This window comes from Bombina bombina, chromosome 2 (assembly GCF_027579735.1).
Source record: "Bombina bombina isolate aBomBom1 chromosome 2, aBomBom1.pri, whole genome shotgun sequence".
In the NCBI taxonomy this organism is placed as follows: domain Eukaryota; kingdom Metazoa; phylum Chordata; class Amphibia; order Anura; family Bombinatoridae; genus Bombina; species Bombina bombina.
Window position 1 is genome coordinate 1,138,158,979 of NC_069500.1, and position 248,745 is coordinate 1,138,407,723.

General features: G+C 36.4%; 1 protein-coding gene across 1 annotated transcript; it reads left to right on the top strand.

The window, feature by feature from the left end:
• Positions 1-10,422: 10,422 nt before the first annotated feature.
• TLL1 (tolloid like 1) lies at positions 10,423-242,620 on the top strand. The gene is made up of 23 exons (XM_053703804.1): positions 10,423-10,716; positions 11,071-11,661; positions 139,205-139,315; positions 151,344-151,424; positions 151,827-151,982; positions 154,724-154,841; positions 158,593-158,771; positions 163,444-163,549; positions 167,320-167,444; positions 168,902-169,017; positions 180,822-180,924; positions 181,847-181,963; positions 184,641-184,786; positions 188,727-188,922; positions 190,842-190,967; positions 209,445-209,605; positions 213,757-213,937; positions 217,034-217,156; positions 224,411-224,536; positions 227,409-227,536; positions 233,884-234,097; positions 239,450-239,700; positions 240,572-242,620. The coding sequence occupies exons 2-23, from the start codon at positions 11,379-11,381 to the stop codon at positions 240,701-240,703; spliced, it is 3,279 nt and encodes a 1,092-aa protein (XP_053559779.1). The 5' UTR covers positions 10,423-10,716; positions 11,071-11,378; the 3' UTR covers positions 240,704-242,620.
• The last annotated feature ends 6,125 nt before the right edge of the window (positions 242,621-248,745 follow it).

Sequence of the window (248,745 nt, forward strand, 5' to 3'; positions counted from 1 at the left end):
CAAGTACAATGGGGATAGTTATTAAGAACAGTTCCAACATATATAATGCAACATGCAACCCCTTTAAAGCAGCCTGATGTGTAAAATATGCCCAGTATAGTTATTTGTTTAAAAGAAGAATGTTTCCTAACTTTTTATTTGTTGTTGTTAATGGCTCATTAACCCTCTATATGCTAGCTGTATACCCAAATAGTAGACCTCCAACCAGGTGAATCCCCTGGCCACCAATTTGAATCCAGCCACATTCCCACATCAGTCATTGGACAAAATGAATACTTCAGCAACCCCATTAAACCCCAGCCATTACAATCTACAACTTTACAGTCATGAAGAAGTTAATGCAAGCAACATTCCACAATCAAACATTTAAACCACAATCAATGCCTCTAGGAACAAGGGAGGTGGGGAATTTGTGCCTCTGTTGGGATTCCCTGGTATTTATTTATATTTATATAAAGGTTTTGATTGTGCAAAGGGGATTTGTGATGGGTATCACGTGAGGGTTTTTTTTAGAGTTGGGGGTTCTTGCAATAGGGGGTATTAGGGTGTTTAAGCTGAATATATGATAAAATGTTTGTCTTTTAGATATTATTTAGTTTAATTAGACAAATTTGACTTGATAGTTGCCTTTGTGATTCCACCTCCTGTTTTTTTTTTTAGCATGCCCAAACATTTAAATGTAAAATATAGAACTGTTTAGGCATTTTACTAGAAACATTTACTAAGAACACGTGTTGTAAAAATGCTACTATTCAAACTGAAATGCACTAATGTTTTCCACTTTTGACTGCTGTCCCTTTTAACACTCCATATTTCAGTTTGTAAGTTAAAATAACATTAGGTTAATTAGGCAACAGATTTATATCTTAACGACTGATAAATGTCCTATTGAAATCCAATGTGTACTGAGGCTATTTATCCTTATTTTTCTAATCAATTGTTTGGAACCTACAAGTAATCCATTTTTTGAAAGTACAAATCATTTGCACCTTAACCATATAATAGCTGTGATAAGATTGCTAGGCCTAAAGGGATTATGTACCTGAAGGCATATACTAACATGAGATAGGAGGGGAAGCTGTGAGAGTAGTGTTAATGTTTACAAAATTAATATCATTTCAAGATACAATAAATAAAAGCATTTTGGTGAAGAAAAAATGATTTTGTTATAGTAATTTAAGTCTGGCACGTACAAAACATAATTCCATCTTTGTGTTTTGAATTCTATTCTTATTGAAAAAATAAATTGTAAATAAAGTTAAAGGCACACTCAGTGTTGTCTTTATCTGATATGTATTGTAAATATGTTAGTACATCAGCTTGTATGTTGTGTGTGTATGTGTGTGTATATATATATATATATATATATATATATATATATATATATATATATATATATATATATACAGTATATATATGTAATATGTTTTGTTTTTTTAAAATAAATAAAAAAGAGTTGATGAATGGTACAGCTAATCAGATAGTGTGATGTTCTTTCTATATAAAATAAACTGGGTGTTTCCCTCTCTCAGATCTAACAGCGCTATAATGTGCTCCATCATGGTTCAGTTAGAAGATCTAAAGCAGAGTGCAGGAGCACAATCTGCTTACTTTATATGTGGTTGGTGGTATAGCATCTGATTGGATGTATTGCCTGTTTATAAGGCATAGCTGGTGAATATGGTTACTCACATATCTACATATTGTGGGATTTTGGAACTCTGGTAAAATATAAAAGCTCTGTGTACTACACAGTTTACAAAATATTACAGATTATTATAGCATTGACACAGTTTACAAAATATTACAGATTATTATAGCATTGAGCATCCCTTTAAAATATGTTTAGCCATAAATATAATGTTACAACACAGCTACATTTACTTTAGTTTGTGTCTTACAAAGAGAACATTGTATACTATGTTTCTGAAATGCTTCTTTCATTTATTAAAGGGACATGAAACCCAAATTTTTATTTCTTTCATGAAAGAAAGATTCCTAACACACATTATCTACTATTTCCATTTTCTTAAGATACTGCAAAGAGTTTTCTAATTAAATGTGTGTGTGTGTGTGTGTATATATATATATATATATATATATATATATATATATATATATATATAGTGTGTGTGTGTGTTCTCCCCAGAACCTTTTTAATGGGAGAACCACCCGTTGATTTTACGACCACCCGGCTAAAATTGTAGCCATAATTAAGATAAAATGTCAGGGTTTTTTTTTGCACAAATTATCATTAAATACATTTCATTTAAATTATGCAATTAATTTGTGCTTTCGATAGCAGAAAATTATACAATATTAGAACATATTACACTGCCCTCCACCCGGCTACTTCATAATGCTACCCAGTAATACATAAATAATATATATATATATATGTATCATTAAAAAAGTATAAAACTTTATTTTATGATTTGATTGTTAAATGCATGTTTTAAGATAATTTAAATGAAGCATGTATTGCTAGTCATGTTTGTGATTGTGTAAACAGTATTACTGGTAACAATAATTATAACTGTGTTTTGTATAATTATTATTTAATTTAGATTAGAACACATTAATATTATTTTTTTTTTATATATATAAAACATATTGAAGCACATTTTTTGTTTTTTAGGAGCTTAGGAAAGAAATTATTTATAAATATAAATGTGTATGTTTCTGTTTATCTGTCTGTGTCTATCTATCTGCTAATGTCACTCTGGATTTTAAACAACCTGGTAAAAAAAAACTGTAAAATAAAGCAATCTCCTTAATTCAACTAAACTGGTATTGTTGCAAGAGGAGAAAGAGAAAATAAACCAATATCAAGTAAACTTCCTACAAGGTCAAATATAACAGAGACTTTTAAACCTCAGTTTTACATGACTATGAATCAAAGTGTAGACGTGTAGGTGGGAAAAATTCCTGTTATTTTGGCCCAGCAAAGAATACATAATAGCCTCAGGTAATTGACAGGCATCATGTCTTTGCTGAGATAAGTGTGATGAAATAAAGATTCAGAAAGCACCAGTGGCTTTGAAAACATTAGTGTCAAATATGACACCCTAACAGGATTAGAGAGGAGTCTTTAAGTGACCTTCCCTCCCATCAGACTGGATAGTTGAAGAGGAGGAGGGGAGACTGATCTACTTTAAATCTCAATTTACCTTACTAGGGCTTTCAAATGTAATTACCATAGAAGGATTAACAGCAGAAGTATTTTAAATATGCTCATGTCAGTGTGCATACCTCTTTTCTGCTTTGTTTAAACATAAAGTAAAGATCTCTGGCAATTTACTTCAGCAGATATTTTTTTTTAGCCTTTATATGACTTTTATTTTTGTTCTATTTGTGGACATTTTAATGTTTATGCTTTTTTAAATAGAGTTGCTTATTTTAAATACATTAATATACATACAGATACCTGGTGATAAGGTTATAAAAGGTCTTTTGAGATGCTGCAGGATTGTAACATTAGGTTCTGTATCCCCAGCAGATCCTGTATCACTCTCTTCAATGCACAGTATTAAGCACTAAACACGCCCCTACCTCTGTCATTGCCCTTCTAACCCTTTTTTGCTTAAGGTGGAAGAGCAGAGTTTCCATTTTGGTTGTTATGGACACAAACTTGTAAATACAATTTAATTTAGAGACCCAAACTACATATTAATATAGCCCCTCAAGTACTTGCCACCAGAGTACTGTACTTTGTCAGCAGTGTATGTGTTTTTGCTCATTTGCGTGTTACTGTAATGTTTTTTGTTAAACTAAAAAAAGAACAGTGTAAAGACAGATAAGAAACATGAAGTCTGGTGGGGATAAAGGTGAAAAACTATCATGAACTGTCATTGTCTATGACACTGGGCTAGATCCACCAAAACGGCTTTCAATTCATTTGTATGGATCATATTCACTAAAGCAGAGCTCGACAAACCCAGGAGCCATTGGCTCCTAGAATTTCACCCCTGGCTCCCAACGTTTTGGGTGATTCACCATATATCTAAATACAAATGCCACTATCTGACTCCTAAAAGTATGTCTGGCTCAGAAATATTCGTACTGGTGCCTAAATTTTGAACAGATTTGTCGACCACTACTAAAGAATGGAGGCATTTTAGCTTTATTGTAAGGATACATGGAGTAATAGTGACCAGAGAGGTTATTATTGAATCAAGCACACAAACACAATGATACAGTACCAGTATATGAATCATAGGAATTAAAGGGACATGCCACCAACATTTTTTCTTTTATGATTTAGAAAGAGAATGCAATGTTAAACATCTTTCTAATTTACTTTTATTATCTAATTTGTTTTATTCTCTTGATATTCTTTGACGAAAAGCATATCTAGATATGCTCACTAGCTGCTGATTGGTTGCTGCACATAGAAGCATCATGTGATTGGCTCATCATGAGCATTGCTTTTTTCTTCAAATAAGGATATTTAAAAAATGAAGCAAAATAAATTATGGAAGTAAATTGGAATGTTGTTTAAATTTCTATTCTCTATCTGAATCATGAAAGAAAGATTTTGGGTTTAGTGACCCTTTAAGGGCTCCTACTTTTGTCAAGTTCTTACCTATTTCTCCAAATGTTCTGCTTTGCTTTAGTCAAGAGGTTGTAAAATATGTCTTAATTCACTGGTACATCTTTATATGATATAGTGTGAACACCAAAAACAATAATTTACACACCAGTCTAGGGAAAATGTGGTAGCTGTGTTCACACATCTTTAAAGGGAAAGTAAAATCAAAATGGAATGGGTTGGCTAGAATATGATATTTAAAACAAGTTTTTAATGTATTTTTGTTATCAATTTGCTTAATTCTCTTGGCATCCTTTGTTAAAGGGCAATTCTATGTGAGCTCAGGGTGTGCACATGTATTTAGCCATTTTGAAAAAGTGTTTGCAGCAATGCTTAGTGATGTCGCAAACATAAAAATTTGGGTTCACAAACGGCGAATGCGAACTTCTGCAAATGTTCGCGAACCGGCGAACCGCCATAGACTTCAATAGGCAGGCGAATTTTAAAACCCACAGGGACTCTTTCTGGCCACAATAGTGATGGAAAAGTTGTTTCAAGGGGACTAACACCTGGACTGTGGCATGCCAGAGGGGGGATCCATGGCAAAACTCCCATGCTGGAGGAGGATGGTGCGTCAAGGTTCCGAGCGGAAGCTGTAGAAGATTGGGTGTCCTGTGTTAGCCAGTCAACTATGTCCTCAGAACTTTTCGAGTTCAGAGTACGTGGCCTCTGAACACTGGGCATTATTCTAGGGCCAAAGGGAATCACAGCACCACGACAGCCCCTGCGGGGTGGCCTGCCTCTGCCTGTCATTTTTTTTTTTGATTAGTGGTACTATGCGTGCAAGCTACTGTGACAACAGATATGAGTGGCACTGTGCACTGGCAGAAGTTGGCAGAGTAGACGCTGTAGGCCTGACACACACGCTTGCAGACAACTAACTGCTATTCAATCTATTACAGTCAAAATTGTATTTTTTTTTTTTAATGTACACTACTGTTACACCAGATATGAGTTGCACTGGTGTGACACTGTGCCCTGGCAGGCCCTGAAACGCACACGTGTGAAGGAAACTGACTGCTATTATTTCACAGTCAAATTTCTAGTTTTTTTTTTTTAACCCCTTAAGGACCCAGGCCATTTTTCAATTTCTTTCCCTTAAGGACCAGGGCTATTTTTATATTTCTGCGGTGTTTGTGTTTAGCTGTAATTGTCCTCTTACTCATTTACTGTACCCACACATATTATATACTGTTTTTCTCGCCACTAAATGGACTTTCTAAAGATACCATTATTTTTATCATATCATATAATTTATTATTAAAAATATTATAAAATATGAGGAAAAAATGGAAAAAAAACATACTTTTTCTAACTTTGACCCCCAAAATCTACAACCACCAAAAAACAACCATGCTAAATAGTTTCTAAATTTTGTCCTGAGTTTAGAAATATCCAATGTTAACATGTTCTTTGCTTTTTTTGCAAGTTATCGTGAAATAAATACAAGAAGCACTTTGCTATTTCAAAACCACTTTTTTTCAAAATGAGCGCTAGTTACATTGGAACCCTGATATCTGTCAGGAATACCTGAATATCCCTTGACATGTATATATATTTTTTTTAGAAGACATCCCAAAGTATTGATCTAGGTCCATTTTGGTATAATTCATGCCACCATTTCACCGCCAAATGCGATCAAATAAAAAAAAATTGTTCACTTTTTCACAAACTTTAGGTTTCTCACAGAAATTATTTACAAACAGCTTGTGCAATTATGGCACAAATGGTTGTAAATGCTTCTCTGGGATCCCCTTTGTTCAGAAATAGCAGACATATATGACTTTGGCGTTGCTTTCTGGTAATTAGAAGGCCGCTAAATACTGCTGCGCATCACAAGTGTATTATGGCTAGCAGTGAAGGGGTTAATTAGGTAGTTTGTAAGGAGCTTGCAGGGTTAATTTTAGCTTTAGTGTAGAGATCAGCCTCCCACCTGACACATCAGACCCCCTGATCCCTCCCAAACAGCTCCTTTCCCTCCCCCATCCCACAATTGTCTCCGCCATTTTAAGTACTGGCAGAAAGTCTGCCAGTACTAAAATAAAAGGTTTTTTTAAAAATATTTTTAGCATATTTACATATGCTGTGGTGTAGCATCCCCCTTAGCCCCCAACCTCCCTGATCCCCACCAAAACAGCTCTCTAACCCTCCCTATCTGCCTTTTATGGCGGCCATCTTGGGTACTGGCAGCTGTCTGCTATTATTTCACAGTCAAAAAAGTGTTGTTTTTTTTTTAAATGTACACTACTGTTACACCAGATATGAGTGGTGGCACTGGGCAAGTGGGCACAGTATACGCTGTGAGCCTGACACACACGTTGGGAGGCAGGCAACTGCAATTAGATTACACAGAAAAAAAAAAAAGCAGACTGATGTTCTAGCCCTAAAAAGGGCTTTTTGGGGTGCTGTCCTTACAGCAGAGGTCAGATGAGTCCTTCAGGACTGTAGTGGACACTGAATACACTAGCCTAGCTATCGATTTCCCTATTAAATCAGCAGCAGCTACACTGTCCCTCCTCTCACTAAGAATACAGCTTCCGAATGAATCTAAAATGGATGCTGTCCAGGAGGTGGGAGGGTCGGGGAGGGAGGGTCTGCCGCTGATTGGCTGTAATGTGTCTGCTGACTGTGAGGTACAGGGTCAAAGTTTACTCAATGATGACGAATAGGGGGTGGATCGAACATCGCATATGTTCGCCCGCCACGGCGAACGCGAACAAGCTATGTTCGCAAGGAACTATTCGTGACATCACTAGCAATGCTTATATGCAGGTTTCTAAGATCTTATCAGCATAAATAGCTTTACTCTTCAACAAATGATACAAAAAGAACAAAGCAAATTTAATAAGATGAGTATTTTGAAAAATTGTATAAAAATGCATGTTCTATCTGAATCATGAAAGTTTAATAATATCTGTACATTCCCTAATTTTTTCTGTAATAGACATTTTGACTATTTTCTCTTGGGTGTGTTGAAGAGGTGCAACATCTGTTTGATGTTTCGTAAAATTGAATTTACTTAAAGGGACAGTCGACACCAGAATTGTTATTGTTTTAAAAGATAGATAATCCCTTTTTTACCCATTCCCCAGTTTTGCATAACCAACACAGTTATATTTATACCTCTGTGATTATCTTGTATCTAAGCCTCTGCAAACTGCCCCTTTATTTCAGTTCTTTTGACAGACTTGCAGTTTAGCCAATCAGTGATAGCTCCCAGGTAACTTCACGTGCATGAGCACAGTGTTACCTATATGAAAAACATGAACTAACACCCTCTAGTGGTGAAAAACCATTTCAAATGCATTCTTAAGAGGCGGTCTTCAAGGTTTAAGAAATTAGCATATGAACCTCCTAGGTTAAGCTTTCAACTAAGAATACTAAGAGAACAAAGCAAAATTGGTGATAAAAGTAAATTGGAAAATTGTTTAATATTACATGCCCTATCTGAATCATGAAAGTTTGTTTTGGACTAGACTGTCCCTTTAAATATAGGAGAGTAAATATAGAGGTTGTATTTTTTTTTTTTTTTACAAAGATGAAATAAAAGAACATATTCATAAGAAGGAACATTGTAAAACTGTTCTCAACCCCCCCCCCCCCAAATAAAAATGAGTTAATACGAAACGCAAGCCTTATTAAAATGCAGAGATATAAAAGGAGTGTATGGCGTTAAAATATGCAGCAAATAGCACCGTCATTTACCTAGATTTTGTATAACAGGTTTTGTAAAGCAAATGTAAACTTTCTCTGAAGGATTAAAGTGACATTTTCATAAAATATTTATTACACATATATGAATGGTTGAACATATCAGATAAAATAGATTGGGCAGTAAAGCAAAATTATGTTGATCCATGTTTTGTGGAACGTTATCCTGAATCCTAATAAAATTATTTACTCACAAATGGCATCTATTTAAAAATGTCCTTTCATATTTTTTTTCTCTTCACAGTAGCAGTTCTGATTCTATTAAACACATTTCAGGGCAATTTGCTGATAATCATCATAGAATCATTCTCACCCCTAAAGCTGTTTTTACACTTACTGGTAAGTACTTTTCTCTCTGCATATAATACATTTTATTTAGCATGTCTCACTGGAGAACTAACCACATGCATTAGTATTTTTGTAGTCTATTGAATGACTGTGCTTTCCTATTTCATTAAAGGGCCACTGTAAGTAAATATTTTCTATGCCTGTTACTAACTAACTACCCCAAATACACTTTTTATCAATAGCATTTCATTAACATATCTCTACCGTATATCAGAAATCTTGTCTGCAAATTTAATTGTTTTCCAAACCCACTCCGTGGGTATCCTTTGCTCTGTACCAATCCGTTTACAATACCTAGGTTTCAAAATGGCGCTTTTAACACAAAGTTATTGGTTTAAGTATTTTGAACACACAGTGCTGAAAATAGTGGGCAGGATAACGTGACATCATCGGCGAATAAAAGATATAACTTTTAGAACGTTATGAAACTTTGTTTGGAGAAAATATAGGTCAGTAGGTTTTAATTAATGTTTATTAACTTTAATATGTTAGTTGTTTAGCTTAAAAATTATAACAGAAAGTAATCCTTTAAATGTAGTGATTGGGAAGTGGGAGGTGTTAAAGGATAGTCAACTATTAGAATTGTTATCATATGGGGGGGGGGTATTTCAAAATAAAGGATGGAATCAATGTAATTCTCAATTTGTTGCTGTACTTTACATAAAATTACAGACCTTGTGGGTATATAATGTGATGGTGTAAGTTTATGCTGTGATCAGAATTGTATACTCTCAAAGCAGGATGCAATGTTGGAACAAGCAACTGGGCCCTCAGGCATTTGACTTCATTGTTCACACAACCATTTTCATGTTGATATAGATGCTAATTCTCGCTTATGTTAGTATAAATGTGTATAGCAACATACATTTGTATGCATATATACTTAAAGGGGACCCAGTAACAACTGCACCTCCTGCCTCCTTCATAGCTATTTTCATGGCAGGGGCAGGGTTTCTAACAGAGGTAAGAAGGCACTTGTAATAGTGTAAACATCAGGTTTGCTGGGGTTACATTCTGATAATGAGAAGTTTTAAAATAAGTTATTTGTAGATCTAACAACCTTATATATTGTGCCTCAATGTATAGGTGCTTAAACGTCTAAAAAATGTATGTGTGTGTGTGTATATATATATATATATATATATATATATATATATATATATATATGTGTGTATGTATGTATGTGTGTATATATATATATATATATATGTGTATATATTAATATATGTATGTATGTGTGTATATATGTATATATAATATATATATATATATATATATATATATATATATATATATATATATATATATATATATATATAAAATTGTGTGTAATTAAATTTACATTAAATCATTAAAAAAAATATGCAGTTTTGAATAGTTTTTATAATCTCTGCTGCATTCATAAATTAAGCCTGGCTTATAAAAATTTTATCACAGAAATGTTTTTGTATTAGCTTAAATACTGAAAATATGATAGTTAATTTATATATGCAAGGCAATAACTACAGGCTGTTAGGTATTAGTGTATTCAGATAGTAAGTTAGGAATTTTTTAAATTAAATCACTTATTTACTTAACTTTGTTTACTAACTCATAGCTAATTGTGCTAATCCACCTTAAATTAACGAAGGGGAGAGAGACTGAGAGAGATGTGGGGGCGGGGTTTGGAGCTCATTGCTGGTTCATGAGAGAGAGGGATACAGGATCAGCTGTATTCAAGTGTGCCTGTGAGCCCTCTCTCTGCTTGGCCACTGCTCCTGTTTAATGTTAGCAGCCAGTAAAAAACCTTACAGTCCTCATACTTTGCTGAGGAGATATAAAAGAGCCATTGATAGTTGACCCCAGTTAGGAAAATCAGAAGTAGCCAAACTAAGAGCAAGGAGAAAAAGTCAACTTTCTGTACATTATTTAGAAAAAAGCAAAACTGCATTATTGTTATTTTATAGTCCTGCTTAAACCTTCTATTCCTGCAGCCTCTCTGCTGGGATACGGAATTCCACATTGCAACTGCTGCTTTAATTGACAATTCAGAAGATCCTTCAGATACCAGGATTTCCCACATTTCGGTGTGTACATTTCTTTACAAAAGTAATGTTTATGTTCTGTATATATGAGTGCCGCATGTGAATGTGTTTATTTTTATATAATACTATCAAGGTATCTGATCACTGGCAGTCCAGTTCTTGACCCTGGTTGTATTTGATAAGTAAGCAGGATGCTGATGATTACCCTGTGCATATAAGAGATTTGTTTGTTTGTTTTCAGAGTAAAAAAAAAAACCATGAGTGAGGGGTGGGTGGAGCTAGATTCTCTTCTTATTGCCCCTTATCTTTTTTTTTTTGTTTCTTTTAATTGGTATCAAGGTCTGTCAAATTGTGCTTTTTCTTATTGCCTTTCTTTTTTGCTCTCTCCTGTGTTAGCTTTTCAGATGTGCTGTTGTACAGATCAGATTGTCCTGGCTGCCAGGTTGTGCAGTGAAAGAAAGTCTTCTTGGATGAAGCAACTACAAAAGGAGCAACCTCAGATCCCTGTCTCCAGGCTGCAGATATAAAACTATTTTATGGAAGAATTAGGACATCTCATTAAGACTGACAAGCATTAATCAAATCATTAGACCTAATCTGATATGGATTTTTGACTTTTTATTTTCCAAGAAACAAAAATTAATCAACTTAAGGAAACAACTTTTCCTTTAGTTCATATCTGTGTTTGCTATACTTGCATATGCATGAGTCCACAGATCAAGTCTGATGAAGCAAGGAAGAATATCCTAGAAAAGGAACTGTATCTCCAACTTCAGGTTATTTCAGCATTATTTATTCACAGGTCTGCAGGTTGCATGTATTTTCAAATTGTAATGAAAATGCCTTCCTGGGTCGTCATCTTTATTACTGGATGGACTTTTTGTGAAAAAGTATTTGTTTGCTATGGCCTTGACTATGATTATTCTTATTATTACAATGAAGAGGAGAAACCTGAGGTCATCGATTACAAGGATCCTTGTAAAGCTGGTAAGTCAATTTGTTACCTTTACACAATGTATTATGAATTCACAGTGGGATTGGTTTATATATGTGTGTGTATATATATATATATATATATATATATATATATATATATATATATATATATATATATATAATTAGTATAGTAAGTTTTGTTTTTATCATGTTAAATGCACAATTTGGAAATTATTTTAGCCAGTTTGGGCCAGTTGTGTAATATTTATAACCTGTCATCCATTGGCTCGCTTCATGAATAATTATTAGTAATAGTATAATGTATATGACCTAAAACTGTGTAACTATTCTATTTTTTTATGCTGTATTGGTGTAATCAGGTACAGATAATTGTGACTATGTAACATTTGTAGCACTTATTTGATACTTGTATAGAAAATATATACTAAAACATAGAATGCTGACTCAAGAATCAAAGTAGTTCCCCTTTGTTTATGAACAATATGTCAATTTCAAGCTTGCTCTTCACGTGTAAGGATAGAGAGGGTGGAGGAAGGAGGGATGGGTGTAACCTTAAACAGGAGGAGGAGGTGGTGCCGTCTCCTTCCTCTGGGGGCTTTATTACCCCTCACTTATTTAAAAGGGCTGCTGTGGAAGAGCTGTCATCTCTGTTTGTGTCAGAGCGCTGCGCAGAGCTGTATCCCACTTCTGCCGGTGTCCTGCTGCTCTGCCTGGGGCTGTACTGATGCAAACTTTGCTAGTGAGGGGAGAGTGATTTGTGTTTCCCTTAGTTCCTTTATAAAGACACAGCTTGTTTTTATTGTTTAGTGTATTTCTAACCAGTAAAAGTGATTCTAATTCATTCAGCCTCAAAACATGTTTTGTGTGTGTGATGCTGTTTTTGTAATTGATTCCATCAGGGATTCGAGTGAAGTCTGCATACATGCAGTATTTCAGTATGTTATTGTAAATAATAACCAGAAACTGCATCTGGCATATTACAATAAACACTCCTCCAACAAAGTTATCCTTTTTTTTTTACTAGAGGCTTATTGCCAGGAAAAACCTATGTCATGTTTTTACATATGGGTGTTTTAAAGGAAGAAACAACTCGTGGCTTACAGGGATATATTGATTTTTAACAAAAATGAATTGATGTTGCTAATGCTGTTAACACTCCATTTTCAGTATATATTTATCTATTTATTATTTGTATAACTCCTCTTTCTGCTACCCTCTTATGTACACACTTCCTACTGCAGCAAAGTCTGCCGTTTCCTGCACTTGGGTTTGTTTTGTGTCACTGGCAAACAAGTATGTCTGCCTGGCCAAGGCACTTTTCAGCATAAAATCCATTTCATTCATGAACATAAGAAACAATGAGTGGGAAGCAAATCAAAACGGCTGAAGGGAACAAAATTATTAATATTTCATGGGAAAAATGTATTAAAAGGCATTGATTGCTAAAATCATTATACTGTCCCTTTAAGAACAGTCCAAAGCTCAGCGATTCTTAGTTTAAGTTAATCAAATTGATATATTGTTGTTTTTAAGGTTCAGTTTTTCATGACTCCATGCAAAGAAGGAATATCTAATATAATGTTCCAGCAGGAAAAAGATGCTTTAACAACAGCTGTTGTACATTAGGTATTGGTTTAGAAACCATATACATTACATGGTGAATAGATACACTTGGCTGACATTGCTAAATATCCATGTGGTAATTTCTCCCTTAAAGGCATGAGCATAATTGTGGTTTATGATGACTAGTTCAGACTATCAGATACTTGAAAGGGCTGACCCAATGTAACCCTTTTATTAAACAACCATTTGAGCACCTTCCTTAAAGTTTTAAAAAAAGATTTATCTTAAGTTTGAATATATAGTAACACCTGATCTGCCAGAGGGCAAAGTAGAACATAAGAAATTTGTGTTGCATGTGTTACAAGGGACATAATGATCACTGATGGAATAATTGCTTAATTCACTTGCAGAAAAGACTGATAGCATTCTGTATTCCCTTAGTTCTAAACCATAAATAGGTAATCTACCCAGGTGTCATCAATGAATGTAGCTGAGGAATGTCTGCACAATGCAGTATTTTTGTGTAAGTGTATTTTCCACCAAGATTACATGAGAAAGATAATAGTCTCAACATTTATTAAGTAACTGTTAAAGTAACAACTGAATAACATAATCCACAATAGATTTACTCATTAATATAACACACAGCTAAATTCTGTGGCACCAGCTTCTGGACAACTTTGTCATATAACACAATTTATTAAAGCAGCTACATCTTATAATTACTTTACTCCTAAATTCACTTTAACACATCGCCTAAGCAGATATCTGAGCATACTGGGTAGTTGCTTTGGGCCATACACAACATGCTCGCACTTGACCGACAGCACAGAGAGTGCATTGTGCTAACACAATTATCAGCTGCTGCACATGCTCCAAGATTGACTCTAGGGATGTTTGAAATGAGCTGATTTTGGAGTAAAATAAATACAGGGGTAGGTATTTGCTGTTACAGGTGCCATCAAAATGATGCACAGCATTTAAGAATTTCTGAAATGCCACTTGTATTGTCAGCTCAGCAGTTCAGAATGTTGTGTCCTTTGGCAGATGGTATTTCAGTTTACTGATGCAGCCATTGTTTATGTCTGTCGTTATCACTGTATAAAATCTTCATGGTGTCATTATGTTAACATCATGCACCATTCTGAATGTGCCCCACTGATGTACAACATTCTAGCTCCAGCATTAAAATAGAATACACTTAATTTCTGCCTTTTGTTAATGATAATCTACAATGTAACTAGTTGCTGTATGTAAAATATCTGTTCTTTAATTCTATGAACTAAACAAGATCGGATTTGCCAGAGAGACTAAACTATGATTTTATATTTATTTATATATATATATATATATATATATATATATATATATATATATATATATATATATATATATATATATATATATATTTATATATTTATATATATATATATATATATTTATATATATATATATATATATATATATATATATTTATATATATATATATATATATATATATTTATATATATATATATATATATATATATATATATATATATATATATATATATATATATATATATATATATATTTATATATATATATATATATATATATATATATATTCAGGGAAATTGGCTTTTGCAGACTTGTAAGTGAATAAATTAGTAGTTGCAGTAAATGAATACTAGTGAAGACTAGAAGCAGCATTATACTACTTTTGTTGTAGATAACACCTTGAAGATCAACTGGACAAAAAAAAAATCATAGGAGAGATACATGATCCTTACAGCAATATGTTGTTTTCATTTCCACTAGCCCGTGACTTACAATATAAGTTGCTTTGTACCAGTGGCTTTTCCCCTAAGCTGTATAAATAATATATTGTTATCATGGGATCCATATATTATGGTTTAGCTATATGAGAATATGAAATATTTACACAACTACACTACATATAGCCCTCAGCATTACCTATGCAGTAAGGTAAATAAGTCATGTAAAAAAGTGAGTGCTTGCACATTGTAAATAAAATGATTTGCACATTGTTTACAATAACCAATCTCTACCTCATATCTTAATGTGTATTCTTTTTCTTACTGTTCTATTGTTGATGTTGAACCCTTGAGTGCCCGTTTTGTTTGGTTTAATGTAGCTAAATATAGCCATGTGGTTTTCTAAAAAGGTAAATAAAAAAATCCTTGCATTAGAAAGGCCTGGCTGAGGGAGCAATGATTCACTTGTCACTCACAGCAGGAAATAATCAGATAGAAATAAAATGACCTTGCTGTGTCCCCCCCACATAATGCTGAGATAACAAAACAATACATTGTGATAGTACAGAAAGATAGGTAGGAATGTAAAGAAGGCAATACCATCATTCTGATAATCTCAGACATTTTTAAACCAGTGGAAGGTTGTTATCCGTTCCAATATATGTGTGTGTGTATATATATATATATATATATATCTAAAGAGACAAAGCGCACTCCCACTTGCTTAAGAGTAAAGTACCAGGGTGCAAAAACTGCTACATACAAATGATCCCAAAAAATTGCACTCTGGGTTTAAATCACAGCAACCTTTTATACGTGACATTTCAGGGCATTCACCCCTTCCTCAGACGGGATGAGGAAGGGGTGAATGCCCTGAAACGTCACGTATTAAAGTTTGCTGTGATTTAAACCGATAGTGCAATTTTTTGGATCTTTGTGTGTGTATGTGTGTATGTATAAAATACAAGAGTTTAAAAACCATGTAGGTAACATGTAAAAATACATAATCCAGTTGTGAGCCTGGATTATATAATGTGTGTATATGTATAAACATAAATTGTCAAATAAAAAGCACAATTTCTATGATGGTGTGTCACAAAAAAAACCCTACCTCTCCCTATCCAGCAATCACTGTGTGGAATGCTGTAAGTACATGTATACCCCAGCATACATATGTATATAGTAAGCACTCCAGTCTCTCTCTCTAGGGGAGGAAAAAAGGCACAGCTTGCAGAGATAAACTGGAAAAGTATGTAAATAATGCATTTCTTTTTAATAATTATTTCACTATGGTTAATTAGACATTGTATGTGAGATTATTTTTTTTATATTAATGGCCGTTTAACTGCCTTCACTTTTCTAACAATATTTGTGACCATTCTTATTATTTCCCTCCTCATTCTTCCGTTCTCTTTCTGCTTTGATCTATAATGACTTGTTCTTATACTTTACTGTTTTTTTAACCATATGCTTTCCACTTTCTTTTATTTACCATAAATTGAGAACCTTTGAAATCTATTGGTATACTCCTATAAGACATTGTCCTAGCTGATGTTTTCAGAATGATATACAACTTAGAAATCATCCAGAATACTGAAAAGTCAGTCATACAATGTTTAAAAGAGAGTCAATAGTTTTATAAGGAGATATATGTAGAAAACTTAAAAAGGTTTAGAATTTTTAAAGTCCTTAGCTAATATATTTTTTTCACAAACATTTAAATAACACTTTTGTGACTTTGCTTAGCTTTACCTTTGGTGGAAAATAAATAATTTTTATACAAGTAATAATAGCTTAATAATTGTACTGATTGCGTGTTACTTGTTCTATTAGATATAGTTAAAGGGACAGTCATGTCCAAAAAAAACTTTCATGATTCAAATAGGGCATGTCATTTTAAACAACTTTCCAATTTACTTTTATCACCAATTTTGCTTTGTTCCCTTGGTATTCTTAGTTGAAAGCTAAACCTAGAAGGTTCATATGCTAATTTCTTAGACCTTGAAGGGTGCCTCTAATCTGAATGCATTTTGACAGTTTTTCACCACTAGAGGGGGTTAGTTCATTTGTTTCATATAGATAACATTGAGCTCATGCACGTGAATTTACCGAGGAGTGAGCACTGATTGGCTAAAATGCAAGTCTGTCAAAAGAACTGAAATAAGGAGGCAGTCTGAAGAGGCTTAGATACAAGGTAATCACAGAGCTAAAATGTGTATTATTATAACTGTGCTAGTTATGCAAAACTGGGGAATGGTTAATTAAGGGATTATCTATCTTTTAAAACAACAAACATTCTGGTGTTGACTGTCCCTTTTAATATTAGTTGAAAAGCTAGACCCAAGACAGCCTTTCAGTCAAAATTAATCTTTAAAGGGATAGTATACACTCATTTTCAGTTAAGCTCTCAGTTTAGCTCTGTTGCAAAGATAGCTGGAAAGCCCACTACAAATGGGAAATAAGACAATCCCCCCCCTCCCCTTCTTTTGCATATGAAAAGACCCTTTACACAAACAGGAGCAAGCTGGAGTAGGTAGCTGACGGTATTCTCATAAAACTTTGGGGCTTGGTTAGGAGTCTAAAAATCAGAGCAATGTTATATAAAAATAAGCAAAACTATACATTTAAAAAAAAAAAAAACTTTATGGGCTATATAAATAGATCATCTACAAAACATTTATGCAAAGAAAAAATGAGTTTATAATGTCCCTTTAATGATTTAGATAGAGAATGTTATTTTAAAAACTTTTCAATTTACTTCTATTATCAAATTTACTTCAATTTATTGCAATATTTTTATTGAAAAACATACCTAAATAGGCTTAGAAGCAGCAGTGCACTACTTGAAGCTAGCTGATGATTGATGGTTACTTATATATATCTTTGTAATTGCCTCACCAGATGTGTTCAGGTGTATTACTCCCCTGAAGCTGACTCTATACATGCAGGGGTTTAACTTATATGAAAGTAACAGCACAATAATGATGTGATCTAACTATAACATATGTTGTCCCTTTTAGGTTTGAATAAACATTTTGTAAGTAGAGAGGTTTTTTTTTTTTTTTTTTCAAGTCACAGTGATTTGCAACTTCTAAGTATTCTGTTTTATATATTTCATAATTAAAATAAAGATAATTTTACGTATAAGTCAGTAGACGCTAAAACATTTTACAACTAATAAATACTACATGGATTACTTTTATTATTTATGTTATTCATTAATAAATCTCAAATGGCTCTAGATGCCTCTATCTTTGTTTCTCTGCAAAATTCCTATCAGTTTCATAATGTTAGTTTGTAAGCATGGCTAAATCTTCTAAAATCTCCACATGGAAAAAATGTTTATTAAGAACTACTGGTCAGACTGCAGTTTATTGTGTGTGTTTTTTTTAAAAAACAACTCAATTTGCTGGTGAATTGTGTCCCAACCACTTGAATAAAATGGAACCTTTTGTCAGACTTCAGGTGACATAAACTTAATAAAGTTGCCTTGGTGAAATCTTTTTTCCCTGGATTTTTGTCGAAATAAACACTTATTAATCAATACAATAGAGAAAATAAATAGGAATTGAGTTATAAAGGTACATTTCAACACATGCATTTATTTAAACCATTTAACATGTAACTATATACTATGGAAACAAACCAACCTGGGAGATTATAGTACAGGCTATATTAACCCCTTCATGCCGGGGGGGGAATGCTTATATCGGAAAATGAAATCACGCAATTGCCGATGTGATCACGTGATTTTAAGGCTGGGATCGGATCATGGGGGACTGCCTATGCTTCTAGGCGTGCCCCCAGTGAGATTTTTCATTAGCTAAAGGGAAGAGGCTGCTTTATGCCATATAAGGTAGGACACTCCATGCCGTCCTAATGGTGTGAAAGCTCAGCACTGTTAGGATGATGCCATGGAACATCCTAATGGTGTGAAGGGGCCTGATAGTGTTTTTTTTTAAGTTGAGTAAATAAATGTACTCTTTTATAGGGAAGCTTTGTTTTGTGTAGCATAGCGTTTATGTTAGATTAGGTTGTCAAAGCCTTATATGTGTGTTTCCCTTATATTTTCAGATTTTAAATGGTTTAAACATATTTATTCACTTAAAAATGGTAGAATATGTTTAAAGCTCCATTTTTTTTTTCCCATTTTTTTTATGACTTTTGTGTTTTCAGACAAAGCCAGGAAGAGTATTTCTCCAAGGACAATAGGTTTACTGTGCAATAAACCTTGTGTCACAGATACAGATTTCATGATTCAAATAGGGCATGCAGTCTTTCCAATTTGCTTTCATTATCAAATAGTGCATTTTTTTTATATGCACAATTTGAGGCATCAGCTCCTACTGAGCATGTGCAGAATTCAAAGTGTCTGTTATTGGTTATTGGCTGTCACATGATAAAGGGTAAATAAAGAGATATATAGGGGCGCCCATGGTCAACCAATATATAAATGAGTTATAACTATAAAAACATAGTCAATGGTGATATAACCTATATAATAAAATAACAAAATGCAATTGACAGATCAAGGAATATACCAAGAAAAACAAAGCAAAGTCCCATATAACAAAGGCGCAGGGTATTGTTTTAAGGAACCCAGGTGTATGTGGTAAATCCAGATCTAGGCAGCTGTCTGTGGATGGATCAAGGTCAACATCCAGGATTGGGATCTATAGAGGTTGCAAAGAAACAGAAGCGCCACATGGCCTAGTACTGTATAAACTTCTGAGAGATGGTACATAAAATGTTTACACTCACATTTGGTGAAACACCCCTCTTGGTGCAAATAGAGCAGGCTGGAATTAAACAGTCACCCAGCAGACTGATCTCCGGTGTAGCTCGAACTCCAAAATGACAGGATACGATATCCCAAAGAGTAATACAACTTAAGATATGGTGTAAATAGGAATAAATGGTATGGCAGCAAGTGATAAGTGTAAAACTTTATTTAAAACGTATAAAAACAAGCAACGCGTTTCTCAGCCAACCAGTGGCTGTTTCATCCGGCTTAAAACAAAAGGTAAAAAAACACTTGTCATATATACCATACAGATAATCTTATACAATGTGCAACATCTAATAATAATAATAACCATTTTATGTTGCATTGACATTTAGTGTTATAGGAAGACATCTTTCATCAAAATATCTAATGTACAAACTATGGGGTTTATTATAAACCTCTACAAATGTTTATTAAATGATTTATCTACAAAATCCCCATAGACCTTAACTATCCAACTCTTAAATCATCTGGTAGTTGAGCTGCTCATAGCAAGGCTTTTAGTTTAAAGTGAAAGTAAATTTAGAGCCTGCTATCCATCAATGTTTATTAGATAAGTACAGTCTCTAACTTTAAAAAAAAACCATTAGTCTTTATTAGTAATTTATATCCTAAATAGCATACCTTTTGCCGTGCTTCCTCCGCCCACCCGATCATTTCCTGGTTTCTCTCCTTTACACGAAAGACCGGTCCCACCCGCTCTTACGTGTACATTCATGCGCATTCTCGTGAGGGATATTCTTTTGAGCATAAAAACGATCAATACTTTAAGCAGCAGGCATTGAAGGAAAGAAGACCGCCACTCACTCCTAAAGCTAAATCCTAGCTACCTATCAGCGGCATTGAAGGCTGACTGCCACTCGCTCCTCCTAAGTCCTAAATGTCCTTAGTAACTTGTACTTGTTGTCGGTCTCACTCTGTCACCTCACCCGATCCCCAAGTCAGTAGTCAGTGGCAGGGATTGGAATGACTGACAGCCAGGCACAACGGGTCACCGTCAGGAGCAGCATTGAAGGCATTCCAATCCCAACTACTGACTTGGGGACCGGGTGAGGTTATGGTCGGAGTGAGACTGACAACAAGTAAAAGTTACTACCGACATTTAGAACTTAGGAGGAGCAAGCGGCAGTCTCCCTTCAATGCCGCTGACAGGTAGCTAGGATGTAGCTGTAGCTTAAACTCACACTAATTTTGGATTCACTATATAAAGCTTCATAGCGATGCGTGACAGTTTACTTTTCCTTTGTCAATCATACTTGAGTTGTAAAATATAAAATTAAGAAATCTAATTTGCAAACACGGATTGTCTTTACAGTGCAAATAGATTAGAACAGGGTTCTTAAAACCACGGGTCAAGACCCATTATTGTGTCGCAACACCAAGTTTTTTTGGGTCACAACTTGTGTGTACGTTGTAATGTGTGTGTCGTAGGAGAGTGTGTGTGGTGCGTTGTATGAGAGTGTGTGTTATATGACAGTGTATGTGGTAAGTGTGTAAGTTGTATGAGAGTGTGTGGTAAGTGTGTGTTTTATACGACAATGTGTGTGGTGTGTGATGTATGAAAGTATTTGGTATGTTATATGAGAGTGTGTGGTATCTGTGTGTGTTGTATGAGTGTGTGTGTTATTACCTTTTACAACACTTTCAAGTTTGACTGCAATTAGGAATAAGGTACACAAACATTTTAGTCACTTTGACAAAAATTGCATGCATATTATTTCAGAAACGTTCAGTCCAAGCATAAAAATAGTGTTGCGAAGATATGTTGTATCGTGGCACTGGACCTTGGGGGGAAACGTTTGAATAACCATGGATTAGAATACACCTACCCAAGAACTGCCTTCCTACTCCTTAAAATATTTTCGTTTCAAAGTTGTTGGATTCTTATGTTTTGTCAGATTTGTCTGTAGCTAAAACTGTTCATTATACGGTTCATACATTTAGCGGATATTATGAGTATTGTACTTAAAAACTGTGGAGTGGGATTCTTTAAAAGAGACATTATACAAAAATGTTGACTTTTCTTTTTTTCTAAAAGAGGACTTTTACTAGGTGGTGCATGCTTAAAGGAATAGTCTAGTCAAAATTTAAACTTTTATTATTCAGATAGAGCAGGCAATTGTAAGCAACTAATTTACTCTTTTTGGTTCAGGACCTGGGTAGCACTTGCTGATTGGTGGCTACATTTAGACACCAATCAGAAAGTGCTACCCAGGTGCTGAACCAAATATGTGCCGGCTCCTATGCTTACATTCTTGCCTTTTCAAATAAAGATGCCAAGAGAACAAAGAAAAATTGATAATGGGAGTAAAGTAGAAAGTTGCTTAAAATTGCCTCCTCTATCTGAATCAGGAAAGTTTAATTTTGACTAGACTATTCCTTTTAGTGCTGATTAAACCAACCTTTTAGTTATGCATAAACTGTTATATTTGTTTGAAAGTTTTTCATGTAAAAGAATTATATTCTTTTAAATTATGATTAATTTCTTTGCATAATAGTGCATTTTTTTTGTACAAAATTGTAACTTCAACATGTAAACGGGACTTCACCTTCACATATTATGTTTGATTTTTTTTTATTAATATTACCATTCCAATTCTGTAGCCATATTTAGACTCTGTTGTGATACAGTAAGTAACCTTGTGTTCAATTTTCTGAAGACCATGCTGTGTTTATATTTTATTCATATTTTAAGATCATTAGGGGATGCTTACACTAACAGTAGATATTTCAGCTAATAGCATTTTTGTCAATAGAATGTCAAATAATTTGTAGTTTGGAAAATGTATGTATGTGTGTGTGTGTATATATATATATATATATATATATATATATATATATATATATATATATATATATATATATATATATATATATATATATATATATATATATATATATATATATATATATAAAAAATGCGTATATATGTGTGTGTGTGGCATGGGGATGAACAGTCCATTCAATGTTTTATGGATTATTTGAACTCTAATGACAAGGGCTTGGAGTTCACCCATTGCTGGCACAAGTCGGAGATCGTCTTTCTAGATCTAATATTGAGAGCAGCACCCCAAACTAAAGATGTTACCACATCCCTACATCGTAAGGAGATAGCAGGTAATAGTTTATTACATGCGAACAGTGGGCATCCTCAACATGTATATAAAGGGATAGCGAAAGGGCAGTTTCTGCGTGTGAAACGCAATTGTACCCTACACTCTGATTTTGTCAAAGAGTCAGTTGACTTGAAACAAAGATTCATTGATAGAGGCTACAACTTGGGGATGATCAACTGAGTGTATAGAGGTGTGGAAAACATGGACAGAAATTCTCTGTTTAAAAACAAAAAACAAGGGAGAGCAAGAAAAAGTTTAAGATTTGTCACAAAATTCTCCAATCAATATTCTGGAGTGTGCAACATCATTAAAAAGTATTTGCCCATTTTATATGGTGATGATGACCTTAAATAAATTGTTCAACAAGGTTGTGACTTTGTATACTCAAAGAATATTACGATTGGCAACATGCTATCACCGAGCATGTTGCCAGAAACTGAACCACGAAGCTCTTGGCTAGAGGTTGGAGGAACTTATAAATGTGGCGTATCACGCTGCAAGTCCTGTATGTACATAAAGCAGGGCAATAACTTTACCTCCTGTGTCACAAATGAAACCTTTTTGACAAGAGGTTGTGTTAAATGTACCTCCACCTATGTGATTTATCTAGTGGAGTGCACTCAGCACAAGAGACAATATATTGGTCTAACAACACGAGATGTACGCTCCCGAATAAAAGAACATTTGGGCTACATATCACATGAGGTTGAATGTTCAGCCTTATCAAGACACTTTATACATGAACACAACAAAGAGGTACAACACTTCAAATGGAATGCCATTGAAAGCATTAGAGTGCCCCGTAGGGGTGGTAGTAAACTAAGGATTCTGGAGAGACAGGAGATATATTGGATCCACAAGCTAAAAACCTTGGTTCCTGAAGGATTTAATTCACAATTTGATGTGATTAATTATTGGGAGTAAGCTTGTGGGTCAGGTCATATGACCCTCTAGGTTCCCCTGCCTCTCCAGAATTCTCTATCCTTTTGAAAATTTCAAGGTTCTTAGGGATATAGTCAACTAGATAAAGTATTAAATATTAAATTTTGGCTTTGTATAGATTTATTATACCTATGAAAATATAATACATTTATTTTTAAATTACTGATGGCTATAACAGACAGTTTAAGCATTGTATACATGGAAATGGCATGTCTATAAACAAATAATAGCCATATGTACTTTATTTATTTTTCTAACATGGTATAAATAGTGTTTGGCTGGAAATAAACTGAATATCATTTAATGATTTTGTCAGTTACAGCCACACTATTTAACAAACCTTAGTAATTATTTTTGACTGCTCCCTATCATCATTATATATATTTTATGTATATTTTGTATATATATATTTTATATACATATGCTTTTTATGTATATTCTCTCTCTCTCTATATATATATATATATATATATATATATATATATATATATATATATATATATATATATATATTTATATCTTTCACCTTGATGTGTCTTTTGCTTTTTTGATTCATATATATATTTTTTGCTCAATGTGTTACTGTTGTTGTTTTTTGTTTGTTTTTTGCTTTGTTCATTAGTTTTTTACTTTTAATACTTTAACCACTAAGGGAAATTGTAAATACCATATGCTAATAGAAATGTAAAATTGCCAATAACATCAAATGTAATGACTATCTGCATTTTGTATTCATATTGCATTAGGTTTAAATGTTTGTATTATTATACCTAAGTGGAAACAAATGGGTTAATTAGTATTGTTTTTAATTGGGTAGAGGATAGCCCTATAAAAACACCTCCCATATGCTAGGGGAGTATGTCTATGATTACGGCCGTGGAGGCTGAAACATGTAAGACTAGGTGATTACTTTTAAACCCATTGGCAGATCTGGGTTCAAGCCTATATATCTTTTAACCTGATGAAATAAAGATTCTTTTTAATGGACTTTTGATTACGCCTGGATCCTTTCTTTATCGTGTATATATATATATATATATATATATATATATATATATATATATATATATATATATATATATATATATATATATATATATATATATATATATTCAATACACAGAGAAGTGCACTCACAGGAACGAACAACTGGCTTAATACCATTGTTAGCCTGTTCTATGGCGATTTACCACGTGGGTGGGTGCAACTTATTTTAGCCCAGTAATGCTTTTCACAGAGTAGAACTTTCCTGTAGTATATCAGTCTGATCCCGCCTATTACGCTCAGTCCAGCGCCGAAATACCAGGCAATTCCACTCTGAACAAGGAACACAGCAACCCCAGACGATCATTGGGCCTCGTCAGTGAGGTGTAGCAGTATTTTTCTCTCTCTCTCTCTTTCTCTATCTATCTATCTATATATAAAATGTGTGTGTGTGTGTGTGTGTATCATCAATGCAGTAAGACATTTTTTTTGTACAGTAAATCTTTGCCATAGGGATTTTATTATATGATCTTGACTTTGTAGAGAGAGGACAATTGCCACTTCTGTTAATTGTATACTAATGTGTTAGCTTCTTTTCATCTCTTTTTGTAAAATATTAATTATGTAGAAAGGGAAATAACTGTCAACTGAGAAGGAAAGGAAATGGAGCAGGATGGAGAGCTGCTATGACAGCCTGTTTAGACACTTTCCTATAAAATCTAAGAATCAAATACAATTTTGAGCATATTGCAAAACTCATCAGTCAGTGTCTTTAGAATTCAGTTATTATTCATTATTTGGGAAGATGCTGAAATAATGATAATGTGAAATATTTGTATATCATGAATATTTGCAAATGAGAACATATTTTGTGACTGGAATCGCAAATATACTCACTAGCCAATTAGAAATGTTTCCACAGTTCTATTGGCAGATAGTTAATATTCCCCACATGCTTTAAAAGGAAAAAAAAAATCTTTAACAAAGAGTATCGATTTTTCAGAGAACACATATTAAAACATTTTTAAAATGTTCTCTTTTTTAGAAATAGCAAAAATGAATTTAAGGGCAAATAATTTTTTTTTTTCTGTGTCCTGTAAATATTTCAATCCAGTTTTTTTTTTTTTTCATCCATATATTGTTTTTTTTGTTTGTTTTTTTTAGCATCTTTTTATTAGAGTTTTTAGAGGATGTACACTCAGAATCATACCATACAGAAAAACAGGAAGAAAACACAAAAAAAACAGTATATATTGTACAGTGTCTTCAATTTTTAACATTAACAAAAAGTTTGAATCCTTGCATCTTAACAGAAAAATCTTCCTAATTTTATCAGAATTTCAAGTATCAGTCTACCTCTTACTTACATATTATGAACCATATTGGCAATTACCTACTCGCGTCAAATTACTATGTTACATAATGTCATTAATTAAATATATAAACTTCTATGTGAGAAAAAAATAATACTTAAGTAAGCACATTATAGCAACTCATGACAACTTTCTCCAAAACAAAGACAATGAAACAATACGGTTTGTCTACATCCCTAATCTAACTCTATTTTCAAAACTTAATCTACATTCGATTAGGCTTTGTCCACCTAATCCAAGTGAAGTAGTCCATTACACAAGGTTGTAGCTAGAATCATACTAATAATCCATATATAGTTAGTCCATGGGAAAGAAAGAAAGAAAGAATGGGTCTACCTGCTTTGCTGGCCATGTGTTATACACAGCACCATTTTTTTAGTATTTGCTTCAGGCAATGATATATCATCTGTCCCAATAGTCCCCCAGTATGTGATTTGTATCTTATAAAGCTGTCTGTTTTCTTGTAATTCCTGTTTATAGCTGAGCCCTTTATTGTATCTATACACACCACTCCTTACTCAAGCATGTTGCTGATTTGCTAGGATAATCACTTGATCACTGACTTGAGTGGCTCTATTGTAAAAGTGCAGTGCTGTTCCATCACCAAACTGGCAATCGAGAGCAGTACACATGTTCATCTGTACATTCCAGTGTCAGTGACAGTCAGCCATGCGCAATGACACTGCAGTGATTGCTGCCAAATGTACTTCATTATTTATGTTTATTGTCTTGGCCGTGTTCCTCTCAAAGCCTTCTCTCCATTTTAAATGTCATCCTTTTTTTTTTGGTCATGTGTTGGGTGCTATGACATTTTGGTACATCAGTACGAGCAGCAGTTCTTACATATGGCTACAGCATTGTGTTTGTTATTCATAAAAAAAAGTTACATTGTTGAAACGAAGATGTTGTTGTTGTTTATTATACAACTATTAATTAAAGGACAAAACAACAAAAAGTATTGGTGCACATCCAACCACTTAAGTCCACTCTTTCATGGCATATTTGTATATGCTTATGTCTGCCAAATATACTTACATAGCTTCTAATAAGATTGGGATAAACATCTCGCAATAATATTGGCTTATATTTGAGCTGCAAAAACAAATATACTTCTATCTGCTAAATATACTTACATAGTTCAAATAAAATTGGGATTAACATCTCGCAATAATATTGACTTATATTTATGCTGCAAAAAATGTTTTGCCTGTAAAAAATGCCTTTAAATGAAATGGGATCTTAGTCACACAATATGATCATATTCTGCTAAACCAGTCACCACTTACAAGGTGTCCCATAGTAGACTGGTCCTAACACTAACCAGTTTCCACACTGCATCAAGTCATGGCTACACAGTGTGAAGCTTTCTAGCTTATTAAGTATATCACAATTACATTATCTGGAACCTGGGCTGGGCTGGGTGGCGTGCATTAACCAAAGAGGAGGGATTTTGTCAGCTCCCTATTCAAAATATACAACAAAGGTGTTTTTTTTTTGGTTAAGCACACCACAAAAGGACTGTTTAATCTTAACACACATATTGTGCTTAAAGGGACGCTTAAGTTAAAATAACTTTCATGATTTAGATGTAGCGTTAAAAAGTTCCAATTTACTTCCATTATCAAAATGTGCAGTCTTTTTATATGCACTATTTCTGAGACACCGGCTCCTACTGAGCATATGGAAGAGTTCACAGTATATACATATATGTGTTTGTGATTGGCTGATGGCTCACATTAAACAGGAAAGAGGGGGAAATGGAAGTAAAAAAAATCTACTTCTCATTTGAAATGTAGAGTAAGTGCTATTGCATTGTCTTTCTATTATTCATGTGTTGACAAATGTACTATATTTAATGGTCCTTTAAGAATCAGTTGTTTACAGATGAAAACAAGTCCTGCAACTTTATTGATGTAAAGGCAGCACACCTCTTCAGTCATAAAAAATAAACTCATTCATGTTTTAATAAGCACAAGAACATTGGGTTGAATATGCCACAACAGAACATTCTTAATAAGTAATTGTCTCATTTCTCTGATCTGGCTGTCTCTCTAATCTCACCTTGCACTCTGTCTGTTAATTCTGCATTTTTTCCAGCTTAGTTAAATTTTGTTAAGCATCTTGTTTCAATAACGTAAAATAAATGTATGCATAAAAATAGTGTGGGTGTTAGATCATTTTTACATATTAATGAATCTCTGCTTGTCAATCTCATGACATCTATCAAGCCGAAAATAAAAACATTGACATAGTTCTTAGAACAATATGCAAAATAAATGGCATATTTTATTTAAAGCATTTTGAACATTTTTATTTATTTATTATTATTTAGTATAATGTGTAAAGAGCATAATTTTTTTATATTTTCCATGGTTACTGAAGCTGAACTGTTTATTACAAATTTGAAAATTACAGTGATTAAGCACACACACAATGCAGTTATTTATAGATACAAGAAGAAAATGTGTTTAATTTACAGGAGAAATTGAAAATTCTAATTATGTAGAGATAGTGTGTTGGCGATCTCTGAATCTTCCTTTCTTTGAGCACTGTGGATTGTCACTCTCTTTCATTGGCATAGAAGTCTATAGTTTTATAGTCTAATAAAAAGTATTTGTTAACGGACTTGTTATTGTCGTTTATATTTCCTAGTTGTACAATTAGACTGAAAATCAAGAGAAGACAATAGAAAGCTTAAAGGGACAGTTAGTCTAAAAATTCTGCTAAGTGATATATATATATATATATATATATCACTAAGTGTAAATTGATCATTATGTACAAATGTAGCCCAGTTTTGTGATCTTTATCGTTTGCAAGTAAAAGCACTTACTGTTCGCGCCGCTGCAGTTTGAAAATGTCCGTTTGGCCCGTCCCCTATTTCCTCATCACCTACATCATCATCTTCATGGCATAGCAGTCACTTTGCCATCCTCCACATAACCTTCTTTAGCGCATGCGCAATGCACCTATTATATTGAAGGGGGAACGTTTGTAACCGTGTAATCGTTGTGTAGTGTATATTTAGCTGAGTCAGGCAGTTTGCAGCATATTTAAGAACAGAATCTGAGCTCTTTTTTGCAAAATAAATAATCTATATTGTAATGTGTTTACATTTCAGTTTTTAGTTTCAAGTATTACCGAACCAATCCAGCCTTTCAGAGATGAAGTGTAGATCAAGAACAGGCAACACAAGTAATTGTATAGTGTAATGATGTTTTGTTTGTGCCAGATGTGCCCTGTAAAAAAAAAAGTTATCTCAAAATTTGCTGAGTAGCCACATCCCGTTAATGGAATTTTAAATATCCAATCGGGATGCTAGTCTCAAGACTTACAAGGAAGCGCACATCTGGCACTGTCACTTTATGATACTTCTCAGTTATAGAAAGATCACAATAAAGCAAAATGCCAACTCAGCACTGATTGGCTGTTCATGCAGCTGACAGTAAAAAGATCAGCTAAATGGTTGTTGCGCACAGAGCACTTACTCTTAGTTTTAACTAAAGGGGAAAAAAAAAGTGTTTCATAAAACTTTTCCTATCTCACAGTGGCACCAAGGAAAAATGGGAATTTATGCTAAGTAACATGTCCCTTTAAGGGACACCATTTATTCTCCCTGTAAAATGTTAAAGTAAAACAAAACATCATTACAATATACAATTACTTGTGTTGCCTGTTCTTAATCTATTTCATCTCTGAAAGGCTGGATTGGTTCGGTAATACTTGAAACTAAAAACTGAAATGTAAACACAATACAATCAAGATTATTTATTTTGCAAAAAACAGCTCAGATTCTGTGCTTAAATATGCTGCAAACTGCCTGACTCAGCTAAATATACACTACACAGTGATTACACGGTTACAAACGTTCCCCCTTCAGTATAATAGGCGCATTGCGCATGCGCTAATGAAGGTTACGAGGAGGATTGCAAAGTGACTGCTATTCCAAGAAGATGATGTAGGCGATGATGAAATAGGGGAGGGACCAAACGGACATTTTCAAACGGCAGCAGCGCAAACAGTAAGTGCTTTTACTTGTAAACGATAAAGATCACAAAACTGGGCTACATTTGTACATAATGATCGATTTACACTTTATATATCACTTATCAGGAATTTTTGACTCTCCCTTTAAGTAAAGTAAATAATGCTATAGTCTGCTATAATTTGAAAATAATTACAAACATAATGCCATATACTGCCAATGATAACATAATCTGTATTAAACTGTCTTTAATTATGGATTGTAAAATTAGCTTGAGTACTCGATGTTGGTTAGAATAATCACATTTTGTTAACCCTTTGTGAAGTCAACTACATGAAAGAATTGTTTTAGAGTGATCCAATAAACATTTGATTTTTTAAATTCAACTTAAAATTTTATCTAAAATCTGTAAATGAGAGATATAGATATAAACTTGTATGTTTCATACTTGTGTTCGCACAGTTCCATTCTCATTCCTACCTATATTTCACATAGGTGAGGCCTAGGCAGCTTTTTGTCTGTTGTGTAAAAGTTACCCTTGGGGCAGAATCTGGTCGATCTCGGGTAGAGTAGATAACATGGGGGGGGGGGGGGGTAGGTAAAAGTATTCCCACCCAGGGAGGAGAGACAGTGTTACTGTTCTTCAGAATTTTAGTATCCTTCATATTATAGGATGAGAGCGAGCTTTGAATTTTTAGTTTCCGCCTTTTTTTAATGCTACTTTAGCATCTTAAAATACAGAACCAACTTATCAATTTTGAATGACCTAACTCCATTCTTTTAAACATGCTAATTCAGAATCACATTTTTATTCACTAAATGAAGTGTAGTAATTGCTTGTTGAGTCAGTGGCCATTTAATGCATGTACATTGTGAATAAACCTAATGTTTTCTTCCATAAATTAAATCTTTAATTTGAAATACAAATATATTTGTTTGATTTGCCTGGTTGAGGTGATTGGTCAGTTTCTTATGTACTCATTTTTCTTACACTAAATTCACTCCATTGTTTAGCAGAAGTTTAATCAGTGTATAGTGCTCCCACCTATCTGTCTCTGTAAAATTGGAATATTCTGAGTGCCCTATGTCCCTCTCACAGTTTTCCTTGCCCTATTGTCTTGGTTTCCCAAAGTGAATCTGGTGACATCAGAACCCCACCCACAAATTGGTGTGGGGGCTTCTTTTTGACCAAAAGGTGCATCTAGCGAACGGGCAAACATCCATTTTTTTTTTACATCTTTTAATCAAAGGGACACCTGACCCCTTTTTGTAAAAGAAGAGCTTCTCCATTTTTTTGGTAACATTTTATATCCTTCCTGATTGCAATTTAAATAAGTTGAAGGGATATTTGCTGCTTATGACCACGGTCAGATGTGCAAGATATTTGCTTTCCTTTGCCCCAGCCCTGTGCGCATTTAAGAATTTTTTTTTTGTCTATGTTACTGTTACAGATTTTATTAAAATGATTATTTCACCTTTCTATAAATAAATCACATTTGTTTTTGTTGTACTTTATAAGATTACCAACATTTTAAAATTGTTTCCAGAATGGTACATATATGTTGATGCTCAGAACTGAAAAAGCTGAGGAAAAAAATGCTTTTCAATTTAAAAATAGAAAATTAAATAAAAATTGTAAAAGACATTTATTTTCATTTTAATTAATATATTTATTTTGCTTGATTAACTACAAATTTGTTTATTAGTTAGGTGTTTTCGTTACCCTAATCTCACCCTGTGCTTATCAAAGAGCCAATAAAGATAAGCAGATGGGGAGAAAGGAGGGTGTGCATCTAATTGCTAAACACAAGGTGACATGAGACAAGGGGTAGCCAAAGAAAATCGAACACCAGCCAGATTTAGTTCACCATGTATTGAGCATATTTATAGGTGTTGGCTCACCCAGTATTCACAGTTTAAATAGATCTCTTTCATCTGCAAAAATGAGAATAGATTGTCTCTTAGAATTATATTTTTAAGGTAGCTGTAGTGAGAACGGAATCATACAGCTGTTCCCATGAACAAAATTGAGGGTTATCAGAATATTATTACTATTAGAGCAGAAGAACTGGCATCACTTTGCTTAGTTTTAGCTGGGTTTTAATATACTTCTGGTTTGGTGACCTTTGTAAACCATCTCAATATGTTTGGAAATAAGTTAAAACTAGATATTGTGTAAAATATGCTTGTCAATGATGTTTTCATTAATTGGATACATGAGGCATGGCAGGGGTTTAAATACTTTTAAAAACACAGTGTTATATTGCCTGTTTTTTGCTAGTTGCCATAAATTGGCTTGTAATGGCATTACTTATTAAAATGTTAAGTATACAGAGTTTTTTTTAAAGTGTTCTTTGCTGTTTGTTTATGAATATGTAGATCATATAATAAAGTTAAGCATAGCCATTTGTTCCAAAATGATGTAAATAATATCTTACAATATTTGGAATATGCGTAAATAGATAAATAGTAGTTTGTGTTTCTACAAAATCTAATAAAGGCTTTGGCTATATTTGCAATAGAAAAACAATTGTCTAAATTGATCAGATTATTGATTGCATCTGGTCACATATTTGCATTTGATCAAATTTCTAGTTCAAGCATTTAGTAATTGATCAGTTAATCAGCTGTAATATAATACACAAAGTAATCATTTGAATGAGAACCTTGATGAATGCAACTTTTGAATCAGAATTAAATACAAACCTAAAAGCAATAGAGCAACTCTGTTTACCCAACTGCCAACTCATTTAGAAAACAATTGTATATTTCAAACCTTTAAAAAGTCTTTCCTGTACATTTTGAAAGAAAAGCACGGCCCGGATAGATTTTCCTTCCTTATAATCCAAGTGTTTTCACCAATCGGCAAGTCCCTATTGTAGCGAGAAAACAAAGGCAATATGCACTTTTAAATTATTCCCTTTTATTATATACTACATTATCTTTAGGCTTTTTCTAAAGTGTCAGTGGCAATTTAAGAATACTGAGGTTTACATAGTGACTGAATTAAATGTTCATGATTCAGATAGAGCGTACAATTTTCAACAATTTTACAAATTTCTTTCTTTATCAAAATATGAAGAAAAAAAATTGTATACACACTTTCTAAGGCACCATCTCCTACTGAGCATGTGCAAGAATTCACATTATATACATATGTTTGTTACATGATTAAGGGGCAGGAAAAGCTGAAATAACTGAAATTTGTCAGAAAAATATACTAATTTGAATTTAAGAATGTGATATTGCATTGTCTTTTTATTATGCATTTGTTGGTTATGCAATTGTATTGAAGTTAATGGTCCTTTAATGTATTTATCTGACTTAAAGGGACACTCGAGCCAAAATACATTTTTATGATTCAGAAAGAGCATGTAGTTTTAAGACACTTTCCAATTTACTTCCATTATCAAATTTTGCAGTCTTTTTATATTCGCACTTTCTGGGGAACAAGCTCCTACTGAGCATGTGCATAAACTTGCAGGGTATACGTATACTAGTCTGTGATTGGTCGATATCTGTCACAAGATTCAGGGTGTCAGAAAATGGGAGAAAAAATAAAATTGACAAAAAAAATCTACTGCTTATTTGTAATACAGAGTAGGTGTTATTATATTGTCCTTTAAATAATAACAACTATTACTATGCAGCTGCCGATTTGGTGAATTCCGAGAGCGAGCACTGAAAAAGCGCTTTGAGTCCCACTGGGAGAAAGGCGCTATATAAATACTAGTTATTGTTATATTATTATTATTTAATTGTGCACTTGTTTATTATGGAATTATATTGCATTTAGTGGTCTTTTAATGCAATAGCTAAGTGCAGACCAACAGATTAAATGCAGAATCTAGAAGTTATCATACCCAATCTACTATTTTTAGTGTTTTTTTGTGTAGTTTGTGAAGTACAAACCATTTAGGCTTCTATTCAAAAAGAAATAACGTATTTTCAAGCAGGTTTGCTTTAGTCCACGTCATATGCTGCTGCATAGTCAAAAAAAAGTGCAGGCAAAATACACTGACAATATTTTAGTGAATTGCAGTGAGCTTTTAGCCATTGCTTGAAAAAAATCTGTTATCAAGCAGTGCTTGAAAAAAGCAAGCATAGAAATTTGGAGTTTTTATTTTCTGGGGTTTTCTTTCACAAGCTTTTTTATTTTAAGCATTTTATTTTATAATTTCCAGTATGCCTAGGGTAAAGGGAAAAAAAAAATGAAATGTTTAATTGGACCAAAAATAAATGGATGTTTTATGCTTATGTAAGTACAGTACTTTGTTTCTGTACTGCTTTCTGGGTGTATTTCCTCCATTGATTACAAATGGTGCTTGCAGCAGGTAGGTGGCAAGGATTTGTGGCAAGAATTCAAGCATGTTTCTATTCTTGCTTGCTTTTTGAATAACATTCCAAGCCAAAATGGCTGCCTAAAGTGTGAAATTTTGCAGCCACATATATTTTCCTGTAACATTTCAAGTGTTGAAAAGCTGCATTTTATATGATGGACTGCTTGATTTTGAAATACCGCCTCCTTATCTTGAGGTGAGTTTTGACACAAATCACAGTTTCTCTTCATTGTGAATAGGCATCTTAGCCTGATTTTGACTTGCTGCCAGTTCAGCAAGAATTTAAAGGGACACTTAAGTCAAAATTACACTTTAATGATTCAGATAGAGCATGCCATTTTATACAACTTTTCAATTTTCTTCCATTAACAAAATGTGCACAGTCTCTTTTTATATTTGCACTTTTTGAGTCACCAGCTCCTACTGAGCATGTGCAAGAATTCACAGTATATATGCATTTCTGATCGGCTGATGGTTGTCACATGATACAAGAGGAGTGGAAATAAACATGTGTTTGAATGTAGGGCTGGGCGATAAGGGCAAAAAAAAAATAGTGATTTTAAAAAAAAAAATTAAAAAAAAATTGCGATTTCAATTTAATCGTGAATTTTCATGTGCTAGCTGGTGGGTAAACTTGCTACCAGATGTGTACAAGACCGGCCCCAACACCTAATACAAGTCGCACTGCCTTGCTTCCCCTCTGGCCGCCTACACAAGCAACTGGGTGTTATACAGAGGTAAGCTATGTCAGAGTACGTATTTCTGCATGTCTGTCCCTAAACATACATGCAGATACCGCTATACTGGGTAATACAGGTCTTCTTATGCATCCAGTGGTATAACAAGGTGACATCAGATACACAGGCTACACCCACAGACCCCGCGGCACACGCAGGCCTGTACTCATTTAGGTAAATAACTGGAGGAGAAAGAACTCCACTTGCACACAGTGTACGACAATGTTCTGCTCTCCGTCGCCATGTTGTCAGCAGGAAGCTGGAGGGGGCAGGGCCCGGTTTAAAAAGCTACGATGAACATTTGCGTGGCTGTTGTGCCATTACTTTGAAGGCGTTGTAGTGATATGACATTACAACGCGGTAGACTTCTCAACGACCTTACGCTAATACCTTTAAGCAACGCCTCCTATGTTCAATGCGTGACAGATCTTATCTAAACACGCCCATATTAGTTGATTGACATTTGACGGGTCACGCGCATACTCTTTTATAAGTAGTGATGCTGTCTGACCGTGACTTTTAGGGTTGAGACGAGAGAGTAACTGAGCTTGAGGTTTTATTACTATTAGAGAAAGGGACATCACACAAATAATTCAGCGGCTAAATGTAATTCTAGTTTGCTTAGCTACCTAGCTTGGTCTTATTAAACTGTACTAATTTTATCATCCAGCCAATACATATTTGGGATTGGTTTGTCCCACTATGAGACAGTGTGACACTGTTTGAGGTATTCTCACCAGATCACATTATGGAGGGGTAAAACAAGTGTAAATCTTAAGTGTAATCACACAAAAACACTAACACATTTAAATGTTTAATATCTGACACTGTGGGTCTGTCAAATTGAAAACGCTACCTTGTTATATAAATGCAAAATTGCTTCCCCTCTGGCTGCTTCCAAGCTTTTGATCAGCTTCTTTCGGCATAATATGTCATAGGGGACGGGGCTAAAAAATTGCATACACTCACGGTTTTTAAATTGTGGCGGTTAATCGTGGTTTAAAACCGCATCCACGGTATATCGTCCAGCCCTATTTGAATGCAATGTTTTTTTTTATCATGCATGTGTTGATCAGGAAAATCTACTGTATTTACTAGTCCTTTAATGTTTTAAATTGTGTCCAGTTTTCTAGCATTTATTGATTTTATCAAATGTTGATAAAATGTTATGCTGTAAAAATGAATTTAAGAAGCTAATCCTTTTTCAAGTCATTTGATTTTGCATAAAAACGCCAAGGTGTGGCATGCAATAGAAATGAATATAAAGGAAATATGATGCAACCACGTTCAAAGTATGCTGTATGCACTAGTGAGTCGCGACATGAAACCTAGTTTTAGTAATTCTTGTAGAATTATGTTCTCAGTGGAGTGTACTCATGTATACAGCCTCATGTCATATAAGGTGTTTGTATATACAGTAAGGCAAATGATGATCTGAAAAAGAAAGATTAAAATGCGCTGATTGGAGAACTCTTTTACGTTTGAAGTGGGCGGCCGGAGCGCAGGATAATTGAATTTCAGTGCTACATTGAAAAGTTAAAGTATATCTTTGATACAACTGATTAAATTAAACCCCCATTGAAACTATTGCTAAATTACGGAATTGGTTTATACGAAGGGGAAAGTTTTACCTCCACTTGCAGTAAGATAAATGGTTACTGAAGAAATCTTTCTACATATTTCCCTGCTGCAAATTCTACTGCGAACATATTAAACGATAGTGTATAATAGAAAACAGATTACATAATGTACATTGATTTCAAAATTTCTATGTAGGATTTAATATAATATCAAATAATATCTTCTTGTTTGAAACAGGGTGCCAAATTACTTGTGCAAAGCAGAGTGCATATCTACTGTATATGGGGAAGAGATGTGTTGTATGCCTGTTCGGTTTATAATACTTTCTCATTAAATGGTTATTTGGAATCTTAGGTACTGTGCACTCCTTGTGCTTTGTACAATACTGTACCATGTATTCACAACAGAAATATGCATTTGCATATTTTCCACTAACTGGAAATATTGTAAGGGTTTCTCAGTAGATCTGCAGTTCTGAAATAAGCATTGTACATTAATTGTGTTTTTATTCATTTTTGTTTTAAAGTATTTACTGTATCTGACATTTTCTGTAAATGTGACCAGGTCTATCTGCTTAAACTCTTGCTAATTTTCTTTGCTGAGGCTTTAATGAAGTTTGTTTTTGTTTAGAGACACAAGTCCTGTTGTTTTAAGGAAATTAGCAGCACGGTAACCTCATTGTTCCTAATAAAAGGATTAATAAAGATGTAAGAGGATTAAGTATTTCAGCTCCTGTCTGTAATGCTTAACCTGGGAATGCTGATCTGGAGCCAGTAGGCCTTGTATGCAAATGAAGCCAGGCCATGCTTTGATGTAATACTATGGCTGTCTCCACACAGACTGCACTCTTCTCACCTTAGTGTTCTATGTAAGTACCCTGTGTACAATAAATGTCTTTGTCGACAGTTTAGTGGTCATTGTTTAGCTGCTTTTAAATTCCACCTGACTTCCAATAAATTGCCACCATCATCATATTCCTGACAAGACCACACATTATCCCTTTGTGAATAGGTGTATATTACCACAACTACCTGTCTCCTGTAAGACTGGATGACTCTCTGAAGTGCACTGTGAGAACCTTTGTTTGCAAATTATATTTCTTTATTTTCTAGATTGTTTTAATGCCTTAAAGGGACAGTAAAGTCAAAAATGAAACGTTCATGACGTTTAGATAGAACATGCAATTTTAAACAACTTTCCAGATTACTTCTTTTATCAAAATTGCTTTATTCTGTTAGTACATTTTTTTAGGAGAATAATTGCAGGTTACCTTACAGTAGCTCAGGAGTATGCACATGTCTTTAGCACTCAATGGCAGCAATGTTTGCAGAAGTGTATAAAGTTGCTACAAATAATGATGCAAGACACGTGTATGCTCCTAAGCGCCTGTGAGGTAACCTACAACAAAAGATAACAAGGGAACAAAACAAATTATTATTAGTATACTTTATTTATAAAATATGAACAAAATTCTGCAGCACTGTCCATGGGTACAAATGATAGAAGTACAACAGTGACATAATATTTTTAAGAGACAAGACACAATTTATCAAACAAATACAGGAGGAATGGAGGGTCCTATTCCCATGGAAACTTACTACCTAGAGGGTAAATTAGATAATATAAGTAAATTAGAAAGTGGTATCTGGATAATGAAAGTTTTTACTTTACTGTCCCTTTAAAGGGATATTAAACTAAAAATTTAATTCCTAACATTGTAGTAGTAAAGTTTTCTTTTTTTTATATATATATATATATATTTTTATTAGTAATCCAAAAAGGAAGAGGGGAAGGAGCAATCAGAGCAGAAATACAACACAAATTTACATATTAGGGAATTATATATACACATTTTAAGCTTCTTGAAGTAATAAACAAATAGATTCCCTTCTACGATAAAACCAACCGGTTTAAAATAAACTCACAGCAGGATAGCCCATCCCTTCTTCTACATATCATATAACAGTTAGATTCTCCCTAAATGGATACTGTTTTTTGCAGCATAAGGCAAGAACATAAGAAAAAACAAAAAAAAACAAGACAACAAAAAAAAAAAAAAAAGTGAAGAAAAAATGTATATTAATATATTGCCCTCATCCTTCTCTTCTTCTTAGCTTAGTCTACCTGAGGTAGTTTGTTTCTTAGTATGGCATTCATAACATACTCTGTGGATCTGAGTGGGTATATAATTTTCTTTTGCAAATCCGTTGGCTGTGAATATATAAATATTTCCCATTTTTTAAAGAATCTTTCAACTTCATTAGTTTTATCTTTTCCTATCATACATTGCTCTACCATCATTTGTTTAAAAATTTGGTTATTTACTTCAGCTATAGTAGGCAATTTCCTTGAGATCCAAGTTTTCAGCAATAGAAACCTAGCCACACCAATAACCATTTCAATGTATTCCTTATTATTAACTTTTTTTTTTTATCCGGGGGGAATAGAAAAAATACTAGATCTCGATGTATTTTTATCTCTGTTTTTAATATCCTAGACAACCAGAAGTTTATTTTATTCCAATATTGTCTCACTAGTGTACACTCCCAGAAATAGTGCACAATGTCAGCCCCTCTACTACTACATTTGGCGCATTTATCTTGAGTCTTACTATTCCATCTTGCCATAGCAGAGGGAGTAAGATATGTTTGGTTTAATATATTAATATGAGCTTCTCTAAAATTAGTGGAAGTAAAGATCTTATTAATTCTAGTGATACTATTCTGTACATATTCCTCATTACAGCCTGTTACTCCCTTTAGGTGCCATTGTTTAACAATCAATTGTAGGTTTAAATTGCCCTCCTGTCTAAGTGATTCCTTATACCATTTTTTATAGAGAAATTTTCCATCTTACATAGTTCCAGATTATGAGTAAGTACAGGCTAGACCCAGTCTTTGTTTTGAGTTTGAAGTAGTTTATTAACAAGATTTCTTAATTGTAAGTAGGCAAAGAAATCTTTGCTGGGGAGATCAAATTCACATCTTAATTCTTCAAAGATTTTAACCTGAGCTAGGTCTGGCGTAAAATTAATCTTTTGACTAACATATCAAACCCTTTCTTTTCCATCTATGGAATACTGCAGATTTTAATGCTTCGGGAAACTGAGGATAACCAGTTATTGTTAAAAAATTAGACACTGTGAAGTTAACTTTAAGTTTCTTACAGTATTGTTGCCATGCTTTTATAATACAAATAATTGAGCTGAGCCTTTTAATCTTCTGTGGGATATCTTTAATTTGCGTGTGTAGTAGCGCTTTTAAGCTATAGGGCTTCGCAATCTCTTCTTCTAATAATTTATCTGTATAATATTCTTTATCTATCAGCCATTCAGCCGCTATTTTAACCAGACATGCAAGGTTATATTTTCCAATGTCCGGTAGTGCAAACCCCCATGTTCTTTTGAGTATGATAGTATTTTTAGAGAGATTTTTCTTCTTTTCTTTCCCCAGAGAAATTCCATTATGTTTTTATTGAAAAGTGTAATATCTGCTTTCTTTAGTATGAGAGGTAGGTTCTGTAATTTATAAAGTATCTTTGGGAAGATGATAATTTTAATTAATCCAATCTTTCCTGATAATGCTAACGGTAGATGTTTCCAAGCATTAAGCTGGTCATATACTTTCTGTAAGATTGGTGTTAAATTTAAATCATACCATAATTTTGGATTCTTACTTAGATTAATACCTAGATACGTAACTTGATCTACAACTTTGAACGGGCTGATATTCGAGTCCTTATATTTTTTTAACCATAATAGCTCTGATTTATTGACATTAACTTTGTATCCCGAAAATGAGCTATATGTTTCTATTATTTCCATCAATTTTGGGATGTTATGCTTGCGGTTTCTTAAAAAAAATCAGTATATCATCTGCATATAGTAGAATTTTCTCTTCTATATTTTTACATAAGACCCCTTGCATCTCCTGACGAATTTTAATCGCTAATGGCTCGATAGATAAATTAAATAAAAAGGGAGATAAGGGGCAGCCTTGTCTAGTACCTCTTTCCAGTGTTATTTCTGTCGATTCCACCCCATTCACTCATATTATAGATATCGGGTTATTATAGATTGTTTTGATGAAATTCGTGAATGGTCCTGAAAAAACAAATTTAGAGAGAGACATAAAGAGGTAATCCCATTGCACTGCGTCAAAAGTTTTTTTTAGCATCTAAAGCTATTATAGCTGCATCATGATTTAATCTATACAATTTCTCAGGTTGACTCAATATTTCTTTAAAATATTCAATGATAATGCATGTTTTTCGAATATTTACTACAGAACTTCTACCATTCATAAAACCCACCTGGTTGGGGTGTATAATATTACCTATAATATTTTGTAATCTTTCTGCAACTATAGTAGCTAAAATCTTATAATCTACGTTAAAGGGACAGTATACACTCATTTTCATATAACTGCATGTAATAGACACTACTATAAAGAATAAGATGCACAGATACTGACATAAAAATCCAGTATAAAACTGTTTAAAAACTTACTTAGAAGCTGCCAGTTTGGCTCTGTTGAAAAAGTAGCTGGAAAGCCCACTGCAAGTGGGAAATAAGACACTCCCCCTTCTTTTGCATATGAAAAGACCCATTACACAGACAGCAGCAAGCTGGAGAAGGTAGCTGACAGTATTCACATAAAACTTTGGGGCTTGGTTAGGAGTCTGAAAATCAGAGCAATGTTATTTAAAAATAAGCAAAACTATACATTTATTTTTTTAAAAAACTTTATGGGCTATATAAATAGATGATCTACAAAACATTTATGCAAAGAAAAAATGAGTGTATAATGTCCCTTTAAGTAGAGAGATTGGCCTATATGCATCTACCCTCTCAGGATCCCTTCCTTTTTTAAAGATCATAATTATAACTGCTTTGGTGAAATTCCTTGACATTGCACCATTCTCCATATAATAATAGTTAAATAATCTAGTTAAATATGGTACAATTTCTTTATTTAGTATTTTATAAAATTCAGCTGGGAGCTGGTCCGGTCCAGGGGCTTTATTTGAGTTAATTTTATTTATTGTTCTTTCTACTTCCTCTTCTGTGATTGGTAGATTATTTTTTTCGTTTTCATCTACTGACAAGTTAGGTGTTACACTAGTTTCCCAAAATGATCCCTTCTTAACAGTGTCTATCTCACATGCACTATAGAATTTTTGATATATTTGAATAAAGATCTCATTAATCTCTGTTGCATTGTGTAGGAGTGTATCAGCTACTCTTATTGTAGGTATTATATTATTTTTCTTTTCAGAATTTACTAATCTAGCTAGATAGCTACCTGATTTATTCCCAAATTTCATATAATTTGCCTTCTTCTTGAGATCATCTCTTGTGGCTTCTCGTAAGAAAAATAAATCTCTCTCACGTTTCGTCTGGATATACTTAGACCAGTTTTTCTTTGAAGCGCACTGAAGGTATCTATTAAACATATTAGTTAATTGATTAGTGAGTTGTTTCTCTCTCTCCTTTCTTTTTTTCCTAAATGTAGCCATGAAGCTTATTATTTCTCCCCTCATCACAGCTTTTGCTGTTTCCCAAAGAATTTCTAACCTATCTTCATATTCTCTATTTAAATTAAGGAAGATATGCCATTTTTCTTTTAGCATAGATATAAAAGATGCATTTGTTAGCATATATTTGGGAAAGTAGAAAGAGTTTCTTTTGTGTCTATTATTTTGTGAATCATCTAAAAAAAATTCTAGTGTAATGGGGGCGTGATCAGAGTTTGCAAAATCATTTATATCAGCTTTAGATTCTCTCTTAAGAATAGAATCAGATACTAAAAAATAGTCAATCCTTGAAAGTGATGATAATGATTTAGACAAACATGTAAATCTTTTAACATCCGGATACTGTAATCGCCAAATATCAGATAGTTTAAGTGTTTTTTTTAATGTATATAAAATTCTAATTTCCTTGGCTATTCTATAGTCCTTCTCTCTGCCCTTTGTACTTTTCCTATCTATTGGAAATTTAGGCGTTAAATTAAAGTCTCCAGCTATTAAATTTGTCTCTGTATAATTCAGTAATAGTACCTGTAATTTCCCCCAAAATTCCATATCTAAATTATTTGGCCCATATACATTACATAATGTGTATATCTTCTTCCTAATTTCTATTTGAGTTATAAGATATCGTGCATTTTCATCTAATTTAACATCTAAAATCTTATAATCCAGACTTTTACTTAAAGGGCTACTGTAAGTAAATATTTTCTATGCCTGTTACTAACTAATTACCCCAAATACGCTTTTTATCAATAGCATTTCATTAACATATCTCTACCGTATATCAGAAATCTTGTCTGCAAATTTAATTGTTTTCCAAACCCACTCCGTGGGTATCCTTTGCTCTGTACCAATCCGTTTAGAATACCTAGGTTTCAAAATGGCGCTTTAAACACAAAGTTATTGGTTTAATTATTTTGAACACTCAGTGCTGAAAATAGTGGGCAGGATAACGTGACATCATCGGCGAATAAAAGATATAACTTTTAGAACGTTATGCAACTTTGTTTTGGAGAAAATATAGGTCAGTAGGTTTTAATTAATGTTTATTAACTTTAATATATTAGTTGTTTAGCTTAAAAATTATAACAGAAAGTAATCCTTTAACAAAATGGCAACTCCTTTTTTCCTTTCAGTGCAGGGTGTGGCCAGTATTTCTTTTACCCAATTAACTTTCAATTTGACTAATTCTGCTGCGGACAATCTAACCTCTTTCAGAAATGCAATATCAGTATTAAGTTTTTTTTAGATACTTAAGAATTGTCTTTCTTTTGATTGGTGAAACAATTCCCCCAACATTCCACGACGTAAGACGCAATAAATGCTTCAGACCTGTAGCCATATTATTATTCTAGATATTCATTGGTGGTGTAACCACCTTTATTTCTCCCATTATTATCCTACATATGAAGAGAGGGCTGTGGGCAAAAAAAGATAGAGAGGAAAAAAAAAAAAAAGAAGTAAAAAACCACTTTGCACCACCTGGATATATATCATCATATAACACAGAATTCTTTGGCAAGATACTGTTTAGCTTCTTCACTATTCTGAAAAGATTTAAAGCCATCCTTATCTCTTATCTTTAATATAGCAGGATAAATTACAAAAGCTTGTATTCCTTTTTGTATGAATTGTGAGCACAATTGAGACATCACTTTCCTTTTATTAGAGGTTTCCATAGAGAAATCCTGGAAGATGAAAATATTCCTGTCTTCCAACATTAGAGGTTCTGAGAGTTTTTTAAAGTATTTTAAGATCTCTAATTTATCTTTATAATTTAAAAATTTAGCTATTACAGGTCTGGAGAAGAACCTTTCAGGGCGCTCTGCTATTTCTGGCTGTTTAATAAGACCTAGTCTATGGACTCTTTCAGCTATAATTTCTGGCCCATCACTTAGCATTCCTAGCGGTTTTGGAATTTCCTTTGTAATTCGTGTTTCTAGATCTAGTTTTACAAATTTTTCTGGTATACCTATGAATCTTAGGTTATTCCTTCTCGATCTATCTTCTGCCGAGTCAGCTCTCTCATGTAATTTTGTAATTTGCCTTGAAAGTGCCTCAATTTTATTACTCTTGATGCTCAATTGATCCTCTAATTCAGAGATTCTATTTTCTGCCTCTCCTAACCTTACATTAAATTGTTTTACTTCATTAGAGACCACTGATAGTTCTAGTCTTAATGTATCGAACTGTGGCATCATCATAGCTGATATCTGATTTATTAACATTTGTGTGTCTATATTGGCATGTGTTGAGCTCAGGCTTTCCATATTCTCTTGTGGCTGTTCAACAACATTTTTATTCCGATTTCTCTCTCTATTTTTAGCTGCCATAATTATTGGTGATTTGTCCTTTAAATTATGGACGAATCTGTCCATTGAAATCAAGAAATTCCCGGGAAAAAAAAAAATAGGGGTGTAGTGAAGAGGTAGAGAGAAAAAGGGGAAATAATTCCCAGAAAAATTGATCAGTGAAAAATATTTAAGGGTCAGCAGACGACCTCTGACCAGTGTATCTAGAGTGGTGAATTTCTGTGCCTATAGTGAAAAGTGGTTTCCCAAAAGGGGAAATAACAAAAAAAAAAAAACGTGTTAAAAAAAAATGTGGGAGCACTGTTACAGTGAAGGGGATTTCTTGTAACCTTTTATAACAGTTTATATTGTGTCGATTCAACAGAGAATTATCTTAATAGATATTACAATCTAGGCCCTTCTTTCCTTATAAGAATATGGCAAGATCACATGCAGTGTATGTTTAACCTTCAAATCTAGGCCTAAAATCAAATTAGAGTAAAATATTTAGCATAATCTATGTAGCCTCTTTCATAAATTTGCATTATATCAAAAATAATGTATAGAGTCAGGGGTACATACAGAATATTACCAAGAAAAGTAGAATCCTAAAATATTTCAGCAGTGGAAAAAAAAAAAAATCACTTAGTTTGTATAACATCTATAATGAGTTTACAATCTAGCGAGACCTTATATACAGTTCACATATAACACAACCTGTGTGTAGAGTATAGCAATACTGAAGAGTTCTTCTATTTATTCAGGGCAAGATTATCTTAACCCCTTAACGACCGAGGACGTGCAGGGTACGTCCTAAAAAAAAAGGCAGTTAACGCCTGAGGACGTACCCTGCACGTCCTCGGTGTGGAAAGCAGCTGGAAGCGATCCTGCTCGCTTCCAGCTGCTTTCCGGTTATTGCAGTGATGCCTCGATATGGAGGCATCCTGCAATAACGCTAGATGGCCATCCGATGCAGAGAGAGCCACTCCGTGGCCCTCTCTGCACCGGACATCGATGGCCGGTATCGTTGGTGGGTGGGAGCCGACTTGGGAGGCGGGTGGGCGGCCATCGATGGGCCGGGTAATGTAGAGGGGGGCGGGATCGGGGGCAGGGCCGATGGGGGCGCGCACGGGCGCGCGCGCGTGCACGGGGGGCGGCGGGCGGGCGCGTGCACGGGGCGGGAGTGGGTGGGAACGCTACACTACAGAAAATCAAAGTGTGAAAAGTTTGAGAAAAGGGTATGTTAATTTAAAAAAATATATAAATCGAATGTTTCTTGGAGGGGGTGGGGGGTTGGTCTTTGGTGGGGCAGGGAGCTACACTACAGAAAAGGGGAAAAAATGAAAAAATATAAGCAATTTTATTTGAAACTGGGTACTGGCAGACAGCTGCCAGTACCCAAGATGGCGGCCATTAAGACAGGGGGAGAGTTAGAGAGCTGTTTGGTGGGGGATCAGTCAGGTTGGGGGCTAAAGGGGGGTCCTACAGAGCAGCATATGTAAATATGCCTTTTCTTTAAAAAAAAAAAAAAGCCCAAATATAGCTTTTATTTTAGTACTGGCAGAGTTTCTGCCAGTACTTAAGATGGCGGGGACAATTGTGGGGTGGGGGAGGGAAGAGAGCTGTTTGGGAGGGATCAGGGGGTCTGATGTTTCAGGTGGGAGGCTAAGCTCTACACTAAAGCTAAAATTAACCCTGCAAGCTCCCTACAAGCTACCTAATTAACCCCTTCACTGCTAGCCATAATACGTGTGATGCGCATTTAGCGGCCTAAGTACCAAAAAGCAACGCCAAAGCCATATGTGTCTGCTATTTCTGAACAAAGGGGATCACAGAGAAAAATTTACAACCATTTATGCCATAATTGCACAAGCTGTTTGTAAATAATTTCAGTGAGAAACAAAAAGTTTGTGAAAAAGGGAACTTTTTTTTTTATTTGATCGCATTTGGCGGTGAAATGGTGGCATGTAATATACCAAAATGGGCCTAGATCAATACTTTGGGTTGTCTGCTACACTAGACTAAAGCTAAAATTAACCCTACAAGCTCCCTACAAGCTCCCTAATTAACCCCTGCACTGCTGGGCATAATACACGTGTGGTGCGCAGCGGCATTTAGCGGCCTTCTAATTACCAAAAAGCAATGCCAAAGCCATATATGTCTGCTATTTTTGAACAAAGGGGATCCCAGAGAAAATTTTACAACCATTTATGCCATAATTACACAAGCTGTTTGTAAATAATTTCAGTGAGAAACCGAAAGTTTGTGAAAAAGTGAACGATTTTTTGTATTTGATCGCATTTGGCGGTGAAATGGTGGCATGAAATATACCAAAATTGGCCTAGATCAATACTTTGGGATGTCTTCTAAAAAAAAATATATACATGTCAAGGGATATTCAGGGATTCCTGAAAGATATCAGTGTCCCAATGTAACTAGCGCTAATCTTGAATAAAATGGTTTGGAAATAGCAAAGTGCTACTTGTATTTATGGCCCTATAACTTGTAAAAAAAAGCAAAGAACATGTAAATATTGGGTATTTCTAAACTCAGGACAAAATTTAGAAAATATTTAGCATGGGTGTTTTTTGGTGGTTGTAGTTGTGTAACAGATTTTGGGGGTCAAAGTTAGAAAAAGTGTGTTTTTTCCACTTTTTTCTCATATTTTATAATTTTTTTTATAATAAATTATAAGATATGATGAAAATAATGGTATCTTTGGAAAGTCCATTTAATGGCGAGAAAAACGGTATATAATATGTGTGGGTACAGTAATTGAGCAAGAGGAAAATTACAGCTAAACACAAACACCGCAAAAATGTAAAAATAGCCTTGGTCCCAAACGGACAGAAAATGGAAAAGTGCTCTGGTCACTAAGGGGTTAATAAATAGGCCTACTGATCAATCAACTGAAGTATAACAGGTCTAGGGCTTATTTTCCTTTTTTTGTAACTACCAAAATCACATTACACTAGAAATTTAATATTTAAGTCAATACTTATGCTCATCTCAGGAAGAGAGTAGCTGCCAAGGTTTGACAAATGATCTAGACACAAATTCATATTATACCATTTCAATAGAGAGTTATCTAGGTTGCTCAGACTATTTCAATCTACGCCCTTACAGTGGATAAATATGAGACACCTTTATATATAGACCACGTTTATGACACCATGTATATAGAACATTACAATATAGAAGGGTTCTTCTCAGGCCTCTGTTCAATATACTAACAGAATGCAATATTTCTATGTGTGAAAATATCAATAACTTTTGCTTCAAATACTTTTAAACTATAATGGAGTGTTCCTGTATTATATACTCTGGATTTTTGCCGTATCTTCAGGAGTTTATGTATTAGTAACTTCTTTTATTACTTACTGCGGTATGCAGACCTGAAACCATCTTTTTCACTAGATTCTATCAGTCCCCCAAACAGAAAGAAACCCATACAGTACAGTTAAGCACCATATGATCCAGACTTATGAGCTAGCAGTCTTGAGTCTTAAGTGGCTAGCTATATATATCCTTCTTCTTTGATAATTGTGATTTTAACAAGTATTAAGGCATTTGTCCTTTTATATTTCCTGCTCTGAATCATATACAGAACATATTTCACATTCCCCGCTGGAGAAGTTCCTCTAGAAGTTTCACAGACAGTTCTGTAGAATTTTCCTGCACTCTTCTCACTTCCCTTCCTTAAATACCATACTGAATACTTATATATTTTATGTATTTTAGAGTTCCTTGAAGGGTGTTTGTGTGCAACAATGAAGGTGGGGGGAGAAAAGAATGTGTAAGCCTCTTCACTGGGACTTATAAATATTGTGTCTGTGTAGCCGAGAGATTTATATCTCCAACATATGATGACGCAGTTCAGATTATTGGCTCAACTTGTTTAGTTGCCAGTAAAATATCAGTGCAACTTTAAACAAGGAAAGTGAGGATTTTAATAAACTGTTCTTATAATGTGTGCAACTTCACTGGGGTCTGTAAACCAAGCATGCTCTCCAAACTAACTTGTAAACATTATACCTCCAGACTTCCATGCAACACATATCCTATGCAGCCTCCTCTTCCTTTATTGCTGGAAGGTTCTAGCCTTTTCCTTATCAGTCTTATTTTATGCAGATTAGTTTGCTGATCATCATCTCCTTTACCAGAGCCAAAAGACAGAATATATTACATCTTGGTTACGAAATTCACCCAGACTTTTATGCTATACACTTTATGAGATACCACAACACTTATATTTCAGAGTCAAGTGAAGAAAACCACTTATCTTTATATATAGCACTCATGTGCTCGCTTCCAACTTGTTCCTCCCAATAGTTGTCAGTCAGAGGGTGATGCTTCAGCTACGAAGCTCACAATGCAGCAGAGAGACTCGGCGGAGTATCAATATACTCTTGTTCGTGCGCCTCCTCCAGCGTGTGCTTCTCAGCACCGGCACCCGTTCTTCAGTGGCGCTCCATACTGGCTTGTGGCACTTATGCCCGGCTCCAATAGTGGCCTAGGGCTTGGAACTGGTGGTTAGGTTTTTCCTCAGTCAGCACATCAGCACGTCACTCTCGCGCTCTGCTTTGCCGTGAGTCCCGCCCACCGGAAGTCTCCCGCGATCCCGCATCCTAAATATAGTTATGCACCAAGCTGCCGCGCACATATCTTCAGCTCCGGAAGTGCTTCCAGTAGTATATTATTTATTGTTTCCACATTTCCTTTTAGTTTAATTCTAAAAATATAGGTATTCACCTCTGAGCCTATAACATTCAACCCATTGATAGTTGTATCAGTGTAGGAGCTCATTTATATACGTCTCAAAGTGGTTACACCAAAAGAGACATGATAATGTAGATCTTCTTTTTTTTTTATTTTTTTTTATTTAAGGGGTAGGACCTTAGAATGCAAAGCAACTTTGACAGTTTTAAATGCTGTTACATAATTTATTTTATATGTTGTTGTTGTTTTTTTTTGTTAGTTTTTTTTTTTTCAATGCATTTCTTAATTACTAATAAAGGGTTAGTGTGGAAGCGAAAAGGGGTATTTCTTGGCTTTTTGCATACGACAGAAATAGTGCATGTATTACGAGTTGAAAGTAAATGCATTTGCTTGAGTGCAATCTAATTTAACGTGCATTGGGTTAGTGCAACTTTAGAACACTGGTTAACTATTATGCAAGACACAAAATTTACACAAAACTACATTTAACAGTTGTACAGGCAACATCTCCACGGAGATGGCTTAGAGTTTTTTAGTGTTTAACTGTAGTTTTTATTATTCAATCAAGAGTTTGTTATTTTAAAATAGTGCTGGTATGTACTATTTACTCAGAAACAGAAAGGAGATGAAGATTTCTGTTTGTATGAGGAAAATGATTTTAGCAACCGTCACTAAAATCCATGGCTGTTCCACACAGGACTGTTGAGAGCAATTAACTTCAGTTGGGGGAACAGTGAGCAGTCTCTTGCTGCTTGAGGTATGACACATTCTAACAAGACGATGTAATGCTGGAAGCTGTCATTTTCCCTATGGGATCCGGTAAGCCATGTTTATTAAGATCGTAAATAAGGGCTTCACAAGGGCTTATTAAGACTGTAGACTTTTTCTGGGCTAAATCGATTCATTATTAACACATATTTAGCCTTGAGGAATCATTTTATCTGGGTATTTTGATATAATAATATCGGCAGGCACTGTTTTAGACACCTTATTCTTTAGGGGCTTTCCCAAATCATAGGCAGAGCCTCATTTTCGCGCCGGTGTTGCGCACTTGTTTTTGAGAGGCATGACATGCAGTCGCATGTGAGAGGAGCTCTGATACTTAGAAAAGACTTTCTGAAGGCGTCATTTGGTATCGTATTCCCCTTTGGGCTTGGTTGGGTCTCAGCAAAGCAGATACCAGGGACTGTAAAGGGGTTAAAGTTAAAAACGGCTCCGGTTCCGTTATTTTAAGGGTTAAAGCTTCCAAATTTGGTGTGCAATACTTTTAAGGCCTTAAGACACTGTGGTGAAAATTTGGTGAATTTTGAACAATTCCTTCATGTTTTTTCGCAATTGCAGTAATAAAGTGTGTTCAGTTTAAAATTTAAAGTGACAGTAACGGTTTTATTTTAAAACGTTTTTTGTACTTTGTTATCAAGTTTATGCCTGTTTAACATGTCTGAACTACCAGATAGACTGTGTTCTGAATGTGGGGAAGCCAGAATTCCTATTCATTTAAATAAATGTGATTTATGTGACAATGACAATGATGCCCAAGATGATTCCTCAAGTGAGGGGAGTAAGCATGGTACTGCATCATTCCCTCCTTCGTCTACACGAGTCTTGCCCACTCAGGAGGCCCCTAGTACATCTTGCGCGCCAATACTCCTTACTATGCAACAATTAACGGCTGTAATGGATAATTCTGTCAAAAACATTTTAGCCAAAATGAACACTTATCAGCGTAAGCGCGACTGCTCTGTTTTAGATACTGAAGAGCATGACGACGCTGATAATAATGGTTCTGAAGGGCCCCTAACCCAGTCTGATGGGGCCAGGGAGGTTTTGTCTGAGGGAGAAATTACTGATTCAGGGAACATTTCTCAACAAGCTGAACCTGATGTGATTACGTTTAAATTTAAGTTGGAACATCTCCGCATTCTGCTCAAGGAGGTATTATCCACTCTGGATGATTGTGACAAGTTGGTCATCCCAGAGAAACTATGTAAAATGGACAAGTTCCTAGAGGTCCCGGGGCTCCCAGAAGCTTTTCCTATACCCAAGCGGGTGGCGGACATTGTTAATAAAGAATGGGAAAGGCCCGGTATTCCTTTCGTCCCTCCCCCCATATTTAAAAAATTGTTTCCTATGGTCGACCCCGGAAAGGACTTATGGCAGACAGTCCCCAAGGTCGAGGGAGCGGTTTCCACTTTAAACAAACGCACCACTATACCCATAGAGGATAGTTGTGCTTTCAAAGATCCTATGGATAAAAAATTAGAAGGTTTACTTAAAAAGATGTTTGTTCAGCAGGGTTACCTTCTACAACCAATTTCATGCATTGTCCCTGTAGCTACAGCCGCATGTTTCTGGTTCGATGAGCTGATAAAGGCAGTCGATAGTGATTCTCCTCCTTATGAGGAGATTATGGACAGAATCAATGCTCTCAAATTGGCTAATTCTTTCACCCTAGACGCCACTTTGCAATTGGCTAGGTTAGCGGCTAAGAATTCAGGGTTTGCTATTGTGGCGCGCAGAGCGCTTTGGTTGAAATCTTGGTCAGCTGATGCGTCTTCCAAGAACAAGCTACTTAACATTCCTTTCAAGGGGAAAACGCTGTTTGGCCCTGACTTGAAAGAGATTATCTCTGATATCACGGGGGGTAAGGGCCACGCCCTTCCTCAGGATCGGCCTTTCAAGGCAAAAAATAAACCTAATTTTCGTCCCTTTCGTAGAAACGGACCAGCCCAAAGTGCTACGTCCTCTAAGCAAGAGGGTAATACTTCTCAAGCCAAGCCAGCTTGGAGACCAATGCAAGGCTGGAACAAGGGAAAGCAGGCCAAGAAACCTGCCACTGCTACCAAGACAGCATGAAATGTTGGCCCCCGATCCGGGACCGGATCTGGTGGGGGGCAGACTCTCTCTCTTCGCTCAGGCTTGGGCAAGAGATGTTCTGGATCCTTGGGCGCTAGAAATAGTCTCCCAAGGTTATCTTCTGGAATTCAAGGGGCTTCCCCCAAGGGGGAGGTTCCACAGGTCTCAGTTGTCTTCAGACCACATAAAAAGACAGGCATTCTTACATTGTGTAGAAGACCTGTTAAAAATGGGAGTGATTCATCCTGTTCCATTAAGAGAACAAGGGATGGGGTTCTACTCCAATCTGTTCATAGTTCCCAAAAAAGAGGGAACGTTCAGACCAATCTTAGATCTCAAGATCTTAAACAAGTTTCTCAAGGTTCCATCGTTCAAGATGGAAACCATTCGAACTATTCTTCCTTCCATCCAGGAAGGTCAATTCATGTCCACGGTGGATTTAAAGGATGCGTATCTACATATTCCTATCCACAAGGAACATCATCGGTTCCTAAGGTTCGCATTCCTGGACAAGCATTTCCAGTTCGTGGCGCTTCCTTTCGGATTAGCCACTGCTCCAAGGATTTTCACAAAGGTACTAGGGTCCCTTCTAGCTGTGCTAAGACCAAGGGGCATTGCTGTAGTACCTTACTTGGACGACATTCTGATCCAAGCGTCGTCCCTTCCTCAAGCAAAGGCTCACACGGACATTGTCCTGGCCTTTCTCAGATCTCACGGATGGAAAGTGAACGTGGAAAAGAGTTCTCTATCTCCGTCAACAAGGGTTCCCTTCTTGGGAACAATAATAGACTCCTTAGAAATGAGGATTTTTCTGACAGAGGCCAGAAAAACAAAACTTCTAGACTCTTGTCGGATACTTCATTCCGTTCCTCTTCCTTCCATAGCGCAGTGCATGGAAGTGATCGGTTTGATGGTAGCGGCAATGGACATAGTTCCTTTTGCGCGCATTCATCTAAGACCATTACAACTGTGCATGCTCAGTCAGTGGAATGGGGACTATACAGACTTGTCTCCGAAGATACAAGTAAATCAGAGGACCAGAGACTCACTCCGTTGGTGGCTGTCCCTGGACAACCTGTCACAAGGGATGACATTCCGCAGACCAGAGTGGGTCATTGTCACGACCGACGCCAGTCTGATGGGCTGGGGCGCGGTCTGGGGATCCCTGAAAGCTCAGGGTCTTTGGTCTCGGGAAGAATCTCTTCTACCGATAAATATTCTGGAACTGAGAGCGATATTCAATGCTCTCAAGGCTTGGCCTCAGCTAGCGAGCGCCAAGTTCATACGGTTTCAATCAGACAACATGACAACTGTTGCGTACATCAACCATCAGGGGGGAACGAGGAGTTCCTTAGCGATGGAAGAAGTGACCAAAATCATTCTATGGGCGGAGTCTCACTCCTGCCACCTGTCTGCTATCCACATCCCAGGAGTGGAAAATTGGGAAGCGGATTTTCTGAGTCGTCAGACTTTGCATCCGGGGGAGTGGGAACTCCATCCGGAAATCTTTGCCCAAGTCACTCAGCTGTGGGGCATTCCAGACATGGATCTGATGGCCTCTCGTCAGAACTTCAAAGTTCCTTGCTACGGGTCCAGATCCAGGGATCCCAAGGCGGCTCTAGTGGATGCACTAGTAGCACCTTGGACCTTCAAACTAGCTTATGTGTTCCCGCCGTTTCCTCTCATCCCCAGGCTGGTAGCCAGGATCAACCAGGAGAGGGCGTCGGTGATCTTGATAGCTCCTGCGTGGCCACGCAGGACTTGGTATGCAGATCTGGTGAATATGTCATCGGCTCCACCTTGGAAGCTACCTTTGAGACGAGACCTTCTTGTTCAGGGTCCGTTCGAACATCCGAATCTGGTTTCACTCCAGCTGACTGCTTGGAGATTGAACGCTTGATCTTATCGAAGCGAGGGTTCTCAGATTCTGTTATCGATACTCTTATTCAGGCCAGAAAGCCTGTAACTAGAAAGATTTACCACAAAATTTGGAAAAAATATATCTGTTGGTGTGAATCTAAAGGATTCCCTTGGGACAAGGTTAAGATTCCTAAGATTCTAGCCTTCCTTCAAGAAGGATTGGAAAAAGGATTCTCTGCAAGTTCCCTGAAGGGACAGATTTCTGCCTTGTCTGTGTTACTTCACAAAAAGCTGGCAGCTGTGCCAGATGTTCAAGCCTTTGTTCAGGCTCTGGTTAGAATTAAGCCTGTTTACAAACCTTTGACTCCTCCTTGGAGTCTCAACTTAGTTCTTTCAGTTCTTCAGGGGGTTCCGTTTGAACCCTTACATTCCGTTGATATTAAGTTATTATCTTGGAAAGTTTTGTTTTTAGTTGCAATTTCTTCTGCTAGAAGAGTTTCGGAATTATCTGCTCTGCAGTGTTCTCCTCCTTATCTGGTGTTCCATGCAGATAAGGTGGTTTTACGTACTAAACCTGGTTTTCTTCCAAAAGTTGTTTCTAACAAAAACATTAACCAGGAGATTATCGTACCTTCTCTGTGTCCGAAACCAGTTTCAAAGAAGGAACGTTTGTTGCACAATTTGGATGTTGTTCGCGCTCTAAAATTCTATTTAGATGCTACAAAGGATTTTAGACAAACATCTTCCTTGTTTGTTGTTTATTCAGGTAAAAGGAGAGGTCAAAAAGCAACTTCTACCTCTCTCTCTTTTTGGATTAAAAGCATCATCAGATTGGCTTACGAGACTGCCGGACGGCAGCCTCCCGAAAGAATCACAGCTCATTCCACTAGGGCTGTGGCTTCCACATGGGCCTTCAAGAACGAGGCTTCTGTTGATCAGATATGTAGGGCAGCGACTTGGTCTTCACTGCACACTTTTACCAAATTTTACAAGTTTGATACTTTTGCTTCTTCTGAGGCTATTTTTGGGAGAAAGGTTTTGCAAGCCGTGGTGCCTTCCATTTAGGTGACCTGATTTGCTCCCTCCCTTCATCCGTGTCCTAAAGCTTTGGTATTGGTTCCCACAAGTAAGGATGACGCCGTGGACCGGACACACCTATGTTGGAGAAAACAGAATTTATGTTTACCTGATAAATTACTTTCTCCAACGGTGTGTCCGGTCCACGGCCCGCCCTGGTTTTTTAATCAGGTCTGATAATTTATTTTCTTTAACTACAGTCACCACGGTATCATATGGTTTCTCCTATGCAAATATTCCTCCTTAACGTCGGTCGAATGACTGGGGTAGGCGGAGCCTAGGAGGGATCATGTGACCAGCTTTGCTGGGCTCTTTGCCATTTCCTGTTGGGGAAGAGAATATCCCACAAGTAAGGATGACGCCGTGGACCGGACACACCGTTGGAGAAAGTAATTTATCAGGTAAACATAAATTCTGTTTTACATAGCGATACATAAATATATGTCTAAATATGTGTGTGTGTGTGTGTGTATATATGTATGTATGTATGTATATATATGTATGTATATATATATATATATATACATATATGTGTGTGTTATAATATGTATATATATATATATGTGTTATATATTATATATATATATATATATATATATATATATATATATATATATATACACCAAACAAAGTGCACTCCAGAATTGCCACCACAAACGCCCTGGGTGCTGCTCATAGATACCAATACATCGCTAATCGTATATGTAGCTGGAAACATGGAAAATCATATTTATGCAATATTCATATTTAATTTAGTGTTAAACTGTGTGTGCTACTGTAAATATTTCACATTCCAATGTTCTTCACATTGGGGAATATGTTTAAATATATTCATATATATATATATGTGTGTGTGTGTGTATGTATATATGGGAGAATACCTTAATGTGCTTGTGATATTCGAAGTTCCACTTTTTGCACACATCAGGTTTTCGCTCTCGTCCTTATTTTGTACTTTCAACTCATAATACAAACATGCAAAAAGCCTCTGCCTAGTGAAGTTAACACAAGAGTGCCAAATAGCGCCCCTTTAAGTCTAGTGTAAAGAGAAAAATAAATATCTAAGTAGCAATATATTAAATTGGGAATATGCTTATTTCTATATCCTTTTAGCTTTGACGAGAACAGGTAAATCCTTGTTAAATGTCAGTTTATATCTGTGGTAGTGCTGACATACTGTCACCCACGCATTATTTCCTCAGCATTTGTCCAAATGACTCAATTGTCACTGGAATATTTTCCATTATTGGGTAATACAAACAGGATGTTGACTTGTAATGAAAACCAAGAAGCAGGTTGGAATCATAGATTGCATATTTTACTGCAGCGTTTCACAGGATAAGTGAAACTCATCTCCCTCTTTATTGTTCTTTCTAATTATCTCTGTGCTGCTTTATGTATGCCACATTTACTGTACCACATGTTTATTGCTTTTTATATGCCAGGCGACTATCAAAATATAATAAAACACACAGTTTGTGATATAAATTGACTAGGAGAAGGATACATTACTTCATGAACAAAATGGTGCAACATTTTATATTATTATTCAGTTACCCATCATTTTCGTAGCTTAGCTTTCGATAATCTCTAGATATAATTACCGGCATCTTATAAAAAAAGTCTTAGGAGTTTTCGGTCATTTAGCTTTTGGACACTGGTGTAATTTGAGATCTGTTGAAGTGAACACCTTTTAGATAACTCCCATTGGGGTAACATCATTGGGAAATTTTATAGTGCAGGGTTTTTGTGCAGTAGTGAAGCCACTTCTTGCTTGTTTATTAATCCACTGCTACTGTGTGAGATGCACTTTGCACTTGGTTAGTCACTGCAATAAATGGGCAGCTGCCCTCCAGAGAAGGTCATGGTGGGTCAACCAGTCAGAAGTAGCAGCTGCACGTAGCTGCTAATCAATTTGACATTTTCTGCCGGGGAGCTGCAAGGCTTGTGGCTCCTGAACGTGACTTTTCCTATGTCTTTATAACCGAGTCAGTGACAAAATTAATTGGAATAATTTCAGCATTGGAATTTATCTTTTTAAAGGGACAGTTCACCCAAAAAATTTCTCCCCTTTAAATTATTCCCAATGATCCTTTTAACCTGCTAGAGTATATTAAATTGGTTACAAGTAGCTCCTTTACTCCTATTTCAGCATTTGAAATAGCTGATTTAGCCTGTGGTATCGCCACCTACACTGAACAAATTAATACTGGAGTATAGGCTATTGAATAGCTTAAGTATACACAGCCAGCAGAAGAGATTACACTCTCAATGGGATGCAGGATAGTTAAGTAATAAAATGATCATTTTCCATTGTTCTCTCTATGTATTGAGCTTTGGTGTTCCAGCTAAATAAAAGATAAGGAAGCAAGTCTGTTTACACAAACTTAGAACATAATAAGATCTGATATCACCTTTAAGTTCAACCCATTGTAATAGGCTATGGTTTCAAAGCACAAAATCAGCTACTTCATATACACAAATAAGCATGAAAATGGAATTTCTCAAATATTTGATATCTGCAGTTGGTATAACAAGTCATTTAAAATACATTAATGGAAAAACAATTTTACAGTGTACTGTCCCTTTAAGGGACAGTCTACACCAGGGCCTCCATTACATATGCAGTTTCGCCTGCAAAATCCTCTGTCGCCAGATTTTACGCGGTTTTGGTATTACATATACGATGTAGCATACAAGTTACGCGCGTATATTTCACCCTTCTGACGTATTTTTTTTTTTAGTCATAGACTAACATAGAAAAGCAGCGCAATTTGGTATCCAATATACAGCGTAAGGACTTACGTGCGCAGAATTCAGAAAATCTATTCCATTCTCATCTCGCCACATATAATTATTGCAGGCGCAGCAACCCTTGCACTGACTAGAAAAGCAACATAACTCCCTGGAAGCCTTAACAAATACATACATTTAAGCAGCATCTCAAGGTTAAAGGGACAGTATACTATGATATTTTTAAGGTTTATTACTATATTTGAAATAGTTTGAAGCCACAACATAATCAAATGGATTGAGCTTGTAGGTGTTTTATCACATTGTGGACGTATACTTGCTTATTTACTTTAAATTTCTTCTCAAAACAATCAACAATAGTTGGAGGAGAGAACAATGGAAAATCATAATTGTATTACCTTCATCAGTGTAATTTATTCTAATGCTAACACAGCTTGGCATTGATGCCAAAATATATAAAGGGACAGCCAAATCCAAAGAAAACCTTCTTCTTTTAAATAGGGCATGTTATTTCAAACTACTTTCAGATTTAATTCTAACACTTGCTTTGTTCTCTTGGTATTCTTAGTTGAAAGCAAAACCTAGGATGGCTCATATGATCATTTCTAAGACCTCATTTTTACGAGTGTTAGCCTAATTTGCATAAAACGACTCTTTCTTGAAACTTTCCGTGGACAAAATACTGGCGTAAGTTACTTGCGACGACTAAAATGTGTATTTGCGCACATTTCAGAATATCGCCAGTTTGTCCTACTTACGCCAGTTTAGCATCTAACGGCGCAGTATATGTAATACCCCGATGTGCGAGGTGAGATTACGGGTGGCACGAGTTCCCATGCTTGTGCCGAAACCTGCGCCGTATAGTTGATCGCGCCCCAGATGTTTTATTGTTTTAAAAGATAGATAATCCTTTTATTACCCATTCCCCAGTTTTGCATAACAAACAGTTATATTAATATACTTTTTACTTATGTGATTACTTTATATCTAAGCATCTTCTGACAGCCCCCTGATCACATGACTATTTATTTATTAGCTTTTGACTTGCATTTTAGTCAATTAGTGCTTGTTCATGCACAACTCCACGGGAGAGAGCACAATGTTATCTATATGGCACATGAACTAGCGGTCTCTTGTATTGAAAAGCTAATAAAAAAGCATGTGATAAGAGGCTGTCTGTAGTGGCTTCGAAACTGGGAGAAATTTAGAGGTTTAAATGTTATAAAGTATATTAATATAACAATGTTAGTTGTGCAAAGCTGGAGAATAGGTAGTAAAGGCATTATCTATCTTTTTAAACAGTAACAATTTTGGTGTTGACTGTCCCTTTAAATATGATCCAGGTACTCTAGTGTATTTTACAGCAAAAGCAGGCAAAATAAATAATGAACAAATATTGTAATTAGGGCTGCACAATTAATCGCGGATGCGGTTTTAAACCGCGATTAATCGCCACATTTTAAAAAAAAAATAAAAAATCTTCAAAAAACGGAGGCAGAGAGGGAAGATGAGAGACGGACCAGTGTGCGGCCATGGGCGGACCAGAGAATGCCCACAAAACGGCCATTTTGGAAGAGATTGAAGAGTGTGTGGGAGTCATCTGGGAGTGTTGTGGCGGAAGTCAAGTGGTGGTGTGGCGGTGGGACAGCTCAAAGTTGTGAGTAATAAAGTGAATATTGTAAAAAAAAGTGCCTTACTGATTTTTTTTTTAACTTCTGTGACGCTTAACGTTGAGTTTGATTACATATTACAATAATACAATATATTTTATTTATAAATGTTCTTTAAGGGTTGCTTGTAGGATGTATTGTTAAGTAAATTGTAAAATATAATCTATTCAACATAGTTACCAAAATATATATAAATAATATCTACTACGTACTGTTCTATCTCTATTATCTATCTAGTAGATAGATTATAGAGGATGAATAATATACTGTATAGAGTCACTTACTAGATAGATAGATAGATAGATAGATAGATAGATAGATAGATAGATTATCAATGTAATATTATTGATATTTATTTAATATATAATTTAGTGTAGATTCCCAGAAGATAGATCATCAGTCATCAGTAGTAGTAGTACACAGTGGTTCAGTGCACAACAAGTTTTTTATTTTATATTTTTCCTCTATTTATGTGTTAATTTTTATGCTCCAAGAGTGTATTGGACATTGAGAAACATGTACAGTAAGATTCTGTAGTGTTAAATAAACGTTTCTACTATGTAACCACAGCACAGGTAGCTCATTTTATTTGAACTATTTTGTGGTTTGTATTTTTATGCTCCAAGTATGTATTGGACATTGAGAAACGTGTACAGTAAGATTCTGTAGTGTTAAATAAACATTTTATTGAAAAATTAAGGTGTTATACTAATTTTTAATAAAATCGTGATTAAAAAAAATAAATCACAATCGCGTTTTTAAAAAAAATAATGAAAAAATTGCGATTTCCCCCCCCCCCCCCAATATCGCCCAGCCCTAATTGTAATGGTGTTTTATTTTATTTTTTTAACAAAATATTTTATAATTCAGTGTTAAGTTTAAAGCCCCTGTAACTTCTTGCTACACAGTGATGTGGATCTTTTTATTACCGATTTAAAATAAATGGCTAAGAAGATACTTTATATCCATAAAAATACACAGATAGAAATAAGCTTTACGTTCCTCATCAATCAGTTGTGTTTTTATAAGGATCACACCAGTCTAATGATACACACTACAAAATTGTTAGTTTATAAAAATGTTTACACACCCTGCAAGTAATAGATGGTAGTGAGATAGTGATGATTTGTTAAATTCTTTTGGTCTAAACATTTTCAAAACACTGATGGGAACACAATTAGTGCTATCAGTTTTACTGTTAATTAAATTTGAGTTATCCTAGTTGATTGTAGACCTCCTATTCCTTCCATGATTCACTTAACTGAAATCTATTATTTATAAATCAAAGACAAATTAAATACATTTACCACTGCTTAGCTGATAATATCCTACAGAAAATACAAAAGCACAGCTGGAAACAGGATATCACACATGAATAAAGTTGAATTGTAAATATTTTTTATTGTTGGAAACAGGATATCACACATGAATAAAGTTGAATTGTAAATATTTTTTATTGTTAAGTAACTTGGTACACTGTAGAATAAGAGCAAATTTATATTGTGATGACATATAAAGGCATATAGAATATTTTCTTTCTAATGACAGGGTGAGTCCACGGATCATCATCATTTACTGTTGGGTAATATCACTCCTGGCCAGCAGGAGGAGGCAAAAAGCACCACAGCAAAGCTGATAAGTATCACCTCCCTACCCACAATCCCCCAGTCATTCTCTTTGCCTGTAGTGCAAGGAGGAGGTGACATTTTAGGTGTCTGATAAGAAGTTTTCTTCCATCAAGATTTTATTATTTTTAAAGCAGATTAAGTTTACTCTGATCTTTTCTGGGGTATAGCCTTAGTCCACGTCAGTCTCTTCAGTAGGGCAGTGGTGGCTTTTGAGCACTTGGGAACTTGTGTGGTACAATCCTCACTGCGTTTTCTCAGGATTTTGCTGCCCTAATCAGAAAGCCTGAGTAAGGTTACTCAGATTCTTTCTTTCTTTCTTCACAGGTCCATGTGAGGTCCATGTGAGGTGCTGCACCCTCTCAAACCAGGTGAGCTGTTTTGCTGCTGGACAGCATTTCTTTAGGTAAGTGCCATTTATTTTTTCTGGACAAGGAGAATCTGGCACTTTTAGCAGCTAAGGGCTGTTTGAACTTAATGGGACGTTTTTTATTAAAACCTTTGTGTAAGGGGTTAATCTGGCAGTGTTGCGGGCATTTGAGACTGTGAGGAGCAAGGCATATTTTTGTGGCTCAGTTCCGTTTTTTTCATACGGATTCTACTCGTTTTTTTATCTTTATTTATGGGTATGTCTTGCTTTATTTGTGCAAGCCGTTACAGGCAGTTTGGAGACTTTTATCGGCCAGGACTGCTCTGTACATAAGAGACAGTCCTTGTAGAGGCGGTTCTCTTTCCTTTGGTGCGCTTTCAGTTGTGACTGTTTGGAGACTAGCTAAGGAGTGGTGACGCAGTTGTCGGCTGCTCTGGTGTCTCTTTTCATTGCGCTGCCGTCGCAGGACTGGGTCAGCTTATCTGTGAAGGGAAGTTACTTCTAAGGGCTGCAGGACAGGTAGGAACCTCAGTAAAGCTGCTGAGGTGTTTAGGTTGCCTGGGATTATTTCGCTATAACATTTAAACAATATTAAACAGTACTTTTATTTTTGTTTGAAATAAAAACTTTTAGTTTGTTTTTCTTTTATCATCATTAATGTTAAGATGGATCAAGAGGCCTTACAAGTTGTCGCTTGCCAGTTGTGTTTTTATGCCCAGGTGGAACCTCCAGTTCCTTTTTGTTCCTCATGCATTGAGTGAACTTTAAGTTATAGAGATAAAATGTTTGATCATGAGCCACCATTAGCTCAGGCGAATGTTGTTCAGGTGTCTCCTGTTGCAGATATGCCGCAGCTTTCTCCTCAAGCATCCCAATCTTTTCAGTCTCCTCATGCAGTGCCCTACATTTTCCTCTCCCAATCCGGTAGGATTTTCTTTACAAGACATTGCTACCCAGGTATCCTCTGCGGTATCTAAGGCATTGTCCGCTTTCCCAATGCTGCAGGGAAGGCGTAAAAGAAAACTTAAGGAGTCTTCCTGGAAGCCTAGCCAGTCCTGGAATAAGGGGAAGCAATCTAAAAAGCCCACAGCTGACTCCAAGTCAGTATGAAGGGTTGGCCCCCGATCCGGGAGCGGATCCAGTAGGGTGCAGACTCTCTCTTTTTCTCAAGCTTGGATAAGAGATGTTCTGGATCCCTGGGCGGTGGACATAGTCTCCCAGGGATACAAAATAGAATTCACGATCCTTTCTCCCAGAGGCAGGTTTCTCCTCTCCAGGTTATCTGTAGACCAGATAAAAAAAAGAGAGGCGTTCTTACATTGTGTCAAGGACCTGGCTGCTCTGGGGGTAATAGTTCTAGTTCCTCCACAGGAACCGAGGTCTGGGATTTTACTCAAATCTGTTCGTAGTTCCCAAAAAGGAAGGAACTTTCCAGCCGATCTTAGACCTGAAGTGTCTAAACAAGTTTCTCAGAGTGCCATCCTTCAAGTTGGAGACTATACGCTCCATTCTTCCCTTGGTCCAAGAGGGTCAGTTCATGACAACCATAGACCCAAAGGATGCATACCTTCATGTTCCCATTCACAAGGATCATTACAAGTTTCTGAGATTTGCCTTCTTGGGCTATCACTTTCAGTTTGTGGCCCTTTCATTCGACCTTGCCACAGCTCCCAGAATTTTCTCAAAGGTTCTGGGGGCTCTTTTGGCAGAGCTTTGGTCTCGGGGGCATTGCAGTGGCGCCATACTTAGATGACATTCTGATTCAGGTGCTATCTTTTTCAACAAGCAAACTCTCATACGGAGATCTTGTTGTCTTGTCTTCACTTCCACGGATGGCAGGTAAATCTGGGAAAAAGTTCTCTGATTCCAGCTACAAGGGTTATGTTTTTGGGGACCATAATAGACTCCATGTTAATGAAGATATTTCTGATGGAGGTCAGAAAAAGGAGGTCAGAAAAATAAAGATTTTCGACTCTTGTCTTCCTCTTCAGTCCTCGGCCATCAGTGGCTCAATGTATGGAGGTGATTGGTCTGATGGTGGCTTCCATGGACATCATTCCGTTTGCTTGGTTCAATTTCAGACCTCTGCAGTTATGCATGCTCAGACAATGGAATGGGGATTATGTAGATCTGTCTCTGCGCATAGATCTGGATCAGGCGACTTTAGCCTCTCTTCCGTGGTGGTTGTCTCAGGACCATCTCTCCCAGGGAACTTGCTTCTGCAGACCCTCCTCCTGGGTGATTGTGACCACGGATGCCAGCCTTCTGGGTTGGGGAGCAGTCTGGGGCTCGTTGAAGGCTCAGGGCCTATGGACTCTAGAGTCGGCTCTGCCCATAAACATCCTGCTGAGTTATCTTCAATGCTCTACTGGCCTGGCCTCAGTTAGCTTTAGCCCGGTTTATCAGGTTCCAATTGGACAACATAACCTTGGTGGCGTACATCAACCACCAGGGGGGAATTTGGAGTTCCTTGGACATGACAGAGGTGGCCCGAATTATTTAGTGGGCAGAGACCCACAACTGCTGTCTTTCTGCGATTCACTTCCCAGAAGTGAGCAGGCAGACTTTTCATCCCGTGGAGTGCTAACTTCATCTTTGCATACTTTTTCTAAATTCTATACGTTTGATACTTTTGCCTTGGCTGAGGCTTCCTTTGGGAGAAAGGTTCTTCAAGCAGTGGTGCCTTCTGTTTAGGTTACCTGTCTTGTCCCTCCCTTTTCATCTGTGTCCTCTAGCTTGGGTATTGGTTCCAAACAGTAATTGATGATGATCCGTGGACTCACCGTGTCTTTAGAAAAAAAACAAAATGTATGCTTACCTGATAAATGTATTTATTTTCTTGACACAGTGAGTCCACAGCCCGCCCTATTTTTTCAGATATACCCAAGCGTGCTGGAGAGCCGCGCTAACCCGCTCCTCCTCTTTACAGAGCCCTTTCCACGCTAACAGAAGGCTTAGAGTGACGGCTCCTTGGGCCAGCACTCCTTTAGTGCTGGCCATGGGAGCCACCGGGCTCAGTCTCCTGTTAAGACATTATTCCTTTGTTTTCTTACAATTTCGTGCTGCATTTGTTTGGATATTCATCTTGCTAAAACGAGAAAAATATCTCTGTTTCATTAACGAATGTGCATTTGTAATAAATCAAATGCACAGGCCTACAGAAAACATATTCAGCAAAATATTTTAAAAAGTAATTGTGCCAGAAAGTAGTAAATTGGGAACACTGCTAATGAAAGGTTTAGTAATCAGTATTTTAACACAATGTTAATAGCGTGAGGTGGAGACTAATTAGAAAACCAAAATAAAATCTGGTTAATCACTTTTTAACAAACCTAACTGGCATATTACAGAATTTTGAAAATAGGAACCTGTTATAATTTAATTTCTCATTAAAAATGTAATCAAGTGTTTAACAATAAATATTACAAAATAATTTGCTAAGCAATAAAATTTGACATTCATTTTATAGCTTCAACAGGTTTAAAAAGGTGTGACATACAGACTGGTATTAGTTTTTGAATGTCCATGTCCTGCCGCATCTTTCACTCCAGATGATTTCTTGATGCACAGACTCCTGAAAAAAAAAATATTCAGCCAGTGCAGTGTACAATTTAATTGAAATCAAATGTGAATTCTACATGTTTTTCCATCAAGAAAGTGTTTATGGAATCAATCTATAAGTATAAATCTAGAGTAGAAATATTCTTTATGAGGTGCATATACTGACCTCTTGAAGGTTTATATGATACGTTTAAAGGACCAGAAAATACAGTAGATTTGTGCAATCAACAGATGCACAATAAAAAAAGACAAAGAAAAAGCACTTAGTCTGAACTTCAAATAAGTAATATATTTTTTTCTGACAAATTTCAGTTAGACCTATTTCCCTTCTCACTGCATCATGTGACAGCCATCTGCCAATTACAAATGCATATACGTATATTCTGTGAATTCTTGCACATGCTCAGTAGTAGCTGGTGACTTAAACAGTGTAAATATAAAAAGACTGCACATTTTGTTAATGGAAGTAAATTGGAAAGTTGATTAAAATTGCATGCTCTATCTGAATCATAGGAGTTTTTGACTTGAGTGTCCCTTTAAAGTGGGTTAAATGAAGCTAAATTGCAGACTTATTGTTAAATATAAGAGTCAGGATTCTAATAAACATTGTGTGTGAATGATGGAACACTTCAAATGCTTAAAGGGACACTGAACCCAAATTTTTTCTTTTGTGATTCAGATAGAAAATGCAATTTTAAGCAACTTTCAAATTTACTCCTATTATCAGTGTTTCTTCATTCTCTTGTTATCTTTATATGAAAAAGGCATCTAAGCTTTTTTTCTTGGTTCAGAACTCGGGACAGCAGTTTTTGATTGGTGAATTTATCCACCAATCAGCAAGGACAACCTAGGTTGTTCACCAAAAATTACCTTCTTGCATTTCAAATAAAGATAACAAGAGAATAAAGAACATTTGATAATAGGAGTAAATTAGAAAGTTGCTTAATATTTCATGCTCTATCTGAACCACAAAAGAAAAAAATTGGGTTCAGTGTCCCTTTAAATTCTGATTTTCATAAAATGAGAAATATTGAATATATCACAAAAATATACAGATACATTCATGTCATTTTAGAGTAACAGTATGTGTCGATTTTTATGTTAGGAACACACAATATTATAATTCATGTGTTAAAATGCCACTATAATTAGTAGCACTGAGCACATGTGGGTATACAAATAAGTTACACAAATGCAGACTTAAAAAACAGATCTTAGACTTGAAAATACAAATGAATACAGAAAGATGTTTGTCTAGATCAAATGGCTGCAAAAGGTTAGTTAGTACAGTGTCTCTAAGGTTTATTTTTATGAATCTGGCATATCACCTATTAACATAGAATATATCATATTTTAAAGGTAATGTCACCTAAAATGTTTTGTGATTTATTCTTTTTTATTTAGGCTGTCTTGGACCTTTTATTTAGTATTTTTGTCTTTTGAATACTTCTATTCTTTTAAATGAAAACTCTATAAATAATATATGTAAAAACACATTTAAAGGGATATTTTACCAACATTTTATTTACCTATGAAAATGGAGCAGTTAACAGGCCGTCTCTAGCCTGACAACAAACAGCTGTAAAATTGTTTTCCAGTACAAAAACATTAGCATACAAAGCATCCTTGGGTCCTTATCATAACTCTGTTATCTCCTAGTCATCGCCTATATTGACTGGCAGATTAATAGTCTTTGGAGGAACTGAAAAGGTAATTTTGAAGGCCTTGTCTGTTTTTTTTTTTTTTTAATCTACTTTACTTTTATTTTTTTTTACTTTTTTAGCTATTTTACATTTTTGCCATCATAACACCAGTTTTCATTTTGTTTTATTATTTTTCTAAATTAAATTGTAAATTATTTGAAGAATGTATCCTTTTAGCTAGTATATTTTTGGATCCTAGCAAGTTAAATTGTGTAATAAATTGCTTTATAGTATGACCGTTCAGAATTTGAGTGACCTAGGGATTATATGGAAACAAATAAAAAAAAGTTGAACAATGCATTTGAATATTTTTAAGTAATTGTTTTAAGTAACGATAGTCACTTCAGATTAATACTGTATTTATGTAAAATAATTAGGAAGAACCCTTGAATATTAAGCATAATATGAATTTTTGTCACTATGTGCAGTGACTGAGAGTTCCCTTTGCCTGTTCTTTATGAAAATATACAGAAGATGCATTTACACACATTTGACAAATAATAATGTGCTGCTGGACATTAAAATGATGCATGTGAGAGTGACATGGCTCTTTGAAGATGTCAGTTTTTTATTGAGGTTTCGTTGTACATTCACTGTCAATTAAAGGATAATAAACATTCAGAGGTATCCATCTTGTAACCATAAAAGACCAGGAAAATTAGTAAGGTAGTAGTTCAAACAACATTAGAGGGACACTCAGGTCAAATAAAATTTTCATGATTCAGATACAGCATGTAATTTTAAACAACTTTCCAATTTACTTCCATTAAAAAAAAGTGCACATTCTTTTTATATTTATACTTTTTGAATCACCATCTCCTACTGAGCATGTGCAAGAATTCACAGACTATACGTATATGCATTTGTGATTGGCTGATTGCTATCACATGGTACAGGGGGAGTGGAAATATACATAACTTTGAAATTTGTTATAAAAAAAATCTACTACTCATTTGAAATTCAGAGTAAATGCTATTGTATTGTCTTGTTATCTTGCATTTGTTGATTATGCAAATCTACTGTGTTTACTGGTCCTTTAACTATATCCAACAATTCAATGTCTAGCCTAATTTTTATTCAATTTCAAATAACACATATGGGGCTTCTATAAAGGGACAGTAAATTCAGACATTGTAAAAGCTAACGCTAACCTCCTCTATATCCTTACATTCAAACCGCATTGTTAAATATTTTTTAAATATTAATTCTAACATGCTTTATGAAATATTAATTATTGCAGCCCAACCGTTAATCGACGTCCGTTCTCCAACCCCTCCATGGCATCTCAAATGTGGGCGGTATAGACCAACTCTGTACTTCCCACATGCTAATGATGTGATGACCAGTTTTCCTCCCACTGAAGCTTGCTCACGCTTTTGTGTATACCTTGCTTTTTTTCAGATAATGCTACTGCGCATGCGTCTAGGTCGGATATCGACATCGATACTAGATAATTTAATAATAATCAACTTGCATTTACAATCATTATTTATTGTGAATTAATGTTTTAAAGAATGAATGGATTCTCTCAATATTTAGTCTGAAGATTGTGGCGCCAATGAAATTATTTTAAATTCGATGTGTTATCAATGTACAAATATATGTTTTTAATCATTATAGCTTTGATAGTATAAAAACTGAAAGAAAAAAAGAGTGACATATTGATAGATATAAGTAGATACATAACTACTAGAGCTATCAAATCAAATAGAGATATGAAATATGTGTACAATTAAATGAAAATATATAGAGAGATGAATAGAGACCAATTATTTTTAAATATATAGAATATATATATATATATATATATATATATATATATATATATATATATATATATATATATATATATATATATATATATATATATATATATATATATATATATATATAACACAAAAAACCCAGCACTCACTAGCAGATTCACAGCAATGTTTAAAAGCAAAACTGGGGGAAGTCAGTTACATTTGGCGCCAAAGGATCAAACCCAGGACCACAACAAGGTCTCCCCCTTCCTGGGACCCTAACCAGCACCCACACAATGCATACTTCCAAACAAACCAACTGGGAACCTCCCAGGGTGACACAGGCTTTTGTAACCTCCCCTATGTAAATACAAAACACAGGAATGGACCGCACTCACAGACTGGACTGGGTACACATCCTAAGCCACTGTTAACTCCACAGCCCTGAACACTGACAGACAGCTGCAAAGTTCCCAGCAACCCAGGCAGTTAACCCCCGAGCAACCTGGGTTTTTTTTTTGTGTTTTGTGTTAATGTTTGTAATGCTCCCCTGCGGACCTGACACCCAGGTTGCTCGGGGGTTAACTGCCTGGGTTGATGGGAACTTTGCAGCTGTCTGTCAGTGTTCAGGGCTGTGGAGTTAACAGTGGCTTAGGATGTGTGTACCCAGTCCAGTCTGTGAGTGCGGTCCATTCCTGTGTTATATATATATATATATATATATCTATATATATATATATATATCTCAAGAGAGACAAAAGAATCAACCAAAAAAGTAATGAAGATACATAGCAAGATTTTTAAATTTAGTTTTTAAAATAGGCAGATGAATGAGAAAGATAGAGGAAGAGATGTCTAAAAATTTAGAAGTTTAGAGAAATATATATATATATATATATATATATTCAGTGTATATATATGTATGTGTGTGTGTTTGTGTGTGTGTGCATATGTATGTAGAGACTGTTGATCTATAAAAAATTTAATTGGAGGCACTAAAATTAAAAATTATTAACAACATTTAAAATATAAATTAAAATCTATGTAACCAGATATATCCAATAATTTATTACATAAAGAAATACATAAAGGAGCCATGCTGATTACTAAAGAATAATATAGAAAATAAAATTTAAATTCAAATATATGTAAATACTGAAACATTTTGAATTAATAATAATATAGTTTATAAGCATGCCCAGAATGCATTAAGGTCAATCAATTAATACAATAATTCAATCAATATAATCAATTAATACATTTGGCACATGCTCCATTATATACAATCTTGGAAGCATTGATCGCCTGCTGTGAACGTAGGATTTTGGGAATGAGCATAACTAAGAATAGAGGAAACCAGAAGTATATGATGTTTTTGTGCGCATGTTCACATAGCTGGTACATAGCGCAACAGATATCACCACTATAGGTTGATCGGTAATTCTTCAAATATAGGGGGGGGGAAGCAGTGGTCCGGTAGGCGGACAGTGAACACACAAGGAATAAAAGTTTGACAATAACATATATAGTATAGAAATTTTTTTTTACAATTTGATGAATGAAACTTATGTTAAATACATGTTGCACATGTAATTTTGATGTTTACATTTCGGAGTATACTGTCCCTTTAAAGGGACATGAAACACAAATTTTTTTATTTCCTTATTCGGATAGAGAATACAAATTTAAACAACTTTTTAATTTACTTCTATTATCTAATTTGTTTAATTATCTTGGTATCATTTGTTGAAGGAGTAGCAATGCACTAATGGTTTCTAACTCAACACATGGGTGAGCCAATCACAATCAATATATATATGCAGCCACCAATCAACAGCTAGAACCTAGGTTCTCTGCTGCTCCAAAGCTTTCCTAGATAAAGCAAATTAAATAACAGACGTAAATTGGAAAGTTGTTTAAAATTGTATTCTCTATCTGAATCATAAAAGAAAAAAATTGGGTTTCATGTCCCGTTAACTGTTCAAAACCATAAAGAGGAGTTTATCTGGTAACAGTACCCCTGCTAATGATAATCCCACAACATTCAAAATGAGGCCCCTCTTGTATCTCGTCAAAGGGATTAAACAGTGTAGGGAGGAGGAGGATTCATTTTAGTAAGAGGCTACTCTTGCACCTTTTTAAAAATGTGACTTTGCACCAGTGCAACTATAAATATCCTTTTTATATTTTCTTATTGCAGATTATTATTAAATTATTACTCTTTGAATTGAAGGCAGTGATTTGGTCGATTGATGGCATTTTGTATTATATGTTGCACCACCATAATGTCTAAATTTACTCTTCAGCACCTATCATTGATCTTATTTTAAAAGCCGTAACTTATCTTCTTTATTAATGGCAACGAGACTGAAGTGTAATCTTACATTTAACCAGAATGTACAACATTCCTTGTAGAGATACTTCGTCTTTTATTGTACTTATTGTATGCATGTAATTTGAAAACTGATATGCGATTACAAAGATAAAACCTAGTCTGGTTAAAACAAAATAGATCTTCAGTTATCAATGGGTGCTCAGACACTGTAGGTAAATAGAATTACTTCAAGAGCTTTATGTGTTATACGGTTTAGGGGCTTGGAAGGAGACCACTGTAATGTGGTTAATAAAAAAACAAAACAAAAAACAAACATTTTTTAGAATTTAGTTTTCACTACAGGATTATTGATTGTCCCTAAATGTGTCATTGCATATTATATTTGCTATCTACAGGGAGTGCAGAATTATTAGGCAAATGAGTATTTTGACCACATCATCCTCTTTATGCATGTTGTCTTACTCCAAGCTGTATAGGCTCAAAAGCCTACTACCAATTAAGCATATTAGGTGATGTGCATCTCTGTAATGAGAAGGGGTGTGGTCTAATGACATCAACACCCTATATCAGGTGTGCATAATTATTAGGCAACTTCCTTTCCTTTGGCAAAATGGGTCAAAAGAAGGACTTGACAGGCTTAGAAAAGTCAAAAATAGTGAGATATCTTGCAGAGGGATGCAGCACTCTTAAAATTGCAAAGCTTCTGAAGCGTGATAATCGAACAATCAAGCGTTTCATTCAAAATAGTCAACAGGGTCGCAAGAAGCATGTGGAAAAACCAAGGCGCAAAATAACTGCCCATGAACTGAGAAAAGTCAAGCGTGCAGCTGCCAAGATGCCACTTGCCACCAGTTTGGCCATATTTCAGAGCTGCAACATCACTGGAGTGCCCAAAAGCACAAGGTGTGCAATACTCAGAGACATGGCCAAGGTAAGAAAGGCTGAAAGACCACCACTGAACAAGACACACAAGCTGAAACGTCAAGACTGGGCCAAGAAATATCTCAAGACTGATTTTTCTAAGGTTTTATGGACTGATGAAATGAGAGTGAGTCTTGATGGGCCAGATGGATGGGCCCGTGGCTGGATTGGTAAAGGGCAGAGAGCTCCAGTCCGACTCAGACGCCAGCAAGGTGGAGGTGGAGTACTGGTTTGGGCTGGTATCATCAAAGATGAGCTTGTGGGGCCTTTTCGGGTTGAGGATGGAGTCAAGCTCAACTCCCAGTCCTACTGCCAGTTTCTGGAAGACACCTTCAAGCAGTGGTACAGGAAGAAGTCTGCATCCTTCAAGAAAAACATGATTTTCATGCAGGACAATGCTCCATCACACGCGTCCAAGTACTCCACAGCGTGGCTGGCAAGAAAGGGTATAAAAGAAGAAAATCTAATGACATGGCCTCCTTGTTCACCTGATCTGAACCCCATTGAGAACCTGTGGTCCATCATCAAATGTGAGATTTACAAGGAGGGAAAACAGTACACCTCTCTGAACAGTGTCTGGGAGGCTGTGGTTGCTGCTGCACGCAATGTTGATGGTGAACAGATCAAAACACTGACAGAATCCATGGATGGCAGGCTTTTGAGTGTCCTTGCAAAGAAAGGTGGCTATATTGGTCACTGATTTGTTTTTGTTTTGTTTTTGAATGTCAGAAATGTATATTTGTGAATGTTGAGATGTTATATTGGTTTCACTGGTAAAAATAAATAATTGAAATGGGTATATATTTGTTTTTTGTTAAGTTGCCTAATAATTATGCACAGTAATAGTCACCTGCACACACAGATATCCCCCTAAAATAGCTATAACTAAAAACAAACTAAAAACTACTTCCAAAAATATTCAGCTTTGATATTAATGAGTTTTTTGGGTTCATTGAGAACATGGTTGTTGTTCAATAATAAAATTAATCCTCAAAAATACAACTTGCCTAATAATTCTGCACTCCCTGTAAAGTTTCCCCCAACCACACATACATTTAGGTTTTCTAATTCCATTAAATCTTGCTAACAGTTATAAATGTTATGACAAGCCAATTTAATATCAAATGTAAAATATATTTCAGGTTAAAATATTACTTGATCTACACTTACTGCCATCCATAAATACATTGTATATTCTAGGATAAGGAATGGTAATCATAACTGCTATTTTAAAGAACATATTATCTCAGTAGGTTCAGTCAAAAACCTAGTGTACCTAATTATCCTGTTTTGTCCAAATGCTGACAGTATAGAGAAGGGGTTTTCAAAGTTTTAGGTGATAGGCCTCCCTTTGACACAATATACAAGACAGCCCCTCCATTATTGCTGTTATTGTTTTCTCTTTAAAGAAAATGGTAATATTTATTTTTGGTTTATTTTTGAGAATTTATATATGATCCAGAGTTTACACACAACTCTCAAAATTTGCATTTTGTTACTCATGTGAGAAATGCAAGTTAAAGATCATGACAACAAACACAGTGCAGTGTCTAAGTGATTTTGACCTCAGTGTTTTTCTTTCACGTACATCTTTGCCTTATTCCAGCATGACATGGCAACTGTCATTGTCGGCATTTCAAAAATGTTCTATGTTTTGCCAAAGTCAGCTGCTGCTTGTGGTTTCCGCAGTATAGTGTGAAGTCTCACTGCTCCGGCGCCTCCCCTTATATGCTCTAGCACCCTTCTGTGGAGGCCTGCCCCACACTTTTAAAAACCACTTGTATAGAGTCTGTAAAGTTATAGAAACCATGGTATTCCTAGCTGGATGGTCCCCTATGTTTAAATGACTACATTTTGAAAGACCTGGCTCTTTTAGGTTGTTTTTATTTTAAGGCAATTAATGAAGCAATATTTTTATTTATTTTGTTCCCCCCACAAAACAAATATTAGTTCTCATTTGCAACCTGAACATAGCCAGTCAGCGCATAACCTTAACCAGTTAGGTCTCACATACACTCCGCATACCTTCTTCTAAGTCTGAATTTTCCTGTTTGTAGAGAAAACATTTTGTGTTATTGTGTATTGCGGGCATATACAAATAAAAACCATGAAATGGAGTAAAGATAGTTTTATCACATAGAATTTGTTTCCATTGCATTAAAATGTGCTCTATTTTGTGCCAAAGTTCATGCTGAATGGTTCTGCTCTATATATGAGCAGGGTTCAACACACCCAGGAGTTTTACCCCTGGATCCTAACATTTTGGGTTATTCTCCATAAATCTATACCTCAAGGAAAAAGATGCTGTGATCTGAGATGTCATTGGAACAAATGCAGCATTTCTGCGGTACACATGCAGGAACTGTTAGTGCTTTCACTTTGCAGCGCTGCTTCACATCAGGTTGTTTTCTTGAAACAGCGCTGTACTCTGGCTTTACTGTGTAAGTTTTCCTTAACACAGTACAGCTAGAGTGAAGTGCTGTTTGAACAGAACAATCCAATATGGCGCAGCACTACAAAGCGGCAGCACATTGACTGATGGCTAACTCAGTGATTTTTTTCAACCCTGTCCCCCAGCCTTTCCTGATTTGCAAAGTAATTTGTTTTCAAAATATTCACACCAATAAAAATAATATATTGAAGTAGAATAGACCTTGAGAGGACAAGACAGGGATGCCCTCTATCCCCTTTCCTTTTTAACCTTGCAATAGAACCACCAGCGATAACTCTAAGAAAAAATCTAGAAGGTATTTTTTTTGGGTGTCTCTGCTAAAATACATCTGATTAAGATGATCCTCCTACCAAAAATATTATTTTTGTGCCAAAACTTACCGTTATTTATAAAAGAGAGAGATCTTAAGCAATTTCATTCAAATAGCTTAAAATGTATCTGGAAAGGAGGGAAAGCACACATGGCCTTGAAGAGATTAATGCAGAAAAAAAGAAAATTGAGAACTTGGATTTCCTAATATCAAATTGTACAATAGAGTATTTATGGTTAAGATTGCTTGTGATTGGTTGATAGAAAAAGATTTAGTCTCCTATGCACAACTAAAACACAATTTGATATATCCATTCTCATTGCAAGGCCTACTTCACTCCGATCTTAAAGGGACACTCCAGAATTGTTATTGTTTTAAAAGATAGATAATCCCTTGTTTACCCATTCCCCAGTTTTGCATAACCAACACAGTTCTATTTATATATTTTTTACCTCTGTGATTATCTTGTATCTAAGCTTCTGCAAACTCCCCCTTTATTTCAGTTCTTGATAGACTTGCAGTTTAGCCAATCAGTGATGGCTCCCAGGTAACTTCTAGTGCATGAGCACAGTGTTATCTGTATGAAAAACATGAACTAACAAACCTGTTAAAATGCATTCTTAAGAAGTGGCCTTCAAGGTCTAAGAAATTAGCATATGAACCTAGTAGGTTAAGCTTTCAACTAAGAATACCAAGAGCATTTTTGGTGAACAACCTAGGTTGTCCTTGCTGATTGGACAGCACCAATAAACAAGTGCTGTCCATGGTACTGAACCAAAAATTTGCTCGCTTCTTAGCTTAGATGCCTTCTTTTTCAAAGAAGAAATGATAATAGAAGTAAATTAGAAATTTGCTTAAAATTGCATGCTCTATCTGAATCATGAAAGAAAAAATGTGGGTTCAGTGCCCCTTTAATGATGCAGAAAACAGGACAAGACAACTTAGAGAAAATAAACATCGCTTGGAGTAAAGAGTTCAAAGAGATGTCAGTAGTAGAAGTTACACAAAGTATATAAAAAAAAAAAGCTATTGACTCAACTAGCTGGAAAGAATCCCATGCAAGAATTTTATATAAGGCTTATATGACACCAGCAGCTATAGCAAGATGGTCTAAGCAAGATAAGCCAGGCTGCTCCAGATGCAATTCTGTAAATGCTGATATGTGTCATTGCTTCTGGACATGCCCTAAGATCCCAAAATTCTGGAATAGGGTTAACCATGAAAGAATTGAATAATAAAATACTGATACAGATGAATATGGAACTATTTAATAAAAATATAACACAGGAGAAGAGAGTGGCTTTTTTTCAGAAGTGGTTGAGGGTACTATTGACATTCCCAGAGAGGGTCCAAAAGCAGATAAAATATCCTTTTAGAAAATCTGATTATTTCAGTATAGCCTTAATATCTGGTAGCTTTCCACAGTTCTGGGGAGACTGAGAGGTGGGAGCGAGGGAAGAGAGAGGAGCCTGGCATTCTCTCCCTTTTTTTTTTCTGTTTCTGTTTTGTTCTTTTATTGCTTCTTGACCCATGTGGTATGATAATGAGTTTTTAAATATTGCCATAATAGATTTTTCTTGTTTGTTTGTATATTTATAGACTAGGGGGAATTAAATGAGAGGTTGTATATTTGTGAAGCTGAAATAAGAACGGGATCCTGTGTGGGTCTGACATGGATAAAAGGGAGGGACAATATAAGGCCTATTTCTGAGTAAAGATAATAGGCCTCCCTTATATTACCTGGGTATGGTTAAGGTATGACCTGTATGAGCAAGGGTACGAGGCGGGATAGAGCGATACCTTTCCCGTTTGAATATGTTGAAATTACATGCTGTATAAAATAAGTTGAGAAGACAATATGGTACAAGAAAGATAGTGGATTTATACTGTAGGCAATATGCACACATATTATGTAAACATGTATTGATTGGGTATCTGCAGTGTCATATGATGTATTGTTCTCCCATTGTCTTCTTTTTTGTTCTGATTACAACCTCAATAAATAAAATAAAAAATAAAATAAAAAAAGAATAGACCTTGAGGCTTGTTTCCAGAATTATTATATGGCAGCAGGACCTCTTTCCAATAGCCACATATAAAATAAAATAAAATAAGTTTATCCTGTTATACAAATGTTCAAAGTGAAAATGGTTCCAAGATAAATACCATGACATTTTAACATTGCTGTGTATTCCTGTCCATGTTATTGTTAGGAAAGATATGATGTGAATAATTGACTGTCTGCTTATCTGATATCATCTCTACTATTAAAGAGCAGAATGCACATTGCCAACCTTTTGTCATCTAGTTTCCCGACAGCAGAACAGTTTTATACTTTGCCAAACTAACTTAATTTTTTTTTAAGTGTTCACCATTGACTTAGTTATCCCTTCCTGGTAGTCTGCATCCTGCCACTTAGCTGGAAATGTCACATACTCCAACTCATTCATATTTCATTCAAAAAAGATTTTCTTAAAAGTGAAAAAAAAGCCAGGGTTGTTGTTTTAATTTACTATCTAGACATTTGAATAAAAAAAAACAGCTGCTTGTTTTTTTCTCTCATGCAAATGGTTTGAGCTTAGTGCTAGGATTCTGTTGTTGGTATATAATACAAGTTGTGGACGGTATAAATTTGTGCATTAGACTCTAGCAACAGGGCTTGCAACCTGTTTTTTTTTGTTCTGCATGGCCTATAATTTAAAGGATCAGACCAATTGAAATAATATTAATAAAGCAATAGTTCCCCAATGTGAAGTTTGACAATTTTAGCTGATTTTAATGAATGATGCACTTTTTAAATGTATTTTATTGTTAGAGAGTTCAGATTATAGCATACATATGCAAAGATTTATTTATTTTAAAAAGTGGTGTTGTATACAATTTTCTTTAATATATTTAATAAAGGGAGCTAACATCTAATTGGTTATTTCCTGTGCAATACAAAACACTAGAGCTAAGCGCTGGAGGAGCCGTGATGGGGAGCTTGCACTTGTTATCGCGTGGCCTATTAGATGTTTTTAGTATGTGCTGCTTTGTGTTTGTGAGTGCCGTTTATTTTCTGCTGCATTTTTTTTTTAAGATTGTGATTGATCACTAGCTGAATCTGCTCTGCGTCAGTGGTTGTGCATTCAGTCTTCTGCAGCCCATGCTTTGGGAAATGCACCCAGTGTATTCTAGGAGTGTTGCTAAGGACATTGTGCGTACACGCAGTCTAGTTTGAGAGAGCAGGCCATTACCATAAGTTGTGTGCAAGTATTGATAAAAGCCAGCATGGAAGTCTGAGGTTTGGTCTCAAGCAGCCCAGGGGCCTTGGTGAGGCACATGCTCTCGCTATCTCTTGGCCCTTAGCTGTAATGTTTATTACTTCTAACTTTCTCTATCAGTCTTGATATAATACTAGAGCACACTGTCAGGGCACCGCTTTGCTTTTAAGTGGAAGTTTCATCTATGGGAATGCTGAACCATGTATGTGATTATGCATGTTTCAAGCTCTGAACTCCACTCTGATGACCTCACAAGCAATACCAATGTCACCTATTAAGTATGGGCGAGGCACTCAGCATGTGCATTTAAGATACCAAAGGATGACTAATAGGATATCAGTGTGTGATCAGAACAGAAAGTGTGGAAAATACTGAAAACCTAGAAATTGCCATGTGTTGGTTTATTACTTTAAGTATCAATCATTACAATATGATATTCACATTTTGAATCTTAATATTTTTAGCATTTTCTCTCTGATATATGCAGATCATATGTTCAGAAGTCTAAAGTATTTAGAAATTTAAAACACACAATATGTGGAATGTTCAGTATTTTTAAGAACTCCTGTTTGTCATATTAAAGGAAAAAGTCACTTGTCTGCCTGCAGGCGCTACTTGTGATGCAGAATCGCTTAGCAAAATGTAAGATTGCACAGGAGCTCTCATATGCAATCCTGTCCCTTCTCTCGCACGATTAGTTGTCGGTCAGCCACCTCAAAAGATCGAATTCTGAGTGATTAGACTCTGCTACTTGGAAGTTAGTAAAGAAGATAAAGCAGTGGGAACTGCACCACAATATAGTAAAAGTTGCAAATACAGCTCGATAAGTTGTCCCCTGAGCCTCTGATCACTAATATATGTAACAAAAATATGTTACTACAAATTTCTGACATTTTATATCACAATGTTTGCATTCAATAAAACTTGAGAAGAAGTAAAAAAATGATGAATACCTGTAGCCTGGTGCTGTGTATTTAAACAGACCTATACATTGATACTCTAAGGCCTAGATTTGGAGTTTGGCGTTAGCCGTGAAAACCAGCGTTAGAGGCTCCTAACGCTGGTTTTAGGCTACCGCCGGTATTTGGAGTCACTCAAAATAGGGTCTAACGCTCACTTTTCAGCCGCGACTTTTCCATACCGCAGATCCCCTTACGTCAATTGCGTATCCTATCTTTTCAATGGGATCTTTCTAACTCCGGTATTTAGAGTCGTTTCTGAAGTGAGCGTTAGAGCTCTAACGACAAAACTCCAGCCGCAGGAAAAAAGCAGGAGTTAAGAGCTTTCTGGGCTAACGCCGGTTCATAAAGCTCTTAACTACTGTACCCTAAAGTACACTAACACCCATAAACTACCTATGTACCCCTAAACCGAGGTCCCCCCACATCGCCGCAACTCGATTAAATTTTTTTAACCCCTAATCTGCCGACCGCCACCTACGTTATACTTATGTACCCCTAATCTGCTGCCCCTAACCCCGCCGACCCCTGTATTATATTTATTAACCCCTAACCTGCCCCCCACAACGTCGCCGCAAGCTACTTACAATAATTAACCCCTAATCTGCCCCCCTCAACGTCGCCGACACCTGCCTACACTTATTAACCCCTAATCTGCCGAGCGGACCTGAGCGCTACTATAATAAAGTTATTAACCCCTAATCCGCCTCACTAACCCTATCATAAATAGTATTAAACCCTAATCTGCCCTCCCTAACATCGCCGACACCTAACTTCAATTATTAACCCCTAATCTGACAACCGGAGCTCATCGCTACTATAATAAATGGATTAACCCCTAAAGCTAAGTCTAACCCTAACACTAACACCCCCCTAACTTAAATATAATTTAAATCTAACGAAATTAATTAACTCTTATTAAATAAATTATTCCTATTTAAAGCTAAATACTTACCTGTAAAATTAATCCTAATATAGCTACACTATAAATTATAATTATATTGTAGCTATTTTAGGATTAATATTTATTTTACAGGCAACTTTGTAATTATTTTAACCAGGTACAATAGCTATTAAATAGTTAAGAACTATTTAATAGCTACCTAGTTAAAATAATAACAAAATTACCTGTAAAATAAGTCCTAACCTAAGTTATAATTAAACCTAACACTACCCTATCAATAAATTAATTAAATAAAATACCTACAATTACCTACAATAAAACCTAACACTACACTATCAATAAATAAATTAAATACAATTTCTACAAATAACTACAATTAAATAAACTAAAGTACAAAAAATAAAAAAGAACTAAGTTACAAAAAATAAAAAAATATTTACAAACATAAGAAAAATATTACAACAATTTTAAACTAATTACACCTACTCTAAGCCCCCTAATAAAATAACAAAGACCCCCAAAATAAAAAAATGCCCTACCCTATTCTAAATTAATAAATTTAAAAGCTCTTTTACCTTACCAGCCCTGAACAGGGCCCTTTGCGGGGCATGCCCCAAGAAGTTCAGCTCTTTTGCCTGTAAAAAAAAAACATACAATACCCCCCCCAACATTACAACCCACCACCCACATACCCCTAATCTAACCCAAACCCCCCTTAAATAAACCTAACACTAAGCCCCTGAAGATCATCCTACCTTGTCTTCACCATACCAGGTTCACCGATCGGTCCAGAAGAGCTCCTCCGATGTCCTGATCCAAGCCCAAGCGGGGGGCTGAAGAGGTCCATGATCCGGCTGAAGTCTTCATCCAAGCGGGCCAGAAGAGGTCTTCCATCCGATTGAAGTCTTCATCCAAGCGGCATCCATCCGGAGCGAAGCGGCAGCATCCTGAAGACCTCCACCGCGGAACATCCATCCTGGCCGACGACTGAACGACGAATGACGGTTCCTTTAAATGTCGTCACCCAAGATGGCGTCCCTCGAATTCCGATTGACTGATAGGATTCTATCAGCCAATCGGAATTAAGGTAGGAATATTCTGATTGGCTGATGGAATCAGCCAATCAGAATCAAGTTCAATCCGATTGGCTGATCCAATCAGCCAATCAGATTGAGCTCGCATTCTATTGGCTGATCGGAACAGCCAATAGAATGCGAGCTCAATCTGATTGGCTGATCAGCCAATCAGAATATTCCTACCTTAATTCCGATTGGCTGATAGAATCCTATCAGCCAATCGGAATTCGAGGGACGCCATCTTGGATGACGTCCCTTAAAGGAACCGTCATTCGTCGGGAGACGCCGGAAGAAGAGGATGGATCCGCGTCGGCTGCTTCAACATGGACCCGCTCCGCACCAGATGGAAGAAGATCGAAGATGCCGCTTGGATGAAGATGTTTGCCGGTCCGGATGTCCTCTTCTTGCCGGATAGGAGGAAGACTTTGGACCCTCTTCTGGACTTCTTCAGTGGATGTCTAGCCCCCGCTTGGGTTGGATGAAGATATCGGAGCCAGGACCGATCGGTGATACCCGGTGAGGTGAAGACAAGGTAGGAAGATCTTCAGGGGCTTAGTGTTAGGTTTATTTAAGGGGGGTTTGGGTTAGATTAGGGGTATGTGCGTGGTGGGTTGTAATGTTGGGGGGGGGGGTATTGTATGTTTTTTTTTACAGGCAAAAGAGCTGATTTTCTTGGGGCATGCCCCGCAAAGGGCCCTGTTCAGGGCTGGTAAGGTAAAAGAGCTTTTAAATTTATTAATTTAGAATAGGGTAGGGCATTTTTTTATTTTGGGGGTCTTTGTTATTTTATTAGGGGGCTTAGAGTAGGTGTAATTAGTTTAAAATTGTTGTAATATTTTTCTTATGTTTGTAAATATTTTTTTATTTTTTGTAACTTAGTTCTTTTTTATTTTTTGTACTTTAGTTAGTTTATTTAATTGTAGTTATTTGTAGAAATTGTATTTAATTTATTTATTGATAGTGTAGTGTTAGGTTTTATTGTAGGTAATTGTAGGTATTTTATTTAATTAATTTATTGATAGTGTAGTGTTAGGTTTAATTATAACTTAGGTTAGGACTTATTTTACAGGTAATTTTGTAATTATTTTAACTAGGTAGCTATTAAATAGTTCTTAACTATTTAATAGCTATTGTACCTGGTTAAAATAATTACAAAGTTGCCTGTAAAATAAATATTAATCCTAAAATTGCTATAATATAATTATAATTTATATTGTAGCTATATTAGGATTTATTTTACAGGTAAGTATTTAGCTTTAAATAGGAATAATTTATTTAATAAGAGCTAATTAATTTCGTTAGATGTAAATTATATTTAAGTTAGGGGGGTGTTAGTGTTAGGGTTAGACTTAGCTTTAGGGGTTAATACATTTATTAGAATAGCGGTGAGCTCCGGTCGTCAGATTAGGGGTTAATAATTGAAGTTAGGTGTCGGCGATGTTAGGGAGGGCAGATTAGGGGTTAATACTATTTATGATAGGGTTAGTGAGGCGGATTAGGGGTTAATAACTTTATTATAGTAGCGCTCAGGTCCGCTCGGCAGATTAGGGGTTAATAAGTGTAGGCAGGTGTCGGCGACGTTGAGGGGGGCAGATTAGGGGTTAATAAATATAATATAGGGGTCGGCGGTGTTAGGGGCAGCAGATTAGGGGTTCATAAGGATAACGTAGGTGGCGGCGCTTTGCGGTCGGCAGATTAGGGGTTAATTATTGTAGGTAGCTGGTGGCGACGTTGTGGGGGGCAGGTTAGGGGTTAATAAATATAATATAGGGGTCGGCGGTGTTAGGGGCAGCAGATTAGGGGTACATAGGGATAATGTAAATTGCGGCGGTTTACGGAGCAGAAGATTAGGGGTTAATAATATAATGCAGGGGTCAGCGATAGCGGGGGCGGCAGATTAGGGGTTAATAAGTGTAAGGGTAGGGGTGTTTAGACTCGGGGTACATGTTAGGGTGTTAGGTTAGGTGCAGACGTAGGAAGTGTTTCCCCATAGGAAACAATGGGGCTGCGTTAGGAGCTGAACGCGGCTTTTTTGCAGGTGTTAGGTTTTTTTTCAGCTCAAACAGCCCCATTGTTTCCTATGGGAGAATCGTGCACGAGCACGTTTTTGAGGCTGGCCGCGTCCGTAAGCAACTCTGGTATCGAGAGTTGCATTTGCGGTAAAAATGCTCTACGCTCCTTTTTTGGAGCCTAACGCAGCATTTTTTTGAACTCTCGATACCAGAGTTAATTTTATGGTGCGGCCAGAAAAAAGCCCGCGTAGCGTTAACAGCCCATCTACCGCCAAACTCCAAATCTAGGCCTTAGGGTCTTAACAGGGTTTATTTCAATTGCAACATCATGCTACTACATAAATATAATAAACATAATCTCAAAAAGATCTGTTCCAGTTCTAATTTTTGAGGTTGAGTTAATTTATTGAGCTCTCCTTTATAACAGACCAAAACATTTAAAATAAAACAAACAACTTTTTTCCAGGTTTGACGCATCCTCAGAAACTTTGAAATAATTATTTGGGCTCATAAAATGTCTAATAAATCTGTATATTTCTGCATTTAAAAAATGTAGACACTATATTTACATATCCTTAAGTTTGTTATTTAAGTGTACAATCATTTTCCTGATATAATGCAGGGGTGTTGTTTGAAGGACTGCACAATAAAAAGACAAGTATCTTGTTGAAAAACAGGGAGGCAAGTTTAGGAACATGCACGTGCCTAGAGCACTAGATGGCAGCAGTTTTATAATAATGTTATCTATTTGCAAGAGCACTAGATGGCAGCAGTTTTATAATAATGTTATCTATTTGCAAGAGCACTAGATGGCAGCAGTTTTATAATAATGTTATCTATTTGCAAGAGCACTAGATGGCAGCAGTTTTATAATAATGTTATCTATTTGCAAGAGCACTAGATGGCAGCAGTTTTATAATAATGTTATCTATTTGCAAGAGCACTAGATGGCAGCAGTTTTATAATAATGTTATCTATTTGCAAGAGCACTAGATGGCAGCAGTTTTATAATAATGTTATCTATTTGCAAGAGCACTAGATGGCAGCAGTTTTATAATAATGTTATCTATTTGCAAGAGCACTAGATGGCAGCAGTTTTATAATAATGTTATCTATTTGCAAGAGCACTAGATGGCAGCAGTTTTATAATAATGTTATCTATTTGCAAGAGCACTAGATGGCAGCAGTTTTATAATAATGTTATCTATTTGCAAGAGCACTAGATGGCAGCAGTTTTATAATAATGTTATCTATTTGCAAGAGCACTAGATGGCAGCAGTTTTATAATAATGTTATCTATTTGCAAGAGCACTAGATGGCAGCAGTTTTATAATAATGTTATCTATTTGCAAGAGCACTAGATGGCAGCAGTTTTATAATAATGTTATCTATTTGCAAGAGCACTAGATGGCAGCAGTTTTATAATAATGTTATCTATTTGCAAGAGCACTAGATGGCAGCAGTTTTATAATAATGTTATCTATTTGCAAGAGCACTAGATGGCAGCAGTTTTATAATAATGTTATCTATTTGCAAGAGCACTAGATGGCAGCAGTTTTATAATAATGTTATCTATTTGCAAGAGCACTAGATGGCAGCAGTTTTATAATAATGTTATCTATTTGCAAGAGCACTAGATGGCAGCAGTTTTATAATAATGTTATCTATTTGCAAGAGCACTAGATGGCAGCAGTTTTATAATAATGTTATCTATTTGCAAGAGCACTAGATGGCAGCAGTTTTATAATAATGTTATCTATTTGCAAGAGCACTAGATGGCAGCACTATTTCTATCTCATCAACAAAGAATTACCATGGGAATAAAGCTAATTTGATAATAGAAGTAAATTGGAGACTTTTTTTTTTTTTAATTTCATTCTCTCTGAATAATAAAAGAAAATATTTGGGTTTCATATCCCTTTAAGTACTTTGACTCTGAGTTTGAGATACAGTCTATACATTTTTAACATTTATAAAAGATTGAATGTTCAATTTCACCTTAAATTGATTATAAAATAGTGAACTCATCAGCAACTGCAATCATATCATGTCAAGTGGAACTTGACATTTAAATATAGCGGAATGCGGGTGAAGTAGATTTTGTTAGAAAATTGGCTCAGTTCAATTAAGTTTGTAATTGATTTATCTTATTCTGTAATGTGATGCAGGTGATCTTTCAGTAGACTAATCCTAACTGCCAGCTTTTCTTAATTACTGAATGCCTTATTTAACCAAGTGAATTAAGAAGGATTTTTTGTAACTTTTGTTCTGCTGAAAGATTTAGCTCATATGTTTGATGGTAGTTAAATAGGTAAACTATCTATGAAAACACATGTAACAATGGCGTTTTGTTCATCATTGGGATGTCCTTGTTTACAAGCTGAGATTTCTTCTCTAGTAAATAAATTATTGATGGCCTAATGTATGTCCTTCAGCTTTATATCACACAACAAACGTAATTGTAAACTAAATATGGGTAAATCAGTCATTTGTGTTTGTTTGTTTTTTTGGGGTCACTTATAGTTCTCAAAGAACATTATCTTCATTACATTTGATTAAAATATAGATCTTTCACAATACATTTAAATAGTGTTATTTAACCTAAAGGGACGTTAAAATGATTGTAAACTAAAACTATTCTCGCAACAATATTTTTAATAAAAAAGTAAACGATAGGCACTTTCATTGATCAAAATCATTGTAGACCCTAAAATATATAAATAATTACCCTTTAATTTTGTTATACATTCCACCGTTTCTCCGCCAAGCAAACCATAATCTATTTCTGTGTAAAATGACAAATCACGCTGTAGCCAATCGTAACGTGCCCCCTTTGGCGTCAAAACCAAGCACTTTCACCAGTAACGGGCAAGCCTCTTGGCAACAAACAATAGTAGTACCTGCTGTCCCTCCTCAACCCCCTATTGCTTGCATTATCCTCACATGCACTCTTTGTTATATGGTATCAAAAGGTTTGGAGTAGAACATTGATAAAGGGGGTGGAGCAAGCTACACTTGGCAACACTAAGTGTAAGTAATTTTGCAGATTTTGGAAATTTTATTAAAATACTTTTTTTAACACTTTTTTTCACACCATGCACTGTTTTACCTCAGTTGGCTATTTTATAATATGCACATAACTCGAAATATTTTATGGCAATGTAAGATCAAAAGGGGGATCACTTTACTTCTTACTTGGGCTGTACAAAATGGTGTCATTAATAGCTATATTAGGAGATTTTTGGATAAAAGGGATGGATAAAAGGGACCCCTGTCTTTCATACCTTGCCTAAGGTGTATAAGGATGCGGGGAGGAGCTGGGAAGGTGTGGTTACATCACACAGCTGAGCGTGGTGGAGGTACTCCAACAGAGAGCTAGTCGCGTCTCTTCAGGTGTGGATTGCCTTCCCACGAGCTGAGCTTAGGAGTTCCTCGGGATCCACAGACGGGAAATCAGAGGCACTCAAGTCCTCAGACCACTTCAGCTTATCCCTCTAGGTGTGCTTCGGTAGTGGCGTAGTGATCCGGCTGAGTTCTGAACCACCAATGACATGGGGAATCGTCTCCGGGGGAAGATATAGAGTGATATTAACCCTTGGCAGTCCCTCCTTCACTGAATTTGGTAGACTTTCCCCTAGATGATTGCTGGTTCTGTGAAACATTTACTGTGCACCATCGCAAGATAAGTTTGAATTTTATTTATGTTCCTTTATTACTTATCGGGGTGTTAATCATGTGACATACATAGATTGTCGCACATAATGAAATACAGCTTGGATCTCCTTACGATAAAGTGAGAACTGTGTGCCTGGAAACTCCAAACAGCTTCATTAAAATACATATGCTTTGGGGCCCAGAATACCTTCCTGGAATTGGGAGATGCCTTTGAGCTAAGGACTTGAAGGGACATTAAACCCAATTTTTTTCTTTCATGATTTAGATAGAGCATGCCATTTTAAACAACTTTTTAATTTACTTCTGTTGTCTAATTTGCTTCATTCTCTTGATATACTTTGCTGAAAAGCATATCTAGATATGCTCAGTAACTGCTGATTGGTTGCTGCACATAGATGCCTCGTCTGATTGGCTCACCCATGTGCATTGCTATTTCTTTAGCAAAGGATATCTAAAGAATGAAGCAAATTTGATAATAGAAGTAAATTGGAATGCTGTTTAAAATGGTATTCTCTATCTGAATTATGAAATAATTTTTTTGGGTTTAGTGTCCCTTTGAGGAAGGTTAAAGGAGATATGTCCATCAGATATTTCCTTTTAGATTTAAGGGGATAAAATCTGTTCCAATTAAAGGAGACTAACAGTTAAAAGAATTATAACCTGTAAAATCCAGTTTGAGAGTCTAAAGATGCCTGCAGTTATTTTTGGCTTGGGAATATAGCTACTTGTGGAAGTGCTGTCTTCAACTGGAACGAAAAGAGGAAGGTGCATAAGGACGTAGAGAGGCCTTCTGGATGCCCCATTGTTGCTTCCACAAACTCAATTTTTTTATAACATAGTGGTATATTTGGATTGGATTTTATGTCCTTTTGTGGGCCAAGCACAATCATTTTTAAAAAGATTCTAGTGATTTTTTTAAATAGCTAAATATCCGTGTGCTTCCTGGGGTAAATATATATTGTAATCCCTTGAAGTAGTGAGCTTATATACATCTATTACTCACACTAGTGGTCTTAGGGCGGTGCAACAAACTTTGGTATCTAGCGGGAAATTGTCTGGAATTCAAAAGCACTTTTTTTTAGAACTACTTAAAATTATAAACTACTTTCTTTTTCAGGACCAATTTTACTTTCAGGTTCAGGGAACTGCTATGGGTTCCAATGTCGCCCTCAATTATGCCAATATTTTTAGAAATATATTTAAAGAATGTTTTGTTTATGGGAATCCATTATTTATTCAATATGGCGCCACTTGCTGGTGCTATATCAATGATATTTTTTGCATTTGAGTTTATCGCAGAGTTAAATAAATCATCTAGACATATCAAGTTCAAGGTTATATATAATGAAAGGACCAAAGATTTTTTTGCATACTACTGTCTATAATGAAGGGGATCAGCTAAAGGTGGATTTATATAAGTCAATTGTCATGGAATCGTGCCCATCTTCCATCGCTGATTAGATCCCTTCTTTATAGTCCACTTTTGCAAGTTAAAAGGATAGTCTGTTTTGGAATATAGATTAAATGCTATGGGCAAGTGGTTTCAGGATGGGGGTTATCCCAATTAGGGTCCACAAGTTAAAGGGACATTATACACTCATTTTTTCTTTGCATAAATGTTTTGTAGATGATCTATTTATATAGCCCATAAAGGTTGTTTGTTTTTTGTTTTTTAAAAATTTATAATTTTGCTTATTTTTAAATAACATTGCTCTGATCTTCAGACTCCTAACCAAGCCCCAAAGTTTTAGGAGAATACCGATGTATACCTACTCCAGCTTGCTTCTGATTGACTGTAAAGAGTCTTTTCATATGCAAAGGAAGGGGGGAGTGTCTAATATTTTTCACTTGCAGTGGGTGTTCCAGTAACCTTTTAAACTGAGCTAAACTGGAAGCTTCTAAGTAAGTTTTTAAATGGTTTTATACTGGATTTTTATATCGGTATCTGTGCATATTATTCTATATGGCCGGACTGTTAGCTGACAGACATTTGGCAGGCGGACATTTTGCCGATGGATAATAGTCTGACACACAAGTGGCTGTCAGATAACAGTCCGGCCACGAGATAGGTAGGTAAATAGATAGATTTGATAGATAGATTAGATAGATAAATAGATGCAATAGATAGATACATTTGATAGATAGATTCAATAGATAGATACAGTATATAAATTGATAGATAGATAATTTCACAGACGGAGAATTACAAGACGTGCGGCCTGGGACCCATGGTTAGGTTCCCAGAGGCGGTTGCGGCGCCCGAGGCTCTGATTAGAATACAGCACTCCGGAGCGTATCTGCCCTTGGCCGAACTCAGAACATGCTTTGGCATTCTGTCAGTAGGACAGAATGCTGTCGGCCAAATGTCTGTCAGAATTTTGTCAGAGCACCATTATTCTTTAAAGTAGTGTCTATTATATGCAGTTTTATGAAAATTGCTATATACTGTCCCTTTAAGGATAGAGATAAACATCAAAAGAAGAAAGACTGATTAATATTTGTTACACAATATAATAGACAAAGTAATCAAATCATGTTGATTATTAGATGCCATTGGCATGCACTTAGGGAATGTAATCCATTAGTACTTCAGTTTAGGGACACACCAATACCAGCCTACAGTTGAGCATCCTACTTGAAGGATTCCATTACTAATTCAGATGTGGGGACTTTAAGGATTGATAAGACAAGATATATTACATCTAAGAGTAAAGGATGTTACCCATGTTTAGGGTGTTTTATTTGTAGTTATATGATTAGGGGTCCTTGTTTTTTACATCCCCATACAGGCAGAATGTATCATATAAATGGGTATTACACATGTAATTCAGAGTTTATTATCTTATTAAAGGCCCATATGAGCTTGTATATGTTGGGGAATAGACTATGAAAGCAAGAGAGCATATGAACAAGCATAAGTCTGGATGCTGAAGAAATAGCAATGCATATGGGTGATCCATTCACACGAGGTGAGGTATCTATGTGCAGCCACCAATCAGCAGCTACTGAGCCTATTTAGATACTTTTCAACCAATGATATCAAGAGAATGAATCAAATTAGAAAATAGAATTAAATTGGAAAGTTGATTAAAATTACATGCTGTTTCTCAATCATGAAAGAAAACATTTGGGTTTAATGTCCCTTTAAGAAAGAGGGATATGTGTTGGGCAAAAACACACATGTCAGCACACAGCAGTGTCTTCTGCACTGAATCTTTAAAGGCCATAAACAAAATATTTTAAATGGACACATAAATTGAACTAAATATAAATATAATTACGTTTTTAAAGTTATTTTTCATATTTAATTCCCCTTCCCTTTTGCATTATGTATGTTTGGCTTTACTTACAACAAACAATGGTATACATGTTGCAGGCATGTGTATATCACTTTTGGAGGCTGTCAGGAAATGTAGAGATTTAACTGCATGCTTATATTAAAAAACTAATAATAAAAATAATTTATAAATGCATTCATATAGATTAGTCCTCTGTTAAGCAATGCATTTATTCTGATATAAATATTTTTTTACTGGAAATATGTAGAACAGTATGTAAGACTTAAGGGCAAAACCAAAATATTCATCACAGCTCAGTTAAGTAGATCATAAACTGTGACCAAATCTCAGATGTCAATGTTTCTTACTGTGGTACATCTGTTTTACAAACTCCTCTTCTTCAGAGAAGTTTATATTGTGAGTTGTATTCCCATGTATAAAATCAACTCAACGTGTTTAATACCATGTACTGTTGCAGAACACTCCACATTACATAAAGGAAACTATGGAAACCCTTTTTAAAACAAAAAAAAAAAAGTGATTTGAATTAGGGATGCAGTTTGTTCTAACTGCTCTATTTAAAGGAAACATATAAGTACTATCTAGCTTATATATATTCATTGTGTTAATATTCAAATATAAAATTAATCCCATAATTATTCAAGCGTATGTGGAAAAAACATAATCAGCAAAAGCGTTTTCAAACATGTCAGCCAATAACTTATCAGAGCTCTCATAGTCCTACTGTTTGCATGATTGCCCCAAATTAGGAGCTCAGTACCACTTTCCCTCCCTCTTTTTATGTCCCATATTCTCTCAAAGAAACTTGTGACTCTGCACACCCAGATCCCATGAATAATGCCTCCATTTTTCCCAACTGCGTCCCTGGATTGCTCTGCATTGTGTTTGGGTCTTCTGTTGTTTTTGGGCTGTAAGGAAAAACAATTTAAAAAATTTAAAAACATTTTGTATGCTGTTCTGATGCTATATGAATTTTCCCTTTTGGATACTTTGTATTCACTCAAGGTTAAAAAAAATCTATTTTCTCCAACATAGGTGTGTCCGGTCCACGGCGTCATCCTTACTTGTGGGATATTCTCTTCCCCAACAGGAAATGGCAAAGAGCCCAGCAAAGCTGGTCACATGATCCCTCTTAGGCTCCGCCTACCCCAGTCATTCTCTTTGCCGTTGTACAGGCAACATCTCCACGGAGATGGCTTAGAGTTTTTTAGTGTTTAACTGTAGTTTTTATTATTCAATCAAGAGTTTGTTATTTTGAAATAGTGCTGGTATGTACTATTTACTCAGAAACAGAAAAGAGATGAAGATTTCTGTTTGTATGAGGAAAATCATTTTAGCAACCGTCACTAAAATCCATGGCTGTTCCACACAGGACTGTTGAGAGCAATTAACTTCAGTTGGGGGAACAGTGAGCAGTCTCTTGCTGCTTGAGGTATGACACATTCTAACAAGACGATGTAATGCTGGAAGCTGTCATTTTCCCTCTGGGATCCGGTAAGCCATGTTTATTACGATTGTAAATAAGGGCTTCAAAAAGGGCTTATTAAGACTGTAGACTTTTTTTGGGCTAAATCGATTGATTATTAACACATATTTAGCCTTGAGGAATCATTTTATCTGGGTATTTTGATATAATAATATCGGCAGGCGGCATCTAAGCAGAGCTCCGAGTATCAGAGCTGATATAAATCTACATTCATCCTTATCTACTGCTTTGCCCCACACTCTAAGGATTTGTCGGGAGGTGAGAATCTTCGCCGACCTTTGGACAGCAGTGTGTGGATTTATCCATCAGATCCAGCGACCGGGAGCCCAGAAAAGGAAACAGGCGCCATCTCCTAACACGCCGCCAAATAGGCCGTCCCCATCACAGACCGTCTCCATCACAGACCGGTAAAGACCCGGACCCAGAACACATCTACACGGAGCCGGGTGGAACACTACAACCCCCGGAGGAATAACACAGAGGAAGAGGTGGAAGGAGACCCCTTCAAACCCCCCCCCGGCAGAGCAAAACGGAGTATTGAGGAGCGGAGGTCTGGGGTAATTATAAAGCATCCAAGACACAAAAAAACCATACTTGACAACACAAGCCCAATTTAAGACAACAGAGGGCTGAATCTGGGCCCGGTACAGCAGACAAACACCGATCGCTAGGGCCACAGACAGGAAGGTAATCCAACAAAGTGGTGCGGCGCACCACGAGGCCGACGCCTAGCGCACTTAGATTACACACACAGCAGCATAAAGATCAGGTCTGCATCAAAGGGGACAAATATCAACATAAACTCCTTTTATTATACACTAAAAAAGGGACCTCAAAACTCAGTAACAGGCAAAGGCTAAAACATCTTAATCCCACCCTGGAAGGGGCACGGCCACCGCTCCCCACGGCTGCAGCCCTAACATATAATACCCCACATTGGATTATTATTATTATAGACTGTTGGCCTTTGGCTTCGACAAGAGCTTGGGAACGAAAGAAAGCATAAAACAGTTTTGCCGAACAGAGATGCCAATAATTACCGGGGCCACAGAGCAATCACTGTAATAAATATAGACCTTTCCAGAACCCACTGCTCTGCTAATCTAAAACTATAATAACAAAAAGGTCATAACAAACTCGTATATCAAAAACAGACACACTCTGGGATAGAGAGGGGCAGAGATTGGCAGAGTTTGGGATACAGCGTGGCTGAAAAGACATTAATTTACTTAAAAACATCTTACTCCACTTATAGAATAGCGAGCAGCGCCACGAGGTCAAACCCAGACTTCTGCTGGTTTTCGTAATCAGCACCAAACCACGGACAAGCTGCACAGAAAACTAAAGACATCATAACCCCTTGCTTGCCAAAACCATAATAGCTGTGTCTCCTGCTTAGAAACCAATAGAAGGAAAATAGTGGTTACAGAATCGAAGAGAATCTTCACTAGCTAAATACCATAAGCACGGTAACTGACTGCAATATCTGTTCTATCAGACCCCTCCACATCTGCACACCTGCACTGCATCAGTTTGCCAGGGGCTGCTGCAATTACTGCTAAGCTAAGCAAGAGGGGCACATATCTTAATTCTGCAAAACCGGCCCCAAAGGGACAGAGGGGGTTGATGAAGGTAGACAAATTCTTCCACAAACTCTCACCCACACCAGCAGAGATGACACACAGGACAAAAAACACAGACAACAAAAAACATCCAAAAAACCCTACAGAGACTCATCCTGACGTCCCTGATCCAATGGACCAGACAGCCCTACCAGGACTAGACCATAAATCCTTATTGCACGAATTGAAATCATTTTTTCTGCCAAAAATGGACTCCCTACAGGCGGGAGTAGACACATTAACCTGTGAGGTGCGTCAGTTTGCATCCAGAATTACAGCAGCAGAGACACGAATCTCAGACGTGGAAGACAGGCAAGTGTCAGCAGACATTACCATCAAACAGCTGGTAAAGAAGTCGGAATTGCTACAAGACCGTATCGATGACCTGGAAAACAGGAGCCGCCGCAATAATCTGCGCATAATAGGCATTCCAGAATCCGTCAAAGGCAAGAACCTACTGGAGTTTGTGGCGCTCACTTTTCCCAAACTCCTTGGCATACACCCTGATATACTGCCCATAGATGTTGAAAGAGCCCACCGTATAGGTCCGGAAAGAGGCCTAGAGCAAAGAAATCCCAGACCACGACAGGTTATATTTAGATGCCTGAACTACCAGGAGAAACTCAAAATTCTACAAGCCTATCGAGCTCGAAAAGAGGTACTGCATGAAGGCTCTAAACTTCTACTCTTTCAGGATTTCTCTATGGAGGTCACGAAACAAAGAAAGGAATTTGCACCATTATGTTCTCAGCTTCACGTGCAAGGGAGACAAGTGGCCCTGTTGTTCCCGGCAAAGCTGAGACTACAAACACCTCATGGACCTAAGTTTTTCCATACTCCTCAGGCCCTGAAGAGCTACTTAGCTACAGAACAGGATCAACATCCAGAGTGAACATATCCTACCCTGGATCGGCTTGACATAGCCCATTATGGAATGGGTGGACACTCACTATATATCTGAATATTAAAGGACACAGTTCAAGGACTGAAAGAGGTCTGCGGACCACACAGATGGACTACTACTACTATGGAGAGAGGTCACCTCTGACCTCCAGGGTAATGTTATACTACTGTAACGCATCACATCTATATAAGATTGTAAATTGTTTTAGTGTTTTAGTAAGTTTGAATGTTTTAGTTTGTTTTAACTTGTTCACAAATATATGGCAGCTAACCAAACCTAATTGATGGAAAGACAAGAGATCTTTGGTAAGACCAATACACATTTGTATTTTTGTTTTGTTGAATGTTGTATAACTGTTTTGAATGATATGACCAGGAATAATGATTTGCACAGCAATTTCATACTAACAAGAAGGGTTGGCGCACTTAAAAACACCTGCTTAGAAGCACACATAGAACCTGCAACAACTGTAGAGAAGACAGGGGGACTGCCTACACACTACTATAACCACACCTCACAGAAACAAAGAAAAGAAAAAATAGACAGGCTTCTCCTAATACGCACACCCATGCTCTCTATCCATAACCCAGGCTTTATGTTCCCAAATGCACCACATAGAGTATACTCAACTGGCAAACTTGTTCACTTGACAACTCACGCTAGAGAGAATGGGGAACAGAGAGATGAAAGACACATGAGTAACGGAAAGACACACGTAATGATAGGGAAATGTACTCTCTTACAAAAGACACAGGGCACCTCTACAAGGATAGAAACCACTCCAAAACCCAGACAACAATCCAGACGAAACTATTAGAATGTTGCCGAAAATTACTCATACAAGGTTGACAGATATCTTGGTCATGTTTTGGTCAACTCATAAATCATACAGAAAATTTGATGTCACATTTTGCTTCCCCTCTCTCTCTCTCTCCCACACATGTCACATTTTGCTTCCCCTCTCTCTCTCTCTCCCACCCCCCTGCTGCCCCCCCCCCCCCCTCCCCCTTTTTTTTTTTTTTTTTTTTTTTTTTTTTCTCTCCTCACCCGTCATAACACAAACATGTAAATATGCCTCTTAAGGTGATAACATGGAACGTGGGGGGTCTTAATACACCCATCAAACGCAAGGCAGCCCTTAATCATCTTAGAAAATTAGGAGCAGACATCGCAATGTTACAAGAGACGCATCTCACAGATGTAGAACATCAGAAGCTACAAAGAGAATGGGTAAAGCACGTAGTTTTTCGATCACACACCAGCGCCAGTCGGGGTTTAGCTATAGTGTTTGGGAAAAGAGTGACAGTTGATGTGAAGAATATACATCCAGATCCCAACTGCAGATACCTTATAGTTGAAGCAACAATAGACTCCACAGATTATACATTTTGTAACTTATACGCACCTAACCACAGAGACATGAAGTTCTGGCAAGACCTGATAAAGTCCTTAGCCCCTTATATGGGATCCAAATTGATAATAGGAGGGGACTTCAATCTCTCACCCACGCATACATTAGACAGGCTTTGGCTGGAAACACTCAGAATCAGGGACCCCAAAAAGAATTATAAAGCCAAATACGAATCTAGGATATTTAATATGTTCTTTAGGGACACTAACACCTGCGACATATGGAGGCTACATAACCCAGAAGGCAAGGAATACACATGTCTGTCAAAAGCCAAACATACACTCTCCAGAATAGACCTATTTCTAATAGCCAATAATCTATCCAACGAAATACAGAGCTGTAGAATACATGATATACTAATCTCAGACCATGCCCCGGTAGAACTAACGTTGAGAACAAGCAAACATCACACTAACAGGAACACACTCCGTTTCCCCACATACTTAGTCAAATCAGAATCGTTCGTTAAATTTTTACAACACTCCTGGACAGATTATGTAACAGACAATGCAATACATGTAGACAACCCTACACTCTTCTGGGAAGCAGCCAAAACAGTGCTGGCAGGCAACATAATCTCATACGTTGCAAAAGTAAAATACAAAATTCAACACAGACATAAGGCCTTGCAAGAACGGCTAGGACAAGCCTATCTCCAATTCCTTCAGACAGGGTCGAGATCAACATATGATAACTACATAGTAGCTAAAACAGATCTAGAAACATTTACAAATCAGCAAGCAGCGGCAGGACTGCTGAAAACAGTGGGTAGACTATATAGATTTGGGAACCGGGCAGGCAAACTGTTAGCGACTCTGACCAAACCACACACGGTAAAGACTGGAGTAACCGCCTTACGCTGGAAAGACAAGACATATAACGACCCCGAAGACATAGTTAGGTGTTTTAAAACATATTACACGAACCTCTACACCAAGCAGCCACCGGCACCAAAAGAGACAGTAGCTCAATTCTGGAGCTCAGTAGAATTACCACGAATTAGGTCAGACCAAAACGATGCACTAAACGCCACGATCACACAGGATGAATTAATCGCCACCATCAAAAGTCTCCCCACAGGCAAGACACCAGGCCCAGATGGACTCCCATCCAAGTTCTACAAAGCCCTGCAGCCGCAAATATCCGCGACACTCATCAAAGTATTCAACACTTTGATGTTAACAGAAACACAACCCTCTAAGGAGTTCACAGCAGCTCATATCACATTGATCCCCAAGCCCGGCAAAGATCACTCGCTACCAGAGTCTTTCAGACTGATATCGCTCCTAAACGTGGACTATAAGCTGTTCACAAAAATCATGGCAAATAGACTGCGGACGATCCTGCCGGATCTGATCCACCCAGATCAAACGGGCTTTGTGTTCAAGCGCACCTCAGTGGTGAACCTTCGCAGGGTCCTCCATGTCATAGAACATTACTGGACAAAGGGGAGAGAAAGCGCTACACATCCCTCACCGGAAGCCTTCCTGCTGTCTTTAGACGCAGAGAAGGCTTTCGACCGGGTAGAATGGCCACACTTGTTGGACTCAATGCATAGATTCGGTTTTGACGGCCCATTTCTGGGAGTGTTAAATAAAATTTATGACAAACCGGTGGCGCGGATTCTATCCAACGGACTCTTTTCAGGGGATTTCCCCCTTCAAAGAGGCACCAGGCAGGGATGCCCCCTATCTCCCCTGTTGTTCAATTTGGCGTTGGAACTGCTGGCAATAAAGCTCAGACACACCTTCCCGGGAATTGTACTTAAAGGGGTCCCCCTCCACTTGGCACTATACGCGGACGACATGTTGCTATTCGTGAACTCTCCACGAACACACATCCCCAACATCCTCCGAGCAATAACTGACTTCGGTAGCTTCTCAGGGTATAAGATAAATACCACCAAATCCGAGGTAATGCGGCTCAATAAACACCCTCACTCCACACATGACTTCCCTTTTGTGGAAGTAACAGAGAGACTGACGTATCTAGGCATTCACCTGCATAGAGACCCCTCCAAAATCTACAAGCTAAACATCTCAGAAAAAGGTAACCAAATCGCCTCCCAATTATCCAACTGGCTCAATCTCCCTCTGGGATTGTCAGGTAGGATCAACCTGGTAAAAATGACGATACTGCCCAAAATACTCTACCCCCTGCTCATGCTACCATTCCTCATGACCAAGTCAGACATACAATTGCTCAACCGTGCAATATCACAATTCATTTGGAAAAAGGGCAAACCGAGAATAGCAGCAGAAAAACTGCAACTTCCATACTCGGCGGGAGGACTGGGCCTCCCAAATCTCAGACTGTATAACTGGGCGGCATTGGCCCGTCTGGTCATGGACTGGCAACTAGACACAGGTCATTTCGGCGATTCCGGCCTTGAAAAGGCGATGGTAGCACCTGTGGCGCTGTCATATCTACCATATGGGGGCCGGAAGACGCTCCCGCCGGGGGTACACAATAATGTGCTGTACGCAGACCCACTTATGGCTTGGCAAAAAATCCATAAATACCTGAAATCGGACATGCCCTCACCAAAATACATCCCGTTAATCGGAAACCCAGATTTTCCAGCTGGGAATGATCAAGAACCATTCCGAATCTGGAACAGAACCGGCCTCAAAATGGTTGGTGACGCGCTAGACATGCTACAACACACGATACGGTCATTTCAAGACTTAAGAGATAAATATCAAATCCCAAACAAACACTTTTATGCCTACTTACAACTGCGCCACTACATAGCGTCAATGCAATCATCTAATGCGGGATTCTGGGATGCATCACCCTTCGCAGTTTCACAAACACTTTTCAGGGCAGGGGCCTTCTCTTTGTCCCATATATACACACGACTGATACAACAAAGGGAAGCTCAGATCTTAAGTGATATAGCAGCCAGGTATAACAGCGACTGCTCAATAGAAATAACGACACAAGACATCAAGGAGAGCCTAGAACATGTACAACAAGCGACACTGGCAGTGTCACATAGAGAGGCACAGGTTAGAATCCTACACATGGACTACATTACACCTCATAGACTTTCAAAATGGAATGCTTCAATTCTGAATAGATGTGTCAAATGCAACTCAGAGGCTCCGTCACTTCACCACTACTTTTACACCTGCCCGAAGATTAGGAGGTTTTGGAGTCACTGTCATTACTGGCTTAAAACTACATTACACATAGAAACAGCAATAACTGAGGCAGAAATTTTCATGCTAAGATGGGAAGACTCACACAAAAGAATACACAAATTCCTTACACTATGCACTATCCTAGCTAGGCAATGCATCCTCACAAGATGGTTAACTAGACAGGCCCCAACAGTAGCACAACTGAAACACCTACTGCTTAAACATCTTTTTGTGGAGCAGTATGATGTCCGACTGGATACAAAACGTAGACTGCGCCCCTTCTTGAGGAAATGGTGGCCTTTTTTAGACTCACTGGACCTAGCTATTCGAAACCAGGTGTTGAAACCTTTTGCTCACCTGGAAGCAATGCAACAGATAGACATGGGAGGAGGGGCGGAACACGCAGGGCAGATCACACAGAATCGAGAACCTCTTGAAGTGATGTTATTCTAAGGCAGGAGAGGTGGAGGGAGAGAACCCTAATCAGAATATTTTTTTTTTTTTTTTTTTTTTTTTAACCACCCCCAACCTATACAACATATCCAACCTTTCCTATCTATTTATCTCTCCTCTATCTCCCATTGGATACAAAACTGCTCGCAGTTAAACCACCTATGGACACCTGGTCAAAGTATTTATCTATTTATCTTTGTGTTTATCTTTGTATTTTAGAAAGTTAATTCATATGTTTTTGAATGTTTTAAGTGTTTAAAAAAGAAAAAATTCTTTAAGGAATGGAGTGCGCAATTATATACTGGGACCGAGATATGGACATTACCTTTGAGATATGCCTCTCCTACAATGACTTTTGATCACTCGCACCTGAATGTCCATACCTGTGTACTGGATCTTAAACAGCTGTGTAACTGTATAAATGTTCATTGAAAGTGATTACTGTCTATATGAAACATGATCAATGCGAAAATGTTGTAACACTCAATTCCTTTAATAAAAACGAATTTAAAAAAAAAATAATAATATCGGCAGGCACTGTTTTAGACTCCTTATTCTTTAGGGGCTTTCCCAAAGCATAGGCAGAGCCTCATTTTCGCGCCGGTGTTGCGCACTTGTTTTTGAGAGGCATGGCATGCAGTCGCATGTGAGAGGAGCTCTGATACTTAGAAAAGACTTTCTGAAGGCGTCATTTGGTATCGTATTCCCCTTGGGGCTTGGTTGGGTCTCAGCAAAGCAGATACCAGGGACTGTAAAGGGGTTAAAGTTCAAAACGGCTCCGGTTCCGTTATTTTAAGGGTTAAAGCTTCCAAATTTGGTGTGCAATACTTTTAAGGCTTTAAGACACTGTGGTGAAAATTTGGTGAATTTTGAACAATTCCTTCATGTTTTTTCGCATTTGCAGTAATAAAGTGTGTTCAGTTTAAAATTTAAAGTGACAGTAACGGTTTTATTTTAAAACGTTTTTTGTACTTGTTATCAAGTTTATGCCTGTTTAACATGTCTGAACTACCAGATAGACTGTGTTCTGAATGTGGGGAAGCCAGAATTCCTATTCATTTAAATAAATGTGATTTATGTGACAATGACAATGATGCCCAAGATGATTCCTCAAGTGAGGGGAGTAAGCATGGTACTGCATCATTCCCTCCTTCGTCTACACGAGTCTTGCCCACTCAGGAGGCCCCTAGTACATCTAGCGCGCCAATACTCCTTACTATGCAACAATTAACGGCTGTAATGGATAATTCTGTCAAAAACATTTTAGCCAAAATGAACACTTATCAGCGTAAGCGCGACTGCTCTGTTTTAGATACTGAAGAGCATGACGACGCTGATATTAATATTTCTGAAGGGCCCCTACCTCAGTCTGATGGGGCCAGGGAGGTTTTGTCTGAGGGAGAAATTACTGATTCAGGGAACATTTCTCAACAAGCTGAACCTGATGTGATTGCATTTAAATTTAAGTTGGAACATCTCCGCATTCTGCTTAAGGAGGTATTATCCACTCTGGATGATTGTGACAAGTTGGTCATCCCAGAGAAACTATGTAAAATGGACAAGTTCCTAGAGGTGCCGGGGCTCCCAGAAGCTTTTCCTATACCCAAGCGGGTGGCGGACATTGTTAATAAAGAATGGGAAAGGCCCGGTATTCCTTTCGTCCCTCCCCCCATATTTAAAAAATTGTTTCCTATGGTCGACCCCAGAAAGGACTTATGGCAGACAGTCCCCAAGGTCGAGGGAGCGGTTTCCACTTTAAACAAACGCACCACTATACCCATAGAGGATAGTTGTGCTTTCAAAGATCCTATGGATAAAAAATTAGAAGGTTTGCTTAAAAAGATGTTTGTTCAGCAGGGTTACCTTCTACAACCAATTTCATGCATTGTCCCTGTCGCTACAGCCGCATGTTTCTGGTTCGATGAGCTGATAAAGGCGGTCGACAGTGATTCTCCTCCTTATGAGGAGATTATGGACAGAATCAATGCTCTCAAATTGGCTAATTCTTTCACCCTAGACGCCACTTTGCAATTGGCTAGGTTAGCGGCTAAGAATTCTGGGTTTGCTATTGTGGCGCGCAGAGCGCTTTGGTTGAAATCTTGGTCGGCTGATGCGTCTTCCAAGAACAAGCTACTTAACATTCCTTTCAAGGGGAAAACGCTGTTTGGCCCTGACTTGAAAGAGATTATCTCGGATATCACTGGGGGTAAGGGCCACGCCCTTCCTCAGGATCGGCCTTTCAAGGCAAAAAATAAACCTAATTTTCGTCCCTTTCGTAGAAACGGACCAGCCCAAAGTGCTACGTCCTCTAAGCAAGAGGGTAATACTTCTCAAGCCAAGCCAGCTTGGAGACCAATGCAAGGCTGGAACAAGGGAAAGCAGGCCAAGAAACCTGCCACTGCTACCAAGACAGCATGAAATGTTGGCCCCCGATCCGGGACCGGATCTGGTGGGGGGCAGACTCTCTCTCTTCGCTCAGGCTTGGGCAAGAGATGTTCTGGATCCTTGGGCGCTAGAAATAGTCTCCCAAGGTTATCTTCTGGAATTCAAGGGACTTCCCCCAAGGGGGAGGTTCCAGAGGTCTCAGTTGTCTTCAGACCACATAAAAAGACAGGCATTCTTACATTGTGTAGAAGACCTGTTAAAAATGGGAGTGATTCATCCCATTCCATTAAGAGAACAAGGGATGGGGTTCTACTCCAATCTGTTTATAGTTCCCAAAAAAGAGGGAACGTTCAGACCAATCTTAGATCTCAAGATCTTAAACAAGTTTCTCAAGGTTCCATCGTTCAAGATGGAAACCATTCGAACTATTCTTCCTTCCATCCAGGAAGGTCAATTCATGACCACGGTGGATTTAAAGGATGCGTATCTACATATTCCTATCCACAAGGAACATCATCGGTTCCTGAGGTTCGCATTCCTGGACAAACATTACCAGTTCGTGGCGCTTCCTTTCGGATTAGCCACTGCTCCAAGGATTTTCACAAAGGTACTAGGGTCCCTTCTAGCTGTGCTAAGACCAAGGGGCATTGCTGTAGTACCTTACTTGGACGACATTCTGATTCAAGCGTCGTCCCTTCCTCAAGCAAAGGCTCACACGGACATTGTCCTGGCCTTTCTCAGATCTCACGGATGGAAAGTGAACGTGGAAAAGAGTTCTCTATCTCCGTCAACAAGGGTTCCCTTCTTGGGAACAATAATAGACTCCTTAGAAATGAGGATTTTTCTGACAGAGGCCAGAAAAACAAAACTTCTAGACTCTTGTCGGATACTTCATTCCGTTCCTCTTCCTTCCATAGCTCAGTGCATGGAAGTGATCGGGTTGATGGTAGCGGCAATGGACATAGTTCCTTTTGCACGCATTCATCTAAGACCATTACAACTGTGCATGCTCAGTCAGTGGAATGGGGACTATACAGACTTGTCTCCGAAGATACAAGTAAATCAGAGGACCAGAGACTCACTCCGTTGGTGGCTGTCCCTGGACAACCTGTCACGAGGGATGACATTCCGCAGACCAGAGTGGGTCATTGTCACGACCGACGCCAGTCTGATGGGCTGGGGCGCGGTCTGGGGATCCCTGAAAGCTCAGGGTCTTTGGTCTCGGGAAGAATCTCTTCTACCGATAAATATTCTGGAACTGAGAGCGATATTCAATGCTCTCAAGGCTTGGCCTCAGCTAGCGAGGGCCAAGTTCATACGGTTTCAATCAGACAACATGACAACTGTTGCGTACATCAACCATCAGGGGGGAACAAGGAGTTTCCTGGCGATGGAAGAAGTGACCAAAATCATTCTATGGGCGGAGTCTCACTCCTGCCACCTGTCTGCTATCCACATCCCAGGAGTGGAAAATTGGGAAGCGGATTTTCTGAGTCGTCAGACATTGCATCCGGGGGAGTGGGAACTCCATCCGGAAATCTTTGCCCAAGTCACTCAGCTGTGGGGCATTCCAGACATGGATCTGATGGCCTCTCGTCAGAACTTCAAAGTTCCTTGCTACGGGTCCAGATCCAGGGATCCCAAGGCGGCTCTAGTGGATGCACTAGTAGCACCTTGGACCTTCAAACTAGCTTATGTGTTCCCGCCGTTTCCTCTCATCCCCAGGCTGGTAGCCAGGATCAATCAGGAGAGGGCGTCGGTGATCTTGATAGCTCCTGCGTGGCCACGCAGGACTTGGTACGCAGATCTGGTGAATATGTCATCGGCTCCTCCTTGGAAGCTACCTTTGAGACGAGACCTTCTTGTTCAGGGTCCGTTCGAACATCCGAATCTGGTTTCACTCCAGCTGACTGCTTGGAGATTGAACGCTTGATCTTATCGAAGCGAGGATTCTCAGATTCTGTTATCGATACTCTTGTTCAGGCCAGAAAGCCTGTAACTAGAAAGATTTACCACAAAATTTGGAAAAAATATATCTGTTGGTGTGAATCTAAAGGATTCCCTTGGGACAAGGTTAAGATTCCTAGGATTCTATCCTTCCTTCAAGAAGGATTGGAAAAAGGATTATCTGCAAGTTCCCTGAAGGGACAGATTTCTGCCTTGTCTGTGTTACTTCACAAAAAGCTGGCCGCTGTGCCAGATGTTCAAGCCTTTGTTCAGGCTCTGGTTAGAATTAAGCCTGTTTACAAACCTTTGACTCCTCCTTGGAGTCTCAATTTAGTTCTTTCAGTTCTTCAGGGGGTTCCGTTTGAACCCTTGCATTCCGTTGATATTAAGTTATTATCTTGGAAAGTTTTGTTTTTAGTTGCAATTTCTTCTGCTAGAAGAGTTTCAGAATTATCTGCTCTGCAGTGTTCTCCTCCTTATCTGGTGTTCCATGCAGATAAGGTGGTTTTACGTACTAAACCTGGTTTTCTTCCAAAAGTTGTTTCTAACAAAAACATTAACCAGGAGATTATCGTACCTTCTCTGTGTCCGAAACCAGTTTCAAAGAAGGAACGTTTGTTGCACAATTTGGATGTTGTTCGCGCTCTAAAATTCTATTTAGATGCTACAAAGGATTTTAGACAAACATCTTCCTTGTTTGTTGTTTATTCCGGTAAAAGGAGAGGTCAAAAAGCAACTTCTACCTCTCTCTCTTTTTGGATTAAAAGCATCATCAGATTGGCTTACGAGACTGCCGGACGGCAGCCTCCCGAAAGAATCACAGCTCATTCCACTAGGGCTGTGGCTTCCACATGGGCCTTCAAGAACGAGGCTTCTGTTGATCAGATATGTAGGGCAGCGACTTGGTCTTCACTGCACACTTTTACCAAATTTTACAAGTTTGATACTTTTGCTTCTTCTAAGGCTATTTTTGGGAGAAAGGTTTTGCAAGCCGTGGTGCCTTCCATTTAGGTGACCTGATTTGCTCCCTCCCTTCATCCGTGTCCTAAAGCTTTGGTATTGGTTCCCACAAGTAAGGATGACGCCGTGGACCGGACACACCTATGTTGGAGAAAACAGAATTTATGTTTACCTGATAAATTACTTTCTCCACCGGTGTGCCCGGTCCACGGCCCGCCCTGGTTTTTTTAATCAGGTCTGATAATTTATTTTCTTTAACTACAGTCACCACGGTACCATATGGTTTCTCCTATGCAAATATTCCTCCTTAACGTCGGTCGAATGACTGGGGTAGGCGGAGCCTAGGAGGGATCATGTGACCAGCTTTGCTGGGCTCTTTGCCATTTCCTGTTGGGGAAGAGAATATCCCACAAGTAAGGATGACGCCGTGGACCGGACACACCGTTGGAGAAAGTAATTTATCAGGTAAACATAAATTCTGTTTTTGAGGACCATATCTTGAAAAAACAGCAGTGCTCTGATGCATAGGAATTACACAAAGTCAAACAGTTTGAATAGTTTACAAGAACTAACATTCTGGATCATACCAGTTGCCAGAGTTTTAACCCCTTCGTGACGGGACCACTTTTCCATTTGTTGACCATCTGGGATCAAGACAATTTTTAAATTAAATGGACTTTCTAAAGATACTATTATTTTTATCATATCTTATAATTTACTATGAAAAAAAAATATATAAAATTTGATGAAAAAATGAAAAAAAAAAAACACTTTTTCTAACTTTGACCCCCAAAATCTGTTACACATCTACAGCCACCAAAAAAACTCCTATGCTAAATAGTTCCTAAATTTTGTCCTGAGTTAAGCAAAGAACATGTAAACATTGGGTATTTCTAATTTTGTAAGTTATAGGGCAATAAATACAAGTAGCACTTTGCTATTTCCAAACCATTTTTTGTTTTCAAAATTAGCAATAGTTACATTGGAACACTGATATCTGTCAGGAATCCCTGAATATCCTTTGACATGTATATTTTTTTTTCAGTAGACAACCCAAAGTATTGATCTAGGCCCATTTTGGTATATTTCATGCCACCATTTAACCGCCAAATACGATCAAATAAAAAATTTTTTTTAACTTTTTCACAAAATTTAGGTTTCTCACTGAAATTATTTACAAACAGCTTGTGCAATTATGGCATAAATGGTTGTAAATGCTTCTCTGGGATCCCCTTTGTTCAGAAATAGCAGACATATATGGCTTTGGTATTGCTTTATGGTAATTAGAAGGCGGCTAAATGCTGCTGCGCACCACATGTGTATTATGCCCAGCAGTGAAGGGGTTAATTAGGAAGCATGTAGGGTTAATTTTAGCTTTCGTGTAGTAGACAACTCAAAGTATTGATCTAGGCCCATTTTGGTATATTTCATGCCACCATTTCACCGCCAAATGCGATCAAATAAAAAAAATCGTTCACTTTTTCACAAACTTTTTCACAAACTTTAGGTCTCTCACTGAAATTATTTACAAACAGCTTGTGCAATTATGGCATCAATGGTTGTAAATGCTTCTCTGGGATCCCCTTTGTTCAGAAATAGCAGACATATATGGCTTTGGCGTTGCTTTTTGGCAAATAGAAGGCCGCTAAATTCCGCTGCGCACCACACTTGTATTATATCCAGCAGTGAATGGGGTTAAATAGGTAGTTTGTAGGGAGCTTGCAGGGTTAATTTTAGCTTTAGTGTAGAGATCACCCTCCCACCTGACACATTCCACACCCTGATCCATCCCAAACAGCTCTCTTCCCTCCCCCACCCCACAATTGTCCCCGCCGTCTTAAGTACTGGCAGAAAGTCTGCCAGTACTAAAATAAAAGGCTTTTTTTTTTTAAATTTAAAAAATAAAAATAATTATGTAGCTCTGATGGACCCCCCCTTAGCCCCCAACTTCCCTGATCCCCCCCCCCCAAACAGCTCTTACCCTCCCCCCACTACCTATTTGCCGCCATCTTGGGTACTGGCAGCTATCTGCCAGTACCCATTTTGCCCGCTCCCCCAAAAAAGTTTAGTTTTTTTTAATATCATTTTTTTTGTAGTGTAGCTGCCCCCCTCAAAACCCCCCTCTCTCCTTCCCATTCATTTACATTGGTGTCAGTGGTTGCTGCATGCGCGTGCCCCACGCAGGCCCCTCCACAAGTAGCGATGGGCTGCCCACCCGTCTCCCTGCTAATGCTCCCACCCACCAATGATCGGCACCATCGCTACGGGTACAGAGAGGGCCACAGAGTGGCTCTCTCTGCATCGGTTTGTAAAAAAATAGTATTGCAGGATGCCTCAATATCGAGGCATCACTGCAATACCATAAAAGCGGCTGGAAGCAATCAGGATTGCTGCCACCGCTTGAAACACCAGAGGACGTGCCAGGAACGTCCTTGGTCGTTAAGGGGTTAATGAAAATCCCCCAAATGTTTGAAGCATAAAATACACAATTGTTGACCAGCATAATACTTTTAAAGGGACATACAACTTACATGGTTTAGTTAGAAGTAAATTAAGTCTTTTAAAATTGCATGTGTTCCGTTATCAAATTTACTTTATTCTGTTATCTTTTGTATCAATGAAACACATATATAATTAGAACATCAATGTTCTACTGGGAGCTGACTGTTAATTGGTTGATAAACACATATGCCTTTTATCATTGTCTCTCTAGATGTGTCCAGCTAGGTTCCAGTAGTGAATTGATGCTCTGGGATGACTTTAATTATGTATTTAACTAATTTGCAGAGATAAGACACATAGTTATATACAAGTAGCAGTGCAATAATAAAATCCTCTTGCACATTCCATTTTTTTTTTAAATTCAAATATTTGAGTGACTGTTATGAAATTTTAAAGATCATTTCAGCATTTAAAGGCAGTCCTTAAAATTTACCTTTTTAAAAAACAGATATAATTGACCTGTGTTGCATGCCTTTCTATCTTCATTTTATCGGAATTAATATGCTGATAACCCCTGTAGACATGTTGAATTAGAACTGTAGTGTAAATTTGTTTTGGCTTAATGTATTGTCAATGACTTGTTATATCAGCTGCAGACTTTTAAACATTTTGTTGTTTGATTATTTATTTATTTATTTATTTATTTAATTGAAAATAATTATTTAAACCACCACCCACTTTTCTCAAGAACATACCAATTCATATGGACTGAGTCTACAGAAAGAACAGACCTGATGTTCTCTCTCTCTCCTCTATGGGGTCGATTTATCAAAGGCTTCGCAAGCCTTTCGACCCACTATGGCTGCAGGTTCTCACAAGAGAACCTGCATGCCATATTTAACAAGCAGTGGTCATCAGAGCGCTGCTTCCCTAATCTTTTGCCACCTCTAAAGAGGCAAAATTCAATCTCCGCGGTCTAGTCCGACTGGGGAGATTGACAGTTCCTGCCTGCGCGGGCAGGGGGCGGGATTGCACATGACCGCAAAGTAGCGCTTGTGTGCATTGCTGAATTCTGCGAGGGGAATTCAGCCCGACAGAGGCAAGCTGTGGCGGACAGGGGCGCGTATGTGCGCCCCTGTCTGCCTCAGCTTGATAAATCTCTCACTCTTCTCCTCCCTTTCTCTTCTCTCTCCTCTCTCTCTCTCTCTCAAGACCAATACTTAGGTACTGACATTTTCATTATGGGTGGTGGTTTCAATGAGCAACACTAGCAATTTCCAATGCATATAATACCTGCAGCTAGTATAACAAATCACTGGCAACATTAATAAAGCAAGTTTACACTACCATGTTCCTTTTAAGATGGTTTCAATTGATTTTAAACTAACAGGAAGTTCATCTCTTGGAACAGCACATCCTGTGAGGCAGATTATTTACTGGCTGATAAGGACAATTTTAACAGCTCTTCTGGTGGATAGTGATCAGGGCTATAAACATAAAACAAAGCCATGCTTTTTTTTTATAGCACAGGAAGATCCATAGGAAAATAAAATAAACAAACAACTTTATAACGATTTTTAAATGTGAAACAAAGAAAAATAACAATTTTGTTTGAGACTGCAAACATCATTAATTTATAAAGGTTGTGGAAGTTTTATTCATTTCCCTTTCTTTCAGAATATTATTTATCAGTTTTGATTTGAACAGCTTCTTTGACTTTATTATTAAAGGGACATTGTACACTAGATCTTTCTTTGCATAAATGTTTTGTAGAGGATTTATTTATAGAGCCAGTCTGGGATGTTTTTGTAAAAGTGTATAGTTTTTGCTTATTTTTAAATTATTGTATTGATTTTCAGACTCCTAACCAAGCCCCAGTGTTTTAGATGTATACTGATGTCTGCAGACTGCTGCTTGATTCTGGTTGTGTAATGGGTTTTTGAAGTAAGGTGGGAGTGTCTGCTTTTCCTGTTTCCTAAGCCCATTTAAGTGGGTGTCCCAGCCTAACCTCATCAACAGTGCTAAATTTGGAACTTCTAAGTTTGTTTTTAAGAGGTTTTACTCTGGAATTTTAGATCAGTATCTGTGCATATTCTTCTTTATAGTAGTACCTATTACATGCAGTTATATGAACATTGGTGTATACTGTCCCTTTAACTAATGACCTATTTCATCAAGGTCAATTCAGATCATCACATATTTTGTAGACACAGGGTCATTTTTAAAAATAAAGTAAATATTTAAAACTTACCAATAAGATAACCTGGGGGGGGGGTATGTGGATGAAAATGTATGGAGTGTCTGAATTAATTTCTTTCTAAATATTTCAGAAAAAAAATATTCTGTTTTTATAACAGATGCCAATAAAATCTTTTTTTTAGAAACACTTGCATCATCAGCAGCTTGATTTTCTAAGTTTTATATTTGTCATCTAAGTGACATATTTTTTGCTATGAGAACATTGACAAAAATGTAGTGCTTTAAGGATACTTTGTTATGAGGCACTTGTTTTAAAGAGAAAATGGTGTGAGATGCACAGCCCTGTATTGCTCTCAGATGTAATCTCCTATGTGACTAAAGTAATTCATAAAAGACAATACTATCTCTGATAAAACCAAGGGATCTTACATAGGGTGTACTGGTACAAAAGTCTAATCCTACAGAATTCATTTTTTCCTGGAACATTCATTGTTGCTGTATCTGACAGTTGTCAATAGAATGTACAGTATATTTGTATGGTGTTGACTGAGTTTACAGGGTTTGCAGAATAATCTGCTGGGGTTGTTAAAGAGTTGTAGTCAGAATTGTGTTTGCAAATCTGATTTTTTTTTAAAGCAAATGTTTTAAGAAGAAAAATGTTACGGTCATGCTTAAAAAAAACATGATAGATGTGTCCGATAGAACATGCAATTCTAAAAAACTTTCCATTTTACTTATGTTATGTTATTTGCATTGTTCTCTTGCTATCCTTTATTGAAAATGATACATAGGTAGGCTTAGGAGCAGCAATTAATTACTGTGAGCTAGCTTCTGATCGATGGCTAAACATAATATATTCATCTTGTCATTGGTTTACCTGATGTGTTCAGCCAGCTCACAGTTGCTCCTACAACAAAGGATACCAACAGAACAAAGCAAATTTAATCACAAAATTACATTGGAAAGTTAATACGGTATGACCTATCTGAATCGTGAAAGAGAAAATTTGGGTTTCATATCCCTTTAAGTAGAACCATAAAGCAAATCAACCTCCTATTAAAATGTGTTTACTTACTATAGTACAATATGTACATAAAAATCATTTTTTTTTATTTATATATATATATATATATATATATATATATATATATATATATATATATATATATATATATATATATATATATATATAAAGTAACTGGTAGATATATGTCATAGTTAAGAGTCCATCAGACCAATGAGGACTAGGGTGTAAGGATATACTATTTATATAGTAAGAGAAACATAAGATGCCAAATATAAAAATCAGGAGCTTCAGATCTATGATTTATTGGTTGTTGCAAGAAAGCGGTATTTTAAGTATTTTTGCCGTTGTGAAAGAGGGTAATGTAAATTGCGTTATTTTATTTTAATATATTTTCATGTTATCATGAAAACTTTTTTTTTATTGTGGCAGTGTTGGTGGTTATCCTTAGCCAGTGAATTAAACATACAGTGGGGCAAAAAAAGTATTTAGTCAGCCACCAATTGTGCAAGTTCTCCCACTTAAGAAGATGAGAGAAGCCTGTCATTTTCATCATAGGTATACCTCAACTATGAGAGACAAAATGTGGAAACAAATCCAGACAATCACATTGTCTGATTTGGAAATAATTTATTTGCATATTATGGTGGAAAATAAGTATTTGGTCACCTACAAACAAGCAATATTTCTGGCTCTCACAGACCTGTATCATCTTCTTTAAAGGGACATTATACACTCATTTTTTGTTTGCATAAATGTTTTGTAGATGATCTATTTATATAGCCCATAAAGTTTTTTTTTAGTTTTTTTTTTAAAATGTATAGTTTTGCTTTTTTTTAAATAACATTGCTCTGATTTTCAGACTCCTAACCAAGCCCCAAAATTGTATGTGAATACCGTCAGCTACCTTCTCCAGCTTGCTCCTGTTTGTGTAAAGGGTCTTTTCATATGCAAAAGAAGGGGGAGGGGGAGTGTCTTATTTCCCACTTGCAGTGGGCTTTCCAGCTTTTATATCAATATCTGTGCATCCTATTCTTTATAGTAGTGTCTATTACATGCGGTTATATGAAAATTAGTGTATACTGTCCCTTTAAGAGGCTCCTCTGTCCTCCACTCATTACCTGTATTAATGGCACCTGTTTGAACTTGTTATCAGTATAAAAGACACCTGTCCACAACCTCAAACAGTCACACTCCAAACTCCCCTATGGTGAAGACCAAAGAGCTGTCGAAGGACACCAGAAACAAAATTGTAGACCTGCACCAGGCTGGGAAGACTGAATCTGCAATAGGCAAGCTTGGTGTGAAGAACTCAACTGTGGGAGCAATAATTAGAAAATGCAAGACATACAAGACCACTGATAATCTCCCTCGATCTGGGGCTCCACGCAAGATCTCACCCCGTGGGGTCAAAATGATCACAAGAACGGTGAGCAAACATCCCAGAACCACACAGTGACCTGCAGAGAGCTGGGGCCAACGTAACAAAGGCTACCATCAGTAACACACTACGCCGCCAGGGACTCAGATCATGCAGTGCCAGACGTGTCCCCCTGCTTAAGCCAGTACATGTCCGGGCCCCGTCTGAAGTATGCTAGAGAGCATTTGGATGATCCAGAAGCGGATTGGGAGAATGTCATATGGTCAGTTGAAACCAAAGTAGAACTGTTTGGTAGAAACACAACTGGTCGTGTTTGGAGGAGAGAGAATGCTGAGTTGCAACCAAAGAACACCATACCTACTGTGAAGCATGGGGGTGGCAACATCGTGCTTTGGGGCTGTTTCTATGCAAAGGGAACAGGACGACTGATCCGTGTACATGAAAGAATGAATGAGGCCATGTATCGTGAGATTTTGAGTGCAAACCTCCTTCCATCATTTCAAGGTCCTGGAGTGGCCTAACCAGTCTCCAGATCTCAACCCCATAGAAAACCTTTGGAGGGAGTTGAAAGTCTGTTGCCCAGCGACAGCCCCAAAACATCACTGCTCTAGAGGAGATCTGCATGCAGGAATGGGCCAGCATACCAGCAACAGTGTGTGAAGACTTACAGAAAACGTTTGACCTCTGTTATTGCCAACAAAGGATATATAACAAAGTATTGAGATGAACTTTTGATATTAACCAAATACTTATTTTCCACCATAATTTGCAAATAAATTCTTTCCAAATCAGACAATGTGATTGTCTGGATTTGTTTCCACATTTTGTCTCTCATAGTTGAGGTATACATATGATGCAAATTATAGGCCTCTCTCATCTTCTTAAGTGGGAGAACTTGCACAATTGGTGGCTGACTAAATACTTTTTTTGCCCCACTGTATATTTCCGTTTAATTTCAAAAGAAGATTAACAATCTTTAAGTGAACACCATGAGATTTGATATATTTAGGTCTGTGTAATGAAACATCTTTGCAGTATATCTTCATTGTTTATTTTGCCTCCTGTTCATGTAATTTAGCTTTAAAAATTGAGCAATTTCTTATTCTTTAAACTTGAAATGCACCCTGCTGTAAAAAATCCGACATGGCTGATACCTTTTACAGCAACACAAGAGAAAGGAGTTTTATTGTCCCTTTACTTTAAAAAATTCAACTTCCCTGGGAAAGTAACATAAATAGGAATTGAGGGCTGTAAATACTACTAGAGCATGGAGAGAATAGTATTAAGGCATACTCAGATATCCTCCATTACTTAAAAAAAAAGAAAAGAAAAGTATGCGCTAAATTTTAAACAATTACGTTTATTGAAGTTAATTTAATACTTCATGATTATTTATAGTAATAAAAATACTGTAATCATCATGGATTTTTAAAACGAATAAAAATGCATCATTTTTAATGTTCTTTGTCTAGTCCACGGCCTCTCACTGATCTCTGAATAGCTTCTAAGTTTAATGTTATATAATCATTACATTTTGAAAATAAATTGGAATAAACTTTTAAATATCATCAATGTATTATAGAATATGACACACTTTTTTTTTTACTTCCATTGGTTACAGTTGTGTTGTAATCTGTAGTTCAATAAACTGATTTGTATTTAAAAAGTAAATCATTTACAGTAAAATATTTAATGTTATAATTGTGTCAAGTATATCTGTCTTTATAATACAACTTGTTGGAGTCTTACAAGATTTTTTTTTTATTATTATTTTAATTAATAACACTTTATTACATGACATCGGGTCACAGTATGTAAAATCTTGGTTTTGCTGGTAAAAGTTATGAAAACGTGACTTCAGAAGCAGCAGTACTTCTACACCTTTTTTAAGGGACAGTCAACACCAGAATTTTTGTTTTTTAAAAAGAATTATAATCCCTTTATTACCCATTCCCCAGTTTTGTATAACCAACACTTTTTCACCTCTGTGATTATCTTGTATCTAAGCCTCTGCAAATTGCCCCCTTATTTCAGTTCTTTTGACAGACTTACATTTTAGTAGTAGCAAAAACAGCAGCACCTTAATAAGGCATCAAGGTATCTTTTATTTGTGAGACATCACAGCTTACAAAAAATGACGTTTCGGTCAGTCAATGACCTTAATCATGTTATACCTTACACCCTCTTTGTACACAATAAACTCCCCTTTTGAAAGGGTATAAATTGTGTACAAAGAGGGTGTAAGGTATAACTTGATTAATGTCATTGACTTATCGAAACGTTGTTTTTTGTAAGCTATGATGTCTCACAAATAAAAGATACCTTGATGCATTATTAAGGTGGTGCTGTTTTTTTGCTACTACTGAATGGATTAAGGGACTGGTGCAGAGTCCTTACAGCGTGCATCTGATTGCTTGGGCGGTGAGTGCTGGGCCTTACACACTGAATTCAGACTTACATTTTAGCCAATCAGTGCTCACTTTAGGGTAACTTCACGTGCATGAGCTCAATGTTATCTATATAAAACACATGAACTAATGCCCTTGGTCTAAGAAATTAGCATATGAGCTTACCTAGGTTTAGCTTTCAACTAAGAATACCAAGAGAACAAAGAAAAATTGGTGATAAAAGTAAATTGTAAAGTTGTTTAAAATGGCATGCCCTATTTAAATAATGAAAATTGTTTTTTTACTTGACTGTCCCTTTAACGACCAACGACGTAAAAAAAAATACAGTTAACGACTGAGGACTTACGCCGTACATCGGTTTTGTAAAGCGGTGGAAGTGATCCTGATCGCTTCCAGAAGCTTTCCAGTTATTGCAGTGATGCCTCAATATCGAGGCATCCAGCAATAAAAAAATGTACCCCTCTGATGCAGAGAGAGCCACTCTGTGGCCCTCTCTGCATCGGACATCGATGGTCGCAATCATACCCCAAAGCATGACTTACAGTAGAATGACCGCCAAATGCGATCAAACAAAAAAAAAACGTTCACTTTTTCACAAACTTTAGGTTTCTCAATGAAATTATTTACAAACAACTTGTGCAATTATGTCATAAATGGTTGTAAATTCTTCTCTGGGATCCCCTTTGTTCAGAAATAGCACATATATGGCTTTGGCATTGCTTTTTAGTAATTAGAAGGCCGCCCAATGCCACTGCGCACCACATGTGTATTATGCCCAGCAGTGCATATTGATGTTACACAAAAACATTACATAATAATGTGGCGTCACTCAGAACTCAAAACACAAAAACCAAAGTATACAAAAATAAATAAGGGTCACTTGAGAGCAGTACATATCGACCGATTATCTCGAAAATTGGAATTTGAAATTATATAGAAAAAACAAAAACAGTTTCATATTAATTACAATGTAATCTATCCCCAGACGGGGAGTACCAATTGTTAGATCACAGCATATAATTTCTCATTGACAAGTATAACTTATGCCCTAGAATGGAATAAACAGAAAAAAAGAGGGGGACCTCCTCTCTCTCTCAACCACACTAATCTCGAATATCCCAGCGATGCACTGGGCAAATGCCCAGTGTTTACGTTCAGTTGGACATAGGATGATTTACCCAAATGTTTTACTAATTAAATTTGTGCCATCTCAGGCAAAGTAAGAATAAACTCTGTCCATTTTCTGAAAAATACCACAAGGTGTGCTTCAGTAGGATTCTGAAGATTATGTTGCTCTAACTTACATTGCGTAATCATGGCTTGTTTGAGCTCTGTAAACTTGGGAGCTGAATGTGCTTTCCATGACCTTAATATGTTATGGTCTATGAACACAATTGTATTAATTAGACTATAGTTTTTAGATATAGTCTGAAATTTAGCTTGGAAAAATACATCATATGGGCTGATACGAAAAGATATACTCTGAAATTTAGCTTGGAAAAATACATCATATGGGCTGATACGAAAGTCTAGAGTTAATTAAAAATTCATCCAATGTCTAATTTTAGCCCAAAACGGTCAGGGTGCCAGGAATCAGACTGAGACGAGAAGTGCAAAAATTATCACAACTTTTATTAATAGCAAAAAATTATGAAAAGTCCACAAGTCAAATAACAAGCCAGGAATCAAAACCAGAGCTGGAAGTCAGACGAGCCAAGTCAGGAGCCAAAGCGAGTAGTCAGACAAGCCGGAATCAGGAACAAGCCAGGGATCAGGAACCAGGAAGGACGTCAGGCAGCCAGGTAATACACAGGAACTCTCTCAAACAGGTCTGAGACAACGCAAGGGCAAAGCATACTGAACAAAGAACCTTTAAATAATAAGTGATGGCATCACAATTCTGAGACTGCATCCTGTCTCACACGGATGATGTACACCAGTCTGGCCATAAAAGGAAGTGCAGGAAGTGAGCAGCATCACACAGTATGCACAAAAGTCAGCAAGAGAGGTGATTTAAATGGCTGCCAGCAGAACATGGCAAACAAAGCAGGAAAAAACCCTGACAGTACCATCCCCTCAACGACCCCTCCCCCGCGGGAGGACAAAAGGCTTATTGGGGAAACGGGCATAGAAGGCACGGAGGAGGGCGGGAGCATGAACATCAGAGGAGGGAACCCATGAACGCTCCTCCAGACTGTAGCCCCTCCAGTGAACCAAATACTGTACACGGCCCCTAGACATACGAGAGTCAATAATGCTGCTGACCTCATACTCCTCAAGGATGTCAACAAAGATAGGACGGGGAAGAGGCAACACAGTGGTAGACAGATTACAAACCAATGGTTTCAAGAGGGAGACATGAAAAACATTGGAGATGCGCATTGCAGGAGGAAGGTCAACATAACGGGGAGCCAGTTTATTGGAAGGCACACAAAGGTTCAAGTTGCGAGAGGACAGCCAAACTCTCTCACCAAACTAGTAGGAAGGCGCGGCAGACGCCTACGATCAGCCTGGAACTTTTGGCACTGCATAGAACGATGAAGGCAATCCTGAATCTGCACCCACGTGGAACGGAGTTGCCGGAGATGCTCCTCCAAAGCCGGAATACCCTAAGACATGAATGAATCTGGCAACAAGGATGGTTGAAACCCATAATTCGCCATGAACGGGGATAACTTGGAGGAAGCATTAATAGCACTATTAAAGGCCCTTTAAATAATAAGTGATGACATCACAATTCTTAGACTGCATCCTGTCTCACACGGATGATGTACACCAGTCTGGCCATAAAAGGAAGTGCAGGAAGTGAGCAGCATCACACAGTATGCACCAAAGTCAGCAAGAGAGGTGAGTAAAATGGCTGCCAGCATCACATGGCAAACAAAGCAGGAAAAAAACCCTTACAAAAACTGGATAATTTTAGGGCAACTCCAAAATCAATTAAAAAGATCAGCTTGACTCGCACTACATTTTGAACATACAATATTGAAAATATACCAGAGATCCTGGTGTTAAATAGACTGCCAGGCTTAATTTTTATCTGGGACTCTTTCCACGCGGTCAGAACCCAGGCTTTATCTGATATTTTAAAGCTATCTGATATTCCTTGTGTGTTAATATCAGGAAAATATTTTATCCATTTAGTTACTATATATTCTGATTGCTCAAGTGCAGGATGTTGGTTTAGTAAGGAGTATGCAGTATAGGGGTGTTTATGCTTTCTTAATAGTTTGGTACCTAAACTTTATGCATATCAAATAAAATACTATTATTATGACAATAACGGCTTTACTGTAGATGTGTTTAATATGGTGATATTTTGTTGATACTTGCATTAGATGAGAATGCCAGTCTTTGATATGGTAGACAACCAAAAAAGAAAATAATTATAGGATTCATTCAACTTCATGCAGTAAATAAATAAATTGAAACCCCCTAAAAAGAACCAGTATGAAGTAACGGAAATTACTATAAACACACACATGTGTATTGATGTTTACCCCATTGGCTCCTAAACATTTTTGTGGTTTTGAAAGGTATTTAAAGGGCCATTTAAAGGGCCACTAAACCCAAAATCTTTATTTCATGATTCAGATAGAGAATAGAAATTTAAACAACATTTCAATTTACTTCCATTATTTATTTTGCTTCATTTTTTAAATATCCTTAGTTGAAGAAAAAGCAATGCACATGGTGAGCCAATCACACAATGCTTCTATGTGCAGCAACCAATCAGCAGCTAGTGAGCATATCTAGATATGCTTTTCATCAAAGAATATCAAGAGAATAAAACAAATTAGATAATATAAGTAAATTAGAAAGATGTTTAAAATTGCATTCTCTTTCTAAATCATAAAAGAAAAAATGTGGCTGGCATGTCCCTTTAATACAGTAGAGTTACAAAATCATCAAATACATGATAGAAATAAAACACAATAACACTTAGTCTGAAATGAGAAGTAAAAAATGTTTCTGACAAATTTCAGTTATGTTTATTTTATGTATTTCCACTCCCCCTGTATCATGTGACACCCATCAGCCAATCACAAATGAATATATGTATATTCTGTGAATTCTTGCACATGTTCAGTAGGAAATGATGACTCAAAGTGTAAATATAAAAAGACTTTACACATTATGTTAAAGGAAGTAAATTGGAAAGTTGTTTAAAATTGAATATTCTATCTGTATCCCTTTAAGTATGGTAGAATATTGCTGTATGTTTATTTTTGCTACTTGTGTTTTACTTTGTTATTAATTTTGGCATTTTTTTAAATTGTATCTTGCATCTTTTGTAAAGATTTGTGCAGAGTTCTACTGTATTTTTTCTTTAATGCTGTAGACTGCAGCAATGGAATATATTTAATCACCAGTGCAAATAGCTTTTCTTGTTAGTGTAGATAGGAAAGTTAATAAATAAAACTTAGTAAGAAGTTTTCCAGACAGTGATTAAATACTGATTACCATGCAAAAATGCAGTCTATTGCATTTTTAAGAAATCTGTTATACAGGATTATTGACTGGCTTTTGGAGTTTGTTCTTTAGACAGTGTTGCTATAAATCATCATAGTGATTTTAATTTAACACTGCTGTAGCAAGACTTAAAAATCAATTGTACTTTGGAAATGTGCATTGCAATAATAAACTACCAACAAATACACAATTTAGTATGCAGTCATGTAGGCTCCCAAAACAAAACTGGGCAAAATCTTTAAATATGTATTAATTATCCTAGGTGTTGATGATCAGTAAATTATTTTTAATTATCAGCACAGGGTGTATGTTGGTTCTTATAAATATTATATGGAAAGATCTCATTTTTATTCTATTATTTTTAGTAGATCGTGATAACTTTAAACAGACCAATGTATTCATAGACCAAGGTGTTTCCATTGCATAAGCATGTGACATGATCTTAGCATTAGAACATTAGATAAGACCACAGATATATTGAAAGTCTATGCAACTCGTTGGTCCTTTGGAAGTGCATTATGTGATTATCCAAATAAACGGCATTTAAAAAATTATATATTCTAAGGCTCCTTTTAAATACTTAAAAAGAAAATCAAAATATTCTGTGATAGAAAAATTCTATTTATGTTCAATCGCAAGTCTTAGCAGGTCATTTACCAAATATTTGGTTAGAGGAAAATATCGACAGGGGATAAGGCAATTCTGATTCAGAGTTGGGGTAGGCAAGTTATTGTTGCATTGAGACAGGGGGACGTGCAGAGGAGAGAGAGAGACATCTCTTCGATTTTGATCGCATGGGTTTTTTTTTTTTCTCTCTCGTGATTATTCTGTTCGTTTTGTTTTCTTTTGTGCGATTTTTTGTTTATTAAATGAAAAATTCCAGCATTTTGTATTACTTAACGCAATTAAGGATTGAACTGTTTATATTTAAGTTTATTAAATGTCGTGGGGCCCTGCAGGGCGCAAAAGGTATTACATCTGTATAAATGTACATTTTGTTGGAAATAAAATAAAATATTTAAAAAAAAAAAAAAATATTCTGTGATATGTTAGTTAACCCCTTAGTGACCGAGGACGTGCAGGGTACGTCTGAAAAAAAAAGGCAGTTAACGCCTGACGACGTACCCTGCACGTCCTCGGCTAAAGTGAGTGCTGGAAGCGATCAAGATCGCTTCCAGGCACTATTACAGTACTGCAGGGATGCCTCGATGTCTGGGCATCCCTGCAGTGCTGTTACGGAGTGCCGGGACCGGAGCGATCACTCCCCCTTGAGTGATCACTTCCGGTTTTGCTCCACGTGGAGCCCGGCAGTGCAGCAGAGCATCGGAAGCGATCGGACACGCTTCCGATGCTCTGCTAGTGTGCTAAGTGCCTCGGTGGGTCGAGGCACTTAGTTAGTATATAAATAAAATAAAAAAAAAAAAAAATAAAATAATATATAATATTAAAAAGCCCCACATATAGCGCCCCCCCCCGCCCCCATGAGGCTTCCAAAATGGCGATGCCCGGTGCATCATGGGGCATCTGGGGGTGTCCCTAGCCTGTCTCACCATAGGGGCAAGCTAGGGTCACCCAATCTGAGCCTTCTTAGAAAAAAAAAAAATAATAATAAAATACCCCATTTGTCTGATCATGTCAATATTTGTAAATATTGACTCTGATCAGTGTGGATCTCCCTCCCTCTCCTCACTTGCCATTTTGTTGGAGAAAGAGAGAGACCTGTATTTTAGCAGAGAGAGATTTATTTCTTTTATTTGTTAAAAAATTTAAAATCCAAAGGCTCTTTTCAGAGCCATTAACCCCTAGCTTGCCAGTGATCACTATAAATCACTGGCAGTAGCACAGCTGCACTTTTTTTTGCTGTCTGTGCATTTTTTTAGGGGTTAATTTTTGTTGTTGTATTTTTTTTTAAAAACTCAAAGGCTCCTTTCAGAGCCATTTAGCTAATTTAATTTAATTTAAAGAGTATTTAACCCCTAGCTTGCCAGTGATCGCTATAAATCACTGGCATTAGCATAGCTCTACATTTTTGCTGTCTGTGCATTTTTTTAGGGGTTAATTTTTGTTGTTGTAATTTTTTAAAAACCTAAACGCTCCTTTCAGAGCCATTTAGCTAATTTAATTTGATTTAAAGAGTATTTAACCCCTAGCTTGCCAGTGATCGCTATAAATCACTGGCATTAGCATAGCTGTACTTTTTTTTAAAAAAACCCAAAGGCCATTTAGTTAATTTAATTTAAAGAGTATTTAACCCCTAGCTTGCCAGTGATCGCTATAAATCACTGGCATTAGCATAGCTGTACTTTTTTAAAAAAAAACCCAAAGGCCATTTAGTTAATTTAATTTATGTCGAGGCAGAGATATGAAATGATTCTTCATTTCATGCACTTCAGCGACAACAGCCTGTGCCCCCCTAGGGAGCATCCCCAATTTGACAGGCTGTATAAAATCCGCCCCCTGATTACCCACTTTTCTGCCAGGTTTGCAGAGGCTTATACACCTGGAAGGAATATATGCGTTGATGAATCCCTGATGAAGTATAAGGGAAGGCTGGGATTCAAGCAGTATATTCCTTCCAAGCGCTCCAGGTATGGGGTAAAGGTGTATAAGCTCTGTGAGAGCGAGACTGGGTATACTCAGGCCTTCCGGGTGTATGAGGGAAAGGATAGCCACCTTGACCCTCCAGGTTGCCCAGAACATATGGGAACCACTGGCAAGATTGTCTGGGACCTGATATTACCCCTAATGAACAAAGGGTATCACTTGTACTTAGACAATTTTTATACAAGTGTCCTTTTGTTCAAGCTACTGTATTGCTTTGATACAGTAGCTTGCGGTACTATTAAAAAGAACCGCAAAGGTTTCCCAGGACAACTTGTACGCACCCGGCTACGAAGGGGGGAGACCTCTGCTCTGCGCCAAGAGGAGCTGTTGGCACTGAAGTACAGAGACAAGAAGGATGTATACCTTCTTACCACCATCCACACAGAGAGGACGGTGGCGGTCTCTGTACGTGGCAGAGCTGAGATCATAAGGAAGCCAGTGTGCATCAAATCTTATAACCGGCATATGGGTGGGGTTGATCTGGCAGATCAGCTGCTGCAGCCCTACCTAATTATGCGGAAGACAAGGGCCTGGTACAAAAAGGTTGCAATTTACCTAATGCAGATTGCAACCCACAACGCTTTTTTGTTGTTCAAAAAAGCAAACCCCGGAATGAAACTGACTTTTTTACAATTTCAGCTCCAGATCATTTCGGGGATTTTGTACCATGATGCACCTGCTCCCCGGGCGGTGATGGGAGAGAGCAGAGTTGGGGCTACTCATTTTATTTTTAAAATCCCCCCTACTGCCGCAAAGCAGAGACCACAAAAAAAATGCAGAGTCTGTACCAAGAGGGGGCAGAGAAGGGACACTGTATATCACTGTCCTGATTGCCCTGGACAGCCTGGACTCTGCATTGGGGACTGCTTCAAGCGGTACCATACAATGGTCAATTTTTAAAAAATAAATAAATTTGCTGTTATTTTTTTTTTGTTATGTTTACTGTTAAATTTTTTGTTATTTTTTTACTTTTAATGTGCCAGATTTTTACATTTCACTAATATATTTTTTTTTCTAAAATGGGGCTGTTCTTTTTTTTTTTTTTACAAAAACCCCTGTCAAACCTATGCATGGGGACATAGGTGTACTCAGGGTGCCTAGCAGAAAACAACCTGTAGTATTTTTTTTGCACTAACTTACAACAGTCTCTCCTAAATCATAGTCAAAAAGCAATGTGTGTGTAAAAATGAAAATTGAAAAAATGCCACCATACACTTTCTCCAATTTTTTTAGCTAAAACAGTTACTTCAAATGCATCAAAGCACACCATATACAATACCTTGGGGTGTCAACATTTCAAAAATATGCACATTCATGGCAATAAATAAAAGTGGGGTTTACAATAGGCCCCAAACTAAAGATAGGCCTATCAGAAGAAATACTCTCACTTAATAACTAAAATCACAAGTCATAAAATTGTAACATAACCTTCCCAAAATCCTGGCAAACCTATGCATGGGGGGCATAGGTGTACTCAGGGTGCCTAGCAGAAAACAACCTGAAGTATTTTTTTGCACTAACTTACAACAGTCTCTCCTAAATCATAGTCAAAAAGCAATGTGTGTGTAAAAATGAAAATTGAAAAAATGCCACCATACACTTTCTCCAATTTTTTTAGCTAAAACAGTTACTTCAAATGCATCAAAGCACACCATATACAATACCTTGGGGTGTCAACATTTCAAAAATATGCACATTCATGGAAACAAATAAATTGGGGTATGTTAAAATACCCCCAAAAAGACAATAGGCAAAGAAAATATGTTAAATGTGAAAAAAAAATCACAAACGCATGTTGGACATTTGGCATTACACCCCCCGAACAAGCCAAGAAACTTATGCATAGGTGGTATCACTGTACTCAGGAGATGTTGGTGAACACATATTGGGGTCTTCTTTGGCAGTAACACATAACAGGAGCTGAGAATTCATGTCTAAAGTACAATGTGTGTGAAAAATAACACACAAAAAATGACTGCCTAATAGTTTGACAAAGAATTAGTGCATGGAAAGTGTTAAAATACCAGCATTTGAAATACCCTAGGGTGTCTACTTTTCAAAAATATATGGTTTGATGGGGGTAAATTACATTGGCCGGCTTCAGAAATGTCCTACATAGGACATGGGTGCATGGGATGTGAAAATTCCAAGTTGAAAAACTGGAATGCGCCCCCTAAAAATAAGGCCTTTTAGCCCCCAGAGAACCCAACACACCTATACATGGGTGGTATCACTGTACTCAGGAGATGTTGTTGAATACATATTGAGGTTTTTTTTGGCAGTAACACATAACAGGGACTGAGAATATATGCCTAAAGTACAATGTGTGTGAAAAATAATGCAAAAAAATGGCTACCTAAAAGTTTGACAAAGACTAGTGGTTGAATTAGTGCATGGAAAGTGTTAAAATACCAGCATTTGAAATACCCTAGGGTGTCTACTTTTCAAAAATATATGGTTTGATGGGGGTAATTTACATTGGCCGGCTTCAGAAATGTCCCAAATAGGACATGGGTGCATGATGACAGATGTGAAAATTCCAAGTTGAAAAACTGGAATGCGCCCCCTAAAATTAAGGCCTTTTAGTCCCCAGAGAACCCGACACACCTATACATGGGGGGTATCACTGTACTCAGGAGATGTTGTTGAATACATATTGAGGTTTTTTTTTGGCAGTAACACATAACAGGGACTGAGAATATATGCCTAAAGTACAATGTGTGTGAAAAATAATGCAAAAAAATGACTACCTAAAAGTTTGACAAAGACTAGTGGTTGAATTAGTGCATGGAAAGTGTTAAAATACCAGCATTTGAAATACCCTAGGGTGTCTACTTTTCAAAAATATATGGTTTGATGGGGGTAATTTACATTGGCCGGCTTCAGAAATGTCCCAAATAGGACATGGGTGCATGATGACAGATGTGAAAATTCCAAGTTGAAAAACTGGAATGCGCCCCCTAAAATTAAGGCCTTTTAGCCCCCAGAGAACCCGACACACCTATACATGGGGGGTATCACTGTACTCAGGAGATGTTGTTGAATACATATTGAGGTTTTTTTTGGCAGTAACACATAACAGGGACTGAGAATATATGCCTAAAGTACAATGTGTGTGAAAAATAATGCAAAAAAATGACTACCTAAAAGTTTGACAAAGACTAGTGGTTGAATTAGTGCATGGAAAGTGTTAAAATACCAGCATTTGAAATACCCTAGGGTGTCTACTTTTCAAAAATATATGGTTTGATGGGGGTAATTTACATTGGCCGGCTTCAGAAATGTCCCAAATAGGACATGGGTGCATGATGACAGATGTGAAAATTCCAAGTTGAAAAACTGGAATGCGCCCCCTAAAATTAAGGCCTTTTAGCCCCCAGAGAACCCGACACACCTATACATGGGGGGTATCACTGTACTCAGGAGATGTTGTTGAATACATATTGAGGTTTTTTTTGGCAGTAACACATAACAGGGACTGAGAATATATGCCTAAAGTACAATGTGTGTGAAAAATAATGCAAAAAAATGACTACCTAAAAGTTTGACAAAGACTAGTGGTTGAATTAGTGCATGGAAAGTGTTAAAATACCAGCATTTGAAATACCCTAGGGTGTCTACTTTTCAAAAATATATGGTTTGATGGGGGTAATTTACATTGGCCGGCTTCAGAAATGTCCCAAATAGGACATGGGTGCATGATGACAGATGTGAAAATTCCAAGTTGAAAAACTGGAATGCGCCCCCTAAAATTAAGGCCTTTTAGCCCCCAGAGAACCCGACACACCTATACATGGGGGGTATCACTGTACTCAGGAGATGTTGTTGAATACATATTGAGGTTTTTTTTGGCAGTAACACATAACAGGGACTGAGAATATATGCCTAAAGTACAATGTGTGTGAAAAATAATGCAAAAAAATGACTACCTAAAAGTTTGACAAAGACTAGTGGTTGAATTAGTGCATGGAAAGTGTTAAAATACCAGCATTTGAAATACCCTAGGGTGTCTACTTTTCAAAAATATATGGTTTGATGGGGGTAATTTACATTGGCCGGCTTCAGAAATGTCCCAAATAGGACATGGGTGCATGATGACAGATGTGAAAATTCCAAGTTGAAAAACTGGAATGCGCCCCCTAAAATTAAGGCCTTTTAGCCCCCAGAGAACCCGACACACCTATACATGGGGGGTATCACTGTACTCAGGAGATGTTGTTGAATACATATTGAGGTTTTTTTTGGCAGTAACACATAACAGGGACTGAGAATATATGCCTAAAGTACAATGTGTGTGAAAAATAATGCAAAAAAATGACTACCTAAAAGTTTGACAAAGACTAGTGGTTGAATTAGTGCATGGAAAGTGTTAAAATACCAGCATTTGAAATACCCTAGGGTGTCTACTTTTCAAAAATATATGGTTTGATGGGGGTAATTTGCATTGTCCGGCTTCAGAAATGTCCCAAATAGGACATGGGTGCATGATGACAGATGTGAAAATTCCAAGTTGAAAAACTGGAATGCGCCCCCTAAAATTAAGGCCTTTTAGCCCCCAGAGAACCCGACACACCTATACATGGGGGGTATCACTGTACTCAGGAGATGTTGTTGAATACATATTGAGGTTTTTTTTGGCAGTAACACATAACAGAGACTGAGAATATATGCCTAAAGTACAATGTGTGTGAAAAATAATGCAAAAAAATGACTACCTAAAAGTTTGACAAAGACTAGTGGTTGAATTAGTGCATGGAAAGTGTTAAAATACCAGCATTTGAAATACCCTAGGGTGTCTACTTTTCAAAAATATATGGTTTGATGGGGGTAATTTACATTGGCCGGCTTCAGAAATGTCCCAAATAGGACATGGGTGCATGATGACAGATATGAAAATTCCAAGTTGAAAAACTGGAATGCGCCCCCTAAAATTAAGGCCTTTTAGCCCCCAGAGAACCCGACACACCTATACATGGGGGGTATCACTGTACTCAGAAGTTGTTGTTGAACACATATTGAGGTGTTTTTGCTCAGTAACATATAACAGGAACTGAGAATCCATGCCTAAAGTACAATGCGTGTGAAAAATAACACACCAAAATGACTACCCAAAAGTTTGACAAAGACTGGTGGTTGAATTAGTGCATGCAAAGTGTTAAAATACCAGCATTTGAAATACCCTAGGGTGTCTACTTTTTAAAAATATATGGTTTGATGGGGGTAATTTGCATTGTCCGGCTTCAGAAATGTCCCAAATAGGACATGGGTGCATGACGACAGATGTGAAAATTCCAAATTAAAAAACTGGAATGCGCCCCCTAAAAATAAGGCCTTTTAGCCCCCAGAGAACCCAACAGACCTATACATGGGTGGTATCACTGTACTCAGGAGATGCTGCTGAAGACATATTGGGGTGTTATTTGGCAGTAACCCTTAACGTTCTCAGTAAATGTATTCTTGAATTGCTATTTTGTCAAAAAATCACCATTTTTTTTTTTTTTTTCAAACTTTGGCATAGATTGGTGGTAAAATAGTTGCATGGAAAGAGTCAAAATACTCCATGTTTAATACCTTAGGTTGTGTTCTTTTAAAAAATATATATATGTGAAGGGTTAATCAGGGATTCCTGACAGATATCAGTGTTCCAATGTAACTATCGCTAATTTTTTTAAATTTTTTTTGGAAATAGCAAAGTGCTACTTGTACTTATTGCCCTATAACTTGCAAAAAAAGCAAAGAACATGTAAACATTGAGTATTTCTAAACTCAGGACAAAATTTAGAAACTATTTAGCATGGGAGTTTTTTGGTAGTTGTTGAAGTGTAGGAGATTTTGAGGGTCAAAGTTAAAAAAGTGTGTTTTTTTCAATTTTTTCCTCATATTTTATAAATTTTTTTATAGTAAATTATAAGATATGATGAAAATAATGGTATCTTTAGAAAGTCCATTTAATGGCGAGAAAAACGGTATATAATATGTGTGGGTACAGTAAATGAGTAAGAGGAAAATTACAGCTAAACACAAACACCGCAGAAATGTAAAAATAGCCTTGGTCCCAAACGGACAGAAAATGGAAAAGTGCTGCGGTCATTAAGGGGTTAAAGGGACATAATATCCATATGCTAAATCACTTGAAATTGATGCAGTGAAGCTGTAAAAAGCTAACAAGCAAATATAACCTGAACATCCATATGTAGTAAAGGAAGATATTTTACCTCAAAATTTCTTCAGCTCACAATAGTAAGTGCTCTTTGAACAGTTGTGCTGTAGCTACAATCAGCTGCATATAAAGTGAATGTCAAGTTTTCAACTCCTGAAGCCTCCTAACACTACTTTAGCACTTCGCTATTCCAACCGCTAACTTTTTTAAATAAATAAATAAACAATTTCTATTAAAGTTTAAAAAACAACTTAGCTCCGGTTTGCGATGGAACTCCTCCCATCCGGCACTTCCTTGAAAGCGCGCACCTGTGGAGCTCTTACTATGCGCCCTTACTATGCGCATGCGTTCAAAAGAGAACCTGCTGGCGGAGTTGGAGGATTTCGCATTCAAGGGTTGCCCTCTTCTGTATATCCCCCATGACAGGGAGCCTATTGTGTTAAATCCCCCGGCAGGCAGAGCTGACCGTATACTCTACGAGACACGCATGCTCTATCGATACAACATAGACTATGTTGTATCAATAGAGCATGCGTGTCTGTGGACGCGCATTGCTTCCGAATAGGAGATTCTCATGTAAAGCATGCGCAGAAGCAGTGCATGACGTTTGAAAAAAGGGGCTGGACGCCACAGGGTGGAAAACACTATTGGAAATCCTTGATGTCAATCAACGAGAAAAAAAGGAACTAAATGGCGGGTGAAGGAAGCACGATTAAAAAAACAATTGTATAAGGTATTTTTCAACTTTCCATTTTAAGACCTGCAAAAACGATGAATGAAAGTCCCCCCTAAATTGTTTTGATTTAACATATGGCGTAAACAGGTATGCTTGAGTTGACATTCACTTTAAAAAAAAAAACAAAAAAAACAGCCAATCCACTTTAATAGTGCTTTACTGTGATCTCATGATATTTCATAGTAAACTTCATTAAACTGAGAAGAGAAAAACATGACTCTTCCTGCATATTCCAGATGCATGCTCCTTTACAGTGGGATGTGACAACTGAGGGAATTGGTAGGTAAAATATATTATCTTTCTTTTTTTACATAGAGATATTCAGGTGATATGCTGCATCACTTTTAAGTGCTTCAACATCTCGTGTGGGTGGCGATGCTGCTCTGATACCGGCGATATATTCAAAGCAACATATATCGAAAGTGTAATGTACATGATCACTTAAAACAGTACTGTATGACATTGACAATACAATTTACATGGTTCAATAGAAACTGAACCCCTGTTTGTACAATACACTAGTGAATTATTTATATCAATATTACACCTATAGATAGGAGCAGGGGAATTGTGGGTATATGAAATATGTATATACTATGTATTGTATATTATAATTTTACAATAAATATGCAAACTGTAAGCATGATTGTAGGAATCTTCTTTTGTGTCCTTGGGTGTGTATTTTACTTATTTTAAGATTGTGATCAATATTCATATTTACATTATATTGAGAATGTGCATTCACAATTGCAATATTCAGGTTTTACAATATTGCGATTGTGTTTTCGGGTTTCCATATTTTACAATATTGCAATCACGTTTTTGTGTTTGTAATATTCATATTTCATACTATTGTGATCACAATCACGCAATCGTGTTTTACTTATTATATTGCGATCACATTGGAGCAAATGTGTTTGATAATAATATATATCTATAGATCTAAATTATTATAGAACACATTTACTACAGTGCGTTAAATATAAGTAAAACAAAATTGCACAATCGCGAACACAGTATTATGAAATATGAATGTTACAATCGTGAAAACCCGATCATAATATTGTGAAAGATGAAAATGTGAAAACCAGATTACAATATTGTGAAATATGAATATTGCAATCATGAATGTGCGTTCTCAGTATAATGTATATATGAATATTGAGAACATGCAATTGCAATCTTAAAATAGTTAAATACACACACTTAAAGACACAATAGAAGTTTACATACATATTGTAATATTATACTATACAATCTCCCAGCTCCAATAGTTTTAATACGAAGTGTTTTTCTTTTTCTTTTTGTCTTTATTAAAAAGTTGATCACAGAGACATTACTAGTGTTTATCTATTCAGTGGAAGTTTAATGGGCATTCCATGGGAATAATCTGTCTTAACGGGGAAACATTATAAACAAAGTTCTCCATCTTAGCTATCCCTTTTCAGCGGCGATATTTCCCAAATATTTATATTTGACAAATCTAGTGAATGTTGTACAGTGAAACTGAATATATATATATATATATATATATATATATATATATATATATATATATATATATATATATATATATGTATATATATGTATGTGTATATATATATATATATATATATATATATATATATATATATATATATATATATATATATATATATACACATACACATAATTTGGAGTGTTGCTACACAGAGATCTTTTTTTATTTTTGGAAACAGTCTTTCTTGTGTAAACACGCTTTAAAGACAGCCCCCCCCTGCAACCTACATCGCAGATCAACAATGTCGGCTAACTTTTGCTGAAGTCTCGATCCCCATTATATCCTATGGGAGACACATTGCCACTCATCAGCCCAACGACAATTTCTCATAAGCCCAACGACAATTTCTCATCAGTATGTCCGTTTTCCTTATTTTGATCGCTGACATGACATGACATGTATAGGCGTTCCATGGGAGTTTACTGCATGTTCCATGGGAGTAACCAGTATCCTAATCGGGACACATTGCCGTGGATTTCTAATATTCAAAGCACTGTCTTCCTTCAAAACTATCCCTTTTCAGCCATATCAGTCTCCCCTGCTTTTCTAGTGAACAATGAACAGCAGGGGTAGACAAATCTGTTTAGGAACAGAAAGTGTTGACAGTGGTGGCGCTGTGTCCTCTGAGTCAACCTTTTTGCTTAAAGTTAAACATAAAGCATAAAGTTAAAACAATTTCTGGAACAAATGGTTATATATATATATATATATATATATATATATATATATATATATATATATATATATATATATATATATATATCCATTTGTTCCAGAAATTGTTGTAACTTTATGCTCTTGATAAAGGCTTCTTTCTTTCATGTAATTGGCAAGAGTCCATGAGCTAGTGACGTATGGGATATTCAATCCTACCAGGAGGGGCAAAGTTTCCCAAAGCTCAAAATGCCTATAAATACACCCCTCACCACACCCACAATTCAGTTTTACAAACTTTGCCTCCCTATGGAGGTGGTGAAGTAAGTTTGTGCTTGATTTTCTTTTTCTTCTGTGATATGCGCTTCTCAGTATTTTGAAGCCCGATTCCTCTCGGAGTACAGTGAATGTCAGAGGGATGTGAAGGGAGTATAACCTATTGAATTCTATGGTTTTCCTCGCGGGAAATATTTTCATAGGATCTCATTATCGGTCGTAGAGATTCATCTCCTACCTCCCTTATTCAGATCGACAATATACTCTCATATTTAATAACCTCTACTGATAACTGTTTCAGTACTGGTTTGGCTATCTACTATATTTGGATGGGTGTCTTTCGGTAAGTATGTTTTCATTACTTAAGACACTCTCAGCTTTGGTTTGGCACTTTATGTATTAATGTAAAGTTCTAAATATATGTATTGTACTTACTGTATATTTGCCATGAGTCAGGTTTATGTATATTTCCTTTTGCAGACTATCAGTTTCAAAATTGGGAAAACATATTTAGGAAGTTATTTTTTCTTACCTGGGGTATAGTCTTTTCTTCAAAATTCACTGTTTTAAATAATTTTCGCCTGGAAAATTAGGCTTGTGAGGCCGCAAAATGCTACTATTTATTGCGTTATTCTTGGCGCAAAGGTATGTTCGGTGACGCAAATTCGCCATTTCCAGCATCTTAGTTGATGACAGGTTGCGTCTGCCATTTCCGGATGTTGTTAACGCCAAAAAAATTTCATTTTGCGTTGCGCTTCATACTTGGCACCAAGTAATTTAAATATTTAAACCCCACTTCCTGCATGCCTCTTGCCTTTTTCTATGCTCAGAGGGCTATGCTGTTTGCATTTTTTTTTCCATTCCTGAAACTGCCATATAAGGAAATTCATAATTTTGCTTTACATGTTGTTTTTTTCTCTTACATTTGCAAGATGTCTCAATCTGATCCTGTCTCAGAAACCACTGTTGGATTCCTGCTGCCTGATAACAGTTCTAAAAAAAGATAAGTGTATCTGTTGTAAGTTAGCGGAGATTATTTCTCCAGTGGTAGTATGTAACAGTTGTCATGATAACCTTTTACATGCAGAGAATGTATCCATCAGTACTAGTAAAATGCCTGTTGTTCCTTCAACATCTAATGTAGATGATAACCCTGTGAATATAAAAGATTTTATTGCTGATGCGATTCAGAAGGCTTTGTCTGCTATTCCGCCTTCTAATAAATGTAAAAGGTCTTTTAAAACTTCTCCTAAAGTTGCTGAAATTTTAAATGACCGACAACATACTGATTTATCCTCCTCTGATTAGAATCTATCTGATTCAGAAGACCCTACCTCAGATATTGACACTGACAAATCTACTTATCTCTTTAAGATGGAGTATATTTGTTCCTTGTTAAAAGAGGTGTTGATTACTTTGGATATTGAGGAAACTAGTCCTCTTGATATTAAAACTAGTAAATGTTTAAATTCTGTTTATAAACCTCCTGTGGTTTCTCCAGAGGTTTTTCCAGTTCCTGATGTTATTTCTGATATGATTTCAAAGGAATGGAATAGGCTTGGTACTTCTTTTATTCCTTCTGCTAGGTTTAAAAAAGTTGTATCCTTTGCCAGCAATTAGATTGGAATTTTGGGAACAAATCCCCAAAGTTTATGGGGCTATCTCTACTCTTGCCAAACATACTACTATCCCTATGGAATATAGTACTTCCTTTAAGGATCCTTTAGATAGGAAACTTGAATCTTATCTAAGGAAAGCTTATTTATATTCTGGCTATCTTCTCAGGCCTGCCATTTATATGGCTGATGTTGCAGCTGCATCAACTTTTTGGTTGAAAATTTAGCACAACAGGAAACAGATCCTGATTTGTCTAGCATTGTTTGCTTGCTTCAACATGCTAACCATTTTATCTGTGATGCTATTTTTTATATCATCAAAATTGATGTTAAACCTATGTCTTTAGCTATCTTAGCTAGAATAGCTTTGTGGCTTAAATATTGGACTGCTGACATGTTATCTAAGTCTAGATTTCTATCTCTTTCTTTCCAAGGTAACAATTTGGTTCTCAGTTGGATTCAATTATTTCAACTGTTACTAGGGGAAAGGGAGTTTTTTTTACCTCAGGATAAAAGATCTAAGGGTAAATTTAAGGCTTCTAAACATTTTAGTTCTTTTCGACAGAATAAGGAACAGAAAGCCAATCCTTCCCCAAAGAATCTGGTTCCAATTAGAAACCCTATTCAAGTTGGAATAAATCCAAGCCTTTTAAGAAACCAAAGCCAGCCCCCAAGTCTGCATGAAGATGCAAGTCTTCCAGGTTGGGGAGCTGTCTGGGGATCTCTGACAGCATAAGGGTTTTGGAAATCTCAAGAGGCGAGGTTACTAATAGGTCCCGCCTCAGAGAATCACAGCTCATTCTACTAGATCAGTCTCCACTTTGTGGGTTTTTAAGAATGAAGCTTCAGTTGATCAGATTTGCAAAGCAGCGACTTAGTCTTCTTTGCATACATTTACTAAATTCTACAGTTTTGATGTATTTGCCTCTTCTGAAGCAGTTTTTGGTAGAAAAGTTCTTCAGACAGTTGTTTGTTTGATTCCTCTGCTTATGTTAAGTTTTTTTTCTTTTCATTTATGAGAAAAACTTATTCTTTTGGTTGTGGATTTAATTTTTTCAGCGGAAAATGGCTGTTTTTATTTTATCCCTCCCTCTCTAGTGACTCTTATGTGGAGTTCCACTTCTAGGGTATTACTATCCCATACGTCACTAGCTCATGGACTCTTGCCAATTACACGAAAGAAAACATAATTTATGTAAGAACTTACATGATAAATGTATTTCTTTCATATTAGGAAGAGTCCATGAGACCCACCCTTTTTATGGTGGTTATGTTTTTTTGTATAAAGCACAATTATATTTCCAATTTCTTTATTGATGCTTTTCACTCCTTTTTTTTTCTATTACCCCACTACTTGGCTATTCGTTTTGAGGTTTGGGAATCTTTGCCCCTCCTGGTAGGATTGTATATCCCATACGTCACTAGCTTATGGACTCTTGCCAATATGAAAGAAATGAATTATGATTTTATTTTGGAGGTGAAAGCAACACGGTTGACTCAGAGGATGTGGGCAGCTTGGTTCCCTGGAGGTGACACAGGGCCGCCACTTTCAACACTTTCTGCTTTTATACATGGTTTGGGAGAACCGGACTGGCAGCGAGCACCTGAGGGAAGTGCTAACATTGCTTCATACTTTTATCCTTTCTAAAATCTGTTTAGGAGCCAGAAATACTTTTAGGAGCCAGACAGTCATATTTGTATATAGATATATGGAGAATAGCCAGAAAAGTTAAGAGCCAGGGGTAAATTTCTAGTAGCCAGTGGCTTGGTTTGTTGAGCCCTAATGTACAGTGAAACTGAATATATGTATGCATAATTTGGAGTGTAGGTACACAGAAAACTTTTTTTTATTTTTGTAAACACAGTCTATTTTGTAAACCCGCTTTAAAAACAGGCGCCCGCAGCCTACATCACAGCTCAGTGGCAATATTGGTGGACTTTTGCTGAAATATATATAAACACACACGCATGCTTAGTTGTATGTTACTAGACAAATATAAAATTCAATAATTTTCATTCATCTCTGGTATTCAATGGTGTAAAACAAATTCTTCCTCCAATTAAAAAGAAACAAAGCTAAATTGGTATATTTGTACTTGTTAATATAGCAATAGTGGGAAACTTTCACTACATGAATGAAATGGACAGGGATAGGCAAGGTGTCCATGACTAGCCCTTGCAGTGTCCGCCACAACCTTAGTATATATTTTCTTTCTGATTAAATAATAGGAATAAAAAAATATGTAGTGTGAATAAAGTTAGTGGCTTGTCAAGAATGCTAGTGATATTGGGTGGTAAGTTATGGAAAAAATAAAGCCTCAGTGAAATTATAGGGTCAGTGGTATCTGCATCAGTATAATAACACCCAGTGCTATATAATGACACAGTAGTGACACTGGCACATGGGTATAGCCAGAGGAGGGCTGGTTATAGGATCAGTGGTATCTGCATCAATATAATAACACCAAGCACTGTAAAATAATGTTTTTAATTTCAAATGTACCTTGGTGTCCTTGACTAAGGTCTGCACTATGAAAAATGTCTGCCACAGACTTTGTCTGTGCCTATCCCTGGAAATGAAGTTATTAGTTTGTGATATACAACACATATTATTTTCATATCCTTTATAACTGATCAGCAATTACTCTTAATAACAAAATGGAAAATTATATATAATTATTATACTTCATTTTTGCAATTTCATAATAAAAAAACAATCTCTTAAGAGCTGTCCTTGGTAGCTATTTATGCAGATATCTGCTACTAGCATGAGAAAGTCTGCAATCATCCTAAACACTTTTTACATAATAAATGTAACACAAATATTTATAATCTACATTAAATATGTATTCTAGGTTCCAATGAGCAAAAAGTGCACCTTTTTAGTTTCCTCTGTTTCCTGGGGAGGGGGGAGTTTATATTAAAGAAGCTTATTCTGGTCTAGCCAAGCATCGTTAACCCCTTTGCTGTCTTCTAGGATGTGTTAGGGAGATAGCACCCTAGATCCTCTATCCTTTTAATGTTATTTTTTGTTGTTGTTTTACTAATCATTTAGAGTTGGATAGGCTGCAGAAAGAGAGCTTGATTAGTGGAGGAGTTGTTTTTTTTGTGTGGAGACTAGGTATGCCATAGTGTTCCAGGAAATAGAGGGAGGATGTGCTGTTATTGTATATAAACACTGTTTGTTTAAAGTCTCATACACTTGTTAATATAATTTGCATATTAGAAATCTTTATTTGACAATTATAGATCAAACTTTACTTCAGAATCAAATACATAGAGTAATTAATTAAATTTAATATTTTGCTTGCATTTGTTTATGTGCAGTGGTTAGAAAGAATGGTGGATTCGATAGGAAAACCTCTTTCAAAGTTTGCTGCCATGCTTTTGCAGTCTCCGGTTAAGCACTTAATTGAAGAGAAGGCTGCATTGCATAGCTTTTTAGCGCATTGCAGTCTCTTGACATCCAAGGACATAGACTGAACCCTACCTACCAAATTATCGTCTCACATCTGTCATCAAGATGACTCATTGGCAACATTCATGTATCGAGATGTCAGGGCAGTTTCAGTATCAAAAGTATATCTGTCCATACCCATGAAATGGTAGCCATTATACTGTATAAAATAATATTGCTTCTATAACATTGTGAATGGTTACTGTTCAGGTTTACATTTTATCATGACTGCAGGAATGTGATTGGTTCTGTGCTGTTTTACATTTTATCATGGCTGCAGCAATGTGAATCATTACTGTGCAGATTTACATTTTATTATGGCTGCAGCAATGTGAATGGCTACTTTGCAGATTTACATTTTATCATGGCTGCAGCAATGTGATTGGTTACTGTGCAGATTTACATTTTATCATGGCTGCAGCAATGTGATTGGTTACTGCTATCTCTACAGTGATAAACATTTTTTTATATCTGCGAGGCTTAGATTGCTCTACCTTTTTAGTTATCTTAAATGTTCTATGAGAATTATCTTTATTTCATATAACAATATTGTTTATTACTGGATTGTTTTGGTAGAGTTGATTAAAAATATTTTCATAAAGGTAGATTGGAGAATCCTAACTTATTTATTATAATAATGTTATTATCAAAAGTCAGTAGAGTGCCATTTTACATGCTTGTAATAGATGTCTATCAAACATTCTTAGAGAATGTTGCAGCTATGTGAACATTGTCTAAGAATGCGAAGAATGTCTGTCACATAATTATGCACTACTATGTCTATATATACAAGAGTATGGTTGCTTAGATTAATCAGCCACAGAAAGGTATTCCTTGTTGTCCTATACAGTTAGTGGAAATATCTGCAATGGTGTGAATGATAATTATGCAAATAATTGTATATACAACTGGATAATAAGATCATATTATAACATCAACCCATGATGTGTATAATTATTTTTCTACATGTATTGAGTCAAATTCTCAGATCATGATTTTTGTGTTTTTCTTTTTAACCTAGTCTTTTTTCCTGATATTTATTTCTGTTTTGCTTATTATTTCAATTCATATAAATATCATACAAGCTAGTAAAAGTATTTTGACTGTTATAAAAAATACTAACGGATAATAAACCTTAAAGGTCTACTATGTGTAAATATTTTACATTTCTTATTCGTTCATATGCTTAATAATATCATATCAAAACAGAGATGTTGGTTATTTGTCCTAGTTGGCAAGTGGTGAGTGAAGTTTGATGGTTGAATAACAATTGCAGCACTCACTTAATATTTCCATTTATTTCAGGAAAAAGAAATCTTGTAATAAGGTGTTTTTAGGGGGACTTTTTCATTAACTCGCAATTGCAGATTTGTATGGCATAAAACATTATTTAGTGAATTTTTGCTAAAATACTTTTCAGTGACCTTTACTGGACAATACAGTATAATCCTTTTAGTAGTATATTCTACAACATGGCTGTTGTTTTAAAGTCTGTTTCTTCCCTTTGTTACTTTCATCGAGTTACTTATAACAATGTGTGTAGTGAAGACCGGGTTCCATACCTACATATACTTTGCTTTAACTTTACATTATCAGTTATATTTGAGGTTAACTGCATTTCATTTCCACAATTCTTTGCAAAAATATTATACTTCTAAATATCACATTGTATTTGCAAAAGTAAGATATTACTTTTGACCAATATGTTTAATGAGTTTATTGATGACAACTAGTTGAGTATGTGCATAAATTGGTTTCCTTAAAGGGATATGAAGCCCAAATCTTTTCTTTCATGATTCAGATAGAGCATGCAATTTTAAACACCTTTCTTATTTACTTCTATTATCAATTTTTCTTTGTTCTCGGGTATATTTTGTATGGCAGCAGTTTTGCAAGAATGTTGTCCATTTGCAAGAGCACTAGATGGCAGCATGATTTCCTGCCTTGTAGTGTTCCAGTTGCCATCCTAGGTATCTCTTCAACACAGAATATCATGGGACCTATGCAAATTTGATTATAGAAGTAAATTAAGCTTTCAGGATTCCGATAGAGGATGCAATTTTAAGCAACATTCTAAGTTACTCCTATTATCAATTTTTCTTTGTTCTCTTGCTATCTGTATTTGAACGTAAGCTTATAAACCGGCCCATTTTTCATTCAGAACCTGGGAATCGCTTGCTGATTGTTGGCTACATTTAGGCACTGATCAGAAAATGCTACCCAGGTACTGAGCTAAAAATGGGCCGGCTCCTATGCTTTCATTCTTGCTTTATTAACCCCTTAATGACAACTGACGTACCAGGTACGTCATGCATTAACTAACAGTTAATGACAATAGACGTACCTGGTACGTCAGTTGTCTAAGAGAGTGCTGGAAGCGATCGCAATCGCTTCCAGCAGCTCTCAGGGTATTGCAGTGATGCCTCCATATGGAGGCATCCTGCAATACCTTTTCAGAAGACTCCGATGCAGAGAGAGCCACTCTGTGGCCCTCTCTGCACCGGTAGCGATGGTGCCGGTTCGTTGGTGGGTGGGAGCACATCAGGGAGGCGGGTGGGCGGCCCATCGCTACCCGGCATCCGGTTCCTGTAAGTGCTATGTGCACGCCGGGTGCTGGGAGCGTGCGGGGGCGCCCGATTACATGGCCACTGACACCAATGAGAAAGGAAGAGGGGACAAAAATGAATGAAATATAAATAAATATATAAGGATCTGGGAGGGGGAGGGGGTTGGGGTATTGTGGGGGGCTGCTACACTACAGAAAACATTAAAATGGCAAAAAATTGCAAAAAAAACCACTTGTTTTGGGGGCAAATTGGGTACTGGCAGACAGCTGCCAGTACCCAAGATGGCGGCAATTAGGTAGGGGAGAGGGTTAGAGAGCTGGGGGGGGGGATCATGGAGGTTGGGGCTAAGGCAGGGGTCCATCACAGCTAAAACATTTTAATTTTTTTTATTAAAAAAAAGAAAAACTCCTTTTATTTAGTACTGGTAGACTTTCTGCCAGTACTTAAGATGGCGGGGACAATTGTGGGGTGGGGGAGGGAAGAGAACTGTTTGGGAGGGATCAGGGGGTGGGATGTGTCAGGTGGGAGGCTGATCTCTACCCTAAAGCTAAAATTAACCCTGCAAGCTCCCTACAACCTACCTAATTAACCCCTTCACTGCTGGGCATAATTTACGTGTGGTGCGCAGCAGCATTTAGTGGCCTTCTAATTACCAAAAAGCAATGCCAAAGCCATATAAGTCTGCTATTTCTGAACAAAGGGGATCCCAAAGAAGCATTTACAACCATTTGTGCCTTAATTGCACAAGCTGTTTGTAAATAATTTCAGTGGGAAACCTAAAGTTTGTGACAAAATTTGTGAAAAAGTGAACTTTTTTTTTTATTTGATGACATTTGGCGGTGAAATGGTGGCATGAAATATACCAAAATGGGCCTAGATCAATACTTTGGGTTGTCTTCTAAAAAAAAATATATACATGTCAAGGGATATTCAGGTATTCCTGACAGATATCAGGGTTCCAATGTAACTAGCGCTAATTTTGAAAAAAAGTTGTTTGGAAATAGCAAAGTGCTACTTGTATTTATGGCCCTATAACTTGCAAAAAAAGTAAAGAACATGTAAACATTGGGTATTTCTAAACTCAGGACAAAATTTAGAAACTATTTAGCATAGGTGTTTTTTGGTGATTGTAGATGTGTAACAGATTTTGGGGGTCAAAGTTAGAAAAAGTGTGTTTTTTTCAATTTTTTCCTCATATTTTATATTTTTTTTATAGGAAATTATAAGATATGATGAAAATAATGGTATCTTTAGAAAGTCCATTTAATGGCGAGAAAAACGGTATATAATATGTGTGGGTACAGTAAACGAGTAAGAGGAAAATTACAGCTAAACACAAACACCGCAGAAATGTAAAAATAGCCATTGTCATTAAGGGTAAGAAAATTGAAAAATGGTCCGGTCATTAAGGGGTTAAATGAAGATAGCAAGAGAACAGAGAAAAAAATTATAATAGGAATACATTATAAAGTTGCTTAAAATTGCCTGCTCTACCTGAATCATGGAAGTTTAATTTTGACTAGACTATTCCTTTAAATGTGTATTTTTTAGAAGCCTGATATGTTAACAAAAATATCTTAATCTTGCAGCCGTCTTTTGGGGAGACATTGCCTTAGATGAAGAAGATTTAAAAATGTTTCAAATAGACAGGACAATTGACCTCACTCAGCACTCAAATGAAAAAGTGGGACACACCACAGGTAAGACCTATTCTCTATTTTTATTAATCTGAATTTTAATAATAGGAAAATCACAATTGTAACTCATTATTGCTTTTTTTTTTTTTTTTTTTTTTTTTTACAATCTGAACCCAATAGCTTTTACTTATTATTATTATTATTATTATTATTATTATTATTATTATTATTATTATTAATTTATATTTCATACCTTATCCTCAAATATTAAACATCTAAGTCTTACTGCATTATCTTTTGTATGAGATATTATTTTATTAGCATACTCCTGAGAAATGGCTGGGCACCTATTTTGTACCATAGGCATACTTGCTCACTAAGATCTTGGGTCACATTATCTGAGTTGGACAAGTTCTAAAAGTTTGTGTTTTACTGATGTGAAATAGCCTTGGGATAATCAACCTAGACCTATAAGGGAAGTCCAATGTAAATTACTTGTCCATTGTATCTAGAAGAGTACTTATAAGTTATAAGATACAATTTATCTGTTTATACATTTATCTGTTTTTGTCCCTTGAAGATTTCCTTTTTAACAGTTTTTCACTGATAAACTTTAGGACCGGTTTTCATTTGTGAAAGGAATAATTCTGTATCCAGGGAGTGGGAACTTACTATAGGGAAACTATTTCAATGCTGTTTGTTCTTAATTACTAAAAGGACAATCTACACAAAAATTGTTATTGTTTAAAAAGATAAGCAATGCCTTTACTACCCATTCCCCAGTTTTGCACAACTAACATTGTTAGATTAATATACTTTATATCATTTAAACCTCTAAATGTCTGCATGTTTCAAAGGCTCTATTGACAGCCTCTTAATCACATGCTTTCTTATTTGCTTTTCACAACAGTAGACTGCTAGTTCATGTGGGCTATATAGATAACATTGTGTTCACGCCCAAGGAGTTATTTAAGATTTAGCACAACACAGTACTAAATGCAAGTCAAAAGATAATACTGTACATGCAAAGTCATGTGATCAGGGGGCTGTCAGAAGATGCTTAGATACAAGGTAATCACAGAGGTAAAAAGTATAGTAATATAACTGTTGGTTATGCACAAGTGGGAATGGGTAATAAAGGGATCATCTATCTCTTAAAACAATAAAAATTATATTGCAGACTGTCCCTTTAAGTGGGGAAAATGTGCTTTTCTGCTTATTGTAGTGTTTTATTTGTTTCAGTGGGTTATAATTTATATTACTGATTGACAAAAAGTGTAATGCATAGGATTTTTAATAAATTTTATTTGCTTAGGAAGAAAACATGGTGACCTAATGTTATATATATTTTAAATGGACATTGATGTTACTTTTGTTTTTGTATCTTAATAAAAGTATGTTAAAGATTAAGATAAAAAAAAAGAGAAAAAAACTTCTTGTTGTATTGCTTGTGTGGCAAGCCCCTGTCAACCAATATGGGTGTGTGAGTTGTCCCTATGGATTAGTTGTGGTTAAACATGTACTTCAGGTTCGTTTAAAAAAATAAATTTTTAAAGAGTTTTAACATATTCTTTATCATGGAAAAAATAAATGGAATACAATGGAATAGTGCCCTTTCATATAAAAAGTGCATACATACACTTCAGTGATCCTTTAAAGGGACTCAAGTCAAAATTTAACTTTCACGATTCAGATAAAGCATTCGGTTTTAAACAACTTTCCAGTTTACTTCTATTATCTAAATTGCTTTGTTCTCTGGGTATCCTTTGTTGGAAAGCATAGGCTCGGGAGCAGTACACTACTGTGAGCTAGCTGCTGATTGGTGGCTTCACATGAACGCCTCTTTTCTTTTGCTCCCCAGATGTGTTCACCTAGCTTCCAAGGAGGAATTAAGCAAATCTGATAGTAAATTGTAAAGTTGTTAAAGGGACACTAAACCCAAAACATTTCTTTCATGATTCAGATAGAGAATACAATTTTAAACATTCCAATTTACTTCTATTATTTAATTTGCTTCATTCTTTAGATATCCTTTGTTGAATAAATAGCAATGCACATGGGTGAGCCAATCATACGAGGCATCTATGTGCAGCAACCAATCATCAGCTACTGAGCCTATTTAGATATGCTTTACAGCAATGTATATCAAGAGAATGAAGCAAGTTAGATCATGGATGTAAATTAGAAAGTAGTTTAAAATTGCATGTTTTTTCTAAATCACAAAATAAAAAATGTGGGTTTCATGTCCCTTTAAAAACTGTCAGCTCTGTCTGAATCACAAAATAGAAAAATGGGTTTCATGCCCCTTTAAGTGTGGTAAGAAAACAAGTGCTACTCTTACTATACAATGTGTGTTATGCCAGTTATTTTATAACTGCTTACAGTATTAGCAATGCAAATAATGCACATATTTTACATGTTTTCTAATAATTGCTCCGAAGCAAAGGAATTTTAGGCAAGGGAACATTATGCCAATTCTACTGCGTTTATATTATTACTGCATTCTTTTTTTAGTTTTATTTTTTTTTAATGTAGTTATTAATTCCTCAGCATTCTTGACATGAATGCTGATTATATGGAATATTATTTACATTTACATGCATTTGGCAGATCAGATTAGTGATGGATATAATTTAAAAATAAAAAAAATAATAATTACACACATTCATTTTAATCTTAAACGTTTCCATGTGAAATATCTTTCATGATTGCAAAAACAGACACCAAGCTGTTGAAAATAACAATAACAAGCTGTTTGAGAAAGAGCATTTAAGTGTGATGTCCATTAAAGAAAGGACATTGCAATTTTACTGAAAAAACACTATAAATAAAATAGAACTATTCATTGTATTGAATGTAAACCATAATGTATTCATTTTTGGATAATATCCATGTTTTGGGAGAAAAAACAGAACTAAATTTGCATTAAATGGCTCATGCTTGTTAGTAAAGTTTTCTCTATGGTTTTGTTAACCGTTGTGATATTGAACCTGGGTTTTCTGAGAATATGTGCCAGATAAACAATAATTGGCTAGATTACGAGTTGTGTGTTAAGGTAAAAAAGCAGCGTTAAGAGGTCCTAACGCTGCTCTTTTACGCCCGCTGCTATTATGAGTCTTGAAGGTTTAGGGTCACTGCACACTTCTTTGCCCTTACAGCAAAACGACTTACGTAAACTTCGGAAAGTCTTTTTTCTATGGGACTTCCATAGTGCCGGTATTACGAGTCTGTCCTGGGAGGCCAAAAAGTGAGCGGTACACCCTCTACCTCCAAGATCCGTAACGCATTCTAATGTCAGTAGCTATGAGTTTCATGGTCCAACGCCGTAGCATAAAACTCATAACTAAAGTGCTAAAAAGTACACTAACACCCATAAACTACCTATTAACCCCTAAACCGAGACCCTCCCGCATAACAAACACTAAAATAAAAATTTTAACCCCTAATCTGCCGCTCCGGACACCACCGCCACCTACATTATATATATATGAACCCCTAATCTACTGCCCCCAACATCGCCGACACCTACATTATATTTGTTAACCCCCAATAGAATGCGAGCTCAATCCTATTGGCTGATTGGATCAGCCAATAGGATTGAACTTCAATCCTAATGGCTGATTGCATCAGCCAATAGGATTTTTTCTACCTTAATTCCGATTGGCTGATTCTATCAGCCAATCGGAATCTAAGGGACGCCATCTTGGATGACGTCACTTAAAGGTACCTTCATTCGTCTTTAGTCCATCGGATGAAGAGGATGCTCCGCGTCGGATGTCTTGAAGATGGAGCCGCTCCGCGATGGATGAAGATAGAAGATCCGTCTGAATGAAGACTTCTGCCCGTCTGGAGGACCACTTCACCCGGCTTGGATGAAGACTTCTCCCGGCTTCGTTGAGGACTTCGGCCCGGTTGGATGAAGACTTCTGCCGCTTCCTTGAGGATGGATGTTGGATCTTCAGAACAGTAAGTATATCTTCAGGGGGTTAGTGTTATGTTTTTTTAAGGGTGTATTGGGTGGGTTTTATTTTTAGGTTAGGGACTTTGGGCTGCAAAAGAGCTAACTGCCTTTTTAAGGGCAATGCCCATCCAAATGCCCTTTTCAGGGCAATGGGGAGCTTAGGTTTTTTTAGTTAGGCTTTTATTTGGGGAGTTGGTTTTTACTGTTGGGGGGCTTGTTTGTATTTTTTTTTTACAGGTAAAAGAACTGATTACTTTGGGGCAATGTCCCGCAAAAGGCCCTTTTAAGGGCTATTGATAGTTTAGTTTAGGCTAGGGTTTTTTTATTTTGGGGGGGCTTTTTTATTTTGATAGGGCTATTAGATTAGGTGTAATTAGTTTAAATAACTTGTAATTTGTTTATTATTTTCTGTAATTTAGTGTTTTTTTTTTTTTGTACTTTAGCTAATTTAATTTATTTAATTGTTGTTAATTTAGTTAATTTAATAATAGTGTAGTGTTAGGTGTTATTGTAACTCAGGTTAGGTTTTATTTTACAGGTACTTTTGTATTTATTTTAGCTAGGTAGTTATTAAATAGTTAATAACTATTTAGTAACTATTCTACCTAGTTTAAAATAAATACAAACTTGCCTGTAAAATAAAAATAAACCCTAAGTTAGCTACAATGTAACTATTAGTTATATTGTAGCTAGCTTAGGGTTTATTTTACAGGTAAGTATTTAGTTTAAATAGGAATAATTTAGTTAATTATAGTAATTTTATTTAGATTTATTTAAATTATATTTAAGTTAGGGGGTGTTAGGGTTAGACTTAGGTTTATGGGTTAATACATTTAGTATAGTGGGGGCGGCAGATTAGGGGTTAATAAATGTATGTATGTGGCGGCGATGTTAGGGACGGCAGATTAGGGGTTACTAATGTTTAACTAATGTTTGTGAGGCGGGAGTGCGGCGGTTTAGAGGTTAATATGTTTATTATAGTGGCGGCGACGTTGGGGGCGGCAGATTAGGGGTTAAGTGTAGGTAGGTGGCGGCGACATTGGGGAGGCAGATTAGGGGTTAATAAATATAATGTAGGTGGCGGCGGCGGTGTTGGGGGCAACAAATTAGGGGTTCATAAGTATAATGTAGGTGGCGGAGGTGTCCGGAGCGGCAGATTAGGGGTTAATAAAATATAATGCAGGTGTCGACGATGTCGGGGCGGCAGATTAGGGGTTAATAAGTGTAAGATTAGGGGTGTTTAGACTCGGGGTTCATGTTTGGGTGTTAGGTGTAGACATAAATTTTATTTCCCCATAGGAATCAAAGGGGCTGCGTTACTGAGTTTTACGCTGCTTTTTTGCAGGTGTTAGACTTTTTCTCAGCCGGCTCTCCCCGTTGATTCTTATGGGGAAATCATGCACGAGCACGTACGACCAGCTCATCTCTCACTTAAGCAGCGCTGGTATTGAAGTGTGGTAATGAGCAAAATTTTGCTCAACGCTCACTTCTTGCCTTTTAACGCTGGGTTTGTAAAAACCCGTAATACCAGCGCTGTAGGAAAGTGAGCGGTAAGAGAAAACTGCTCGTTAGCACCGCATAGCCTCTAACGCAAAACTCGTAATCTAGCCGAATGTTAGTTAAAGGGACATGAAAACCCAAATGTTCCTTTCATGATTCAAACAGAACATACAATTAAAAAAATAGTTTCCAATTTACTTCTACTGTATTAACACATTTGCTTAGTCCTCATGGTATTCTTTGATGAAGAGTTACCTAGGTAGGTAGCGTGCACATGTTTGGAGCACTATATGGCAGGAAGATGTGCTGTTATCTAGTGCTCTTGCTAATGTACAACATTCTTGCAAAACTGCTGCCATATAGTGTTACAGACTTGTGCACACTCCAGAATGTACCTCCCTGCTTTTCAAAAAAGGATATCAAGGGAACAAAGACAATTTGAATATAAAAGTAGATTGAAAAGTTGTCCATTTAAAGTATATTGTGTGCCTCTAATTAACAAAAAGACTGCCCTTTAGCATGATTCACAAGTTTAACATGCATATAAAAGAATGTGCAGCCCTGTTACCAATATGCAATAGTTTATGTAATGTATATGCTTGTGACATAAGGAATTCCCATAAGTCTGTTGTACACATATTTTCCCAAAATTAACACAGTTGTGTGTTATTTTATTGAGTTATATCTATTAGATTGACTGACAAGTGAGACATAATTCACGGTTCTCACATTTCATTGCTGAAAAATAGTGCTGGCCAGTTATTGACTTTAAATATTTGCAATGAAAATAACACCCATAAAAGGTACTAGTGTGTTTAGAGAATCATATCTGTGAGGAAAAAATGTGTGACTTCATTTGTAAAATAAAGCTGATGGATACACTTAAAATGAGACATCTAAACGTATGTTCATGAGAAAAGGCATGCAAAGGGATCATAAAAACAAATAAAGCAAAAATAGAACAAAAATACATTATTTTTTAATAAATTAAGCAGAAAATGAAACAGAAATAAAATATCCTTAGTTATTTTATAGATATAATAATCTTGTCTACATAAACTTACAGTATAAAAACGTGTGTGAACAGATGGACATAAGGGCAAGATATGGTTATTATGATGGAATGTGATGTTGTAAGGGACAGTCTAGTCCAAATTAAACTTTCATGATTCAGATAGGGCATGCAATTTTAAACAACTTTCCAACTTACTTTTATCAACAATTTTGCTTTGTACTCTTAGTATTCTTAGTTGAAAGCTAAACCTAGTTAGGCTCATATGCTAATTTCTTAGACCTTGAAGGCCACCTCTTATCTGAATGCATTTTAACAGTTTTTCACCACTAGAGGGTGTTAGTTCATGTGTGCCATATGGATAACATTGTGCTCACGCCTGTGGAGTTACCTAGGAGTCATCACTGATTGGCTAAAATCCAAGCCTGTCAAAAGAACTGAAATAAGGGGGCAGTCTGCAGAGGCTTAGATACAAGGTAATCACAGAGGTAAAAAGTGTATTAATATAACTGTGTTAGTTATGTAAAAACTGGGGAATTGGTAATAAAAAGATTAGCTATCTTTTTAAATAATAAAACATCTGGTTTAGACTTTCACTTTAAGTTATGTGAATGTCAGATTTGGGGGTTTATTGGCCTAAAGAGAGAGGTTTTGATGTTTTGTGTTAGAGAGTGTTTTATGATCATACAAGGGAGTTTCAGATAAAGCGTAGAATAAAAAAAAAAATGTTCTTACATGTGGACGTGAGAGTGTTTTATATGAGAAGGGACCAATTACATTTGTTATAGGAGTAAAGAAACTTTGGAGGCTAATAACAGAAATAACTGATGCTGTTAATCCTAAGGACGAATAATATTCTGCTGTAGATATGCAACATATGGTATATTCTATGGGCTAGATTTATCAAGCCCCTGCGGCAGCAAGTTCTCACAAGAACTTGCTCGCCGCGATTTATCAAGCAGCGGTCACCAGACCGCTGCTTCCCTAACATCTTCGCCACATCTATTCTGGCGAAATTAAATCTCCTCGGTCGAGTACGACCGAGGAGATTGACAGCTCCTGCCCGCGCGTGAAGCAGGCAACCCTCGGGAAAATAGCCGTCATATGAAATACAAGATGGCAGGGAAGTTTAATGTAGAGCAGGAGTAACATAGTAGATGAGGTTGAAAAAAAAGACCACTGAGTTCAACCTATACAAATCTAATATTCTTACAATAAAGCTCCAGTTGAACTTAAAGGTACAGTCAACACCAGAATTTTTGGCAGGGGGCGGGATTGCACGCGAGCGCAAAATTGCGCTCGTGTACAATGTTAATTACCTGCGGGTAATTGCGCCCCGCCACAGGCGAGCTGAGGCGTACAGGGGCGCGGGTTGATAAATCTAGCCCTAAGTGAACAATATGAGACAGACTTATGAATGGAGATGGAGAAGAATGGGCAAGTTTGTGGGCGGTTTCATTTGCCAGCTTGGAACATGATTGAACAATAGTTTTTATCAAGTTATCTGTAAGGAAAGGGGAATTCCGTGGACACTGATGTGTATACTACGCATGATGAAGCATATTGAAACTCTTAGTATAGATGATGGCATGGAATTGTGCTCTGTACCGCTGCTGCTGTGCTGAGAATGACTGCTGCTACTATCCTGCCTCCAGCAGTCCTTTGCATTTTATTTACATTGCTAATAATTTGTGCATTGTTGTGATAGTCATCGACATGCATGGTGATGTCAAATGCAATGGAAAGATACTTAATGGCAGGGGCACTCATTTTTCTTTATATGGGGACAGGGACTATTGTGGAGTACTTTTCCATTCTCTTCTTTGCTTAGAGGCAACCCTCCCTTGTTTGAAAGCAGTACATTCTCTACATGCCATTCTAAGATGCTTATGATGGCCAGAAAAAATGTCAGTCACATACAACCCAAGACAACAGGGAGGTTTAGTGAAGCAGGCAACCCTCGGGAAAATAGCCGTCATATGAAATACAAGATGGCAGGGAAGTTTAATGTAGAGCAGGAGTAACATAGTAGATGAGGTTGAAAAAAAAGACCACTGAGTTCAACCTATACAAATCTAATATTCTTACAATAAAGCTCCAGTTGAACTTAAAGGTACAGTCAACACCAGAATTTTTGTTGTTTTAAAAGATAGATAATCCCTTAATTAATCAATACCCAGTTTTACACAGCCAACACAGTTATAATAATAATAATAATAATAATAATAATAATACACATTTTACTTCTGTAATTACCTTGAATCTAAACCTCTGCAAACTGCCCCCTTATTTCAGTTCTTTTGACAGACTTGCATTCTAGCCAATCAGTGCTCACTTCTTGGTAAATTCATGAGCTCAATGTTATCAATATGAAACACATGAACTAATGCCATCTAGAGTGTGTCAATGCATTTAGATTAGAGGCGGCCTTCAAGGTCTAAGAAATTAGCACATGAACCTCCTAGGTTTAGCTTTCAACTAAGAATACCAAGAGAACAAAGCAAATTGGTGATAAAAGTAAATTGTAAAGTTGTTTAAACTTACATGCCCTATTTGAGTTTTTTTTTTAACTTAACTGTCCCTTTAAACTAATCCCATTAAAAGGTCAACCATTTAACACAAACAATCATATCCCTACATTCGGTTTCTAGCCAGAAATGTATCCAAACCATTTTTAAATGCATCTAAGGTATAGGCATTCACTACCTCCTCAGCTAATGAGTTCCACAATTTTATTGTTCTTACAGTGAAAAACACTTTTCCGTGGCTGGAGATGAAATATCTTTTCCTCCAGCCTTAAAGGGACAGTTTATTCAAAAATGTTCTCTTCTTTAATTTGTTCCCAATTATCCACTTTACCTGCTGGAGTGTAATAAATTGTTTGCAAGTATTTCCATTACTCTTATATTGGCATTTGAAATAGTTTATTTAGCCTGTGGTATCCCCACCCATCCTGAAAGTTTTTGGCCTCAAGGCCAAGCTGTGTTAACACAGCCAGTAGAAGAAATTACACTTCAAGTGGGTTATAGAAGAGATAAGGTAATAAAATGTTAATTTTCCATTGTTTTCTCCAAGTATTGGTGATTGGTTTATGGACAGATATAAGATAAAGAAGCAGGTATATGTACACAATTTGATAAAGTAATGAGATCTGATTATACCTACTAGCTCAACCTATTTTATTAGGTTGTGGCTTCAAAACGCAAAATCATCTAATTCGTATACACAATTACGCCGTAAAAAAGCAAATCTCATACATTTATACTCTGCAGCTTGTAAAAAAAATAATTGGAAACACATTAAGGGAAAAACAATTTTATAGTATACTGTCCCTTTAAATTGTGACCTCTTGTCACAAAAATTTTCTTGGAATAAATAGAGCTTCTGCCATCTCCGTATATGGGCCTTGAATATATTTATATAAAGTAATCATGTCACCTCTCAAGCGCCTTTTTTCTAGAGAAAACAGACCTAGTTTGGCTAACTCCATAACTTAAATTCTCCATTCCCCTTATTAGCTTTGTGGCCCATCTCTGAACTTTTTTGGGGTAGACAAATCTATTTAAAATTTAAGAGCTAGTAGGAATATTTAGGAGCTAGACAGTGGCATTTGTATATAGATATATAGAAAACAACTCAAATAGTTAGGAGCCAGGGGTAAAATTGTAGGAGCCAGTGGCTTTATGGCTCCTGGGTTTGTCGAGCCCTGACTGTAGGGGCAACATGCTTCACTAAACCTCCCTGATGCCTATCACATACATGTATTTTAATTTTGAACGGAAGCATTTTTGCAATGCACATTTTTTTGGCAAAAATAATTCTATTAAAAGCACATATTGTTTCTTTGTCTACATATGCGCTCTTAAGCATAACTCTTGCTCAGAAAGCTGGTGGTGGTGTAAAACAACAGGGATTTAAAGGGACAGTAAAGACAGAGTTTATTATAAATGTTTAGTTATGATTAGTAAAACAAGATTGCAATATACATTCATTATTTATTCTGCCCCCTTTTCATGTAAATGGGGCCTGGAACTTGTGAATTTTCAAATTCCCTGCAGAATTCTCAAGGCTTACCTTGTCTCCTCAATTTTCTTTAGCTGATAACAACTACAAAACAATGCACTTGATACGAACCTTATGACCCATAGCTAGCCTTCCTGTCTGAAGACTTAAAGGACCAGTCAACACAGTAGATTTGCATAATCAACAAATGCAAGATAACAAGACAATGCAATAGCACTTAGTCTGAACTTCAAATGAGTAGTAGATTTTTTTTTCTGACCATTTTAAAAGTTTTATGTATTTTTCCACTCCCCCTGTACCATGTGACAGCCATCAGCCATTCACAAATGCATACACACTTATTCTTGCACATGCTCAGTAGGAGCTGGCGACTCAAAAAGTTTAAATATAAAAGACTCTGCACATTTTGTTAATGGAAGTAAATTGGAAAGTTGTTTAAAACGGCATGCTCTATCTGAATAATGAAAGTTTAATTTTGATTGAGTGTCCCTTTAAGCCCAGTTTGGCATTATTTGTACCCTATGATTACTATTGTTTCATTTGAAATCACTTGCAGCATAATAGGAATTAAAGTTTTAATTTGTGATGCAGTGTTTAAATGTAGGATTTAAAATGTGCATGGCCTTTTAATCAAATGGCATTATTTTGGTAAGCTAATGGGGCAACACCATAGCTCATAAATCGTGGTGCCATCAAGTTAACCTGGCGGCGTGGAGTGGTCCTGCCATTTTTTTTTTATCATTTTCAAGGATCAGTACAGATTTAGGTTGTTTGCAGTTCTGTTATTTCTTTAGTATCCAGTAGATAACGTTTGTAAAGCAAAATAGTCTAAAGTAATCAGCAATATCTACTTGTCTGGTTTTGGCTCTGATACATATTTTAATTTGTTTACATAGTTGTGGTTTCTTGGCATTGTTATTGGGTTGTGAATGTACATTACACATCTACTGGCATTTTTTGGGGAACTGTGATCTAAATTTATTATTTTTGGACCAGGGGAAATAAACATTATTTAGACATTTCTGGCCATTAAGAGCTTCTGCTTTTATCTGAGCTATTGATTAAAAAGCTATGCAGGAGTGCCTCGGAGATCTAATTACAACCCACATATGCCTGATAGCTTTGCAGTTCTGGTGTGATTAAAGGATGTGGTTTTTCAAATCTATATCAAACCCAATAAGTGTTGAAAAAATGTTTGTACACTGCATTTTTTCTGTTTGCTCTTTTTTTAGAGTAATTGTTCTTACTAAGAAAAAAATTAATTATAGAAAGATGAAAATGTCAGTGGTATGCAATGAAAGTAGAGCACCTGACTGCCAATCAATATAACACAAACGATGTGAAGGTCAGAAGGAACTAACAATCTTCATATCATTTCATGATATAATTGTCAAGACTAGTCTGCAAAAATAAGATATCTTGCAATAACGTTTGTAAAGTCTTTGATAAAGTATGTTTGTTTCACTGATTACAGATGCCTTGTTTAAACAATGCTTTATAACCTGTTTACTGTATCCAGATTATTTAAATATCATCTATATTAAAGTTGATCTAAACATTTCAATTGACACTCATTCTTTCTTTTTCTTTTCAAGGTGGCCTTGGAGAACACAATCTATCAAAAAAATCTGTAGCTCTCTATCAGCTTATCGAGAAGATAAGAAGATTTGGCTCTGGTAGTTTAACTGTTTATGCAAGCTATTAAAAGCACTATCAAATAACTAATCTTATAGCATCAATATCATTTATTCCAAACAAAATGTGTATAGTCTACAAACCGTATCTGTCTCTCTGGAATTGAATAGTTGTATAAATTAAAAATGAAGAAATATGTTTGAGTATTTATTTCATAGGCATACATTAAACTAAAACTAAACTGTAGATCCACACAAGTCAGCTATTAACTAAAACGCCCAAATATTTTTTAATGAGTATCAAGTATCAAGCTAGTTGTCCTCTAATTTGTAAAAAAAAATGTTTTAACAATATCTATTTATCTTTAAACATTAGGTCAATGTTTCATTTTATAATTTTCAGTAGTCTGAGCATTGTATTCTATACTTTATATTTCATTGTAGGCTTTGACCATAAAAATGCAACAGCTGAAAAATTAAATATCAAGACCTCAGGGAAAAAAAGTGTGAAAACTCGAATTCCCAGAGCTGCTACATCTCGAACAGAAAGAATATGGCCTGGAGGAGTCATTCCATATGTTATTGGGGGAAACTTTACTGGTAAGATACACATCAACCTTATAAGCTTTGTATAAATGTCACATTTTCCCCAAAATGCAAGTAAACTTTCACAGCGTAGTTTCTGCCTTTGGAAAACTTTCTGGGTGGTATCCGTGCTAATGTTGTGCTGCTATAACATCACTGTAGAATCAGAAGATGCATGGTTGATGGCTTAAATATATGGTAGGTAAATGTGTATGTTTTAGACATGAAAGAACAGTATGTAGTTTCAATATAGGTAATATATTTAATGATGCCTGTGCTGCCAACACATTTCTTCACATTTATAAATATTTGGCAAGTTCTTTTGACATAAGAAAATTGAAGGGAAAAACATAAAAAATAGCTGAAAATCCTTTGTAACAGATTTGTTAAAAAAATATACTCAAAATAAAATCTTTCATATACATATAACCATCTAAAAGGCTTATGAGCCCCTTTTGTGCAAGGTTTTTATGATAAAAATAAAAATATGACAAGTCATTACTTGCTTGAGATAATATAGGGAATTAGGAGTTTCTTCAGATACTATTTGAAAATGTATGGCAAAAATACAACTGAAGGAGAGTGGGAAAGCTACAATGGGCAACATGTATCATCGTTGCAGGCAGACAGGGTCACAAGTAGTGAACCTGCCCGCCTATAATCGTCCCTTGCAATGCGCAAGAGGTTTCTTGTCCAATTCCGCCTCTTCTCCTGCACAACCAATTGCTCATAAGAGCAGGACATTTCAATCACCCCGAATGAGCAAGGTGGCAGAGAGGCAAAATAAGCAGTTTCTGCTTTTGTCTGCTCCGCATAGCTAAAAAAGTTGTGAATGCAGCTTCATAAATATACCCCAATGTTGTGCTTTAAACCATAGAATCTATGAAACTCATCAGTCTCAGATAAGAGTGTTATTGATTGATAAAAGCTCACACCTTAAAAATAAATAGTAATTTCCTGTAACCTCATTATAAAGTATATTTATTGGTTTTGTTGTACTCGCTAAGCACATTTCTGTAAATGGGACTGACAGGAAACAAAAATAGCTGTTTCAAAATCTACCATGTTTTATTTTTACCTGAGTTATCTTAAGCTATCGGCAGTGAAAGTTATTACTATAATAAAGTGTGTTTATATGACATGTTGATGTATAGATTATTATAATAATAAAGATATGAACCTGCCAAATGTGCAGTGGCCTGTCTTTTTTTCCACAGGTTAAACTGAGCCTGGATTCCTTGGGACAGAATACTCCGAGGCAGTGATAATCAACCTTTTTTTTTTTTTTTTACAAAAACAAAATGATAAATGTAGACAATCAATTGTTTGTTCAATATAATCATTTAGCTGAGGTGTCTAAGCCCAAACTGAAATAAAGCAAGCACTGATGGATAGTTACTATGTTAAAGATATGGTATAAGGGAAAAAACAAACACATATTATTATGGATCAATAGACAGACATTATTGTAACATAAGCTTAATTTCCACTTTTATCTCTGGTTTAGTTCAGTTCTTCTCTTTCAAATATAAACCTCAACAGTTTATATTATTAGATTTCTTTTTTACTGTAAAGTAAGTAGCCTGTAAAGGAAGTTATGGAAAATATTGATAGAAACGTGGAAATAGGGGTATGACTCAAGCGATGTTCTCAACGACACTATACTATCCAACGAAATACAGGAAGGAAACAGAGAAAAAGAAAGATAATTTGAGAACTAAAGGTTATAGGCTGACACTGTCAGAGGCTAATACAATTATTACAGAACTTGATAGTTAAAGGGAGTCAAACCCATATTAGTAATGTTTCAAATACAATTCAAAATTTTCTATATCATATCCTAATTATTTTTAAGCTAAACCAAATAGAAATGAAAATATATAGCCTTCCCTATTTTTGGCTACATGGTGTTATAGTATGTGGCAACTACATAAATAACTTTAACTTTATTAGGTTTCTTTGCCATGTTCTACACCAAGCCCAGTATTCAACATGTTATCACATGGAGATTGTAACAGGAAACACAGGATATAGGTTTTGTCAATAACCTAAATGTATACTTTGGCATTTTAAATGGACACAAAACTCAAAATTGTTCTTTCATTATTTAGATTTAGTGCATACAGTGTTAAACAACTTTCCAATGTACTTCTATCATCTAATTTGCTTTGTTCTCTTGGGATCATTTGTTAAAAAGCATACCTAGGTAGGCTCAGGAGCTGGGCTTAGTGGTGACACACATATGTCTCATGTCATTGGCTTATAGATGTGTTCAGCTAGCTCACAGTAGTGTATTGCTGCCCCATTAATAAAGGATAGCAAGAGAATGAAGCAAAATGGATAACTGAAGTAAAATGGAAAGTTGTTTAAAAATAAATGCTCTATCAGAATCATGAAATAAATATTTTGGATTTCATATCCCTTTTATTCTTCTTTAATATCAGTCTAGTTAATAAAATTCCCTTTTGAATATAAATTAAAAAATGCAACCTTTGTTTTTTTCTGGTTTAAATACAAACTATAATGGTTACCATACTCTTACAAATAAACAGTAATTTAACAGGTATTTGTCAGTAATATGAGTGATTATGTACTGATAGTATTTATTTATTTTGTTATACCAAGTGATACGCCAAGTAACAGACTGAAATAATGTCTTGGCTTCCTGTGGTTTGAGAATACATAATACGTTACAAATATTTGTGGTTCAACTTTTTAAAAATTGTGCATTTTGTTTCTTTATGCATTTCCTCTAGGCAGCCAGAGAGCGATGTTCAAACAGGCCATGAGGCACTGGGAAAAACACACGTGTGTGACGTTTATAGAACGTGCTGAAGAAGAAAGCTACATTGTGTTTACATACAGGCCTTGCGGGTAAGTATATATGGATGGATACTATTTACTTATTTATATGCTAAGAATTGTAAAACATTTTCAGTTGCCCCATCAACTATTCGTAAATGGTAGACAACTGATACTGCTGTATTAGTCTCAATTCAGATTATAAACAGAAAGTTGGTGAACACTGAAAAAGAATACACATACAGGTATATCAAATCGTTGCCTTCTAAAAAGTGGACATAACAATTATAAATCCAAGAAGTCAGTGCCACTCACTCCTAGATATTCGAAGTTGATAATATCAGTCAACTGGAACTGATAATGCTAACTTAAATGGACAGTCTACTTGATTAGATTACGCCATTACTACCCATTCCCCAGCTTTGCACAGCCAACATTGTTATATTAAAGGGCCAGTGTGCATAAAAACATTCTAAATGTTATATAAAACATTGTAGCAAACAAACAAAAGGAAAGCAAACAGGGATGTATCAACAAAAGTCAGAATAGGCAAATATGACTTTAAATGTAACAAGTATTCAGAAGGAGCCTCTAGCCAGAGTTCATGCAGAAAATATATGTGATGCAGTCAGCAAATGTTCTCAGTAATTCAAAGGGCTTACCCTGCGGCCGTCCAAGGCTTCTCGCAATTTGCTGCCCAGACGTGGGCGTAGAAGAAATGTGCTGCCGTCAAACACTTGTACTTATTCAGAGGCTCTGAGCAATATGAATTCCGTTGCCGCCTGAGGACACAACCGGATCGTACCGGGTCCTACAAAAATAGCGGATAGTGTCACTGATGCGTCTCCCTCCTGCAGTACTGTGCCTCATACAAGGTGGATCTCTTGCGTAAACCACATCAGAGCCGGGCATTCAAAGCCGCTCACTGTACCGCCAAGTCGTGGGCGTGTCGTAGGTAGGGCAGGTTCCACTAATCCTAGAAGGCAGTCTGTAGGGGATGGTCTCTGTGTGCAATGGGAGCCTCTGAAAGGGATTCCAGGCTAGAAGGCTCTACTCCCGGCAGGGGTAGACAAGCTCAGTTGCTGGACAAAATAGACATGAGCTGAAAAGAGGAGACTGAGCAAGTCCTTAATAAAACGTAACATTTATTTCACCCTTGTGGGTATTATTAAAAAAACTCCATAGTAACTCCACCACATAAAAAAAAAACAGTTCGACACAACAAGTTAGAATACAGCTGTGTTAAGCATACGCGTTTCAGCAGAAGCCGTAGTGATGGCTATGACTACAGCTTCTGCTGAAACGCGTATGCTTAACACAGCTGTATTCTAACTTGTTGTATCAAACTGTTTTTTTATGTGGTGGAGTTACTATGGAGTTTTTTTAATAATACCCACAAGGGGGAAATAAATGTTAAGTTTTATTAAGGACTTGCTCAGTCTCCTCTTTTCAGCTCATATAAAACATTGTTACAGATTTAAATAACTGATCACATAAGCAAGCAAGTGATAAGCACTCGAAAAGAAGATTTTAAAGGTTTACCTTCTTATTCCAGCATGTGTTTGACGCCATAATGGGCCGCCCTTAGCATGCCTGCTCCACTCCTCACCAATCACGTATAGTTATTGAAATTAGCATTACACACACCCAAATAGTAACACACAAGTGCCAGTGTCTAAGTGTCCGCGTGCTTTTGTGCATAATAACACGATCAGAGCATCCTCTCGCATGCGCTAGTATGTAGTCTTATACGATCCACAACGAGTGTCCCAGACAAACTAATATTTTACATTATCTCCTTACAACTTCTGTGTTTGGAATGGTGCCCTGTGAAATGAAACACAGACTAATATGGCAAGGCACCCATCTCAAACAACACTAACCATAGTTTGATACCCCCAGCACATATTCTATTTAACCCCATTAGTTAAAAATGAACCTCTATAATGCTTTGATATTTCCCCTCCTCTGTCAACACTACTATAGTCATGCAGAGCACAGTGTGAATCCGCCCCTCTGCCTTCCTATGCAACACTAACATTTTCTGCTAGCGGTCCTTTCCGTAAATGAGCTTTTATGTGTGCTCGTCACAGATTTTACAAGACTGATGATGCAATTGGGGAATCCTGCACATTCTTACTTGCATCTGGCATGTCAGGAGCGAACATTGCTCTGGAATGAGAATGCTTACAAACGTATACATACAAGGATACAGGGTTTGGTAAGAAGCTTCAAAATTGGACAGTTTACTTATAAAATAAAAATTATACAAGATGTTGGTAGAGATCTGACACAGTGCAAGTACTTTTATGTGTCACTTACAAACAATTGAATGGTTTTTATTTTCAGTGTTAAAGGGACAGTCTACTTGAAAATGTTTATTCTATAAAAAGATAGATAATGTCTTTATTACCCATTCCCCAGTTTTGCATAACCAACACTGTTATATAAATATACTTTTTACCTCTGTGATTACCTTGTATCTAAGCCTCAGCATTGTCTGATATAAGAAACAGGCAGCGATTCAGAGGTTTAGAAGTTATGTAGCATATTAATATAACAATGTTGGATGTGCAAAGCTGGAGATGGAGAATGGGTAGTAAAGGTGTTATCTATCTTTTTCAACAATACACATTTTCAATTAGACTGATATAGAACCTTTAAACCTCTAAGTGTCTGACTGTTTCTTAGCCTCTGCAGCCCACCTCTTATCTGAGTGCATTAACTGAATTTTATCAGCTTTTCACAGCTAGACAGTGCTACTTCATGTGTGCCATATAGATAACATTGTGCTCAATCCTGTGGAGTTATTTATGGAGAAGCCCTAATTGACTATAATGCAAGTTTGTAAATAGCATTGAGATAAGGGTCAGTCTGCAGATAATTATATACAAGGTAATCACAGAGGTAAAACGTATTACAATATAACAGTGTTGGTTATGCAAAACTGGGGAATGGGTAATAAATCTGTTTTTAAACAATAACATTTTTTGATAGACCCCTATACTGATACTAATAAAAGTATGGATAGTTTATACCAGCACATAAATTGTCTGTATGAAACATGCAATATTATGTACAGTTCTTGAAAGATGCCTTGAATTCCAGCGTATCTATATTTACACCACTCAAAGCAATAGTTCCTATGTTTTTGGAAATTGTCCTGGTCAGATGCCTAGACAGTAGCACCTTACCCAATAATTTAATAAATAGGAACTGCAGTGGATCTGAGAAGAGTGTCATATGTCTCAAATGTGCTGATTAAAAAGAAAATAAATGTATTTATGTAACAAATACTATGTAGTTAAAAGGTAATAGTGATAGCATTTTTCAAAATGTATAAAATTATATATTTGTAGTTTCGTTGTAATATATATTTTATAAATATCTTTATGTACTATTGAATGAAAAAAATAGATATAAAATGTCAGTTTTGTTAAAATATCTTGTTATGCCTTAGATTAATTTACATTTAGAGGTTTTTAGCAAGTTTACGTGTTGCTCTCTCATATGCATATAATAAAAGAATGTTTGATTAAAATGCTTTATTAACATAAACAAAAATGTATTATAGTTTAAAAACTCTTCATTTCAAAAGGTTACAAATCTTTAAAATGATCCGCAACATATATATTTAGGAATTTATAAAATAATTTATTCCCAATTCTTGTTGCTATGATACCGTTTAAAACTCTCTAACAGATGCAGTTTGAAATGACACCGAATAAATTATTCCAGATCCTTTTTTATTTGTATCACAACCAGTTTTATAAAAAAAAATTGTTTTCCGTTGTTACACAACTATTTCTTATTTATTTAACAGGTGCTGCTCATATGTGGGTCGAAGAGGAAATGGACCCCAAGCAATATCCATTGGCAAAAACTGTGATAAATTTGGAATAGTTGTTCATGAGCTAGGCCATGTCATTGGTTTCTGGCATGAGCATACTCGACCAGATAGAGATGATCATGTCACTATTATCAGGGAAAACATTCAACCAGGTAAACTCATGTAAAGATTTTAGAAAGATTTCTAAAAGAGACTTTAAAAAAGTTTAATTTTTTTTTTTTTTTTTTTTTTTTTTTAATCTTATTTTAATTGCACAAAGTATGGTGTTATTTAAAGGGACATGATACCCAAATGTTGAAGCACTTGAAAGTGATGCAGTGTAGCTGTAAAAAGCTGACAAGAAAATATCACCTGAACATCTTTGTGCAAAAAAGGAGGGTATTTTATCCTCAAAATTTCCTTAGTAGCCACATCCCATTGTAAATTGATTTTAAGCAGTCAATCAGAATGCTAGTCCCAGGACTTGCAAGAGAGCGTGCATCTGGCATGTGCTGGCACAGTCATGTTATTTCCCTCCTCTGTTTAAGAAAGTTTTCTATTAAATCTTGCGAGATTTCAGTAAAATCTCATGAGATCACAGTAAAGCAAAGCATGACCTCAGCCCTGCTTATGCTGATTGGCTATTTTTTTTCCCCAACCTGCAGCTGGACAGTAGCTGAAGGATAACAGTTCACTGAGCACTTACTATTGTGAGCTGAAGTAATTTTGAGGTAAACCTTCTTCTTTTTTCATATAGAGATGTTTATGTTATATTTTCTTATCCAAAGTAATTCAGCACCTGTGTAGTGTGCTTACTGCTAGGCCTCACACCAAAGCCCCATAGCATCTAGAAAATCAGAAGCAGCAGCACCACTCAAAATAAAAACAGCAACGTTTCGGACACAATAGTCCTTAATCGTGCATACATTGTTACAGATGTGGCAGACTTAAATACCTCATAAAACCCCACCCCCTCTGATATCACAGAACAATCCAAAATCAAGTGCAAAAAATTCTTATTCCTTTCTTAAACGTAGAGTGCTTACTATAAGTACATAGGTAAAACCATCTCTGTTTGAGCCTTCTGTCTCTATCACCCCCTCATCTATCTATTGGTATATACTCAATTATCAGGAATCTCAGTTTACTCCTTAAGGAGGCCAGGCATTCTGTGAGTCAAATGAGATTCCAGATAATTGAGTATATACCAATAGATAGACGAGGGGGTGATAGAGACAGAAGGCTCAAACAGAGAGAGACCTTTTGGATCTTTCACCTGGAGAGTAGGATACCAAGTAGGGGATGAACAAAGAATGGGATTTATCCCTCTTTTTGTAAAAATGTGTACATATAAACATTTATAGCTGTGTTATTGAAAATGATTTGTGAAATATTGCAAAAAACTAAAGATTACTATGATGGTTTTACCTATGTGTTTATAGTAAGCACTGTACGTTTAAGAAAGGAATAAGAATGTTTTGCACTTGATTTTGGATTGCTCTGTGATATCAAATGGGGTGGGGTTTATGAGGAATTTAAGTCCGCCACTTCTGTAACAATTTATGTATGATTAAGGACTATTGTGTCCAAACCTTGCTGTTTATTTTGATGCACTCTCAATAAAATTGGAGTTCTTTTCTAAGTGGTGCTGCTGCTTCTGATTTTCTACATGTTATATTTTCTTGTCAGCTTTTTACATTTATACTGCATCACTGCAGGAGCAGTTTTTTCCGTACCCCACAAATGTCTACAAATGCAAGTTACTCAGGTATATACAATGCCTTGGCTGTAGGTATAGATATTTACTCACAGCTTCCACATTGGTTATACCCGACTAAGTTACAGGTGCTGTTTTTGTGGCTCATTATATGTGTCTGTATGACAACAGTGCATGAATATTTCTAAAAGGTAGGCAGTACAGATAACATTCAAAAATAAATATCCAACAATAATTTTTAAATCACTTTTATTTCTCCTAAAAAAAAAGATAATGTATTCCTACATATTTAATTGATTAATTCCTATAATACGTTGGTATACTTGGCTCTGCAACTCTATTTCTAGATCACTTTGCCGCCTGGCTACCTTACTTCCTTTTCTTGGATACCCCTGCCTTCATTCTCGGTGACTTCAACCTCCCTGTTGATGATCCCACTGCCTCCACTGCAAAACAACTTCTGCAACTCACTTCCTCTTTTAGCCTGTCACAATGGACTGACTCTCCCACTCACAAAGATGGTCACTCCCTTGATCTGATTTTCAGCTATCTCAAACTTCACAAACTCACCTTTTCCTCTTTCTGACCATCACCTCCTCACTTGTAACATCACCTCCCTCCTTCTACCCCTCAGAGTAAACTTCACAGAAGTATCAAGTCACTATATCAGCAACAGCTCTCTAGCTCTCTTAACCCTCTTCTCTCTTCCATCCCCTCTTTTTCCTGTCCTGATTAAGCTATCTGCCAATATAACTTCACCCTTACATCGGTCCTTGATAATCTGGCCCCACATACCATAGCTCGGAAAACATACACTCATCCTCAGCCCTGGCATACTCCTCTGACACGGTACCTACGTAGATGTTCCCGTACTGCTGAGTGACACTGGAGGAAATCTCGGAGTTCTGCTGACTTTCTTCACTATAAATCCATCTTGAACTCTTACTACTCTGCCCTTAATCTATATAAGCAACATTGCTTCGCCACTCTTATCTCTACTCTTTCTTCAAATCCAAAATGTCTGTTCTCCACATTCAATACTCTTCTCCGCCCACCCCCACCTCCCACCACAACTTTTCTCTCAGCTCAAGATTTTGCCAGCTACTTCAACAACAAAATCAACTCCATCAGAAATGAAATCAGCTCTCAACATACTATCAGTCTCCCACCCCCTCAAAATCTTACAATTATCCAAAACCCACATTGCCATAAATTTAGCTCTTTTGCCCCTGTTACAGAGGAAGACGTTCTGCCCTTATACTATCCTCTCACCTCACTACCTGTCTCCTCAACCCCATCGCATCACAACTACTCCCTCTCTTCTACCCTTACCCCTATACTCACACACATCTTCAACCTCTCCCTCAGCACTGGTATAGGTCCCACATCTCCTAAACATGCATTAGTCACACCTATCCTCAAAAAACCTTGATCCCCATCCAACTACCGCCCTATTTCCCTACTCCCTCTTGCCTCAAAGCTTCTTGAAAAGCTAGTATATGCACGTCTATCCCATTTCCTTACATTAAACTCCATCCTTGATCCACTGCAATCTGTATTTTGCCCCCTTCACTCAACAGAGACAGCAATTGTTAAGGTTATCAATGACCTACTTACAGCAAAATCCAAAGGCCTCTTCTCTCTACTTATCCTCCTTGATCTGTCTGCAGCCTTTGATACTATCGACCACCCTCTCTTGCTCCATACCCTCCAAACCTTTGGCATCTGTGACACGGCTCTCTCTTGGTTCTCTTCCTATCTATCTAACCGTCCCTTTAGTGTAACCTTCTCCGGGGCATCCTCTGCTCCATTACCTCTTTCTGTTGGGGTACCGCAAGGCTCTGTCCTCGGTCCCCTTCTCTTCTCAATCTACATGTCCTCATTAGGTTCCTTAATAAAGTCCCACATGTTTCACTATCATCTGTATGTGGATGATACCCAAATCTACCTCTCTGCACCAGAACTATCTCCTTCCTTGCTAACCCATGTCACTGTCTCTCTCATATCTCATCTTGGATGTCCTCTCACTTCCTCAAGCTAGATCTATCCAAAAATGAGCTCCTTATTTTCTCCACTTCTTTCAAAATTTCCACACCCCATGTCTCTAGAACTGTTGATAACTCCATCATTACCCCAACCTCACATGCCCGATGTCTTGGGGTCACACTTGACTCAGCTCTTTCTTTCACTCCTCACATTCAGTCCTTTGCCAAAGCCTGCCGCTTCCACCTTAAAAACATTGCTAAAATCAGACATTTCCTTACACAAGACACAACTAAGATTTTAATCCACTCTCTCATCCTTTCCCGCCTCAACTACTGCAACTCCATCCTCTCTGGTCTCCCTAGCTGCCGCCTAGCTCCTTTACAATCCATAATGAATGCCTCTGCCAGGCTCATCTTCCTTACACGCCACTCTTCATCTGTTGCACCTCTCTGCCAATCCCTTCTCTGGCTTCCTCTTGCCTCCAGGATTAAACACAAAATTCACACTCTGACTTATAAAGCCCTCAATTGCATTGCTCCCCCCTACATCTTAGACCTTGTCTTCAGATACTCTCCCTCCCGACCCCTTCGTTCCGCTCATGATCTCTTACTCTCCTCCTCTCTTGTTACCTACTCACATTCTGGTTTATAAGATTTCTCCAGACTTACTCCCATCTTATGGAACTCTCTCTGCCTCGCTCCACAGGACTCTCCGCTACTTTTAAAAGCTTCAAGTGCTCCCTGAAGACTCTACTATTCAGGGACGCATACAACCTGCACTAACGTTCCTATCTCCACTGCTATCCCCTTAAACCCCATAGCATGTACGCCTATGAGCCCAGCTGTTTGTAGTCCACCTTCATAAGTGCCAACTGCAACAGTGCAACTCTCGGCAGGACCCTCTACCAATTTGATCCCTGTAATTGTTTTTATATACCACCTATGTTCATAGCACTGCGGAACCTGTTAGCTCTCTATAAATACCTGATAATAATAAAAAAATATAACAAAATGTGTAAAGTAGAGCTATCCAATTCTAAAATGTGTTGCTTTGTATCTTTATACATTTAAAAGCTAATTGGTAGCTTAATTGACTTGCATGTCTAGTACTGTTGTAACTCTCAGCTTTTTTTAATCTTATAGGTCAGGAATACAACTTCCTCAAAATGGAGCCAGGAGAAGTGAATTCACTAGGGGAATCGTATGATTTTGACAGCATCATGCATTATGCAAGGAACACCTTCTCAAGGTTGGAATCTCAGGTTATAATTTTTGACTTTTAATTCCATTTTCTTTATAAACTATTAGTAATAGTTACTTATTGACTATATTGATCCATATAAGCCATTTGGGTATAGCCTTGCTTAAAATGGAAAAACATTGTTCCATACATGTGGGTCTCAGGTTTTAGGAAAAATTAACCCTAAACATTTTCACTGGATGTTTTTTTGACCAGCCGCCAAGCTTTATTTGGGGGGCTAATATATTTCTACTATAAAGGGACAGTACAGTCAAAATCAAACTTTCACAGTTCAGATAGAGCATGTGATCTCAACTTTCCAATTTACTTTTATTATCAAATTTGCTTATTTTCTGTTGATATTCTTTGTTGAAGAGTAAAGACCTCGGTAGGTTGATAGGAGCTTAGGAGCGTACATGTGTCTTTAGTAGTCTATGGTAGCAGTGTTTGCAACTATTTATAACATTGCTATAAACAATGTTGCACTTCTGCCAGATGGCTAGAGACACGTGCACGCTCATAACAGAAGTAAATTGGAAAGCTCATTAAAATGTCATGCTCTGTCTGTCCAATCCATTTGTTTAATTTTGACTTTACTGTCCTTTTAAGGTGGAACCCCCACGGAAATATTCATGGGCTTCTGTACTAAGCTGAGTTTCACACTGCAGTATATATTATTAAAAAACGTACCCATTAAAGAATAAATTCTATTTCAAGGGGTATGTTGTGTGCTTTTTAAGCTTATCTTGTTTTTTTTGTTAATGTATTTTTGAGAAAGAGTAATGCATTTTCAAATTATTTTAATGCCCCTTAAAGGGATATGAAATGCAAAAATAACTATGTGGCAGGAAATAGTGCTGCTATATAGTGCTCTTAATAATGTATAACATTCTTGTATAATTGCTGCCATATAGTGCTTCAGACACATGCACGCTTCTGGGCTTACGCCCCTGCTTTACAACAAAAGATACCAAGAGAGTGAAGAAAATTTGATAATAGACGTAAATTACAAAGTTGTTTGAAATTATATGCTTTGTCTGAATTATGAAAAAAAAACTTTGGGTTTCATGTCCCTTTAAGATAGAATATTTTCTGTCTCTCTTTATTTGACTGCATCTCTGGTAATGCTGGGGAGCAGATGGGGTCCGGAATTATCTGCTCTTACATAATTCATTTCTAAAGACCCTTTCTAAGCTTTTGAGAAATGCAATTACGGTAATCTGTATAATGCTTTGGACTATAGAAGACTATATATGTAGTGCTGATAAGAGCTGAGTATTAACTGATACACATAGTTCAGTGGAGTATATTTGGATTAGACTTCACATGGGTAATACAATTTGACAAAATAATGAAAGGGCAATTTCAGGAGTGTTCCTATATTCTTTGAAATGTTTTAAAAGCCTATGGACAGTGCTATAGAAGTCTCTTTTTCATTAGTTGCATAAGCAGTAATCAGGCCTTTGAATCTAACTAAAACCCTATTAAAATTGCAGGCTTAGCACTCATTTAGACCCCACCCTAGAGATGTTTCATCTTCTCTACCAATTATAAACTTCATATGATTTTAGATGAGTAATACTCAAACACAATAAACTGTGGTAATAGTAGACGGCGATCATAACTGTTTACCTTTACATGTCTTGACATTGTAAGTGATTTAAAAAGCTGTGTTCACTCTGTTAGCCTATTTTGTTTGCTAATATTTGATTTAATTTGTTTTACAGGGATAGTCATATTTGAAAAAAACAAACAAACTATATAATACTGGAGTGCATATTCAATATTAAATTGACAGATTTTTTTTGATAAAAAAACATGATTATGCCTATAGGAACAGTTAACACACATAATTTAATATTGAATATTGTGGGTTTTCCAGTTCTAAAAACTAAAGTGCACATAGACTTGACTAGACATTTCCTGCTCCATATCTGTCCCCTTTTGCAAACATAATAACAGTGGCTAGCTATGCCTTTTGCAGAATCAAGTCTGGATTGTTTTTTCTAGATAAAGCAAAGTGGATGGTGGATTTTTGCTATTGAAAAACTATTGCAGCAATGTCTTCAAACAAATCTCACACTTGCCTAATATGTTACCTTTTGCATTTGTGTGATAAATTATTGTAATTATAAGTTGTTTAATTTCCCATGATGCTCGGGTGCCAGTAATATCTCACGTAAGATCTGCCACACTTGAAATTCAGAACGTTAGCTGCTCTTGTTAACAGGATTAGAACTTCCCTGGAATCATTGCTTAAAAATACATTTTTACCATAATGAATCTATTTCTCAAATCATGTCTTGGAGAGCATTAGTTATGTTAACAATGAACTACTTGTATTTTACCTCACCTACCCAGTGCAATATTTATTTGCAGATTAAACAGATAGAAAGGTCATCGGTGCATTTCAATTTTAAATAGAATAATTTTGTTTCAGTGGCATATGCACATATGCTGTGAGTGCTCCATGCACCAGCACACTTTCTCAGAGTCAGCAGTGGTTTGTAAGTATTCACTGACGCAATGCACATCACCTACTCTCTAATTAGGCATGGCACTTTAATCCATATGCTCTAGTTACATATAGCATATGTGTTTATGTCCCTGAAACAGTCATAACTTTTTGTTATACTATAGAATATTGCAAAAAATATTCTGCTTAAAATTGAAAAGCATCCATGTACATTTTAATTATGGTTTTTTATCCCTTTAATTACTCAAAAAAATAAATATATATATATATATATATATATATATATATATATATATATATATATATATATATATATATATATATATAAATAAAAATAAACAGAACATATTCTATGTGAAGAACACTGTAATGTTAAATATTCATATTTCATGTCGGGTTAGCGCATTTGATTAAACTCAACCGGGTTTGTGCATGAGTAAGAATTTTTTTTTTTCTTTTGAATTTTCTCCCTCCATTGAAGTCTATGGGGGAATACGTCAATGAGTTTGCGGTATTCATAGTTCATTTTTTGCGTGCAGGGTTAGTGGTCGTGGAAAAAGTTTTTTCTTTCAACTTCTAGCTAATTTAACGTGTGAACAGGAGCTATAAATAGCACGCCACTTGTAATTTAGCCCTAAAAAGAGTTTTCCATTTTAGCCATTCTATACACTTAACAAAATTTATTTTTCCCCACCTTCCGCATATCCAGTTTACAATTACACAAGTTGGTGCGAAGGTTAAATAAGAAAGATAAGATCAAAAATAATAAACATCTTAAAACATTTTTTTAAATGTTTTGGAGAAGGCAAATGAAATTGCTTTAAATGAAGTTTGTCACCTACTGGGTTATGCCTCATTAATATTAAAGCCAGCATATAATTGCTGCTTACCACTAAAATAACTACATTAAAAAGCAATCAACCACTGTCAGTTTGTTAATGAAAAGCCTTTGTAGATCTGACCTTTCTCGATACAAATAGAACCTAAGATGTATTTTAAATTATTTTCTTAGTGTGTGTGTATGTATGTATGTATGTATGTATGTGTATATATGTATATATATATATATATATATATATATATATATATATATATATATATATATATACACATACACAAACATTTACATTTTTGTGTTTACATACAACTAATATTCAGATATAATTTCTATACAATATCTACAGTATCTGTTTTGTGTATATTTTACAGTTTACTGAGACTTTGTTTAGCAAATGCAATTTTTTAAAATAATGTCATGAATAATAGAACTGATGATTTTTTTTGTACCTGTGTGTTACTTTAGGGGTATGTTTTTGGATACCATTCTTCCTTCCCGTGATGAAAATGGATTGAGACCTCCAATTGGTCAACGTACTCGATTAAGTAAAGGAGATATTGCACAAGCCAGAAAGCTTTATAGATGTCCAGGTACAACACTGCAATATATGCCAGAAATACTACCAAGAATGGCTAATTTAAGGAACCTTTACTTCAATTTATTTTCTATGTTTCATCGAAATTAGGGTAAATTCATTTATTTTCTTTTAAAGAAAAATGGATGTTTATTTCCTAAATAAAACTACTTTTTTATGCTTGAGGACGTGTCCTTGTTCACCAACAGAGCGGTGGGGATTGTCTCTCTTAACCAGTAAGCAATCCATCCCTCATTAGGAACAAACTTACATCGTGATGTTCAGTATTAATTTGATTTATCCTTTTTTGTTATACAAAATAGATTTTGATACGTTTAACTGCTGTTCGTTTATATCCTGTTTTAAATGCAATGACCCTCCAAATGTTATGAAATTTGGCAGCATAGAATATTTTTTTTAAAGGTTGCTGAATTTAAACTGGAAACAAGAGAAAAAAAACTTTGGTGGAGTTACCCATGTGAGCATTGTAATATTTTATTGGCTTGAATAGCAGCGTTATTTGCTTATTTAATAAGCCTAGAATTGAAGCATGATACTACATGTTCATGTTCATTATTTACACAACATGTAAATCTATGTTTAGAAAGAATAGAATCCCCCAAAACATTCAATTTTGCTTTAACTCCAAAATAAATACTATGAGTAACATTTATTCTATTTCGGATTAATGCTGATGACTCTTATTTACACATTGTTCTTATGATAAATGTATAAAGACAAAGACCTTAGATGAGTAATGAAAAGCTCATAGTCACCTCTATGTTTTTAACCCTTGGTTAAACAGTTTAACTCTGCTTCCTGGATCATATAGACAACTCCCACAGCTTTATTGATGGAGAAGGATATGGATTTTTTTTCTCAAAAATCTTTATAGATTTTAAAATACACATTTTTTTAGTAAACAAAAGAATGACATATTGCAGTCAAGCATTGCTTATTAAATATAGTAAATATAATTCCATATTTTTATAATTGTCAAATATTAATGTTTGTATTGTTAGGGAATACTTGGCCTTTTATAGGTTCTGTATATAAAGTGTACTGCACAGCATATTTTATACAGCTTTGTGCATGTATTTAGTGATTATTTAGTTTGATCACAGTGCTGCCATCTTACCATATTGTGAACTATATCTCTAATTAAAGGGACAGTCTACTTTAACATTTTTATAGTTTAAAAAGATAGTTAATCCCTTTATTACCTATTCTCCACCTTTGCATAACCAGCACTGTTTTCTTAATATGCTTTTTACCTCTGATTACCTTGTATCTAAGCCTCAGACTGTCCCTTATCTCAGTGCTTTTTACAAGCTAGAGTTTTAGCCAATTGGAACAGGTTCCTGCATTACTCCACAGGAGTGAGCACAATGTTTATCTATATGACACACATAAACTAACACTGTCTGGCTGTGAAAAGCTCTCACCGTCATCATTTACTTCGGTTTCTTTCAGCTTGTGGAGAAACACTGCAAGAATCTACAGGTAACTTCTCATCGCCAGGATTTCCAAATGGTTATCCTTCATATACGCATTGTATATGGAGAATCTCTGTAACCCCAGGAGAAAAGGTACATATGCCAATATATTGAGGGATTGTTATATTTACCATGCTGTGCTATTTTATAACGTTAAAGAGAATAGTAACTTAAAAGGACATAAAAACCCTAAAATGTTCTTTTATGACTCAGATAAAGCATACACATTTCCAGTTTACTTCTATTAACTAATTTTCTTATGTTTTTTTGTATCATTTGTTGAAAATCCTACCTAGGTAGACTCAGGAGCTGGGGTCTAAATGCTGATTGGTGGCTGCTCATTTATTGTTCTCATTGGCGTACCAATGTGGTAAGCTAGCTCCCAGTAGTGCACTGCTGCTCCTTCAATAAAGGATACCAAGAAAATGAAGCAAAATTGATAATAGAAGTAAATAATAAAAAAATCATTACAATTGTATGCTCTATCTGAATTGGGGTCAATGTCCCTTTAAAGGGACAGTGCAAACTAATATCTCCCCCCCCCCCCCCTTAATATGTTTCCAATTATCCATTTTACCTTCTGGAGTGTATTAAATTGTTTACAACTTAGTTCTGGTTACACAAAAACCATGTAAACAATAAGAGTTGGTGTCAGTGAGAAATTGGTACTAACATTTTCACAAACTCCTGTACATATACACTATTAATTCTTAAAATAATACTCTTAAAAACAGGGGCATTTTTATTTCTTTAAAGTTTACAATGATGCTTATTTTTTAAAATACTTACCTTTGCGTTATGGTAAAAAATATGCTGATCCTCCACTCGCAACTGCTGCTTTCTTTAGCAGATTAATGACAAATCTGGCTTCCTCCAGTCGTGTGCCACCTTTGGCGTCCAGCACGTTGGGCAACGCAACGATTGGAGGAAGCCAGATTTGTTTCATTATCGATATGCTAATGAAGCAGCAAATGTGGGTGGAGGATCTGCTTTAATACTAGCCTTTAATTCAGTAAAGTTTGCAATCACTCTAAATAACTCCACGGAAGTGAGCACAATGTTATCCATATTGCATACATGAACTATCAGTGTCTAACTGTCAAAATGCCCTGAGATAAGAGTCAGTTCAACTGCTTAGAAATTAGCATATGAGACTACCTAGTTTTCCACAAAGAATACCAAGAGAGCAAAGCAAATTTGATAATAAAAGTAAATTGTAAAGTTGTTTAAAATTGCATGCCCTATTGGAATCATGAAAGCTTAATTTTAACTAGACTGTTCCTTTAATTTTGACTTTAGTGTCCCTTTTATTTAAATGCATATTTTGATCATTTTTATGGTTGATGCAGGTGACATAACTGCTATAGACAGACGTAAATGCTTACAGGTGCAACAAATCTTTTAACAGAATTGTAGGATTTATGGGTGATTTTCAATACATACAAAAAGTTGTTATTTATCTTTAAATAAAATTTGAAGGTTTGAAAAGGGAAATACACAAAATAGATATAAAATGACTTTCACCAATTATTCTCAAGGTTAAATTGAATACAGATGCCATTTCTTTAGACATGTAACTCAGACATTAAGTGAATAGTGAGCATGAATTTTCATGAGTGAAAAAGACAGGGTATAATTTATATGTCAATTTAACATAGTAATTTGTGTGAGGAAAATTAAGATTCATGGTGGCATATAACAAAGGATAGTTATCTAGAGCTTGTTACCGTTCTTGCTAGTATAGTGGCACATGAGCAGGCATGAAGTGAGGAGAGTCTTCCAAGTTCTGCTCCTGAATTACATAATGTACAATGGTTGAGCCTTTTTTACTGACTAAACTAAACTATATAGTGTATATTAAATAGCAACACATAGTAATCATTGTTTATGCTCCCTTACTTTCAGAATCACTATTACTCATGGTATTTTAGCAAAAACAAATTTTATGATTACCCCAATGCTATATTAATATGTTTCTACCTGTCATAAATATATATACCATTTAAAGACCATTTTACAACAACAACTAATTGTTTAAAGGGGTGTAGAAGTCAAAACTTGCATTATGTAGATAGAGCTTACAGTTGCTATTTCCTGCCTCCCAACATTTGTGGCTGTGTATCAGGGACCCATGAGGTTGATGGGGAACCATCACCATTTTGTGGGTGGAGCTTTGTTAGGAGTGGTTGGATCATAAATGGATTTTGAGTGTGTCTGGTGGTCAGTGGGTGTGTTTAGTCATTTTGTGGGCGTATCTGGGTGCTCCATGGGTGGGGCTAAGGGAAATTCTGAAAATAGGGACATGTGACTGTCTCAGCGTGACAGAGCTCAGGATCAGAGACAGCCCCTCTCAAATAGGGACAGTTGAGAGGTCTGTTATTAAATTTGCCTCTTTTTTTGTGGCATCCTTTGTTGAAACTTAAATTTTGATTATGAGAGCATGTTTTTTTTTAGAAATATATGTATAACATTTTGCACACTGTAAACACAGCTAGTGCATTAACAAGCAAATTCTCCTAAGAATATCTAGATATTCTGTCCTAGAATGTAACTAAGTCTCAACAAAGGATACAATGAGAAATAGGCAACTGATTACAGTAGTAAATTTGATGGTTTTTCTTTAGATTGGAAGCTCTATCTGAATCATGAAAATTTAAAATTTTGAATTCCATGTCCCTAGCTAGTTACACTAAGGAGCCCCAACACATTGCTACCTCTGAGCAGGACATGTTAGTGATTGGCGACTATATGCAACTTCTGATTTGCTCACTGACTGTGTTCTGTTCTCGGAGCTGAAATATGGTTTGACCACAAAGCTGGACTTTAACTATATGTTTAACCATTTTGAAGAGGTAAACACAGAGGCGTAACTAGAAACCACAGGGCCCAGGTGCAAGAATCTAAGAAGGCCCCCCTCACCCCCCCCCCCCAAAAAAAATGTGAATTTGATTACATGTATACAAAAGGAGGTACCCTGTGCCCACAGTCTGTGAGATGGTCTGACCCCCCATTACTGTATATAGTGACACTGTTTAACCCACAAGTACTGTATATAGTGAGTCAGTGACACAGTCTGTAATCTGCCAGTGAGATGGCTGGCCTGACCCTACCTGCCCCAATACTTTATAAAGTGACCACAGTAGTCTGTGACATGGTCCAGCCCCCCATACTGTATATAGTGGTACTGTATAGACTGACACTGTTTACCCCCCGCCACCCTCCATGCTGTAGTAACAAGGTCTGTAATTTGCTGGTTTCACAAACATACACACACACACACATATATGCATAAATACACACACAGTCACATGCATACATACACAAATACACACACACACATAAACACCAATGGGTAAAACAGAGACACTAACCCCTGTAGTCAGATACACTAGTGAAGCATCATGTCACACTCGCATGATATCAGTGCAGGCAGTGGCAGGTCAACGTTTTTTATTGTAAAAAATGTTTTTTTTTTTTTTTTTTTTTAGCTGGGCCCCCACCCTTGGGGGCCCAGTCGCAATTGCAACCTCTGCACCCCTGGGTAAACACATAGGCTAGATTACGAGTGACAAGCTATATTGGGTTTTCACAACTTTGCGCACAAGTTAAATTCTGCTCGTATTACAAGTTGGTTAGTAAATGCGAACATGAGAATGCGATTACGCTAGAATGATTACCGCAACCTCAGAGCTTTGGTTAACTGTTACGCTAGTCACAAAGTGTCACAAAATGCATCAAAATTACATTTAAAAGTACAGTTACACCCATAATAACACCACCTAATATAAATGATTACAAAAAAAAAAAATTTGCACAAAAAGTTATAAGAGCCCAAAGATATGGGGTCTCAGGTGTTAGAAAAAAGAAGGCTAAATAGAACATATTCTTCTATGTGCAGAATATTGGAATATGAAATATGCAATATTATATTCTTATGTTGCGCTTTTAAATAACCTCAATCGTGTTGGTGCGACTTGTGGATGTTAGTTTTTTTTTTCCAACTTTTCCGACTCCATTGTAATCTATGGGGGAATGCGATGTTGCGTTTGCAATTTCTCAGTCTGATTGTTTTAGCGACTTTGCGAAGCACGAGAGCGTAATCTTTTTACTTTCAACTCGTAATATGAGCGCGAATTTCCGAGCACAAATAACAAGGGGTTTTAATGCTTGAATGCAAGCGCAAAATACTGTGCCACTTGTAATCTGGCCCATAGTTAGTAAGGGTAAGTAATACAAAAAAACAGTGTGCTGTAACAAAGTATTATATTTTATGTTTGCATTAGACAGATTACGTAAGTCCTATTAATGATCCCAATTCAGGTTGCATCACTGAAATATCAAGAACCCTATAAAATAATATTGTTCCTGTAGCATCCAAATAATTAGGTTTAATATAGTCTAGATGTGTGTGTGTGTTACAAGAGAGAGTGCATCTTAGGGGTTGTCATTCCATTATAAAAGTGCTTTGTATGTTTGGCTTATGAAATCCATCAGCAGTTTTACTATAACATATCTGTACAATCTGAGTCCTGTAAAGAGATGTTTTTGCTGGATGCTGTAATGTATTGCAGTGTTAGCCCTTTTAAAGGGACAGTCAACACCAAAATGTTTGTTGTTTTAAAAGATAGATAATCCCTTAATTACCAATTCCCCAGTTTTGGATAACCAACAGTTATAATTATACAGGTTTTTACTTCTGTAATTACCTTGTAATTACCTTGTATCTAAGCCTCAGCAGACTGCCCCCTTATTTCAGTTCTTTTGACAGACTTGCATTTTAGCCAATCAGAGCTAATTCCATGGTAAATTTGCGTGCATGAGCTCAATGTTATCTATATGAAACACACGAACTAATGCCCTCTAGTGGTGAAAAACTATCCAAATGCATTTAGATTAGAGGCGGCCTTCAAGGTCTAAGAAATTAGTATATGAACCTCCTAGCTTTAGCTTTCAACTAAGAATACCAAAGGAACAAAGCAACATTGGTGATAAAAGTAAATTGCAAAGTTTAAAATTGCATGTCCTATTTGAATCATGAAAGTTTTTTTTGGACTTGACTGTCCCTTTAAGCCTGAGTTCAGTAGTGGAGGCAGTTTAGTGCATTAAAGCAACAACAAAGTCAAAATTAAACTTTAATGATTCAGATAGAACATGTAATTTTATTTGTTCTCTTTTGTATCATTTGTTGAAAAGTATACAGAGGTAGGCTCAGGAGCACTGATGCACCACTGGGAGCTGCACACATATGCCTTTTGCCATTGACTTACCCAAAGTTTTTATCCAGATCCCAGTAGTGCATTGCTACTCTTTCAACAATGGATACCAAGATAATGAAGCAAATTAGATAATACAATTAAATTAAAAAGTTGTTTTTATAATTATATGCTTTATCTGAATCATTAAAGACATATTTTGGTTGTCATGTCTCTTTAAGAGCATTTCTCTGGAGCACAGTAGGTAGAGTAGTGCTTTGGTGCAATGTTAGTGCTGGATGACAGGTGCAGTGCCAATACAGCAATTCTATGTTGGCAAGGAAAGCTAACTGGCAGTAAATGGTACAGTATTGATGCACAAGTGATGGTGTGCAGTGATTTATCTCCTTGACTGCCTGAAATGCATATACATACATTGTGTTTGATTAACCCCTAATGTCTAACACACACAAACAAACATTTCATCCATTAAGTTTCCTAAAATACACCAAGGTGGGTGAAACATTGTGTTTCTATTTAACTGCAACTAAGTGGTTAAATCATTGTTTTGCTTTCTAATATCCAAAGGTGGAAAGAACTATCGTATGCATATTATTAGCAGATGAGCATTGTGCTTAGTATTACTGGCTACCAGTTCACTTCTGTGCATGTTATTTATAACCCTATGGATTTGCTCATAATTATTTAACAAACAATATACAGTACATTTAAAGCTTCACAGAAAAAAAAAATGATTTTTTTTGTCCTGGCTATTATTATTTTGAATAAATGTGTTGAACCCTAGTGTAAGTGTATGTTACATTCTAACGTAGCCATGTTAAGCAGTATCCTGAGCACACCATTATTTCCATTGCAACCTGCAAACATTTAGCTGCTTCTGTTGTATATTTAAATAAACATAATGTATATCTATGCTGGTTTTAATTCTGCAGATTATCTGCAGCAATGTCTGTTCTGGACAAATACATTGGAATATGTATTTATTTATTTGGCACCTCCTGGTGATATTACTGATAATTCCATGTTTGTTGACATCAGCAAAATATTAATACATTGTGTGTGTGATGTATTAAGAGAATAAATAATACCTGGATGTCTGTCTCTGTTTTACCAACTCATATCAACAGTCTAATCTTAAAATTGTTTAAGAAATAGGTTTGCTTTAAACATCTAATGATTTATCTGTTGCTCAGTTCCCCATACAGTGGACATATGAAATATTGACTTATAGAAATTGTACTGTCACTGTTAATGAAATGCATGACAAGTTATATTAATTGAGGCTATAGTGCAATAGCAGAATTTGCTTAGGTGGCCAATAATTTGTTAAGCAGACTGACACATGCTCCCTAATTATTTCTAACAGTGTCTTGCATCAATTATGTCTTCTTAAACTTTTGATCCCCACAGTCATTGATTTTGCAGATTAGCAATATAAACTAAAATGTATTATGCATGAATATTGTTTACCAGTAGTAACTTTAAAAACACGTACTTGCAATTAAACACAATAAAAGCAAAGTGTAGTTTGCTTGTAGGTGTACAATATATTGGTCTTTGACATGCACAGTAGCACATTTGCAATACCTTTAGAAGCATTTTTGCAATATTTTTTTTGCAGATGACCCACTGCTGATATGGCCACAAGCTAAGTGCACCCTAATGGACTTCTGCACATTACCCAAGAGTGGGTCTTCTGCGTAGTAAAAAACAAATGATATATATATATATATATATATATATATATATATATATATATATATATATATATATATATATATATATATATAATTTTATTAATTAATTATTTTATTTTTTTTGCAAACAGAAGTATATTTCAGAAATGTTTCTAATGATATTTTAAATGAACAGTGTATTTAAAATATCACTGTAATGTCCCACTAATGATAACTATGAGAAAAAGGAACATTTGGTTAGATATAGTTTAATCTAAACTAAAGCACCATTTGAGATATGGAGCCTGCTGATCGAAAACTCATCGGAATAGAGAGAAATCACACACAACCTTTGTGGGTTTTTATGAGCATGTCATTGTGTAATGTATGCGTCTCCTTCACATTCAGAGCCATTCACAGCGAGATAAACAGCTCTCAAGATTAAATTTGCCTTTCTAAAATTCTCTGATGGACCTCACAGTAATGATGAGACTCCTTAGATAATATCACTAGAGCAGAGAGCTTAAAGGGGCAGTAAAGTCATTTTTTTCTTTTTACATTTAAAATCGATCTTTTAAAAATAATAATAATAATAAAAAAAAAAAAATATGTGGTTAGTCAACTATCAGGGCTGTGGGAGATATCTTATGTCCTATTCAGCACAGCATGTTTTTGCACAAACACGCAGTTCCTGTCAGTTTTCTAAAGCCAGTTCAACAGCTTTAATTTAATTTTTGCCATGAAGCAAAATATTTTAAAGTGTTTAAGGAGGGCTCTGTCGTATGAATGATATAAGTTTACATTAACATCCTGTGTAACTTCTAAGTCTCATATAAATTTGTCAGTCGCTGGACTAATATGTGCTCAGGATTAACCTTGTAATTACTTTTTAATTGACACTGATAATAAGAGATAATCGTAACATGGTTATAGCTTTTGTTCCTTTTACAGATAAAGCATATGAAATGGCTGCTTGCAAACCTCACCAGTTGTGATTTAACAGATATTATTTGTGAACACAATACTCACACATTATAATAGTGGGACTATATGTTAGTTTCAAGCTTTGCTAGTTATGACATAATGTGCGCAGAAATAAGATTTTTTTAAATTTTTTAAAAAAAAAAATGCATTGTTAGATGTACACTGATGCATTGGAAAACACCTTGTTTTATAATGCAATAAGTCAGGGCTTGACAAATCCTCGGAGTAAGGGAGCCACCGCATCTTGACTTCTAAAGCTTCAGATTGTTCTATGTATATCTGTATACAAAAACAATGGCCCAGATTACGAGTTTTGCGTTAGAGGCTATGCGGTGCTAACGAGCTAACGGCTGAAAAAAGTCTAACACCTGCAAAAAAGCAGCGTAAAACTCCTTAACGCAGCCCCATTGATTCCTATGGGGAAATAAAATGTATGTCTACACCTAACACCCTAACATGAACCCCGAGTCTAAACACCCCTAATCTTACACTTATTAACCCCTACTCTGCCACCCCCAACATCACTGACACCTGCATTATATTATTAACCCCTAATCTGCCGCTCCGGACACCGACACCACCTACATTATACTTGAACCCCTAATCTGCTGCCCCCAACATCGCCGACACCTACATTATATTTATTAACCCCTAACCTGCCGCCCCCCCCCAATGTCACCGCAACCTACCTAAATTTATTAACCCCTAATCTGCCGTCCCCAACGTCGCCGCCACTATAATAAACATATTAACCACTAAACTACTGCACTCCCGCCTTGCAAACATTAGTTAAATATTATGAACCCCTAATTTGCCGCCACTATATTAGTTATTAACCCCTAAATCTAAGTCTAACCCTAAACCTAACACCCATTAACTTAAATATAATTTAAATAAATATTCCTATCATTAACTAAATTATTTCTATTTAAAACTAAATACTAATAGTTACATTGTAGCTATCTTAAGGTTTATTTTTATTTTACAGGCAAGTTTGTTTTTATATTAACTAGGTAGAATAGTTATTAAATAGTTATTAACTATTTAATAACTACCTAGCTAAAATAAATACAAAAGTACCTGTAAAATAAAACCTCATCTAAATTACAATAACACCTAACACCTAACACTACACTATAATTAAATAAATTAACTAAATTAAATACAATTACCTAAATTAAATTAGCTAAAGTACAACAAAAAAACCCACTAAATTACAGAAAATAATAAACAAATTACAGATATTTAAACTAATTACACCTAATCTAATAGCCCTATTAAAATAAAAAAGCCCCCCCAAAATAAAAAAACCCCTAGCCTAAACTAAACTACCAATAGCCCTTAAAAGGGCCTTTTGCGGGGCATTGCCCCAAAGTAATCAGCTCTTTTACCTGTAAAAAAAAACAAACAAAAAAACAACCCCCCCAACAGTAAAACCCACCACCCACACAAATAACCCCCCAAATAAAATACTATTTGGATGGGCATTGCCCTTAAAAGGGCAATTAGCTCTTTTCCAGGACCAAAGTCCCTAACCTAAAAATAAAACCCACCCAATACACCCTTAAAAAAAACTAACACTAACCCCCTGAAGATCGACTTACCGGGAGAAGTCTTCACCCAAGCCGGGCCGAAGTCCTCAACGAAGCCGGGAGAAGTCTTCATCCAAGCCGGGCGAAGTGGTCCTCCAGACGGGCAGAAGTCTTCATCCAGACGGCATCTTCTATCTTCATCCATCCGGCGTGGAGCGGGTCCATCTTCAAGACATCCGACGCGGAGCATCCTCTTCATCCGACGACTAAAGCTGAATGAAGGTACCTTTAAGTGATGTAATCCAAGATAGCGTCCCTTATATTCCAATTGGCTGATAGAATTCAGCCAATCGGAATTAGGGTAGAATCAATCAGCCAATAGGATTGAAGCTGATCCAATCAGCCAATAGGATTGAGCTTGCATTCTATTGGCTATTCCAATCAGCCAATAGAATGCAAACTCAATCCTATTGGCTGATTGGATCAGCCAATACGATTGAACTTCAATCCTATTTGTTGATTGCATCAGCCAATAGGATTTTTTTCTACCTTAATTCCGATTGGCTAATAGAATTCTATCAGCAAATCGGAATATAAGGGACGCTATCTTGGATTATGTCACTTAAAGGTACCTTCATTCAGCTTTAGTTGTCGGATGAAGAGGATGCTCCGCGTCGGATGTCTTGAAGATGGACCCGCTCCACGCCGGATGGATGAAGATAGAAGATGCCATCTGGATGAAGACTTCTGCCCATCTGGAGGACCACTTCACCCTGCTTGGATGAAGACTTCTCCCGGTAAGTCGATCTTCAGGGGGTTAGTGTTAGTTTTTTTTTTTTTTTAAGGGTCTATTGGGTGGGTTTTATTTTTAGGTTAGGGACTTTGGGCCTGAAAAGAGCTAACTGCCCTTTTAAGGGCAATGCCCATCCAACTGCCCTTTTCAGGGCAATGGAGAGCTTAGTTTTTTTTAGATAGTATTTTATTTGGTGAGTTGGTTGTGTGGGTGGTGGGTTTTACTATTGGGGGGGGGTTGTTTGTATTTTTTTTTTGTACAGGTAAAAGAGCTGATTACTTTGGGGCAATGCCCCGCAAAAGGCCCCTTTAAGGGCTATTGGTAGTTTAGGCTAGGCTTTTTTTATTGGGGGGGGGTGCTTTTTTATTTTAATAGGACTATTAGATTAGGTGTAATTAGTTTAAATATCTGTAATTTGTTTTTTATTTTCTGTATTTTTTTTTGTACTTTAGCTAATTTAATTTAATTTATGCGATTATATTTAATTTATTTAATTTATTTAATTATAGTGTAGTGTTAGGTGTTATTGTAACTTAGGTTAGGTTTTATTTTACAGGTACTTTTGTATTTATTTTAGCTAGGTAGTTATTAAATAGTTAATAACTATTTAATAACTATTCTACCTAGTTAAAATAAATACAAACTTGCCTGTAAAATAAAAATAAACCCTAAAATAGCTACAATGTAACCATTGGTTATATTGTAGCTAGCTTAGGGTTTATTTTATAGGTAAGCATTTAGTTTTAAATAGGAATAATTTAGTTAATGATAGGAATATATATTTAGATTTATTTAAATTATATTTAAGTTAGTGGGCGTTAGGTTTAGGGTTAGACTTAGATTTAGGGTTTAATAACTTTAATATAGTAGCGGCGACGTTAGGGATGGCAGATTAGGGGTTAATAATATTTAACTAATGTTTGCGAGGCGGGAGTGCGGCAGTTTAGGGGTTAATATGTTTATTATAGTGGCGGTGACGGGGGTGGCAGATTAGGGGTTAAAAAGTGTGGGTAGGTTGTGGCGACATTGGGGGCAGCAGATTAGGGGTTAATAAATATAATGTAGGTGTCAGCGATGTTGGGGGCAGCAGATTAGGGGTTTCTTTAATATAATGTAGGTGGCGGCGGTATCTGGAGCGGCAGATTAGGAGTTAATAAATTTATTATAGTATTTGCGATGCGGGAGGGCCTCGGTTTAGGGGTTAATAGGTAGTTTATGGGTGTTAGTGTACTTTTTAGCACTTAAGTTATGAGTTTTATGCTACAGCTTTGTACCATAAAACTCATAACTACTGACTTTTAAATGTGTTAGGGATCTTGACAGGGTAGGGTGTACCGCTCACTTTTTGGCTTCCCAGGACAGACTCGTAATATCAGCGCTATGGAAGTCCCATAGAAAAAAGACTTTACGAAGTTTACGTAAGTCGTTTTGCGGTAAGGCCAAAGAAGTGTGCGGTACACCTAAACCTTCAAGACTTGTAATACCATCGGGCATAAAAAAGCAGCGTTAGGACCTCTAACGCACAACTCGTAATCTAGCCGAATGTGTCTAGCTCCTGAAAATGTATTGCAGACTCTTCAATTTGTCAAGCCCTGTAATAACTAGTTACTGCTTCAGCATTGTTTAGCTTCAGTGTGAATTATAAATGTATGTTATGACTGACGTGACTTGTATTCTTTCATTCTGGTTTCATTTGCAGATTGTTTTAAATTTTACAACTATGGACCTTTACAAGAGCAGTCTGTGCTGGTATGACTATATTGAAGTCAGAGACGGCTATTGGAGGAAATCTCCTTTACTAGGTATGAAGTGTTGCATTAATATAATTATTTCCCATCTTTCTAGCATCGCTGGCATATTTTTTAGAAGAAAAATGACAGGGTGTTCTATGAATTCTAAATAGTTCACCATTTCAGTTTTCTATTTATATTGAAGCTTACAATGAGAACCGTTGATTGATTGTGACTGTGAAATTTGCTTCTTATGGGAAATAAATATACAATTCTCATAGCATAAAATTTATTTCAATTTAACACATTTCTTTTTGTTTTATGGCAGGAACTGAAACAACTATTAGCATGGATTATATACATTGTTATTGTCTTAAATAAGAGCCCTCAAACAGATAAAAAAAACAACTAATAATTATAGAGAAGACTGACGTTGTTTTTATTGTTCATACCTGCTAGCTCTGTAAAGTTTATTTATTTGAATAATGCACCTTTTGTTTTTAGTAACATTTAAATGCAAGACGTTCGAGTTTTGTGCTAATTTATTTTGTAGTATTAAACAAACAGGTGCGTGTACTGATAATTACATAGCTTTTTGTGTGTTCCTTGTAAGATTTTGACTTAAAGGACCACGCAATGCAGTAGAATTTCATAATTAACAAGTGCATGATAAAAAGACAATGATTTAACACCTGCTCTGAATTTCAAATAAACAGTAGATTTTTTTTCTGACAAATTTATTTTTTCTCCCATTTTCCGCCCCTCTGTATCATGTGACAGACATCAGTCAATCACAGACTAGTATATGTATACCCTGTGAGCTTGTGCACATGCTCAGTTGAACTCGTTCCCCAGGAAGTGTGTTAATAAAAAGACTGTGCATAATTTGATAATGGAAGTAAATTGGAAAGAGTCTTAAAACGGTCTCTATCTGAATCATAAAAGTTTATTGTGACTTGAGTGTCCCTTTAAATGATATCTTTTATGTTTGCAGGCCGATTCTGTGGAGATAAGCTTCCAGAAGTCCTTACAACAACAGATAGCCGAATGTGGATAGAGTTCCGTAGTAGTAGCAACTGGGTGGGAAAAGGATTTGCTGCAGTGTATGAAGGTAAGACCATATACACGATTCATTTACATTTCAATGCTTAAAATGTAGAATTTGTAACCTCACTGTATGTTTAAATGGTGTTTATAATGTTGTCACTTATAATTATAAAATGAGAGTAACTGCAGAATTATGAATTTGATTTCCCTCAGAATTTAATAACTCCGCATTCTGCACTAGGATTTTTGCTAGAATCTGCCTAAGATGAAACCATGTTGAAAATGTAATTTATTGGTTACTTAGTACTCCTGAAGATTAATTAATTTTTCATGGAATTGTAATATCATAGACTACTTATTCACTTACGGGCTACCAAAGCTGTTCTGGAGATGAGTTTAGGTCATTTTTTTATTATTTATATATCTTTAATAAGACTGATGAATCATATTCAACACTGGAAATATACGTTACATATTCAAACATGAAGGAAACACATCTTAACAGTGGAATTAAAATTAGAAAAAGGTTAGAGAGAGAGCTGCAGACGGGCATATAAAGCCAATAATATTAAGGAAATGTGGCATCGTTTTACTAAGATAAATAAGCCCTTTACTTGTACATTCCTTAAGGAAATAGTGCAGTGCTGTCCATATAATAGCCCATACACTTGCAGTTTTTATGTACCCATACCCACACAAGTAATTCACTTAGGTATACTCTCCTGTCTGTCTATGTATCGAATTATAAGGATAATGAGGAAAAGAGAAACTTGCAGAGACTGAGAACAGATAATGGTTACAATGGGATAAGTAACATAGAGGGTGACAAAGGCAAAGAAGACATAGGGGACATCTTGACAGTTGTGCAACAAATTTTGTGACTGTCAGTTGGTATTGATGGATCTAAAGCTATTAGTTTTTATTTTATTTCTATATAGCCTTTTCTTGTGATGGATGTTTAAATCCCCCTTCCCACTCCTTTTCTATTTTCTCCTTGTCCTTTTTATGCTCTTTTTAGCTACAACCTATGTTTTCCTTTCCATTTAGCTCTTGTCTTATTATCTCATTGCTAGCTCAAGATACTGAATTGCAACTGTTTCTGGTAACAGGGTCAGAGATGTGCAAATAAGTGGTGTTGTGCAGCATCAGTGAATCAAACACCTAGATATAACAATTCTCAAATAAAAAGGGATCTGTTTTATCCTAAAATTGCTTCTACTAGATGACTGACAAGGGTTATTTTCATTTAATGTCTTTTGTACCTGGCTTTATAAAAAATGCAGCCAGTCAATAAGACAGCCAGAAAATTGAGATGTCAGCTACATGTTATTTTTTTTTTTTTAAATCCTGAAAAGATTTTGTTTATATGTAGAATAATCTTATAACAAAAATTCTGAGGCAGGCACACATTTTTAGGCACTATGGCTCCCTGGCTCCTAGGATTTGTCAAGCCCTGATTTGCAATAAACGTGACCATATAAACATATAACTAAAGATAGCCCATTTGTGCATAATTTTTATTACTAAGAATAATAAAGGTGATATTTTTTTAATAACCTTATAACCTAAAGAAGAAATATATAGGCCCCCCATGTACTAAGCAGCGAGCGGACAAGCTTCTCAACTCGAGAAGTTGTCTGCTCGCCTCTCCTACATACGGGCAGTGGAAAAACATGATCCGCTGCCCATATGTATCATTACATGCTCAAGTGAGCGTGTAAAGCCCGCCCCTTCTCTCGGGTGACTAATCGCGTGAGAGAAGGAACTGTCAATCACATAGAGCCAGCAAGCTCTCTGTGATTTCCCCTCGCCACCTCAGAGGTGGCGTAGAGTGTAAGAAACAGCGATCTAATGACCGCTGCTTCTTACATTGAGAGAAGCAGTCTCGCATATGCAAACCTACACAAGGGCTCCAGAGCAGCTTTCGCTGCTTAGTACTTAGAGACTATAGTTTGGTTTGTGGTATTTAGCAATGATTCTCCCGTCTGTGAGAAGCACTTTGTTAATTAATAGCAGATTCTAATGTAAGAATATATAAATGTGGTCATTTGGGGTCATCATTGTGTACAAAATATTATTTGTAATTTGAAATATCCCTAAATAGATACTTACATATTATCACACGTTAAGATGATACCTCATATTGGTTTAATATACCACCATAGTTAAAAAGTGTTATTGCTAATGTGACCATCAATATGCATTAACATTAAAGTGGTGTCTATTAGTTAAATAATAGTATTTAGCAACTATGGCTCACATGTATATGTAACAATAGTGTTTGATGATTTTTTGTGTCACTTGAGCAGCTAGTACAGTGAAAAGCACACTATGTATTTAACACACTATGTGGATGTTGTACATATATAATATTTGATCCATTTGAAAAAGGTTCACATTAGAACCAATATGTTATGTTTATGGTATGAAAAACTTGTAATGTTGTCCTGATTACAGGCGATTATGTGCTCTAAGTACCTATTTGTTCATCATTATTACCCATGAAGCTGTGAGTGAAGTAGGATACTGTTTTATCTTTATATAATTTCATATCTTTCAATGCTGGGTTAGGCTCTACTGCTGCAACAGATTAGTGTGGAAAATACCCAAACAGCCGCATGCTGGACAGAATACCAATGCATAACTTGTTTCATTCTTATGACTTTGGATTGTGTTATGACATTCTTATAGTTCTTGATAAATTTTAAAAAATATCCAACTTAATTTTTTCTTTCTGTTAGCAATTTGTGGAGGTGAAATCCATAAAGATGTTGGTCAAATCCAGTCACCTAATTATCCAGATGATTATCGACCATTAAAGGAATGTGTATGGAAAATCACAGTTGCAGAAAACTATAATGTTGGATTAACATTCCAGGCTTTTGAGGTAAGTCTAGCAGATCTTATGCATCTTTTATACCATTGGCATTATTTGCTTGACATTTGCACCCAGACTGATGTAAACAAATTTGATACTCAATCACAATTAAGTAATTATTTTTTAATATTTTAAAACTATTCCAAGTACATCATTTTAAGCAGGGCTAACCCGATTACATTTTATTTAAATTAATTTTAAGAATGAAAAAAAGTCATAACACATATCTTTCACCTCTATACAATTTTTTTTTAATATTTATTTTAAGTACATTTAATTTGAACTGATAAAAAAATGTGCTTACCTTAAATACTACAATCACATATGGTATACCTAGGAACAACACTTATTACTTCAGCGTAAACGTTTATTTATTTTTTAATAATGACAATATCACAGTTGCACTCTTAAAAGGCTAGTAAATACAGAAGATTTGCATAATCAACAAATGTCTGATATATTCTGTGAATTCTTACACATGCTCAGTGGGAACTGGTGACTCAAAAGTGTAAATATAAAAATAATGTGCACATGAAAGTAAATTGAAAAGTTGTTTAAAATTGTATGCTGTATCTGAATCATGATAGTTTAATTTTGACTTGAATGTCCCTTTAACAAAGAAACAAAGTATATTGACCCAAGGACACTTGCATAATTTATTCCATTTAACAATTTAATCTTCTGGCAAAAAAATAACAATAACTTTTCTGAGGAAAGAGTCAGATCTAATTTTGGTTGACATTGGCTGGGTCCCATTCATTCATTGACAACATATATGTTCTCGCTTCTGCTCATCTGTTCCCTGGATTAAGACAGAGGAAGGAATATGAAATTTATTTAAAAGAAACAATTGTAATAGTTTGTTAGTTCAGTTTGTAAGTTGTATATATGTTTTAAAATTTGACAGCTAAAGACACTTAATAAAATGTCAATCTGGCCATGTCAAAACATTTGCACGATTTTTTTGGAATAGTTTTCACATTGGCAATACAAACATATACATTTTTGGTATAGATTCACTAAGCCTTTCTTCATTTTTCTTGTATAGTCTGTGCCACGATATACCCCTTATTACTTGTGCACAACAGTTAGCAGTCCACTCATAATCTAGCCCATAGTTTTGGAGTTGTAAAAATCTCTTTATAGAAGATTATACGTTGTGGCTACTTTATTCTACAATAAAATAATTTCCTGCACTGTTTTTCAGATGAAGATGAAAATCTTACAAACTCTTTGTTCTCAATCAATGATTGAAGAATTTTCTTTTTTACTGTAATAGCAATAACAATATATCTATTGGACAAACATGCACAGTATACCAATCATACCCACATAAAAATGGTATTAAAATGTTTAACAAGTATCACAATGGCTTTGGAAGATAAGAGGTTCATTTTAAACATTTGAACTATTATTATTAACATGATAAAATTTACAAAAAAAACAACAACAATCCAAACAACTCTAAAGCTGACAAATAGCTTCTGTATTTGTCATTTTCACTTGGATATCAAATGTTTATCCTGTTAACATGAATTTAACAAAAACACATTTGTGTGAGGTTTGTGGCAATGGCCTTTTATTAACAGTAGTCATTTGTCTTTGTGATTAATCAAAAAGCATGTTGACATTATTGGCTGAATTTGACAACTTGGTATCTATCGGACGTAAATATCAGAAAGATTATGATCGATACCACATGATGTGGAAGAATTCTACAGATGATCCATTATCTAGGCTTCCACGCTCTCTCTGTAAATGCAAACATCTACATACATGGATGTATGCCAAGCCAAAAATAATTTATTTAGCAACAAATACTCCTGTTTTTGCATGGTACAATAGTGTTTGCCTATCAGTATAGGATTTCATCTAAAAGCTCCCATTTACTCTCTGTGCCAGCCTGTAGTTTCATCCCACCTGCTTCAATGCTCATTCTCAGTAATGTTTAAAGATGGTGGACAGGGTTACTTTGTATTCCTAGAGCAGTACCCTCTGCAGTTATATGATATAACATAATGCCAGCAGTGTGTTATTGATGGTGTTAAGCATTATACAGAATTAATGGATATTGATTTCTGGCTTTGTTTGTTTTTTCCATCTGGGATGGACAACAAGTTTTAAAGAGCTAGAAAGACAAAGGCAGATAGACTAAGGGATGTGGTATAAATTTTTAGGAGCAAACACCCGTATAAATGCATATATTTAATAATAAATGTATTTATTTTATTTATTCCTAGCCAATATATATACAAATGTATATACATATATGAATAATACATATGGGAAATTGGCTAGATTTTTTAAAGTCAGGATCTACTTATAAGAACCAGCAGGAAATACTTATATTTTTTGAGATTGATGTACTGAGAGAGCATCGTTATTCACCACAGTTTGTTTTGTGCTTATTCATATGCTTTCTTGCCCATCACTGGTTAACAGCTGCATTGTTCTGTTTCCTCTAGGAAATTCATTACAAATGTTTGCAATAGTTGAAAAAAATCTACACAGCTTTATGAATGAGCACTCTGTTGTCTCCATCATACAAAGGGATGAATACTGTCTAGCAGCACAGACTTGCAGCAAAGAGTAAATGAAATGGTTTTTATACAAAAGGAAGAGAATTACTACATAGTCGAGAACTGACTGTGTCAGCATATAATCAGTAGGAGGCAGAGAGCTGCGCTGTGAAACAAAAGGCTCACACTTGCTAGAGGTGTATACGGGGAAAAACTAAGACTGCTTAGTATGTGTATATCTTCCGTTAGACTCTGGAGCAATTTTGTTATGTGCATTTAAAGATTAAGAGTTCATGAACAAAACATAATGAACAGAAGATATAAGACACTGCCCTTATACAGTCTAAGTAATTACTATAAAGATGTGCATTGGTGCAAAGTCTAATGTTCTCCATGGTTTATTGCTGCATAAAGAGAGATGTTTTTAATGAGAACAATAAAGGGAAATTAAACAAAGTATAAACTGTTGGTAAAATTGGTTGATATCAGGATAAATCCATTTCAAAAGCAATCACCTGATAGATCTATAAGCATATGTAATACAGCCATGGTGGAAGCCCAAAGACAACATTTATTTGAAAGAATCAATCAATCTCTTTTTAAATATATGTTACTGGATCAGTTCAGTTTTGTGCTATTTGTTTTTTTCACAGCCAGAGTAGCTTCCCCCACCTGGAGATCCTCTCTTCACACATCAGCAATGACTAATCCAGCTTCCTCCAATCACGGCTTTCCCCCCAGGGGAGTCATTGTCTGAGGCCATGCAAGGATTGGAGGAAGCCGGATTAGTCATTGATGACATGTGAAGAGAGGATCTCTGGTAGGGGAAGCTGCTCTGGCTGTAAAAAAAAAAAAAAAAAGTTACGTTTTTAATCAAAACAGCTGCTTTCAAAACTTTGATGAATGAAAGTGCCCCTGTTTTTAATAGTAGTATTTTTAAAAACTGGGCTTTCATTCATCAAAGTTAACCTTCACTTCAAGAGTATATGCATATTATTTGTTAAAATGAAAGCCTTGTCTTTGTTTTGCTACTTTGTATAATTTTTAAATGTATCTCATATCCTATGGTTAGATATTTTTTATCTAGTCATTTCCTACATACGCTGCACCATGGGGCAAAGTACTAAGAAATATATTTTCTTTTCTAAGCCTCAATAACTAATTTGTGTAGAATGATACGTTGGTGTTTTTTAGGAAGGTGGATTGATGGTTAGTGTGCAAGAATAAAATGTTTGATTTCAGAATTTATAAAGTAATACCTTGTGCTTAGCTGTTTACCATGTGCATTATAGAAGTTATATAAATACCTTTTCATGCATTCTGAATGGGGATGTGTTTCTATTTTTGAGTGTTTCTGTAAGATTATATTCTGTAATTACATATGATGCACATCTCACTTTTATTGATGTCTCTTTTTCTAATTCTTGCAGATAGAACGCCATGACAACTGTGCTTATGACTATCTTGAAGTAAGAGATGGCGGTAGTGAAAACAGTCCTTTGATTGGTCATTTTTGTGGTTATGACAAGCCAGATGACATCAGATCTACCTCAAACACCCTTTGGATGAAATTTGTTTCTGATGGAACAGTAAACAAAGCAGGGTTTGCTGCTAACTTTTTAAAAGGTAAATTATTATTATTATTTGTATTATCCAACAGATTCTGTAGCACTACACAGGGGTTCAATAATTAAAGGACCAGTCAGCACATTAGATTTGCATAATCAACAAATGCAATATAACAAGACAATGCAATAGCACTTAGTCTGAACTTCAAATGAGTAGTAGATTTTTTTTATAACAAATTTCAAAGTTATGTATATTTCCACTCCCCTTGTACCATGTGATGGCAATCAGCCAATCACAAATGCATATACGTATAGTCTGTGAATTCTTGCACATGCTCAGTAGGATCTGGTGACTCAAAAATTGTAAATATAAAAGACTGTGCACATTTTTTTTTAATGGAAGTAAATTGGAAAGTTGTTTAAAATTACATGCTGTATCTGAATCATGAAAATTTTATTTAACTTGAGTGTCCCTTTAAAAGCAAGACAGAAAATGTAGACAGGGACAGGAGAGTCCTAGAGAGTTTACTATCTTAGTAGCAACTGGATTGCAAGTTTGACATGACTCACCTTAAACAATCAGAAGAATGAATGCAAATATTCAATGATAAGATGTTTACTGTCTCTTTAATTAATCTGCCCTATAACTTTGCATTTGTTTTACAATTAAAGCTCTCAAAACATTTCTTTGAGGTGCTAATCATACAAATGTTTCCTAATTTGACTTGAAATTTTATTTTTCATAAAACTTATTTTATTTAAGTGTTTGATAAACAAATTTAAAAATTAAATATTCTGCCACTTAAATATAGTTAGTCATTTTTATAGAAAGGGACAGTCTACACCAGAAGTTTTATTGTTTTAATAGATAGATAACCCCTATTACCCATTTTCCAGTTTTCCATAGCCAACACAGTTATATTAATATACTTTTTACCTCTGTGATTACATTGTATCTAAGCATCTTCTGACACCCACCTGATCACATGACTTTTTAGTTATTATAATTGACTTGCATTTAGCCAAATAGTGCAGTGTCTGCCACAAGCCATGGGCGTGATTACAAAGTTATCTATATGGCTCACATGAACTAGCACTCCCCTGTTGTGAAAAACTAACTAAAAAAAGCATGTGCTGAGGCTGTCTTTATTGGCTTAGAAACAGGCAGACATTTAGAGGTTTCAATGCTATAAAGTATATTAATATAACAATGTTGGTTGTGCAAAGCTGGGAGATGGGTAGTAAAGGTGTTATCTATCTTTTTAAACAATAACAATTATAGTGTTGACTGTCCCTTTAAAGAGACACTAAACAGAAAATTCAGTTTCGCGTACATTATCTAATGCAATTAATAAAACTGAAACAGCTTTGCAATGTACATTAATTACTTATTTTGCTTGCTTTTTTGTAAATATTGTACCTGCCTCCTGATTCCAAGACAAACCAAAAAACTCTGATTCTATAGCAGTGTAAATGTACTTTTACAGCTGGTCCTAATTAATAAATATACTCACCAGTGGTGTCAAGTATTTTGTTGGCACACTGTGAAGAGATTTGCAAATCAATAATAGAGTGACGGTTTATTTGCCCTTTAAAACATTACATACGGAATTGCAAAAGATCTACATAGAAAATGAATGTTTCTTTAAATGTAATATTTTACCCTGATAGAGCACACACATGTCATAATATTCTGTTTTGTGATGGACAGAAGATAAAAAAAAATCGGATTTAGGGATTCTGTTAATCTGCTGACAAATATGACATGGGGAAAATGTAAAATTCCGTTTTGGATAAAATACACTTATATTCACCATGGCTGAATTAAAAAGGTTCTTCTATGTTAATGTGTTTGGTTATATGTTTTTAAGATATACTTTGACAAAAATCAGTTGTTTTTGTTGTTGTTGTAGTTTGTTTTTTTTTAGTTGAAATTGGTTTGGCAGTTTGTAATGTAATGTATTTATACTTCCACAGAGGAAGATGAATGTGCCAAACCAGACAATGGAGGGTGTGAACAGCGCTGCATTAATACACTAGGAAGTTATAAGTGTGCCTGTGATCCTGGCTATGAACTTGGACCTGACAAAAAAAGCTGTGAAGGTAAAATATGTTGACAAAACATTATGACTTCTGTTTTCAAATTGCTCAACAATCTTGAAGAACACTATGCAGGAGTTGTGGGTTCATAGTATAAGATCTTCTTTGATTAGTTAGAAACGTTTGGACTCTGCCCTCTGTATAGTCCTTTTCTTTCATGTAATTAGCAAGAGTCCATGAGCTAGTGACGTATGGGATATACATTCCTACCAGGAGGGGCAAAGTTTCCCAAACCTCAAAATGCCTACAAATACACCCCTCACCACACCCACAAATCAGTTTTACAAACTTTGCCTCCTATGGAGGTGGTGAAGTAAGTTTGTGCTAGATTCTACGTTGATATGCGCTCCGCAGCAGGTTGGAGCCCGGTTTTCCTCTCAGCGTGCAGTGAATGTCAGAGGGATGTGAGGAGAGTATTGCCTATTTGAATGCAATGATCTCCTTCTATGGGGTCTATTTCATAGGTTCTCTGTTATCGGTCGTAGAGATTCATCTCTTACCTCCCTTTTCAGATTGACGATATACTCTTATATATATACCATTACCTCTGCTGATTTTCGTTTCAGTACTGGTTTGGCTTTCTACAACATGTAGATGAGTGTCCTGGGGTAAGTAAGTCTTATTTTCTGTGACACTCTAAGCTATGGTTGGGCACTTTTTTAATAAAGTTCTAAATATATGTATTCAAACATTTATTTGCCTTGACTCAGGATGTTCAACATTCCTTATTTTCAGACAGTCAGTTTCTTATTTGGGATAATGCATTTGAATCAATCATTTTTTCTTACCTTAAAAATTTGACTTTTCCCTGTGGGCTGTTAGGCTCGCGGGGGCTGAAAATGCTTCATTTTATTGTGTCATTCTTGGCGCAGACTTTTTTGGCGCAAAATTTTTTTCTGTTTCCGGCGTCATACTTGTCGCTGGAAGTTGCGTCATTTTTTTGACTTTTTTTGCGTCAAAAGTGTCGGCGTTCCGGATGTGGCGTCATTTTTGGCGCCAAAAGCATTTAGGCGCCAAATAATGTGGGCGTCTTATTTGGTGCTAAAAAAATATGGGCGTCACTTTTGTCTCCACATTATTTAAGTCTCATTATTTATTGCTTCTGGTTGCTAGAAGCTTGTTCACTGGCATTTTTCCCATTCCTGAAACTGTCATTTAAGGAATTTGATCTATTTTGCTTTATATGTTGTTTTTTCTATTACATATTGCAAGATGTCCCACGTTGCAACTGAGTCAGAAGATACTTCAGGAAAATCGCTGCCTTGTGCTGGAGCTACCAAAGCTAAGTGTATCTGCTGTAAACTTTTGGTATCTGTTCCTCCAGTTGTTTGTATTGAATGTCATGACAAACTTGTTAATGCAGATAAAATTTCCTTTAGTAAAGTTCCATTACCTGTTGCTGTTCCGTCAACATCTAATACTCAGAGTGTTCCTGATAACATAAGAGATTTTGTTTCTGAATCCATTAAGAAGGCTTTGTCTGTTATTCCTCCTTCTAGTAAACATAAAAAATCTTTTAAAACTTCTCATTGTTCAGATGAATTTTTAAATGAACATCATCATTCTGATTCTGATAATGGTTCTTCTGGTTCAGATGATTCTGTCTCAAAGGTTGATGCTGATAAATCTTATTTAAAATGGAATTTATTCGTTCTTTACTTAAAGAAGTTCTAATTGCTTTAGAAATTGAGGATTCTGGTCCTCTTGATACTAAATCTAAACGTTTAGATAAGGTTTTTAAATCTCCTGTAGTTATTCCAGAAGTTTTTCCTGTTCCTAGTGCTATTTCTGAAGTAATTTCCAGGGAATGGAATAATTTGGGTAATTCATTCACTCCCTCTAAACGTTTTAAGCAATTATATCCTGTGCCATCTGACAGATTAGAGTTTTGGGACAAAATCCCTAAGGTTGATGGGGCTGTCTCTACTCTTGCTAAGCGTACTACGATTCCTACGGCAGATGGTACTTCCTTTAAGGATCCTTTAGATAGGAAAATTGAATCCTTTCTAAGAAAAGCCTATTTGTGTTCAGGTAATCTTCTTAGACCTGCTATATCTTTGGCGGATGCTTCTGCAGCTTCAACTTTTTGGTTGGAAGCTTTAGCGCAACAAGTAACAGATCATAATTCTCATAGCATTATTCTTCTTCTTCAACATGCTAATAATTTTATTTGTGATGCCATCTTTGATATCATTAGGGTTGATGTCAGGTATATGTCTCTAGCTATTTTAGCTAGAAGAGCTTTATGGCTTAAAACTTGGAATGCTGATATGTCTTCTAAGTCTACTCTGCTTTCCCTTTCTTTCCAGGGTAATAAATTATTTGGTTCTCAGTTGGATTCTATTATTTCAACTGTTACTGGAGGGAAAGGAACTTTTTTACCACAGGATAAAAAATCTAAAGGTAAATTCAGGTCTAATAATCGTTTTCGTTCCTTTCGTCACAACAAGGAACAGAAACCTGATCCTTCATTCTCAGGAGCGGTATCAGTTTGGAAACCATCTCCAGTCTGGAATAAATCCAAGCCTTCTAGAAAATCAAAGCCAGCTTCTAAGTCCACATGAAGGTGCGGCCCTCATTCCAGCTCAGCTGGTAGGGGGCAGATTACGTTTTTTCAAATAAATTTGGATCAAATCTGTTCACAATCTTTGGATTCAGAACATTGTTTCAGAAGGGTACAGAATTGGCTTCAAAATAAGACCTCCTGCAAAGAGATTTTTTCTTTCCCGTGTCCCAGTAAATCCAGCGAAGGCTCAAGCATTTCTGAAATGTGTTTCAGATCTAGAGTTGGCTGGAGTAATTATGCCAGTTCCAGTTCTGGAACGGGGGCTGGGGTTTTATTCAAATCTCTTCATTGTACCAAAGAAGGAGAATTCCTTCAGACCAGTTCTGGATCTAAAGATATTGAATCGTTATGTAAGGATACCAACATTCAAAATGGTAACTATAAGGACTATCCTGCCTTTTGTTCAGCAAGGGCATTATATGTCTACAATAGATTTACAGGATGCATATCTACATATTCCGATTCATCCAGATCACTTTCAGTTTCTGAGATTCTCTTTCCTAGACAAGCATTACCAGTTTGTGGCTCTACCGTTTGGTCTAGCAACAGCTCCAAGAATTTTTACAAAGGTTCTCGGTGCCCTTCTGTCTGTAATCAGAGAACAGGGTATTGTTGTATTTCCTTATTTGGACGATATCTTGGTACTTGCTCAGTCTTTACATTTAGCAGAATCTCATACGAATCGACTTGTGTTGTTTCTTCAAGATCATGGTTGGAGGATCAATTTACTAAAAAGTTCATTGATTCCTCAGACAAGGGTAACCTTTTTGGGTTTCCAGATAGATTCAATGTCCATGACTCTATCTTTGACAGACAAGAGACGTCTAAAATTGATATCAGCTTGTCGAAACCTTCAGTCACAATCATTCCCTTCGGTAGCCTTATGCATGGAAATTCTAGGTCTTATGACTGCTGCATCGGACGCGATCCCCTTTGCTCGTTTTCACATGCGACCTCTTCAGCATTGTATGCTGAACCAATGGTGCAGGGATTACACAAAGATATCTCAATTAATATCTTTAAAACCGATTGTACAACACTCTCTGACGTGGTGGACAGATCACCATTGTTTAATTCAGGGGGCTTCTTTTGTTTTTCCGACCTGGACTGTAATTTCAACAGATGCAAGTCTTACAGGTTGGGGAGCTGTGTGGGGGTCTCTGACGGCACAAGGGGTTTGGGAATCTCAGGAGGTGAGATTACCGATCAATATTTTGGAACTCCGTGCAATTTTCAGAGCTCTTCAGTCTTGCCCTCTTCTGAAGAGAGAATTGTTCATTTGTTTTCAGACAGACAATGTCACAACTGTAGCATACATCAATCATCAAGGAGGGACTCACAGTCCTCTAGCTATGAAAGAAGTATCTCGAATTCTGGTTTGGGCGGAATCCAGCTCCTGTCTAGTTTCTGCGGTTCATATCCCAGGTATAGACAATTGGGAAGCGGATTATCTCAGTCGCCAAACGTTGCATCCGGGCGAATGGTCTCTTCACCCAGAGGTATTTCTTCAGATTGTTCAAATGTGGGGGCTTCCAGAAATAGATCTGATGGCCTCTCATCTAAACAAGAAACTTCCCAGGTATCTGTCCAGATCCAGGGATCCTCAAGCGGAAGCAGTGGATGCATTGTCACTTCCTTGGAAGTATCATCCTGCCTATATCTTTCCACCTCTAGTTCTTCTTCCAAGAGTGATCTCCAAAATTCTGAAGGAATGCTCGTTTGTTCTGCTGGTAGCTCCAGCATGGCCTCACAGGTTTTGGTATGCGGATCTTGTCCGGATGGCTTCTTGCCAACCGTGGACTCTTCCATTAAGACCAGACCTTCTGTCTCAAGGTCCTTTTTTCCATCAGGATCTCAAATCCTTAAATTTAAAGGTATGGAGATTGAACGCTTGATTCTTAGTCAAAGAGGTTTCTCTGACTCTGTGATTAATACTATGTTACAGGCTCGTAAATCTGTATCTAGGGAGATATATTATAGAGTCTGGAAGACTTATATTTCTTGGTGTCTTTCTCATCAGTTTTCCTGGCATTCTTTTAGAATTCCAAGAATTTTACAGTTTCTTCAGGATGGTTTGGATAAAGGTTTGTCTGCAAGTTCCTTGAAAGACAAATCTCTGCTCTTTCTGTTCTTTTTCACAGAAAGATTGCTAATCTTCCTGATATTCATTGTTTTGTGCAAGCTTTGGTGCGTATAAAACCTGTTATTAAGTCAATTTCTCCTCCTTGGAGTTTGAATTTGGTTCTGGGGGCTCTTCAAGCTCCTCCGTTTGAACCTATGCATTCATTGGACATTAAATTACTTTCTTGGAAAGTTTTGTTCCTTTTGGCCATCTCTTCTGCCAGAAGAGTTTCTGAAATATCTGCTCTTTCTTGTGAGTCTCCTTTTTTGATTTTTCATCAGGATAAGGCGGTGTTGCGAACTTCTTTTGAATTTTTACCTAAGGTTGTGAATTCCAACAACATTAGTAGAGAGATTGTGGTTCCTTCATTATGTCATACTCCTAAGAATTCTAAGGAGAAATCATTGCATTCTTTGGATGTGGTTAGAGCTTTGAAATATTATGTTGAAGCTACTAAGACTTTCCGAAAGACTTCTAGTCTATTTGTTAACTTTTCCGGTTCTAGGAAAGGTCAGAAGGCCTCTGCCATTTCTTTGGCATCTTGGTTGAAATCTTTAATTCATCATGCTTATGTCGAGTCGGGTAAAACTCCGCCTCAAAGGATTACAGCTCATTCTACTAGGTCAGTTTCTACTTCCTGGGCGTTTAGGAATGAGGCTTCGGTTGATCAGATTTGCAAAGCAGCAACTTGGTCCTCTTTGCATACTTTTACTAAATTCTACCATTTTGATGTGTTTTCTTCTTCTGAAGCAGTTTTTGGTAGAAAAGTACTTCAGGCAGCTGTTTCAGTTTGAATCTTCTGCTTATGTTTTCATTTAAACTTTATTTTGGGTGTGGATTATTTTCAGCAGGAATTGGCTGTCTTTATTTTATCCCTCCCTCTCTAGTGACTCTTGCGTGGAAAGATCCACATCTTGGGTAGTCATTATCCCATACGTCACTAGCTCATGGACTCTTGCTAATTACATGAAAGAAAACATAATTTATGTAAGAACTTACCTGATAAATTCATTTCTTTCATATTAGCAAGAGTCCATGAGGCCCACCCCTTTTTTTGTGGTGGTTATGATTTTTTTGTATAAAGCACAATTATTTCCAATTCCTTATTTTTTTATGCTTTCGCACTTTTTTCTTATCACCCCACTTCTTGGCTATTCGTTAAACTGATTTGTGGGTGTGGTGAGGGGTGTATTTGTAGGCATTTTGAGGTTTGGGAAACTTTGCCCCTCCTGGTAGGAATGTATATCCCATACGTCACTAGCTCATGGACTCTTGCTAATATGAAAGAAATGAATTTATCAGGTAAGTTCTTACATAAATTATGTTTTCTTCCTGCTGGTGTTATTTCACTCTCTACATATTTTGCGTCAGACCTGACTCTGCAGCTCTGCTCCAGCATTAAAGGGACAGTATACTGAAAAATAGTTTTTCGCTTAATGTGTTTACAATTGCTTTTTTTACCAACTGCAGAGAAAAAAAATGTATGAAACATAGCTTTTTATGTTTTTTTGTGTATATTAAAGCTCTGATTTTGTGTTTTGAAGCCACAACCTAATAAAATGGGTTGAGCTTGTAGGTATAATCAGATCTCATTACTGTATCACATTGTGTACATATACCTGCTTCTTTATCTTATATCTGTCCATAAAACAATCACCAGTACTTGGAGAGAACAATGGAAAATCAACATTTTATTACATTATCTCTGCTATATTCCACTGGGAGTATAATTTCTTCTGCTGGTTGTGTTTACAAAGCTTATCTATAGCTGGGACCTGCGGCCACAAACTTTCAGAATAGGTGGGGATACCACATGCTAAATCAACTATTTCAAATGCCAATATAAGGGTAAAGGAGCTACTTGTAAACAATTTAATACACTCCAGCAGGTAAAGTGGATCATTGGGAACAAATTAAAGGGGAGAAAATTTTTGAGTAAACTGTCCCTTTAAGTGTTTGTTTTATTGTGTACTAAAATGACCCCACTTGGTACTGGTATACTTGCTAGTGTCTAGGTCCGATCACAGCCGCCAAATCATTTTATAACTGTTTGTGAAACCATTTGTGGACTTGCCATGCAAACCCCGACCCCAGTTTTTTATTTGAGATTATTCACATGAGATTTTGTAGAGTACAGTGTCATTTCCCTTAGCTACTTTCTCCTGTTTGGTGTCCAGTAGTTCTACGTTATATAGATGCTGTGTGTTTATATTTGTGTGTGTGGGAAATGTTATAAACATTATCTGCCCTATGGTTCATGATGCTTGTTGTCCTGTCCCAATTAGACGGTTTTTATGTGTCACTATGTCCATGCAGGTTTTAAAGGGACAGATTACCCAAAAACTTTCTCTCCTTTGTTATTCCCAATTATCCATTTTACCTGCTGGAGTTTATTAAATTGCTTACAAATAGCCCCTTAGGGGTAGATTTATGAAGCAACGAATGCTGCAATCTACCCCTGTAAGACTGCCTCTCCTTAACTCATCCGCCACCTCTGAAGTGGCGGATAGCAATCACCCCTGCTAGCACCCGATTTGCCACAAATGTGAAGGCAGCGGTATTGCACAAGCATTTCACACGAAATGCTTGTGCAGTGATAAATACCGACAGCGTAGGCTGTCTGCATTTATCGATGTTGAGCAGATATGATCCACTACAGCGGATCATGTCCGTCCGACAGTTGTTTAATCGGCCCCTTAGACTTTATGTTGACATTTGAAATAGCTGATTTAGCCTGTGGTGTCCCTACCTATACTAAAAGCTTCAACACCTAGGTATAGGCTGTTGAGAAACTATGTAAACACAGCCAGAAGAAGAAATTACAATCAATGGGAGGTGGAAGAGATAAAGCTTTAAAATGTTCATTTTCAATTGTTCTTTCTAAGTATTGTACAGAGACAGAGATAAGAAAGGGAATCATTTGAGTGATAAGATAAGGAGATCTGATCTGTTGGCAAACTTTGCCTATTATGATGAGCTGTGGTTTTAAAGAGCAACTCAAGCTATTTATTTTGCAAAAATAATCATAAATGAGCAAATTATCATGCATTTTATACTCTGCAGCTGGTATTAAAAGTAATGGGGAACACATTCAGGAAAAAACTATTTTACAGTGAACTGTCACCTTCTATCCTCGCACTTGTGTGTGTATGTGTATGTATTAGTGCTTTCTAAAAGTGCAGTTGCGTATAGTGATTTGGTGTTCAGTGCTGTATGAATTAATGGGCAGAGTAGTTACTATGAATTAATATAATCATGTTTAGTGTTATGTAGTAATGCTGTTTTGGAGCTCATGTACTTAATGTGTCCCACTGCATTAGCAATGCCAGCGTTGTTGTACAGCAGCTTTGAGTTGCGTCTCTTCTTTCCTGCAAGGATTACCCTCTCTTATCTAAGGCTGAGCTTAGCTTCAGGATGGAATTATCCATTCACATTACAGGTTGTTATAGCCATCAAGCATCCAGATGAATGGTCTCTTCTAATCAATGTTTTTCTAAAAAAAGAAAAAAAAGGGCTGACCATTATATTATTGCATCAAAGGAAAGTACTGTACCAGTTATAGGATTCTCAGAGATAGAGGTTCTTAGGCCATAGATCTTAAAGGGACATAAAAGTAAACCCAAATGTTTTATTTCATGATTTAGATAGAGCAGGGGTGCCCAACCTTGGTGCTTCAGTGTCATGGGACATGTAGTTCCAAAACCTCTGGAGCACCAACGTTGAGCACCCCTGAGATAGAGTATGTAATTTTAAACACATTTCCAATGTACTTCAATTATTATTATTTTTTTTCATTGTCTTGAAATCCTTTATTGAAAAGCAGGAAAGTAAGCTCAGGAGCATGCACATGTCTGCAGCACTATATGGCAGCAATTTGCCAGAATGTAATACATTTGCAAGAGAACTATATTGCAGCACTTTTTTCCGTGTAGTGCTGAAGACATGTGCATGCTACCTACCTAGGTATCTGTTCAGCAAATAATACCATGAGAAAGCAAATGTTATAATAGAAGTAAATTGGAAACTTTTTTTTGTGTGTTATGTCTGAATCACAAAAGAAAAAAAAAAGCGGTTTCATGTCCCTTTAAGGTGATTAAAAAATAATAATCACGAGACAAGCACAGAACTGTTCTTTGGAACATGATCTGGCCAAGAAGGGTCGTCCTCTCGTGGTCTGGCACCTCTATCAAGACAATATTTTTCTTTCTTAAATTTCCAGCTTTTTATTAGGTTTCTTTTCAGACATTGAAACACCCTATATGTACTATGTGTTCCTCTAGAATTGTTCAGTCATTAGGGTGACACTGTTTTCAGAATGCCTCTTTCATTTCTTCAGAAGGTAGTTTTCCCACAGAGTATTAATTCCAGGACTGTGGTTCCTTCATTCTATCTGAATCCAGCAAATTATCATGGCCGCTGTACAGGATTGATGTGATCACAGCTCTATTTGTTTTTTATTATAACTCTCTGTCTATCATTTTTATGACAGCAGGTAAATGAAAGTTTACAAAACACCATTAGCATTTTACATTCAGTATCTGATCATTAAGGGGACAGTTTACCCAAGAATTGTCTCCCCTGTAATTTGTTGCAAATTTATATATATTACCTGCTGGAGTGTATTGAATTGTTTACATATAGTTTTTTTACACTTGTTGTGGCATTTGAAACAGCTCATTTAGCATGTGACGTCCCCACCTATACAGAAAGTTTTTGGACTTAAGTCCAAGTTATTGACAAGCTAGGTAAACACAGCCAGCAAAAGAAATTACACTCACGGTGGGGGGGGGTAGAAGAGATAACTAATAAAATGATCATTTTCCATTGTAAACCAAACCCAATACTTAAAGGGATATTCCAGCCAAAATTGGAAACCACATGGGTGCATTTTGGTATTGAACAGAAGCAATTTTGTAATATACATGCATTAGCAAAAGTGCTTCTAATAAAAGCGATAGCTGTTTCAAAAGTGTATTTAAGTATGCAACGTGCACCAGCATTTTAAACCCAGCACTTGCTCAGAGAGCCTAAGGAGCTTGTACCATCTGGTAATTACTCAATTTGTTAATTGCTGACATGATATAAGCCCCAGTGATGATCTGATCAGCTGCAGTATTTAAAATGTGGGGGCAGTGACTATCTAGCTATGCTTCACATGCACGTGCAGAGAAAAATACTAACACTAAAACAGTGATAACTTTTACAAGAAGCATTTTTTGCTAATGCATTTATATTGCAAATATGTTTCTATTCAAAGATGTAATTAATCTATGTGTATTTAAATTTTGACTGGAATGTCCCTTTAAGAGAGAACAAACAGACACAAGATAAGGAAGCAAGTGTGTGTACATAAGTGATAACACAATGAGATCTCATTTTACTGCAAGGTCAACCCATTTCAATAGGTTGAGGTTTCAAAACCGGCAATTTAATATCAACAAATATGCATGAAAATGCAAATTATCATACATTTTATACCCTGCAGCTAGTATAACAAGTCATTGGAAATACATAAAGGAAAAAACAATTTTACTGCATATTGTCCCTTTAAGGCCCATAAGCTCTGTAATAATTTGCTATAATTTAAAGGACCAGTAAATACGGTAGATTTGCATAATCAACAAATGCATGATAACAAGACAATGCAATAAGAATTATTTTGAACTTCAAATAGGAAGTAGATTTCTTTTCTGACAAATTTCAAAGTTATCTCTATTTCCACTCCCACTGCATCATGTGACAGTCATCAGCCAATCAAAAATGCATATACTCTAAAAGTGTAAATATAAAGAGACACAATGTGCACATTGTAAAGTAAAGTAAATTTGAAAGTTGTTTAAAATTGTTTGCTGTATCTGAATCATGAAAGTTTCATTTTGACTTGAGTGTCCCTTTTAAGGTCCATTCCACTAGGGTTATTGTCTCTTAATGGACTAACCATTATGAGTCTTTTGTAGAATAGTTGTGCAAGGCAGTCATTCATCCTTGGTCTTCCTTCCATACATTTACAATGTTTTATTTATTCATTATGTTCACCTCTTCGCAAGCAGCATTTGCTGAGATCTTGCAGATATTGCTTCCTCCCACTGAGGCAGATTTTTTTTTTTTACAAATTTTCTTGCAACACTTTCTTCATATAGTTTTGGTACTGATCTACTAATCGTGATTATGTTTCCTTGGAATGTTACAGAAAACATTTCATAGTCATTGATCAATCTATTTCTTTACACTGCAATTGGAATCATACAGTGTCTTTACTTGTAACGCATTCTTATAATTTTATATATTTTTTTCTTTTTGTTTGACGTTTCCCTGGTCTGTGTGTGAGTTCCAGTAGAGGCCAGCCTTTCTTTGTCACTGTCTTTTCAAATAGGTCCTTGCTTAACTATGTACAGTATAAACTAAAGCCAGTAGAAAGGTTAAAGGGACACTCAGGTTAAATTAAATTTCTTCTGTTATGTGTGATCAGTCCACGGGTCATCATTACTTCTGGGATATTATCTGCTCCCCTACAGGAAGTGCAAGAGGATTCACCCAGCAGAGTTGCTATATAGCTCCTCCCCTCTACGTCACCTCCAGTCATTCTCTTGCACCCAAAGACTAGATAGGAGGTGTGAGAGGACTATGGTGATTATACTTAGTTTTTAGAACTTCAATCAAAAGTTTATTTTACAATAGCACCGGAGCGTGTTATTACCTCTCTGGCAGAGTTTGAAGAAGAATCTACCAGAGTTTTTCTTATGATTTTAACCGGAGTAGTTAAGATCATATTGCTGTTTCTCGGCCATCTGAGGGAGGTAAAAGCTTCAGATCAGGGGACAGCGGGCAGTTGAATCTGCATTGAGGTATGTAGCAGTTGTTATTTTCTGAATGGAATTGATGAAAAAATCCTGCCATACCGTTATAATGAACATGTATGTATACTCTACACTTTAGTATTCTGGGGATGGTATTTCACCGGAATTACTCTGTAAAAGTACATTAAACCTTTTATTAGGTATTTTTCATGTTAAACGTTTTTGCTGGAATGTAGAATCGTTTGCATTAATGAGGTACTGAGTGAATAAGTATTTGGGCATTATTTTCCACTTGGCAGTTTGCTTGTGTTAATTATGACAGTTTCGTTTCTCTCTCACTGCTGTGTGTGAGAGGGAGGGGCCGTTTTTGGCGCTCTTTGCTACGCATCAAAAATTTCCAGTCAGTTTTTCTGCATGATCCGGTTCATCTCTAACAGAACTCAGGGGTCTTCAAACTTCTTTGAAGGGAGGTAGATTCTCTCAGCGGAGCTGTGAGACTTATATAGTGACTGTGATTTAAAACGTTGTTTAAAATTTAATTAGTGTTATTTTACTAATGGGAACAAACCTTTGCTAAAAAGTTGTGTTGTTTGTTAAGAGTGATGCTATAACTGTTTTTCAGTTCATTATTTCAACTGTCATTTAATCGTTTAGTGCTTCTTGAGGCACAGTACGTTTTTATTAAATAAAATTGTAACCGAGTTGCATGTTTATTGCTAGTGTGTTAAACATGTCTGATTCAGAGGAAGATACCTGTGTCATTTGTTCCAATGCCAAGGTGGAGCCCAATAGAAATTTATGTACTAACTGTATTGATGCTACCTTAAATAAAAGCCAATCTGTACAAATTGAACAAATTTCACCAAACAGCGAGGGGAGAGTTATGCCGACTAACTCGCCTCACGTGTCAGTACCTGCATCTCCCGCCCGGGAGGTGCGTGATATTATGGCGCCTAGTACATCTGGGCAGCCATTACAGATAACATTACAAGATATGGCTACTGTTATGACTGAAGTTTTGGCTAAATTACCAGAACTAAGAGGCAAGCGTGATCACTCTGGGGTGAGAACAGAGTGCGCTGATAATTCTAGGGCCATGTCTGATACTGCGTCACAGCTTGCAGAGCATGAGGACGGAGAGCTTCATTCTGTAGGTGACGGTTCTGATCCAAACAGATTGGATTCAGATATTTCAAATTTTAAATTTAAATTGGAAAACCTCCGTGTATTACTAGGGGAGGTCTTAGCAGCTCTCAACGATTGTAACGCTGTTGCAATACCAGAGAAAATGTGTAGGTTGGATAAATACTTTGCGGTACCCGGCGAGTACTGACGTTTTTCCTATACCTAAGAGATTAACTGAAATTGTTACTAAGGAGTGGGATAGACCCGGTGTGCCGTTCTCACCCCCTCCAATATTTAGAAAGATGTTTCCAATAGACGCCACCACACGGGACTTATGGCAAACGGTCCCTAAGGTGGAGGGAGCAGTTTCTACTTTAGCTAAGCGTACCACTATCCCGGTGGAGGATAGCTGTGCTTTTTCAGATCCTATGGATAAAAAATTAGAGGGTTACCTTAAGAAAATGTTTATTCAACAAGGTTTTATATTACAACCCCTTGCATGCATCGCGCCGATCACGGCTGCGGCAGCATTTTGGATTGAGTCTCTGGAAGAGAACCTTAGTTCAGCTACGCTGGACGACATTACGGACAGGCTTAGAGTCCTTAAACTAGCTAATTCATTCATTTCGGAGGCCGTAGTACATTTTACCAAACTTACGGCTAAGAATTCAGGATTCGCCATTCAGGCACGCAGAGCGCTGTGGCTAAAATCCTGGTCGGCTGATGTAACTTCTAAGTCCAAATTACTTAGTATACCTTTCAAGGGGCAAACTTTATTTGGGCCCGGTTTGAAAGAAATTATTGCTGACATTACAGGAGGTAAGGGCCACGCTCTACCTCAAGACAAAGCCAAAGCTAAGGCTAGACAGTCTAATTTTCGTCCCTTTCGGAATTTCAAAGCAGGAGCAGCGCCAACTTCCACTGCACCAAAACAGGGAGGAGCTGTTGCTCGTTACAGACAAGGCTGGAAGCCTAATCAGTCCTGGAACAAGGGCAAGCATGCCAGTAAACCTGCTGCTGTCCCAAAGACAGCATGAACCGAGGGCCCCCGATCCGGGACCGGATCTAGTGGGGGGCAGACTCTCTCTCTTCGCCCAGGCTTGGGCAAGAGATGTCCAGGATCCCTGGGCGCTAGAGATCATATCTCAGGGATACCTTCTAGACTTCAAATCCTCTCCCCCAAGAGGGAGATTTCATCTGTCAAGGTTGTCAACAAACCAAATAAAGAAAGACGCGTTTCTACGCTGTGTACAAGATCTATTATTAATGGGAGTGATCCATCCGGTTCCGCGGTCGGAACAAGGACAAGGGTTTTACTCAAACCTGTTTGTGGTTCCCAAAAAAGAGGGAACTTTCAGGCCAATCTTGGATTTAAAGATCCTAAACAAATTCCTAAGAGTTCCATCGTTCAAAATGGAAACTATTCGGACAATCTTACCCATGATCCAAGAGGGTCAGTACATGACCACAGTGGATTTAAAGGATGCTTACCTTCACATACCGATTCACAAAGATCATTACCGGTATCTAAGGTTTGCCTTCTTAAACAGGCATTACCAGTTTGTAGCCCTTCCATTCGGATTGGCTACGGCTCCAAGAATCTTTACAAAGGTTCTGGGTGCCCTTCTGGCGGTACTAAGACCGCGAGGAATTTCGGTAGCTCCGTACCTAGACGACATTCTGATACAAGCTTCAAGCTTTCAAACTGCCAAGTCTCATACAGAGTTAGTTCTGGCATTTCTAAGGTCGCACGGATGGAAAGTGAACGAAAAGAAGAGTTCTCTCTTTCCTCTCACAAGAGTTCCATTCTTGGGGACTCTTATAGATTCTGTAGAAATGAAGATTTATCTGACAGAAGACAGATTAACAAAGCTTCTAAATGCATGCCGTGTCCTTCATTCCATTCAACTCCCGTCAGTAGCTCAATGCATGGAGGTGATCGGCTTAATGGTAGCAGCAATGGACATAGTTCCCTTTGCACGCCTACATCTCAGACCGCTGCAATTGTGCATGCTGAGTCAGTGGAATGGGGATTACTCAGATTTGTCCCCCACTCTGAATCTGGATCAAGAGACCAGAAACTCTCTTCTATGGTGGCTTTCTCGGCCACATCTGTCCAGGGGGATACCGTTCAGCAGGCCGGACTGGACAATTGTAACAACAGACGCCAGCCTTCTAGGTTGGGGCGCTGTCTGGAATTCTCTGAAGGCTCAGGGACAATGGAGTCAGGAGGAAAGTCTCCTGCCAATAAACATTCTGGAATTGAGAGCAGTTCTCAATGCCCTTCTAGCTTGGCCCCAGTTAAAGACTCGGGGGTTCATCAGGTTTCAGTCGGACAACATCACGACTGTAGCTTACATCAACCATCAAGGAGGGACAAGAAGCTCCCTAGCAATGATAGAAGTATCAAAGATAATTCGCTGGGCAGAGTCTCACTCTTGCCATCTGTCAGCAATCCACATCCCGGGAGTGGAGAACTGGGAGGCGGATTTCTTGAGTCGCCAGACTCTTCATCCGGGGGAGTGGGAACTTCATCCGGAGGTCTTTGCCCAAATACTTCAACGTTGGGGCAAACCAGAGATAGATCTCATGGCGTCTCGCCAGAACGCCAAACTTCCTCGCTACGGATCCAGATCCAGGGATCCGGGAGCGGTTCTGATAGATGCTTTGACAGCACCTTGGAATTTCAGGATGGCTTATGTGTTTCCACCCTTCCCGCTGCTTCCTCGATTGATTGCCAAAATCAAACAGGAGAAAGCATCAGTGATTCTAATAGCGCCTGCATGGCCGCGCAGGACTTGGTATGCAGATCTAGTGGACATGTCATCCTGTCCGCCTTGGTCTCTACCTCTAAGACAGGACCTTCTGATTCAGGGTCCATTCAAACATCAAAGTCTAACTTCTCTGAAGCTGACTGCTTGGAAATTGAACGCTTGATTTTATCAAAACGTGGTTTTTCTGAGTCGGTTATTGATACCCTGATACAGGCTAGGAAGCCTGTTACCAGAAAGATTTACCATAAAATATGGCGTAAATACCTATACTGGTGTGAATCCAAAGATTACTCCTGGAGTAAGGTTAGGATTCCTAGGATATTGTCTTTTCTACAAGAAGGTTTAGAAAAGGGTTTATCGGCTAGCTCATTAAAGGGACAGATTTCAGCTCTGTCCATCTTGTTTCACAGGCGTCTGTCAGAAAATTCAGACATCCAAGCCTTTTGTCAGGCTTTAACTAGGATCAAGCCTGTGTTTAAAACTGTTGCTCCGCCATGGAGTTTAAACTTAGTTCTTAACGTTTTACAGGGTGTTCCGTTTGAACCCCTTCATTCCATTGATATAAAATTGTTATCTTGGAAAGTTCTATTTTTAATGGCTATTTCCTCGGCTCGAAGAGTCTCTGAGTTATCAGCCCTACATTGTGATTCTCCTTATCTGATCTTTCACTCAGACAAGGTAGTTCTGCGTACTAAACCTGGGTTCTTACCTAAGGTAGTCACTAACAGGAATATCAATCAAGAGATTGTTGTTCCATCCTTGTGTCCAAATCCTTCTTCAAAGAAGGAACGTCTTCTACACAATCTGGATGTAGTTCGTGCCCTCAAGTTCTACTTGCAGGCAACTAAAGATTTTCGCCAAACTTCTTCCCTGTTTGTCGTTTATTCTGGACAGAGGAGAGGTCAAAAAGCTTCTGCTACCTCTCTCTCCTTTTGGCTTCGTAGCTTAATACGTTTAGCCTATGAGACTGCTGGACAGCAGCCTCCTGAAAGAATTACAGCTCATTCCACTAGAGCTGTGGCTTCCACTTGGGCCTTTAAGAATGAGGCCTCTGTTGAACAGATTTGCAAGGCTGCAACTTGGTCTTCGCTTCATACTTTTTCCAAATTTTACAAATTTGACACTTTTGCTTCTTCGGAGGCTATTTTTGGGAGAAAGGTTCTTCAGGCAGTGGTTCCTTCTGTATAATGAGCCTGCCTATCCCTCCCGTCATCCGTGTACTTTTGCTTTGGTATTGGTATCCCAGAAGTAATGATGACCCGTGGACTGATCACACATAACAGAAGAAAACATAATTTATGCTTACCTGATAAATTCCTTTCTTCTGTTGTGTGATCAGTCCACGGCCCGCCCTGTTTTTAAGGCAGGTGCATATTTTTTAAATTATAATTCAGTCACCACTACACCCTTGGTTTCTCCTTTCTCGTTGGTCTTTGGTCGAATGACTGGAGGTGACGTAGAGGGGAGGAGCTATATAGCAACTCTGCTGGGTGAATCCTCTTGCACTTCCTGTAGGGGAGCAGATAATATCCCAGAAGTAATGATGACCCGTGGACTGATCACACAACAGAAGAAAGGAATTTATCAGGTAAGCATAAATTATGTTTTTCATGATTCAGATACAGCATGTAATTTTAAACAACTTTCCAATTTACTTCCATTAAAAAAAATGTGCACAGTCTATTATATTTACAATTTTTGAGTCACCAACTCCTACTGAGCATGTGCAAGAATTCACAGACTATACATATATGCATTTGTGATTGGCTGATTGCTATCACATGGTGCAAGGGGAGTGGAAATATACATAACTTTGAAATTTGTTATAAAAAAATCTACTACTCATTTGAAGTTAAGACTAAGTGCTATTGCATTGTCTTGTTATCTTGCATTTGTTCATTATGCAAATCTAATGTGTTGACTGGTCCTGTGTATATGGCAATCAGATGCACACACTGAAGACTTCTGGGGATCTACTTACTCAGAAAATAAACCATTCTAAAACCAACACATTTTAAATATGGGTCTAATTTCAGTACAAAAAAATGATTTATCCATAAATATAAATAATATTAGTTGTTGTTTTGTTTTATTTAGATCAAAGTGACCATGAACATACATTATCTTTCCAATATTTTATTTTTAAGTTTAACTTACACATTTAAAGAATTTTCAGGAATTTGTGCTTCAAAATATTTCCAAAAAGCCTTTTTCAATATATTTAGCCAGTCATCCTAGTAAAGATGGGAGTAAAATGGCAAGAGTTACAGAACGTTCTTTACTTACAGTAATTAACATTTATTTCTAATGTTAATGGCAATTATTTACATTTAAACAGATGTTGTGGGGCTGACATAAACACCTAATGTAGATTTTTGAATGCCAAAAATATGTCTTATAACAATAGATTACAGTGAGCCAGTAAGCTATGTCATACTATAGTAAAAGACTACAGCTGTCTGAAACTCATTAATGTGAAAAAGACAAGATGTTTCCCTTTGAGACGTGTACTATAAGTAAATACTGTTATGCTACCTGTGTCTAAAGAAAATAAATATGCCATTTATGTGTAAAGACATGGTTTATAGCAGTGACCACTTTTTTATTTTTATTTATGGACTTTTTTTATTAAACATTTTTTTCAAATTTTAAAGGTAATTTTTATTTTTTTATTTTTTTTTACGTACAGTGTTATAAGAAAATATAAGAACATTTATTTTTTTAAATTAATACATATAATTATTATTATTTTTTTTTAAATCTGTTTATTTTAAGAGAGACTTTTACTGCAAAATGGATTTACACCTCAAATAAACTTTTATAAGATTAAATGCTGAGCTTCCTGTGGATATAAGTTTGTGATAGCACTCTCTAACAGTGGTCTGTAGTCAGTTGACACGCCATTACAGAAATAACAGAGATTTAGTAAATTCTTTATAACTGCATTGTCATTTGTACATCTGTCTAGCTGAAGTTGTGGTAAAGCCAAGGCTGATTTTCTTATATCATAGGGATTTGAGTGTTCCCATATTACAAATTACTGTATCAGAGTCTTAAGTCACTTCCTGTATTTAAATTACACATTTCTTTTTTTAGCCGCATGTGGAGGACTGTTAACCAAATTAAATGGAACGATAACTACTCCAGCGTGGCCTAAGGAATATCCTCCAAACAAAAACTGTGTCTGGCAGGTGGTGGCTCCTTCTCAGTACAGGATATCAATGAAATTTGAGTATTTTGAATTAGAAGGCAATGAAGTAAGTATTCAAATCAAGGGTTAAATTACATCTGTCTTAAGTAGTAAGGGAGGTATAGAAAATGTAACATACTTTTATTTTAAAACACATTGTAAGTCCTCACCACAAAATGGACAAATTGAAAAATAGGAGTAGCTAAAAAAAAAAATACTAAGGGACAAAGTCTTAAATTCTCCAGTTTGATTTGTACAGTGTAAACTATCACAGACTAAACATAAAAACTCCCTTTAGAAGTTATCTGCACTAAATGATAATGAAAAAATCCTCTAAACAATTGTTATCTTAAAGGGGCATTATAGTTATTTAAAGAATACTATACTTTGACACAATATGAATGGCATGCATAATAATGTTTTTGAAACAGTTAACACGGTCATCTTGTCAGCACGTTTCGTTGGTTTGCGTTCCAAGGACGTACCCCTTGAAAATTAATGGTATCTCCTTTTCCACTGCAAGTTAGTGATGTAAATGTTGGATGTAGTACGGTCTGCTTTCTGTGGTTAGTGATATGAACTTCATGTTTTCTGTGAACAGTGAGAAAATTGCAATTTTATAGCAAATGATTTTATTTTTTTATTCATTTGTTTGTTTGTTAAAGGGCCACTGTAAGTAAATATTTTCTATGCCTGTTACTAACTAACTACCCCAAATACGCTTTTTATCAATAGCATTTCATTAACATATCTCTACCGTATATCAGAAATCTTGTCTGCAAATTTAATTGTTTTCCAAACCCACTCTGTGGGTATCCTTTGCTCTGTACCAATCCGTTTACAATACCTAGGTTTCAAAATGGCGCTTGAAACACAAAGTTATTGGTTTAAGTATTTTGAACATGCAGTGCTGTAAATAGTGGGCAGGATAACGTGACATCATCGGCAAATAAAAGATATAACTTTTAGAACGTTATGAAACTTTGTTTTGGATAAAATATAGGTCAGTAGGTTTTAATTCATGTTTATTAACTTTAATATTTTAGTTGTTTAGCTTAAAAATTATAACAGAAAGTAATTCTTTAAATGTCCAAAGAAATGCATGACATTTAATGTTCCTTCAACATTGCCTCTTTCATTGATGCTATAAAGTGCAAAGTGGCAATTAGGGGGATTGATCATTTTTCTTCCAAATGCCCATATTCACAAGATCTGCGTAACAATGCCACACCAACAATTCTAATACAATATTGACTTTAAGTTAAGTTTAGCTTTTTCTTTAAATAGACATCAGTAGGGGTTTATGAGTGCCCTAAGGGTATTTTCATCACTGGTTTCTATATTACCTCCTTGAAATAAAACAGATCATTTCCTATTTTACTCTAAACCGCTTTTTTCATGAATGAGCAGGGTGTTTTAGACACTTTGATGTTGTGCAGTTTACCTCATGTGGGAAAGATAATAGATTTGTTTAGTGTAAGACGTGTTAGTAGTGTACTATTTATAAGCCTGTAAAGAAATGAGAAACATTTACTTGCAAGCTCATAGAATAATACGTCTGGCCACTAAATTTACCTGGCTTTTCAATATTCTTAAAAGCTCCTAAGCTTGTCAAACTTTTGCCTCCTGTTGTGATTACTAATGTAAAGTAGCCATGTTTTTAAACATATCATGATGTGTACATTGACTACAGTTGTGTACTTAAACAGCAACAACTACTCTAATAAAGCTAAGTTTGTTAGCAGAGAAAACAAGAAAAGCCAAATTATTAAACAAAAATAAATAAATACAAACACACCAGGGATATCGTAGGACTTCAGTAATATCACACTATAATAAAAATGAGAATATTTTGAGGTAGGAGTTATATATAGGAGAGACAGCAAACTACTCAATGAAAGTAACCTTTATTATTTTACTTTTGTGCACATAGCAAAATATTTCTAAAATATGTAACTTTTCCCCCTATTATATGCAGCTAAAACATGACTTCCATTCCAAATGTGTAGGCTGAAAAAATGTATTCCTAATTGTGGTGAGGTTTTCTCACAGGTGTCCCTCTATTCAGTAAGCCCCTTACCTTAGCAGGACCCACAGTTGTGAAACTGCCTCTAGTGACAAATGTTGTTTACACTTTAGTAACAAAAAGAGTCTATGAAGCTAGAAGCCAACGCCAGTTAAACACTATCATGATTTGCTTTAGCTTCAAATACAGATGTTTAGTGAGGGTAGCTGTCATTATGTTACACCTCCTTTGCCTCCTGCAAGGTGATTCTTTCAATAGATGCAGCATATTTATTTATTTTTTATTTTAGTTTTATGGGATTCAGCTTGCAGGGAGCTGGAGATTTGACTCATTTCCTTATTGCATTCAAGCCAACTTACAAATGCAGAAAAAGTTTGTTCATTATAGGACACTTATTTCTAAATCTGTTGCCATTACAGTAGCATTCAAAGTCTGGTTCTAAGGAAAACAAGTTCTGCTTGGGAGATATGGATTTATTTTAATAAAAAGAATAATGAAATATTTGCACATTGCTGGGTATTTGGGAGAGATAATTATAACAATATCTGCATACAGAATACATGTTTTAAAAGCAATTACATCTGCCAGTTTGTTAGCACAACTTGCACTGTTTTGCAGTCTGGACCGCTTAAAAGTGTTTTTTTTTTATCTCTTCGGTTATAGCCAATAAGAATGTAAGCAAGCTCCTGTTTGGTCAAACAATCACTGTGGAGAATGTTGTGGAGTCAGGTTTTGCATTATAACTTATTTTGGGGAAGATGCAAAATAAAAATATTAGAGTTAATTTAGAGGAATTGCAATGTATTTTTTGTTTTTTTAAGTATTCAAATTTAAAAATATTATTGAAAAATTAATTTTGCATCTTAGACTCATACAAGTTAGTATTAAACTGTAGCTGATGTCTTAAATTTCTATTTAAAAAAAAAAAAAGAAAGAATACAATGTAAAAGTCAATACTAGTATGTGGATTGTCTATATTATGTCTTCCTATTTCTGGTTCAAAATTGTATTTTCCAAGATCCAAAATTGTGCAAATCATGCAGAATAGAGTTTGGCAAATGTAAACGAAGCAGGAGCCAGAAAGAGTATTGTACAGAAAGCCATATAATTTTCTTCTTCTTTGTTTATAAGGTTGAGAGGTAATCTGTATATTGATATATGTAAAACAATCCAAAAATGTAGCTATAAACTAGTAGGAGCACTGGGGATTTGTCAAGACTTGATGTAGAATTATATTAAAAACCAAGAGTTTTGTATTTAAAACTTAAGCACACAGATCTATTTATAATCCTATAAATCAATATTATTTTCTGGGAAAATGTAAATGAATTGTATTAGCAGTGATTGATATCCATAAAGTCAAAATTAGTTCCAAAAGTTGTACACCCTTCTGCTTTAAAGCAAAGATGATGTTCACACAATAGCATTCATTATAGAACAAATCTAACAAATCATTTTTATGGAAGCTATAGGAAGGTAGTTATTTTAGCCAGGAAAGTATTTTTTTATGACTTTCTTCTTTTTCTTTTCTCTTTGCATTAGCAATTCTTGATTTATGGATTGGGAATTAATAACACACATTGAGCCTTGCATGAACTTTCTTAAGCATTTTTTTTAATTGACGTTAAAATCAACATAACTGCAAACAATCAGTTCATAGTTCCCTTAAGTAGCTTAGAATATTCCAGCATTAAAATACTTTGAAAAGCATCAGATTATATAATGAGAACATTATTCAGACGTTCACATAATGTTCCAGATTTTTAAAAAAGACTCAAATTCTTTTAAGCTTTGTGCAAGTGATATAAATGGTAGCATTACAAATATGTCTGTATTTTAGAAGTTGTTGAGGCCATACATGTCAATTTTAATCAATAAATTTGATTATTCCTTGTACAAAGAGATTTAATTCCTCCAATATTTGTAGACGTTTCTAACAAGAGTTGGACACCCTAGTATAAGTTTTCACATTACAAACACTGAGAATATAAGAAAGTTGAAGTCTAGTCCTTTAGAGTTGATGCAATTGAATTAGATATATCACTATGCATTAAATAATGATTGTAAAGTTTTTTATTTAAATACCCATGCCTAATCTATTGTATTTGGAAATAATTTCCCGGGTTTGACTTTTTTATAAAAAACAACAACCAAAAAAACCTCTCGCTCCTTTTTTTTCCCCTTTTCCTTAGGTCTGTAAATATGATTATGTTGAGATTCGCAGTGGACTTTCCTCTGATTCTAAACTACATGGGAAATTTTGTGGAACAGAAGTGCCTGAAGTCATTACCTCACAGTATAATAACATGAGGATCGAATTTAGGTCTGACAACACTGTATCAAAAAAGGGCTTTAAAGCTCACTTCTTTTCAGGTAAGATAATTAAAGTAATGTTAATTTTGTTAACTATCACAATATTTTAGTCCCTAGTCTGTTTTGATGGCTGCATTAAATATGAGAATTGCATGAACTTGATTTGGGAGGGTTCAGTTGCTCTTTACTGGCAGTGTTTTACGCTACTCATTTAACAGCTTTGCTGAAAGGTTACGTGTTGACTTTACTCTTTTAAGGGTGCACTACATTTTTGGTTTGTATTCATTGTGGTTAGCTTTTGACCTCTTCTGCAATGGCAGGGGCCAACTTCTGTGAAGTGGGCTTAATACTACAAAAACTTTGATCTTTCAATTGGAGCACTGATGTAGAATCCAAACAAACCAATTAATTCTAGTCAAATACATTTATATATCCATACATTTTTTTTAAATTCTTCAATGTAATTGAACTACTAAATTTGAGGGATTTGTATCTAGTTTTTCCTCTTTATCACTATGAATGTCCCCATTTAAATTTTTTAAACTTAACTTTTTTTTTCAATACAATAAAACAAATTTGGTCACGTTTTAAGAGTATTCATCTTGTAATTCAATTAAAGTTGTGACATTAAATGTTTTGTTTTCAATTATTTTCATGAGACCTGAATTTCTTACATTTTAGTTTAGTGGAATAATACACAATTAAATAAAACTTCTGAACAGGGCACAGGTAATATAGAAGGGCAAAAGTAAAATGAAGACCGGTGCTTAAAGGGATACTGAACCCAAATTTTTTTCTTTCATGATTTAGATAGAGCAACTTTCTAATTTACTTCTATTATCAATTTGTCTTTGTTCTCTTGCTATCTTTATTTGAAAAAGAAGGCATCTAAGCTAAGGAGCCAGCAAATTTTTGGTTCAGTACCATGGACAGCACTTGTTTATTGGTGCTGTAAAATCAGCAAGGACAACCCAGGTTGTTCACCAAAAATGGTCTGGCATCTAAACTTACATTCTTGCTTTTCAAATAAACATACCAAGAGAATGAAGACAATTTGATAATAGGAGTGAATTAGAAAGTTGCTTTAAATTGCATGCTCTATCTGAATCACGAAAGAAAAAAAATTGGGTTCAGTGTCCCTTTAAGTAAATGAACTATAATTTAATTAAAAAAAGAAAATATGTACTTATAATAAGCACTCTTGCCACTAATAAGACGGTGAAACAACACTAGGAGTGACCGTGTTATAAGAACAACTGTCACTCACAATGCTAAGGACCCAGCCAAATACAAACTATATTAATTTGTATTTGGCGGAGTCCTTGGCATTGTGAGTGACAGTTGTTCTTATAACACGGTCACTCCTGGTGTTGTTTCAACATTTTATTAGTGACAAGAGTGCTAATTATAAGTATTTTTTTTCTTTTTTTCATTAAAGAATAATACACGATTAGTGGAATAATATGAGTATATGTAAGTGCTGCAAACTGTCTGAATTTCATATTGTAACAATTTTCCGTTTTGTGCCAATAAGGCTTTCTGAAATGTTTTTAGGTAGCAAAACTGACTGTAAGGTTTTGAATTAAATGCCAATTTTACGTTGCTCTTCATTTCACTAAAATACCATATTTCATTTGGAAAGTCGATAATGGTTTTAATTTTGCTTATTATTTATATTGCTAAATTGGCAATAAGGTTGTAAATATATTAACAAGCTTTCCGTGTTTGAGACTACATGTTCCACTGAGTCGCAGCAGCTTGATTTTCTTTGATTGAAGTTTCCATGTGTTAACGTTTAAAAAGTTCTGATGTTAGTTTGTTTTTGTTTTTCAAATTCATACATTTCTTGAATATATTGCAGTTGCTATTATTTCTATTTAAATTATCATGGAAATCGAAGATATTAAAGAATATTGATTACAGGCTACATTGCATTGGTGTCCAATATTTTTAAGTAGGCGATGGAGTGGTATTAAAGTGGGTAATTGATAGCCAACAAAATGCACAGAAAGTTTGCTTTGGGATCCTGGTTCTTGTGTTGAAGAGTATTGCTCTATAAAAGCAGTTATATATGACTAGAGAAATCTGATCTGATAAGCCATTTTAGTCATATAGTTATTGTGCAACACATTATCCAGGGCCTCTGAATTATCAAACAAGTCCATTTCCCATTTAACTCATTTAATTACTGTTCTATGTATGTTTGTCACAGCCCTTCCAATGCTTCCAATACTCTCTTGAAACACATTTTTAATTTTAATATATTTAGTCAGATTTGCTTTTTAGGTGGTGTATTGAACTACAAGGGTGAGGTTAGATTGTAATAAAATACTTAAAAGGTTAGTAGAGTAACATAAAAAATGAGATCTAAAGACATACTGTATAGCCAAATAAAAACACATACTTAATGTCACAATAATAATACAATTTTCAACTATACTTCATAATACTAATTATAATTGAAAACAAAAAAATATAATAAAAATAGTTCATTCTGCCCCAGATGAGCCAGTACATGAGAGGTTTACTTGTGCTTAAAGCAATGTGTTTGACAGATTCTCATTTACTGAAAGGCTTTGTCATATTTTCCAAGTCTAGGAGCTTCCTTAGAACATATAAATAGAATATAAATGCTAAAGCATTCTGGCTTAACAATGGAAGCACAGTGTTTAGATATGTCATCTTTCCTTTTACATTTTTCAACTTCCCACCCTGTTTTGACTTACAGTTGCACAGATTTTAATGCACCTTATCAGCTACTCCTTCTCCTACAGAATTCCAGAAGATAATTTGATAGTTACGCTGAAGCTATTCAAACATTGTTGTCAATCCTGTAAATTTTGTAAAAAAAAACCCACTTTTCTAAAACATTACAAACAACACTTGTTATTATTATTATTATTATTATTATTATTAGTAGAATTAGTATTATTATCTTACAGTACATGAGATGATTGGTTATATCTCATAATGGTCTTATAGCATTTTTAATATTGGCCAGGCTGCCAGACTATGAGGTTGCCCTTGCTGTAAATTGCCAGTCCTCCCCTTTTGTGCTGTATAAATCAAGAATCAGCTTGTGTTAAACTGTTTTATTCCAAGGGTTATGAGTTTGCTCTCATCTTTGGTGCCACCATGGTACATTTCTGTTCACAGACAAGAAAGCTGCCTGCAAAGAGAAAATTTTTATTTTTGAAACTTGCAAGGACTTGATAAAAGGTTCCCCTTCAGGCCGAGTACGTATAAATGAGAGACTAGTGGCCTCTGAAAAGCTCAGAGGTATGACCACCCATCGGAATTTAACACGTGGTGGGGAATGGATCTTTCCTTTTTTTCTGGGGACTTTAAAAAGAAATAAAAGCTGACCGCTTTCAGCTCACCTTGCAACAAATGCTTTTGTTTTTATAATACAAAACATTTGTTTTTAAAACTTTTACTAACCATGGCATTTTTGGGACACTTGGCCTTTTTAACATAATAGTGTAAACGCTTTAAGATAACTTGATTAACAGCTACCATTATTTTGTTATAACTTCACTGTGATTGTGTCATAGAACCTTTGCTTGTTTATTTGCAATTGTTAAAACTAATATTGTTTAAGCTTACTATTTGTTTAATAGAATTGGATTTCACCATTGCACTATATTCATTACTGCTGTACATGCACTGGACGGCTGAATACTTCTGTGTTCAGTAAAATGAAGAATTATTAAAACCGTTACATCAGCTATTACATATTTTATAAACAAATACAAAATAATCTCACAAGCTTGCAAAAGTTATTTTTTTTAACTAAGGTTCTTTCATACAGTTTCTCTTACTTATACTTAGTATATTTTACATTTTATTATTGGTATTGGTTGCATAGATGTTTTACTCCTAATTAAGGAATGTGTTACGATTTATATATATATATATATATATATATATATATATATATATATATATATATATATATATATATATATATATATATAAACACACAGAGAAAACCCAGCACTCACTTACAATATATAAATGTGTGTGTGTGTGTGTATATGTATATGTGTATGTGTATGTGTGTATATATATATATACATACAGTTGTATGCAAAAGTTTAGGCACCCCTGACAATTTCCGTGATTTTCATTTATAAATAATTGGGTGTTTGGATCAGCAATTTAATTTTGATCTATCAAATAACTGAAGGATACAGTAATATTTCAGTAGTGAAATTAGGTTTATTGGATTAACAGAAAAAATGTGCAATATGCATCAAAACGAAATTAACAGGTGCATAAATTTGGGCACCATTGTCATTTTGTTGATTTGAATACCTGTAACTATCTAGCACTGATTAATTGGAACACACAATTGGTTTGGTGAGCCACTTAAGCCTTGAACTTCATAGAGAGGTGCATCCATAATGAGAAAAAGTATTTAAGGTGGCCAATTGCAAGTTGTTGTTCTCTTTGACTCTCCTCTGAAGAGTGGCAACATGGGGGCCTCAAAACAACTCTCAAAAAAACCCCAAAGATTGTAAAACATTATGGTTTAGGGGAAGGCTACAAAAAGCTATTGCAGAGATATAAGCTGTCAGTGTCCACTGTGAGGAAGATAGTGAGGAAATGGAAGACCACAGCCACAGTTCTTGTTAAGGCCAGAAGTGGCAGGCCAAGTAAAATATCGAAGAGGCAAAGGCAAAGAATGGTGAGAACAGTCAAAAACAGCCCCACAGACCATCTCCAAATACCTACTACATCATCTTGCTGCAGATGGTGTCACTGTGCATCGTTCAACAATTCAGCGCACTTTGCACAAGGAGAAGCTGTATGGGAGAGTGATGCGGAAGAAGCCTTTCCTGCACACACGCCACAAACAGAGTTGCTTGAGGTATACAAATGCACATTTGGACAAGCCAGCTTCATTTTTTAAGAAGGTGCTGTGGACTGATGAAACAAAGATTGCGTTATTTGGTCATAACAAGGTACGTTATGCATGGCGACTAAAGAACACAGCGTTACAAGACAAACACTTGCTACCCACAGTAAAATTTGGTGTTCCATCATGCTGAGGGGCTATGTGGACAGTACCGGTACTGGGAATCTTGTTAAAGTTGAGGGTCACATGGATTCCACTCAATATCAGCAGATACTTGAGAATAATGTTGAGTAATCAGTCACTAAGTTGAAGTTACGCCGGGGCTGGATATTTCAACAAGACGACCCAAAACACTGCTCAAAATCTACTCTGGCATTTATGCAGAGGAACAAGTACAATGTTCTGGAATGGTCATCCCAGACCTGAAAATAATTGAAAATCTGTGGGGTGATTTAAAGCAGGCTGTCCATGCTCGGCAACCATCAAACCTAACTGAACTGGAGATGTTTTGCAAGGAGGAATGGTCCAAAATACCTTCATCCAGAATACAGGAACTCATTACAGGCTATAGGAAGCATCTAGAGGCTGTTATTTCTGCTAAAGGAGGCTCTACTAAATATTTATGAGATATTTCTGTTGGGGTGGGGTGCCCAAATTTATGCACCTGTCTAATTTCGTTTTGATGCATATTGCACATTTTCTGTTAATCCAATAAACCTCATTTCACTACTGAAATACTACTGTGTCCTTCAGTTATTTGATAGATCAAAATGAAATTGCTGATCCAAACACCCAATTATTTATAAATAAAAATCATGGAAATTGTCAGGGGTGCCTAAACGTTTGCATACAACTGTATATATCCATACCTTTCTATCTATACACAAACATACACATACAAAAGCAAAAATTCTTACATAGCTTTTATTACGTTTAGTTTCTTGTTTAATGGAATATATTAATGGGCAGTATGATAGTGAAGCATGCTAACTATTTTATTAATTGTGGGGAAAGCATCTACTGTTTTGCAGCCAGAAATGATAAATTATATTGCTATCCATGTTATATTATTATCCATAATAATCAATTTCCTATGTAAAAAACAGACATACACTGCATAATTGTATGGTAGACAATGAGACAACTGGCCACACTGGTGTTGTATGTTTCTTGACTGTATCTGCAATGCACGTTTAAAATAGTATAAGTTATATTAAATTTTCAATGGACATAAAAGTACACCCTCAGCAGTTATTTATTACATGTATCGTTATAAAAGTGCATACTTTTTTATTTATTTAAAATATAAAATGGCCAAAGGCACTACTCACCAGTCATATCTAAGCAAATAATGCATTGGAGTGAGCATTCAGTGAGCTGTGCAAAGCATGCGCAGTAGTGCCTTTTTTTAACTAATTAATTAATTATTTATGTAAGGTTAAGGTTTATACTTAAAATGGTAGATATTTGCAATATGTAACTTTTACTGTAGGACATATTAAAGGGACATTAAACACTTTGAGATAATAAAATTATTATTTATGCATAGTAAAACTTTGCAATATATTTTCACTATTTATTTTGCCCTCTTTTATTAAGTCTGAAAAGTGTGGATTTTCCTTCCTTAAAATGCAAAGAGCACATATCAGGCTTCACAAGCCTATCCGTGCCACATATATGTCCCTAATTTGCCATTTGTTATCCTATCATTTCTGATGAGACCAAACAATGGAATTTTTGTAAACACAATGACAGTGGCAAGCCCTCTCTGCCCAACTAAAAAAAGTAGTGGGTGGAGTTTAACCACTAAAAAAATTACAACAAACATGGTTTTAATGTCCTTTAATAACATTTAGACTGTGCTGATATCTTAATGTATCGGAAGAATGCAGAAAAATTATGCATTTACAAGGTGTTTACTGTCCCTTTTTAAGTCAGGTAGAATTACCTAGGGCCAAATACTCCCACTTTAGCGTTAACTGTGCTATTTGTAAGCTTTTTGTGTGTGTCGCGTTTCGCTCGAATTTTGAGTTAAAAGTAAACTGTTTTAACTCAGGCGATAACCTGACGAGTTTAAAAAGTCGAACTTAGAATATTGTGTGTGCAATAACCTATTCCCCCATAGAATTAAAAAAAAAAGTGGAAGAAAAAACTAACACCCAACTCGCGAGCAAACCTGATTGCATATTCTCGTGCGCTAACTGACATGAAAATATGAATATTTTCACATTCCAATGTTCTTCACATAGAAGAATATGTTCTATGTATTCATAAATAAATATTTCTATATATATCTGATGGTATTTTGGTACTTTGGTAATTCTTGCAGTACAGCGGTCCCACCCCTTGCTCTCTCTAGCCCCCCTCTCTTTTGCTCTCTCTCTCGCCCCCCTCTCTTTTGCTCTCTCTCTCGCCCCCTCTCTTTTGCTCTCTCTCCCCCCTCTCTTTTGCTCTCTCTCCCTCCCCCCTCTATTTTGCTCTCTCTCCCCCCTCTCTTTTGCTCTCTCTCTCCCCCCTCTCTTTTGCGCTCTCTCCCCCCTCTCTTTTGCGCTCTCTCCCTCACTTTTGCGCTCTCTCTCCCCTTCTCTTTTGCTCAATCTCCCCCTGCCTTTTGCTCTCTCTCCCACTCTTTTTTGCTTTCTCTCTCCCACTCTTTTTTGCTTTCTCTCTCTCTCTCTCTCTCTCTCTCTCTCTCTCTCTCTCTCTCTCTCCCCCCCCTCTCTCTTTCTCCCCCCCTTTATTTTGCGCTTTCTTTCTCTCCCCCTCTCTTTTGCTTTCTCTCTCCCCCTCTCTTTTGCTTTCTCTCTCCCCCTCTATTTTGCTCTCTCTCTCCCCTTCTCTTTTGCTCTCTCTCTCCTCCTCTCTTTTGCTCTCTCTCTCCCCTTCTCTTTTGCTCTCTCTCTCCCCTTCTCTTTTGCTCTCTCTCTCCCCTTCTCTTTTGCTCTCTCTCTCCCCTTCTCTTTTGCTCTCTCTCTCCCCTCTTTTGCTCTCTCTCCCTCTCTCCCTCTCTCTCTCTCTCTCTTTTACTCTCCCTCCCCATCTTTTGCTCTCTCTCCCCCTCTTTTTTGCTTTCTCTCTCCCACTCTATTTGCTCTCTCTCTCTCTTTCTCTCTCTCCCCCCTTTCTTTTGCTCTCTCTCTCTCCCCCTCTCTTTTGTTCACTCTCTCTCTCCTCTCTTTTGCTCGCTCTCTCTCCCCTCTCTTTTGCTCGCTCTCTCTCCCCTCTCTTTTGCTCGCTCTCTCTCCCCTCTCTTTTGCTCGCTCTCTCTCCCCTCTCTTTTGCTCGCTCTCTCTCCCCTCTCTTTTGCTCTCTCTCTCTCCCCTCTCTTTTGCTCGCTCTCTCTCCCCTCTCTTTTTCTTTCTCTCTCTCCCCTCTCTTTTTCTCTCTCTCTCCCCTCTCTTTTTCTCTCTCTCTCCCCTTTCTTTTGCTTTCTCTCTCCCCTCTCTTTTGCTTTCTCTCTCCCCTTACTTTTGCGCTCTCTCCCCCTTTCTTTTGCTCTCTCTCTCCCCCTTTCTTTTGCGCTCTCTCTCCCCCTTTCTTTTGCTCTCTCTCTCCCCCTTTCTTTTGCTCTCTCTCTCCCCCTTTCTTTTGCTCTCTCTCCCCCTTTCTTTTGCTCTCTCTCTCCCCCCCTTTCTTTTGCTCTCTCTTCCCCTGTTTTGCTTTCTCTCTGTTCCCCTGTTTTGCCTTCTCTCTTTCCCTCTCTTTTGCTCTCTCCCTCCTCTCTTTTGCTCTCTCTCTCCCCCTCTCTTTTTCTCTCTCCCGGCCGTCCACGCTCTCATCACACTGCCCTGCTCGGCCACGCCCCCATCGTGGCGCTCCTGTAGGCCATGTCCACCAGACCACACACCCATTGTGGCGCCACATCCGTCCACGCCCCCATCGCGGCGCTCCCGCCGACCATGCCACACCACTTCTGCTGTCAGGATCCTAAAGACAAGGTATGTTTGTCCAATGTCCTCACGCAGTCTCTACTGCGCATGACAGCTTCGGGCAAACACATTTGGCCTTTTTTATTATAGGATATATATACGAATATCTATTTACAAATACATAGAGCATACTCTGCTATGTGCGGAACATAGGAATGTGAAATATTTACAGTAAATACATAGTTAAAACCTTTATTAAATATAAATATTGCTTAAATTATTTTTTATGTTTTCATCTGCAAAGAGCTCCAATGAACTTCTATATATGTATACATATGTATTTATGTGTTTATTTGTGGATATATGTCTGTAAATACATACATACACATATAAATATGATATATATGTATCTACGTTAAAGCCCTTTGCAGCCTGAGACCTTATATCTTTGAGCCCTTATAACTTTTTTATGCAATATATTTTTTAAAATCATTTTTATTAGATGGTGTTATTATGAGTATAACTGTAGTTTGTAATGTATTTTTTAATGTGTTTTGTGATGCTTTTTTGTTTTCCAAAAAAATTAACCAGAGCTCTGAGGAAGTGGTAATCATTCTAGCGCAACCGCCTTTACTTTCAACTTGTAATACGAGTGGGAAAATCTGACGCTCGCAAACACTGCAATATACCCCTTATCACTGGCGCATAACTGTTAACGCTCCACTCGTAATCTGACCCTTAGTCTTTTGATGGGGTTTCTAAAGTGTATAATAATGCTAATTTATAATGCTAAAATCATTATTGGAACAATGTTCTTGGTTTTGTTCAATAAATAAAAAGTACATATTCCTAAAATGAGAGTGTAAAAACAATTAAAAAAATATTAATACAAATGTAAACAATTTATCAATGGAATAATATTATTTCAGCATTTTTCTTAAAGATTTCTGATCACACTGTATTATTTTAAACGGTATATATTATATGCATTGTTATTGGGCATATAATGTACGGTAATAAACAAAATGTTCCGCTGTCATTTGGTTTAGTATTTTTGTAATGCACTGACAAATTGTTGCATGCACAGTGTGCTAGTTTGTGTTTTAGGGATATCCAGATGTTTATAACAATATGTGACCTATACTGTAGTGGCTGATGTATCTCTCAGGAACATCTGCTGCTAATCTACTTTCATTTTTTGTGTGCAGTGGAATAGTTGATCTCCTGCCAGTTATACTTTGTGTGTTAATCTTCTAACATTGGAAGTGTTTCCCCTAGATTGATTCATTTTGTATGCTTATTTATCCTCCTTCGGATACAAGACTCGATATAAAAAAATAAAATAAAAAAAAGCCACCCACTTTGCTAAACTGTAATACCTCTTAATTGTTTAGAAACCTAAATAATCCTTTTGTAAAGCGCTCACTACACCTCTGTTAATGCAAATGGGTTGACCGCTCACTTTTGTCTGCTAGTCTTTTCCTAAGGTTATATCATTTATTACAAGTGTATTTTATCTAAAGGCCATCTAACATTTGCCTACTAGTGAATTTCCAAAGGTTATACAAACAAAATGATTACAAATGTATTTTATCTAATGTACAAGCATGTTGTAAACTATATGCAAGGTGACTGGGAAGAACTTTTAATTTGACTCACACTAAATTGCATGAGAATGCTCTGCTTAGATTAACCATCTGTGGGTGTATTATAAACATGACAAGCTTTTACGCTTCTTTCCCTTGCTAACACCAATGTACGTTTATAAGAACAGTGTTAACTTAAGACCCTGCTTGTCTACAGATAAAGATGAATGCTCAAAAGATAATGGAGGTTGTCAACATGAATGCATCAATACCATTGGAAGTTATGTCTGCCAGTGTCGCAATGGATTTGTACTTCATGAGAACAAACATGATTGCAAAGAAGGTATGTGCTCAAAAACATAAGTGGGAAATCCCTGAGCTCCTAAGAATTTACATCTCCATTCCTCTCTCTCTTTCTATTTGTAAATTCTGCTCTAATATTTAAAAAGCATGGAAAATAAAATAATGCATAGTACATTCACCATATACTGTGTATTAAATAGCATTCTTTAAATTAATGTAATAAATACAAAGCTAAGTAGTATGTGTTGGTCATATACAATTGATTTCACAATCATTAAAGAGGCACAGAATTAAAGGGACACTGAACCCCATTTTTTTTTCTATCGTGATTCAGATAGAGCATGACATTTTAAGCAACTTTCTAATTCACTCCTATTATTACATTTTCTTCATTCTCTTGGTATCTTTATTTGAAATGCAAGAATATAAGTTTAGATGCCGGCCCATTTTTGGTGAAGAACCTGGGTTGTTCTTGCTTATTGGTGGATAAATTCATCCACCAATAAAAAAAGTGCTGTCCAGAGTACTAAACCAAAAAAATAGCTTGATGTCTTCTTTTTCAAATAAAGATAGCAAGAGAACCAAGAAAAATTGATAAAAGGAGTAAATTAGAAAGTTGCTTAAAATGTCATGCTCTATCTGAATCACGAAAGAAAAAAATTGGGTTCAGTGTCCCTTTAAACTTTCTTTATTCAGATGGGGTATGAATAAAAAAATAAAAAAACCTTTCCAGTTTACTTTCATTATCAGATGGTGTGCAGTCTTTTTATATACACAATTTCTGAGGCACCCGCTCCTTCAGAGCATGTGCAGGAGCTCACAATGTGTACATATATCGGTCTGTGAGTCACTGATGGTTTTGCATGATACAGGAGCAGGCAAATGGAAAGACAATGTGAAGTTTATTAGAAAATAAATCTGCTACTCATTTGAAATTCAGAATAAGTGCTATTGCATTGTCTTTTTATTATGCATTTGTTGATTATGCAAGTTTACTGTATTTAATGGTTCTTTAAATTTGCTGACAGATGAATGTTTTGTAGTTTTGGTTCGTTAAAGGGACATAAAGTCAAAATTAAACTTTCATTATTCAGATGAGCATGCAATTTTAAACAACTTTCCAATTTACCTTCATTAACACAATATATACAGTTTTTATATTTACACTTTTTGAGTCACCAGCTCCTACTGAGCATGTGCAGGATTTCACAGAACATACATAAATGCATTTGTGATTGGCTGATGGCTATCACATGATACAGGGGGAGTAGAAAAAGACATAACTTTAAAATTTGTCAGAAAAAAATTAAATGATTTAGCAACTTTAAATTAGAGGAAGGTGTTCACGTTTTTTAAATCAGTATAGTCCTTAAAGGGACATGAAACCCACATTTTTTCTTTCATGATTTAGAAAGAGAATGCAATTTTAAACATCTTTCTAATTTACTTCTATTATCTGATTTGTTTTATTCTCTTGATATTCTTTTGCTGAAAAGCATATCTAGATATGCTTAGTAGCTGCCGATTGGTTGCTGCACATAGAAGCCTTGAGGGATTGGCTCACCCATGTGCATTGCTTTTTCTTCAACTAAGGATATCTAAAAAATTAAGCAAAATAAATAATAGAAGTAAATTGTAATGTTGTTTAAATGTGTATTCTCTATCTGAATCATGAAAGAAAGATTTTGGGTTTAGTGGCCCTTTAATTGAAATAAATACAGGTGCCAGGATTAAACACATGTTGCAAAATCCTATTGTCTGTCTAATAATCTTAAACAAATATATCCACAGAGATTATATAGTGTCCATTTTAAATGTTACATCTATACCAGCTATGTGGTTTTCAGTGTGTCCGTGCTAAAGTTGCTTTAATGAAATTTGTCATATGTAAGTGTGAATGTGCTTTTCTCTTCTTTATGTGCCATTAAATACACTTAACCGTGCTTCTTACATTTACTTGATTTTCAACCAGCTGTGGAATGTATTTAGGGGAAAGAGATTGACAGTTCTAACACTGTTTTTTTTGAGGACATGCCTAGGATATTTGGTTTCTTTCCTATATCCAGTTTAGATGAATGGTATAGTTTAATAATGTCACACTTTTTGTTGTATTACTTTATTTTTGGTAATTTGATAACATAAGCTATAAAGTGCTTTAAAAGAAAAAAGTTAAATAAATTAAATCAAACAATTTTAAATCTCTCAATACCCATAATTGTAGGGTTACCAACATAATAATAGACACAAATAAAAAGAGTATTTTACATGAAAAGTGTGTAGAGTTAAACAGTTATGGGTAATGCATTTCTAGGCTTCCTCCTATACAAAAATGTTGCTCTTTTTTTCTTCTGCCACTTGTTGACACTTTTTGATAAGCTTCACTCTTTAATGGTCTTATTGAGAGTTATGTAGAATTTTCCCCTTGCAGAGTGTGAAAAATCAATCATGAGGAACATACATTTTTATGGCAGATAAGAATAAAAAAGCGAAATCTAATTCATACTCTCTCAAAACCTCACACAAATTTACTGTAATATGTGGTGTTTCATTTTTTAATATGTCTGTAAAATGTTTAGTGTTGTAGTTTCAAATGCATTAAAGGGATCTTTATACTCAGTTGGCACAGCTCTTACTTACTACACATAAGCACCCTTTAATAATTGCAAATCCAATACAGTAAAACAAATATCTAGGGGTTTGGAGAAAATAATCATCAAATGAATATTTTAGTTTATAATGGAAGAATAAAGAACAAACATTCAATAGATAACATAAAGCACATACATATGCCACAGACAAATGAAGCCCTGTGTGTTCCTATATATCTTTTAAACTAAAGTTTTACACATTTTCTTCAATTGCCACTTATTCTGAAAGTCAATATTATATGTTTGTTGTCTTTCCGGATATAGCTGAATGTGAGCACAGGATTCATAGTCCAAATGGATTAATTGCAAGTCCCAACTGGCCAGACAAGTATCCAAGTCGGAAGGAATGCACGTGGGAAATAAGCGCCACCCCTGGCCACAGAGTTAAGCTAGTAAGTACTTGTTAAAAAGAAATTGTGGCACTCAAAGTTCATTGTTTAAAACAAAGTTCTCCATTAATAAACATTCATCAAAACCAGACGGAAATGGTTCTAACAATCATGGAGCAATTAAATCATTTAGAATAGTTACTAATTGCATCATAAATATATCTATTTTTGTAAATAATGATACATATCTGTGACAGGAATGTGTCATGCTGTATTTTTATTTTATTTAAGATTGCTGCCTAAAACATATAGCTAGCGTACTAGAGTTGTAGTAGAAGCAGGATGGTAATGATATCTACTTCCACACTTGGTATTTGTGAAAGAAAGGCAGTGGGCAACGTCCTCATGCACTGGAACTGCTGCTAAACTGGGGCAAATTGAAGTCAAAATACAGTTTAAAGGGACGCTACTAGAAAACTTCTGACAACCATAAGAAAAAGCTTTCTTTTTTTTTTTGCATGAAAGTAAAAACTGTTTAAATGGCCTTTTGTAAAAAAAAAAGTTGCATGCTCTCATTTGTTAGAGCATGTTATTTCTTTCTAATGACACGATGAGTCCACAGATCAAAATTTATGCTTACCTGATAAATTTCTTTTTCTTGACATGATGAGTCCATGGATCATCATCAATTGCTGTTGAGAATATCACTCCTGCCCAACAGGAGGCGGCAAAGAGCACCACAGCAAAGCTGTTACATATCACCTCCCTTCTATCCCACCCCAGTCATTCTCTTTGCCTATGTTAAGAGCAAGGAGGTGGTAAATTAGGTGTTAGAAAGACTATTCAATCAAGAGTTTATTATTTTTAAAAGTAGTACAAGATTGTGCTGCTTTGTTCTAGGGTGTAGCCGTAGTCCATATCAGTCTCTTCAGTAGAGCAGTGGTGGCTTTAGAGCAATGGGAACTTGTGGGAAATAATTCTCATTGCGCCTCCCATATACTGATGCTGTCCTTTCCCTGAAAACCTGAGGGATATTACTCAGGACTTTCGTTTATTTGCAGGTCCATGTGAGGGAGAGGCCCTCTCAAACCTGGGATCTGCCTTGCTGTCATGCAGAAGATGAGGTAAGTGCTGACTTTATTTCTGGGAGTAGAAAGTAAACTCAGAAAAAGGTTGGACACTTTATTTTTCATACAGACCTCATTGAAAATAGGCTCTTTGTAAAAGAGGTATAGATTCTCCTAGAGTCTTAGGGGACACTATGGGCAGCTTGGACGCAGGCAATGGGGCTGAATGTTATATGTGATTCTCGTATCCCGGCGGTTTCATAACTAATATAGCCAACCGGGAGATTACTTATTTGCATGACCACGATGAGCTGTACTTCAGAAAGCGAGCTCAGTGTGAGGTGGTTTCACTGATAACTTATAGCACACGGACTAAGCAGCTGCCTAGAAAGCTGAAGCTGATCAGTCTGTTATTTATTCTCCCGGTGGTTTAACTTAGTAAAAATAATAATGGCGACCCGGAGATGGCTATTGAAAAGCCCGCGATGGGCGGAGCTATGTGTGGCGACAATTTAGTTGCGCACCACTTTTCTAGCACTTCCAGTTATCAGAAGGAACAGAGGATTTTAAATCAGAGTGTTTGCACATAGGACCGGACATCGCTACAGCTGAATTCGGAATTTTTACTGAGATTTTAACCGGTGTCAGAAGGTCTGGCAGGCACCTCAGCAAGGTTAAGCTGAGGTGTAGAGGGGTTATGCAGTATTTGTGTACCTATTCAGCCATTTCTGCACACATAAATAAGAGATAAGTTAAGAGACAGTAACGTTTTTTTTTTCTGTGTTCAATTTTATTAAAAAAATTAAGACTTTTATTTGATTAATCATCCATATGAGAGTCAGATTGATCCAAGAGGCCCTACAGAGTGTCACTTTGATTTTGGAACCACCAATCCCTTTTTCTGTTCCTTATGTTGTGAGAGAACTTTACTATAGGGATAAAAAACATTTTTTTTTTCTTCTGAGCCAACTCCTGCTAAGGTGGGTGCTGTTCAAGAGTCTATTAACAATGCTCAATGCCGCAAATTTCTCCTCAAGTGTCCAACAATTTTATAGCTCCCTGCGCTTCCTCTCAAACTCCACCTGCAGTTACTTTCCAAGACATCGCTTCTCTAATGTAATTGGCGATATCTGATGCATTGTCTGCTTTTCCCATGCTGCAGGGAAAGCGCTTGAGGAAATGTATTTAATCAGTGAATAACGTTGCTGATACAGTAGTAGCTATTCCGAATGTTTCTTCCCTGATGCCTGAAGAGGAATATACTTCGGTAGTATATAAGGGGGAAATCTCAGACTCTGTCTGTGTAATACCTTTATCTGATACTGAAGTTATTTCTTTCAGTTTAAGCTTGAACACCTCCGTTTGCTACTTAAGGAGGTTTTAGCTACCCTACCGGCGTAGTCAATCCTAAAAAGTACAGTAAAACTAAACAAGTATTTTGACGTGCCCTCCATGGTGGAAGTATTTTCTGTACCAGAAAGAGCTACAGAGATTTTGTCTAAGGAATGAAGAGACCGGGTATCCCTTTTTCTCCATCTCCTAATTTTAATGGATGTTTCCTATAGCAGACTCTATTAAGGAGTCTTGGCTGACGGTTCCCTAAGGGGAAGGGGCAATTTCCAAGCTAGTCAGAGGACTACTATTCCCATAGAGGATAGTTGTTTCTTTAAAGATCCTATGGGTAAGAAGTTAGAGGGATCGCTCAAAAGAATATATGTACACCAGGGTTTACAATGGCTACCTGCAGTGTTAACGTCACTAGTGCAGCAGCATACTGGTTTGATGTGTTGTCAATTTCTATTGGACAGACACTCCCCTCGAAAAAATCCAGGACTGGATAAGGGCCTTGATGTTAACCAACTTCTTTATTACAGATGCTTCCCTTCAGGTTATTAAGCTGGGAGCTAAGATTTCAAGCTTCCTATATTGGCCTGCAGAGCGTTATGGTTAAAATCCTGGTCTGCGGATGTCTCATCTAAGTCTAAACTTTTGGCGATTCCTTACAAGGGAAAGACCTTGTTTGGACCTGGTTTGATGGAGATAACTCTGATATTACGGGAAGTAAGGGATATTCCCTCCCTCAGGATAAGAGAAATAAAAAGGACGTCAGAGTAATTTTAGTTCCTTTCGAATTTTCAAGAAAATCCTTCAACTCCCTCTTCCAATCATTAGCAGTCCAAGCCTTCTTGGAGACCCAATCAGTCTTGGAATAGGGGAAAGCAATCCAAAATGCCTGCTGTTGAATCAAAGACCACATGAAGAGCCTGCCTCCGATCCAGGACCGGATCTTGTGAGGTGGGGGGGCAGGATCTCCTTCTTTGTTCAAGCTTGGTATTGAGATACAAACTGGAGTTTAAGATTTTTCCTCCCGGGGGCAGATTCTGCCTTCAAGATTTTCTGCAGACCAGACAAAAAGAGAGGCGTTCTTACACTTGTATGGAACTTCTCCGACATGGGAATGATAGTTTCTGTTCCAAAGCAGGAACGAGGTTTGGGATTCTATTCCATTCTGTTTGTGGTTCCCAAGAAGGAGGGAACCGTCAGACCAATTTTATTCATGAGTCTAATCAAGATGGAAACTATTCATTCCATTCTTCCTTGGGTCCAAGAGAGTCAGTTAATATGACCACGGTGGATTTAAAGGACGCTTACTTGCAGGTCCCCATCCACATGTATTTTCTAAGGTTTGCCTTTCTAGACAAACCCTTCCAGCTCGGGGTTCTCACGTTCAGCCTTGCCACAGCTCCCAGAATTTTCTCAACTCTCGGATGGAAGGTGAATTTGGAAAAGAGTTCCTCAGTTCTAACTACAAGGGTAGTTTTTCTTGGGATCCATAATAGACTCCTTATCAATAAAGTTTTCTGACAGAAGTCAGGAAATCAAGGAATGTTTCATTCTTGCCTAGCACTTCAGTCCTCTCCTCGGTCTCAGTGTATGGAGATAATTGGGCTAATGGTAGCAGCAATGGACATCATCCTGTTCACCTGTTTCCACCTCAGACTTCTGCAGTTAATCATGCTCAGGCAGTGGAACAGAGATTTTGCGGATCTGTCTTCGTGATTACAGCTGGAGCAGGAGACAAGGGATCTCTACTTTGATTGTTGTCTTAGGATCATCTCTCCCAGGGAACCTGCTTTTGCAGATCTTCTTGGGTGATTGTGACAACAGATGCCAGCCTTCTGGGATGGGGAACAGTTTGGGGCTCTCTAAAGCCTCAGGGAACATGAACTCGGTCAGAGTCTGTTCTACCCATAAACATTCTGGATTTGAAAGCAATCTTCAATGCTCTCTTGGCCTGGCCTCAGTTAGCTTCAGCCTGGTTCATCAGGTTCCAGTCGGATAATATAACTTCAGTGTCTTACTCCACCCGTCCGGGAGGAACTCTGAGTTCCTTGGCCATGACAGAGGTAGCCAAGATCATTTAGTGGGCGGAAACCCACAATTGCTGTCTGTTGACGATCCACATTCCAGGAGTGGACTTCTGGGAGGCGGACTTCCTAAGTAGGCAGACCTTCACCCCAGGGAGTGGGAACTCCATCTGGAAGTGTTTTCCAACCTGATTCTCAAATGGGCTCAGTCGGAATTGGATCTCATGACTTCTTGGCAGAATGCCAAGCTTCCGTGGTGGACATGTCATCTCTTCCACCTTGGAGACTTTCTTTGAGGAAGGACCTTCTTATTCAAGGACCCTTCTTTCATCCAAATCTAGTTTCTCAGAAGCTGACTGCTTTAAGATTGAACGCTTAATTTTATCCAAGCGTGGATTTTCGGAATCGTCACTGAGACCGAGATTCAGGCTCGTAAACCTGGGACTAGGAAGATTTACCATAAGATATGGTGTAAATATCTATACTGGTGTGAATCCAAGGGCTACTCTTTGAGTAGAGTTCAGATTCCTTGAATTCTGTCCTTTCTCCAAGAAGACCCTCCAAGACCCTAAAGGGTCAAATATCTGCCTTGTCTATTTTGTTACATACACGTCTGACGGACTCCCAGACGTACAATCGTTTTGTCAGACCTTAGTCAGGCTCAGGCCTGTATTCAAACCAGTTACTCCTTCTTGGAGTCTTAATTAGTTCTTAAAGTTCTTCAAGGGGCTCCGTTTGAGCCGATGCATTCCTTAGATATTAAGTTGTTATTTGGGAAAGTTTTGTTTCTTGTCACTATTTCATCTGTTCGTAGATTTTCAGAGCTCTCTGTATTGCATTATGAGTATCCTTTTTACGTACTAAATTATGGTTTCTCCCTAAAGTAGTTTCAGACCGGAACATTAATCAGGAGATTGTTGTTCCTTCCTTGTGTCCTAATCCTCCTTCTCAGGAGGAACGGCTTCTACACAATGTAGATGTGGTTCGTGCACTAAAATTCTATTAACAGGCGACTAAGAATTTTCTTCAGTCTTCTGTTTTAACATATGGGACAGAAAGCTATGGCTACTTCTCATTCTTTGTGGCTGAAGAGTATCATTTGCTTTGCCTATGAAACTGCTGGACAGCAGCATCCCTAGGGAGTAACGGCTCTTTCTTCGAGGGTTGTTTCCTCTTCCTTTCTTTCTTGACACGATGAGTCCTCGGCCCGCTCTGTTCTTTAGACAGGTTGTTAGTATTTTATAAACTTCAGACACCTCTGCACCTTGTTGCTTCCTTTCTCTCCTTTACTTCGGTCGAATGACTGGGGTGGGATAGAAGGGAGGTGATTTTTAACAGCTTTGCTGCCTCCTGCTGGACAGGAGTGATATTCCTAACAGCAATTAATGATGATCCATGGACTTATCGTGTCAAGAAATAAATTTATCAGGTAAGCATACATTTTGTTTTTATCACTGTCAACCCTGCATATCTATGGGGTGTTAAACACATAGATTTGCTGGGTCGATTAGTGGTAAAATTACATACAGTACTTATGGATGACAGAATTTTTCTACTAGTGTCTCTTTACACTAATTTGCCATATATGCTTATTTTTGTCTACTTCAAAGTACCATAACATTTCCCTCTTTATTATAAACTAAAGCAGGAACACAGAAAGATTACATATTTTCTCAAAATGTGTGTACAGCATACTAGATTTATTTAACTTATTTACAAAAATTAATATAAGCAATGTTCATATGATTCATGAGAAATCTATTACTTGGCTTTTAGTTTCATAACACTGTGTATTTTTACCTCTAATCCTTGTAACATTAGGTTGTCAGTCTGAAGTTTACTAGCTTGAACATAAAAGGAGTCTATTACATGTGTTAGTTATGCACACATTTAGTATAAACATAAGTGATCTAATGCATTTACACTGTCTTGCCATGAATGGAATGTTATTGTTATTTTATTTTTATATTATTAGACTTTCAATGAATTTGAGATTGAGCAACATCAAGAATGTGCTTATGATCATCTAGAGATATTTGATGGAGAAACAGAGAAGTCTTCGATTTTAGGACGACTGTGTGGTAATAAGATACCAGAGCCCCTGGTTACCACTGGAAATAAAATGTTCCTGCATTTTGTATCAGATGCATCAGTACAAAGGAAAGGCTTCCAAGCCACACATTCTACAGGTCAGTAAGCCGTGAAGTTGATCACTCATTCATGCCTGTTACCAATGTTTCTGCAATAAAATAAAATCCAAAAGACAATGGGTGAAAAATGATACCACCGGTGCTTAAGAAAGTCCTAAGAATGTTTTCCTTTCCTGATTATTTTGTTTAGATTAGAGTTCTTTGTTTTTCCAGCAGATGTTGAAATTCACAGGACTATTGTTTAGAGACATTTAAGCAATTAACACTCCAACATATTGGCACATTTTGTCTTTAGTTGTGTTACTTACTTCTTACTAAATGTTAATGCAGAAAAAATAGCTTGCAAACAAAGCACTTAACATTAAGTGGGAGGGTTAGTTAAATAGTTAGGGACCCAATTATCTTAGTGTGATACAGTATTTGGGTTAACCCTTACACAATTTTAAATGGATTAAAAATATTTTATCTGATTGTTGAAAATGAGCCATTGATTTCGACTGTAGAATAAACAACCTGAAATTAAAATATAGGGTACATTATCTTTTTACCAAAATATGCATTGTTTTGAAATTGAAGGACTAAATCTTTGAAAAGCCTCTTGAGAATATTTTATCTTATCTACTTTTCTGTAGCCAATTATCAACATTTATAAAGGATTTCCTGCATGGATCAAGCAATTGTTGTGTAAATTATTGCACAGGCAGTATTCTAATGTCTGCAGAATGCATTTCACCCTGTTTAATTATGGTATTGCAATTTTAAAAGTTTGCAGGCAAATTAAATAATTCACGTTTCTTATAATATACATAATTAAAGGGATACTGAACCCAATTTCTTTTCTTTAATGATTCAGAAAGAGCATGCAATTTTAAGCAACTTTCTCATTTACTCCTATTATCATATTTTCTTTGCTCTCTTGCTATCTTTATTTCAAACACAGGAATGTAAAGCTTATGAGCCAGCCCATTTTTGGCTCAGAACCTGGGTTATGCTTGCTTATTGGTAGCTAAATGTAGCCACCAATAAGCAAGCGCTGTCCAACGTTCTGAACCTAAAATGGGCCAGTTCCTAAACTTTCAATTTCTGCTTTTTTAAATAAAGATAGCAAGAGAACAAATATAAATTGATAATAGGAAAATTAAAATGAAAAAGTTGCTTAAAATTGCATTCCCTATCTTAATGATGAAAGGAAAAAAATTGGGTTTAGTATCCCTTTAAACTTATTATGGATATTTACATTTGAGATTAATGTCCCTGTAATATTATGGACGCTCTTTAAATTTGAGGTTAATGTCCCTATAATATTATGGGCGCTCCTTACATTTGAGGTTAATGTCCCTATAATATTATGGGCGCTCCTTACATTTGAGGTTAATGTCCCTATAATATTATGGGCGCTCTTTACATTTGAGGTTAATGTCCTTATAATATTATGGGCGCTCTTTACATTTGAGATTAATGTCCCTATAATATTATGGTAGCTCTTTACATTTGAGGTTAATGTCCCTATAATATTATGGGCTCTCCTTACATTTGAGGTTAATGTCCCTATAATATTATGGGCGCTCCTTACATTTGAGGTTAATGTCCCTATAATATTATGGGCGCTCTTTACATTTGAGGTTAATGTCCCTATAATATTATGGGCTCTCCTTACATTTGAGGTTAATGTCCCTATAATATTATGGGCGCTCCTTACATTTGAGGTTAATGTCCCTATAATATTATGGGCGCTCTTTACATTTGAGGTTAATGTCCCTATAATATTATGGGCGCTCCTTACATTTGAGGTTAATGTCCTTATAATATTATGGGCGCTCTTTACATTTGAGGTTAATGTCCTTATAATATTATGGGCGCTCTTTACATTTGAGATTAATGTCCCTATAATATTATGGTAGCTCTTTACATTTGAGGTTAATGTCCCTATAATATTATGGGCGCTCTTTACATTTGAGGTTAATGTCCCTATAATATTATGGGCGCTCCTTACATTTGAGGTTAATGTCCTTATAATATTATGGGCGCTCTTTACATTTGAGGTTAATGTCCTTATAATATTATGGGCGCTCTTTACATTTGAGATTAATGTCCCTATAATATTATGGTAGCTCTTTACATTTGAGGTTAATGTCCCTATAATATTATGGGCGCTCCTTACATTTGAGGTTAATGTCCCTATAATATTATGGGCGCTCCTTACATTTGAGGTTAATGTCCCTATAATATTATGGGCGCTCCTTACATTTGAGGTTAATGTCCTTATAATATTATGGGCGCTCTTTACATTTGAGATTAATGTCCCTATAATATTATGGGCGCTCTTTACATTTGAGGTTAATGTCCCTATAATATTATGGGCGCTCCTTACATTTGAGGTTAATGTCCCTATAATATTATGGGCGCTCTTTACATTTGAGGTTAATGTCCCTATAATATTATGGGCGCTCTTTACATTTGAGTGTACAGTAATTCACCTTAAGCTTCTGATTTTCTAAATTGGGAATATATCCTACAGAGCTGGGTAAGAAGCCACAGAAGCTCTAAATATTCAGACATCTATTTTACTGTGTTACTGTACATACGTGCATCCTTTCATTCCCCAATAAGAATGTGCAAAACTTGTTCCAAACCCACAAACCTATCTCTGCTTTGTTGCACAATGAATTCCCTGCAGAGAACAGCTTCTGCATGTTGTAATTAAAAACCTGCAAGTTAAAACAGAGTGAGATGGAGATTAACACATTTGTTATGCTCACTGTGACCCTGAGGTTTCACTTGAATCATTCAGTCCTGGGGTCAAAACCTGAAAGATCTCAGGTATGCATATATAGGTCTAGCTGAAAGGTAAGGTTCTTACTAAGGATGAATCATGGGAATGCCTTATACTTTAAAGGCACAGTCTATTCCAGAATTGTCATTGTTTAAAAAGATAGATAATCCCTTTTATATTAATATATTTTTTTTTACCTCTATGATTACCTTGTATCTAAGCCTCTACAGACTGCCCCCTTATCTCAGTTCTTTTGACAGACTTGCATTATAGCCAATCGGTGCTGACTCCTAGGTAACTCCACAGGAGTGAGCACAATGTTATCTATATGGCACACATGAACTAGCGCTGTCTAGCTGTAAAAAAAACTGTAAAAAATGTCTTGAGATAAGAGGCAGCATTCAAGGGCTTAGACATTAGCATATGAGCCTACTTAAGTATAGTTTTTAGCAAAGAATATCAGGAGAAGAAAGCAAATTTGATTATAAAAGTAAATTGGAAAGTTGTTTAAAATTGCAAGCCCTATCTGAATGATGGAAGTTTAATAAAGACATTTTTGCCTTGAAATACAAACTAAATATCATTCCAATCGGCACTGTGTCCTATACACAATAAAGGACCGTAAACAGTAACGTTTTCTATCAAGTATTAAAATTAGCATAATTAATATGTTAAAAAACATTCCTCGCCCCAGAAACACAGATTACAAAACAATTAAACACCTTGTATTTGCAAGACATTTTGGTGTCTTGTTTTAGAATAATTTACCAGTCAAAACTAAACATTTCTTATACAAATTAACATCTTGTCTGCTACAAGTGTTTTTCAATAGCCAAACTCCACCCTTATTTGGAGGAGCCCGGCCATGATCCTTATAATAGTATTAAGTGTTTTGTTTTGCTGTTGCTATCTGATAAAGCTAATTAGGGATATAAATGTAGCAGGGTTATCCTTGACAAATCTGGAATGTGCATTTCCAGCTCTGAGAGATAAAAAGGACACAGTTTTCAGTGTTATACATGGTTATATATAACTGCACATTTTATATATAAATATCAGTGTTACTGTGCCTTTAAGTTAATGCAGTTTATTTTGATGTTAAAGGGACAGTAAAGTCATAATTAAACTTTCATGATTCAGACAGAGCATGCGTTTAAAGCTAACAGGAAGTGAATGTCTGTGTAAAACTGGACCCTAAAAGGTGCATAAATGTTAAAATTAAACTTTAATGACTCAGATAGAGCATGCAGTTTTAGACTTTTCAATGTACTGATAGTTTGAAATGTACTTTGTTCTTTTGATATCCTTTGTTTAAAAGCACACCAAGGTAGTCTCTGGAGCAGCAATGCACTAATGGGAGCTAGCTGCTGTTTGCTGGCTACATGCATTGTTTTTTGTTATTGGTTTACCAGATGTGTTCAGCTAACTCCCTGCAGTGCATACCCTCAGCTTTTTTTTAGTTGCCAGTAACACACATCACAAGCATAACAAGAAAACTTTTTTTCTCTCTCAGTACAGAACGTCTGATTTACAAGCATTCTGTAAACTATTTTAAAATGCACTATATTAGATTGTAGAAAACGGTTAAAACATGTAAAATAAATAAAGTAAAAATAAATGTCAGTCTTGCATAGGAAAGAGCACAAATTAATCATGATAACATGATAGGGTGAAGTATTTTAAACTATTTAAACTTAGCAGGAAGTACATGTGTGTGCACAAATAATACTAAAATATTCACTGTTCATTGGCTGCTGGGGATAACTCCCCACAACTCTTATTGTTGGATAGGAGCAAGCCTGTACATAGGGCTACTAAGTACAAGAACAATTTAAATACTGTAATACAAGTGCAATACCCTCCTTTAGACTCAACAAATACAATTTTCCCATCCTTTTAGTTAGAATTGACAAAGTGGGTAAATTGGTTTTGTTTTACTGTGATTTCAGTAATTATAATTGAAACAAGGTATTACAAAACAATAGCAGTATAAGAGCAGCACCTAGTGGTAAAATGTAGCATAACACTTAAATATTTTATTAACTGTATTGATACTAGATGGATTGCTTGGCAAGCACAACAGCATCCTGTAAATTAAAAACTAATAGTAAAAATAGAGAGTGAGAGATAAGTAAGATGGTAGAATAGGAAATTAAATTGATATTTAACCAAAATATGAGCCACTTTGTCACTGAAAGTAATGGTCCTAAAGAAGTTCTCAAGATGTATTATTTTTAAAACCAAGTCACAAATCAATGGTTATCTTTCAGTGCAAGTAAGTGTAACATGGAAAGTAATAACTTGAAATAAACATAAAACCAATATAAAGTCTTAACATACTCAATAATTAGCACAAAACTAGACAAACACCAGTAGCCAGAAAACCACACATTGAATTTTACTTTTGATACCTAACTTTTGGATTCTTTTATAAAAGTTTGGATACAAACACGCTGACTTGACTTTTAAAACACGTGTACACTCATTTTCTTGAACTCAACAGTTTGCCGAAAATTCCTAAGCTGAGGATCACTTTTATATATAACCTGTTATTAACTAAGTTACTTGATGCTCTGGATATACTAACTTTCATGCTCATATATATATATGTTTTACAGAGTGTGGAGGCAGACTGAAGCCAGAAACAAAACCCAGAGACCTTTTCTCCCATGCTCAGTTTGGTGACAACAACTACCCTGTGCAAGCTGATTGTGAGTGGCTGTTAGTGACCGAAAGAGGTTTACGTATTGAACTGAGTTTTCAAACTTTTGAGGTGGAAGAAGAGGCGGACTGTGGTTATGACTATATTGAGTTATTTGATGGCCATGATACATCAGCAACGAGACTTGGGCGTTACTGTGGATCTGGGGTAAGAAATAATGCTTAAATATTAAAAAATTAAGCTGAAAATTCTGCATGTTATATTCAATACTGAGGTGATAATACTTTATGGTAAACAGTAAATGCAAATATTTCACATTTCTTATCATATATGGTTTTTGTCTAATCTATTCTAAGTTTTGTACCATTTTCCAAGAATGGTGGTTTACAATATCAAGATATTATATTTTAAAAAAATGTTTAGTTTGTAATTTAATGTAGGCCCCATTTAAATTAGATTTTATGGCCATAACCCTTGAATTGATGAAATAACAGGAAGTGAAGATTTTTTGTTTACTTTTATAAATAACATCCAGTTCCTTTATTAAAGGGATATTCCAGCCAAAATTGGAAACCACATGGGTGTTTTTCGGCATTGAACAGAAGCAATTTTGTAAAATACATGAATTAGCAAAAATGCTTCTAATAAAAGCTATAGCTGTTTCAAAAGTGTATTTAAGTATGCACCGTGCACCAGCATTTTAAACACAGCACTTACTCAGAGAGCCTAAGATGCTTGTGCCATCTGGTAATGACTCAATTTGTTAATTGCTGACATGATACAAGCCTCACTGCCGCTCTGAGCAGCTGAATTATTTAAAATGTGGGGGCAGTGACAATATCTAGCTATGCTTCACATGGACGTGCAGAGAAAAATGTTAACACTAAAACAGTGATAACTTTTACTAGAAGCATTTTTGCTAATACATGTATATTGCAAATATGTTTCTATTCAAAGGTGTAATTCATCTATGTGCATTTAAATTTTGACTGGAATGTCCCTTTAACAAATCCTTGTAATTTTTTTCATATATGAATAGAACCATAATATAACGGATTTACTATTTTATTTTTAACAGCCACCAGAAGAAATTATATCAACAGGAGATACAGTATTAATTCATTTTCATACGGATGACACAATCAGCAAGAAAGGATTTCATATACGATATAGAAGTGTGAAGTACCAAGATGTGCAGCACACCAAATAACATAAGAAACCTCTGACAAAAAACAAACAAACCTGTGTGAGAGATTGACAGAAAGGAAGTATTTTTTTTACTAACGTTATTAGTACAAATGTTTTATATCATAAATATAAATGGAAATGACGTAAATAATCAGGAAGAGCACTGATTGAAAAGGAAGATTCTACAATCACAGACGCAGGTTGACTGTTTAAGAGCACTGCATGCTTCTAGGGAGACTGCTTTTCATACTCAGCTTGACATTTGTCAAGGTTGCCTGCGGAATCCATCAGTATCACTCGCGTTACCCTGAGGACATTACCTCCTGGCTATTATTTGTAACAATAAAAAAAATAAAAAAAAACAATAATAATAATAAAGAAAAAAGAAATTTCTAAAGGTCACATACTCATATCTTCTTAAACTCTTGCAGACTTGGCTTTTGTGCTTTGTTGTTGGCATATGATGCAAATAAAATGGGATACAGACTTCAGAAACCAGTATTATGTTCAGGGGATATTCTGAGCCTTTATGGGACGTCTCATAAAATTCAATTGAACAATGATGCAACTGGAACCTTAAAGCGTCTTTGTTTTGATGCAGATGTCTGTTCTGTATCCTTAAACAGCTCTGTTGTTCCTTTCACCATCATCTATAAGAATGTAAAAACTTTTTTTTATTACATTCATTCATTTAACAGACACCGGTGAGAAATGGATGTTTTCAAATTTACAAGGTTTAATATGCCATAAGTTGTTATGCACTGTTACTTTGCACCAAACATAATCAGGGACCTGTTAATGTTTTGCAAATTTGCTATGTAACTCAGATCCTCATTCTGGAAAGCAAAGAAATGCTCAAGGAAAAATTGAATCCAACTATACTAAAAAGAGATCACAAATTTTCATCTTTCAGTATCAATACATGTAATGGCTGCTACATTTCTTTGTAGATGTGTGTACTTTTCACTTAATGGCGATACACTGTAGTTTTCCCAAGCAAATGCAGAAATTCCCAGTAGAGGGACATTATATAATGCCTGTTTTCATGTAAAATATTTTGAACTGTTAAGCTTATTCAAAACTTGTTATTGGAAGAAATCTCCAATGGTGCTATTCATCAAACTTAAAAAAGAAATATCATTGAGCCAATAATTTGCAAAATATGAATGTCTCAGTTTGCCTGGCTGCATTTGAAGACTATAGACTATCAACTATATGAAGAGATCATTGTAATTGCAGCTCTACGTTCTGTGGAACAACTATTGCCTTAGAATTATTGCACATGATCAAACAGATCTTCTTGTAGATACAGCTGTAATTTGATAAATCATTTGACAACTTTAACATTGTAATGTATTTACAAAAGACCTTTAAGGAAATCATAAACTTAGCTATAGCATCTATTGTACATATACTGACTTGCTTTCTATGTATGAGTATTGTATCTTATTTTTGAATAGTTCTATTATGTGCTTTAGGCCTTTTAAGGCTTTAGTCATGCTGTATATGCAAATGTCAGTTTGATTGAATGTACATGCTTCAGAAGTGTAAAATATCTTGTATGGTTGACCAGTTAACTTGTTCCTTTACGTGCCAAAATCCTTATAATCTTTTTTGTCAAGTACAACTTTTATTTGAAAGTTGTTAAATGCAGAGAGAGGGGATATTTAAAGTTACGGGAATTAAATTGAGATTATGTTTTATTAGCTAGAAGTATTGTTTTGATATTTTTTTGATGTAGGTTGCTAACTACCTTGGCATCGGACATCTTTTATCTCATCAGAAACATTCACTGGCACTAATTTTTTTTATTTTTTATTATTAAATCTTTTTCTCTTGATAGATTTGTTATTTAAGAAACTTGTACCTATCGTTTATTTGTATTATTTGTTCCTTGTTCTGTTCCAAAACTTTGTCACATTAAATGTCCATAAAATTATATATTTTGTGTTTTTTTAGTTTTGTGAAAATATGTTTCATTAGTTCTTGCAAGTATCATGTCAAATTTAAACCCTGATGTTTAATTGCTTAGTGATAAAAGTAAAATCATATCTAGATGCTTCTCCCAGTTTCCTAATACACTTCATGATGTTTGTCATTTATTTCTGTTTCATGGTCATTTTGATGGCTAAAACAAAGATTGTTTTGACAGTATACATTATTATGTATATATCATTATTACTCACACAAACCCTATACAACTTAAACATCCAGTTTTGGATAAATAGATTGCAGCTAATAATGATTCACCAATAAATTAAGATCCTTACACAAATGAACTTGCAGGCCCAGTGTGCATGCCTATCTTCCGCCAGGCCTAATAAGTAAGGTGTAGCAACAAAAAGGTAATTACAACCAACCAATAAAATGCCAGTAAACCAGACATAACAAAAGCACCAGTAGAGCAAGGACTATCTGCCACAGTCAGGCATTTTAATAACCTAAAGTGGTTTTGTAGGTCTTAGCACAGGCCTTGCCTTCCTGACATTCCTTATTCAGAAGCACTTAGCCTGCATCCAAGAACAAAGTGTCTTCAATGATCGTGCAAGTTTTATCCTCACCTGATCTAGTGCCAAAGAATCATGGGCATAAGCATACTTTAGCCATGGCTGTAATCTTGATGAAACAACAAGGTCAAGAATAACAAATACATACATCTCACCTTATTCTATTCATTAAAACTAAAAGAGGAAGTTATAACAGATGGTTACCCCTCTACCAAAGAATCACGAACACTATCCAACTATGGTAAATTATTCATCCTTGGCTAGAAGTTGGAATAACCTTACATATGCCATGCATATCTACCTAATGCCAATAAGTTGATGGGAAAACCCTGAGGTAGACCATAATTCTGATGCTCAGCAAACACCCTCCTAATAAAAGTTAAAGGGACAGTATACACTCATTTTCATATAACTGCATGTAATAGACACCACTCTAAAGAATAAGATGCACAGATACTGATATAAAAATCCAGTATAAAACTGTTTAAAAACGTACTTAGAAGCTGTCAGTTTGGCTCTGTTGAAAAGGTAGCTGGAAAGCCCACTGCAAGTGGCAAATAAGACACTCCCCCCTCCCCCTTCTTTTGTATATGAAAAGACCCTTTACACAAACAGGAGCAAGCTGGAGAAGGTAGCTGACAGTATTCACATACAACTTTGGGGCTTGGTTAGGAGTCTGAAAATCAGAGCAATGTTATTTAAAAATAAGCAAAACTATACATTTATTTAAAAATAAAACTTTATGGGCTATATAAACAGATCATCTACAAAACATTTATGCAAAGAAAAAATGAGTGTATAATGTCCCTTTAATGGCTCACAATAATGATCACAGGGCAGATATACAAATTAAATCCGAATACAAATATGCCTCAGACGGGAGAAGATTAGATACTGCAAAAAAATAAATAAAAAAATGTGTTCACAAAATGACAGTAGAAAGTATTGTCTACTCCAGTAACAAGTTATGATTAGTATTAATGTATTCAGAAAATTGTATATGCATTTCTTACAGTACTGAACAAATGTCTTGTAATTACAATTTCTATAACAATGCCTTTATTGCTGCTACAGTACAAATGAGTGGCAAACTTATAACTTGTTAATGCCAAACTGCTCCAGAAAAAAAAATAAAAAAAAATAATGCCATGAAGATCTCAAAAGTAAATGACCAGGACTTACACACAGATACTGGCTTTGTCCACCAAAAAAATAAATAAAAAAGGTCAGATTAAAACATTCTTCTACATCAGAGCTTCTTAAACTTTTTTCACTTCAGACCCATTTTTACTTTGGAAAATGTATCACAACCCCCAGTTTTATAATATAGTCCCCCACATCCAAAAAAGCTTTTGTAAGAATGGTATACAATTGTTTTTTACCCATCAATATACCACATACGTGAGGGGATTATTCATGAAAATAAGTGAATTCAACTTTCCTGGGCCTTTGCTGCTAATCAATGTTTAGACTCCCTGTCTAACTCATGTACTTTTCATGTAGGCTCTGCACACAATGATAACTCAATTTTATCCTTTTCGGTTTTGAAGACAAGTGACTTAAATGTGTGCCCGTATTTCAGAAGGTACAATGTGCCTACCTAACATTAAAGGGACAGTCAACACCAAAATTATTGTTGTTTAAAAAGATAGATAATGCCTTTACTACCAATTCCCTAGCTTTGCACAACCAACATTGTTATATTAATATACTTAATACCATTTAAACCTCTACATTTCTGCCTGTTTGTAAGTCACTACAGACAGCCTCTTATCTCATGCTTTTTTTTTTTTAATTAACTTTTCACAACAGGAGACTACTAGTTCATGTGGGCCATATAGATAACATTGTGCTCACACCTGTTGGGTGTGGATGACACTGCACTAATTGGCTAAAATGCAAGTCAATAGATAATAAATAAATAGCCATGTTATCAGGGGGCTGTAAAAATAATCTTAGATACAAGGTTATCACAGAGGTAAAAAGTATATATTATATTAGTATATATATTTTAATATAACTGTTGGTTATGCAAAACTGGGGAATGGGTAATAAAGGGATTATCTTTTTAAACAATAAAATTTTTGGAGCTGACTGTCCCTTTAAAGGATTACTTTCTGTTATAATTTTTAAGCTAAACAACATATTAAAGTTAATAAACATTAATTAAAACCTACTGACCTATATTTTCTCCAAAACGAAGTTTTTCGCCGATGATGTCACGTTATCCTGCCCACTATTTTCAGCACTGCATGTTCAAAATACTTAAACCAATAACTTTGTGTTTAAAGCGCCATTTTGAAACCTAGGTATTGTAACGGATTGGTACAGAGCAAAGGACACCCACGGAGTGGGTTTGGAAAACAATTAAATTTGCAGACAAGATTTCTGATATACGGTAGAGATATGTTAATGAAATGCTATTGATAAAAAGCGTATTTGGGGTAGTTAGTTAGTAACAGGCATAGAAAATATTTACTTACAGTGGCCCTTTAAGCAAAAAAAAATGTATTCACTCATTTACAAACACACACTCATACATACATATACTCACACACACACACACACGTAAACACTAACACATACAAACTCACTCCCATACACATACACAAATATACTCATACACACACATGCGTACACACTAACACATACAAACTCACTCCCATACACATACACACATATACTCATACACACACATGCGTACACACTAACACATACAAACTCACTCCCATACACATACACACATATACTCATACACACACATGCGTACACACTAACACATACAAACTCACTCCCATACACATACACACATATACTCATACACACATGCGTACATACTAACACATACAAACTCACTCCCATACACATACACACATATACTCGTACACACACATGCGTACACACTAACACATACAAACTCACTCCCATACACATACACACATATACTCATACACACACATGCGTACACACTAACACATACAAACTCACTCCCATACACACAGCCAGTGTGTCCCATGACATTAATATAAATCAGTTTATCTACATTAATTTTCCTTTATTGAAAAGGCAGTGTAAAAATGTTAAGATATTTAGCAAAACCAAATGTACATTTGAAGAACAAGTGGAGCTCAACAGCAACCTCCTATTCCTTTCTGCCTAACTGCTTCACTGGTGTTGTTTAATTAGTAATTGCAACTAAGCCTAGCATTGTACCAGAGACCCTGTCTCCCTGTGAACATACTTTTTCAAATCTTGTAGGGGAACCCGACACCGAGTTTAAGAAGCATGGTTCTACATGAATACGTTGTCTAAAAGGGTCTGCCATAAACTATGCGAAAGCAGAGACCCCTAAATTGAGACAAGTATTTTTTTTCCTCTTTTGACTCTAAAATAGGGCATATTAAAAATGTATGGATGATCCTCTCCTGATTAAAAAAGTAATATATATATATTTTTATGCATGTTTGACATGTCACTGTCAACTCATAAAGCCCTGCAGACAGACCATACAGTAGCGATGAATAGAGCTTTAAAGGGATAGTCAAGTCAAAATTAAACGTCCATGATTCAGATAGAGCATGCAATTTTAACCCCTTAACGACCAACGATGTATGGAGTACGTCCTGCAAAAAAATGCAGTTAACGACCAAGGACGTATCCCGTACATCGTTGGTCTTTGAAAGCGGTGGAAGCGATCCTGATCGCTTCCAGACACTTTCATGTTATTGCAGTGATGCCTCGATATTGAGGCATCCTGCAATAACAGTTTTGAGCAGTCCGATGCAGAGAGGGCCACTCTGTGGCCTTCTCTGCATCGGCCATCGATGGCCGTGTTCGTTGGTGGGAGCTGATCCAGGGAGGTGGGGGGCGGGATTGGATGCGTGCGAGGGCGTGGGCATGGGCGGGTGGGAACCCTTCACTATGGAACAAGTCTAAGGTGGGACTCGGTGGGAGAGAGGGTGGGAATACATTTTTTTTTTAGCAATCTGGGAGAGGGTGGGGGGTTGGGTGTTGAGGGGGCAGCTACACTACAGAAAATAGTTTTTTTTTTTTTTTTTTAATAAAAAATTAAAGAAAAACATATTTGATTTCAAACTGGGTACTGGCAGACAGCTGTTTGGGGGGGATCAGGGAGGTTGGGGGCTAAGGGGGATCCTACACAGCAGCATATGTAATTATGCTAAAAAAAAATAAGATACCTTTTATTTTAGTACTGGCAGACTTTTTGCCAGTACTTAAGATGGCGGGGACAATTGTGGGGTGGGGGAAGGAAGAGAGCTGTTTGCGAGGGATCAGGGGGTGTGATGTGTCAGGTGGGAGGCTGATCTCTACACTAAAGCTAAAATTAAGCTACCTAATTAAACGGACAGTCAAGTATAAATTAAACTTTCATTATTCAGATAGGACTTTTAATTTTAATCGACTTTCCAATTTACTTTTATCATCAAATTTGCTTTTTTTTCTCTTGGTATTCTTAGTTTAAACTAAACATAGGTAGGCTCATATGCTAATTTCTAAGCCTTTGAGGGCTGCCTCTTATCACATTCTTTTTAAATCTCTTTTCAACACAAAGAGACAGAAAGTACACGTGGGCTATATAGATAACACTGTGTTCAGGCACAGAAAGTTATTTAAGATCTAGCACAATACAATGCTAAATCTAAGACAATCCTATATAATAAAAAGCCAAGTGTGTTTATCCGAAGCTGTTATGCGCAGTAGAGACTGCGCGCGAGGACAAACACACCTGGCCTTCCAACTGACCTCCTCGGCGGCTCATTCTGGCTTTGTGTCTGAAGTGGAGTGGGCGTGGCCGGCCGGGTGCGCCGTGGGCGTGGCTGGGCGTGCCGCGGGCGGGGCCAGATGCCGACTGTAGCAGTAAGTGACAGAGACTGAGAGCTCTAAAAAGGGGAATAGAGAGAGCATCAGAAGAGGGGGGGATAAAGAGAGGGAGAGAGCACACAAAAGAGAGGGGGGGGGGAGAGCACAAGAGAGAGGGGGGAGAGAGCACAAAAGAGAGGGGGAGATAGCACAAAAGAGAAGGAAGAGAGCACAAAAGAGAGAGGGAAGAGAGCACAAAAGAGAGGGGGAGAGAGCACAAAAGAAAGGGGGAGAGAGCACAAAAGAGAGGGCGGAGAGAGCACAAAAGAGAGGGCGGAGAGAGCGCAAAAGAGAGGGGGAGAGTGCGCAAAACAGAGGGGGAGAGTGCGCAAAAGAGAGGGGGAGAGTGCGCAAAAGAGAGGGGGAGAGAGCACAAAAGAGAGAGGGGAGAGAGCACAAAAGAGAGAGGGGAGAGAGCACAAAAGAGAGAGGGGAGAGAGCACAAAAGAGAGAGGGGAGAGAGCACAAAAGAGAGAGGGGAGAGAGCACAAAAGAGAGAGGGGAGAGAGCACAAAAGAGAGGGTGGAGAGAGCACAAAAGAGAGGGCGGAGAGAGCGCAAAAGAGAGGGGGAGAGTGCGCAAAAGAGAGGGGGAGAGAGCGCAAAAGAGAGGGGGAGAGAGAGCAAACGAGAGTAGAGAGAGAGAGCAAATGAGAGGAGAGAGAGCAAACGAGAGG

What these genes read in the sequence shown, in the direction of transcription:
- TLL1 (XM_053703804.1), top strand. Translation starts at nt 11,379, where the DNA reads ATGAGTCCACAGATCAAGTCTGATGAAGCAAGGAAGAATATCCTAGAA. An exon ending in CTGTAACCCCAGGAGAAAAG is followed by an intron (nt 169,018 to 180,821) that starts GTACATATGCCA and finishes TTTCATTTGCAG; the next exon opens with ATTGTTTTAAATTTTACAAC. An exon ending in TAACATTCCAGGCTTTTGAG is followed by an intron (nt 184,787 to 188,726) that starts GTAAGTCTAGCA and finishes TAATTCTTGCAG; the next exon opens with ATAGAACGCCATGACAACTG.